This window comes from Cucurbita pepo, chromosome 19 (assembly GCF_057944985.1).
Source record: "Cucurbita pepo subsp. pepo isolate OVF chromosome 19, ASM5794498v1, whole genome shotgun sequence".
NCBI lineage: Eukaryota > Viridiplantae > Streptophyta > Magnoliopsida > Cucurbitales > Cucurbitaceae > Cucurbita > Cucurbita pepo.
In genome coordinates, this window is record NC_141816.1 from 9,022,845 (window position 1) to 9,247,107 (window position 224,263).

Below are 224,263 nucleotides of genomic sequence, written 5' to 3' on the forward strand. Positions count from 1 at the left end.
AAATTCAAAATCGTGAAAGATGAAAAATATTGTAGAAAATTATGAGAAAATAAAAACAGTTTTAAAAAAAATACTTTTTAAAATTAGTAAGGAAATTTAGAATCTAATTCTTAATTTTGATAATTTAATGTATCATTTTAAACTTAGACATAAAATTAAAGGATAATGATATTTATAGATGGTTTATGATTATTTTTTTAAAATTATAATTAGAATAACTTATAAAAAGTTTTACATTAACGTGACAAAATAATGTGTATATATATATATATATATCTATATATATATATATATATATATATATATATATATATATATATATATATATACGAATTTTAAGTAATTTTCATTTTCACATATATTTTTATATTAACATTTAAATTTATAAATGTATTATTATTATTTTTGTAAATTCTCTTTAATTTTGTGTTTTCGAAAAAAAATTATTATTTTAGACAGGTGTATAATAGGATAATTGAAAATATATTTATTAATATTTTTGTGTGGTTTTTAAAGTAAGAGGTGACCTACAGAAAAAGAAAATACAAGAGACGTTTGATAAATTGGAAAGCCAGCATGTGCAAATTAACGGACAAAATTATAAATTATATATAAAGGAAATGTTAAATTTTATTTTGAGTCATATACTTTTAAAATATTTATACATTTGAAAAAATAAAATTTATTTATGAATGATTAGATTTAAAATTTTAAAAGTCTTTTACATTTTTTTTTGAGTGAAAATTGAAAAGGGTAGAAATTGCGGTCACAATTGACTAATTAAAAAAATTTTAAAAAAATACTAAATTGATGTAATTGAAACCACTGGATCTATTAAATTTATTTATTTAATTAAAAATGATTACAAAAAAAATTAAAAATTAAAAATATTTATTAAATTAAAATTATACCTCTAATTGTTGAAGAGTTTATTAATTAATGCATCGTAATTATACAAAACTAATATCATATAAAAGAAGAGAAAAAAAAACATTTATTAAGGACCCCTCAAAGTAAATGGATTGACAGAGCCGTTGACTTTCCTTGAAACGGCGCCGTTTGCTTTCTGAATTCAGCCAAAGGCGCTTGTTTTTCACGCGCTAGCAAGGTAGGCGAAATGAGAAAATGTAAAGGTTGAAAAAGCGAAACCTTTGGAGGGTTTATAAATTCTCATAATTGTATAATTCCAAGGAAGAAAATGGCAAAATAGAAAAGAAAAAAAAAAAAAAAAAAAACTTGAGGTTGAGCCATCACAAATTTATTAACCAAAAAGAATCTCCATTTTGTTGGACAAAAAACAAATAATAATTATTTATTGAATTTACAATATAAATACACACTTCATTAAATTGTCTTTAGTAATTATTAAATGCTGCTTGATATCTTAATTCAATGATTATTTTCCATTATAAAATAATTTGGTAAAATATACAATTAATCATACATATTCAATAATTATGGGCTCCTACCTTCATTTTCAACTATTCTAACATTTTATTTTTCAAAACTAATATCACATGTACATAAATGAAATACACCATCTCTATTTAGAGTGAAGTATTTTGGAAGACAAAAGTAAAGCCAATAAAATAATGTGTATGAAATAAGACTGTCACGTCCATAGGTCTTCGATCAATTTCTAAAACCTACAAACTTTGTATTAAGAACATATTCGGTAATAATTTTAGAATGATCGAAATCACTTTGGAATAAATACAATCGAATAGTCACATTTTCTTTCACATTCCTCTATGATTGAGGAGTCATAAAATATACTTCCCTCCTGTACTACCTAAACAATTGAGGTGCATCAAAGAATCATCAGAGGGACCAACCAGAAGGAAGGCTTAATTTAATCTACGTTTGTTCTTCCAAATACAAGGAAAATTCCATAGAAATGATAAAAAATACATACCTTGATGTACGTTTAAGTGGTCAAGGTGCGCACCAAAGCCAGCCATGGCCTCCTCATGTGGTTTTAATGGCCCTTTGGCAAAATCATATTAACAATTAATAAATAAAATGAATACTACAAGGAGAAGGGAAAGAAAGCCCAAATCGTGCATAGACGCCGCCTCTTAATCCTTACTCGTAGGAACAATAGAAAAGTTCTTCCTGTCAGAAGGACAAGTATGGAGAGGAAAGTTTTAGTGGAAATTTGGAAAGTTTTGTTTTTACAGGAAAATATTAGCAAAAGCATTGCATTCTACTATGATCTAGAATTGGAAATGACCAAGCGTATTGGATAGGATCCATTGAAAGTTAGCAGTTCTGCATAGCAGAGAGGGAGATGCATCGTAATATCTTATTTAGTTTGATGCTACAAGTCTTTCATAACCTTCAGCCATACTATAAAATTTGAAAGTTTTTGTCCCTTTAGTACAAGAGGCCTGGAGAAAGTGCGGCCGAGCTCAAGCGTTTGGATTTTTCTTCTACATTAACATAAATTATTAATTCTAATATGATCATGAGTTTATAACTAAGAAATATATTCCGGTACGAGGCATTTTGGAGAAGCCCAAAGCAAAACCATGAGAGTTTCAAAGTAGACAATATCATACCATTGTAGAGGGTCGTATTTTCCTATGTACTACTATATGCTAGAAGTTAAAAGACGAGCGCGAGAAAGCAAATTGACAAATACACAATGAGACCATGAAGAAAAAAATCTGGGTGCCTGCAACAGGGAGGACTTATCATATTGCTGGCAACTGCACTAGGAGCATGTAAACATGGAAAATATCCACAAATGGATGAAAGAATCTAATGATACAGATTGTAGAGAAGAGAAGAATAAGGGAGAAAGGGGAAGTACCTGCTCTAACTTGTCCATGTACAGAGCATTTTGAGACGTTACTAGCGCTTTTGTTCACCGAATGTCTTGCCCTCAAAGAATTCATTTAGCATACGCTCAAGATCCTCAGGTGTATATTTGATGCTTCTTTGAAGACCAGTTTTCCCATTGTCAACCATAGGCCTGTTGCATAAGCAATGTACGTAAATACACGCAATTTTATATTTAATTTTTTTTTAAAAAATTTAAAGTTCAGTAATGAGGACGTGCCCGAAACGCTTGATGAAGGATCGGTAGGCAGGCAATAATACTTCAGCGACTGCCAACCTCAATGACTCCCGCAACTCACTGTCAGGAACTGTCCATTGAGACTGCCGCTGATGAAGCTCCTCAAATTGGATATTGAAAGTCTTAAACCTATCTTTCACCATAGCTTTCGAGAGTCCACAGGTTGCATCTGCCGAAGCACCACCACTGCCTGAGGCCTGAACGGTGAGGCACTGCAAAATCTGCTAACAGGAACAAAGACCTTAGTATGCTGACCTTCCAACTAAGCTCTTGGTTTTCTAAGAACTTAGATAGCGAATACTGAGAGAAAAGTCTAATATGTTATCCATAATCTCCACATTCCCTAGAAAAGTTTCACAATTGGCATTTAAAGGTTCCCTTCGACATTATGAAATGATATTGTACAATGAAAAATGTGAGCTGTGATCGTTATTTGACCCAACCTAATGTAAATGAGAGATATCATATTTATGAGCTGGCTCCAGACGATGTTCCAAGGAAAAATGAAGAATATAGTGAAATATTCGCCGATTGGAGCACAATTATTTTGATTACCAAGAGAAATCAACAGACTGATACCTCAATGAATTGCTTAAGGTACGATAGAATATGCCAATGAAGTCCTTAAACAAGAAGGTCCTGAGGCTAATCAAACACAAAATTTTATTTTTCCTTCTTTTTTTCTCTTAGTAAAGAAGATGCACATAGTTGAATACATAATAAGAATTACAATTCTTTTTGTCAAGAAAACCAATTCAGTTGTGCCATGAAAAAATAACCGACTTTTTTCATGATGGCAACCTTGACATTATAAAGATCATACCATACACTTCACAGACGAAATGCCATTGCCAGTAAGGATAGGACTTCCTCTTAACTTTTTCTCTTAGACTGACCTATGGTCAGCATTAGAAGAGAAAAACTAGAAGTTAAAGATTGAAAGATGTATTCATTTCACATGAACATTTGTAATATAAGAAGAAAAGTTTTTTTAACATATTTAGGCAACGGGGCATAACAGTTATGAACTCTGGGGCAACAGTTTGAATGCTGAAATAGATTCAATAATGAAGAGATTGAGAGAGAATTCCCTTAGAAAGAGTTGAGTGAACCAAACCTTGGCCCAAGAAATCCTTTTGTATTGATTTGCATGCTGCTGCACAATCCTTCGATGTATCTGCACCCAGTCATCACCCAACAAATCCTTTGCCTCCGATCTGAAAACTCAATAGAACGAACTATTACAAATATGATAGATCCTAATCTTTTGACATACAAGCCAAATATAAGACGCACCTACGGACAGATCTCACTATATAGTGAATATTGTTCATCAGAAATAATTGAGTTAATGCAGGATCCTTATATTGCTTAGATTTTCCGTCAAGATTAGTCTGAAGTGCCTGCGTAATTCTTGTAGTTATCACTGCTAACTGAGCATCTGGATCAACAGCCTCGAAGTCTTGGAATAGTTGCTTCAAAGTAGATTTGTAGCTGTACATTTTATGTTGTTTATGAGAAACATAGTTCTGTAGCTATAGGTCTGGAATAGGATATAAAAACAATGGATAGACAACTTCAGGAGATCATATGAAAAGTTGGGAACCAGCCATAAGGATGGATTTATAAAATATTAATAATTTTAATAAAATTGTGGTAACTGAACATAAGCAATAACCAAAAACATTCTCCAATCCCCTGCATTTTGAGGACGTAGATTAAGAAAATACATCGTTCACGGAGAGCATAAAATAAGAGAGTGATTGAAGGAATTTCATTGTATAAAAAATCATTTCTTATGTTCGAAGGACCCAACAATAAGAAGGGTGGGAAAAAAACGGAGAAAAAGAGAGCCAGAGAAGTCTTTTTGGAGATCATCTATGAATTAAAAACAAAATATTTTTAGAGCAGAAAAGATAGGCAGTAGTTTGAGGTAATAACATAAAATGTTAAGATGAATGAGTAAGAGCATGCACTTACAAGCAACATCTTGGAGAAGATATAATGCAGGTGTTGTTGTATGGTATGTAAGGGGTGTGGGTCACAGTTTTTTTTGGGAAAAAACTATGACGAGAAATATTGAAGTGGAAGCCACAGAAAGTATAACTTACTCAAATAAAAACTTCACGTAGTTTATCACATAACTGGTCAAGGGATGAACAGTCCCATCAAGAACAGCAGTTTTTGTGGCATCCTTTTCTACTGCTTCTTCAAAATCAACAAAAGTCTCTTGAGCTGTCTCGGCAAGGCGTTGTGTTAAGCTCAATGCAGAATCACGCATTTCAATGCATGCTTTACTTCCAAAAAGTGTTTCAATCTGCTCTTAGCACACCGTCAAACGAAAATAAAAGGAAAAAGAGTACATAATAGTGTTAGCAAGTTGCACTTGTGGAAACATGTTTTTGGTCTTCTCACATACAGAAGCATAAAAATTTAAGTAACATCGATTTTCTCTAGCAAATTCAGTATTTAATAAGTCACCCATATTCAAATTCCAATAGTTCTCACGAGATTCTAGAGAGTGAATTGAAAGTTTATGAAGATAGTTTCTAATTTTAAATATATAATAAATATAAAGAGGATCATTTGGGCATTTTATAAGATTAGAGAAGATTTAAAGGAAATCCAAATGTTTCGCTCCTTAGACCGACTCTAGATGTAAGTATAAATATAGACATAAACCGAGACATCATAAACTTGAAAATATTAGAAGTAACGTCCCATATTTGGAAGAAAAAAGTTAATTGCTTACGGTCTAGGCATTTGAAAGAGAAGTCATAAGGTGTCATCCATTTCTCCAGTCCGAAATTAAACTTCGACAAAAGAAAAATACAAACGGATAAAGTTGTACCTCAGATTGCAGTTCTCGCATTATTTCAAACATGTCTAGAAGAACAAACAATTTTTCTGGAGATCTCTTGCTTTTGGCAATTGCGTCTCCAAAACTTAGTAGCATTGACACATTGTTTGATGTCACATCTGCGAAGCATTGATCCACGAGAGCGTCTGCACTATCAAATATTTGATCACAGATTTTCCTTTCCCCAGTAAACAGCAGTTTGACCTTTTTCAAGCAGTATCGAAAAGTTGGGAAAACAATTAACATAGAACTGCAGAATAAAAATATTAAATAACCACAACCAAATATGGCATATCCTTACAGCAATGCGCACGTAATGTATCCAGTTCCCAATCTTAGCTTCAAGGGCCTCCCACTGCATTTTCTGGACATCGTCCTTGCTAAGCCTCTCAACACCTAATTTCCTAAGACTCTGTTCTAAAACTGCAGCGCGAGTCTCCCTGATCAAAATAAGTAATTTATTCCATTGATCCATATTTTGAAGGGCTGAATAAGAAAGTAAGACGCATAAGAAGCATCAAAACGCTGTTTAAACATTTTATCATGCCTTCGTTAATAAGTTTCCTCAAGCATAACAATGAAGCATATTGGAACAATAAACGGCGATAGGCCGACTCATTCACAACCAGTACTCAACATTTCATGACTTAGTCTATAGACATGTAACGTATCAGAATTTCGAGTAGGTAGTCAGCAATTTAGTATCAAGAAGACCGTATTAAATAACATATTCTCTTCGAAATCTAGAAACCTACAACTTACATATTACACAAAGGAAAAGGCAAGTCTTTCTTAGAAGAGAAAGTTACAGGAGAAACAACCCTCATATTGCATAAACTAGTACTCAAAATGCTAACTAGTCAAACACCATCAGTAAGCTAGAAAAAAGGTGATACCTGTATATTCTATAGACTTGCTGCTGATGGCCAGCCAGAATCATTTGTTGGGCCAAATCATGCAACAATGGAAGAACCCTGGGAGGAATAAGAGTTGGGGGAATGAAGATGGAAGCTTCTAAGCTTTTGTTGTGATTGTCAGAATTATGTTTGCTACCACCATCACCTTGCTGCGAAGATGCTGAAGATGGACGCAAGGAGTTGGGGAGGCAATCGAAAAGACGATCGGGTTCCACTGGCTTACTACAATTTGATAAGGTCCACACTCATTGTTCTTGTAAATAAATTAATAGTATTATTAAGAGAATGGCTTTGCCAATTGTCAAAAGTCAGCGAGAACCTAGCTTTTATACAGGTCTAATTATGACAGGAAGGCAGCAAATATGAATAACAAAATTTTGTAAGCTCAATGTAACAGCCTGAAGATGGAATATAATTATAAAATGTTAAGGGTGGATTAAGGTGACCATAGCAAGGAGTCCTTTGATTCCTATTTCCTCCCTCTTCGTTTCCCCTAAGGAATAAACGAGATGCTCATTAAAACCACATTCATCATGGGTAAAAATTTCAACAAGTAAGATCCTCTAGCTAACATGTTTTTTTTTTCCTACATTTATTTTTAACTAAGGTTTAATGTGAGAGTAATAGTTAGAGACATGCAGTGAATATTAGTATGCTAGTGGTAAGGAAATAGTGGTAATTAGTTACAGGTGCCTCGGTTATAAATAAGGGGTATTAGGAACCTCAAAAGGAGCGGATGTGGACCATTTAGTGGATTGTTCAGTGTGGGACCTGGAAGAGAGACAACCCTCTCCAAAAGCCATGATTATATAGTAATTTTTTTCTTGGATATTACAATATATTCAGTATCATATTTTTTTTTCTTCTGGGTTTGGAGTCCTAGCATTTTCTCACATCAATTCATGCTATTTTGTCCGCCAACTTCATACTACTAACCGGAGAAGAGTTCTTATTTTCACTCATAATTTCAGTACATAAGATTTAAATTCCCAAATGAAAAAGAGTAGCAATAAACAATATGAATTTAATCGATAGAATAAGTCAATAAAGAATGAATCTTCATTCTAATATAAATATAAAAAATGAACATCTATTTTATGAGACCACAACTCCGAGAAAAATAAAAGCATTGTTAAGAATGTTAACCAAGCATTAGTCCACAAGGCGATTATTACTTTAAGTCAGAGAAGAGGAGGCAAACATCTGTTATAACCTTTCTGTCACGAACAAACTTTTCAAGCCTCGAACTGAACAAGAATAGCTCAAGTACAGAAAGAATAAAGTCTATTTAAATTGGTGATTACTTGAAGAAAAACAAATAAAATATTATAAATTTTTTTAAAAAATGTTACAACAGTGAATAATGTACAGTTATCCACTAAAAGCATAAAAAATAGAAAAACAAACCTGTAATTTGTTAAAAGCTGTCTGAACTCATCTTCCAGCTTTGAAATGGCTTTAGCAAGCAAGTTGCTTGTATGGGTAAGAATAGCTTCGTTACTTCGGAAAATTTTGTTCCCAGTAAAGTAGCGATTAGCGCTTCGAAGTTGACTAATTGCTTCCAAGTACATTTCCAAGTCCTCATGTGGCCCCCTGAGTATTTTAGCCTCGGCCTACATTTTTCAAATGAAACAATGTCAACGCACACAGAAAATCATGTTGTATAAACTGAAAATGGTGGCAATAATAGCTTTCAAAGAAGAAAATATGGAGCCAAAGAATTAACTCCCAAAGAGAATTTTGCGTTTTGGTCCATCCGTCAATTCTTCGATAATTACTCGGCGTAAATTGATGTCAAACCTATTTTTCAATATTTTAGAAAAGAATATTGTACTTTTTCTTAAATAAAAGTACTTTTTGACATTTTTTTTCTCTTTCCCTCTCTTCCCTTCCCCATTCTTCTACTTCCTCCTTCCTCACATCAATGGCCACCAACTACTGTAATTTTCTTTTTCATCTTCTTCTTTTTTCTTCTTCTTCTTCCTCTTCCTCTTTCTCATCCTTTCTTCCGCTCTTCTCCACATTAAGAAAAACTGTAATCGAAGGGACCCTTCGATTCCCAGATCTGTTCCGAAATTGAGGGAGACCCTTCGATTTCCAAGAGGGTCTTGCCGTAACTCGCGTTTACAACGCTGACAAAGGACAAAAGTTATGGAGGACCCAATGTTGTACGACATTGGTTTTGTGAGTTGATTTGGTGGCTTTCCATACGTGAGTTGATTCGGGTCGCCGATGTTAAACGTGGGTCACCATCCGGATGCTCGTAGTCGCCGTAAGAAGTTGTTGTCGTCGCGAGTCTTTACTACCGAAGGGAACGACGTCGCTAGAGAAGATAGGGAAGACGAGAGAGACAAATCTAAGGTTCATATTTGAAGGAAAAATAGAAAGGAGAGGAAGGGAAAAGAGAAGGAAAAGCTGACAAAAAAGAAATCAGATACGAATGTAATTTAAGGTCAAACCTTAAGGATGAAAAATGTAATTTTCTCGTTATTCTTTTAATGCATTGATTCTAATAGCCTCGCTTCTCTCAAAAGGCTAGATTTTCTGTCGCCTCTTTCCTTGAGGCGATCGAGGGGCTTGTTGTTTAGAAGTGAAAACACTGCTATTAACATAGCAATGCACAGCCCAAGCCAACTAATTGGCACGCCTTGGTGCACACAATTAGGATTTATCACCAGGCACAGCAGCTGCCAACCCACTATAGTATGATAAGAAAGAAATAAAGCAACAGAAACAAAGACTGATCTTTCTCCAATTCTGTTTGGGATGAAGCCGGAGGAGAACAAGCCTACAGCACCAAACAAAGGTAAATACATGGCTCCGTGTGAACAAGAGAAGGACGCACAACTGCTTCAATTACATCTTTTGCGTCCCACCATGTTAACAATAAAGATCTAAAGAAGTTCCTACTATTTTCGTCCAACGTGTGCCTCTAGCATGATGGCATCTTCTTATCTCCAGGTGATTATATTAGTGATATGATTTGGGTTTCCAAATTTTAGACTTAGTGAAACTGAATCAAAGAGGGATAGGGTGAAGAGAACTGTCCAGATGATGCAAATGGAAACTTTTAAGATTTCATCACCGTTCAGTCTCCTACCCAAACAATCTGAGACGTAAAGTCACACCCTGAAATGCTACTGCTATAATTCCAATTTCATATAAATTTCCCAAACGCAAGAATCCGCCAAGTAAAACAAAAATAAATTCAACACAAAACCTAAGTCAAATCAAATCCAATCAGTAGCGAGGCATGAATTACGAACGTGGCTTGGGGATGATGCATCTTATTTCAACTTACTACACTTGCTACAGAACAAGACGCATATAATATAAACAACAAGCAGCAAATTAAAAGCCGTGCCTCTTCTTTCCACAAAATGATTAATAAGCAAGCAAGAATGAGAAGGTAAGTGACATCAACCTTGCGTGTAAGATCAAACTGAGCTAGCATACTTTCTGCATACTTCAATGTCTTGTCGATATTCTCATGCGCCCTCCGAATTGAATGAGTCCTGATCTATCGCGTCAAAAAACAAGATCACGAAGTATAAATAATTAACCAAAGAATAAAGAAAAGCAAACACAAGCGAAGAGAACAATAACAGAAATTGTCATGTTTCCTTAAAATCAATCAAACGTACCATCGCATCATCGAGCAGATCTCATAAGTAAAATCAAATAGACAACAGGATCATAAAAACGACACAAATTCACACACATTACGCAACATATGAAGAAATTCGCTCATTAAACATATCTGATCGATGCATTTCAAAATTCTTCAAGCTAAGCAACAGAGCAAGAAAAAGCACCTGAGTAGGCCGCATAGCTGTTTCGAGAGCGGAGAGACGGTGATCAAAGGAGCCAAGAATGGAGACCATGCTCTCCGTTACAACCTGACTCTTCTGCAGCGACTCTCGGACAAGTGCGGCTCTCTCGCTCAGAACTTTCATCGCCTTTTGAGCCCCCATTGGAGATGGAATCTGCTCGGGATTTCTCCCCCAATGCGTCCGGTAGGGGAGAAAAGAAGAAAATTCAGATGCGTAATCAGAAATTCAACCAGCCTCGGCGGCCTTTTTCGCCGTTTTCAGGTCTCCCGTGGAAATGCAGGGACGAACAAGGAAAGTAGTTACGAAAAGCCATTGGTTGTCTGAATTTGGGCCCCCATTTGAAACAAGACTGCGAAAATTTGCCGGGAGAAAATCTTCCGTACCTTAGAAAAATTAACTAAAATAAAACAGATATATTAATTTACAAGTTAATCCTCCAACTTTTAGATTATATCAAATATACCCTTCAATTTTATGCTTAACAAATTTCTTTCATGTTTTTATTTCGAATTCGACCCTTAAAGTATTCCAATTTGTACTTTTAGCCCTTTGTTTTTCTAATTTTTCTAAACTAACCCACAATACTATGGCCATAAAAATTACAATAGAAAATATTTAATTGAAAATATTTAATTTAATTTATATTAAGTTATATATTTAATTTTATAATATATATATATATATATAATAATGGATGAAAATAATATATATTTTTTTTCTTTTATTCTTATATTTTATCCAAACTCGTGATGACTTAAGCTTTTCAAATTTAGAGGTCGATTAAAAAATATATTAATATATACAAAAATTACACTTAAAAATAATAAAACTTTTTATTTTTCATTAGAAACCATAGAGTTTCAATTAATTTGGAATTAAACAAGTTTAAAACACAAAAAAATATGTTCAAAAAGTAAAAAAAAATATATATAATAATAAATAAAAAATCAAAATTTAAAAGTGGAAAAACCGGACCAAACCGGTCCCTTCCAAATTTCGATTAATTTACAAAGTGGGCCGAGTTAACAAGAGTTTGGGCTTAACATGGGCCGGGTTATGGGCCGAAGCCCAACTTTCCCCATTAAACCTAAAATTACGATAGACGATTTCCCTCTTTCCTCCAACGCAGGAACGTGCCCCGGTTGGTTTTACATTTTGAGAGAGAGCTTTCGTCTTCGTTAACTCTAGGGTTTATCTTCTGCAAACAATCCGGCGGCGATTGTAACTTTTCGCCATGGTCTGCTGCTCTTCAGCTCATTAACTTAATGTTTATATGGTTCCAGATTTTTGTCGTTTAATCTTGTTGGTTTTTCGTTTGTGGTTTAACAGCCGCAGGGAGATTACATTGAGCTTCATAGGAAGCGACATGGCTACCGCCATGACCACTTTGAGCGGAAGCGCAAGAAGGAGGCTCGTGAAGTTCACAAGCGATCTGCCATGGCTCAGAAGGTTGGTTTCAGTTACTTCTGTTAGTTTCCTCTTCTTTTTTAGTGTTCGATTTGGTTGATTATGCCGTTCCCTTTCTGATCGAATTTGAATCTTGCAGGCTCTGGGTATTAAGGGTAAGATGTTCGCGAAGAAACGATATGCGGAGAAGGCTTTGATGAAGAAAACGTGAGTATCATATGTGCATTCTTTTGAAATTATGTTTCGGATGTTGATGTTTTTGATTTATACTTGTTCTCTCTTTTGTATTTCGATAGTCTTTTTGGGGTGTAATGCTTATCCTTCTGTCAATGCTTTATAGTGCATTTGGGATTTGCTATAGTAGGCTGGAATTGGTTTCGTTAATTGTTCAATACCTTATGGAGCATTTGGTATTTGCTATGGTAGATTAGAGCTGCAACTGTTTAGATAAATGAAGTGGCACACACTTGATTAGGGTGTTTAAAGAAATCAATTACATTAATGCTTTTTTAATGAAATGAATTGAGGGTTAGATTGACAAATGCCATATGTTTGTTTCAACAGATTGGCTATGCATGAGGAGTCTTCAAGTAGACGCAAGGTCGATGACGATGTTCAAGAAGGTGCTGTTCCTGCCTATCTTTTGGATCGTGAAAATACAGCTCGAGCGAAAGTATGCAATATTCGAACTCTTTTTTAACTTCAGGCATGTAGTTTTTTTGCATTCATTTGTTTTGATCTGACCATCTGCTGTAAAATAGGTTCTTAGCAACACAATTAAGCAAAAGAGGAAAGAAAAAGCTGGGAAGTGGGAAGTCCCCCTGCCCAAGGTAAGGCTTGTTTATGGCTTTGTTTTATGTATCTTTAGTTTTAGAAAATACCATGTCCATATAGTTGTCTATCTTTTGGGGCTGATGATGCATTGTTTGTCCTGGATTTTTTATGCAGGTCAGGCCTGTTGCTGAGGATGAGATGTTTAAAGTGATAAGAACTGGTAAAAGGAAAAGTAAGTACTCATATCGGCTTCTATCAGTATTTATTTTCTCGAAATTTATGCCTTTACGATCTACGAACTATCAAGTAGAACTCATTAATCCATGTCATGTTTACAGCAAAACAATGGAAGAGGATGGTCACAAAAGCTACATTTGTTGGGGCAAGTTTTACACGAAAACCTCCGAAGTACGAGCGATTCATCCGACCATCAGGGCTTCGATTTACAAAAGCACATGTAACACATCCCGAACTTAAATGCACATTCAATCTTGATATCATTGGAGTGAAGAAAAATCCAAACGGTCCCATGTATACATCTCTAGGTGTCATGACCAAGGGAGCCATTATTGAGGTATCGTGCTCATAACTCTCAACCTCATCACCGTGCACTTCTGTTTCTGATTAGTCACTCACTTATGTCTTCCCTTTAATTGTTAATTAGGTGAATGTCAGTGAATTGGGTTTGGTCACACCAGCTGGGAAAGTAGTATGGGGTAATGATTTTCTTCCTTGTTTTGTAGTTTTGAACAGTTCCCATTGGGATTCTTCCCTGATTTTCATCTGGGATGAAGCGTATTATGTAATGATGCAAATCATTGACATTATTTTGGTTGTGGTTTCTTCAGGGAAGTATGCTCAGGTGACCAATAATCCTGAGAATGATGGCTGTATAAATGCTGTTCTGCTTGTTTAAACGAACCGATCAGATGAGATGAGATGGGAAGAGATTAAATTAAGAGCAGAAATGGCACTCTTTTTGAAGTGGTATTTAGACCTTTTTGTTTTTGTTTTTGTTTTTGTGTTCTTGGAGGGTATTAGTTAGTTCTCTTCATTGACATGTAATCTTACAAGTGTATTTCTTACTGATTTTCTCCAGGAATCGAACAGGCAAATATATCTATAGAACTTTATATTATATTGTTTAGTAACTCTTTATTTTTTAATTAAAAATAATAACAATTCTCTCCTCAGGTGTTTCAATTTTTTAATTTCGTAAGTGATTTTACCGTTATTGTAAATGCTTTTTTAGAAACTTTTAAATTTGGTATTATTGTTTGTTCATTACTTGTAAAAATACTAATATAGTAAGCAATAAATGACTTGTTTAATTATGATTTTAATTTTCTTTGTTAACTATTTGAGTTTTGAATAAAATTTGTTATATTCATTCATTATATAAAATTTTAAAAAATACAAGTCAACTTTTTAATTGGTTTTCCAAAATATTTATTTTGAATTTTGGTAAGAATAATGGAAAAATAAATAAAAGAAAACTAAAGAATTATCTCATGTATTCATTTTTAGATTTAAAAAATGTTCCTCCATAGATAAAATTAATATTAAAGCTGAAAAAAATAAAAAAGTAAAATAATTAATTATAATATATATATGCTTAGGGGCTTAATTTCACATCTTTTCAAGAATAGTAATTCCATTATTAAAATAATCGATTTAATTTTCAAAATTTAAAGCCTATATATTAAAAATAAAATAAGTAAAAATAAAATAAGTATGGATGTTTAGGTGTTTATAATAAAATCAATTCATATATATGATGGCTAGTATTAAAAAATAATACTTAATGTTTAGGTGTTTATAATAAAATCAATTCATATATATGATGGCTAGTATTAAAAAATAATACTTAAATAAAATAAAAATATTTTGAATAAGAGTTTCGATACCAATACTATGTGATCATAATTTATTTATATGAGGATTGACCTATAATTTTTTTCCTTCTTTCGGAGCAGGATTAGAGACAATGTTGAATTGAGACCCCACGCTTCATTGGACTTTAGGCGTGGGACGTGTGTTCAACCTAAGCTTAGCTCACCTATAATTTTTTTCCTTCTTTCGGAGCAGGATTAGAGACAATGTTGAATTGAGACCCCACGCTTCATTGGACTTTAGGCGTGGGACGTGTGTTCAACCTAAGCTTAGCTCGGGCTAAGGTAGACTTTTGTGCGTTTTGACCGAGTAATTAATTTCTTTATTTATACCCAATTTTACTTCCGAGTCAGAATATCAGTTTGGTCCCTAAATAGTATTTAAAAATAATTAAAGAGAGATTAAAGACGTTTTGTGTGAACAGATGAAATAAGAAACAATAATTTAATTAAAAATAAAAATTAATTATTAATTAATAAAGGTCCCACCTGACCGCCTCATTCTCCCTGTCTCTCGTCTCCTTTCAGGTGGGCTCATCAAGAAATCTGAACAGTCAATTCCAAATTCCATGTAATACTCTGGTTTTTGCATGATTCTTTCAACTCCACGGAATGCCTTGTTCGAAGCTTGATTGGCTTGAATCTGAGTCCGCGATGGTCGGTCACGCTAATTCTTCCGATGCGTTCTCTTTCATTTCCAAAGGATGGAGGGAGGTTCGTGATTCAGCGGATGCGGATCTTCGCTTGATTAAGGCCAGAGCCAACTCCTTCAAGAATTTGGCGACCTCGTTCGACCGTGAAATCGAGAATTTCTTTAACTCGGCTACTACTTTCTATGTTCCTGCAATTGGTTCGGGATCCTCTCCTCCTGCTGAGATTGAGTTTGTGAAGAATTTGCAGCTGAAGATATCGGCGGATCGCAGGGTCTATGCCTCCCCGAGCTTTAGCAAAAAAATGCTGGAGAAATTGAAGCCGAGGACGAGAATTCGGATTAATTTGTCTTCTATTAAGAACGCTATTGTGTCGGAGGTTGAAGATGGAAATGGATTGAGGAAATGGAATAGAGTGAGGTTTGGGGAGTTTTGGGGAGAGAATGAGAGCGAGGAGGGGAAGGATGTTAGGGCTTGGGAGCCAATCCAAGCATTGAAGACGAGATTGAGGGAGTTTGAGATGTTTGAGGGCTTTAAGAACAGCGATTTCGTGAAGAAAGTGAAGTCGAGCTTGGTGAGTTACTGTTCTTTAATCTTATTTAGCATGTTCCTGCACAATAAATCATTGGCATGATTTGTTTATTGTTCTTGCAGAGTTCTTCCAAGATTTCACAATATTCAAATTTACTGTACTATTATTCATTGCAATTGTGTGGAATCATTGATTAAAAAGATTACTAGATTAATATCATCATTGTAAACTAGCTCTACCCTTCAGTTGTTTGTTTCCGTTTTGATGATGATCAAAAAAGAAATCAGGCATTTCTGTTCCCTAATGATTTATTTGAATCTCTTTTTTGCAGAGATCAATTTGCAAGGACCCTGAAGACTCAAAGGTTGGGCTTCTCTTTATTATTACATTATTTTTCTTTCTTTAGCCTAGAAGTAGGATGTCAATAGATCATGGTTAAGGATGCTTCAATTTCTCTCTTGTATAGTATAATTAAGCTAATGATTGTCGTAATTTTTTATCATATAGGAGGTGCTGCCACTGGATGTATCAGAGCTTATAGCATGTTTAGTTAGGAAATCTGGACCTTTTCTTGATCAAATTGGCATTAGTAGAGGTAATAACCTTTTAACTTGTTATAGTTAGCTAGAACTGTAGCCTTTAAGATCTCTTGATGTGCTCTACCACTTCGGGTAGGGGCTTTTGTTGGGGTTGGGGTCGGGGAGGGGGGAGTGTAAATGCCTCTCCTTCAAAAATTTCCATGTTGACATTCTGTTCATACTGTTTTGGGATAATGTTGAAAAAAGGAAGTTTGCATTTACGTACGCAAATCATATTTCTTCCTACCCATCTTTGGATTATCATTGACATTCCATGTTGGGCAAGATCTTTGAATCGTTGTTAGCATTTTGAAACCTCGAGAAAGTTTTGTGGGCACTTTTTGCCTCTGTTTGATGATAGTGAATACGGTGTACGAGATGGATTGAGGGGTTTCGGGGGGGGGGGGGGGGGGGGGGGGGTGTAATTACATGGTTTCACTTGTGTTTCTCACTTGCATAGAATCATAAAATGGTTCTGAATCGAAATTTGGATTATCGGTTTCCTTGTTTAGTGAAGCAATGTGCTCAAGTTCCCTCCTCATCCAACATGCTCTCCTCTCTCTCCCTCTTAGTTCTACATAACCTGCTGATAGTATTCTTGCAGATGTTTGTGATAAGATAGTGTCGAACTTGTGTAACAAACGCAAGAATCAATTTCTATGGGGCTCCTCTATGGGAGAAACCTCTGTAGGAAATGATAATGTAAATGATGAATTGGATTCAGGGATAGCCAGTGTCCTCCAAAGTACCGGTCATTGCTATGATGGTGGATTTTGGAATGATCATACAAAGCACGTACCGTCAGATGGGAAAAGGCATTTTGCAATTGTCACGACAGCTAGCCTTCCATGGATGACGGGAACAGCCGTAAATCCCTTGTTTAGAGCTGCATATCTAGCACAATCTGCGAAGCACAATGTGACATTATTAGTTCCTTGGCTTTCCATGTCAGATCAGAAATTAGTTTATCTTAGTCCTCTCACCTTCAGTTCTCCAGAAGAGCAAGAAGTTTACATTCGTAAATGGCTTGAGGAAAGAATTGGCTTCAAGCCTGATTTTAAGATTTCATTCTATCCAGGAAAGGCGAGTTTCTTGTGAATAGCTAAAATCATTGTTTCCCGACGGATTGAACATCAACTGATTTATGGTTTTTGTTTTATAGTTCTCGAAAAAAAGGCGGAGTATCTTACCTGCTGGGGATACTTCCCAGTTTGTTCCTTCTAAGGACGCCGACATAGCAATCTTGGAAGAACCAGAACACCTTAATTGGTATCATCATGGCAGACGTTGGACCGATAAATTTAACCTTGTTGTTGGGGTTGTTCATACAAATTACCTGGAATACATAAAGCGGGAGAAGAATGGCGCTGTCCAAGCTTTCCTTGTGAAGCACATAAACAACTGGGTCATCCGAGCACACTGTCACAAGGTATCGGTCTGATAACACCAGTTTTTTCTAATTCAGACTGCTTATTCTTGTTTGCGAAGTATGAACTCCCAAGCGTTCCTTTGTGATTGGCTCGCTCTTGTATCCTTGTGGATTCTTAGAGTTACAATTACCTGACCATTTTCCCACTCTTTCCAGGTTCTTCGACTTTCTGCTGCCACACAAGATCTTCCCAAGTCTGTTATTTGCAATGTCCATGGTGTAAATCCAAAGTTTTTAAAAATTGGGGATAAAGTCGAAGAAGATAGGAAACTTGGGAATGTAGCTTTTTCAAAAGGCGCTTATTTCTTAGGCAAAATGGTCTGGGCAAAAGGATTCAGAGAATTAATAGATTTGCTGGCAAAACACAAGCATGACCTTGATGGATTCAATTTGGATGTGTTCGGAAATGGAGAGGACGCCGATGAGGTTCAGAGCGCGGCTAAAAAGTTAGAGTTGAATGTAAACTTTTTGAGCGGAAGGGATCACGCCCACGATTCATCTCATGGGTAAGATCATGCAGACGATTCATAGATGTGATTCTATGAAGCTTAAACAGTGTTTCATTGATAAAGAAATCTTCTATTGCATTGAATTACCACTGAAAAAAGAACCTACAAAGTTCTGCAATTGAGTTCTTTTTATTCATACTCTGAAAGTATTTCTATTTTCTCCTTGAAGGTACAAAGTTTTTATAAACCCGAGTGTTAGCGACGTGCTCTGTACAGCAACAGCCGAGGCTCTTGCCATGGGAAAATTTGTAGTATGTGCAGATCATCCATCCAACGACTTCTTCAGGTCCTTCCGCAACTGCTCGATTTACAAGTCATCTGATGATTTTATTGCCAAAGTAAAAGAGGCATTAGAAAACGAACCACTCCCTCTCACTCCTGAGGAAAGGTACAATCTCTCATGGGAGGCTGCCACTGAGAGATTCTTGGAGTATTCTGATCTTAACAAAGTCTTGAACAACGATCGAGAATTAGAATCAAACGATACCGATGGGAAAACAATCAGCAAATCAATCTTAACATCTAGTTTGACAAAAGCTGTTGATGGGGGTCTTGCGTTTGCCCATTACTGTATCACCGGTAACGAATTCCTCAGACTTTGTACCGGAGCAATCCCCGGGACACGCAACTATGACGAAGAGCACCGTAAGGAACTACATCTTTCTCCTCAGGTTGAAAATCCTATCCATACATGTTAAGCAGGTAAGTAACAAATTTTTATCTTCCAAACCGTCTTTAATGTATCGAAAACATGTTTTATTCCTTGGACTCGTACATTACGAATCCATAGCTAGTTTAGATAGGTGTAGAAGCATATCCAAGGATCATTATTTCCCCTCTTATAGGGCTGTGCCCTGTAGAGTAGAAAATAGAATGTGCGTAGAGGATCTGGTATGCTGTTGGGCAGTGGAGATTTAGAAACGCTTCATTGCCAGTTCCTTGATTAGGAGGGTTACAATATACAGCCACATTATCAAACTATATTCATCCTACCTTCCTAAATTTGTTGTGTTGCTTGGATGTGCTACTTTTTATGATAGAATAGAATCGAATAAATTAGTAAGCTTGACTAATCTATAGCTCAATCGATAAAACACTAATTATGAAGGTCGATTGTTTGACTCTCCACCCTGTAATTTCCGAGTCGAGAGACGACAAAAAGCTTGCCCCTTGCTATGATGTTGTGTATCATGCATATGTTCTATTATTCCTTAAACGCATAAGAGAGTACTTTTTATGATCTTTAGAACATGGACTTGTTAAAATGCTAAAACTAGATTTGGGGGAACCTAGTTGCTGTCAGTCGGGGAGGGTAAATACATTGACCCGTGAACATGCCCAGAAAGTGGGGCGAAGACCTGCTTATGAAAGACTACTTTCCAAGTCGAATGAGCACAAACTTATCAAGATTGTTAAAATTAGATTTGGGAGGGGAGGGGATCTAGCTACTATCGATCGGGGCGGGTATTGCCCAAAAATTGGGGCGAAGACCTATACTCATAAGTCTTTCTAAGTTGAATTAGATTAAATATATGCTCTAAGTTGAATCAGACTCAGTATGACAAATTCGTAAGTGGCTAAATCAGTTAGAATATTGATTAAAAGCTATCTCGTGAATAGAGGAAAAGAAAAGAACGACAAAATTCGAGGGAAGTGAATCCAGGATTCGATAGGAAGCGAATACAAATTCATTTTTTTCCTCCCAAAACATTATAAAAGAGATCAAACTCCTAGAACTACCAATGGGTTTGGCACTGAATTTGTTTTTATTGAAAGTGCTTAATTTTTTTATTTAAATAATCAGTTACACCAAACCCTTTTGATTGTGAAAGCATCCATTGATAAGTTTTGAAAAAGTTTAAATGTTTGATAAGGTCTGCTCCATTATATATGCATTTAAATAAAGTGGAAAATGGAATAATCTTTTTAATTTCTTTTCTGCTTCTAATAATTCAATATATTTTATATATCCTTCCTTCTAATATAATTAAACATGTGAAATAAAATACATTCGTGTATCCAAATCCATAATGCTTGATGACCTTAGTATTTAAATAAACCTAAAGTTTCAATTAATTAATATTGGAAAGCCATGAAATTTATAAATCATAATTCATATTATTTTAATTCTTCATGATAATGTTAATCATATCTTTAATATTCACTTAATTTCCAAAGCTTCGTACATTAATTTAAATATTAAAACGTCAGTGCATCTTCTTTTTCGTTTTAAAATTAATGCTTCTTGCTTTTCACTTTTCAATTATCTTGTTCACCCTGACCTAATTCTTCAAATTAATATTTTATTACTTAATTATTATTTTCAAGATAATATATTTAAGGACGATTTTATTGTTATTGTTATTATTTAATTAGTTCATGTTAAGTCGCTCTAAAATATGGGCTGCTAATACTACGACAGAACATGTTTTTTAATAAAAAAAGTTAGAGGTTAGAATCTTTTCATCTTAAACATTACTCTGTACTAAAACAATTAACTTGATGAGATAGAAGCGTCACTCGTTAAATTCTAAGATTATTTAGTTGCAAACACGAGTCTCGTTTTCAAATAACCCTTTTCGTAACATTTGATAATACACGTGATTATAACATTATCAATCACGACCCTTTTCGAACAACCTTCAAATATGCATATTATTGGTACAGAAAGTATCCACAAATTCGTAAAGCGGGACAATGTTTATTTGTTTATATAAAGTAAAACCAATGTTTTATTTTTTCTTATGAGTGAAGTTACCATTTTCATTAGACCATATCTCTTAGATTTCATTGGTATGTATACACATCATGTATCAGTTTATGTAGAAATTATTTGAGTGGTGGCTTGGTGCTTATACTCTTTACATTTGGACTCTTACCATTGCTCAATACATTATTATCTTTCTAGGGCCAATAATACAACATCCCCGTCTTCCCTTCTCTCGATACGAACCTAAAAAATCTACACGTTCTTTGTTCGGTAGGTTCAAGGTATATTTTATATCTTAAACGGTATAAAACAATCAATCACGTTGTTCCAGCTTCCTTTAACATAGCTATCTTTCTATCACTGTTGGATGCAAGATAAAGAATTTGTATGTTCTTCTAATACCCATTAAATACACGTTCAAAATAAGCCGCCTCCAGTTGTTAATTAGGGTTAGAAGGACCAGAAATAAGCAAGATTCACGAAAAAAAACAACCGTAACAATCAAATAAAAAGACAACGAAGATATGGAATGGTGAGCGGCATTATTTTAACCCTAATTTTTAGGTCACCCTCTCCCTCCCTTAGTTGGGTGGCTCTTTCTCTGAGTACTTTTGGTGGAATCATTTCAGCTTTGGGAGAGTGAAAGTGGGTATCATACAGTGATGAACCACTACTTAACCAAGATCAATTGTCCCTTAACTCTTAACCCTTTTCAATATATTCTCATTACTGTCAAAATGAAATGAATTTGATATCAAAAAGCTCCAAATTTTGATATCAAAATGACACCCAAATCACTCACACACTCAGACAAACTCATTTGGGTGCATGGTCAAACCCTCCCCTTAATGCTCCCCAGCTGTGTTTTCCATTATTTTAAACCCTATTTTGAACATTGCCTATTCATAAAGGCATCACCTTTTTCCACTCTAAATCTAATTCTCTCTTCAAACCCCATATGCTTCCAATTCAAAAACATAATATTCTTTTTGCACCCACAAAATTCCCTTTATAAATATGCATGAAAATAACTCAATTTCTCACTCATTCACCATATTACCTTAAATTCCTCGAATGTTACCCATGGCTGCTCATCAACCAAAGCTTGGAGCTATGAGCGTTATGGAGAGGACAGTGAAGCTTGGAAGAGATGACCCAAGGCGAATTATTCACTCATTGAAAGTGGGCTTAGCTCTTACCTTTGTTTCCTTGTTGTATTATTGGAGGCCTCTCTATGATGGCTTTGGAATTGCTGCCATTTGGGCTGTTCTTACTGTTGTGGTAATTTTTGAATTTACTGTAGGTAACTAACCAAATTCACCTCCATTTTCATTAACCCAATTAAGAACATGACACAAAGAACAAATATTTATTAAATTTGGTGTTGAATTTCAGGTGCTACACTGTCGAAAGGTTTGAATAGAGGGCTTGGAACACTGCTTGCTGGAGCTTTGGGTGTCGGAGCTCAGCATTTTGCTAGCCTTTTTGGGCAAACTGGAGAGCCTATAGTTCTTGGCTTCTTTGTTTTTTTGTTAGGTATATGTCGGTTTATTATTATGATCGGAACGGATTTTGTTATCGACTTCTTATGATTTTGATATTTTGACAGCGGCTGCGTCGACGTTTTCTCGATTCTTTCCACGGATTAAAGCTCGTTATGATTATGGGGTTTTGATTTTCATTTTAACGTTTAGTTTAGTTTCGGTTTCGGGGTATCGAGTTGAGAAAATCTTGGAGTTGGCTCATCAACGACTATCGACTATTTTGATTGGTGGAGCTACGTGTATCTTTATTTCTCTATTTATATGTCCTGTTTGGGCGGGTGAATCGCTTCATAATATTATCGTTTCGAATATCGAGAAACTCGCGAATTATCTCGAAGGTAACTGTTGGTTTTGAGTCTGTTTGAAATGAATTTCCGTTAATTCAAAAGGTATGTTTAATGATTTCGAGGTGATCGTTGTGTATAGGGTTTGGAGGTGAATATTTTCGATATGAGGATGGAGAGAATGTTGATGAAGACTCCAAACACAACAAATTATCATCTCTTCAAGCTTATAAAACCGTGCTGACTTCACAATCATCCGAAGAATCTCTGGTAATTTCGATCTTTGTTTCGTTCTTATGAATCGAAATCGAGCATTTACAGATGAACTGATATGAATTTCTTTGCGTTTTGTAGGCAAATTTTGCATCGTGGGAACCCCGTCATGGAAAATTCTCGTTTCGTCATCCGTGGAAACAGTATTTGAAAATTGGATCACTCACTCGACAATGTGCGTATCAAATCGAGTCGCTCAATGGCTATATCAATGTCCCAACTGAAATCCAAGTAAGAAGTTTATGATTCAAGTAATAGTAATATTGTAACGATCTCATCGAATAAGTAATTAAATTATTCATTTGAAGGTGGCGATTCAATTTCGGAGAAGAATAGAAGAATCATGCAATGCCATAAGCTCAGAATCCGGGAAAGCTCTACGTATATTAGCTTCATCCATCAAAACAATGACAAACCCGTCTTCATCGAGCAAAACCCACATCGAAAACGCCACGGCCGCCATCGATGAGCTTAAGAACACACTCAAAACTGGATATATGGAGAGCTCTGACCTTCTAGGGATCATACCAGATGCAACCGTTTGTTGCATATTGATCGACATCGTGAAGTCGGTGGAGAAGATATTGGAGGCTATCGAAGAGCTCGGTGTGTTGGCGAGCTTCAAAAGCGTGGAGCCGACGGTGTCACCGGAGAAGTCGACGCAGTTGCTTCATCGAGGGATCGTGAACCCGTTGTTCGACGGGGAGTGTGGAGATCATGTTGTAATTATGGTGGATAATGAAGTAGAAGTTGGTAAGAGTCATGGTTTAGAGGTGAAGCCAAGCAATGGGGAGATGGTGTGTAAATAGGGTATTAGAAGGAAGCCAAGAATATTTTTGAAACTTGGCCAAATTAGAAGAACAAACTCTTTGTATTAACATCTCATATTATATAAAGATATGAATTGATGAACTAGGGTTTTGTAAACTTTCAATTTGAATCGATTCAACCGTAAAACGAATCCGGATTTGGAATCTGAATTCGACACTTGATGATACCGACATTCCACAGCATCCCCACGACATGATCACGACCCCGACATTCCACTGCATCCCCACGACATGATCACGACCCCGACATTCCACTGCATCCCCATAGCATGATCACGATCCCGACATTCCGCTGCATCCCCCACGGCATGACCACGGCCCCGATATTCCACTGCATCCCACACGGCATGACCACGACCCCGACATTCCACTGCATCCCCACGACATGACCACGACCCCAACATTCCACTACATCCCCACGACATGACCACGATTCCGACATTCCACTACATCCTCATGGCATGACCACAATCCCGACATTCCACTGCATCCCCCACGACATGACCACGACCCCGACATTCCACTGCATCCCCACGGCATGACACCGACCCTAACATTCCACTGCATCCCCACGACATGACCACGTTGGTATATGTAGTAACTCCTATTTTTTTTAAGTTTTTCTCAACTGTTTTATCCTCAGGGTCACTCTGTAACAGTCCAAGCCCACCGCTAGTAGCTATTATTCATTTTGACCCATTACGTATCACTATCAGCCTCACGGTTTTAAAACGCATCTACTAGGGAGAGATTTTCACATCTTTATAAAGAATGCTTCATTCTTCTCTTCAACCTACGTGGGATCTCACAATCCACCCTCTCGCTTTGGCCCGTTACGTATCACCATCAGCCTCATAGTTTTAAAACGTGTCTACTAGGGAGATGCTTTCACACCTTTTAAAGGGTTCTTCGTTCTCCTCTCCAACCAACGTGGGGTCTCACACACTCTCATTCGAATATGGTCTCAGTTCATTCATATATCTCTTATATACTCTGAGCGTCACATCAAACCTCTTAATAATATGCTATAGCTTGAAACGTGTTTATTTTGATTCAAGTCTAAAACCATAGAATAAGACAACGAGTTTGTTGCCATATTAAAAGTCAACGGTCGTTGTTATGTTCTTTAATTTCAGCTGTGATTATGATTGGATACTCTTTGACCGTTGAAATTCGTGACAAATATTTAAATTCACACACACACACAACTTGCCAATTATTCCTATCCAATTTGCCTAAAAATTATTACAACTTGCATAATATTAACCTTGTTTATTATAATAATTATTATTATTGAATTTTAATTAAATTAAAAAAATTGAAAACATACAAAAATTTGAACTCGACATTATTTAAATGTTTTATTTTTAAAAAAAAATACATAAAATTAAAAACATATGTTTATTTTTTATATAAATAAAAAATACCTGAAATAATTTAAAAGTCAACCTAAACATGCTCGTAACATTTTTTTTCCTCATATTTATAATATAAATTTTTAATAAAAAAAATAACCTCTAATTTGTTTAATTTAAATAATTAATTAGGAAGGGGAGTTGGTGAGAGGTGGAGTGTTTATCTTAGCTGGTTATGCGTTGACTTCCAAATATTGTAGAATGATTGTTACGTATATCTAAGTCAAACATGTTGTACTATTTAACTTAAGGTGAATAAATAAATAAATAAATAAATATTTAAAACTATAATATTCTTGTTTAATAATTACTAAAAAATATTTTTAATTTTAAGAAAATTTGAGCTTATGGGTATAAAATAACAAAAAAAAGAAAAAAAAAACCCAATTAAAATAATAATAATAATAATAATAATAATAATATATATATATAAATTAATAAAATAAAATAAAGGAAGTAGAAGACTTGTTCTAAGGTATTTGAAAAGTCAACCTTGCCGCTCCACCCTCATTAAATTCCTAATCGCCATTCCATTTTTCTCTTAATTCCTCAAGATCATTGAGATTTAGAGTAAAAGAATCACTATGAATGATTTGTTTTCCTCCGATTCCTTTCGTCGGGATCCGCACCACCACTCTGTCGAGATGGCCCCCGACGTTCCGTCGTCAACGACTATCAATCTCAACAATTTCTTTGAAGATGTCGAGTCCGTGAAGGCGGAATTGGCGGAGCTCGAACGCCTCCATCGAAGCCTCCAGAATTCTCATGAACATAGTAAGACTTTGCATAACTCGAAGGCGATTAAGGATCTTCGATCTCGAATGGAATCAGATTTGACTTTGGCTTTGAAGAAAGCTAGGTTTATCAAGCTTCGATTGGAGGAACTCGACCGGTCCAATACCGAGAATCGAAATCTTCCTGGTTGTGGCTATGGCTCCTCTGCTGACCGGTCTAGAACTTCCGTTGTCAATGGATTGAGGAAGAATCTTTGTGATTCGATGGAGAATTTCAACCGGTTGAGAGAGGAGATCTCGTCGACGTATAAGGAGACAATCGAACGAAGATATTTTACGATTACAGGGGAGAATCCCGATGAGAAGACGATCGATCTCTTGATCTCTACAGGTTCGGTTTTCGGTTCTTGAATTTGTGATTATTTTAGATTTTCATTTCCCGTAATTAAAAACAGTGTATATATGGTATGATAAAGGTGAAAGCGAGACATTCCTACAAAAAGCTATACAAAAGCAAGGAAAAGGCAAAGTTCTCGAAACAATCCAAGAGATTCAAGAAAGACACGATGCAGTGAAGGACATTGAGAAGAACTTGAAAGAGCTACACCAAGTGTTCATGGACATGGCGGTGTTGGTCCAAACACAAGGGCAGCATTTGGACGACATTGAGAGCCAAGTGACTCGAGCCAACTCTGCCATCAAGCGCGGTGCCACTGAGCTACAAACCGCAAGACACTACCAAAAAAACACGAGAAAATGGATGTGCATAGGCGGTGCTGCTTTTATATTTATCCTCTTCATCATTATTCTTTCTGTCGTCCTCGCCAACAAGAAGTAATGTTTACGAGCATCGTTTACAACTATTTTGTTTTTTACTTTAATTTTTGTTGTTCTAAAAAATTATTTAATCTTTGAAGTGTCATCGTGCAATGAACTATAAAAATTATCAACTTTAAATATAATATAGTATAGATTGCTCGATATATTGATGCTCAAAGCGTGTTGATATTTTCTTAGAAGCGTATGATTATGCGTCGGTTATTAAAACTTTAAAAAAAATAAAATGAACGAGACCGAACGGCATCAAATTCAAAGGAATAATTTTTAATGGCTATATTGTAATTATTTTGAAATAAAATTAGTGAAATTTATGTCACTTATTATATTGTCATTTTCAAACATTGAATGATGTTTGTAGTGTAATAACTTTATCATCAATTATCATTTATAATTAAATAATTAAATCTTTAGCCAATGTATTTATTCATCCAATGGTCACATGCATACCCGTTGACTTCATTTTTTAAACCCTAAATATAGAATTTTATTTTGTCTTTAATTTTCAATTTTATTTCTAATTCTTATAAATTGGATTAATTTTAATATTTTATCCGAACGATCACATGTTTAAATTCTTAGTAGAGATGTCTACGAAACGGAGCGGAGACAGTAAAACCGCCTCCTATTTCAATTTCCATTTCCGCAAAATTCTCAATTTATTTTTGCGGGATTGAATCGAGGAATTCAGGGGATCAGTTCCCTATGGAAAAAAATTTCCCTCTTCACACAACAAATCCACTTTGAAGTTGACTTATTTGGTTCGGTCAATGGTCGGAATGCGTACGAGATACCATAGGGACTCAATGCTTCAATAGCACCTTTGTTTAACTTCGAATGAGACTGTATATCCGAAACACATCTTTTTATATATTTTCTTTATAAAAAAAAATCATTTTTTTAAAAAAATTAATGGATAATTTCTATTTTAAAAATAATTCATGTTCCATTTTCGTTTAGTTAATGGGAGAATTCTTCCCTTATCCCAGTTATTTCTTAACTGAGTTTGTAAGGTCGGTCAAAGTCAGAGGGCAAAATGGGCATGTTGACCCTCAGCAATCCTCCAAGGTAAAAGTATGAGAAATAAAGTTGAAAGGAAACTTGATAGGGAAAAGTAAATTGACGGAGTCCCGGTCGGAGCTTCTTCTTGAAGAGAAGAAAGACTCGTGTTGTTGAGGTTCCATCTTCAATCAAGATCCGAGAGAAAATCCACAAAGTAAGATCTCGAACATTACTCTCCAGAGATCTTCGTTTGGGAATAAAGTGTTAAAGTTGCTATATTCATCTGATATATTTTTGAATTAAAAAAATGAACCATATAAATGTATTTAAATATTGCATCAATGGTCAATAAATTTTAATATTTAGTGAAAAAAAGAGTCAAACATTATGCATTATAAATAAACCTTAATTGGCATTGACTTTTGAATAGAGCCATAAAAAATTTCCAAAATAATCAATGAGACTTCCAACAATGGCAACTGATAAATCCAATCTTCTCACCGTTTTCCCTCTCCGGCTGCGGCTATTGCTCCTCTGCATCTCACCGTGATGAACAACGGCACCGACGACGGCGGCGGATTTCTGTCCTCAGGCAACATCGGCGAAGACGGATATGGAATCGGCGTCTCGTTAGGGCTTTTGATTCTCATCACTACAATCCTCTTGGCTTCCTATTACTGCACCAGAGTCGCCCAATCACCGACCTCCGGGATTCAGAGCAACGCCAATCTCTCGCCGCCTCCGCCGCCGCGGCTGGCGGAGGAGGATGCCGTTGTTGTCGTCGATATCGGAATCGATCAGGAGACGATTAGGAATTTTCCGAAATTGCTGTATTCAGAGGCGAAGATTCAGAACAACGATTCCTCTGCTTCTTGTTGCTCTATCTGTTTGGCCGATTACAAAAACTCCGATGTTCTTCGGATTTTGCCTGATTGCGGTCATTTGTTCCATCTCAAGTGCGTCGATCCGTGGCTGAGGCTTCACCCAACCTGTCCGGTTTGCCGGACCTCGCCTATTCCGACGCCGTTATCGACTCCTCTGGCGGAGCAAGTTCCATTGGCGAGATGGCACGGTTGAAGAAGACGATCCGACCGCGTTTTCTCCATTCATTCGTTTGTTACGGATAGATCCGACTCCTCAATCGCGATCGCCATAGTTAGAAACTCTCACCCTCAATCTCCGATTCTCCTCAACAAAATTTTCGTACTCTCGAGAATCTTGTTATGCTATAATACCATAACTTTCAATGTTTCGATACCGCTTCTGGTACCGTAATGCCACAACCTTCAAAACTCTGATATTACTTGTTATGTCGTAATGGTACAACCTTCAATGCTCTGATACTTAATTATTTTTGCCAAATGTCATAACTAAAATATTATGATATCGAATTGTTGCAGCGGAAGTGGAAGCAAGATCGATGGCGCACACACCCACAAATAGAAAATTAAACCAAAAGACACAAAGATTTACATGGTTCAATAAGAAGAGAAATTCTCTTAAATTCACCGGTGGTAGCCAATCGCTGTAACCACAGTGTTTATCTGTGTATCACTAACATACAAAATGATAATGATTCCACATCTCAAAACAATGCTATACTTTTATTTTATATAAACATAACAATATTAATTCTCCTACATGAACCGAGAATATGAACTAGAAGTGTTATTAACTGAACGAGAGTTAATAACCAAAATAAATGAGATATGAATCATCGAGGGGTATGAACTAAATGAGAGTTATGATAATACATTTTCACGACAACTTACAACAAATCTTGATTCTGATTAATGATGCGGAGTGTTCGATGCTTGGGAATGCGTAATTCGTTGATGACTGATCATCAAAACAGAGGAGGAGGAGGCTCCGATCTCTACAAAATTTCTCCTTTCAGTTGCATCCTACTACTCCACCTCATCGACTTAATCTTCGATTTTATGCTTTTAAAGGTAACCGAATGAAAATTAATTTTAAATAATTGAAAACATGTTTTAGAATGATTTTAAAAAAGTTATTGAATCATAGTATCTCGAACATTTCTCATTTGCCTGCAAAAAAAACACGAATAACGGAAAGATATATCTAACATGCATTAAGATTTAAACCTTATGTTCAAAATAGAGAATTTACTGCTCCATTGTTCGATAGACGTCTAAATCTTTAAAGAATATATGGATTTTGATTTTTACGACCAGATATGGTATTAGACTCAATATTATTTTTAATTTCATAAATTTTGAATCAGATACGTGATAGTTTTTTTTTTACATTTTATTCGGTTGGATGATAAAAGTCCCACATCGGCTAATTTAGGGAATGATCATGGATTTATAATTAAATAATATTCTTTCCATTGATGTGAGGCATTTTAGAGAAGCTCAAAGCAAAGCCACTAGAGCTTATACTCAAAGGGAACAATATCAATTTTTTTTTTTTTTTATTTTATTAATTTTTACAAACAGATCCAAACCATACTATTAAACACATGAGAATATTGTTTAATTAATATTTAAAAAAAAAACTAATAAATATTGCAACGATTATTTACGTAAAGATTATAATGTTTATCTCGAAAATAAGATTTTATGATAAAAATTTGTTACACCATTTTCAAATTTGAATAAAAAAAATTGAAAATTTCCCAAAAAGAATTAATTTCGCTTAATATTTATTTATCCGAAATTTGTAAGCCATTTTCTATTCAAATGAAGACGACGGCGAAGAATTTTGGTAGCAATTTCAGAAACGGAGAAGTGGAGAACGAACATAGAGAGAAGAGAGACTCATCCAAATCTTCACTTCAGGTTCTTTACCAGATTCATCACACCATCCATTATCCTTGTTACCACATGCCGCCGACCTTCGCTTTCTCTCGAGGAGATCCGATTGCTGGTACGTTACCGCTATTCTTCTTATATTCGGATTTTGTAGAAATTGTTTGCGTCTGAGATGTTGAAATGAAGTTGAAATTTATGATTTCGAGCTTAAATAGCATTCCAAGAAGATCAACCACACTTAGGCGATCTTTAGAATCTTCAGGTCCATAATCAGTTTTGAGTTTTTTGCGCGTGCAATTTTCTTTTCTGTGATTAGACGTTGTGTTATTTTGTTGATTTTCTGTGTCAATTTTGTTTTTCAATACAGAAATTAGTCTTGGATAAACGCTATCGCTTGATGTATATAATGTTTGGTATTACCTCGTGAAATACGTAGGTGCAGTTCTGTACGCTGTATTTTCCAAGTGCAGAGGCCGTTTTGGCCTGTGTAAATTGTGAGGATTGTTAGCGATAGAATGCAAATTAGCCTATGACATCTCATTTCGAGGCTACGATTTTTCAAATTTTAGATATCTCCTTGTTAAATGGTTAGATCTTTGAAGTTCATGCGGATTGTCAAACTTGTAAAGGAATGCAATGAGTGGAAGAAGTATACAAAATCACAGTTGGGAAGGCTGAAGGAGTGAGGAACTGGGGAATCCTTCAGGTCTTTAGGTTTGATACTACAGAATTTGTTCACATCAAAATCAAAAAGTTAATTATTTAGTGTGTAAAGGATTTGTTGTGTATAATGCCACAACCTTCCATGCTCTTATACCACTAGTTATACCTTAATGCCACAACCAAAACATTCTGATACCTAATGTAGCAGAGACGGAACCAAAACATTCTGATACCTAATGTAGCAGAGACGGAAGTAAGATCGATTACAAAATTCCTCTCACACTACTAAGTCTCTTTTACAAAATTCCTCCCAATTGCCTCTAGACAAATACAAAATGACAATGACTCCACACCTCCAAACAATGCTAGACAAGCCTTTGTATAGATATAGCAATACTAATTCTTATACATGAACCAAATAAACGAGAAAATGAACCAAAATAAATGAAAATATGAATCAAAATGATTATGAACTAAATTAGAGTTACGACAATACATTTTCTTGACAACTTACAACAGGATTTAGAATCCGTGATGTACTTTCATCCAATTGTTGGTAATGGATATGTGTTTTAGTTTAGTGATGTTAGCCAAAACTGTAGAAGCACATCTATATCCAAAACTGTAGAAGGTTAGGTTTTTGAGCATACAAAATAAGAATGTTAGCCTTGACCTTTTGCCAAATTTCCATCTTGATGGATCTTCTGAGACTGGAAGTATATCTTGTTGTTTAAACTGGTATTTGAGTTAGGCTACTGCTGAACGTATATCTATGGTTCATGGATAACTTGGTGGTCTTTTTGCAGGACAATATTGTGTATCCCATTAGGAAGTAGCTACATTGTGATATATAGTCTTGTTACGTTTTCTGTATAATTTATCTTGTTTCTTCGGATCAACAGCTTCAGTTGCTTATTGTCTATAAACTATGAAATAATCAGTGAGATGGTGAAAACGAAACAAAGACAGAATATTACTCTTAGTCATCTTTCTGGCTCTTCAAACTCCATTGTTGGTTTGGATATGCACGGAGATGATAGTTGGGTGGTGGCAAAGAAGCAGATAGTCGAAATCCTAGTGCCTTCTATGGCGATAGCTCAAAAATCCTCAACCTCCATTGCTGGACAAAGTCAGCTGCAACCACTTGCCAAAGAAGTAACAAAATGCCAATCAGGAGCTCTTGAAAGACATGTTTAGAAGTGTCCGCAGCTGTGCTGCCATCGGCTTCTAAAATGTTAAGCTACAAAGTCTGAAACCTTCCCCTGTTCATTGTAATTTGACATTGAAAGAACCATTGAAGCAAGATATCAGGCCCCAAAATCAAGATAAAGCTTTCAATATCCAACTCGTGGGTATTTTTCGGAGAAAAGGTATCAATAAGTTCAGCTGGTAAATCTAACCATGAAAAAGCTGAAAAGTATGGGTGCAAATGCGGTGGGGCCTTGTAGAAAACTGATACATGCAATTGATTGTGTCTATCAACCCTTCAGTTCTTAAACTTCTGAGCGGGTTTATGGTATTTAACCGATGGTTTATTCATCTTGAATCAGTTCGGGTTCAAAAAAATGAACCCAACCCAACCCCTATAATTCGATTGGATTGGTCCAAGTTGTCAGATTAAATGTACACCCCTAGTTAGTGGTACAAAGAGAAATGATATATTGACTTTGTTCTAAATGTTTCTATTGAATCTTCGATGGCCAAAAGAGTATGGTTTAGGCCAATCTCGTGGGTTAGGATTTTGATTTTGAATAGAGGACTGAAAAATAGGCAGAAAACTCTGTAAATCTCCGATCGAAGAACACCTGTTACCATTTGTTTATTCAACTTATTATCTTTGACAAACTTTCATGAATCACATGGAAGTACACTATGGATAGTTCATCAGGATAATTCAGTATGTGAAATTCAAAGAGAGTTTTGAAGCATAAAACGTTTGATAATAGCCAGGACTTGATCGCCCAGTTGAGTATCTTGAGAACTAGTGAAGAACCCATGTTGTTTGCCTTCAAACTCCACATACTCAATTCTGTGTCCCAATTGTGAGAGTGTTTTGGCATAGTGTTGGACTCTGTCTTTCAGCAATTCATTTTCACCAACCATCACCATGATCGGCTCCAAATTCACTCCTTCAAGGCTCTTGCTTGATGGCCCAAATGGGTTTGCCAATGGGTGGTCTCTATCTTCTCCCAAGGGTAATGATAGCCTCCAAAACCTGATCCATCAATTGTGAGACTCATTAAAGTGTTCATAAAAGACATGTCTTCCAATCTTAGTAATGTCATTCATCCACTCGGATGTTGACATCGATACTTGAAGGACACCTTTTTTATGTTTATAAATAATTTCAATGCCAATGCCAGTACTTATTGTGAGATCCCACATCGATTAGAGAGGAGAACGAGTGCCAGCGAAGACGCTGGCCTTGAAGGAAGGTGGATTATAAGACCCCACGAAGCATTTTTTATAAAGGTGAGGAAACTTCTTCCTAACAGACACGTTTTAAAACCTCGAGGAGAAGCCGGAAAGAGGAAGGCCAAAACAGACATATCTGTTAGCACTGGACTTGGGCTATTACACATATCGACCTTGTTTGATAAATTATATATATATATGATATAGATATATTTTGTATATATTCTATAGTGTTATCCACAAATAAGTATAGGTTTGAGTGGTTGGGTTGTGACATCACTACAAAGGGAATGAGTTTATGAAGCATAGAGATCTGGTTAGAATCCATAAGTCGCTTTCCCTCTCTTTTTCCAAAAGATTCGAACTTTATTTATGAATTATGTGTGAGAGATTTAAGGAAAGAATATTAAGAAAATGTAATTAGTTAGTGCATAATTAGGGTATGAGATTATTAAACCTTCCACTATGCTTCTTTTATTTCATTGTTTAATCATTGTCTCCTCCATAATTTTGTTTAAACTATAATCAGTTGATTGTAACACCACTATGAAACAAAACAAAAACAAAACAAAAAAACAATCATATTTGAAAAGTTAAAAGATTTAGGTCAAATAAATTAAATTAATGGATAAGTTTAATTGAATGAACTTATCCATTAATTTTTTTTTAAATAAATATAAATGAAGTGGCTAAATCCTAACAGATTTCAGTAAAATATTATAATTAAAACTTCAATAATGTTTTTTTTTTCCCTTAAAAGTCACTTTCTAAATGCATTATAATTTGTAAGTGCTCTTATAAAATATCAGAAAGGAAGAAAAATATGGCTCCAAACATTAAATTTTTATTTTTTATTTGCTGACGAAGATCAAATTTAATTGAATCTTATCTCATCATCTCTTAATTTAAGATATTAAACTCAAATTACACCAAATTTATTTTTCATGAACTCTAATTTTTGGTATTTTTATATTACTATAATTATAATTATTTTAGTTTAGGTATATATATTGTGTGATTTGGATTTTAGCAATAAATCCAGGAAGTTGTGGTGTGATAATGGTGGGTCAAAAGTCCAAGGCATAGACTAGATCTCTCATTTTACCTGGTGGAGATTTGAATATGACATTTCTAAGAAATTATTTTCTTAAATTCATTTTTTAATAAATTAAATAAATAAATAAATAATATAAATAATAAGAGAGTGGTTAGGAGTGGACCATAGATTTCAACCTTTAACATTCAAAATAGAAATATACTTTTTTCTATATATAAATAAATAAATAAAAAAAATAATATTTTGTGGCTGACTAGGAAAAGAATAATAGCCACGTGGAGTGGGTGATGAGGTGGAAATAGATGTTTGGGAAGATGATAGAAGATTAGGTTAGATTGAGAAGAAAAGAAAGTCAACTATTTGGTTTTGACTATTTTCCCATCATCCATTTGCACTGCATGCCTTCTTTTCTTTCTTTTTCTTCTACTTTTTATTATTTTCTCACTCCCCTTTTTTCTTTTTTTCCAAAAACAAAATAACTAATTTTATTATCTTATAGAAATTTTCTTCAAAGAATCAAGGAAATTGAGAGATTAAAAAAAAAATTCAAATATTTAGACCAATGGATAGAATTATAAAAATAATAAAAATATGATATATATATATATATATATATTGCATGGTAGACTGAATTTTTAAAAGCCAAGATTGGGTAACAAATTTGATTAATATTCTGATTTTAAAAATAAAATTTTGTGGTATTTATGTGTTTTAAAAAAAAAATACTTCTGAAATTTTGTGATATTTATCTAGGGTTATTTTCGTCATTTGAATTGTGCAATTGATTTTAGATAAAATATTTAAACAATATAACTTCTAATAATAATAATAATACATAAATAATATAATACAGTGATAATTTTCCCTAATAATTTTAAATTTAAAATATCAATTTTCTCTGTCTATTTTATAAATCTTAATATTAATTTTTATAGTTAGTTTTATTTATTTTTTTCTTTTACTAAAAAGAGTATAATTAAGTAATTAGCCCTAAATGTTGTATAAAAAAATCATATTTTTCAAAATTTACAGAGAAATATTAATTTATTTTTTTAAAAAGTTACCAAATTAAGATTTATTGAAGAAAAAAAAAATGCACTATTATTATAATAATAATTAAAAAAAAAAGAAAAAAAAAAAGGAATCTTATAGTTAGAGAGAGAGGAGGACGTGTACCTGTCAAGCGCGTCCAAGTTCAGAAAATCTTCCGGCGGACCCTCCTCTGATTTCGTCCTCACCACTCCGCCGAAGAACGGCGCCATTAAAACAAATCCTCTAATTCTCACTCCAAATCTTCCACGATCATTCCCAAACCCTACCGCCAAATGATGCGCAATGTTCCCTCCCGACGAGTCTCCCATCACAAATACCCTCTCCAAATCCGCTCCTTCTTCAATCCACGCGTCTTCCCCCTTTCTCACCCACTCAATCGCTTTTTCCCCGTCTTCCACCGCCGCAGGAAGCCGATTTTCCGGTGCTAGACGGTAGTCCGGTACGACTACTAGCGCTTCCAACCCTAGGGCAAGCCGAACGCAGCAATTGTGCGGATTCGCCCAGGATCGGGAGCCAACGCAGAAACCACCGCCGTGGAGGAAGAACAGGACTGGAAGTTTAGTGTTGGAATTTAATGATACTGCTGGTTTTATGAGACGGAGGTGGAGACCGTGAACGGCATCGTAGAGAACGTCGCGGAAGACGACGGAGCTGTCGTCGGTGATTGGAAACGGGAAGCGGATTTCGTCGGAGCGGAAGACGGTGCCGTCGCTGTAGAGTTGGAGCACGCCCATGCAATCTTCGACAATGTAAGGAAGGGAACCCATATGTGTGTATATATATATATATATATATATTTCTTTTTTCTTTTTTTCTTTTTTTTTTTAATTATGGTGGAAATGAAGGGAAGGGGCAAGAGGCTTTTATACAGAGACGAAGGGAGGGTAGAATGGTAATTTCACATGGGAGTGGTGGTGGATGAGTAAATTGACGTTTTAAAAAAAGTAAAAATAAAAATGTTTAAATTGGCTAATAAATTAAAAAATAATAATAATTAGTCAAAATATTATCTTTAATGTTGTTTAATTTACAGAGGTCAATTAAAAATGGTAATGACAGCTTTATTACTTAAATTGGGGTAACAATAAACATAACTAATGAAAAGGGGTAATTAGCCGACTTAGATTATTTAAGGTTTAAATAATTGGGTGTTTATTGTTTCATGCCACTGTAATTATTTATAATTTAAAAATATGGGTCGGTGAAAAGAGTTTTCAATTAAAGTTGATTTAGTGGGAAAATATTAGGTTAATTAGTATGATATTAATATGGACTTTGAAATATGGATTATTCAACGTACAATGATGGATGTTTTTTTAGTCTAAGTTGTAACAATGAGCTGATAAATTGATATAAAGTTAATGCAACGTTCTCAACGTTACCGGGTATAACATTTTCAATATGTCTTGAATTATTTCTAAAGTTGAAAAACTATTCCTACGAATCAACACGAGTTATTTTGGCATGTTTTGTTCTCTCTCACATCTTTCTAGAAAAATTATTGAATGACCACTCAACTTAGGATTACAAGTCGAACACATTTAATTTTAGAGTTACTATGATCAAGCCACCTACAGAAAATGTGTATATCATTGGTATCAATAATAACTATCCATTCTTATATATATTTCTTCGCTATCACATAATTATTCTCGTTTGAATATGGCGTCGCTTCATTGATGTAACTCTTTTTTACTCGAGCATCACACAAAACATATTAATATACAAATTAAACTTATGATTGACCAAATGTATAATATCGACCGAAAAGTATGGTCATTAATGTGGGCATATGGAAGGTGCAAAGTATAAAAGAATAGTGTGAGGTAAGTGGGATGAAAATTTAAAACTTCAAGGGTTGAATAAAAAGCAAAATAAAGAAAATAAAGAAACAAAAAGGGTCACGTGATGAGGCAGTTGACCTCTAGGCTACAGCCTCCAAGATGGTGGCGTTGTGCAATTTAGCATTCCAATTATTGAGACCTGAACCCCTAATAATTTAAATGGTTGCTTTTTTAAGGTTACCCTTTAAAACAATGCATTTTTTGTTCAAATTTCTAAGTTGTAAATAGTGTATATTCAATTGTCAATTTTGCGTATTAATTGAACTTAAGGAGACGTGTACATACTCATAATACATTATGGAAATACCCTTTTACATTTTAATTATTAATTAAAAATAGTAACTATACTCAAATTTTAAATCAATACCTATATTGAAATAAATAAATAAAAAAAAGATAAAAAGCTAACTCAATTACAAATCATCCTCTGTAATATTATCGCTTCATCCAACTTCATTCGAATATGAAAAAAGGTCACAATTCATGTAAATGGTCAATAAACCTTTGAAATCAGGAATTTAGGGTGCTACAAATATGACTTTTCACCATGGCCAAAACAATACACGAAAGTGTCATTATTGTTACACGAAAAGAAATTTTAATAAAACCATAAACAAATATGGGTGTAATGTTTTCTATCAACCTGAAGAAATTCCAAAATATATATATATATAGGAAGATGGAAGGAGATGAAAGAAGAACAAAATAATTTTGAGAAATTTTCTTTACTTCTGGTTAAAAAATTAAAAAAAGAAACAAATAATGAAACACATTCATGATCCATTCTAACAAAAACAAAGAACAAGAAATCAGAGGACCATGCCTGAAAAGTTGGAACAGTAATACCTGATGGATTGGAGTATGTGTTGTTTTGATGTAGAATGAGGGACCAATCTCCACCTCTGTTTCTGACCCTACGGATTGAACAAAGACTTCCATTGACATTTTGTTTCCCAATTCTGCACTGAAACATAGTGCGAAGATGAAAGCCAATAAATCAATTAGTGCAAAATCTAATTCTTTTTTTTTTTTTTTTTTTTTTTTTTTTTTTTTTTTTTTGACCTTCATCATCCACATTTTGCTGCCAAGGATCCATTCTGTCACTATCCACTACTTTACCATCCAAAAGGTAGGTATGTTCCACTCAAACTTTATAGCTAAACTGTTAAACTTCATAACTAAACTGTTCTTCCTTGGGTACTATTGTATGTGTCCATCTTTCCTATAAACAGGTCAAAGTTGAATGACATCACGATTCCTAACACAGGACAAGCAACCACTTTGAAGGGATGTCATCTTAGCCCAATCATGTCAAATTTAAGATTCTTCGACTGACTTGACCGTGACGATCCCCTGTTGCTTCTTATTAGCTACCTCGACTCAAGCCACACATTATAGCACTAGCACCAATATATCATGGACAAGCACCATCTCAAACAATAAACTTGTTTAGCTCTTCTTAGCTTATGACTCTCTTTAATCGTATTACTCCTTCAAAAGAGTTTCATGTACATCACAACATTTGCTCTCTAAAAGGAAGCTTTCACAATCCTCTAGGTTGGACTTCTTCTCAAGACACAGACTGTCACTACTTTTTTGCCACTAACATCTAACTTGAGTGTGTGTATTAGTATGTAAGTTAAACATTTCAAACGGTCGTTTCATCCAGTAAGTCGCTAAGCAACTTGTATACATGTGTGTGTGTGCGCCCATATATATCTGCCTTTTTTTTTTTTTTTTTTCTTTTTCTTTGGATGATTTCATGATGGAATCAATGAACCCTAAGATTCATAGCATAGCCTGTTGCCCACTCTTCCAACATCTGGTTCCACTCGACTCTATGGACCCATGTCGATGTGGATTCACTATTCCCACAAATGCTAGAAGCTATGGCCCAGAGGATGGCCACTATGATGCAAAAAAACCATGAGCTCTGAAGAAAGATAATCGACAATATAACAACAGTGAAGAGAACCGGGAGTTAATGTACAAATGATGTAAAACCATATATTGCCTTCAAATGCATAGTAATTATAATAATTATAATTTACAGGAGGAAGGAGGCTTCTAGCAACAAGATCAAATTTCCAGTCAATATCAAAATCATGAACTTGATGGTGGTAAAAACAGCAAAACAAAACCTTTCAACGGTATTAGAAATTCCAACGTTCCAAAAGCTGTTTAGCTTCAGCCATGTCTTTTTGTGCCTTCTTTCTTCGATAAAATATTGGACAGTCTCGACTGTAAACCAAAATATAGCATTTGTGAAACTATGCATCAGAGGCACAAGAACAACATTTGAATCTAGAATAGAAGATCTGCATGCATGCTAATAATACTAGGAAAAAGTAATGATCATAAGAATTACGTCAAGAAGGTAATAAAACAATACCTCGTACAGAGAACATCTTGGTGAAGGGACCCTTGGCATTCTTGGCACTGCGTCCAAAGCCTTCCAAAAACCATCTCCAAATCAGACACTGCAACGGTTAACGACCAAAAATTTTATATAGGTGAGAATTCAATTAGCTAGATATTGGAACAAATTCTTACAAAGAAGATTACCATTTTCTACCGCTTTGCAGTAAAGTTCAGCTTCTCTTCCTTTGCAGTGTGCGCAGAGAGTATGGTCTGCCTTGCTGGAGTAGTCAAGTATAGTATAGAATTTATTCAATACATATTGCTCTGCGGACTTTCAAGTGAATCTTTTCAAAAATATTCAAAAGATAATAATTGTGTTCCTTGTTAAAATGACACAACAAACTAGCGCTAGTCTTAAAACAATTTTTGCTTTTCCAAAACTGTAACGCAGAATGGAAACAAAAATCAGTTCCTCTCAATTTCACTATAGCAAGGTTATTGAACTTCCTACATCGAACATTAGAAGAAAATATTGCCCTCAAACTAGATAAAACCAAAATGGATAATAAAACTTTCAAAATTACCTTAGCAGAGCCTTACAGCCAATGCAGGTAAGCTGTTTCTTGGCAAATTTCATTATGCCACTGTTTGAAGGAGTAGAAATAAAAATTGATCTCGTGTGACTTCCATGTAGAAGTTCCTTGCTAGCATTTTTCAGGATGGGCTCAAAAATTCGTAGAAGAGGCTGCAACTTAGACATAATCCTTCAACGTCTACGTAAATGAAGTAAAAGAACAGAACAAAAAAGAATAAAGAGATCAAACCTTGCTCATCTGATTCTCGAGATAGTACTGAGGGTCTATTGGTATGCTATTCTCTAGTACGTAAATGGGATCCTCTGATTTCTCATATGCCTGATTGTCATCCAATATTAATCTTCATACACATTGAGCATTGGAAGGGTTGAGATATCAAATGGATTACCTTGGCACCTTTTGCAGCTTTAATGATCACGTAAGGTACTCGATCACCAACATTTGGAGCAGTGGCAGCATCTCGCTATTAAGGATAGAAATAAGTTAGATAATCTTGTTTTAAAACCAGACACAGCAACGAACTGGATTAGGCTACGAGAATCAAAAACCATGTTTCTTACTGCAAGCATTCATGCAATGGAGTCATGAAATAAGAATATGCATCACAAAATGCAAGATATGATATGTAGAAAGAAGAAAATTTTCTTTCGTTTTACAAATACTTCTTGTGCGACTTAATAGTATATTTCCAGAATTCTTTTAGGATAGGGGTCAGAAAACACATGGATGTGTGAAAATACTGCGCTGAGGAGCACTGATTTTGAATCTATTAGAATAAGCATGCTATTTATCAATTAGGATACCAAAATAAAATAGGGATAGTGTTAGCAGCCTCATTTCAGATTATGAAAAGCATCTCCAACGGTTTCTATAAGAATCCAAGCTCTATTTTTCTTTTCCTTCTCCGGAGGGAATTTCTTCAATCATTGGCGATGAGCTCAACTCTTCAAAAGCTTCAAAGGAATTATTAGTTATTATTAAGGATTTCATTTTCAATATTTATTTGTGGTCTTTAGCAGCTTTGAAGGTGACTCGTGCAGTCACTCTTGTTGGAACCTTCATGGCTCTCTCCAATTGTTTGTCCCTCAGATAATGGCTTTGGTGGGATAGGGCATTAGCTTTAGTGACTATTTGGTCACGTTTTTCTTTCGGGACTTTTTTGTGTGGTTGCTTCATCTGAACTTTTATGTTCCATTAGTATGTTTCTTGTAATATATAGAATCAAAAAATAGCTTACTCTAGTCCCATAATTAAAATTATTACTTGGGCATTCCCATAATTAAAATTTAGCAAATCTACTAATAGATGAATTTCTCTTCGAGACCAAGTCCTTGCAAGCAAACATAAAACCCATGTGCAGGGGGGAAGTATAATCATTAGTGGGGTACTTGTAGAGTGTGGAATTGTTAGAATTTCTAAGCAACCACAGGTTAACTAAAAATAGGGATTGCAGTGATGAGAAAGTTGGGAAAATTAGTGGTCATCTAGTCATTGAAGCTTGAGCTCAGTCAAGATGGATGCATCCAAGTTATTCAATTACTTGATACCATATTCATGGTATAAAATTTTCCAATTCCTACACTTTAGGATTGGCAGTGGCAAGAGGTATAAATTCTTAATAATTCTAGGGTCAAGTGACATGTCACTAAAGATAAGTTTATGCATATGTATGCGCATGACATAAATGAGAGGGCTGCAGTGGTATGAACAAAAACATTTCAATCATACAATATACAAATTTTAAGAAAGATGTGAGAAAAATGTTTTCAAATTACCACAAGATAAACTCAAGTTGCAATGTCACATTAAAAAAGAATCAAGTTTCTTGGATGGTTACAAATTTTGGGTGGATGGTAATCTAGAGTTATGGTGTTTCATTAATGAATTTGAGTTTTAAGATTTTGTATTTACTTTAAAGTTACATTTACAAAGTGGCTAATTATGGTTATAAAGTACAAAAGTTATATAACTCTTGAAACGCCTCGTGAAAGGTCAAGGATTTTCTTTTGAGGCTATACAAAGTCATGTATGTTGTCTTTGTAAGCTAGACTTGAAAAATGCAGTAAAAAAGCATTTGTGCCTTCCTTTAACTAAATGCTAAGTTTCTTTTCAATTCTATGTAGAATAGGTAACATGTGTAGAATCATTCAAGCTTGACATGTCTATCTTGCTTGTGGAGTGATTTGAATCTCAAACAAGTTTTCTTATCTTGAGATATTTGATCAATAAGGTAATCCAGGTTTTACTTTTCCTTGGGATAATTCCTTATCATTCTAGAGGACTTGGATATTTAGATCTAAAGGTCTTACTAAAGTTGTTAGATCGAATTTACAAGAGTTACAATTATTTGGGATGAAACCATTTTGATTGGGGAGTTTCAGCATTTATGATCTAGGGGTTTGCATATCTATGAGGGTTCTTAGGTTCGCTGTACTACTATTAGTCTTAAGCCAGACGTGCCACAGTAAGAAAACCTAGGATTGCATCTAATGAACACTACATGGTCGAACAAATCATGAATAGTTTTCCTCAATACACCCATGCAAAGATAATAGTGGAACCGATGTTCATTATGTCAACAAAATAGACGTGTAGGAATTTGACACCAAATAAAGAGTCAAACAACAAGGAAAAAACTATAATGAAACACCACAACCTTGCGCATGCGCTCAGCAAGTTCAACATGAGCTGCCTTCACTTCATAATCATCTCCAGTTTTTGTCAGTCCCTGTGGATCAAATAATTTAATGCACTATGAAGCCTTCAAGTTAATGTCCTAAAAGCAAACTTATGACAAGGGTTCCTTGACACTTAATGAAAGTGAAATAAAAATATTTGACATATATCTCCAACCTTAGTGATAACCAAGAGAGATAAATCCACACGGTTCATAAGTAGATCTGAAATCGTGTTCTTCACATATTGAACTGCCCCAGGGACATCTCTATCAATAAGAATTCTGTGCAAGCACTCATTTACAAGGTTTTTCACCAATAAACAATTATCTCTTCGAACTGTCTCAATGCCTGCGGTTGTCAAATAGAATATTTGAAATGGAGGGAAATAATTTAAACGTGGGCAAAGACAAATTCTTTTAGCTTCTCCATCATTACCTTTGGTATCCATCTTGTCAAACTTGTTTGGATTAGTCCAAAATAAACCAGCGTATCTCTTCTTACTAATCAACAGATATGGGTAATAAACTTTCTCAAACTCTAACTTGATGGGCTACAAACCATGAACGAACACACAATTAAAAAAAAATAGAATGAAGATGAAAACATCAGCTAAGACTGCACAGGGAAATTTATAAGAAAAAGTTACAAATCTGATAATAAACTGTTTACTTTGGATTTCAAAGAAAAACTATACAGTTAATTTACTCATATACTATACTCATAATAAAAATACAGAAGCAGATGGAAAACTTCTTGCAAAGCACTTAGCAGTATACCAATAAAAACGAGAAAAAAAACATAAAAAGGCATAACAACAGCGCAAGCAACTCTTACTTTTGTGAAAGTACCACTGATATAATCAGCTGCTTCCCTTCCCAAGATCATCGCTGCTTCTACACTGGGCACACCAAATTGTACCATTACTGAATCTGTATCACCATAGATTACCTAAAACCATAAAACGCTGACTTCTGTAAGGTCATCAATGAGATATAGATTGATGCAACACAAGAATCTAATTATTATTCTTTTAGAAGTTGGAACATAAAATCAATGATTTAACAATTCAAGTCTGTCTCAACCATTTAGACATATCAAAACGTTTTTTAGACCAGTGATTCAACTAGTAAGGGAAATCGTTGTTAATTGAAAATATATAGACAATTCTACAGGCATCGTATTCCAACGCTACAGAAACTATCAAATACTTAAAAGAAGTTGTCTACGGAAAGAATACAATTTCCATAAGTACAGAGCTTAAACAGGACAAAGAGGAGCTAAACGTAGTCCTGATTCTTTGGGATTGACTTGAACTGTCTGGTCTATTATAGTATTCAAATTCATCGTCAAATAGTTTGTACTGATAATCCTGTAATCTTCTAAATCAAAATGGAAATTTTACCCCTTCTCTTCTTTCAGTTTGTATTATTATATGTGCTTCTTCGTTCATTGATGTGCAACTAGAACTATAATTAGATAGATTCCCTCAATTACAGCCCATTTAAAGACACAAATGCAAATGATCGTTGAATTAATAAAAGGCAATACCGAGTTCCTCTGTAAAACTGAGCATAAATAAACTTGGAAAATGGAGCTAAGTCAATTATATTTTATTTCCAAAAATACCATCAACAAAATTTTAACTTACCTCAGCATTGTGCTCGTAGCCCCCAAGAGTTGTAAATTTATCTTCCACAAGTTTCTTTGTGTGCTCAATCATTTGTCGGCCTTTAAAGTAGCCAATTCATTAATATGAATAGCTTGAGCGTAAAGAATTTAATTAAGGATAATAAGAATTAATAGTATTTTTTAGTATACCATAGCTTGTAACACTTGAAGATATCTCTAGACACGGTAACTGACCAACAGTAGCTCCTGTAAACCCATACACAGAATTTGCACTTATCTGCAAAGATAGAAGGAAACATGTTAAGTCCAAAAAACTAACAGAATGGGGTACATAAAAAAAAAATGTAATGTACCTTCAGAGCTAGCTGTCGACCATCCAACACAGCCTTCTCAAAAGGATCCTTTGCCTCCTACACAAAGGCAACATGGATGTAAATATTATTGACAAAACGAAGTAAATTTGACTGACAAAACATGAAATTGGAACAGTACACTGATTGTGTAACGCAACAAGCCAACTACTGAAAGAGCAATGCAATTACCTTCAAATCTGCTTTTGCTCTTTTCCGAGCGGTCAATAATTCCTCTAATATTTCAGGAAGTATCCCCTGAATTATATCAAAGTTATTTGGTACATTAGTTTGAAAAACAATATTTACTGCAGAAGTTGTAAGTTTTAAACAGGTGGTTAACTTTGTTGAGGAGGCATAAACTAAACCAGATATCTTTCATAAGAATGGAAATTATTAACCCGCTGACCTTCTGTAGATTTGGCTTGACAAATATCTCACCAGAGGGGGTTTTATTGAAATGTTCAGGGGGCAGATTTAGCTTGCGAACGTCTTCTGGAGTCACCTTCAAAAGAATGTTTAAAGTTGAAGGCTTCCCCCAAATTTATTAAGAATAATTTCCCAGCGTGAAATGAACAGCACATTCTATAAGCCAAAAAATATGTTAGGGGCGTCACCAGAGTGCAATAACATAAATTATATGCCATCATGATGGATGGATACAGAGATGCAAAATCCAGCGTGGCAATGGGCTTCTCATAGAACCCAGCCCTTGCTTCCAAAACCTGCATGTTCGAAACCGAGATTATTCAGATATATTACCTATTTCAGCTGATACATTCATAGCAACATAGAATTGAAGTAATCGAATCGACCAAATTAAGTTTGCTCAAGTCTGAGGATTTTCACATGCAAGAAAAGTCAGTCAGAATGGAGCAAATATGTTAACCATTTCAATTCTGAGGCATGTTTTTGAGACTCAGATTAGGACCGACAAAGAATACAAAGATTCTGAGCTTAGACATCATCCTACATTAAAGTAACTACACTAAACATTCGTGGCATGAGCACCTATGGAACCTCTATCATTTACTACTTAAAAACATCAATAAGATTAAAATAAATTGTTGAGTCAAGGAAAAAGATGCAGGATGTCGAAGAACATACAGTAGCACCCTCATAGGTTCCTTGATCAGATCCTGCCTGTTTAGCATTCGGAATAACGAGGTTCTTTTGTTTTGCCTTCCTAAGGAGTTGAGAGAGCACCTGGAAACAAATTCTTAAAGTTGATAATAATTCTGCTAGGTCAAAAGGAGTGCCTAAAAATTAAAAGACAGAAGGATTACCTTGATGCTTTGCCCTCTTGAAAGAAGAAACGAAATAGGAACACCAGTTACTCGAGCCATCTCCACATAATTGTAAATGAACATCAGTTTATCTAAAAGCCGTTGTGGAAGATATGCATCCTGAATTCCCGCACCCCAAAAATATGAAACCAAAAGAATTTTAAGAAAGTTTGATATTACTCAAGAATATAAAGAAAAGATTGGAAACAACAACCTCAATGGAGTTCCAAAGCTAAGAAAATGCATAGTTTAAACAAAAATAATTGCACTTGGTGGCTGTAATAATATTAGATCATTTCCAAATTTCTCCACGGGATTCCAAAACCAAGCATATGAAAATCTACGGACACAACTTTTTTACTAAAAAGAGAGAGGAAAGAAAGCAGAAATAAGCAAAAGGACAGAAAAAGAAAAGGCTGACGGAAGACTGCATTTATCTTCTACAAAACAATTATATATTTTCATGAAAGGCTTAGGCCTACCAAATCAAGGTTTCCACCAGATCACAACCGACCAGGATGTCTAAAACATAAATGCATGCAAGAGGGTAGAAGTTTTCAATGACAGAACCATAGACTAATTCTTGGGGTTGCTCACTGAAAGAATCATTCTTCAAAAAATTTCCTCCTAACTTAATCATTCTTCAAAATTTTCCCTCCTAACATACCTTCTTTTTCTGATAAAACTCTTACCTTATCATTCTAACCAGGATGTAAGTAAACAGCCTCCATGTACACTAAATAAGGTAGACTAAATCCTTCTTCGTGCTTACAAACGTCACCACTATTTTGCAGGACTAATTTCAATTATAAAATGGATTGCCTCGAAAAAACAATGATAAGTAAATGTAATATTGAATGAGATGGTAATATCTGAAATGCAAATGAGTCGAGGAAGGCACCTTTAAACAATAAACAGCCAGCCGTCTACGTGTTTCTGCATTACCATTTTGAAGATCTGATATTATTGAATGGTGGACATCCTCTTTCTGCAGAAGTAAAAATGAATCATCATAACAACCATGAATAGATGGAAGCTTGATAATTCACTGTTTCTAACAAATTAAATTGTAAAATATAATTTATAACTCCTAGGCTCTTGGTAAACTAAAGAAATAATATGAAGCCCTCTTCAAATGAAGTAGTACTCTTTATTAGCGTAAACAACAAAATACAATGTTCCAAATCCAACTAACACTCACACCAGTGACTGAATACATAAATATTAATTGCCTAGAGAAACAAATTATAATAAAGATTCACATCAGAAGGTCTAAGGGAGGACTCTTGAATATCACCTGTTCAGAAAGGAAATGTGAAGAAACAGAATTCAACGAGTATGAACTTAATTTATAATCTCGTTGCATTGCCTGCAAAATAAGAGAACAAAAACATGAGCTAAATTAAGCTTTGATGAATTAAAAAACATCTTTATCTTTAAACTATTAAAAGGTAGAAAGTTGGAATCATCTTGTGACCAATTCCCACTCTTCAATAAGATAACTATAAATACATCCCTTCATAAAATCACATATTACTTTCAATACATGTAACACATTCATGGAATTCAATTGTTTTCTTTTACTAAAGGTTAAAAAAAGCTTTTAGTGGTCAAGTAAAAGATATATTCAAAACAAAAATTCTATTAAAAATTGAAAATACAGCGTAACTCAATATTTAATCCTCAAAGATTTTTCATTCTTGTACGGGAACTGTTGATCTCCCCTTGAGGGATTAAGAGTGCAAGCAGCTACAACCAATTAAGCCAGTTTATTCTTAGAACTGGCAAGACTAAAAGTAATTTGATTACATTTAACATTTGCTTTTGGTTGCTAGATTAAAAAAGTGTCAACGTTATAGTCAATAGTTGTAAGTTATCTTATATGCTTTATTTTTACATTAAGGCAAGAGATTAACATACACATACATTAACATGATAAAAAAAGGCATCAAAACTTGGAATAATATATTTGATAGTTTCAATTCGTTCAGAACATATTAATTGTTAGAAAAAAATAACTACACTAAACTAATACATCAAAATAATACTAGTCATACATTTCAAATATATGTGGTTTTATACAGACAACATATTAGTATTTAATAATGGTTCATTTAAAAACCTATTATGTTACAAAATGAAATCAAATTTAAAGCTCTTACATGCATCATCCGTGCTAATTATTTAATGTGTATAAAGATAAAACCTGAAGTAAATCAAATTGGACTCTTCCTTCCACCGTTATTTCTTTACTCTCCCTTGTTCCAAGCTGTCTGAGGCAATAATCAACAATTAAATTCATTTGTAACCAAGAAAAAAAATGACATAAAACATAACAAATACATAAATGTAAGAGTGAAACCATTAGAGCCATTCATATATCTTCTCTATATACTGCCTTTATTAGCATAACTGTAAAGCTTCATATTTTACAAAATAATGTAACTCAATCATTAATTTTTTTTATATTTGTGAGTGTCCGCCCAGCTTGTGCTCATCTCAACTATTCTCAAGGGCCAACTGTCTACCCTATTACATTTGGATGCATAGGTAACTCGTAAGATATTAGACCTTAGTGCCACCATGGCTTGAACCCATTCTCTATAAGCCCTTCATTAATTACATGATCCATCTTGACTATTAGGCCAACCCATAATGGTTTTTAATTGAATCATTAATTGTAACCAAACAGTATAATACTTGAAACATGTCAAAGTAAGAAGAAGAATGTTACAAGAACTTGCCATTCACTTTAATGAACGTTCACCATTATTAGTTTTTTTTCATACATATTACTAGCTAAAATAGTGAAAGTTTTGAAATACTGGAAATGAAATTGAAAATTGGTATAGACATTTTGGATGGAATCATGGAATTATGTATTTCGCCTACATGAGTATAATTTATCAACATAAAACACCACATATATAACTTGAATAGCATTAAATGTTCACCCAAGTAAAATAAAATAAAAATAAAAACAATGTCTTACTTGTAAATAAATGAAGTTGCAACCGAAAGTCGTTAAATTAAAAATTAAGGCATTGAATTCAAAGAGTTCTATCTATTTAATCCCAAAACATTAAAATTTTCAATTATGTCCCTAAATACTCAATTTTGATATTGATAAGTAATAGTCGTTAACAACTTAACTTTCTGCAATATCGATGTAGAGTGCTCATTGGACTAGTAAATGAAGGATGGCACAAGGAATAGGTCATCTACGTAAAATAATGGTGGGTAGGACCAAAAGAAATCAGTTCAAAATGTATTCCACTAATTTCCCCTATTAAATTTTTTGGCTCACCATTCTTTCTTGAATCACATCGTGTCAAACATAAATAAACAAACAATGGGAAATTCATTCACAACAAAATTCTCCACAAGGAACCCTGGCCCCATCTTCACTCCTTCTAACAAGGGGTTCTAATTGGACGATAGGAGTTCTTTGATAGTTTTAGGGATGAATCACATCAACTGCTTCACTCTTCTTAGAAAATAAAAACATAAAGATTCCTTCGGGCAAGAAGTAAGGCTTTCATTCCCAAAGAAACTTTGGGTGTCTGTTCATATTAGCCATATGTCCATCAAAACCAGAATGCTTACACAAACCCGTCTACTTGACAGCAGACAAATGATTATTTTTAATGGACAACATATTCATAGTAATATATTTTCAGAAAAAAATTGAATTTAGGAAAGAATAATTCAGTAGAAAATTTTATTTATGAAGCGTAAAAGTATAACACGATCAAAGTCGTAGACAACCTAAATTCTAGTATACCTTGAAGAAAAAGTTGTATCTTTAACACGAACTTTGCTATTCCTGATCCGACCCAATATTGGAAATTCTGCTATTTTCAGTGCCTCAGCTCTCTACATTCAGAGAAGCAGGATAGTGCATTAGTACGAGTTCAGAAATAATCGATAGAATCAACATTTAGTTTTGAAGTGATGGCATCAACATTTTCAGACCTCACAAAATATTGACAATGGATTCGGGAAAAATTCTATGAGACGTCTTAGCATTTTCAAATTATCAATAGATTGAGCAGAAAAACAACATAGAAGACATCTGTGAACTAGTAACCATGTCAACTACAACAAATAAATACTTCTCAGTCATGAAGAACTCTTCACAAGAAAAAGAATATTGCAAAGAACTCCAAATTTCATAAACCAAATACATTGGTATAAATACCTCTATTAGATATGGCAAATCAAATTTGCAGATGTTATATCCAATTATTATATCAGGGTCTACTTCACGAATTAGATCCTGCAACCAAATATTGTCGTCAGAGTTAAAATTGTTCTCGTCATTCACAATCTACACACATCAAAAGTCCATCTGTCACTAGGGTATAATACATCAAAGAATGAAATAATAAACATAAAATCCACTTTCATGTCCCCTTCCCTTGATCCACGATCATTTCTAATAAGAAAGGCTGTCAAACTGCAATTTATAAATTATAAAGAGACGTGAAGATAAATGTGCATTCTCACGTCTGTTAATTGTTACTTGAGCACATGATCACACATTCTTTGTCTAATAATTATTGTTTTATTCAATCCATAACCAAGCAAATGGTTAATATGATACTGAGCTAATAACTTATCTTTTGACATTATGATGTAAACTAGTGCGGGGAATTTTATTCATTGTAGTCAAAAAGTAATGAACAAAGACTGCGACTCCTTATTTATACAAGTAAGAGGGATGGAACAGAATTTAAAAGCCAAGGTAACTGGCTGAACAACATAAAAATAACTAAACAGTAAAAATGTTTACCATAAGATAAAAGATCACTTAAACAAAATTTTCATGAAACTAAGGAAAGTATAATAAATGCCTAGAATAGTAGCCTAGATGTCCTACATCACATTAGCTGTTATTACGGAGTCTTGACTACTCATTGATATATTGATTAAAGAGCCAATCTTCCTCTTATAAGAAACTACTTTAATTTAACAAATGAAATTACATATATACTGAAAACAGTAGCAAGAATAAAGCCATCAAATATTGTGCATAAGTCTAGAAGTTACCATGAATTCTTTAAAAGAGTTCTTTAGACTCTAGGAAATATCATTGGTAGTTATTTCATGAATGCAGGATTCACCTAAGATTTTACAGAAAGGATAACAATCATTTGAACAACTAATTATGAAAGGATGTCATATGATAATACCCTCCAAGCCAGCAAAACTTCACGTTCTGTATCAAATGATAAGACATCAACGCCCGCAATAGGAGAGCAAGAGTTAAGGGTCATGACATTGCGAATAAATGGTTGGTCCTCTCCCTGCAAAGTAACTAGGTTTGCCACCTAGATATAGGTAGACTCGTTCAGAAAGGGTAAACAAACTTCTTTTTCTTAGAAAGAAAGTCATTCAGAAAAGGTCAAAACCTAAACCAAGAAAAAGTATACAAAGTTCATAACTGAAAAGCCAAGAAATTGATTTTAGCACACACAATTAGATGAAATAAAGAGTTAAACCTGAATTACAGGATCCTTGGTAGGCTCAGGAAAATGGCCTTTACGCCCTGCACACTCAATATCAAAACTCAAGATCCGAAATGGAGCCATTTTAGAAAATTCCCCTTCGGGGGCATGGCTGATCAAGTCTGAATATCTATGAAGAGTGTTAAGGAAAGTATCCAGAATAAAAAGCTCGTCTAAAAGTAGAACTTGAATAAAAATTTCAAAAAATACACATAAAGACAGACACCTGTAGATCAAAAGGATACAGGCAATCAAACTCCAATTGGCAATATGATAAATTTCTAACAGTTTTCTTATATTTTCCCACAGGAACCTCAATCCAGTTTCCACCCACAACATTACAATCAATCATAAAACGGAGGGCAAATAGCACATTGCTTTCATATGTCATGAAGCTCTTCATACCAAAGCCATCGATTTGTATGCCCCTGTCAAGAATACCTGGAAAAAGAATGTTAACAACAATACAAATGAGATAAAGCATGACATCAGACTTCTCATAGGGACACTGTTAAAAAGAAAAAGAAACATAAGTTTTCATTGATAAAATGAAACATTACAAAGAAGTTAAAAAAATAAAAAGCATTTGTGTTACTCTACGGATAATTATTTCTAAAAGAACAAAGAGACATACAAATGGCGTGGAAAATATAACTTATTAAACGATGCATACAAAAAGAGTGAAAGATAAATAATGAAAGACCATATAAGACTTGTACCTCCCCATTGAGAAATTACTTCAAAAAGATAAATAATTACCACGGCAGCTGGCGACCATTGTTGGCAGTGCAACAACAATTTTAAGAAAGGATTGAGAAGTTTGCTGCTGGTAGTACATAATACTTCGCTTTTGCACCAATTCAATACGGCGCACGAAACTAGGTGCCTTACTGTTCCTATTCATCTCCTTCATTCTAGTCTGAAACACCATCACCAATTCAACAACGGCAGATTTTTAGAACTTCAAACTGCACTAGTATCAACAGGTGAATTGATATAATGCATTACCTCAAGTGTTTGGTGAAAAAGAGAGATATCATCAGGACCCATTCCTGGAGGGCAACTGATATAGAAGTATGGTTCAAATCCATGAACATGGCAGCAAACACTATGTCCTAGTATATATCCAACAGAATGGTGTACCAAATGAGTAGAAGCGTACTTTACAGAAACAAGAAAAACTTTCAACAATAAATCTCACACAAGACTTCTAACATAGAGAATCAGAGAATCTCTCCTCCACTCAGTCAAACAGTGGCTATAGCCTAAGTTATTAGAATATATAGTATTTCCTTATAAATCTTAATATTTATTCTGTTATTATAATTTATACCAGAATTTTTCTCCATGGAAAATTGAGTGTTTTATTCTTTCTTTGTAGCTCTTCGCTATTGATGATCCAGCCCTTGCTGATCCTCAATTGGACAATTTAACCTTCGTCATACACATACAAAATGGAGTATGGCCTAACCTCAAGGAAATTACTCTCGCAATGCCACAGGGCCAGTTTTCGCACAAGCACAGAGCAAGAAAAATGTATGCAAATGGCTTAACGCGAGGGGTGATAATGTCAGTAGTCACACAAGCTATACTTAGGACATCTAACAAATGGTTACCATTATCTTCGGGACATATCGCTCATTAGAATAACGGATAATTTTATAATTCGTAAACGGATGCAAACCTTCCCTCGTAACCCCGAAAATTCTTAGAATAGCGGCAGGGCCAGACAAATTCGGCAAAAATTCTCTGTGACTTTCCCCAATCACATAATCAATCTCCAATTGCTGAAACACTGAAACACCAACCGTGAAAAAAGTAAATAAAACACACAAACACGCATCAAATTTCTAAATGATTAAAAAAAATGTAGTAACCCGAGCAGAAGCATAGCAGTAACTTTCAACTCACCAATGCTCTTCGACTGGGAGACGTACTCCTGGGAAAGAGGTGGACGAGTCCATTTAGAGAGACGAGAAGCGAGGGCCTGACGCTCCTCAATGTCGCGGAGGATGAGAGCGTCCTCGTCGAGAAGATTCTCGTCGAGGAAAACATCTTCATCGACAAAATCTTCTTCTTGAGACAGTGCCTGGTGCTTGGCCGGTGGAGCCGGCGAAGGGTTCTGAGGCGGTGGTCGACTTTTCCGACCGCTGCCCTTGTTCATGGCTCTGGTTTTTGTGGAAGAGAGTGAACTCAGAAAATGGAAGTGGAATGGCAGACGCGGAAGAGGAGTAGGGTTCCCGCCACTTTTGAAGACAGCTTTGCGATATTTTATCAAATCTTTCCCCTTAAAAGCTTCAAAAACAAAATAAAAAATAACAGTATTTATTCGAACCAATTAGTATTTATTCCTTTTCAGATTTTTATTAATATTTTTTAAATTTTAAAAATAAAAAATCTGCCCTTAAAAGTTTTTTAAAAAAATAAAAAATACTCTTAGAGATATATATACGTTTAAAAAATACTCTATATTAACAAAAATAAATAATATATAAACATTTATATTATAATTTTTTAAATATAATTGAATCGAAAATAATAATTTTTCATTAAGATACTAACGAATAAAAGTCGTTGAAAAATGTATTTAAATATCTAAATTAATAAGTAAGAATGAAAAATAAAAATAAAAAAATATATTTTATTTGATGAGAACGAATCTTTATTATTGGTTAACATCCTAACTACTATACCCAATTATATGGATAATAAAATTTTAAAATATTCCAAAAATAAAATGTTAAAATATTCCAATTTTAAAAAATAATCAAATAAAACATTTATTATTATTTCAAGAGTCATTCAGCCTCAAACTCTCTCAACCTAACCTAAAACACAATTTATTTGATTTAAAAAATAATAAAAATAACATTTTGGGTGAATAGTGTCACAATGGCTCTTCAATGGAATGATGGTGGTGCGAACACTTGTTGATAAGATGATGAATCACTATATAAGGAGTAAGATTCGGATTACTTTGTTGATCAAATATCTTAAGGCAAAAACATGATTTGAGATTCAAATCACTCCACAAGCAAGATCGACTATGTCTAGCTTGAATGATTATTGTTGATCAAATATCTCAAACAAATATTTGAATCACTCAATTAGCTATTAAGTAAATAAATAGTATTAAAATACAATAATTTTAAAATACTCTAAAGTGTAACCCACCCAAAATTTATAACAATCAAACTTAGTTCTTTTTCAACGTGGCATGAATTGAAATATATTTTTTATAAATTTTGACAACATTTTATTCACATTTTCATTGAAGTATATTGTATGATTGATGTATTTTTGTTCATATCACTTCTCATAACTCGTTGAACAAGTTAGCTATGTGAAATTCGGATTTTGCATATAAGAATCGACGTATGCTCGAGCATTGGGTCGTATTTGAGTTAATATATTTTAGGATCGATAATTAGTCACATTTCTTATAGTACATTTGGAGGCATCTAACCCTGATGGGTGTAGACGTGATTTTGGTGACGGGTCATACATCTCGTATTGATACAACAATAATAGTAAAAATCTATCTAACATGAAAAAGGGGTTGAAACGGTCATGCACCCATAGACAACACGTCATTAGATAAGAACAGTCAGGACATCCGACCATGACTCATAATATTAGTCTTAAATATAAAACCTATAAAAATTAGGGTTTTTTAAGTGTGAAATTTAAAAAGAGGTAAAATTCATATTTTAGTAATTTAAATTCGCATAATTCAATTAATTAAGTCGTATTTCAATAATTAACCATAATTTAGTTACTAATTGTTTATAATATTTTACAGTTTTTTACTCAAGGAAGCGAGGGCGTAGATGAACCACAAAGTCATCATCTTCCTACGCCCAGTTGCTTCTCCTTAGCCCAAAACCCAATGAAACTGCTTGTATGCACGTCCTGCTAGAACCATCAACATTTGCAGTAACTCATGGCGGCTTCAGGGTTGCTTATGTTTCATCTCCCTCGCCTCGCCCGCCATTTTCCGTTCCTTCATCCATTCAATCCGTCCGTTTCTTTACACAGCCTTGTATTTCGCCGGAAACTACCGCCTCACCGCCCCGTCCTCTTCCGCCGCAATTGCACATATAGGAGGTCGTTTGTTACTGCCAGTTCAAGTTCTCAAGGTTCGGTGCATTTTTCGTAGTCGTTTTTGTGGGTTTATAGCATAATTGGGATGAGAGTCATTGCTAATTTATAACGACTTCATGTTATATTGTCGAGTAATCAAGTGGGGGTGTTTAGCTCTCGGTAATTGGAATGACATTTCTGTTGCATTCTGATATATATTTATATATATTTTTGCCATTTGATGTTATGTAGACTGGAGAAATGGCGTTGGCGCCGTCGATGAAAGGTATGATGTTATAGTTGTGGGAGGTGGACATGCAGGTTGTGAAGCTGCTCTTGCATCTGCTCGTTTAGGGGCTAAAACTCTTCTTCTGACACTCAATATCGATCGAATTGCTTGGCAGGTTGGGATTCAAGCTATTATATTGATCATTTCAGTCTTAATGCGAGGTCTATTAGATTGATTTGACAAGATGAATTCTATATGCACAAACATTGAGCTAGTTGGTTATAAGTTAGTGTAATTGATGTTGGATTTGAACTAATGACTCTGTATGAAAGCAATACTCTAACCATTGAGTTAAGTAGGTCATTTATCATCACAAAGAAATGGGCCCTGATTACATCGATAGATTATAAATCTAATATTATTGATAAGCAATACCAATCAAATAAATCAACAAAATGGATTAGAGAATATTCATCTTGACAAGAATAATCTACATGATAAGACATAGTATCATAAGCACAAGGTCTATAGCTCAGTTGGTAGAACACCTCTTTTACCCACACGCCAGTGGCTTGAATTTTTAGTATTCTCTTATTTATTACCTGTGTCTACTATTTAGGCAGAATATCGTCACCCACTCTTACTAAGAAACTGAAAGAAACGAAGGAAGGGGGAAAGCGAGGAAGAAACAAATGTAGAAATAGAAACCACTTCCAAAACGAAGGGGACTAAACAAGAACAAGAGGGATCCACCGAAGAAGATACTTCTCCTTCCCTTTTCTTGGAAGAAAAGGAGGATCCGGACAAAATCGATGACACGGAAGATATATATAGGGAGCAACCAAAGAGTTTGGGGACATTAGCTAGTGGGTACTAACTTGATGAAATTACTTCCACTCGAACTGGAGGAGTAGATAGGTTGTGGTGTTGTATCTTTTCATTATATCAATGGAAGTGTTTTGTTACAAATGAGAGAATATTACATCCTATAGCTATAGGTACAAGATTTTTTTTTTTTTTTTACTGGTTTTATTTGAAACAAGATTACATTAAAAGGATGTGGAGTTACAAAAAAGATCTCCAATTGGTCAAGAAATTTGTTAGAGTATAATTACAATAATATTTAGATTTCAAAGACCAAAAGGACGTTGCCGGAAAACATTTTTAACCTTGAAGTTTGATTTCAGCCTTGCAATCCAGCAGTTGGTGGGCCTGCAAAATCTCAACTTGTGCATGAAGTTGATGCACTCGGTGGTGAAATTGGTAAGGTCGCTGACAGGTAATGTTATGGTAGCCTCCTATATTTCCAATTTCCTTGCATGCTGTTCTTCACATATTCTCAAAAAGAGCGCTATCATTCATTCTCATAATTTAGAATAGAATGGCTACTAATATAATGAGTTGGTTCTTGGCATCTGCACATACTTACCTTCATCCTGTATGTGCAAGATCATCATTTTTAAAGCATGCCCCCCCCTCCACCCAAAACATTTTTTCTTCAATGAATAACCAAACTTTCATTGAGAGTGAAAGAATATAGGGGCATACAAAAATAAAGCACACAAAAGAGGGAGCGAACTAAAAATAAGTCCTTAGTCAAGTAAAGAAAGACCTAAAAGGTTACAGAAAAGCTTTGCCATCAAAGTCCACCAAGAAACATGGAGGATAAGGGACCAAATGTCATTCGGAGATCACTCCACCTAAAACATTAAATTTTTGGCTTTGAATTTTTGGTCTTTTTTGTATGATCTTCCACCGAAAATCTCTATTGGAGTAATTGAATTGTTATTGCATAAACGGTGTTAGAGAATTCCCAGCTGTCTGTATTCAAGCACGTTTTGTAGTTCGGTTCCATACCACCCGTGGTATTAGTATATTCTTAGTTTTGTGAAATCCCTCATCTCTTTCTCTCTCGCAAACTCATCAACACACATCAGAACCATGCCTCATATCTCACGTGCCATTGTATTGATTGTTCACTATTCCTTCTCCGTTCCTTCTTCTCTTGAAAATGATCTTATTCATAGTACATATTTTTGGTATAATATTCATTTTAATCTTTGTCCTCAGGTGCTATCTACAAAAGCGTGTACTCAATATCTCTAGAGGTCCTGCTGTACGGGCATTGCGTGCTCAAACGGATAAAAGGGAGTATGCACTTCAAATGAAAAGTATTGTGGAAAGGCAAGTTTCTTGAGTTTTTTTCACCCCTTAATATATTATTCTCTCTTTGCAACAATGTTTTCTTTTAGGTGATTGTCGTAAATTCAGCCTCCTTTGGTTGGTTATGATCTATAATATTTAGTAGGGATTAAATGATGATGGTTTTCTCTGCTTTTAATGAATATTTGACATGATTCCGTTGTGATATCCACTTTTTGTTTGATCTGGGTTCTTTTATTAATTGACTCTAGGTATGATTTTAGAGAATATGCTCCATATTTATGGTGTGAACACTGGGCTTTCTAATTTAACTTGCTGCTTTCCAATCAGCATCTTATTTTAAATTTGGACAAGTCAGACATTGCTTATTGAACATGATCTGTATATCACCTCCTCAAAAGACTTCTTTATAAAATGATATGGCATTTAACAGATTTGTCAAATACTGTAGGATCGTTAGTGTTTTGAAGATCACACGTATCTGAGAATTTATTTTCTGGAAAAAATTATTGGGCACGCATGGAGTTCTCTTTCTTTCAGCATACAGGGACAGATGTTCTCCGTAAATTTTTAGGTTCTAAGATTAAAATGAGTATTACAAAAGCTCTTCAGCATTCTGGAAAAAAAAAAAATATCTCCACCGCCTGGTTGTAGATCATGGTGTCATAAGATTTTCAAAGAGCTTTAAAGAAAAATAAGGCAAAGGGGATGGTAAGCACATGGATTCAAGATCACTGGATTATCAATTTTATCGACTATGTAATGGATATGAACTGGTATAAGTCTCTCTTTTCTTTGGATTGGAAACTGAACCATTTCATTGATCGGATGAAATTACAAAAAAAGAAAAATTCTATCAATAGATCACAAAAACTTATCCCATCGAACGAAGAAGTCATTCTTATTCACCTCTTTGTTAATTTGAAAAGTAATAGGAACCAATCTGTTCCTCTACTTGTAACGTTTCTTTTCTACTTTTTGGAAGTTACAAGTAGCCAACAAAGTTATTTACAAATTTGGGTATAGCCGGAGTAGAACTGTGAAGCAAAGGTCAAGGTTGAAGTTAAAGTATTTATGTCATATTGCTGAGTTACTAACATAAAAAATCATTTATTACTTAAGAAAGTAAAATGTTATCCCAAGATTTTGCTATTTCTATCTGTGCCTGTGCCTTTTCCTCTCTGTTTCGGCTTTTCTCATATGACCACATCTTTTTGTTTCTGTTTTTTTCCTTTTCTTTTTCTGTTTATTATATTATCCAAAATAGTCAATTCTGTTTGGTTATGGCTATTCTGCAAATGTCACTTACTAACTGTTGTAATTTTTTCCTTGCAGCACACAGAATCTTTCTATTAGAGAGGCAATGGTGACAGATATTTTATTAGGAAAGAATGACAATGTGGAAGGTGTTTGCACCTTTTTTGGAATGAACTTCTACGCACCTGCAGTTATTCTCACTACAGGAACGTTCATGAGTGGTAAAATATGGGTTGGTAGAACTTCCATGCCTGCAGGAAGAGCTGGTGAATCAGCTTCACATGGACTCACTGAAAACCTACAACGTCTTGGATTTGAAAGTGATCGGTTGAAAACAGGAACCCCAGCCCGGGTGGATTGTCGAACTGTTGACTTTTCTACACTGGAACCTCAACATGGTGATGATGAGGTTGTTGCATTTGATCTCATACGTAGGTTCAATAGATTTGAAGTATCTTTTGCATCTTCATAACATGCTTCCCGTTTTTATTTTTGTGGATCAAGTTGTCAACCTGTTTGGCTGCATTGTGTATCAGAGCATCACCATGCCGACATGTTTTATTGCTCAATTGCTGAATGTACTAGATAGGCTGACCTTGTAATTGTTTGGATGTGTACCTATTGTTAGAAGGCTCGTTGGATTTACGTTTAAAATATAACTAGTTTCTATCAAATTCAAGCCTGAAATGAGACTATTTGCTTTCATTTTTTTATTTTTGCTATGATTTTGCAGCTCTAAATGGTTATCTTCTAAGCTTGAGGTGGTTATAAACAGGTCAATTGGTTTAGTTTCGATCCTGATTGTCACATTGAGAGAGAGCAAATGTGCTGCTATCTGACTCGCACTACAAAAAGTACACATGAACTTATCAAGGAGAATCTGCATGAAACTCCCACTTACGGAGGCTGGGTGGAAGCAAAAGGGCCTAGATACTGCCCTTCAATTGAAGATAAGGTACAGATTCAAACCTTTTAACACCTAGACTCTATGGTTAAATCTTAATCTTCAGTTAAGTTCAATTGAGTTTGAAGAAATGTTTTTTCAGAAGATTGTAGAATGTGAGAGGTCCTTTTTCTCTCCTTACAACTATCTCTATATTAGTGTTTTGCTTGCTAGCAAATTTATCTCGAGTAAGAGGAAAACTTAATTCTCCTACATGTTTTCCTTTTTTTCTTTTTTTTTTGGTTAATTTTTCGTTCTTATATACTTCCTTTTCCATTTCTTGTAAAATATCCGTATGTTGTGCTATTACTAAGGCATTCCTATCATTAGCACCCATAAGCTTTCAGAGTGAAGAGACAATAGATTTTATTTTTCCCCCTGATTTGTTGGCATCTGGACTGTCGACTTAGTATCATTAATCACTCAACCAACTTCCCAGCAATCATGAAAGTTGAAAAGTCAATTTAGTCAACTCTATGTTACATTCAAGACTGTCAGATTTTGGATCCTACTTTTATTAGTTAGTATAAGGAAATTATTGACTTCCTGTGGTAGGTCGCTGATTGAACTTGCAAACTGATGAAATGTTGCAATGTTCCAAAATCATTGGGTCAATAAGAAATGGAAGTTCATTGAATGAGCAAGAGCAACGATTGGGAATGTGGAATAATTAATAAAGGACAACTTTATAGATAATAAAAAGAGTAAGAGCAACGATCTTACTTGAACAAGATTCGTTCTAAAGGTTGTACAACTGTATTCATGTGTTCTAAAAAACAGAAAAATAAGAGTAGATCATTTTTACAGGAAAGTACTTGGATTACATTATACACAACAATTATAAATGGTATTTAGAACATAATGCATGATCTGATCTATATAAAATGTTTAGTTTATGTGAGACCCCTGTTCTGCAGAACCATTCTCCGAGTTGAACTTCAGGTCTGATATGGAATAAACTTCATTGTTGGGGTAAAATGTGTTTTTTAGACAACAACAGTACCTTGCAATTTTATTTTAATATTTCTATAGTTCCTTTCTTTCATCACTTAATCTATAGCTTCAAATAAATTAATTTGTTTCTTATGATTTAAAATATATCTAATTTGTCCGTCTTTCCTCTTATAGATTGTGAGGTTTCAAGACAAAGAGTCTCATCAGATTTTTCTTGAGCCAGAGGGCCGGAATGTGCCTGAGCTTTATGTGCAGGTGCTCTAGAACATCAGCTTGGATCTTTCTTTTTCATCTTTTTTAAATAACAGGATGAAATGAATGTCTTATCAGGAGGAAGAAATGAATAAAGATGAGAAGCAAAACTTGAAAAAAAAAAATCGTTTTATAACACGGAAACCCATCCAATTGTTATGTTAATGCATGTTTTCAGAAGTCAAGCTTCCTAAAATAGTTCCATGTCCTGAAACCATGAAACGGAATCTTCCTACTTTTGCTAATAACCTTCATGCTTCCAAACTTAACTTTTCTATCCCTTCTTGGGGATCTTTTAAGGTTAAAGATAGTGGCTTTGGGTTTTTTCTATTGTCCGGTAAAAGTTGCTTTTCTCTGGGAAAAAGGAAATATACTTATAATGTCGAATCAGGATCCACTAGGACAGAAATAAAGCATTGAGTCGAACTCTTATGTCGTCCCATATTGCTTTGTTTTGTTCTGTTCTTTGATGTAGCATTCTGTGCAGGGATTTTCTACTGGTTTGCCAGAACGACTACAGTTGCCACTTTTGAGAACTTTACCAGGCCTTGAGAACTGTTCAATGCTTCGACCTGCATATGCTGTGGAGTATGACTTCTTGCCTGCTCATCAATGTAGCAGATCTCTTATGACAAAAAAAGTTGATGGACTTTTCTTCTCTGGTCAAATAAATGGAACCACAGGCTACGAAGAAGCAGCTGCACAAGTATGCGTCTTAGTGCCCCCTAGTTGATTTATTGCCAAGTTTTATTCATCTGAAGCTATTCATTACAAAGAATATAATGTTGTCTTTTATATCCATTGTAGGATAATGACCTTACTTGAACGTGGTCTGTTCTATATGTTGTACAACTGTGTCTTTGAGTTCGATCCGAATTATGTGTTGGCCCAGTATGATTGTATGATGTAGTATTGTAGTCTAATACATATCTTTTAACCGTGGTTTATTGAACTGTGCAGGGAATTATATCTGGTATCAATGCTGCCAGATTTTCAGATGGCAAGTCCCTCATTGTTCTTGAGAGGGAAAGTAGTTATATCGGGACCTTAATCGATGACCTAGTCACAAAAGACCTTCGTGAGCCTTATCGTATGTTGACAAGGTAGCTGTTCAATATATTATTCTACCCGTGTACATTATGTTGTCTTGTATATTCTTTATAAACCTACAAAGTACAAATAAGAATTCAGAATGTTATACTTACACTATAGTCAATTATGTGTGATGTTGTTTAGTAATCATAAAAAAATAATTACCTGTTTCTAGCCGCTCAGAACATCGCTTACTTCTCCGATCTGACAATGCGGATAGCCGTCTCACACCTCTTGGCCGTGAAATTGGGTTAATAGATGATAGGCGCTGGAAACTATACCAAGAGAAGCAAGCTAGAATATCTGATGAGAAGAAGAGATTGAAAACTGTCAGGATATCAGGTTTGTTGATTGTTACTTCTTTCATTTGTAATTTCATCCTTTCACTATAAAATAGATCCAAAACATGATGTTCTGAGATCTGAGATTGGTAGACTTTTCATATTTTCATTGTAGGAGGAGAGCTGGCTGCTGATATTTCCCGCCAGTCCGGTCAGCCCGTGAAGGACTATTCGACATTGGAGAGTCTTCTTAAGAAACCGCACATAGGATATAATGTTTTCGATAAGCATGATTTTGGGAATAAGCTCTTAACCAAATCTGAAAAGGATTGTGTAGAGATTGATATCAAATATGAGGGTTTCATTTTACGGCAGCAAACACAACTCCAGCAGGTTCTCTCACATCTTCTGCCCTTCTTTCAAACTGTGTTGTAGATTCTTTTTTTGAATCGCTATCCCTTTCGGGTGTGAACCTTTTCCACCTCATTGTCATGCTTATAGATGGTTCATCAACAACATAGAGTACTTCCTGAAGACTTGGATTACTATGCAATGACGACATTGTCCCTCGAGGCCCGTGAGAAACTATCTAAGGTTCGTCGTTCGTCTTTAACAATTTTCATAGTGATGTCTTTGGGGTGGATGTCTGTATTGGATATTTCTGTTTCCATTTCTCTCTTTACTAGCATGAAGTACACATTCAATTGGGTATTAATTGGAACAAACATGTCAAGAAGAAGCCTGAAAGTAGTTTGGAGAGGGTAGAGTTTCATGCCAGGCCATGGATATACATTTGGAACTTTTTCTTAGCCATCTCATATGATATAATTGTATGGGATTCTGCAACATGTACCTGTTCAAATACAAATAGATTGTTACACTTTCAGGTGAGGCCACAAACGATCGGTCAAGCAAGTAGAGTTGGCGGGGTAAGTCCTGCTGATATCACTGCTCTCCTTATCATCCTTGAATCCAATAGAAGGAAAGCTCAGGAAATGAGGCGGCATCAGATGCTCGGTTCTATCATCAGAGAATCTACCGATACAGAAGAACGCCCATCTGGAGCGAATTTAACTGAGGCAATCAGTTCTTGACATGCCATTGTTGGTCTATTGCTAGAGAATTCATTGATTCGATGTTGAATCGCAGTCGTGCGTTCTATGCTGTTTGGCTTTCTAAAGATGATTTTCCTTAACCAGCCAAATGAGAAGCCATTGCTGGAGGTTGTGAATCATTCTGGGGCGGCGAGCCATAGCATACTTTTTCGGCTGCTGGGACTTTCAGGGAAACTGATATACACACGCAGTTCGGAAAAAAATTCTCGATCAGTACCACAGTATGCAACCGAAGGGTATTCGAGGCTAGTTCCTTCTTCGAGAATTGTTCGTACAAATGCATTTTCAATGCTTTTGAGAGATCAAATTTGATTTATATGTCCTGCAGTTTGTAATGCTCTTTTAAGTTGTTACCATATGGAAAGAACTCAAGGTTTTCAATAAGATTTAGCAAGTAGTAGTTTGTCTACACTCGTTTTGACTCACTCTCAATTCGATTCAAGTTTTCTAACTGAATTAAAACCTTCAAACACTCAAAATGTTTACATTTTTCATACATAGCTCAGTACATACTCTTTGAATCCTCAATTCCACATTGATGTACTTCAAAAAACTACAATAAAATCTCATATCAAATGTCGAAATTTCTCGTAGTATAAGTAGGAAAGCCGTGGAAATCCATCACAGATAGTACACTAACACAACGATCGCACTGCTGCAGTCGAGTCTCCACCAACGAAGCCAAACTCCGTTGACGTCGCCGACGAACTTCGAGCTTCAAGGGTGCTGGTTGCATAGGTTAAGCTATACAAATGATTAGGATACCATTCTCTGAAAAACACAAACCTTAAATTGAGAAAGTGGATGATCATTTGAATATATGATGTTTCATTTATTGAAGATCCCCACAAAAAAAGGGTCAAGATCTACCTACTCCTTCATTAACTCACTGTTTTTCTTTAAACATAACTCCCAGTCCTCTAAACACTTCACTGTAGAACAATGAGACTCCTACATGTTTTTCTATTGTGACCACGACCACCACAAGTCCCACACAATCGAAGCGACGGCTCTTTGTCAGTCGATACAAGTTTTTCCTTTCTGGGTCTCCCACGAGACCGTTTCTCTCGGTCATACGATATCTTTAGACAACGAAGAGCGATCTCTCGTGCCCTCCAAGCTTTATCGTAAGATATGGTAACTCCAAGTTGTTTCTCTACATCTTTGATTATGTCATTTGGTCTATAATCAGATGCACCTTCCTCAAACTTGGACTTGATCAGCTGACCAACAACCCAACTACTGGCTTGATGATGGTTGCGATGAAACTTCTCGGTCGAGCAAGTATGGACGTTGTGGAATTTTCTTATCAAAAAGCAATCAGAATCGTTCATCTTCGATGCACGAACTCGCCATTTGCAGCCTTTATCTACACATATAACAAACAATAAGTCTCTTGTCGAACGCCTTACTTTGAACTCGAAATTTTCTCTTATAGCCATCAGACTTAATTTGCTCTGTACATCCTTCTTGCTTGGATAAGATTGCCCCACTGCTATGGTATAATTAGACGTCCACTGCTCGATAGTCAAATTCTTCGGCACATTAACGTTCAGCTGCTCGGAATATATACATGGTTGAATGCTCGAGTTCAATGGATCAGGAGTTTCATATACTTGGATGCTTTTTCTGCCATTTCGAACAGTAAGACTATCGAAAGACATATTACTCGAGGTATGGGGATGAATCTCATCGCTACATCCATAAGTATCGTTCTGCATATGCACGTTTTCTACCTCGTTATCACGTTCTCTATTATCATTACAGTCCTCGTGTTGATGTTGAACAACATTTTGCATCTCATCATCACAATTCAAGTCTTCCTGAGGGCCACAACTTATAGCAGTTGTGTTCTGTTCTTCGGTTTCAGTAAGAGCAAGAAAGGGAGGAAACTGAGAATCTTGTGCAGTAGGCACAAAACCAGAAGTTTGATTACTTACACTTCCCGAGTCGAACGGAGCTGGATAATGCACCTCCTTTCCTTGATTTAACGATTCTCTACGCTTGATAGTGATGCACAACGGTGTTCTCCTGCCATGGTCGTCTACAAGATTCTCACCGATGAAAAAATCGACATCTTCATTGTCTAATATCTCTGTTGGTGGAGTCGGAACATGAGCTTTATACAAACATTTCATAGTAGCCACAAATTCAGCTCGGTCAACTTTGACAATATCATACACTCTGTCCAGAAGATCAGTATATGTAATCTTTTCATCGACGACGATTCCTTTTAATTTGTCGCCATTAAATTCAAAACCATTCTCACTAAATATCCAATCGCCATTGTACATAACCAGAATTCGCACCGGAGACATCCTGAAAGTATGCATTAAAGACAAAAACTTTTCATTAAACTCCAAAAGGAACAAACCAATATGATCTAGACAAATTCTAATACTCATTTTGTCCTGAGACATACTAATTGTTACTTATACTTCAGTTTTTTTGATACTCATGGCCAAACACTTTAAGAAGATTAATGTGTAATCCATTGTTAATGCCTCAAAGAAGCAAAGATTCTTAGGGTTCTAAGCAAAGAGCTTCTAGGATAAACCAGGCTACGTTAACAAGGCTAAGCCCCAGATATTAAAATTCAGACACAGTTCCACAAATGAATTAGCTGCAGCATGATTTTTCGAGTTGCAATGACTACACTCGATCAAACAGAACAAACATTTGAAGGATCAAACCCTTGATTACAAAATTCCTCATAACAATTAAACGATGGAAACTGAAGGCGTTCAACACAAAAACTAGTTGGAATACACACAAACCTAGATGCATAAAGACTGAAACAGGGGAATTTCTTGGAGATTGACAAAAACCTAGATAAAATCGAAGCAAAATAGGCTTAAATCTTAGACCAAAAAGTCAAAAAGTTTAAAATCGATTTTAGGGGTTTCAGAATCAAATGGACTTTGCGAACCGCGAGAATTGAAGTAGGTTTGAGAGGAACCGAAAACTTACAGAACGAGAGAGAAATCAAGAGCTCTTGTATGGAGGAGGAGGAGGAGGAGGAGGAGGAGGAGGAGGCGGCGGAGGAAGAAGCCCACCGGGGCAGCGTGACGGTGGAGCTGATTTTCGCGCTACGGCGGAGGTAATTTTTAGCGTGGCAATCAGATGGGGTTTTTTTTTGGTCCCAAAGCGGACGTTTTTTTTGTTCCACGTACATTTTCTTTTTCTCAAAATAGGGTAATATAAAAGTTACTAATATCTTTTTTTTAAATACTCCAACCTTAAATAATTCTTATTTGTATTTTACTCCCACCATTTTTTTTTTAAAATATCTTATAAAATTAAAAATAAAAAATAAAAAATATCTCTAATTTTTTTTTATAAATTCAAAAATACTTTTACGGTCAGAATCACATTTCTCAGTAAACTTTCAAATATAACATTAGTAGAGAAATGATCTATAAATTATAAATAGACCGTTTCCATTCATATATTGATTGCAACATTTTTTTATTTACATTTTTTATAAAACTCGAGTGTATTACTGTTTTTTTTTTAATTAATTAATATATTTTTAAACGTAGCACTAACGATAAAAGTATTTTATAGACGAGAGTAAGAATATTTTTATAAATTTAACGTGAAGAAAACAACAAAAACTTTTGGTATTTTTTGAAAAAGGATAACGAGTGGCTATCCATTCTATTAATTGCTCTAAGAGATTTAAGATAGATACATTTATCCACTAATATAATAAAAATAGATAAAATTAAATACAAATCTCCAAATTGATTCATGCCGGTGGGATATCGCCGCCGCAACTGCCACTGACAAAGAGGAAAACGACCCGTCTCTACCGGCGGCGCTCCGTCGACATGGTTTAAAGAAGAGAAATTTTAAAGTTTATAAAAATAATTAAATTTGGAAATAACATTATATATATATATATATCTATATATATATATATATATATATATATATATATATATATAATATATTGTTTTTTTTTCCGAAAAATGAAAAAGACAAGACAAAATAGTCTCAAATTATTTATAGGTTTTTCTTGACGTGTTAGACTTTGGTGGATGCCGTTGGGTTGTAATGTTGTTTTTTATTTTTTTCTTTTTTCTTGCCTTTATTTTCTTCATTTATTATTAATTATAACGTAAACGTGACGCTTTATTCAATTATCTCTCATTTTGAGATTAAAAAAATTAGAGAAAAAAAGGATTTTTTTCTTTTAATTTTGATATTTTATTATAAGACAAATATCTAGATATTTACTTTATTACTATGAGTATCTTTCCATTTATTGTTATTTTTCGTTTATTACTCTTATTTATTTAATTATAAATAAGATAACTTTCACACCATTTAGGTGTCGTGGATCAAACATTCTTGAATCTTAAAACAAAATTTGTAGACCAAATTACAAAACGATCCAAATAGTATTTTAATCCATTATTAATTAATTATATTTAGAATAAAATTAAAAGCTACTTTTCAAATAAATAAAAAAAATTGTCCAAAGAAAATTATAATTCTCTGAAAATAAGTTATTATTGAAAACCTATAACAAAAAATATTAAAATATTAAAATAATATTTATGATTGACATAAGATATTTATAAAATTTTATCAAATTATATGGTTAAAATATTAAATTTTAAGATTATGATAACTAAATTCTAACTCGGACCAACTTTGTAATTAACTAACAATTAATTAATTAATTAATTAATTATATATATAACATGCAATAAAAAAAAACACACGTACGAGCGTACGTCGAATATTTAAGAATCCAAGAAAAAAAAATATTTTGAAAATAATAATAAAAATTTGACAATTAGAGGTTAGACAGTTGAAAGGTTGAGGTGTCAATCCTATTGATTTCATGAATTTAATATCGAAAATTAATATTTATTGAATAAACTGTCTGTTGATTGGGAATTTAATAAAAAATAAGACGTCTAATAAAAAAAAGTCAAATGTTTAATTTTTTTATTAATTTACAAAATAAAATATACTACGAATAGAGGCCACGCAATATAAGATTTATTTATTATTTAGAAAATAAATAATACTAGAACATTCTTTAACAAAATTAAATGACAAATTTAGTCCTCAATTTGATTTTTTTTCTTTTTTCCTTTTTTTTTTTGGTGAATTTAGAGGTAAAAAGTTGTTTTTCTATAATTAGAATTTATATTTAATAGGAGTGATAAATGGGTAACCCGAACTATCTAAATAGAATTTACAACCCAATTTCTTCTCGCTCTCTATTTTTGATGTCAGATTATTTTATTAATTATTTTTAAAAATATTACTTTTTACAGTGTTAAATTAATAATTAAAATATCATAAAACCTAAATGTTCGTAAATCACAATCATCAATAATAATGGTTACCATCATCAAATGTTTTTAATCTTTCTATTGATGTTTTTAATCTTTGTAGGGTGGGATAGAGATGGCCGAGTTGGTTACAAATTAACCCGAATGGTTTTGGTTAGATGAATAAGGTTGGTCGAGTTTTCGAGTCATATAAACAATATTCAGATGTATTTGAGGTTTGATTGAACTGTTCAAAAACCAAATTAAAAACAAAATACTTCATGTACAATTTAATTAAATAAATAAATAAATCCCCGACTCGAGTCCATTGCTTGTTCAACGGAAAATTGATAGACAACGAACAAAGTCCAATTTTCTCTCGTTAAATATTCAACATGTTGCTTAAAGTCCAAATTTATTTTAATTTTTGTTGATTTTATTGTAATAATATACAAAGAAAGAGCATAACGGAAACGGAAACAAAAAGAGAGAGAATATTATTATTTTTATAAGAAATCACACTGAAAAATTATACTAATACAGAGTAACGAACAACAATGAACAAATCAACCTAAGGAGATTCCAGAGATCTCCGTTTATTTTCCGATCAAATAAATTTAGTACGAATATCAACAATCATCAGTCTAACCAACGCCAATGCATCTAAATATAAAATCATAGTATTGTAATAGAATGAACGATCTGCAATCGATTTACTTCAGAGCTTGAAAAGCGCAGGAAGCGAGAGGAAGAAGGAAGCAAAGAGAAGAGCCATGGAGGCGGCGGCAGGCAGAGCCGCCGCTCCTCGGTCGAGCGCCGGAGCGGGAGCGGGAGTCGGCACTGGAGATTCCTGAGCGGAAGCGACGGCCGAGAAGACCGCCACAATGGCGAAGACAACCACGTAGAAAACCTTGGAAGTGCCGGAGATCGCCATGGAAACTGAGAATCGAGAAGAAAAGAGAGAGAAGTTAGGTCGAGAGAAGGAGAATCTCTTTGATATGTGATTTGTGAATTGGTGTAATAAGAGCGTCTAGCGCGGGGCTTATTTATAGAGTGGGCCTGAAGGCGCGTGGACCAGCGTCCAATGCGATGGTGAAACGTGGCGTGCGGAATTGGCCACGTGGAGAGTAGATGGAATAAGAAAAATAAAATAAAATAAAATAAAATAAAATAAAATAAAATAATAAATCGTATGATTTTGAATACAAATGTTCTCTTTTAATTGAAATTCTTTTTATAATTAATTTTTAATGTTAATAGATCATATTATTGACGTGACAATTAATAATTTTTATTACTGAATCATTGAGATTATTTAATAATAATATTGAGGTGAAAAATAATAAAAAAAATAAAATTATATTGGAAAGGGTAAAATTGGGAAGGTGGGAGGTGTTCAACGAAAGCAGACGAAACGGCTAAGTTTGTTTTTGCCATTTCTTGACTTCAAATTCCTTTTTTAGGTTTGTTTGTTTGTTGTAATTTTCTCCAAAAGCAAACCCCTTTTCACATTCTAATTTGTCTTTTTTTTTTTCTTTTTGTTGAAAATATAAAAATAATTTGATGTATATTTAATGCTAATATGACTATTTTAGCCTTCAATTTTGATTCATTTATTTGTTCTACCATAAATAAGTTTTGATCGAGAATTTCTTTGTTTTTGCTTTCATGTATCACAGATTCGAGAGAGAGTGTTTGAAGGAAGAGTCAAATAGCATATATGAACGATCGAGAATTTCTTTGTTTTTACTTTCATTTCTCGAAGAATCGAGATAGAGTGTTTGAAGGGAGAGTCAAATAGCATATATGAACGAGGAGATGTTAACGGATGCGAATTCAGTTCGATTTGCGAGTTGACCGACATTTTCTAAGTTATGTCAACTCGATTAACTCGAAAATAGTTACAACCCATGTTAATGATACATGGTAACTTGTAAGTGTTTAATATTAAAATTTAAAATTTTAATGATTAATGTAACATGTATGGTGGATAAATATGATTTTTTTAAATAATTAAAAAAAAAATCCATCGAACCCAACCCAAATAGAAAATAGAGGGTTGGATTGAGTTATGAACTCTATTCAAGTTACTCGAGTCACCATCGAGTTGATTCGAAATAGGTTTGGTCCAAAAGATTTTTCCAACCTAATCCGTGCACACTCGTAATTCTTAATACACATCGTCACAAAAAAAAAAAAAAAAAAAAAAAAAAAATTAAGAGACTCATATATCTCATAGAGGTCTCTTCCAACTCAATGAATAAAAACACAATGAATGAAAATGTGGCGACTTTATTCATTATGATCATGAACAATCTGGGAATGCAAGAACTGAACAAAATCTCTCATTGAATAATCACACCAAAAAATTAAGAACATAATCACTTAATAAACATAATAACCCCTCTAGAAAAAGCTCCAGCGCCCGGGATGGGGCGGGTTTATTACAACTTACATAAGCGTCTCTTACCCGAAAACCGACTTAAGCCTGCAGAAAGCTGGCATACTTGGCACCTAGGAACAGCCTTTGAATACAGAGGAGGGAATATTTGGTAACTTCAGCATTCTCATGATTCATCAGTTTCATCACTCTTTCCTTCGCCTTCAAGTCTGTCACTATAACTCTCCCAGCAGGATGGTGCTGAATGAACTGGGAAAGATCAAAACAAGCGACTGCTAGAGCCCTTGGATCACTCGACGAATCCAGAATGGTGATAAGGACCCTCAATAGCTGCATCAAGAACAAAATTTACGTATTACTTTGGCTTTCGTGACTCGATATCTGTCATATATTGTACGGATCTATGAAGGATAGCAACATAATAAGAGCATAGCTGGGGAAAAAACCTTGAAGTCGTTCTCTTCGAAGCTTGTGATATTTTCGCGCCAGAAATTTACATCTTTGTGCATAGGAGACCAGTCAAGATGGCCTAGAAGGACTTCTTGCTTATACTTGTCAAAAGAACTTAGTTTCTTGATGTTATCTTTCAGCCCTTCTTCTAGTTGATTCAAAGCATCCAAAAGGTCCTATTGCATATTCGCAATCACATTTGTAAATACACTATAAAGAAGGAAAAATAGAGAGAGGAGGCTTAAAGGTTTTCCTACTTGAGCAAGAATCAGCAGTGAACCGTGAACCATGAACCGTGAACCGTGTATCGGTAAGAAACTGTTTTGAAGCTACTTTTGCAAATTTTTTATTTTACAATAGGGGAAGCGGGGAAGCGGGGTCCGTGACAATGAAAGAGACTATGGAAAGGTAAAATGTTCTCTGTAAAAACCCAGTAAAGTTCAATCACAAACCTATCTTCAGTTCCTCCAATACCCTCTTTTTAGAAAGATCAAAATAGAGGACATGATAGGGAAGTCTTATCTAGAAAAGTGTTGAGGTCATAGAACAAATGTTTAGTAAACAAGATCTAACGGTCGGGAAAATATGAACCGGAAATATCAGGAACAATGAGTGATGTCATCCATTACACGCTCAGAAGAACGTACAAGGGGTAGACGAAAGTTAACTTATATTTGATACAGAAAGGGGGAAATGGAAGCAGAAGAGGTGAAATTGTAACGGCCTAGGCCCACCGCTAGCAAATATTGTCCTCTTTGGGCTTTCCCTATCGGGCTACACCTCAAGGTTTTTAAAACGTGTATGCTAGGGAGAGGTTTCCACACTCTTATAAAGGATGTTTCGTTCTCCACCTCAACCGATGTGGGGTTTAACAGAAAGAGCTGAAGGACAATACTTCAGCCATCAAAGATTTGGATAAAACACATCAACCATAAAAAACCAAACAGATCAAGAACGGTTTCTTTGATGTCAATCAATGGTGTTGGTGCATTGGCTATTATAAAGAAAATGAAAAATCTTCAACTTTTCGTACCTCGTCACTCCATGCTTGGGATTTCAAACTTTGAACAACTTGTGGTAGTCCAAGACCCACCATTTGAGCTCCAAATGTCCCCTTGTGAAGTAAGTTCTTTAAGGTCAAAATAACGACTCGGACAACCTAGTAGAAATATCACAAACAAAATACGTAAACATTGATGCTAGAATGAACATGGTAAACTAGTCAACATAGTGTACGTCGCTAATCTACTCGAAGATATGAAAGCATAAACGCAGGGTGTAACACTGCAAAGAATGTACAGGGCAGAATGAATACAAGTCAGTTATAGAAAACTAAAATATAAAGAACAGGGCAACGTGTAGCTTAATTAGATTGACACATGTACTAAACGATGGCTTCACCTTCTCTTTTGTGGAACTCTTGACGACATCGATAAGTCTTGGAAGGGTTCTGGAAGTGGCCAAGAATTCAATAGCCGGCTCATAATATGATAAAAGCCAAACACAAAAACATGTTTTATATAGAATCTGTCAGAAAAAGAACAATTAGTTTCAATGTTAAAAGCTTAATAATAGCAGATTTCAAATTAAATGGAGTAATTGAACACTGGAGACAGCTTAAAAAATGTGAACCGAGCGTTACATGATAAATATGATAAGAAATCCCAAGTAAACATGCAACTAATATGAAGATGAGTGCCATTGTCAAGAAGTGAACAACGACGATTACCTGAATAGATTGTTGAGTCGACGCAGGAGAAATCAAAGGGATGAGCAGCTTCACTCCATCTACTTGGACAAAGGAGGATTTGACTTTTGGTTCCTTCAGCAGAGTTGCAAGGCAATTGATAGAAGTCTGTACAGCACGACTGGGATGTGAAGGATTCTTCAGCTATACAACATTTTAAGACCACTATGTCAGCATCAATGAAACTAGAGCGGATGTGGATGACCAGCAGCTGGTCTTATTCATTATGTTTCGAAGTTCAAACGAAAGAAGCACGTACAATATGTTGGTTTATATTTATGTTTACATAACATATTTCTTTTATGGATTTTGCTGACTAAATCTCGTGTTCATACCAATTAATCACAAGTGTTAACACGGAATTTTTTTTTGAGATCTTCCAAGGTAAAAACCACAAAACAATATCAACCGACATCATTTCCAGAATAAGTTGAGATGACCATACTTGCAATACATCAAAATATTTGTAATGGCCCAAACCCACTGCTAGCAGATATTGTCTTCTTTGGGTTTTCCCTTTCGGGCTTCCCCTCAAGATTTTTAAAACGCGTCTGCTAGGGAGAGATTTCCACACCCTTATAAAGAATGTTTCGTTCTCCTCCCCAACCGAGGTGGGATCTCACAAATATATTGAGAAATTTTCTGATTTTGTTGCATCCGGATGCCTTGTGGTTGGTTTTTAAAGTTTGTTTTTTTGTTTGTTGGTGATAGGATCTTAGTTTTCTTTGAAAATTTTGAAGTAGCGATGTAATGACCCAAATCCACCGCTAGCAGATATTGTCCTCTTTAGGCTTTCCCTTTCGGGCTTCCCCTCAAGGCTTTAAAACGCGTCTGCTAGGGGAAGGTTTCCATACCCTTATAAATGGTATTTTGTTCTCCTCTCCAACCAATGTGGGACATCACAATGGTCACCACACGGAACTTAGGAAGAAATACTTGTAGGAATCGCCTTAGTATGCATGCATGCTACATTAGTTTCCTTAGTTGATTAGACTTTTCTATGTTATTAGTTTAAATTGCAAAGTACGTGACCTATGACAAGTTAAACATGTTTTATGCTTCTGCTTTGTGTGTAATTGTTTATGCATGCTGAGAGGAGGATGGGAGAATTGTGAACTCTGCGTTCCGGATGTTGATGGATGTTATCACCCCGATGAGCATAATTTCCTATCTTTGCATAAACGGTATAATGTATGTGATTCTTGAAGCTTGCTTCTTTTTGGAAATGTTTAGGAGACAATGTAATGTTTAGGAAACGTTTTAGGAATAAGCCTAGGGATCCAAGATTAGAGTGGCTAGCCACCGAGCCTAGATCGACCCCTCCCCTAGGAATTTAGCAGATCACCATGGTAAACATAGTGCCTTAGGGATGTTCATAGGCTGCTAGTTGTCTGAACGGTGTCTATAGTTTCGTGGGAGGACTAGAGGTCCTGATCAGTTCTTACTGCTCCTAGCCGTTTCGCATGAAAAATATGTCCCCACGTAGTATAGCCTATTAGCTGCATGGGAATGGGTTGGGTCGCCCCCCCCCCAAGGGGACTATTATGGGCTTAGGAGGTATTCAGCACACCCCTAGGCAAGATACCATGTGGTCTAAATTAGCCATGTAGAGGTAGTGCCTCGTAGAGAGATACCGGTCAGTCCAACTTAGCATAAGGAACCCCTAGGTACCAAATGAGAGGACGGAGAACAATAGAAGTCCAAAGGGGCTAAGATTAGAACTAGACGTCCTAGAGCCAACGAGAAACTCGTGTTGACTGTTAAGCTTAGGATGCGATGAGAGCCTACAAGTAGGTGGTCTATTGGGTAGAGCGTGATCAGAGGGGCGAATTGTCATGGAGGAATGCATGTCCCAAGGCATCAGTCTAGTTTTTTTTTTTTTTTTTTTTTTTTTTTTTTTTTTTTTTTTTTTTGCATTTAGATTTTTCACATTTTTGTTTTTTGGAACTTTCATTTGTTGAATCTTTGTATTGAAACTTTCGGTTTTAGGAATAAATGATTTTGCCTTTACACCTTCTCAACTTTTTCTTTGCATACACATTATCTTTTGAATCACGGCTCATAGTAAAATATCGGGTCGTGACAAGCGATCAGTTCGAAAAGAAAAATTGTTTTTCATATCAAAAAGAAAAAGTCTCAGTCTTTCCTTATGTTACAGGCTCTCGACATTGAAGGAATGCTAAAGGTATTGAACATAAGCAGCATACCTGTGCACAAAGCCATTTCACCAGTCCATCCAAAACATCATCAATGGTAGTAATTTTCCTCTTGGAGTTCGAGGCATCACCATTTGCATAACTGCCATCATGTGTTTTTTTTCTAGCACTAATGTTATAAGAAAGAAAAGGTTTATATAAATCATACATACACGCATATACCCGCCTGCACACACAACAGTTTCCTAAATAATATATGGTGGAAAATATTTCCAAAAGTGTACCTCACTATCAGAGCAAGTATATTACAGCTCTTCTCCTGTATGAACCAATTGCCCTTCCAAAGCAATCTGAAATACACAAGAAATATAAATTATGTGAAGCGAAACTCCCAAAACCAAAAAATGAAAGCAGAAATCGGAGACTTTTCTTCTGGGGAAGGTTATAAAGATTCGGAAAAAAGTGTACAAAAATTTTGCGTAACTGGATGTAAATTATGTTATACATGTAGGTTATAAAGCTTGGTTGAGGTTCTTCAACCATTTGGGGCCATGAAGTTATGTTACGCTATACAGTGGAAGAATGAAACGAAACTTGGTCGAGAAACAATGTAACTTGTAAGCAAAGAATGTAATAACACAGCAAAAAAAGCACAAAACAAATGATCTGTCGAAATTACCGAGTCCAACGTTCGTGCCAATGAAATGTACGGTTAACGTAAAATATTGTGCATAAAGCCATGCTTGAACCTCATACATACCTTAGGAAAGGTTCATAAGTATCTTCACTAGCAAGAGAATCATCATGGAACAATCTTGCTCTTTTTGGGTTTGCTGCAAAGTATTTACCATATATCAGATAATCATTAAATATTAAAACGGTATCGAATTTGATCTGATTTATCAAAATATATAACAAAGTTTCATGTTACCATTAAATATTAAAGCAATATCAAATTTGATCTGATTGATAGAGATCACAATCTTAGTCCTATAGCACGTTTTCTAAATTTTATTTCGTAATTAGAAAGCCTAAATATTTGACATCTCTTCCAATATTCCCTTCTAAATGAACATTTTGTAAATGTAGTGGCCAAGCCATGGATACATATTTATATTTTATTCAAAACAGCTTTAGAAGATTTCTTGGTACTAATTTTGTTATGAATTTGATGATTTAATAGAAAGTATAATTTTGAATCATTTAAACAACTTCTGATGATTATCCGAAACATAATCGTAAAGTACTGTTGATATAAAAATCATCGAGTTACCTGTAAGCATCTCATCGATTAATGCTAAAACATATTCCACTGTTTCTTCCTTAAATATATCTCGTAAAATGCTAACAAATACACGAACATAAGCTGGACCATCCTGCAAAATCCAACGGCACTTAGTATTACGAGATAATGTAAAGAAAATCATTCCTAATTTTCCAAACAAAATTTCAATCACAAAAAACGTAATGATAACTTGATGAATCATGTTATGAAAATAGATCAGGCATGTATGAGGGAAAATTACATCATCCAACAACTGTGCCCTGTAACTCTCTGGTCTGTTATCGTAACGCCTTAACAGCTGAAGGCTTGTTCCATTGATAAGTTTAGTAGTCATGTATGTCTCCCATGGAATGTCCCTTGTGAGAACCTTTCACAATTAGAGAAAAAAATGTTAATGATGTAGTTGTTGAACAAAATCATCTGAGGTGAAATGATAAAATCCAATTACTATGATAATTCGACCTCATAAATCATATTCGAAAAGAACTTCTATTCTTCTAGAACAATAATAATTATACAATCATTCAAAACCGAACAAAAGACTTGCGCCTCAAATTTCCAACATAAAATTGGAGAAGATGAAGCCAATAGGTTCAAAGGTTGTTGAAGATCAAGGGAGTTTGAATCATCCAATAACAGTAATTTTTTCTAATAAGAAATAATTTCATTAATTGAATGAATTACAAAAGGGAGATCCCTAATCCAAGGGAGTTACAAAAAAACAATAGAGTCATGGAAACGAAACATCCATACGACTTTCTTTTCCTTCATGAGAGGATAGCCCACCAAAGTGCAAGAGAGGATGGTGGTGGGATCCCTCGGAAGAGTCGTTGTCCAGCCAAAAGGGGATAGATCCAATAATTGTAACATCATAAGGCCATTTCATAATCGTGTTATAAGAGACAAAACTTTCACAATCAATGTGAATAACACTATTCGATGTCCATCAGAGAAGAAGATGTGGCATTAAATCAATCAAGCTGACAGAAACATTTCAGAAGAAAACTTAGAAACGCTGTTTGTAGACTGGAATGACATGCTACCTTCGAGTCAAACGTGTTCATAGCAGATGACTAGTAATCAACACCTAGAAGTATCAGACAAAAGGAAAGGAATATTGAACCTACGAACTCGAGTTTTTTTTTTTTTTTTTTTTTTTTTGTTGCTGCTAGAATCACTCTCAAATCGCTACTCAAAGGACAGCCTAGAAGGACTTTTAAGATCTTCCCACTACTAGCAAAACCTTTTTTGAATCCCTCCCTCACCCCCGATCCCGACCCCAAGAATCACCTTAAAAAGAAAACCTTCTTGATGAAACAGGTTTATTTCTTTTCCCTATCTCGAGATCCAAAAAGACAGCAAACAAAAAGGGGCGTCAAATGAGAAAACTAGAAAAATTAGCATCAAGTATCAGTTACAAGAAAAATCCTATTTAGAAAGGCTTCTCTAAGGGCTCCTCATGACCTCTATGACAAATATAAGCTGGAACATCAGAGGCCTCAGAGCATTCAAGAACAGGAATTTATGGAAACAACCGCGCTTTTTGCCAGGAAATTTTGAGGTTTTTTCTAATATTTCTCTCTTTTTGACGATGAAACCGGTGTTTATCAAAAGAACAATCATAATGATGATTCACAGGAGAAACTCCCAGATTTTTTAAGCAACTTTATCCTCGTATCCGCTCGAGATCATGTATTGGATCGCCCAATTGAAGTGACCACGCTTAAGAAAAATTAGTAGAATTCAGACTTGAAAATATTAAACAAAGGAAACTCTCAAGACAAACAACTCGTTTTCCCTCCATTCAATTTCTTGATCGAGTTCAATTTTCTAATGAATGCAATTAATATGTTCAGATGAACAGCAATCTTAGATCCTAGAAGAAATTTGCCATTACTAATGAGTAATAACAAATTGTTGGATCATTGACCAAACTGCTCAAACACATAACATTCAATCACCATGGACGTAGTTAAACTCGCGCCCCCACCCCCCCCCCCCCCCCCCCCCCCCCCCCCCATCGAAGAAATCGCATCATTTAGAGTACTACTAATTACCATCTAAACCCACTTCAGAATCAAATCTAAGAAGGCAAAAAAGAAAACAATGAGGAGATCCGATCACCAACCTGCTCAGTGCTAAGCTCAGCCTGGTCAATTGCCATCGCAACTTCCGCTTCCAATTACACTTCCGGCAACGCTGCAGATCAAGCAATCAGATCAAATCCCAAAAAATGAACTCAAATTTGCTCGACAAACGAGAGGAAAACTTCAGGTATTGTTTCAAAACACATCAAAATCTCCAATTCCCAGCGACTCCGAAGATATAAAATCGAAATTGCTTCAACCAAAAAATCTCTCCAAAATTAAGGGTAGATAGAAAATACTGATAACTTTCCATCGAATGGGTTAAAAGAAAGAAAGAAAAAAAAAAACCTTATCCCAATTCAGTAAGGAAAAAACATAGCCGCGAAATCAAAAGCTTACAATTTGCGAAGAGGGTGACTCGAATTAGCTTGTCCAGTTCGTTTTTTTTTTTTTTTTTTTCCCTTTTAACTTCCTTTTTTCTTGAAGCACGGGAGTGAAAGACAGACCCGTCCAGCTAAAAATGATATATAATATATATGTATGTATGTATGTATGTATATGTATGGGTTTTCAAATATATATGTATATGTATATATGTATAAATCTCAAACCGCCCATTTTCGATATTTCTCATCCATTTTCAAAATTTTCAAAATTATTTTTAGAAATATTTTATTTTTTTAATAAAAAATATTAAAATTTTATTTAAAAACTTTATATTTATTTGTCTAAATAAGATTGTTCGTATTACATTGAATTAAGTCTACACAATACGAAGGTATATATAAAACTACCGTGTATCAATTTCAAATATAAAATTCTATTATGCAATTGCAGATGTTTATATAAAACTACAGTTAGTTATGCTTAAATTGACATAAAATTCTATAATGATGCTTAAATTGACATAGTTAGTTATGCTTATACTTAAATTGACATAGTTGCATTTGGTAAGAAACTACGTAAAAATTATAAATGTTTGAAAATGCTTCTTTTTTTTATAATTTATCGAATAATGTATAAAATAAAATAAATAAATAATTCATATTAGCATGATACTTCAGAAACTTTAGGGGTAGTGTTGTTTAGACGCAGTGTGGCATCTTTTGATGGCAAAGTAAGAGAATAGAATTCCTGCTAAAAGATAAAAAGAAGCATATAAAATTTGTTCACAAGGGTGGGTCGTTCACTTTCACGGAACTAAACTCAACACAATAATTTAGAACGTGTCTTGATCCTACCACAAAGACTTTAGAGTAAATGATAAGTCAGTCATTCATGTAGCTCTGATCAAACTATCTTGTAAAGTGATTCGAGAGGTTTCAAAACAATTTTCTTTACTCTTGACCTTGATCATCAAATAGATTAACTACTTATCGTTTTGGAATTTTTGGATATTTTACAACTTCAACCAATCAATTTGAACTAAGCGGTAGATAAAACACTAATTACCATCTTAAACGTCAATTATGGCAATTACAACATAACTCTACAAAAAAAAAAAGGCACTAATTATCATCCTAAACGTCAACAGTTCACTATGTATACATAGACCTTCACCCACACAAATAATCTGGTTTTGGGAGGGGAAGCCCAGATACAATGAAACTAGTAAATTATTCAATCCATGAAATTACAAAAGATTATTCAGGTTCCAGATCCTTGTGCAGATTTAGAAAATAAAAGCAAACATATGCATTGAATGTATGATCCAGGAAAGGTCTCAAAAATTATGAACATACCAAATCTCAGTACAACAAACTCGTACATAATTATGGAATAATCTTATTTGATGCAATTTCAACTTATTGACAAATGTATGATGACAACAATTTTCATGATCAAATTTAAATTATTTAAATAGAAAAGGTCAAGGAACAAAAATGATGGGAATCATAGTAAAGTGGCATTCCTACAAAACATGCCTAAGTCGCACTATCAAAGAATTAGAATCAAGTATAGTATATCATATGAGATCAGAAAAAGCTACACCCACTTAGCAGTTCCAGATAGTAAGAATCATGGAACCTATTTCTAAGCTGCTACTGCAAATTTTTCTTGCTTCTTATCAGCTGTTTTTGAAGGCTTTCCAATGTTTTCGGGTTTGTCAATACCTTGGATATCGATGATCCTCAACTTTGTTAATTCCTAAGATATAAAATGTTGCCAGAAAGGATCATCAGAAAACTTGGATAATAAACTTTTTACTTCTTTCTGGAAAGTCTGGATAGGAATAGGATATACCTGGCGGTGTCCTTTGGTTCGGCGGTAATTCTTCCTCCTTTTTTTCTTGAAGATGATTACTTTTGCATCTAATGCCTTCAGAAAAGAGAAAAAGCATTCAGATCTTACGAATTGGAACACAAATTTGAGAATTGAACTTTCAAGATATATGTCGTTGGGAATTTGAAACAAAAAAAGAGAGCCAGGAAAGAAAAAATGTACACTCAGCAGACTAACCAGAGTCACAGAGCACCACAGTTAATATGATATGATCATAGAAAATAAAGTACTGCAACATATTACACTTATTGCCAATTCGGCTAATTCATATACCAAAGCCCTCTGTCATTCACAAATTTTTTAAGCAATAATTGCTCGAAGAAAATGCCTTTTGAATTCTTCAGAACATTGTAAAGTCTCCAGATTTTATTATTTTCTTCTAACCTGATGGATATAATAAAACTAGAATGTAAATCTTTCCCCCTGGCTAACAAATTGGATCTTCCTATTTTAACAATTGCGTTGTCTAAATCCATTTAATGTATAAGTTCCCAAATGCGGCTAAGACTAGAAGTATATTTTATAAAGCGCATAAAGAACTAGAGAACTAGTCCTTAAAAAATGCATTGCAATGGTCCACGAGAATCACTAGAGAACAATGCACATCAGAAAGAACACAACAGCAAAATTGTTTATAATATAATGCATTAACAACAAAAAGCAAATAGTTTCGCCGTCACTCTTACATGTTCCTCAACAACTGCTTGAACAACTGCACTTGGGATTGTTGGCCTGCCTACAATTGTTTGGCTACTTGAGCCAAGCATGAGGACCCTATTCAATATCAACTGCGAAAGATAAATCCATTTATTAAAAAAAAAAATTCATTAAAGCCTGCTCAAGATGAAGTACAGAAAAGGTTCAAAAATTCAACACATAATCAGAATCCTAAACTGGGCAAGATATAACAACAACCATGAGAAAATCTACAAAAGCGCATTCAAGTCCGACAAGGAAAATGGAGCAATAGAAATTGCAGAAAAGATCCTCTTGTGCTCACAAGTGAGTAACAATAACTTAAATAAAAGCTACCAAAAGATAAATTTCATATTTTCCTCGTTCTTTAATTTGCTTGAAGCGATACTTCTCATGAAACAAAGTACATGACTACTTAATTTAGCCTCGTCTATGACAACCTGAAAAGTGCAACTTTTCATGTATGTAAAACAGTTGCCTTTTAGAAGCCTTTCTAAACTTTCACACACTGCCCCAAAAAAGGGCTCTTCCATACTAATTCACCCAAAAACTGCTCTGCAGCCTATCAAATTAATGTTTAAGTCGAATCTTTGTAACCATCAAGACATCATAGAAGTACCACAACTTTAGCTTAGCTAATTACAATCTGGAAACAATAGCAGAATATAAAAAATATGAGTACAGTCTTAAATCAAACAACATTTCAATTCTAGGTCCCAAAAATTGCTTCCGAGTTCAACGCCATTTAAAGAGGCAGTGTCAAAACATGGAGGGCTCATTCAAGCGGGAGACCATGTAGAACATGGACGAAGGCTAGGATGTAAGTTTTGAAAAAAAAAAAAAGAAAAAAAAAATAACGATAACTGAAACATCCACAATGGAAAATGGAATAGGAGTTACGAACCTTGTCATTCACATCGCAGAATTTTAATCTTTCAGTAAAAATACTGTCTCCATTGCTAACCTTGAATTGGTGTGAGCCAATCTACAGAAACAGCCAAAAGAAAAGAGTGCATAAATGATAAGTATCCAACCATTAATTCAAAAAACTCATGAAGCCATGCCACAAGTTTGTACCTGAACAACAGCAAAAACAGGCTCATAACCCTTGAAAACGCCATCAGATCGATCAAGTGGCCCAACTACTTTATATCCAATATCAGCCGCTTCTGCCTCCTTCTCCTCCTTTGTATACTCCTTCTGCATACCCCTACTCAACCCTGAAATACCATCATCCTCACTACTATCATATGCTTCTTCATCTTCATCTTCATCTTCATCTTCATCTTCTTCAGTATCATCATCATCATTGCCATTACGACTATCAGATGAGAGATATTGGGAGTGTGACCAGCACTTACACCAAGGATCAGTTTTAGTAAAAAGATAGGTTGATGTAGAGGCACGTGTATGGTGGTAATTCTGGTAGAGGAAGGAAGATGTGATTTTCAGCGAGTGGATATATGGCTTTCCAGAAAAAATGGCCGAGGCATGACGAGTTAGTACTTGTACACACCGTCTGTTTGCCATGGTGGTGGTCGTTATGGCCTTTGACTTATAGTTCACTACTCTACACAAGCTGCATCAATCTTCTTAACCTTCTCAATCTGCAGACAGAAAATAAAAACATAAATAAACCAACGTTTCCTAGAAGTCTAGCACTCTTATCCATGTTGAAAACATAGAAATTTTTGCAATCCAGATTCAATTCAGTTTTTTGTTATAATATAAAAAATGATCGTCGGCTTGATCATATGGATAAGCGGGATCAATCCAAACATTAGTTAGAAACTGAGGCAGTTTAATTCACTCTGGTTCGGGTTTATTGGTCAAGTTCATCAATCCTCAACAACGCTCTTCCTCTCTGCTCTAACATCATTCAAGCGCGCGGCGAGCAGCGACAGCAAGGCAACAAGGAGTAGAATGCTTCAATGCGGCAAGGACATGTAAAAATAATGAAATCAAACCATAATTACCAAAGGGTGAGGCGGCTTAATACATACAAGGCGAGCTCGAAACATGGAGACAGAAAAGGAAGAATGTCAACTCGCACAACCCGCAACAAGGATAGAGGATCAATTCGAATCAACAAAACTCAGATTAGAGCAAAGAGAAATCTGATCTAACCCACCTCCAATCTCAAAACCACAGCAAAAGACGAGGAACAAGATTCACACATAAATTTCCAGAACCAAATGATCATTTTCAATGTAAGACAGTGAGAGATAGAGAATTTTTGAAAATTCAAGAAACTTACAGAGGAGAGTCGACGGCTCTTGCAGGACGGAGGAGGAAGCCCACAGGTGCAACATGATCGCCGTCGGTGGTGGAGACGATAGCTGGAGGTGAGGGTTTTGGGACCTGTGAGTGAGGGTTTTTGGATTCAACGACGGTCTTACTTTCTAAAATTCTTAAAATTATTAATTTACTTCTTACCTTTTAATGGCGTTATTTTGTCCCTAAAAGAGCTTTTTATTATTATTATTATTTTATTTTATTTTATTTTATGAATTTATTAAACATTTAAAATTCATTAATTTATTAAATATAAAACTGAAAAAAAAAATAATAATTTAACAATTTTTAATTGACGCCTAATAAATTTTTAATGATAAAAAATGTTGATAAATTGTTACCATCGTGCTAAAAGTTCTTTTAATCATAAATTTTAATTTTACGTCGAATAAATTTATAAATTTATAAATTTTAAATAGGACTTAAATTTATTATATACTAAATTGAAAATTAAAACATATTAGATATAAAATTTAAAATTTAAACTTTATTGAACGTCTGGATCCATGGGCTATCCATTAATCACGATAGAGGCTTTAAGCCCAATTAGAAAGCCCAAATAGAGGCTTTGAGCCCAGTTTAAAAGCCCAAATAGAGGCTTTAAGCCCATAATGGGTTCATGGATATCAAATCTCCATGCCTTATACCATAATAAATATATATTTTTTGAATTATTAGTCAAAATTAAAAAAATAAAAAATTAATTATATTAAAATTAATCTTACATTTAAATAGACTATTATTTATGTCAATTTGAACATAGCTCGACCGAAAATATATATATATATATATATATAAAAATAAAGTGAAGACAAAGAAACAATTTATTGATATATTATTAAATGTTGGGTTGAAATAATGTTCCCTTTCTTATGTTCCACAAAACCCCACCCCAACCCAAGGGTATTAAATTATTGAAAGGCACTTGTATTGTATTTACCATCTCAATAAATAAATAAATAAATAAATAAATAAATAAATAAAAATTAATTATTGGGTTCTAAATTAGTCAATAAATCTAAGTGGGGGCAGATGTGTAATTGTCACACCAAACTTTTCCTAGGCTGACGACTTAGCTTCACGTGGACATAGCACCTGGGAAGATCCATTACGCAAATTATTTAATGCTCTTGTCTTCGTCCTCCCCTCCACATCATTACACAAATTATTAATTTTTTTTTTTAAATACTTAAATAAAAATAAAAATTATAAAGCAGACAATATTTATTAGTAGTGGGCTTAAGTAGTTATAAATTATATCAGAGTGGGACTAGAGTGGTGTGTCGGCGAAGACGCTCGATCCTAAGGAGGTGGACTGTGAGATCCCACGTCGATTTGAGATGGCAACGAAACGTTCCTTATAAGGACATAGAAACCTATAACGCCCTAATTTTTTTTAATTTTTATAAATAGTATCAGAGTCAGACAAAAAGCAGTGTGTTAGTGAAGACATTGTGAGATCCCATGTTGTTGATGGGGGTGGAGAATAAATCATTGTTTACAAGGGTGTGTAAACCTTCAAAACTTTGATGGATTGTCTAGAGATGACAATATCTACTGCCGGTGGGCTTGAGCTGTTACAAAATCTCTCCCTAGTTAACGTGTTTTAGAACTGTGAAGTTAACGACAGTATATGACGAGTCAAATCGGATAATATCCGCTATTTTTTATAAATTTAAATTAAATTGTTTGTTGGAATAAAATAGGATAAAGGTAGAATCTTTCACATGAAGAACCAAAAATGAAATTCTTTGTGGAATCTAAGACCATTCTAGACTCAAAATGTTATTGGTGTAGACTACTAGAATCAGCATCTACCAAATAAATAAATAAATAAATAATATTAATAATACGAATCCCGAAATTTCCAAATTTGGAGGCAGGCCAATTAAAATTCATTTTAAAAATTAAAAAAAAAAAAAAGAAAAAGGGAGCATTTTCGCCCATAATATATATAAAATATTTTTTTTTTCCATGAGGCAAAAAAAAAAAGAAAAAAAAAAAGAGGAAAAAAGAGGGGGTGGGCCCACAGAACTAAGGCATATGGAACTCACGTGAGAAGCACGTGCTACAGGACCGTTTGGTGGGGACAGAAATGGTTGTGGGCGCAGCGCATGGGAATAAAACCCACGTGAAGCTCTTTGGTCTGCTTCCTTGTCTCACCCTCCCTGCCCGCAGACAACCCCTCCGTTGGGCAATTTGTATCGTTGCTGGCAAACGACAACTGGACTAATTTTCTTTTGTCGCCTTCTGTCGATCACTGCGCTAAATTATATATATATATATATATATATATTTTTTTTTTTAACCTATTTTAGTACTCCTAATTATTTTTTTATTTTTTAAAATAATCATTTGTGGCCGTGTTTTTTTTTTTTTAAATTAATCGTGAAATGAAACATAAATTTCAATATATATAAATATGAAATTATTTGATAAAAATCGAGAAAAATAATTGATATAAAAATTTGAATAAATCCAAATTTTGTTGATATAAGAAAATAAAGGTAAAAAATATGGCGGATAGTTTGGATTTTTTTAAATTTTAGTTAAATAAAAGTAAATTAAAAGGCCATTTTTGGAATAGTAACGTTTAATAAGACATTTTAAAAAATTATATTATTAAAATAAGTGAGTTTTATTTTTTTATTTATTGAAATTAGTAAATATTAAATAATTCCCGACATGGTAACAAAGTCTAACATCTAAATTATATGAAATCAAAAGTTTATATTAAAAAATTATTCACGTGAGTATTTCAAGCATCAAACGACAACAAAAATTCAATTTTCAAATAAATATTTTGTGAATTTTGAAATATTAAATATCGATAATAAATTAAACAAAAATAAATACAAATGTCACAATTTTTTTTTTTAAAAGATCTAATATATTATTAATTTAAATTTCAAAACGAACATCTCCCTCTTTTAAGTTGTTATAAAAAAAAGATATCAAAATTGAAATTAAAGTTATTATTTCTCTAAAATAAAATTTTGAATTCTTAATTTAATTTTAAAATTTAAAAAAAAAAGCTCTTAAACAATAAATTTGAGATTTAATTTTGATTTTTTTTTTAAGTGAATGGTTTATTCCAATTATTATTATTTATAAAAATAGGGTAATAGTAATAAAAATATAATAATTAGATCTGGAGCATATGATTAATGAAAAATTTCCAAAAATAGGATGCAGCTTGCAAATTGCAATTATAAATTTGTCTTTTGAATGTGACACACATCATGTTGTGGACAAATAAATTAAAACAATCAACTAGTTGGTTGAGCTGACTTATCACTTAGTCCAATCTTTTGATGTGTATTAAAAACTTTATATTAAGATGAAAACAATAAAAAATGCACACATGTTAAAAAAATATTACATGATTTCGAACATGCTCATATAGATATTTACTCGAGCAGAGCAATTTGTCTTGCCAGCTAAGATAAGTATTAGAGTGAGTAACAGACTATTCGGAGGGGACTACAGTGGGTAAGATAGTACCCGTTATGGTATTGAGATTTATGAAAATATACCCATATTTGAAAAAGTCGTGAGAACTCTCGTTTTCTTTCCCACCTCTTTAGGGTTTCGGGTTGATGAGATTCGATTCTCGTTATACACAATGTAACGAAAAAAGAAAAAAAAAGATTCAACAAGATATGCATCTCTGAACGTGTAGTGTCGCTTGTTAGACGAACACGACTCTCCACAATGATATGATATTGTCCACTTTGAGCATAAGCTCTCATGGCTTTGCCAAAAGGCCTCATCCAACACCTCCCCTTAATCGAGATTCGACCCGACCACCAATCTATTGGGCACAACTAAGTTTAGGGCATGACTCTGATACAATGTTAGACGAACACGACTCTCCACAATAGTATGATATTGTCCACTTTGAGCATAAACTATCGTGACTTTGCTTTGGACTTCTTAAAAAGCCTCATGTCAATGGAGTTAGTATTTCTCACCTATAAACCTAAGATCATTCCCTAAATTAGTAGATATGGGACTTCCATCATCCAACATCGTTAATAATCTCTTTACGATAATTTTTACCCGAGTAGGTGGCTGGAACTCTTTTTTCTTGAATGAGTGGACGTGCAACTGTACCAATGTGATGAGCTTGAGGATTAAACGTGACATTATGTCTTGGTAGCTACGTTAAAAAAACGAATATAAATAATATTATGATCGAGACACGTAGATATTTTAGGCCCATTTATTTAAACGAATCCAACCCCTTCAAATTCCTCTAACCCAACAAACCAAGTAATGGATTCCGCCGCAGCAACCACCGCAATTCTGACCAACATGCTTCACAACGCCGCCGCCGCCGCCGCCGCCGCCAGCACCACCACCAATCTCCCAACGGAATTCCTCTGGCCACACGCCGACTTAGCCACAAATGCCGACGACCCAGAAGAGCTTCAAGAGCCATTAATCGATTTATCCGGGTTCCGGCGAGGGGACGCGGCGGCGACAGCGGAAGCCGCCGCTCTAATCCGCCAAGCGTGTAGGAACCATGGGTTCTTCCAAGTGACGAACCATGGCATGGACCCAGATCTAATAAACGCCGCATACGAGCATGTGGAGACCATTTTCAATATGCCTTTAGTCAAGAAAATTAGTGTCCGAAAGAAGCCTGGAAGGGTGTCTGGATATTCAGGGGCCCATGCAGAGCGATTCTCCTCTAAATTGCCATGGAAAGAGACGTTTTCTTTTGAGTATTGTAGCGATGATTCTGAATGGCCTGATGTTCTTCATTATTTCAAGTCCTTATTGGGTCGCGAATTCGAGAAAACAGGGTGAGTCCTCTGTTTTTTTTTTTTTTTTTTAATGACCGGAAGAAATTAATAATGACTCGTGTTTGTTTATGAAGATGGGTGTACCAGAGTTACTGCGAGGAGATGAAAAGAATTGGGCTAATGATAATGGAGCTTTTGGCTATAAGTTTGGGAGTTGAAAGACGGCATTATAGGGAGTTTTTTGAAGATGGGAGGTCAATAATGAGGTGTAATTATTACCCACCGTGTGAGAATGCAGGGCTGACGCTAGGGACTGGGCCGCACTGTGACCCGACGTCTCTAACAATTCTGCACCAAGACCAAGTTGGTGGCCTTCAGGTTTTTGCTAATAATAGATGGCTTTCTGTCAAGCCACGACCGGATGCTTTGGTTATTAATATTGGTGACACCTTCATGGTACCCACTCGTTGCTATTCTCTTCGTTTATTATCGTTGATCGAAGATATATGTCTTTGGAAATGGTTACTAAGCTGGGTCGGAACGGGGAAGTCTTCTTTGTTCTTGTTCTTGTTCTTGTTCTCTCATCTTCTGTTTCACACTTTTTTTTATCTCTATAGAACTTACTGTTCTTTTGTTAAAGATTTATGTCTTTAAATATGTCTATGACCCTGTTATTTTTATTCACGTGATACATGTCTTTAGAGATGTCTACAGGGCAGGATAGAAATGGAAAAGTCTTCCTTGTCCCTGTCTTTGTACCCGTCTCCTATTTTACTTTCCAACTTTTAGAAATTCTCCATTGAGTTGACGGGGAGAAATCTCTTCCTGTGTAGACGAAAATTCTCTACCCTGTTCAAGATGGGTCTTCCTAAAGCCTCAATTTTAGAGGTGTTCACAGGGCAGGATAGGGATGGGAAAGTCTGTCGCCGTCCCATCCTAGTCTCTTATTTCATTTTCCAACTTTGAGAAGTTATCTATTTAGCTGACGGGTAGAAATCTCTTCGTGTGTAAACGAAAATTCTCTACCCTATTCAAGATGGGTCTTCCTAAAGCCTCAATTTTAGAGGTGTCCACAGGGCAAGATAGGGACGAGAAAGCCTGTCCCTGTCCCGTCTCTTATTTCATTTCCCAACTTTGAGAAGTTATCTAAATCTCTCCCTATTCTCTCTCTCATTTTCGAAATAAACGGAAATTCTCTATCCTGTTCAAAATGGATGGTTAAATAGAGGTTTTTATATGTGTTAACTAGTTGAACGATGATGCAGGCACTATCGAACGGGGCGTACAAGAGCTGCCTGCATAGGGCAGTGGTGAACAGGAAGAGAGAAAGGAGGTCACTGGCGTTCTTCGTGTGCCCAAAAGATGATAAAGTGGTGAGACCCCCACAAGATTTGGTGGGCAGAGAAGGGCCAAGAAAGTACCCTGATTTTACATGGTCAGATCTTTTGGACTTTACACAAAACCATTATAGAGCTGATGTTGCTACACTCCAAAGCTTTGTTCATTGGCTTCGACCCTCCCATTCCCATTCCTTTTAACAACCGTCCCCGCTATCTCTATTCTTTTAAAAATTGCAATATAACAAAATTATCTAGAATTGACGTACTCGAACACTATTCTTTTATTCTTGTCACTGTTATATCGTTTCGGATTATCGTGTCGAGAAAATATTCGAAAGTTTTTACACAATTTTCTACTTTGTTCTTATTGATATTCTCCTTTTTATTGTCTCTGCCCAATGCTTTGTCCTTGTGTTTGTTTGTATATTGCTTTTGGAGGGTCTTACCTAAATGCTAGTAATGATGTTGCTGCAATTTTGGCTGTTTTATGCCCTGCCTTTCTCTCTTATTCCATTTCTTCTTGTGGTAATAATGCTTTTTTTTTTTTTTTTTTTTTTTTTTTACTTTTTTAACTCTTCCAAGTGGGTGCTTGTTTTGTTTGTTCATTTTGTACACTACCCATTAGTGTTAATGAAACTAAGAGAGTGGTAAATATCTCGGTTCGATCCGTTAAATTAGGGTAAATTCGATCAAGAGGTTAGAAGTTCAAGTTTATCATCTCACCTATCGTTGGACTAAAACATGATAAAAGAGTTATGTTCTGTGATATTTTTCGTGTTTAGATAATTTAAATTCCATCAATATCTATTTTTTTTTTAAATACTTTTATAATTATTACAACATTTCAAAATATAAATATAGATAATGGAGAAAGGTTGAGGTCAACTTTTTTTTTAATTTTTTTTATGGTCAAAACCTTTTTAATTTTTTTTTAATGTATTTTTTTATGGTCAAAACTCTTTTTAATAAAAGTAAAAGTATTAAGGATCGATAATCTTTTTTATATAAAGGAGTGTTTCTTGAAAAAGAAAAAAACTTACTTTAATTTATTATATATTTTAATTTTTTTTAATACAAATATCAACCTGAAATATTTTGTCTTGTATACGCCTCCTATTTTATATTTCTAAATTAAAAATTTATTTTTGTCTGTATTGGAAGTATAATTTCTCCTAAAAAAAATTAAATATATTAATTTTTTTTTATTTGTAATGGATAATCTTCTGTTTCAATATAATGTTACATTATAGTAAATTCAATAATATTTTATTAAAAAAATATTATTTAATGTTCAATAAAATTTCTTATATGTACGGAAAATTTCTTATATTGGTAAGTCCACGTATTATACTTAGATTCAAATGCAAAAAAATGCTTAAACCTAGTTTTCACCGAGGATCCTTATTATTATTATTATTATTTTTTTCGAGAAATGATCGGAGGTTGTCACAATGTGGATGACCGATTCGCAAGTTTAGACGTATTCCAATTTCTCTGTGGCTTGTGGTTCGGGATTGTATGCACCGACTCATTTGAAAAACTGAAGTAAACATAAGATATTTACATAAATTAAAAAAAATAAGGAAGATAGTTTTTAACATTATAGAAACATTATGAGAGTGTCCTAATCCTCAACTCCATACTCTCAACATTTTGTAACAATTTTACAATGCACAGTTACTTATACAACAGAATTATTGCAATATTCCCCATTTGATGCACAGTGTATCTTATGAGATAGTTTCACATTTCGGCCGTGCTGGTCACCCGCGACCGGACCACGCCGATTTGGTTCTTAGCAGAAAAAGAAAAACCCCATAAAAGTTGGTTCATCTTCATCAGCCGTTCACAAACTGTACAGTACAAGTTTACTCATAACAGTAAACAAACTTCAATACTTTGACAGGGCAATGACGAAGTTCTTTTGTTTGTTTACTAATATAGTCTCACGCGCATCTTTATAGGTTCTTGACACGACGGGCATGTCGAGATGGTAACCCCACAATCCTTGCACGTCTGGAAAAAGAATAGCAAATAAATAGTTGGCATAGGAATTTGGAATTCGAATTTGACGGGAACTCTTTAGCTAAACTATGAAAATTACTGCTGAACTTTGTCCCTTGTTCTTTCACAAGTTGAAACGTTACCACTAACTTTTCAAAAATGTTTCAAAACTACCATGGGAGTAGAAATTTGTTAGAACTTAGGACAATAAATCAACGTGGCAATTACTTAAAATGGTGTGACAGTAGCTAGGATGCTTGCCTGGATTATGTCTGAAATAACGACATTTAGACACGTCTACTTTTCGTTCAACATTCTAACCATTTTTTACTCCAAGGTAGCTATGAAATATTTATAGAAGGTCCAGGATAATATTTCAACTTCAACTTTTGAAAGAACGTGGTTACCTTAGGGACAAAGTTACCAACAAAAAACTGCAACCTATCTCTAGCACTGTGAAAAAGTTTCATGGTAGAAAACTTACTGTATGACCACAAGCAAAAGCCATGTCTTTTGGGTTTGTTTGGCATATTGGGCAGACCTTGAACAAGTAAAATTGATATAAAAAGTTAATATCAATGAAGCCAAAACAGAGATAAAAAAGTTTCAATTCTCAAGGTAATACTCTCACAACTCAATGCATTTTCAGCAGGACAAATTCATATTCCCAGTTTATCAGAGATTCATCTGATACCCGACTAACTTATACTTTCCTATGCAGTTTCGTTCCTATTAATATCGTTCCTTCAAATTTGAATTTTGTTTTTATTACAGTTGGAGAGGGGAATAAAGCATTTCTTGTAAAGGTGTGGAAACCTCTCCTTCACAGACGCGTTTTAAAACCATGAGGTTGAGGGCGATAGGTAACGGGATAAAGCGGACAATATCTACTAGCGATGGGCTTGAGTTGTTACAAATGATATCAGAGCCAGACACTGGGCGGTGTGCCAGCGAGGACGCTGGGCCTCCAAGGAGGTTGGATTGTGAGATCCCACATTGATTTATAAGGGTGTGGAAACCTTTCCCTAACAGACGCGTTTTAAAACTGTGAGACTGACAGCGACAGGTTATGAGCTAAAGCGGACAATATCTTCTAACGGTGGACTTGGGTTGTAACAAATGATATTAGAGCAACACACTGAGTTGCTAGGGCTCCCAAAGAGGGTGGATTGTGAGATCCCACATCGATTGGAAAGGAGAACAAAGCATTTCTTATAAGGATGTGAAAACCTCTTCCTAACAGATGCGTTTTAAAACTGTGAGGCTAACGACGATAGGTAACGGGCTAAAGCGAACAATATCGATTAGCGGTGAGCTTGAGTTGTTACAAATGGTATCAGAGCCAGACACCAGGTGGTATGCCAGCAAGGACGCTGGACCCCCGAGGAGGGTGGATTGTGAGATTCCACATCGGTTGGAGAGGAGAACAAAGTATTTCTTATAAGGGTGTGGAAACCTCTCCCCAACATACGCGTTTTAAAATCATGAGCCTAACGGCGATAGGTAACAGACTAAAGCGGACAATATCTACTAGTAGTGGGCTTGGGCTGTTATTGTTTCTATTTGCTCCGTAAGTTTTCAAAACTAACCTTATTTTTCCCATTCTCAGAAAACTCCATAAACAAAATGAAAAAGAAAGTTACCGATTCAGACGAGGAGCTCTGCCTTTCAGCATTAGCTTTGATTAAATTTTGGTTTGCAACTGCATTGTCATGGTTGATAACTTCAGGAGGAGGAGGAACTGGCCCTGCACTTTTGCTATATACAGATTCTCTCCTGCATAATACAGACCCCATCATGTCTGCAAGGAATTCTAAATTCTCTTGGAATTGAAAACTCTTAGCTTACTTTGAATACTGCAGAGAGAGAGTGGCTCTGTATTGAAATGGGATTTCCATGAGCGCAGCCAGAGCAAATGCTGCTTCCTTCTTTGATTCTTCTTTGCTCTCAGACATGATTTTTGTGAAGTTTACAAACTGAACCAATACAGAGAAGCAGATATGAAGTGAAGTTACAAACTCGACGAAACACGGTCAAACATCGATGTCCACAGCTTTCATACGACAACAAAACCAGCCACATATACTCATGAACTGTAGAGGTCTTAACCAAAAGCAACTACAAATTTCAGTCAAAATATTTTTCACCAAAAGAAAGTTGACTGATTTTCTGGATTCACGAATATTTAAAGAACGCTAACGCGATGTTCATCATATTAGTTTTTGGAAATGAAATATGAAGGTTGAATTCAGATCTCCAAGAATATCCCACACCATCAAATGAAGTTAATAGAAAATGTGAAATACACAACCATACGTGTAAGAGCCCAAGCTCACCGCTAGTAGATATTATCCGCTTTGGCCCGTTACTTAAAACGTGTCTACTAGGGAGAGGTTTCCACACCCTTATAAGGAATGCTTTGTTCCTCTCCAACCGATGTGGAATCTCACAATAGAATTCAATGAAATATTAATTAAATACCTGGAAATTATCAAATGCACGTTGAGGGATGTTATCATCAAATTGCCGCATAGCATCCCACGGTCCATCCCCTACCCCGACTAGAACGATCGATAGAGGATAATGGCTGGTGATTCAAGTATTATGAGACTTCGAGCGCAAAAGCAACCAAACTGAATAACAATTATTGTTTTACCTAGCAGCAACAATGGAGTTTATGGTTGCCTGCTCTTGAAAACTTAATCTGCCTGGTGGTATGTCGGGATTTCTCGTAACCTGTTCGATGTTGTACACTTTTAGGACTTAAAGAGAATGAAGTATACACGAGACAGTGAGAAGTAAGAATTAATATAAACCGAGCACATCCAACAACCTGTCCATCTGCAACAATAACAAGGACATGATACTGCCAATTGGTTTTCTCAACAATGCCTATTGCAGCATCTATAACAGGGGCAAAAGAGGTTGGACCTACATAAATAAGCTTAAGCACATCGTTAGGACCGCCTTAACTTAGGAAGAAGAAAAGTACATTATCCAGCCAAAGCATTTACAAAATAATCCATAGATGACAATCGGTTGGAGAGGGGAACGCATCCCACTAAATGTTAAATGATTCTTTAAATGATTCTTCTTCTTTGGTGAGTTGCAAATTAGGTATCAACGGAGTACTACATGGTTTATGTGAGATCCCACATTGGTTGGGGAGGAGAACGAAACATTCTTTATAAAGGTGTGGAAACCTCTTGATATGAATCCAACAACTGATCACTTCCATGTACCCGAACGAGCAATTACAAGAAGCAATACAAAGAAGATTCAAGAATCAAATCAAGAAAATAATGGAGTGGCTGATATTGGAAAGTAATTAGAAGACTGGCCTTTAGTAGTTGAATTAGACTGGCCTTTAGTAGTTGAATTACCAATTAAGGAAATTTATAGAAAGTAATTAGAAGACTTGCCTTTGATAGTTGAATTACCAATTAAGGAAATTTATTAATGCCTTATTTGCTTCAATTTGTATTTAATAGCATTTATTAGTAATTTGTGGTTGGTGGCTGAACTTTATTATGTTAGGGTTACCTTTTAGACCTATTTAAAGGCATGTAATACTCATGTTTGAGGGATTTTTGTTGAATACAGAAAAAAACCTGTGTTTTCTTGATACCCTTTTGGTGTTATTCTTTTTCAAACCTTGCTTTAGGTTTGATGTTTAAACCGATTCATTGAATTAGTTTTGATCAAGCTAATTCTGGAGTGAATTGTCTTGATATCTAAGAGTGACCATAGATTCCAAGTTCAATCTAAGAGTCATTCATCTTCTAACCAGCTCTTGGTTGGAATCAATCCGTTAAGTTAGCTTTCTCTGTGAACGTTTTGGCAAGGATTCTAGAAGGACCTCTAGCTTTGCAAAATCCAGCATTGTTGGCGCTTATCACCTCTCCCTAGTAGACACATTTGAAAACCTTGAAGGGAAGCCTAAAAGGAAAAGCCCAAAGAGGACAATATCTGCTAGTGGTGGGTTTGGGCCATTACAAATGGTATCAGAGCTAGACAACAGGTGATGTGCCAGCGAGGAGGCTGAGCCCCGAAAGGGATGGACACGAGGCGGTGTGCTAGCAAGGATGCTGGGCCCTGAAGAGGGGTGGATTGTGAGATCCCACATCGGTTGGTTGGGGAGGTGAATGAAGCATTCTTCATGGTATCCTTAGCAGACGCGTTTTAAAAACGTTGAAGGAAAGCCCAGAAGGAAAAGCCCAAAGAGGACAATATTTGCTAGCGGTGGGTTTGAGCTGTTACAGTTTACCTCCTATTCATCAGGTTTAACCTCGATTAAAAATACCCATTTACACCCCAGCCTTTTTTTCCTATACGACAAGATACTAAAGTACCATTATCATCGAAAGCATTTATCTCGTTGATCATTACATTATGCCTGCCATAATGAAATAAATCTTCATGAACCAAGTTAGGGCAGAAGGTTTAAAAGCAAATTTGCTCTGCATTTTAATCTATACCATGAATAATACTGACAAATAGCTAAACATATTTGTAAAGTTAACTGAAAGTTCAAACGAACCCGATAATTTTAGGAATGGCAGAATTTCTCTATATCGAGAAAGCGCTTCCTTGAAACCTCTACATGGCCTGTGATCGGGATAAAAGCTGAATACATGCTGATCACGCGTCGATTCTAAAGAAAGAAGTTGAAAATAAGGTAATCAGACAAGAGAAAAGTTGGTTACTAACACTAACAAAGGATCTAGAAATGATCACAACCAATACCAACCATCACCGAAACCGAGACAAGGTATCAAGCCATCATCATCAAAAGGAGACAATGTTTGACCAATTATAGAAATCGCTTGCTCGTACGGATTGGGTATGCTGCTAATGGAATGCAGACTTCTTCTTCTGAAAGAATGCCTGCCTGCAGTCAGTGAAATGTAACTTCTAGCAATTTATGGAAATGTTCACAATCTTCATAACAATTGTTAAATAAAGAAAGATTCACCTGTCCACTCATTGCTCTTTGTAAAGTCGATACCGAGAATTAAATTTGATGACTCAAGACCTTCGTGTCTCAATGCAGATATAACCTGAACGAAGTGTCGTGTATTTCCAGTATGCAAGTACTTGTGTCAATGTCTGCTCGAGGGGTATGGTGAAATTGATAACAAATATCTTTCTATCTATCTATCAGACTAGAAGAGAGCAATTCTACTATATGTAAGTGCTTTGTCTGCTCGAGGGGTATGGTGAAATTGATAACAAATATCTTTCTATCTATCTATCAGACTAGAAGAGAGCAATTCTACTATATGTAAGTGCTTTGTCTGCTCGAGGGGTATGGTGAAATTGATAACAAATATCTTTCTATCTATCTATCAGACTAGAAGAGAGCAATTCTACTATATGTAAGTGCTTTGTCTGCTCGAGGGGTATGGTGAAATTGATAACAAATATCTTTCTATCTATCTATCAGACTAGAAGAGAGCAATTCTACTATATGTAAGTGCTTCATGTAACAACCCAAGCCCACCGCTAGCACATATTGTCCGCTTTAGCTCATTATGTATCACCATTAGCCTCATAGTTTTAAAACGCGTCTACTAGGGAGTGGTTTCTACATCCTTGTAAGGAATGTTTCATTCCCCTCTCCAATCGATGTGGGATCTCACAATCCACCCCCTTGGGAGCCAACAACCTCGCTGGCACATCACCTGGTGTCTGGCTATGATACCATCTGGAACAACCCAAGCACACCGCTAGCAAATATTGTTCTCTTTGGGCTTTTCCTTTCGGACTTCCCCTCAAGATTTAAAAACGTATCCACCAAGGAGAGGTTTCCACACTCTTCTAAGGAATGCTTTGTTCCCCTCTCCAACTGACGTGAGATCTCACATAAACCAAAAAAAGTAGCGGCTTAGATAGAATATAGATTTAGTTCAGCATGCTTTCATACATGAATTAAGCAGCCAAGATAAAAGAGTGAACCTGATCCAATGAGCTGAAATTATCAGCAATATGTCGAAAATCTATGTTCCGATGATGATCTGAATCCATCTAACTCTCTGCATACAAGAAGGTTCAAGCAGGCTCTCATCAACATAACTATAATACAGTAATTCCATAATCCCCAATCTCAAATGAACTCTTCAAGAACGCCAAATATACATTTAAAGAATCAATCACTTCTTGAAAGGAAAAATAACAATCAATTAGGATGCCCTTTTCGCTGAACTTGAGACAATGAAATCAATATGGCAAAATCCACATGCATAGCACCCCAAAAGAACTTGATATCAAGTCACCGATCAATTCCTTCGAACTTGCTAAATCAAGCATTGAAAATCTATGATCATCGCATTAAAAAACACCCCCAAAACGATTCATAAATGCTAGAAGCAAGAAGGATAGCATGACTGAAGCAAAGAACAGCAACTTAAAGCTGCGAACAAGCTAAATTGAGCAGACCTAGAAAGAAAATCAAGCCATAGAGAAGAAGAACGCATTTAATAGGAAGCAGTAACTCACAGAGAGAGCTTTGGATGGGCTGCAATGGAGGGAGATGCAAACGGAGAAGAAGGTCAAAGGGGAATTAAGAATAGTTTTGAATATGCGATTTGTAAATGATAGAAAGAGATTCCTTCTGTTGATTGTCATCTCAGACTTTGAAGCAAAAGGGTTCGTTGTTAATGCGTGCACCCATCACCCATGTTCAAATAGATCCGTTCCAGACTACTACTGCTCACCATTTCTCAAATATTATATTAATAATCATTTTTAATACTATTTATTATTTGTAATATACAATAATACAAAAATATATATTGTTTTTTTTTTTTTTTAGAATTATATTGTGGGAAAAAGTCATATATTTACTCAGACGCTCGTAGCATATATTTAAGTATCTTATTGGACTCTCGGGTTATTATAATTACAATATGCTCCTTCTCAGTCCATTCTCTTGGAATTCAAGGAGAAGTTTCGGGTGCCGAAGGGTTGGTTATTAGGCAACATTTGGTCTCTCTCTCACCCTTTTAAGTCTGTTTTGTTTCAAGGTTTGTATGAATATTCTCAATTGACTCTGAAGAGATTGGTTAAAGCCTTGGTTGATCCTAGGATTTTGGTCAAGAAAACTAAGATAACTCCTTGAGCAGCTAAGTCGACTTAGGTTGACTCCTTAAGGGATCGACCAATTTAGCCCTCAATAAATTGGTCAAACCGCCCTAGGGTCTACCTTCAGGACCTTTTAACCTACTGCAAAAGGAATGGTTTAAATGGATTTGATTCGAATTATTGGGTTGAAGATATCGATCAAATGGGACCAATCCAATTTGTTATATCGACCTTTCCTACAATAGAGTATTACAATTGGATAGAAACAAACATTTATAAATGTTGATGGGTGATTATATATTTATATGGTGCCAACCATGTAATGGTTGGAAAATTCACATGTTCATAATGTGTGTTTAATCTACTTATAAACTTGAAAAAACTAGCCCTTTGTACGCTAGTTTCAAATCTATTCAATATTTTATTTTACAGTAACAAAAGTTAAATTGTAACCGTCTAAATTCACTATTAATAGACATGTTTTAAAATTATGAGATCGATAACAATATGTAACGAACTAAAACGAACAATATTTGTTAACAGTGAACTTGAACCGTAACAAAATCTCACATTAGATCCGATAATAATTAGAATAAAATATTGTCTTCAATGGTTCATTATTTTATTTAGTAATATTTTTTTTATAAAAAAAAAAAAAAAAAAAAAATTGTTGTAGCAATTGCAAGCAAAGAGATGTGGCTAATTGGCTTAAGAATTAAGGTGGTCGGCCAAAGCGAAAGCGAAAGCATTCTTAATATTATAATTTAATGCGTCCATGCACAATCCACTCCAACTCACATGGATCACGTTAGTTCATGAACCAACATTTTTAATAAAAATTAACATATTTAGAGGTAAATTTTATTTATTTTTCATAAAAAAAAATGTAATTAAAAAATGACTAAATAAACTAATTTTTAAATAGACATTTACCAAACATTTCCCTATTCAATTACTTGACATCTCATACTTATATATATATATATATATATATATATATATATATATATATATAGGAAAAAAAAAATGGTCAAAGAATAATTTAAACATTAAAAAAAAAAAAAAAACTAGAAACAAAATCATCCTAGATTCAGACGAAGTACCTAAAACATAAATGAAAAAAAGCATATACAAGAATATATGATTTTTCATTAATAGCTATCAGTATCGTAGTACAGGGAAAACTGAGGAGCAGCCTTTGGATTAAGGAATATAGGGAGGAGCAGAAGAAAAAATGAATTACACCCAAAGGCCCTAGAAGAGATATGAGAGATGATACACTGTCTAATTAGAGGACGTAACATTGCCATAAAATTGAAACTTTGAATTACCAAAACAAGAAAGGGATTGACCTAACCTTTCCTCTCCTTGCCAACAAGTGGGATCACGGTGACGATGACGATAACGACGACGACGACGACGGGCTCTAAGAAATTGCAAATTGGAGTGTTTCGGATTCATTTGGTCGCCACATTGACTTCTGAACGCAGAGCAATGCTTCATTGTCTTTGAAATAAGTAAACCGAACCTCCCATTTCATTGACTTGAACATGTTTTCGAGCTCATTTACGGTTTCTGCAAGGTCCCGGACGATGAGCTTACCTTCTGGCCTGAGGATCCGGTCGGTCTCTGCAACTAAAGCAGCTAGATTGCACCTGTATGTCAACCGAGTAATGCATTAGCAAAAGGCATTGATTGGAGTGAAGGAGAAGAGGGATAAAATATGGTGCTTAAGGTTAAGGTCACCTCGTTTTGATCTTGGAGAAAAGATGGTCTGCGTGAAGAAGGTCATATGTTCTCGGGTAGGTGCTGAATGATTCACACCAATCGTGATATATACCGAATAAACCTCGTTCGTAGATAATCGGGAGAGTGTCGGCTGAGTCTATTGAGACGACATTCATGACCCACACTTTCAAATCTTTCAATGCAGCAGCAAATCTGCGAGGAAATGAAGAACATTTATATTTTTACTCAGAAAAATAAAGGATTTACTTTGAGGGTGGAGAAATTATTGACAATGGACAGCAATATGATAGCTATCTCGAAGTACATTTCCTTTGAGGGGTGGAGAATCTTACCCTCCATAGACAGCTCTCATGTCCATGACATTTCGCACCGTTGACCAGTCGATTCCCATGCCAGCTAGATATGACTTTGTAACGACACTATTCCAGTGTTTGTGATCTGCAGCAAAATCCTCTGGAGCAGGTCTTCCATAAACTCCAACCTGAGAATTCAACAGCCAGTATGGTGTTTTCTCCAACCTTGATGGCCATTGCTCTGGCCATTTAGAACCACGTTCTGACGCATTTGTCGAGATTTTGTGCATGCATGCTTGAAGTGGCACATTCCTGCAAATTGTTTGAACAAACTCAGTTGTACTATCTGTAATGCAATAAATCTTCTGAAATAATTCACGAGTACGGCATTTGAAGGAAAATCTCTCATGGTCTTATATTCTAAATGTGTCTAGTCTAAGCTTTGTGATTTCTAATTTAGAAATAATAATAGAACGAACAAGAAAGCACATATGAAGGGGAATGATTCTGGACTAGACGCTCAATATTTTAATGGATCCTTTCCCAATAATTGGGTGAGATGCCACATCGGTTGGAGAGGAGAACGAAGCATTTTTTATAAGGGTGTGGAAACCTCTCCCTAATAGACGCGTTTTAAAAACCTTGAGGGGAAGCCTAGAAAGTCGGACAATGTCTGGTAGCGGTGGGCTTGGGCAGTTACAAATGGTATCAGAGTCAGACACCTGGCGATGTGCCAACAAGGACACTAAGCACCGAAGGGGGGGTGGATTTGAGGGTCCCACATCGATTGGAGAAGGGAACGAGTGCTAGCGAGGACGCTCGGCCCCAAAGGGGGGTGGATTGTGAGATCTCATATCGGTTGGATAGGAGAACGAAGCATTCTTTACAAGAGTGTGGAACCTCTCCCTAGTAGACAAGGGGTGGGCTTCAGTTGTTACAAATTGGATCTTCGATAGAATGTAAGTACACATTTGCTAACTTGGGAAATTAAAATCAGAACAGATAAGTACCAGGCTGCATTTGGATCATCTGAATTCGGGCAGACAGGTGGCTCTTTCTCGGACCTCTGTTTGTAACAATCATTATTGGTAGGCTTTCGATATATGGCTGCACTAACTTCATCTACTGTATCCTTGTTAATTGATACAAGTTCCCAGCACATTGCTTTCGTCAGTTCTTTCATGGCTGTAAATAGTTCCACAAGATGCAAATTTGTTAGAACATCTAAACTTTGACGCGCTCTAGTTTTACATTTACATTTACAACTAAAACTTCTAAAGGATCGTAAGTTGTTGGGTTTAGAAATTGCCAACCATTCCATATTTCAACATCTTCAGCCTTCTTCTGATAGACCGGTGTGGCAGACCAGACGAAGAAGCCACCAGGCCGCAACAAACGATTCAGCTCCAACAGAAGTTTGCCACCTGCACAGTTTCTTCGAAAGTGAACATTGAAACTCAAGCTACTGACAAAATGGCTAAGTTCAGTCACTGGTATAATGGACTTTTAGTGTATTCACTACATGATATATGAAAATGAATCGTGGTTCCAAATCATAGAAATTTAACCAATATCTCAAAATTTAAGAGAAAATATTAATTGAAACAGACTAGTAATCACATTACCTTCTGCGTGCCATGGGACTCTACAACGAGCACAATGGACAACATCAAACACTCTTCCTGGATAAGGAAGTCTTTTCGTCCCCATAACAGCAGATATAGCAGGAATGCCCCTCTCAAGTGCAAACTGGACTTGTGCTTCATGTTCATCTTTTGGGGCCAATGACATGGTTAGTACATCTCTTTCAAAAAGAAATCCTCCAAAGCTTGCCACTCCACATCCAACATCCAGAATCACGCGTGATCGTTTTCCCCAAGCAATATCATTGACAGCCTGCATCATTCAAATTATACCACTTGTAAAATTTTTGCATTTGCTGAGGTTTTTAAAGCATAAACCACAAAGCAGTGTTCTTCAGTTCCATAGGTATAATACTACAGTCATTTCATAAATCTAAAAAAGAAAGACAACTTTACTCAAAAGTGCATTCAATTTAAACAAAAAGACTTATCAAAGAAGTAGCATGAAAATAACAATCAGAACGATCATATAAAAAGACATGGCGTCATCACTACAATCCAAGATCTGAAAAGTATCCAGATACATTAAGTACATAAAATACAACCACCAACAATGAAAATGCAAATATGCAAACCAAACGAGCATGTAACATACCATACTAACAGGAGATTAAGGAGAAGAATGTTACCTCTTGTATGAAGTCAATGTAGTGAAGAGCACCGTGCTTGAACTGGGTCCCACCACCAGGAAATGTTAAGTATTCACCAGAAACTTTTACCCAATTCTGATGCCCCTTAACTTCAGCAAGTTTTGTGTGGGGAACATTATAGTACCATATCTGTAGAAACACACCCAATTATCCCATCAATGAATGAAAGAAAGAAACAACAATTAAAAAACTGAACAAACATAAAATGTATTTTCTGAAGTAAAAATGTTAAATTGCTTTAACCTTTTCCCTGCTAGTTGGCCATGTAATTGGGCGTTTATAGCCCTCTGGAAGTGATACAAGGCAGGTTGGAGGTTCTTCAGGACAATGCCTCTCTCGATGTTCATAATGTTTTGTACTATGAAGACTCCTAATTGCTTGCAAATTGTCGAGGCAAGGAATGTAATCAGATCCAGCAGTAACATTGCAAATCTTCCACTCATACCCAGATTGTTTCGCGGAAGATCGTTGAGTTTCTTTTTCATTCTTTGATTCTGCTGCCTGAGTTGACCATGATCCATTCTGTGTTGATGTTTCATTCAAAAGCTCCGACTGAGCACCAGAAGGAAACACCTCACCAGAAGCCGGGTTTTTGGATTGGTTATTTTCATTTGTTTCATCAGAGCTTTTGTCATTTAGCTTCACATTCTCCCCTTCCTGACCATTAACATTTTCTCCGTCTTTAGTGTCACTTGGGTCATCTGTTTTTTTCTCATCATCATTTTTCTCTTCTGTATCATTTGAATTTGATTGTTTCTCATTAGAATTCTCCTCAGAATCTCCCTGTCCACCGGATTCATTGTCACCAGCCTCTGGCCTAGTTTCAGAATCTGGTTCTCCATTTTCCTCCTTAGAATCACCATTTTCTGTTTCTCTTTCATCGTCTCGTTTAGTTTCTTCATTCCCTCCATTCTTGTCCTCATTCTGTTCATCTGGCTTCTCTTCAGGCTTGTCTTCGGGATTCTCTTCAGGCTTGTCTTCGGGCTTCTCTTCAGGCTTCTCTTCGGCTTCAGGCTTCTCTTCCTGATTAGAAGCTTGACTGTCACCCTCTTTCCTTGCATCATCAGGCAAATCTCCTGGGTTATCTTCAAAGGGTTGAGTCTTGCCATCACTGGTCTCAATCACTTGCTCTTTTGCCAGATTTTTGTTCTCCACTGGCACATCAATATTTTGAACCGGAACTACAGATGATGATGTTAGCATCCATATCCCAACCAAGCACAATGCAACAAATACTACAATGGTCACTGTTGAGCAGTAACTCGAAGAGGACCTTCGGTTATCTATTCTTGAATACTTCCCTAATGCCATTTCTATCCGTAAAATTTTGTCCTATAGGTTTTGCACCTGAGAATGGAAAGAGTATAGACAGAATAGTCAATAAAAGAAATAAATAAATGCTTTAATTAGCTGAACACAAAGATCACCGACAGCCTGCATTCATACTAGCAAAGGATACCATGAAAAGTGATAATTGGTCCCAAAAAGCCGTTCAAACATTAACGTCAAACCAACAGTTACAAGTTCCAGAAAAGTAGAAATTCAACTTGAGAGAAATTTAACACAAATCTGACTAGAGCACAAAGAAAAATATCCAACGGAGAAAATTCAGCCATAATTCACGGCACACTTACTGCAATCAAACACTAGCGTAAATTGATACATAAACAAGGAAGATCGGCTAAATCAACTTCGAAAGACATTAAAGCATATCAACCAATGATTTACTATGTCCACACCAAATAACGTCGATCCAGAACAAAGAAAAGAAATACATACATTAACCGCGTAACACATAACGTTAGAATGAAAAGATAACACAATTCATTCACGTACAAGGAAACAGAACAAGAATACAAACAAACTCCATGAGATCCACACACAAACATCACAAAAAAGAAGAAATCAAACACCAATGCGCGCCAAAAAAGCAACAAAAGAAACTCAAGTTTGCTAGAAACCAAATTAGATCTACATTAAAAACGCGCAGAAACGAATAAACATCACGAAACCGGAAGTAGAAAGCAGAAAGCAGAGCAAAGAAGGGGCAAAAGCAAGAACAGGCTAAATGTAAAGAAAGAAAGCAAATTATAGAACAATAAACACGAGATCTGAGGGATCTAAACATCCGGAAGTAAGGATAAAGCCATTGCCTACCTTGGAAAGAACAGATCTAGCGAAGAAGGAAAGAGAGTTTGAAACACTATTCCTCCATTTTCCTCAAACGGAGAAGATGAAATGTAGTGGTGGAGCGAATGAAGGGGAAGAGGGAGATTTAATAGAGAGAATAAGAGAAGAGAGAGAGTAAGTTTGTAGGTGTTGAAATTAATTAAAATTAGTTGAATTAAATGATTCGTAATTAAGTGATTAATTTGTTAATCACTTTCTTTTGTTTTTTTACCGACAGTGTTCCGATACACACCGACACTGACCTTCGGAAATAATAGACAAAAAGCACGCGGTGAGGACAGAGATAGAGAAATACACGCGCGAGTTTCGCGCGTGAGATAATTTCCGGCCAATGAACATTATTTATTGGATTTTTCTCTCAAATTACCAATTTAAATCCTTTGATTAAATAACAATTAAATTAATAAAAATATTTTAAAACTAATTCTAAAAGTTTCAATAAAACTTTAAACTTAAAAAAATAAAAAATAAAATAAAAGTAAGTATTTTATTTTGTTTTCAAAATTTTCTTTTTTAAAGTTTTAAAATTATCTTTAATTTATAAATAAATTAAATAATTAGTACCTCCATTTAAAAAATACTCATAAAATTTTAAAACTAATATTAATATCTTTAAATTATTATTATTATTATTATTATTATTTGTATACCTTAAAAATAAAGTGGGGAGATGAGTTTTGACGGGTAAATAGATAGTTTTTGTTCCAAGATTAACGATATAACTTTTATTTTTTTTTCAAATTATTAATGTGAAAAGTGTTAACGGTACTTTTTACAATATGGTATTAATTTTAAGGCATTTTTAATTTTTTAAATTGGAGGGTATTAATAAAATTTATGAAATTTTAAAAATATTTTTTGAAACCTTTTCAAATTTTAAAAATGTTTAAGATTTTCATACCAAACTAATAATAAAAAAAATATTTTTGAAACTTTTTTAAAAGTCGAAGAATATTATTGAAATTTTTAAATAGTGTGAAACTGAAATAAAGTATACAATTTCCATTATAAAAAGGTCGAACAGTATTAATCAAAATTTTAAAATTTTAAAAAAAATTCAAATATTAAGAATATTTTTAAAAATTAATTTAGCATATATATCAAATATTTTAAAGATTATTGGTTACTGAGAATTAAAGTATATTTTGAAAATAAATAAATAAATAAATAAATCGAAGTTTATTTTAAAGATTTTTTAAATTATTTTTCTTATTTTCGGTCAATAATTTAATTTAATTTAATTTAATTTAATTTAATTTAATTTAATTTAATTTAATATTGTAAGGTGGCACTTAGATCTCGATCTCCATCTTCTTGAGGACGTGACAGCGACTCCGGATCTACGCGGCTTAATTGATCCTCAATTAACTTATTTATTTCTTTTTCCTTTATACTTATATATTATTATTATTATTATTATTATTTATTTTAATTCCTAAAATAGCATTTATTATTATTAAATTCAACTTTTTTTTAATTGTTGCACATGGTGGTTTGTGAGTTCATGAGTACTCCTCTTCCAAATATTCAATTATTATTTTTTAAAATTATTCTAAACATTATTAAAAAAATGCGTTCAAAGTATTTATTAATTTTTTTTGTTCGAGTTATAATATTTATCTTTTAAATTATTTTAAGACATTATTTAAATATAAAGTATTAAAATAAGCCGTAAAAAAAAAAAAAAAAAGAAGAGGTAATTATTAATTACCTATAATAAGGTTGGTCAAATCATAACAAACTCATAATTATTGTTATTTTCATATTTCTTAATTTGCAATTATAAATTTAATAGTTAGTTTAGAAAAAATTCAAAATTTATTATCTTTAAAATTTGAATTTCTTCTTTATATTATTTCAAAATTTTAAAAAATAATTTTTATTGTTTGATAAAATTATCATAAAGAGTCCATTTAAAATATAAAGATTATTTTTTAAAAACTAAATTTATAATTTAAAATAAATAAATATATAAATAATAAGGGGAGGAAAAAAGGGAAAAAAAAAAAAAAAGAGAAAAAACTGTCTAAATTATATATTTATGGGTCACGAGTTTTTAAAGAAAGATATAATAGAAAACTTGTTACTTGAGAGAGGAAACTTGTGAGTTCAGCTTTCTGTTCATTTTTGGTCAAATTTTTTCTAGTGAACCCATCAATTTCGCGAGCAGATAGATGATCCGCTAACAGTTCGTTGTTCAAGTTTCGGGAATTCGTGAAGGTATTTGTTTCTTCTTTTGCGTATTGATTTAGTAGAAATTTGGATGCATTTAAGTTAGTAATTACATATTAATTTTCGATTCAACTCTCTTGATTTCGTTGAAGGTTTTTCTTGTAGAACTTGTTCTATTGTATGATATATTGGCTGTGCGATTTTATTGTTGTTCTGTTTGGTTCTCTAAGTTTTCTTCGATCCTTGTAATGGGAATTTCTTTGTTCTAACGAGTTTTTAGTCTGTTAATTTTATCTTCAAGTGTTTGGGTTTCGTTAACTGCTGGTGAATTATCCATCGAGTGGGGTAATTTTATCGACACACTACTGTTGTCTACTAGAATGAGAACGGATAGTCAACAATGTGATATTGGGCATTATAATGAGTAATTTGTAGATGATTTGCAGGAACTAGCCCACTTTAAGGATTTAATTAATTTCCCAACCTTCTCATTGTCCGTTTTGATTGAGGAGTTCAGTTCCTTGATTGTTTATTTTCATGTCCAGCAAGGTGTTTGTTCTATTCAACTATGCTAATCAGTAGAAGTTGTATAGTTAGCAAAAACCTTGCTTCTTCTAGGTTGCTATACGATCTAAAAATGGTGCCCACGATTTTTTCCCATCCTTTGATCACTGTTATCTTCTATCTCAGTATGCATAAAACAGGACACTTACAGGTTGGCATGTCCTTGCACTCCCACCTTATCAAAATTGCGCTTTCATTTGAACTCTCCCTTGAAAAGCGTCTTATTGACGACGTGTATTCTAAATTAATTATATGGAAAATACACAGAAGGCATTTGATGATTTACCAATTAGAAATATTCACTCTTAGAATACCATTTTTGCCTCCTACTCATGTATTGGATTTTTGGGTCAAGCTCGTATGGTCTTTCATGAAATGCTTCATCCAAATATTGTTAGCTACAATACCTTGATTTCTAGCTTTACTCACGATGGGTTGAATGTAGAATCAATGAATATCTTTCGACAATTGCAACAAGATTTTGATCTTTTAGTCTTAGACAAGTTTACTCTTGCGAGTATAGTGGGTACTTGTCCCTGTTTGGGAGCTCTGGAATCATTGTGTCAGGTTCAAGTTTAATGTGATTGTTTTCAATGCTGTAATTGATGCATATGGTAAATTTGGCGAACTGGATACGTCATATTCTATTTTCAGTCAAATGCAGGAGAGAAATGTTGTTACCTGGACCTCAATGGTTGTAGCCTATTCTCAGACATCGATGTTAGAGGGTGTTTTTCGGAGTGTTAAGTTGTATGCCGGAGAAAATGTCCATACTTGGACTGCTTTGATTAATTCTTTTGTAAGCAACAAGTATAGAAATGAGGCCCTGGATTTATTTGAACAAATGCTGGAGGAAAAATTTTTTCCTAATGATTTGACATTTGTAGGTTTTTAGGTGCTTGTGTAGATCTTGGTTTAATAGCAAAAGGCAAAACGATTCATGGACTCATAATCAGAAGGAATAGTGGCCTTAATTTTTCAAAGGTATTTATATGCAACACTATAACTGATCTGTACAGTTAGAGTGGGGACATGAAATCAGCTAAGACATTATTTAACTTGATTCTTGAAAAAGATGTAGTGTCGTGGAATTCATTAATAACTGGGTATGCATAAATGGGATTGGAAGGGAAGTTCTTCTTGACTTTAGGAGAATGATAGATGTAGGGATAAGACCTAAAGTGCGTTTCTAGGTGTGCTGTCTGCCTGTTCCCATACTGGTTTGTCATCTAAAGGATTATATATTTCGGAGTTAGTGGAACAGTTTTGTGGTATTAAGCATAGTTAGATCATTATGCAGTCTTGATTGATATGTTTGGAAGAAAAAATAGACTTGCCGAAGTATTGGATTTAATGTCCAGGGCACCTAATGGATCAAAACACGTCATGGGGTGCAGTTCTGGGGTCTTGTTGAATGCACGAAAATTTGGACCTGGCTATGAGAGCTGCAGAAACTTTGATTGAGATGGAGCCAGATAACGCTGGAAGATAAATAATGTTATCTAATGTATTTGCAGCAAATAGATGGATGAATGCCCATAGCGTGAGAAAACTCATGGTGGAAAGAGGTTTCAAGAAGGGAGTAGCATATGACTGCATAGAAATTAGAAATACAAGACGTAAGCTTGTGGCAAGAGATACTTCCCATAGGCATATGGGTGAGATATATGAGCTGACGTTTATACTTGTAGATCATATGAATTTTTTTTGGTTACATGCTTTTTGACAGTGGTATTTACTTTTGTGATGGATATAGTACTTGAACTTTGATCTAAATTGACGTTTCTAACAATTTTTCTGTCCTTGGGTAAAAATGCTATGAATTTTGACTATTTTAATTAACCTTCTATGCAAAATATTCAATTCTGTATTGTTTGCATATGTTCATACTTGACAAATAGTTTTTGATTAGACATGATACTGTATTTGACTCAGAGATATCTTCTATGAAATATGACTGGGATTTTCATTTTGTTGCTCTTCATACCATATTGATGACTGATCATTACTTCAATTTCTGTAACCCTATAGGAGGATTGTATTTGCTTAAGAGATATCTCCCATGAAACGTGACTCTTTAGGTGGCCTTGATTATGCTGCTTTTCTTTATGTATTGACGACTTTGTTCATAACTTCCTTTTTTTTAATCATCCTCCAGAAAGATTGCTGTTACTGGAGCTAAAAGAAATGATGAAATTCTGTTGTTCTTAATCTAGACAAAAAATTTGCAGGTGTAAAGTTTGTTCGATCTCTGTCTTATGAGTTAGTATGCAGAGATGAAATTCAGAAATAATTTCCCTGTAAGAGGGAAATATCTTTCTTTTGTCGTGGTTGCTCTTGCATTCACTGTCTTGGTGTTGTGGGCGTGGCAGGAAAATCCTTTTCTTTCCACGTCTCAATCTGTTCAAGCATGGTATAGAACTTCTTATGCAGGTATGCTTTTCAATCCATGTTTATAAATGTAGGTCTCATTTTGAAAACATGCAGGGGTGGGTCTAATCTTTAATACGACTAGTTCTTGGAAAATTTTGCTAGGTAAAAAAGGTAACCTAAGTATCATTTGGCCTTTATACACAATTTTCGATTTCACCCATACTCTAAAATTTTCAATTTACTCTCCAAGGCATTGAAGATTTCAATCTAGTTACTATATAACGTAGTTGGAATTGAATAGAGAAATTATAACATAACATTTATGCTACATTAATATACATATTAATAAGTTACCCCTAAATTTTGTACTTTTGTACTTTGTCTCAAAATACCCTTAAAACTTTTAAAAGTTTCAATAATATTCTAAAATTTTTTAAAAAATTTTAGAAGTACCTTTACTGTTAGTTTTGGATGGAAGCTATTAGTACTTTATTTCAAAAATACCAACAAATGTTTCAAAAATACCCTTGAACTTAAAAAAGTTTCATTAATACCCTTCAACTTTTTCAAAAAGTTAAAAAATACCCTCACTATTAATGCCATATTTAAAAAATATCCATGAGCTTTTAGAGATGGATGGAAACGTCATTTTAAGGGTACTCATGAACTTCTAATGGTAAGGTATTTTTGAACTTTTCTTTTTGAAAGCTTAAGGATATTATTGAAACTTTTGAAAGTTAAATAATATTTTTTTTAGACAAAATATAAAGTTCGTGGTACTTAACGTTTATAAATTATACGTTATATATATGGATAGTTTTTTAATGATAACTTTTATTTCACTCCATCCAAATTAGAAAATCCTATTGGCCTTACCTAAATAAAAACTTACTTGATATTATCCAATTAAAAGAAAAACCCATTCCTTTATAGTTTCTGCAACTTCAGTGAGCATGCTCCTTTTTCTTGCAACTCACTCCATTTAACCGTTGGTGCAACCTTTTCTGTTGATACATGCTTCTATCCCTCTTCTCGAAACCCTGTACTCAGCCTTAATGTCGTCAAAATTGAAAACTTACCAAATGAACGTGTTATCCTCCTTTCTTTTTCTTTTAGTAATTAAGCCCATGGATTTTCCTTTCTCAAGTAGTTGGTTGGATTTTTAAAGTAAAAGGGTCGGGTAATTATTTAAGATTAAACAAATGTCAATTCACAGAAAACAATATTTTGACAATTCTGCATCACCGTTACAATATCAATTTCAACCACATTTGTTGCGTAGGGATGCAATTGAATACTTTTGATACTTCGAGAGCAAAATTGATAATGTCAAAATTGGTAATGCAAGAGATGGTTCATATATGTAATGAATTTAGTAGAATGCCTAAACACATTCAAATCCAGAATTAGTGACTTTCCTTTCTTGCTATTTGTGTACCATACTGATGATTTTATTTGTTTAGGATTCATTGTAGGTCCGACGAACAGTTCTGAATTACCTAACACAGCAAAGGAGAATACTGAAAAAACATATTCAAATTCAAGTACAAAAGAAGAGACAGTAAAAGATAGTGCACACTCAGAAGTTACACCCACAGACTTTGCATCCACAATAATTCTTAACAGGAGCCAGAGTAATGAGAACAGTAAGTACTTAGCCCAAACTAGTGGTATTTTTTTCCAATTTTCTTGCTAGCATGATATATACAATTGAGAAACCGTCAGGAGTTTCATGGGGGCATGATCCCTGCTTGCGATTTGAGCCTCTTTCTTAGTAACTTTTGTTGAATATCATTGAATTATTTGTACAAGGGAAAGGTCTAAAATGAAGAGTACATAGGGGATGTATTCTTCTCTTGAAACTCATGATTAGTTTTGATTGTGCTCATTTATCAGTCATATGTTTGCTTTATTGGATGTAAAGATTCTTGATTAAAGATTTAGTTGTAAGAAAAAAAATCTGACTGGTATCCCATAGAAAAAGAAAAAGAAAAAAGAAAAAAGAGCAAGATTTAATAGTAGATTAATTGAACTTGTAAAGTTTGAGGGCGATTAATTGAACTTGAAAGTTTGAGGGCGGCGTGAGATGACATCGTTACTTCTTTTTCCTTTTGTTTCGAATCTTATGAAATTGGACAAAAAGTTGTTGGAAGTTTCTTACTGTTAAACCATATGGATTATGGCGTCATAGAATAATATTTCCTCTGCTAAGGTCTATGTTTTCCTCATTAAATGAAAATTTAATTGTCATTAAATCGGTAAGTGGGGCATATTATGCATTTAAGTTTGATTGATAAAACTAATTCAAATGAAATTTATATTGGATTAATTAGCATTATATAGGTATAGTAAATGAAATTTATTAGATATTGATTTTCTTATTGTCAACTTAATATTTGATTAGTAAGTCTACTAATATCAATTAAACTCATTTGTGAAATAGTCAGATGGATAAGGAAGATCGTGTATTGCTCTGTACTTTTGTATTACTAACAAAAAAGTTTCTTGTTTACTAATAGAAATAATTTCGTTTAGATTCACAATTCTCATGCCGTAGACATTCTGAGTTCTCACCAAAAGAATGTCATTAACCATCTTACAAATAACTGGCCCCGTTCCTGCATATAGTAGAATTAGAGTTATAGCTCATACTAGTTGGTTTTGATTCCGAGGTTGTTTATTCCTTAAACTCTTCAGCCTGTAGCTATGGAAATGGTGGATGGGTCCCTGATGATAGTCGACCGCTATACTCTGGTTTTGGGTGTAAGCGATGGTTATCTGCTATGTGGGCATGTAGACTGACCCAGAGGACAGATTTTTCTTATGAGAGATATCGTTGGGTTCCCAAAGATTGTGCGTTGCCAGCATTCCAGCGGTCTGCATTTCTGCAAAGGTACTTGACTTCCCTCTTGATTTGTGCATATGTCAAGTTCGGGATGATAGTTGTCAAACAAAAAGAACTTGAAACATCTAAATTAGTTTATACATAATTGTCTTGTTTTATTTAGTTAACAGGTTTTAAAATATGCAATCAAACAAGTTCCACCCTTGCCATGAATTCTGAAATATTGTATAGTTATCTTAGGGTCCAGATAGTACAATGTCAACTTGTCTGTCTTAGTGGTAACTATTTAATTATTGTGATTTTGTTAGGTTACTTTCTGCCATTCTTAATGTTCTTTTAAGTGACCTTAGTATATTCTTTTAAGTGACCTTAGTATGTTCTTTTCAGAATGCAGGACAAAACCATCGCATTCATTGGCGATTCATTAGGAAGGCAGCAGTTTCAGTCTTTGATGTGTATGGTCACTGGTGGGGAAGAGAGTCCTGATGTTAAAGACGTGGGAAAGGAATATGGTCTTGTCAAAGCTAAGGGTGCTATTCGTCCAGATGGCTGGGCTTATCGTTTCCCGAGCACCAATACTACTATTTTATACTATTGGTCATCAAGCCTTAGTGATTTATTGCCTTTGAACATCTCAGACCCAACCACTGATGTAGCCATGCATCTTGATCGTCCTCCAGTATTTCTGAGAAAGTTCCTCCATCGGTTTGATGTGTTGGTTCTTAATACAGGACATCACTGGAACAGAGGAAAAATTAGACAAAATAGATGGATAATGTACAAAGATGGAATTCGTAGTGAACTCGGGAACTTGAAAGAAATTGACATAGCTAAGAATTTTACTGTGCATAGTATCATCAAATGGCTTGATTCGCAACTTCCCTCTCATCCTCGACTCAAGGCTTTTTTCAGGACCATATCTCCTCGCCATTTTCGTAATGGGGAATGGAATACTGGTGGTAACTGTGACAATACCACACCGTTAACTAGAGGAAGCAATGTTGAACAGAATGAATCAAGTGATGCAATAGTTGAGAGTGCTGTAAGAGGTACAAAGGTAAAGATGTTAGATATAACTGCTCTTTCTCAGTTGAGGGACGAGGCTCATAAATCCCATTTCAGTATTAAAGGAACCTCGGGCGGTAGTGATTGCTTGCATTGGTGTCTACCTGGTATCCCGGATACGTGGAACGAGATTCTTATTGCACAAATATAGCTCCTTTTAGTCTTAAACGTTCACCTTTTGGACATTCAGATTTGCTCCCTTTATCTTTCCAACTTGCATTTTGCAACCTCTACTTTTGGTGATTGGTTCAGAGGAAGATGAGCATTGGAATGGGGCATTCAGTGTTAGTAGTGAGAAGTGATGGCACTGTCGTTCTTGATATTTGGTCATATTAAACAATTGTATAATCAAGGGTTTTATACCAACTAATGATTTCATTAACGAATAAATGATTTTTTTTTTTTTTTTTTTTTTTTTTTTTTTTTTTTTTTTTGTGCAGACCTTTGTATGATGCACATCTATGAATCACGTTCTATGTGTGGATAGGATCGTTTTCTCCTATTTATGATTATATCCAAGAACGGTATAGAGACACCCTCCTCTCTATAAATATCTAACTTGATTAATTATGAAAAATGCATAGAGTTTTGTTCTTGAGATGCCTATGGTTCACTCTTATTTATATCTATCTATTCATATACATAATTGAATGATAAAACAAAAGCTATTATTATTACTTATTTATTTATTTATTTATTTATTGATTGATTGAGTAAGAATTGTATAAGTTGGATTATATATATATATATATATATATATATATATATTTATTTATTTATTTATTTATTTATTGAGTAAGAATTGTATAAGTTGGATTTCTTAGGTTTATGCAATGAAATTGGTATTTGTGAGATATACTTTTGGTATCTACACTGAAGTAAAAAATTAGACTTCACAAAACAAATAATTTTTAAAAGGTTGTGAAAACTTATTTTTAATAGACTGTTTTAAAATTGTGAGGCTGATGACTGATGACGATACGTAATGGGTCAAAGCAAACAATATATCTGCTAGAGTTAAACTTGAGCTGTTACGATCACTTAACGACTATTATCGAGCAAACTCCACGTAACAAAAGAGAGAGAGAAAAAAAAAATAGATGAGAGCTTTTATTTTATTGTTCTATTATAGATATAGATTGATAGGTAAAGGAGAGTGCAATATAGACATGGATTCATCAATCGAAAATTTCTTCAAAAGCTGAGAGATCGAGGAAATTCTCCCATGATTTCTCCCACACCTTACACCCATATTTTTTCGGGTTATTTGGGCCATCATCAACCAACAACTCAAGGTAGTACATAAACCCCTCCACCACCTGTATCCACCCACGTAACACGGAAAGGAAGATCAGTGATTTCCCAGATCTTCTGTTATATTCTTTCACTGCCCATTGTCCGATAAACACCACGTGTGGGTCCTTTGGATCGATCTCCTTCAGACCTCCTGGGTTTACATATTTTTCGAGGCTAGAGGAACTCATCTTGACTTATGCGTAGATACCTAACAAACGAACTTTGATATGGTTTGCTCATTTTCAAACAAGAGCTTGGTATTTATAGACACGATCGTAAGGTGTTTCCTTCGATCGTTTGTGGATATAATTGTAGATAATGGTAAACGATCCTATCTACATATGGAATGTGATTCGTAGGTTGTTTAAGAAAGTGGGCAATGCGGGTGTGTTAAAGCTTCATATTCATTTAATTAAATACTTTGGTAACATTATCACTGTACTTAGTCTTATATAACAAAACTAAACAATTAAAAAAAATGTAAAGATAATTATTCTTTGTTTAATATGGTATTATTCCGTTAAAATTGATGTCAAAAGTATCCTAAGATGTCCGATCTCGTTTTTAATTCTAAATTCGTTTAGGAATTCATTTATTTTTAAAAAATCATCTAAATAAATATATATATATATATATGTATGTATATATATATAAACCGAGTATTCAATAGCTCCCTAAAGTGAAATTTAGGAACGGGATAAAAATAATGTACTTATTAATTAAAAAATACGGAATAATGCAAAAATTTTCTAAACTCTTTATTCCATGTCATCCACGCTAAACGACGAGAAGGATGATTATTTAAATTTTTAATGAACATTCCTCGAGCCGTCAATTGTACATTGGTTCCTTACCTAAAAAACTCGAGAAATTCCTCCAATGTTGAGGTGGAAAAATGGATACACATACAACATAGAATTATATGTATAGTACTTATTTACATCCAGGACATAAATACACGTGGGCCCACTGGACGGGTTCGTTAATATACCCCTTATGCACGTGTAACCAAGTTCTATATCAGGTTTTATCAACTAATGAATAAAATTTGTCACGATGTTTTTTGAATTAGTGTTGTGTTTCGCTGGTTGGTTTCTTTATTCGAACGGTGGAATAAAATTACGGATGGCTCCTAATGGTGAAAAAAAAAAAAAATAGCAATAATATTTAAACATCTTAAATTAAGAATACGAGTTTTAATTTTCTAAAATTGTCCTCGTTTCTAAATAGTAATGAACGATTCTTGGACGAATGTGTTCGTAAGATGGAAAGCTTTAACTTTAGTGAAGAAACCGAGTAGAATCAAAGCCTGTTTGGAGCTCACTTGTAGTAGCTAAAATATGAAAATCGAGAAGGATGCGCGCTAGAGCTAGCCTATAATCCTAAGGTTGATTACGAAGTGAGGTCACCAATTCAACTAAATTGAATTTTTGAACGGTTTTAATGTATTTAGTCTTGGTGTTGTTTGTATATTTTTATTTTCATTTAATTTTTATCGATTTTCATTTATATTTATTTTTATTTAATTACGTGCATGGTTGGTCGTGCACAAGAAGGCTATCGTTCCCCTTCATCAACTAGTTCAACGTTTAAGTCCTCTTTGGTTTTAGTTCTTCACTAGTTTGGGTAGGCTCGACTGTTTTCCATCGACTCGAGTGGTTCAGTGGATTTTTCGATCCATGCTCGATTCTACTGTTTTTGAGTAAGACTTATATAGGTTGGATCCGTTATATTTATGCAAATTTGCAAGACATATTTTTGATATCTTCATTTGGAAGAGCTCAATTCCACCGCTAGCAGATATTATCCTCTCTAGACTTGCCCTTCAAGAACTTCCCTCAAGATTTTAAAACAAGTCTACTATGGAGAGATTTCCACACCCTTATAATGAATGCTTTGTTCCCATCTCCAACCGATGTGGGGTCTCACAATCCACTCCCTTGAGGGCCAGCGTCTTTACTGACACACGATCCAATGTCTGGCTATAATACCATTGTAACAATCCAAGCCCCACCGATATTGTCTTGGGCTTTCCGTTGAAGGGCATCCCCACGAGGTTTTAATACACGTCTACTATGGAGAGGTTTCCACACCTTATAATAAATGTTTTGTTCTACCGATGTGGGATCTCACAATCCACCCCCTTGAAAGCCAGCGTCCTTGCTGACACACGATTCAGTGTATTGACTCTAATACCATTTGTAACAACCTAAGCCCCACTCATATTGAAGGGCATCCCTTCAAGGTTTTAAAACACGTTTCGTTTCCTTCTCCAACCAATGTGAGATTTCACACCGAAGAAAATAAGTAATATAAGTAAAGAAAACCGTAAAGAAACAAAAAAAGTTGTAAGTAAAGATAAGAGCTTTTATTTTGTTTTATTTCAGTGTTCCATTATAGACATGGATCGACACGTAAAGGAGAGTGCAACATAGACATGGATTCATCAACCGTAAATCTCTTCAAAAGCTAAGAGATCCAAGAAATTCTCCCATGATTTCTCCCACACCTTGCACCCATATTTTTTAGGGTTATTTGGGCCATCATCAGCCACCAGCTCAAGGTAGTACATAAACCCCTCCACCACCTGGATCCACCCACGTGACACCGAAAGGAAGATCAGTGATTTCCCATATCTTCTGTTGTATTCTTTCACTGCCCATTGTCCAATAAACACCACGTGTGGGTCGTTTGGATCGACGTCCTTCAGACCTCCTGGGTTTACATATTTTTCGAGGCTAGAGGAACTCATCTTGACTTTTGCGTAGATACCTAACGAACGAACTTTGATATGGTTTGCTCATTTTCAAACAAGAGCTTGGTATTTATAGACATGATCGTAAGGTGTTTCCTTCGATCGTTTGTGGATATAATTGTAGATTATGGTAAACGATCCTATCCGTATATGGAATGTGATTCGTAAATTGTTTAAGAAAGTGAGCAATGCCGGTGTGTTAAGCTTCATATTCGTTTAATTAAATACTTTGGTAATATTATCACTCTACTTAGTATCATACAATAAAATTAAGCCACTAATAAAAAATGTAAAGATAGTTATTCTATGTTGAAGGTTGAATATGTATTGATTCTCTTAAAATTGGATATTTTTAATTCTTTGTTGGATAACGATCTTGTTTTTAATTCTAAATTATCAAATGTGATTCCTCTCGATTCATAAATTTTGTCATTTGTTACGGTTATAAAGAAATACTTCTAAGTTCTTTGTTGATGAGTTTAAAATGAAATCACAATCCACCCCCTTTGGGTCAGCGCCCTCACTAGCACTGCCACCAAATCCACCTCCTTTGGAGTCTAGTGTCCTTACTACCACACCGTCTCGTGTCTATCCTCGAGGTATCTCGACCAAGTACTTAAAAGTTCAAGTACTTGGTCGAGATTCACCGCTAGCAGATATTGTACTCTCTGGGCTTTCATTTTCAGGCTTCCCCTCAAGGCTTTAAAAAACGCGTTTGATAGGGGAATGTTTCCGCACCCTTATCAATGGTGTTTTGTTCTCCTCCCCAACCAATGTAGGACATCACAATAATGGTTAGAGAGGGGAATGAAGTATTCTTTAGAAGGGTGTGAAAATCTCTTTCTAGTAAATGCATTTTAAAACCGTGAGGCTGACGGCGATACGTAACGAGCCAAAACGAACAATATCTACTCGCAGTGGGCTTAAGTTGTTACAAATGGTATTAGAGTCAGACACCGAATGGTGTGCCAGCGAGTATGTTGGCCACCAAGGGAGGTGGATTGTGAGATCTCACATTGGTTGGAGACAGAAACGAAACATTGTCTATAAGGGTGTGAAAATCTCTCTACAGACATGTTTTAAAGCTATGAGATCTAATGCGTATCTAATGAGTTAAAGTAGACAAAATTTGCTCGCGGTGGACTTGAACTGTTACATAATTCCTCTCTATTCATAAGTTGTCTTTTGTAACGGTTGTAAAGAAATACTTCGAAATTTATATAAATGTTAACGATGGAGTTTGAACTACAAAAGTTGTTTAATTTGTATTTAAATTATTATATATTTGAGAGTTTTTGCATTATTTTGAAATAATATAATAGGTTTGCGAGAGTGGCCACACGTTTTTTTTTAATATTATATATATATTTTAAAAATACCTTACTAACAAACAATTATATTATATATATATATATATATATATTTTAAAAATATCTTACTAACAAACAATTATATTATATATATATATTTTAAAAATACCTTACAAACAAACAATTATATTTTTTATATATATTTTAAAAATACCTTATTAACCAACCATTATATTTTCATAAATTATATATATGCAAATATTTATTTTTTTCTTTTATATATATATATATATTTTAAAAAAAATACTTTACTAACATAACAATTATATGTTCAAACAATTATATTTTCATAAATTATATATATATATGTAAATACATGTTTTTTTTTTCTTTTATATATATATTTTAAAAATACCTTACTAACAAACAATTATATTTTCATAAATTATATATATATATATATATATATATATATATATATATATATATATATATATATATATGCAAATACATGTTTTTTTTCTTTTATATATATATTTTTAAAAAATACTTTACTAACATAACCGTTCATAAATCACGTATAAAGTAAACATATTTCAACTAAAATATTTATGTTTTTTTTTTGTTTTTTTACGATCTTTAGACTAATCATTTTTATTATTTATTTAATTTCATGATATATTCTTATATTTTTTCTATTTTAACTCATTTTCAAGAAATGTCGGTACTTAGCATTCTTTAGTTTTATGACATGTTGAACTATGTTAATATGTCACAATTTTCACTCAAACTATGTTAATATGTTACAATTTTCGCTCGTTGTTTTTTTATTGAATTTTTTTTTTTTTTTTAATAATTATGGATTGATTTGTGTTTGTTTGTAAATTTTTAATATATTTTATATAAGATTGTATCCGAATAATTATAAATTGTGGATAAATAAAACTTAAAAAAAAAAAAAAAATTAACAACCCAACCCGGACCCAACCCGAACCCAACCCGAAAGTAGAGGATTGAGTTGGGTCGGGTTGTGAAAAGTTTCGGGTTGGGTTGGGTTACCAATCCAACCAACCCTTATTTTTGGGTTGGGTCAAAAAAATCCCTCAACCCAACCCAATCCGGACCATGTACACCCCTCACCCAACCTAACCGTTCGGGTTGTTAAAAAAAATTATTTTTTCAAAAAAAAGTTTTATTTATCCGCCATTTATAATTATTCGGATATCTTAGATAAAAGATAATTAAAAGTTTACAAACAAACACAAATCAATCTATAATTGCTCACAAAAAAATAAAATAAAAAATTCAATCCAGAAAGCAAAAATGATAACATATTAACATAGTTCAACATTGTTATAGAACTAAAAACAACTAAAATATAGACACTTGTTCACCGAATTAGTTAAAATTAAAAGATATAAGATAGATCATAAAATTAAAAAATAAAATAAAAAAAGATTAGTTTAAAAATATTATTATAACAGAAAAATATTATAATAGTTTGGTTAGAGTTAGATAACCCAAAACTATTAGAAAAAATGAAAAAATACATATATATATAAATTATATATAAATGGTAATATAATAATATTGCAACAAATAGATAATAAATACATTAAAATTTACACTTATCTTAATTTTATAACAAACTAAATTTTTATCCATCTAATTGTGTCCACTATTTTAGGTGTTAAAAACTTGTTGATTCAGAAGCTATAGTAAACACTAAAATGGTCCAAATATTTTAGACAACTTTTGATAAAATTTGGCATTTAAATTTATTTACTTTCCACCTAATCCAATGAGAAAGATGATAGATGGAAAGTAAAAATTATTCAAATATATGTATAATCTATGAACATTGAACACTATACGTATTCGTTTCAAAATAACCTTGTATAAATTATAATTAATAAATCTATCCTAAATTATATACTTAAATTAAATGATTGTTGGTTAGAAACTGTTAGAATAGTTACATGTTTATTTATTCCTATTATAAATAATATATTTTAAAATAATATGAAATATTAAGGTATTTTAAAAATATTTATATAAGAAACTAAAAATGGTTAGAATAGTTATAGGTTAATTACAAGTATTTTAAAATATTATGAAATATTAAGGTATTTTTATAATATTTATATAAGAAAATAAAAATTAAGAAATAAAAAACAAAATAATAAAATAATTGAGGTCAAACTCACGTGTAAGTGTTTTAAATTTGAACAAGTATGGTCATTAATATAAATTTCTTAGTATATTTTATATATTTTTATTTGGCTTAGGTCAACCCGAGGATTTTGTCCCATGAACCTGAAATCGAATCGAGTCAGTTTGGATTCAGAACAAATGAACTCAAACCAACCCGAAAAACTAATCCAATCCAACTCAACCCTTATAGTTCGAGTTGGATTGGTCAAAGTTGTCGGGTTGAATGTACACCCGTAATTTTTTGGGTTCTACTTTATTTATTTATTTATTTTTGCGTTAGATTATATTTATAGTACTTATTTACATACGGTGCACAAATACACATGGGTCCACTGGACGAGTTCGATAATGTACCCCTTATAACTGTGTAACCAAATTTTATATTCACGCCAACGCACACATTTGTCGGTGGTACCTATAGAGGCCGATAACTTTCTTGATTTTGATTAATATTATTAGTTTTTTTAAATATTATGGACATTACAAATTGCTTCAAAATATTTTTAATCCTTAAACTCTTTTCAAACATTTAGGGTCATGACTTGAAAGATACGCGTTCATACTAATTATAATGAGAATATGACAAACATGGTTTCACATCATTTAACATGCAAATCATACCTTCGTTTCTTTATAAGCAGTTTCATAAATACATTCTTGGTATATAAACAATTCACAATCTCGAAAGCAATCATGCTAACATGGTGTCCATGGACACCATAAGTCATAATACATCATCACGTAGTATGGCATTACATAACATAGCATAACATAATTCATGTGACAAACTATCGTACATGGAGAGGTCAATAGTAGAGCAACCTTAAATGCCTCAAGGTGTTGAAAGGGTTCAAACGTATCAGATTCAAGCTTAGATCACCAGAGAAGTCGATCTGGCGTCGTTAGAAAATGTATTCTCTGACTAGCTTTGAACCACTCAAGTGGAATGAAAAGAAGCAATTATTATAACTTAGTAAGCTAAGGACTATTGAACACAATTATTTGTGGGAAACACTCACATTTTGTTATTAAAATCAATCGAGAACAATTATGTTTTAACAAAAGTTTAAGAATTAGATTCCTCGATTGTTAGAGTCCTATAAATAAACGTGCGACTCCTAAGTACTCCGTGGAGAAAAAACTAGTTTCTTAATTCTAAACATGGATGGAGTCCATATTCTCAAGCCACTTACGCATCTTATGAGTGATATTCGTAGTGTTCAATAAACTCGAGAACTCGAAAAAAATCTAATCAACCTCATTAGACCAATATCATTCGGGTTTTGAATTATGAACTTATTTAGATTGGATTAGATTAAAATAAATAAAAATTTAATGGAAGTTTTCACGAGAATAGAGATTAAATAGAATGTGATGATAAGAAAAACAAAACTATATACCTAAAGATTGATAAGAAGTTTTATTTTATTGTCCATTATAGATATGGATTCTGATATACGAAGGAGATTGTAACATAGACATCTCACTCCTGGAGAAGAACGTGAAAAGACTCGAGCTTCCGAGGAGGCTCCTCCCATGGTTGCTCCAACACCTTAGCCTCATATTTTCGATGATGATTTGCACCAACATCAACCAACAACACAAGCTTGTACAACACTCCAGACACTATTTGCTTTGACCCACTTACCACTTCAAGAAACTTTAGTGAATCCCCACTTTGTTTGTTGTGTTCCTTCACTGCCCATTCTCCAATATCTCGCACGTGTGGGTCATTTGGATCAACCGGCACTGGACCTCCAGGAACGGAACTCATCGTCACTTAGAACAGATAGTCGACAAGCTTTGAAATTGTATGCTCACTTTCAAACAAAAGTTTGATATTTATAGAGAGGAAGGTGTTTCTCTCTATCGTTAGTGGATATAATCGTAGATTAAAAAAAAAAAACGATCCTATCTACATAAAGAATGTGATCCGTAGATATCCTTCGAGAAAAGTGTGTTTTAATTATTATATTCATTAAGAAAAAAAAAAACACGTGAATTATGTTGTTCAACACTTTAATATTCTTATCTTATATCATTCCACTTAAATTAATAACAAAATTAAACAATTTGATGATGTTTAGATTATGTGTGGTGTTGCTGATTTGACCTTTAATTCTCTCTTATCTAAACAACTTAAAGATATTATTCTTTGTTGAATATGATATATCAAACCTCATACGATAACAATATTGTTATCAATTTTAAATTTTGATTGTAGCTCAATCCTTCACGATTTGTTTATAATTACAACTTGGTTAAAAATCTGTTTCACTCGAGAATTTTAAGAAATCCATGACTAGTCCAACCAAACAAAATTGGAATGGTTGTATCTCGCGTCGACAAGCTATGAGCATTCGTTCATTCCTTCATTTGAACCTTGCGTCTTAGGGCTTGATTGCTCAAAATTTCTTTTACAAACTTATAGATTTCATTAAAACGAGAATCGACAAAATTCATTTGGAGTTGAGGAAGAAATTGGTTGAGGAAGATTTTAAAAGTTACAAGAAAAACTTAACGGTGGAGTTGGAGCTCAATCTCCTTGATCAATCTTACATTAGGTGCTTTCTTCTCTCCCTCGTGCCAACGCACACAATTGTGGGCGGTACCTATGGTGGCCGACGGCTTTCTTGATTTTTATTAGTATTATTATTATTTTTTTAATAATATGGGCATTACAAAATACTTTAAAATATTTTTTAATGCTTAAACTCTTTGGGCCCATGACGTAAGTTATGCGTCCATACTAATTATAATGGAGAAGTATTTCGATGCATATGAAGCATAAAAATGCGTGAGGTCTCCATAGCTTCAAATCATATAGCATGCGAATAGTACATTTGTTCTTTCATAAACATTTTAACGAATACATCCTTGGCATATCAACAATTCACAATCTCGAAAACAATCTTGCTAACATGGTGTGCATGTCATATCATAACTTAATATAAGTCATAATACATCATCAAGTAGTATGACATAACATAATTCATGTGATAAAATACGGTACATTGAGGGGTCACAGAGAGCGTTTGGTTCATATCATTCAATTTATCCAACCATGTCAAGAGTAGAGCAACAATCCTATTTTAAAATTCTACTATGAAAATTAACTTTAACCTTAAATGTTTCTAAACAATTGAAAAATTCTGAGCTTATTAGACCCAAACTAAATTAGTGGAGAAGTTGACTAAGAACGGTTAGAAAATGTATTCTCCAATTGGCACCAAATCATCCTATTAAAATGAGAATGAGCAATTGCTGTAACTTAGGTAAGCTCAGTCTTCACTTTCTCACACCCATACATGTGAGAACTTTTATTTTATTTTGTTTTGTTTGTTTTTTCGGGTGTTTTTATTTTGTCTATTAATACCGTTCAATTTTTTTTTTTCAAGAAGTTCAAAAATATTTTTGCAATAAATACTCACAAAATTTTAAAAGTAGCATTGATTTCCTTTACTTCTGTAAAAAAAAAGTTAAAAAATTTCATACTGTCAATATATGGATGAAAACAACACTAAGAATGTTTACATAATCTACCACACATAAATGCTGTGAAAGTTATCTATTTATAATCAAATAAATTACAATGAAATGAAAAGAGTAATAAATGGAAAGATACCTATGGTAAGGATCTTATAATAAAATATCAAATATGGTATATATGGTAAAGTATAATTTAGTACTAAATATCCTTAACACCCCTGCAAGCTGAGAGTCGGTTTTGAACGAATGTGAAGCTTGGATCTAAAAAATTCAAAGAGACGAGAAATACTTTTCGTGAAGACGTCAATTGTTGAAAAAAAAAATGTTAAGAATGAGAAATAGAAATAGATCGAAGGCGTATAGTCTCGTGATATTCATAAGCTTAATAGGATATAAGTTAGCAACTAATGCGTACAAATGAGGAAAATATAAAATAATTAAATATTAAGAATAAAATAAAATATACTGTAAATCAAATCATAAATAAAGAATATTAAGATATAATATCTAGGATATATTTCATAAATAATATATATTCTAAATATTATATCTCAACACTTCCCCTTGGAGAGTGCAGGTCAATCACACCCAACTTGTTTTTCAAAAAATCAAATTGATGTCTTCCCAAAGCTTTAGTGAAAATATCTGTCAAGTGCATTTTAGTCGAAACATAACACGGTTTGATGATTCCAGCTTGTAATTTTTCTACGATAATCTATTTCAATGTGTTGTACGTTCGTGAAAAACTGGATTGGTTGCTATGTGTAATGCTGCTTGATTATCACAGTACAATAATGTTGGTTCGGACAGTGGAACTTTCAAATGGAGAATGTATCTTAACCAAGTTAACTCTAAACAAGTATTTGTCATAGCTTGATACTCGGCTTCTGCTGATGATCTGGACACATTAGTTTGTTTTTTAGACTTTCAAGAAATAATTGAATTTCCAAGGAAAATGCAGAACCAAGAAATAGACCATCTGGAAGTTCGACAACCACCCCAGTCTGAATCGCAATATGCTTGTAATCTCAAGTTATTTTTAGATGGTAGTAGAAGTTCTTGATCAGGAGTACCTTTGATGTATCTCAGAACTCGAAGAGCTGCCTTCTAATGTGGTTTTCTTGGTTCATGCATAAATTGACTAAGCATACGAACTGAATACACTATGTCAGGCATAGTAACGGTTAAATATATTAATCTGCCAACCAACCATCTGTATTTACTTGGATCATTCGACTTTTCTCCTTCTGTTGAAGAAAGTTTCAGATTTTGCTCCATAGAAAATTTTTCTGGACGTGCTCTTGTAAGACCTGTGTCTTGAAAAATGTCTAGAGCATCCTTGCTTTGAGACATAAAGATTCATTTTCTAGACCTAGAAAATTCAATACTCAGGAAATATTTCAAATTCCCTAGATCTTTGATTAGGAATTTCTTGAGTAAACTAGTCTTGAAATATTGAATTTCTTTGAGATCATTGCCTGTCAACAGAATATCATCAACATAGATAAGAGCTTCAGTGAAAGAAGTACCTTTACTCTTAGTAAATAAAGAGTAATCTGCTTTGGACTGAGTGTAGCCTGCATTTTGTATAGTGGTAGAGAATATGGAGAACCAATTGCGAGAAGCCTGTTTTAAACCATAAGGAGATTTATGGAGCCAACATACTGTATTCTCACCCTGTCAGCGAATACCTGGTGGTAAAGACATATAAACTTCCTCGTCTAGATTACCATGGAGAAAGGCATTTTGAACATCCAACTGATGAGTGAACCATTTTCGAGCAACGACAATAGTGAGTAAGCAACGAAGTGTAGTAAGTTTCGCTGTAGGAGAAAATGTCTCTTTGTAATCAACACCTTCAACCTGAGTGTATCCCTTTGCTACCCGTCGAGCTTTGTAACATTCAACAGAACCATCAGAGTTGTGTTTAATCTTGTACACCCAACGACAACCAATAGCTTTAAGGTCAGGTGGTAGAGGAACGAGAGACCAAGTATGATTACGTTCCAAAGCTACAATTTCATCATTCATAGCCTGCTGCCATAATGGGTTGCCAACTACCTCATCATAGGTTTTAGGTTATGTCTGGACTGTAATAAGAGCTAGAAAGCACGTTGAGTAGGAGAAAAATGAGAGAATGAAAGGTAATGATGAAGGGGATACTTGGTGCCAGAGTTGGGACTTGAGCTAGAGTTAAATGATTGGCTCCAGAAGACATCTCATAATCATTATAATAAGTTGGAGGTTGTTTGGTATGAGTAGAACGCGGAGTGGAACTGATGTATCAGGTGGGATAAGATTAGATTTAGTGGGTGAATCTGGAACTTATGAATTTGGAGAAGGAATAGAAGGCGGAGAAGACGACGAAGGAATAGAAGTATTAGAATGGATGTTTGGGTAGGATGGATCATGAAATGGTAAAACGGGAGTTGAATGAGCTAATGTCAAAGTTTGTGAAGCTGATGAAAAAGGAAAATCATCTTCACAAAATTTAACATCACGACTGATAAAGAATTTTTTAAATTGCATGTCATACAACTTGTAACCTTTGTGACCACAAGGATATCCTATGAAAACACAAGGAATTGCCCGAGGTTCAAATTTTTGCTTAGGATGTACTACAGTTGCATAACACTTGTAACAAAAAACTTTAAGATGGTGAAATGTAGGTGGTCGTTTGTAGAGTGCTTCAAAGGGTGTTTTGTTAGATAACAATGGTGATGTGTTCTATTTATAAGATAAACAGCCGTTAAAATGCATTCTCCCCAAAAATTAAGTGGAATATGTGACAGAAAAAGAAGAGACCTAGCTACATTTAGGATATGACGATTCTTACGTTCTACGACTCCATTTTGTTGTGGAGTATAGACACAAGTGCGCTGAAATTCAATGACACGAGAAGTAAAAAAATGGTTGCAAAGATAGGAACTCATTCCCATTGTCTGACCTAACTATCTTGATAGTTGTATGAAATTGAGTTTGAACGAATTTAACAAAGTTTACTAACAAATGATGTACTTCTGATTTGTGTTGCATAAGAAAAACCCAAGTACATTGAGTAAAATCATCAATAACAGTGAGAAAAAAACCGCAAACCAGAATGGGTTGGAATTTTATGTGGTCCCCAAACAACACAATGTAACATATCAAAGGGAGAATGGGTTGTTATTGAATTTTTGAAAAGACAACCTAGTTTGTTTGGCTAATGGGCAAATACTACAATCATGAGAAAGAGTAACATTATTAAGATGCAATTGATCAGCTAGAAATTTAAAACGAGAAGGAGAAGGATGACCTAGGCGTAGATGCCACAAATGAGATGACTGAGATACTTGATTTGCTGAATATTTGATAGGAGATAAAGAAATATGATAGAGACCTCCGAATTGTTTACCCGAGCCAATCATCTTCCCCGTAGCCAAGTCCTGCATAACACAAGAATCAGGATAAAAAGTCACATAACATTTCAAGTGAATGGTAAGTTTGCTGATGGACATTAGGTTTAAATTGAATGAATGCACACATAAAACATTGTTTATTTAAGGTCAGGATTAAAAGAAACATTGCCAGTATGTGACACATGTGTTGTCCCTCCATTTGGCAAATTTATTGTAGATATGGTGGTAGCCTTTGGTTCAGTCATAACAGAAGCTTTGGATACTATATGATCTGTAGCTCCACTTTCGAGAATCCATGGATTAGAACTCATAGAGTTAATAGATAATGCAGATACTGGAAACAAACCTGCAACATTGATGTTATTATCAGAATTACCAAAAGGACGATGATTGAGTGCAGATAAGGCTTGTACAATCTGTTGTAATTGCTCAGAAGAAAAATTTGGGATGAAATTTGGTGATTGTTCTTTTGTATTCAACTGAGAAACATCGGCCATATTTGCAGATGATCGATACCTCGATTGTTGCGTTGATTGATTTGTACTGCCCTTCTAGAATTATTTTTCTGTTGACATCGATCTTCTGTATGTCCCCTTCTATCACAAAAGTGAAACTTAAGAAATCGACACTCATCAATTGTATGACCACTTTTATTGCAGTGTGCACATGATTTATTCTTGGCGAACTTTGAATATGTTGTTTTCTTCTACACTGCTGATGTAATCGAGAAATTCTTAGTAGGTTCAAAAGTTACCTGACGCTGCATCTCTTCTTGTACAAGTAATGAATAGGCTTGCCTCACATTAGGTAATGGAGTCATCATCAATATGTTAGGTCTCACTGTATTATAAGACTTATTGAGCCCCATGAGTAGTTGCATCAACTTGTCTTCTTCGCGTTAATCAACATGTATTTGACGTTGATTACAGGTAAATAGTGTGCGGTATGCTTCCAATTCATCCCAGAGTGCTTTGAGCTTGGTGAAATATACTGACAGTGTCATGGTTCCTTGTGACATTATTGCTATAGACTTTTGTATATGAAAACTTGCTGGAGCATTCTTTTGTGAGACTTGATCGTGAAGATCAACCCACACTTGATGAGCTGTCTTGGCGTGAATAATACCTTCAACGATATCTGCTTCAACTGAATGAGTTAACCAAGATATTATCATACCGTTGCACTGATTCCATAATTCAAATTCGTTTGAATTTGCATCTTGAGACGGTTCTTCAATTGTGTCATCAATGAAGCCAATTTTCTTTTTGGCAATAAGAGCATGCATAACTGATTTACTTGAGGATTGATAATTTGTTCCATTTAATTTGATTGGAACGAAGTGAATATCCTACCTGATTAGAGTGATGAATATAATAAGAATGTGTTAAATCAACATCCGAAATTTTGAAGTTGGATTTAGCTGATTCCGCCATAGAGAAAATTTTGATATCTAAGAATACCAAGATCGGTGCTCTAATACCATGTTAAGAATGAGAAATAGAAATAGATCGAACTTGTATATTCTCATTGATATTTATAAGCTTAAATAGGATACAAGCTAGCAATTAATGCCTGCAAATGAGAAAAATATAAAATAATTAAAATATTGAGAATAAAATAAAATATATTGTAAATAAAAAAATAAAAAATATTAAAATATAATATCTAAGATATATTCCATAAATAATATATACTCTAAATATTATATCTCAACAAAAAAAACTCGCTCTAATATTAATTTGTTAAAATAACACTCATGAAACTAGAGGTCGAGAGGGAGAGACAAACTAATTTATACATTTACATATGCCATCATTTTCTAAACCACAATTTCTCATACAGTTCTCACTATTCTTGAAATAGTTATTAGTCTTTCATATTTTCTTTGGCTTTTTTTCAACTACTCAATTTCAAAAAATCAAAAATTAAAACTACCTTTCCCATTTAAGTTTATTCCAACAAAAACTCTTATTCCAACAAAAACTCCCCCATAAACTTAAATACTATGTTCAATGATTCCACATGCGCCGTTTTGGTTTTCTCGAGCTCAGTCGTGGTTTCTTCAATTTCCTTTTCTTGTTCTCGAGCGGCAAACTCAGCTTGTTCTTTTCTGATGAGACTTCATATTTTTGACATTTATAGCACTGAATGTTTGATCGGTCGCATCTTCCTCGACTACATCCTCTTCCACGCCAATTTGCTTGTCTTGACAATCGCTCGACTACATCCTCTTCCACGCCAATTTGCTTGTCTTGACAATCGCTCGACTACATCCTCTTCCACACCAATTTGCTTGTCTTGACAATCGCTTCTCATAATTTTATTCATAACTGTTACCTTGACCACCTCGACCATTTCCGCGACTTCCATGACCTCTACCTTAAACATTTTGAGAGTAGAGTACCTTTTCATCCTTTACTGATGCCTTAATCTGAAGCGCTTGATCGAGTGTCTCCTCCTTCTTTTTCTTACGTTGCTCGTGTGCCTTATGAGAACCAGCGAGCTCATCGACTGTGAACTTCGCTAGGTCCTTTGACTCTTCTATCGCACATACAACATTCTCGAAGTTGTCGGTTAACGACCTCAAAATCTTCTCCACAACTCGCGTCTCGGGTAGCATTTCTCCGTTTCGATTTAGTTGATTTGCCATGGTCTGTACGCGCGTAATGTGGTCAGATACATTTTCTGACTCCTTCATCTTCATGCTCTCCAACTCGCCACACAGAGTTTGGAGACGCACTTGCTTGACTCGGTCGGTTCCTTTGAACACGTTTTCTAAAGTGTCCCACGCTTCTTTTGAAATAGTTGCCCGGGCAATCTTCTCAAAGCCCGACTCGTCAACAGCCCGAAACAGCATGTATAATGCTGCCTTATCCTTTGATCACAATTCTTTTAGCGCTTTGTTTTGCACCACCGTATAACCCGTGGTATCCTTTGGTTTTTCGAAACCTTCTTCGACCACCTCCCATGCGTCTTGAGAACCGAGAAGAGCTTTCATTTGGATGCTCCACTTCTCGTAGCTTGTCTTCGTTAATGGTGGTAGTGGTATTTGACCCATAATATAACTATGAAGGAGATGTCGAGAGTAGAGAGACTTTCTATTGTGTGTTAGATGAGACATTTTCTGACCCGCTCTCTCACGGAAGCAGTTGCCACTGTTCCTACCAGAGTTATTGGCCTTTCTTTTTTATTTTTGTTCTTTTCTTTTGACACTCAATTTCAAAAAAAACCACTGAACTTACCAAAAATTAAAACTACCTTTTCCCATTTCCAACAAAACTCCCCCATAAACTTAAATGCTATATTTGATGATTCCATCTGCGCCGTTTTCGTTTTCTCGAGCTCAATCGTGGTTTCTTCAATTTTCTCTCCTTGTCCTCGAGCGACAAACTGAGCTTGTCCTTTTCTGATGAGACTTCATAGTTTTGACATTTATAGCACTGAATGTTTAATCGGCGACCTCTTCCTCGACTGTGTCCTCTTCCACGCCAATTTGCTTGGCTCGATAGTCTCTTCTCATAATTTTCTTCATAACTGTTACCTTGACTACTTCGACCATTTCCGCAACTTCCACGACCTCTACCTTAAACATTTTGAAAGTTGTTAAAGATATTTAGTAATAAATTATAGCTTTACCATATATATCATATTTTATATTTTATTATAAGGCAAGATATTTGCCTTTTTACCGTAGTTATCTTTTCATTTATTGTTATTTCTACTTATTACTCTTTCCATATCCTTGTAATTTATTTGATTATAAATAAAATAACTTTCACACCATTTAGTTGTGGTGGATTAGTCAAACATTCTCATGGTATAGAGCCATTTTGGTTTAGCAACCCAGATCCTCAATGGCTTTTGAAATCTTCTACTGTTCTTCTCCACCACCACTGCGTGCTTTGAAGCCGCAGGGGCAGTCGTCATGGCTGCCACATGCAGAGCCGATTGATTACTCTTCGGCTCCACCCTTTTGACCTCCAAATCATCCTTCGCCATACTTTGTACATACAACCTCACATTTTTCAACACAATCGATTTTGCCTCAACCAATATAGTCTCTTTCATTTTCTTCCCAATCTTCCTTTCATCCTTCACATAAATCCTAACCTAAACCTATCAACCTTCTGCAGAGATTTACCTTTCGAATATGGGCGCTGCACTGGCATCTTCGCCAACCAAGTCGCCGCCGCCCTTCTAGCCAAAATTGACTCCTTTGCCAACTGTGGCGACTCTTCCGGCTTTAACATTGTTTTTATCCCTTGCTCTAAGTTTCCCCTTCTACTTTTTGGGTTGACATATTCTCACCAGAGCCAAGGTAGCATTGTCGGTAAGCGACGATCCCTCTTCATGAGTTAGACATATTCTCGCCGAAGTCAAGGCAGCATAGCCGCTGAGGGACAATCCCTCTGCAGTTTTCGATGGCCAAAAAAGTGTTTCTCTATGCCTCCTCTGAACCAGGTTGTTGACATCTTCACGAAAAATGTTTCTCAACCTCTTTGAATTTTTCAGATTCAAGCTTCATGTTCGTTTAAATCCGACGCTTAGCTTGCGATGGGGTGTTAAGAATATTTAGTAATAAATTATAGTTTACCATACATATCATATTTGATATTTTATTATAAGACAAATATCTTCTTACCATAGTTATCTTTCCCTTTGTTGTTATTTCCACTTATTACTCTTTTCATATCTTTATAATTTATTTGATTATAAATAAGATAACTTTCACACCATTTAGGTGTGGTGGATTAATCGAACATTATTAAGAGTAGATTACCTTTTCATCCTTTAAACGTTACTTTGAAGGTTTTGAAATGTAGTACCAAAAGTAAATATATTTTTAAATTTTTTAAAAAACCTGAAATGTGTTTTTGAAGTTAGAAAAAAAAAAAAGAAAGTTAGAAAGTATGTTTTTGGAGTCTTTTTAAAAATTGTTTAAGAATATTAACTATAAAATAGAATTGAACCAAAGTTTTAATAGTTTTAATCCCAAATTAATAATAAGAGTATTTTTAAACCAAAATTTTAGAATTAAATTCCAGGGTTCTTGGAGTCCTATACGTGTCCCACCTAAGTACTGGTCGGAGAAGAAACTAAATCATTAGACGTATCAATTAAGAAGTTTCTTAATTCGAAAGATGGACCGGGTGATACTCTCACACCCCTTACTGATCATGAAGACTAACTATGTGGAAAGTTGGCAAAGTATTTGTAGTGAACTTGCTCAGAAATTGGCGGATATGTTTATTTATACGTTCATATTCGTGACATTTGTATTTGTATTACTAGTGTTCAATAAACTCGAGGACACGAAAATACCTAATCAACCTCATCAAACCAATATCATTTGAGTTTTAAATTATTCACTTATTTAGATTGGATTAGATTAAAATAAATAAAAATTTAATGGAAGTTTTTACGAGAATAAAGATTAAATAGAATGAGAGGATAAGAAAAACAAAAATATATAAGGATGGATAAGAAGTTTTATTTTATTGTCCATTATAGATATGGATTTTGATACACGAAGGAGATTGTAACATAGACATCTCACTCCTAGAGAGGAACCTGGAAAAACACGAGCGTCCGAGGAGGCTCCTCCCATGGTTTCTCCAACACCTTTGCCCCATGTTTTCGATGATGATTTGCACCAACATCAACCAACAACACAAGCTTGTACATCTCTCCAGACACTACTTGCTTCGACCCACTTACCACTTCAAGAAACTTTAGTGAATCCCCACTTTGTTTGTTGTGTTCATTCACTGCCCATTCTCCAATATCTCGCACGTGTGGGTCATTTGGATCAACCGACACTGGACCTCCAGGAACGAAACTCATCGTCACTTAGAACAGATAGTCGACAAGCTTTGAAATTGTATGCTCACTTTTAAACAAGATTTTGATATTGATAGAGAGGAAGGTGTTTCCCTCTATCGTTAATGGATATAATCGTAGATTAAAAAAAAACGATCCTATCTACATAAAGAATGTGATCCGTAGATATCCTTTGAAAAAAGTGTGTTTTGATTATCATATTCATTAAGAAAACACGTGAATTATGTTGTTCAACACTTTAATATTCGTATCTTATATCATTCCACTTAAATTAAAACAAAATTAAACAATTTGATGATGTTTAGATTATGTGTGGTGTTGCTGATTTGACCTTTAATTCTCTCTTATCTAAACAACTTAAAGATTATTATTATTATTATTTTTAATATGATATTGTTTTCAATTCTAAATTTGGTTTGTAACTCAATCCTTCCCCTTTGTTTATAATCACAACTTGGTTAAAAATATGTTTCACTTCAGAATTTTAAAAAATGGATGACTAGTCCAACCAAACTAAATTGGAATGGTTGTATCTCTCACTGACAAGCTACGAGCATCCGTTCGTTCGTTCCTTCATTTGAACCTTGCGTCTTAGGCCTTAGATTGTTCAAAATTTCTTCTACAAACATATAGATTTCGTTAAAACGAGAATCGACAAAATTCATTTAGAGTCGAGGAAGATTTTAAAAGTTACAAGAAAAACTTACCCATGGAGTCGGAATGATCAATCTTACACTAAGTGCTTTCTTCTCTCCCTCATGCCAACGCACATAATTGCCGGCGGTACCTATAGTGGTTGACGACTTTCTTGATTTTTACTAGTATTATTTTTTTTAGTAATATGGGAATTACAAAATACTTTAAAATATTTTTTTAATGCTTAAATTCTTTTGGCCGGTGACGTAAGTTATGTGTTCATACTAATTATAATGGAGAAGTACTTCGATGCATATGACACACAAAAATGCGTGAGGTCTCTGTAGCTTCAAATTATATAACATGCAAATCGTACATTTGTTCTTTCATAAACATTTTCACGAATACATCCTTGGCATATCAACAATTCACAATCTCGAAAACAATTTTGCTAACATGGTGTGCATGTCATATCATAGCTTAATATAAGTCATAATACGCCATCATGGAGTATGACATAACATAATTCATGTGATAAAATACGGTACATGGAGGGGTCACAGAGCACGTGTGGTTCATACATCATTCAATTTATATCCAACCATGTCAAGAGTAGAGCAGCAATCCTAATTTAAAATTCTTCTATGAAAACTAACTTTAACCTTAAATGTCTCTATACAATTGAAAAAGTCTGAGCATATCAGACCCAAACTGAATCAGCCGAGAAGTTGACTCGAAGTCAATTAGCACTGAACCGTCCAATTAAGATATATAAGTACCAATTGTTGTAACTTAGTAAGCTAATGACATTCGAATAGAGTTCAAGTCTTCACTTTCTCACAACAATATAGATGTGAGACAACTTTTATTTTATTTTGTTTGGTTTGTTTTATCTCTTTGTACTATATTTAAATAAATACTCACAAAATTTTAAAAGTAGCATTTTACCTCCGTAAAAAAAAGTTAAAAAATTTAGTATTGTGTCTATTGATATGTAATAAATTATCTACCAACTTTTAAATGTTACATTATGAGTAGTTTTGAAATGTAGTAGGAAAAGTAAATACATTTTTAAATTTTTAAAGAAACCAAAAAAAATGAGAAAGTATGATTTTGGAGTTTGTTTTAAAAAATAAAAGTATTTTTAATAAAAAAATTTAGAATTAAATTCAAGACTCTTGGAGTTTTAAACTTGTTGCTCCTAAGTACGGGTGTACAATTAGAACGGTCTATTAAGAAGTTTCTCAAGAAACAGATGAATATGTTTATTTGTACTTTGGCATTTGTATTTGTATTACTAGTGTTCAATAAACTCGATGACTCGAAAAAAATTTAATCAACCTCATTAGACCAATATCATTCGGGTTTTGAATTATGAACTTATTTAGATTGAATTAGATTAAAATAAATGAAAATTTAATGGTCGTTTTCACCCGAATAGAGATTGAAATAGAATGGGAGGATAAGAAAAACAAAAATATATAAGGATTGATAAAAAGTTTTATTTTATTGTCCATTATAGATATGGATTCTAATACACGAAGTAGGTTGTAACATAGACATCTCACTCTTTAAGAAGAACGTGGAAAGACTCCTTCCGAGGAGGCTCCTCCCATGGTTGCTCCAACACCTTAGCCTCATATTTTCGATGATGATTTGCACCAACATCAACCAACAACACAAGTTTGTTGTGATGTCCCACCTTGGTTGGGGAGGAGAACAAACCACCGTTTATAAGGGTGTGGAAACCTTTCCCTAGCAGACGCGTTTTAAATCCTTGAGGAGAAGCCTGAAAGGAAAAGCCTAAAGAGGACAATATCTGCTAGCGGTGGATCTGGGTCATTACAAATGGTATTAGAGTCAGACACTGGACGATGTGTCAGCCTTCTCGCTGTTCCCCGAAGGGGGGGGGGGGGGTAGACACGAGGCGGTGTGCCAGTAAGAACGCTGGCCCTAAAGGGGGGGTGGATTTGGGGGCGGTCCCACATTAATTGGAGGAAGGAAAGAGTGCCAGCGAGGACGCTGGGCCCCGAAGGGGGGTGGATTGTGATGTCCCACATTGGTTGGGAGGAGAACAAACCACCATTTATAAGGGTGTGGAAACCTTCCCCTAGCAGACGCGTTTTAAAGCCTTGAGGGGAAGCCCGAAAGGAAAAGCCCAAAGAGGACAATATCTGCTCACGGTGGATCTGGGTCGTTACACTTGTACAACACTCCAGACACTATTTGCTTCGACCCACTTACCACTTCAAGAAACTTTAGTGAATCCCCACTCTTTTTGTTGTGTTCGTTCACTGCCCATTCTCCAATATCTCGCACGTGTGGGTCATTTGGATCACACTTTGATATTCGATGACTATTCCAATCAAACTAAATTGGAATGGTTGTATCACGCGTTGACAAGCTACGAGCGTTCGTTCGTTCCTTCATTTGAACCTTGCGTCTTACGGCTTGATTGCTCAAATTTTCTTCTACAAACTTATAGATTTCATTAAAACGAGATTCCACCAAATTCATTTAGAGTCGAGGAAGAAATTGGTTGAGGAAGATTTTAAGAGTTACAAGAAAAAATTACTGGTGGAGTAGGAACTCAATCTCCTTGATCAATCTTACATTTCGTGCTTTCTTCTCACCATCATGCCAACGCACACAATTGTCGGGGGTAACTATGGTGGCCGACATCTTTCTTTATTTTTATTAGTATTACTTTTTTTAATAATATGGGCATTACAAAATACATTAAAATATTTTGTTAGTGCTTAAACTCTTTGGGCCGGTGACGTAAGTTATGCGTTCATACTAATTATAATGGAGAAGTATTTCGATGCATATGACACACAAAAATGTATGAGGTCTCCGTAGCTTCAAATCATATAACATGCAAATTGTACATTTGTTCTTTCATAAACATTTTCATTTTCATTTTCATTTTCATTTTCATTTTAATTGTACATTTTCATGGAGGGGTCACAAAGCACGTGTTGTTCATACATCATTTAATTCATCCAACCATGTCAAAAGTAGAGCAACAATCCAAATTCAAAATTCTACTATGAAAATTGACTTTAACCTTAAATGTCTCTAAACAATTGAAAAAGTCTGAACTACTCAAACCCAAACTAAATCAGAGAAGTTGACTCGGAGCTGTTAGAAAATATATTCTCCAATTGGAACGTAATTGTTAAGATGAGATAAGGAATTGTTGTAACTTACTGACTAATAACCAGTCTTCACTCTCTCACACCAGATGTGAGATAACTTTTATTTGATTTTGTTTAATACCCTTCGATTTTTTTTTAAAGAGGTTCAAAAATATTTTTGCAATAAATACTCACAAAATTTTAAAAGTAGCATTAATATCCTTTACCTCTATAAAAGAAAGGACAGTCAATATATAGATAAAATCCGTCTATGACGCTGAGAATGTTTACTTAATCCACCACACTTACATGGTGTAAAAGTTATCTATTTATAATAAAATAAATTACAAAGATATGAAAAGAGTAATAAATGGAAACATACCTATGGTGAGAACATATTTGACTTGTAATACAATATCAAATACCATATATATGGTAAACTATAATTTAGTACTAAATATCCTTAACACCCCTTGCAAGCTGAGCGTCGGTTTTTAACGAACGTGAAGCTTGGATCTGAAAAATTCAATGAGTGGTCGAGAAACATTTTTCGTAAAAATGTCAACAACCTGGTTCGGAGTAGGCGTAGAGAAACACTTTTTTGCCCATCTAAAACTGTAGAGGGATTGTCGCTTAGCGGCGATGCTGCTTTGGCTTCAACGAGAATATGCCTAACGCATGAAGAGGGATCGTCGCTCAGCGGCCATGTTGACTTTTGACAATCGAGAGGAAATCGTCTAAAAACGGCCAAGGAAATTTGTTGGAAGAAAATGGTAATCCATTAGACGTGTTTGTCAAATGGTCAAAAGAAAATATTCCGAGTAAAACTTGTAAAAGAAGGAAACATTAGACTTTTTATCTAACAATCTCCTCCTAAAACCCGTGGTATCTACCTTATTATTTGAACTCCGATCTTTGAACAAAGTTCCTCAAACTTTACCCGCGCCAGAGACTTGGTGAAGATGTCTCCAAGCTGTTCCTCTGTTCGGATGAAGCCAATCTTGATAAGTCCTCGATCTGCACACTCCCGAATGTAATGGAACCTGATCTCTACGTGCTTGCTCCAGTCATGCAAAACTCGACTTTTTATCAGGGAGATCGTAGTTTTGTTGTCCCTGTAAAGCATTGGTGGGTCGCTTTCTTTTCTGATGAGTTCTTCCATCAGTCGTGCAATCCAGACCCCCTGTGTTGCTGCCGTCGAAGCGTAATGTACTCTGCGTCGCAAGAAGATAAAGCAACTACATTTTGCTTAGTTGATTGCCGCAGATCGCGCCACCTGAGAGGAAGTAAATCATCCCGCTGGTGCTCTTACGATCATCAACGTCACCGGCCATGTCACTATCACTGTAGCCGACCAACTCAAGCTTCTCCTTTTCTCTCCCTGCGCAGTATCTCACACCCCAGCCTCTGGTTTCGGCCACATAGCGCAGGATGCACTTGACAGCCACAAGATGCTCCTCCCTAGGTGCTTCCATAAATCTACTCAAGTATCCAACAGAATAGGTAAGGTCAGGGCGTATGTTTACCAGATACCGCAGGCTCCCAACAATGTTGCGGTAATTGGTGGAGTCGACTGTTGTTGTAGTGCCGACTTTCCTTAGTTGGAGTCGGGCTTCTATTGACGTCCTTGTAGGGTTACTGTCCGCTAGCCCAGTTCTGTCCAACAGCTTCTTTGCGTACGCACCTTGACAGATGGTGATGCTAGTAGTACTCTGTTGCACTTTGATGCCGAGGTAGTAGCTGAGAACGCCGAGATCGCTCATCTTGAAGTTCTTTGACATCTCCTTCTTGAATCTTCTAAGGACTTCCATGTTGCCTCTAGTGATTATGAGGTCATCGACGTACACTCCCACGATCAGTCGCTGCTCGCTGTGCCCGTGGTTGTACATGCCATGCTTAGAGGCACAGCGCTTGAACTTCAGTGACAGTAGGGCACTATCGAGCTTTGCGTTCCAGGCTCGTGGTGCTTGCCGAAGCCCATAGAGTGCCTTGTGCAGGCGCAATACCTTGTCAAGGTTGTCGTTGTCCAGGAAGCCCGGTGGTTGTCGAACATAGACGGTGTCCTTCAGCTCTCCATTGAGCAATGCAGATTTCACGTCCATGTGGTGGACCTCCCAGAAATGATGTGCCACGATGGTCAGCAATAGGCGGACAGATTCCAGTCAACAAGCTACACGCGTTCGTTCATTCCTTCATTTGAACCTTGCGTCTTAGGCCTTGATTGCTTAAAATTTCTTCTACAAACTTATAGATTTCATTAAAACGAGAATCGACAAAATTCATTAAGAGTCGAGGAAGATTTTAAAAGTTACAAGAAAAAATTACCCGTGGAGTCGAAATTCAATCTCTTTGATCAATCTTACATTACGTGTTTTCTTCTCTCCCTCGTGCCAACGCACACAATTGTTGGCGGTACCTATAGTGGCCGATGACTTTCTTGATTTTTGTTAGTATTTTTTTTTTTTTAATAATATGGGCATTACAAAATACTTTAAAATATTTTTTAATGCTTAAACTCTCTGAGCCTTTATCTTAAGTTATGCATCCATACTAATTATAATGGAGTCGATGCATATGACATACGAAAATTAATGGAGAAGTATTTCGATGCATATGACACATAAAAATGCGTGAGGTCTCAGTAGCTTCAGATCATGTAACATGCAAATCGTACATTTGTTCTTTCATAAACATTTTCAGGAATACATCCTTGACATATCCACAATTCACAATATCGAAAACAATTTTGCTATCATGGTGTCCATGTCATATCGAAAACAATTCACAATATATGTCATAATACACCATCACGTAGTATGACATATTATAATTCATGTGATAAGTATATGGAGGGGTCACAGAGCACGTGTAGTTCATACATCATTCAATTCATCCAACCATATCGAGAGTGGAGCAACAACCCTAATTTAAAATTCTATTATGAAAATTGACTTTAACCGTAAATGTCTCTGAAGAATTGAAAAGGTCTGAGCGTAACAGACTCAAACTGAATCAGCCGAGAAGTTGACTGGGAGACATTAGAAAATGTATTCTCCAATTGATACTAAACCATTCAATTAACATAAAAATGAGGCAACTTCTATTTAATTTTATTTTATTTTGTTTTCTTCCTTTTTAATGTTGGGCAATTAATACCCTTATTTTTGCCTTTATAATATGTTTAAATAAATACTCACCAACTTTTAAACGTAGCATTGATATCTTTTACCTCGGTAAAGAAAAAGTTAAAAAAAAATTTCATACTTCAATATATGGATGAAAATCATCAATCACCACTTCCTAAATTATCTACAAACCTTTAAATGTTACTTTAAAAAGTTTAGTTTTGAAATGTAGTACCCATGGTCAATATATTTTTACATTTTTTTAAAAACCTTAAAGGTGTTTTTGAAGTAAAATATAAAAAAATAAAAAATAAGTTTTAATAGTTTTGGTCGGGAATTAATAATAAAGAATTTTTATACGAAAATTTTAGATTTAAATTCCACGATTCTTGAAGTCCTAAACCTGTTGCTCGTTGGAGAAGAAACTAAATCATTAGAACTATCAATTAAGAAGTTTTTTAATTCTAAAGATGGACGGAGCAATACTCACGCCGTTTACGGATCATGAAGACTAATTGTGCGTAAAGTTGGCAAAGTTTTTGCAGTGAACTTAATCAGAAACAGGCGAATATGTTTATTTGTACTTTCATATTCGTGGGATTTGTATTTGTATTACTAATGTTCAATAAACACGACGACTCGAAAAAAACCTAATCCACTTCATTAGACCAATGTCATTCCAGTTTTGAATTATGAACTTATTTAGATTGAATTAGATTAAAATAAATGAAAATTTAATGGACGTTTCCCCCCGAATTGAGATTGAAATAGAATGCGAGGATAAGAAAAACAAAAATATATAAATAAGGATTGATAAGAGGTTTTATTTTATTGTTCCATTATAGATATGGATTTTGATACACGAAGGAGATCGTAACATAAACATCTCACTCCTGGAGAAGAACGTGGAAAGACTCGAGCTTCCGAGGAGGCACCACCCATGGTTGCTCCCACACCTTAGCCTCATATTTTCCTTGACGATTTCCACCAACATCAACTAACAACACAAGCTCGTACATCTCTCCAGACACTATTTGCTTCGACCCACTTACCACTTCAAGAAACTTTAGTGAATCCTCACTTTGTATGTTGTGTTCGTTCACTGCCCATTTTCCAATATCTCGCACATGTGGGTCATTTGGATCAACCGGCACCTGACCTCCAAAAGAGGAACTCGTTGTCACTTAGAACAGATAGTCGACAAGCTTTGAAATTGTTTGCTCCCTTCCAAACATGAGTTTGATATTTATAGAGAGGAAGGTGTTTCCCTCCATAGTTGGTGGATATAATTGTAGATGAAGAAAAACATTCCTATCTACATAAAGAATGTGATCCGTAGATATCCTTCAAGAAAGGTGTGCTTTAATTATCATATTCATTAAGAGAGAGAAAAAACACGTGAATTATGTTGTTCAATGCTTCGATATTCGTATCTTATATCATTTTACTTTTATCAATAACAAGATTAAACAACTTGATGATGTTTAGATTATGTTGTCATGTTGCTGATTTGACTTTTAATTCTCTATTATCTAAACAACTTAAAGATGATTATTCTTTATTGAACATGGTATTGATTTTCTTAAAAATTGATATCAAAAGTATCATAGGGTAATTATCTTGTTTGCAATTCTAAATTTCGTTTGTAACTCAATCCTTAACCGCTCAAGCCCACGTTAGCAAATATTGTTCTCTGGGTGGTGTGCTAGCGAGGACACCGAGCCTCGAAGAGGGGTGAATTGTGAGATCCCACATCGATTGGAGAGGGAACGAGTGTCAGCGAGGACACTAGATTCCGAAGGGGGTGGATTGTGAGATCCCACATCGGTTGGGAGGAGAACGACGCCTCCCTTACAAGGGTATGAAAACCTTTCCTAGCAGACGCGTTTTAAAAAACTTTGCTTCACCGTGACCGCCCGCTTCAAATCAAGAACTGTCTCATGATCAACCAGACAGCCAAATTTATTTAGGAGGTTAGTTGCATTTAATAATTAAAAGTATGTTTGTTATCATCAAAATATCAATGAATTAATTGATTGAAATTAATTAAAATGAGAGTAAAGACCAAAAAGCTAACATATAGCGTATTCTTTGATTATAAACTCATGATCATTCCCTAAATTAGCCGATAGGGGTGTACATTCAACCCGACAACCCAGACCAACCCACTCGAAATATAAGGGTTGGGTTGGATTGGGTTGGATTAGCATTTCGGGTAGGGTTGTGTTCATTTTTCTAAACCCGAACTAAATCGGTTCAGTTTCGGGCTCGTGAGCAAAACCTTCGGGTTGACTGGAGCTAAATAAAATTATAAAATATTACTAGTATATTATAAATTTGTGGCATTTGTATTTGTATTACTAGTGTTCAATAAACTCGACCACTCGAAAAAACCTAATCAACCTCATTAGACCAATGACATTCGGGTTTTGAATTATGAACTTATTTAGATTGAATTCGATTAAAATAAATGACAATTTAATGGATAGAGATTGAAATAGAATACGAGGATAAGAAAAACAAAAATATAAAGTAAGGATTGATAAGAGGTTTTATTTTATTGTTCCATTATAGATATGGATTTTGATACATGAAGGAGATTGTAACATAGACATCTTACTCCTGGAGAAGAACGTGGAAAGACTCGAGCTTCCGAGGAGGCACCACCCATAGTTGCTCCAACACCTTAGCCTCATATTTTCGAGGATAATTTGCACCAACATCAACCAACAACACAAGCTTGTACAACACTCCAGACACTATTTGCTTCGACCCACTTACCACTTCAAGAAACTTTAGTGAATCCCCAATTTTGTTGTTGTATTCCTTCACTGCCCATTCTCCAATATCTCGCACGTGTGGGTCATTTGGATCAACCGGCACTGGACCTCCAGGAACGGAACTCATCGTCACTTAGAATAGATTGTCGACAAGCTTTGAAATTGTATGCTCACTTTCAAACAAGAGTTTGATATTTATAGAGAGGAAGGTGTTTCCCTCTATCGTTAATGGATATAATCGTAGATTAAAAAAAAAACGATCATATCTACATAAAGAATGTGATCCATAGATATCCTTTGAAAAAAGTGTGTTTTGATTATCATATTCATTAAGAAAACACGTGAATTATGTTGTTCAACACTTTAATATTCGTATCTTATATCATTCCACTTAAATTAATAACAAAATTAAATAATTTGATGATGTTTAGATTTGCTCATTTGACCTTTAATTCTCTCCTATCTAAACAACTTTAAGATGATTATTCTTTGTTGAATATTATATATCAAACGAATCATGTGATAACGATATTGTTTTCAATTCTAAATTTCGATTGTAGCTCAATCCTTCACGATTTATTTATAATTACAACTTGGTTAAAAATCTGTTTCACTCGAAAATTTAAAAAAGAACGACGACTAGTCCAACCAATCTAAATTGGATAGGTTGTATCTCGCATCGACAAGCTACGCGTGTTCGTTCCTTCCTTCCTTCATTTGAACCTTGCGTCTTAGGCCTTGATTGCTCAAAATTTCTTCTACAAACTTATAGGTTTCGTTAAAACGAGAATCGACAAAATTCATTTAAAGTTGAGGAAGATTTTAAAAGTTACAAGAAAAACTTACCCGTGGAGTCGGAACTCAATCTCCTTGATCAATCTTACATTAAGTGCTTTCTTCTCTCCCTCATGCCAACGCACACAAATGTTGGCGGTACCTATGGTGACCGACGACTTTCTTGATTTTTATTAGTTTTTTTTTTTAATAATATGGGCATTGCAAAATACTTTAAAATATTTTTTAATGCTTAAACTCTTTGGGCCGTGACGTAAGTTATGCGTTCATGCTAATTATAATGGAGAAGTATTTCGATACATATGACATACAAAAATGCATGAGATCTTCGCAGCTTCAAATCATATAACATGCAAATCATACATTTGTTCTTTCATAAACATTTTCACGAATACATCCTTGGCATATCAACAATTCACAATCTCGAAAACATTCTTGCTAACATGGTGTGCACGTCATATCATAACTTAATATAAGTCATAATACATCATCAGGGAGTATAACATAACATATTTCATATGATAAAATACGGTATATGGAGGGGTCACAGGAGAACGTGTGGTTCATACATCATTCAATTCATCCAACTATGTCAAGAGTAGAGCAACAATCATAATTTAAAATTCTACTATGAAAATTAACTTTAACCTTAAATGCCTCTAAATAATTTAAAAAGTTTGAGCGTATAAGACTCAAACTAAATCAGCTGAGAAGTTAACTCGGAGCCATTAGAAAATGTATTCTCCAATTAGCATGAAACCGTCCAATTAAGAGATACAAGGAGCAACTATTGTAACTTAGTGAGCTAAGAACATACCAATAGAGTTCAAGTCTTCACTTTCTCACACCAATAGATGTGAGACAACTTTTGTTTTATTTTGTTGGTTTTTTTTTTTAGAAGTTCAAAAATATTTTTGCAATAAATACTTACAAAATTTTAAAAGTAGCATTGATATTCTTTACCTCCAATTAAAAAAGTTAAAAAATTTTGTACTCACAATATATGGGATGAAAACCATCTATGGACACTAAGAATGTTTACTTAATCCACCCCACCTAAATGGTGTGAAAGTTATTTATTTATAATCAAATAAATTACAATGATATGAAAAGAGTAATAAATTGAAAGATACTTCGGACGATTACAACGATATGAAAAGAGTAATAAATTGAAAGATACCTGTAACGTCCCGTTAGGTTTAATATATATATATATATGTATTAAAATAAAAATAACAAAATAAATAAAAGAAAAAAAAAACTGACCACCTCCTTTAATCTCTCCGTCCATCCCCTAAAATATCTCCTTCATTTAGTCTCAATAATTCAGCAAAAACAGAAATAGAAAGAAAATATTTTTTTGGAGGAAAAAAATGCATATAATGGAGAGATGGTTATACAATAATGGAGATCGGGAAGGAAGGCAGATAATGGAGAGATGGTAGGCAGAAGAGAGATGTCATTTGAAAAGATTAGTATTCATATTTACCTTTTCCTTTCTAAGAAGGATATTAGCAATTATTTAGATCTGAGTTAGAAGGATATTAACAATTATTTAGATCTGAGTTAGAAATTTAGAAATTATCTGTTAATGATCTGAATTAGAAATTATCTATCCTAGCGAGTACATTAAAATTGGTCCAGGAATAGATAGATAAAAAAGAGAGGAAGATAGGGAAAAGAAAGATCTGGAAGACATATTCAAATAAAAAGAAAGAACAAGATTTGGAAAACATGATGAAAATGAAGATCGGTAAAACATATTCAAATAATAAAAAAAAAAAAAAAAAACTAAGATTTGGAAAACAGGATGAGGAGGAAGATAGGGAAAAAGAAGATTTGGAAAACATATTCAAATAAAAAAAAAAAAAAAAACCCAGATTTGGCAAACATTAAAAAGGAAGATCAGGAAATAGGGAAAAAGAAGATTTGGAAAACATATTCAAATTTAAAAAAAAAAACCAAGATTTGGCAAACAGTAAAAAGGAAGATCGGGAAAACATATTCAAATAAAAAAAAAAACCTAAGATTTGGGAATAGTATTTGGGAATAGTAGAGCCAAAGAAAAAAAATCTGGGAATAGAATTAAACTGCGGAACACAATTAAACTATTTAGATATAGGACTAAAATTAGATCGGGAAAACATATTCAAATAAAAATAAAAAAATAAAAAAATAAAAAAATAAAAAAATAAACCTAAGATTAGGGAACAGTAAAGCCAAAGAAAAAAAAATATGGGAATAGAATTAAACTACTGAACAGAATTTATTTAGATATAGGAGTAAAATTAAAGCCCTTGGAATAAACTGCTTAAAAGAATTATAGAGAGTGATTAAAAGAATTAGATTTAAATTGCTTAAAATAATTAGATAGAGAGGTAGAATTGAACAACTCATCAGAGTTCAAAGAAAAACAAAAGAGAGAGATTTTAGGAAAGAAAAGAAAATTAGAACGGATTGAAAATAGCAAGTACTATTCAAGTACGGTAGAAGGAAAATGAAAAATATGAGTAATTATTATATTTGTATAGATATAACTTTAAAGGTTGAATTATACAAGCCACTTGAAATATTAATAATATTGACATATTATTAATTTAAGTTTTAAGTTTTATTATCCTATATAATTTAGAAACAATGAAAACATGGAATTCGTTTATTGAGACCGTTTAGAGCCGTATTTCACACGGTTAGTTGGATTATTAATTAAAATGTGAAATACTAACAAAAGGTGACGAACGATGTGATAGGAAGCAAACCTTGGCAACATTTGGTGTAGTTCTGGAGGAACGGGAGCTTACGTTAAATAAATTAGGGAATACTTCGGCTAAGGCCAACCAGGTAAGTGGCCTTACTATAGGATAGGCTAAAAATTGTATGAGGTTCGATGTTGTATGAACTATGTCGTACGATGCGGTATATGAGTTATGATGATGTATGACTTATGATGATGTGTGGGTTATGATACCTGATGATGTGCTCAGTATATATATATTTTGATGAATGTCGTACTTGATATGTTTGATGCACTTTGTGGCAATATGATGAGTATGATGATTGCGTGACGTTTACCTTAATATGATGACGTTTTCCATATTGAGCATGCCATATGATGATGTTTTCTATATTGAGCATGCCATATGATGATGAGTGCCATATTGCATCATGTCGTTAGATCGACATAGGACACAACCCTAAGAGCGTGAAAATGATATTAATATAAATATCCACGAGTATGTGTTACCTAGAGTAACAAAGAGATGAGACTAGAGGGTTGTGTCAGAAGAGACATTATGATGGATTTAGAGGGACCTCATGCATATTGTATGTTCATAAGCATAGGGCTACTTCCCCTAGAGATGATGAGTGCGGACGCGCACCGTATGATGAGCGCGTATGCGCACAGGTGCGAAAGCACACAGATGAGGGTGTTCATGAGGTGCATGACACTATGGGGTTCCGCTGACCTCCGGACGTCGCTACAGATTAGCTTGACCAGAGGGTCCAGGGGGTGTGCGAGCGCCCTGGAGATTCACACTCGTACGTGTGAGTCGTGTGTAGGGAAGTACTACACATCCAATTTGTCCGAGACTAGAGGCCACCCCTAAGATGATTAGAGATAGGTCCCTAAATCATGATTGCATGTGTTTGCATTTGCATGGCCCCTATAGTGGGGCCACTTACTGAGTATTCTTTGAAATACTCAGGCCGTGTGCCACATCGTTTTTCAGGTAAAGGGCAAGGCGCACTTGTACGGAGGACGGCGACATCGCGAGCAGAGACTGTGGCACGTGCATAGGATAGATTCATATTTAAATTCTTAATTTTAAGTTAGAATAGATTGTTTTGCATTCCATTGTTTTAAATTACTTTGTATTTGTTTTTATTTTCTCTAAACTTGAGTATTTTGTATTTAAACACGTAAGACCATGACTGTGTTTTCCAGAGAAGAAGTTGTTTTAAACGTTTTTTTTTGAAGTTTACGTTATCAGTTATGTTCATGTAAGAGTTATATTTCCGCATTATAGATGAGCACGAGACGTTAGTAGCGACTCTGAGTATGTGGAAATTTAGGGTCGTTACAATACCTATGGTAAGAAGGCAAGATATTTGCCTTATAATAAAATATCAAATAGGATATATATGGTAAACTATAATTTAGTACTAAATATCCTTAACACCCCCTGCAAGCTGAGCATCGGTTTTGAACGAATGTGAAGCTTAGATCTAAAAAATTCAAAGAGAGGTCGATAAACACTTTTCGTGAAGATGTCAACAACCTGGTTTGGAGGAGGCGTAGAGAAACACTTTTTTGCCCATCGAAAACTGTAGAGGGATCGTCGCTTAGCGGCGATGCTGCCTTGGCTTCGGCGAGAATATGTGTTAACCCATGAAGAGGGATCGTCGCTCAGGGACGATGCTGCCTTGGCTCTGGCGAGAATATGTCTAACCCATGAAGAGGGATCGTCGCTCAGCGACGATGCTGCCTTGACTCCGGTGATAATCTTTCTAACCCAAGAAGTAGAAAGGGGAAACCTAGAGCAAGGGACAAAGACAATGTTAAAGCCGAAAGAGCCCCCACATTGGGCGAAGGGGCCAATTTTGGTGAGAAGGGCGGCGGCAACTTAGTTGGCGAAGAGGCTAGTGCAGCGCCCAGATTCCAAAGGTAAATCTTTGCAGAAGGTCGATAGGTTTCTCGAGACTCTGTATATTTTTTATAGGAATGCTTATGAAGATTCTGAGGTTAGGAAGAGAGACTATGTTGGTTGAAGGAAAATCGATTGTGTTAAAAAAGGTGAGGTTGTATGTACAGAGCATGGCGAAGGGTGATTTGGAGGTCAAAAGGGTGTTGTCGAAGAGTAATCGATCGACTCTGCATGTGGCAGCCATGGCGACTGCCCCTGCGTCGTCAAAGCCAGCAATGGTGGTGGAGAAGAACAGTAGAGGATTTCAAAAGCCGTTGAAAAGGAAGGATTATGGTTGTTAAACCGAAACGGCTCTAATAGCATGAGAATGTTTGCTTAATCTACAACACCTAAATGGTGTGGAAGTTATCAATTTATAATCAAATAAATTACAATCCTATGGAAATAGTAATGAATGGAAAGATATAGAAAGCAAATATCTAGATATTTGTGTTTGATATATATGGTAAACTATAATTTAGTATTAAATATCTTTAATAGACACCTCATAGTTTATAAGTAGTTTTGAAATGGAGTACTAATGGTAAATATATTTTTTAATTTTTTAATTTTAAAGTGTTTTTGAAGTTATAAAAAAAAATTAAAAAAAAAAGGTTAGAAAGTATGGTTTTGAAGTTTTTTTAAATAATTTTTAAGAATATTAACTATAAAATAGGTTTGAAACAAAGTTTTAATAGTTTTCATCCTAATAAGAGTATTTTTAAACCAAAATTTTAGAATTAAATTCGAGGATTTTTGGAGTCCTAAACCTGTGGCGCCTAAGCGCTGTTGGAGAAGAAACCAAATCATTAAACCTATCAATTAAGAAGTTTCTTAATTCTAAAGATAGACGGGGCGATACTGTCACGCTGTGTACGGATCATGAAGACTAATTGTGCATAAAGTTGGCAAACTTTTTGCAATGAAATTGCTTAGAAACAGGCGAATATGTTAATTTATACTTTCATATTCATGGCATTTGTATTTGTATTACTAGTCTTCAATAAACTCGATGACTCGAAAAAAACCTAATCAACCTCATTAGACGAATATCATTCGGGTTTTGAATTATGAACTTATTTAGATTGAATTATATTAAAATAAATAAAAATTTAATGGACGTTTTCATCCGAATAGAGATTGAAATAGAATGCAAGCATAAGAAAAACAAAAATATATAAGGATTGATAAGAAGTTTTATTTTATTGTTCCATTATAGATATGGATTTTGATACACGACGGAGATTGTAACATAAACATCTCACTCCTGGAGAAGAACGTGGAAAGACTCGAGCTTCCGAGGAGGCACCACCCATGGTTGCTCCCACACCTTAGCCTCATATTTTCCTTGACGATTTCCACCAACATCAACCAACAACACAAGCTCGTACAACTCTCCAGACACTATTTGCTTCGACCCACTTACCACTTCAAGAAACTTTAGTGAATCCCCACTTTTTATGTTGTGTTCCTTCACTGCCCATTCTCCAATATCTCGCACGTGTGGGTCATTTGGATCAACCGGCACTGGACCTCCAGGAACGGAACTCATCGTCACTTAGAACAGATAGTCGACAAGCTTTGAAATTGTATGCTCACTTTCAAACAAGAGTTTGATATTTATAGAGAGGAAGGTGTTTCCCTCTATCGTTAATGGATATAATCATAGATTAAAAAAAAAAACGATCCTATCTACATAAAGAATGTGATCCGTAGATATCCTTCGAGAAAAGTGTGTTTTAATTATTATATTCATTAAGAAAAAAAAACACGTGAATTATGTTGTTCAACACTTTAATATTCGTATCTTATATCATTCCACTTAAATTAATAACAAAATTAAACAATTTGATGATGTTTAGATTATGTGTGGTGTTGCTGATTTGACCTTTAATTCTCTCTTATCTAAACAACTTAAAGATTTTTTTTTTTTTTTTTTTTAATATGATATTGTTTTCCATTCTAAATTTGGTTGGTAATTCAATCCTTCACCATTTGTTTATAATTACAACTTATTAAAAATATGTTTCACTCGTGAAAATTTTAAAAAATGGATGACTAGTCCAACCAAACTAAATTGGAATGGTTGTATCTCTCACCGACATGCTACGAGCATTCATTCGTTCCTTCCTTCATTTGAACCTTGCGTCTTAGGCCTTAGATTGTTCAAATTTTCTTCTACAAACTTATAGGTTTCGTTAAAATGAGAATCGACAAAATTCATTTAAAATCAAGGAAGAGTTTAAAAGTTACAAGAAAAACTTACCCGTGGAGTCGGAATGATCAATCTTACACTAAGTGCTTTCTTCTCTCCCTCATGCCAACGCACATAATTGCCGGCGGTACCTATAGTGGTTGACGACTTTCTTGATTTTTACTAGTATTATTTTTTTTAGTAATATGGGAATTACAAAATACTTTAAAATATTTTTTTAATGCGTAAACTCTTTCGGCCGGTGACGTAAGTTATGAGTTCATACTAATTATAATGGAGAAGTACTTCGATGCATATGACACACAAAAATGCGTGAGGTCTCTGTAGCTTCAAATCATATAACATGCAAATCGTACATTTGTTCTTTCATAAACATTTTCACGAATACATCCTTGGCATATCAACAATTCACAATCTCGAAAACAATTTTGCTAACATGGTGTGCATGTCATATCATAGCTTAATATAAGTCATAATACGCCATCATGGAGTATGACATAACATAATTCATGTGATAAAATACGGTACATGGAGGGGTCACAGAGCACGTGTAGTTCATACATCATTCAATTTATATCCAACCATGTCAAGAGTAGAGCAGCAATCCTAATTTAAAATTCTTCTATGAAAACTAACTTTAACCTTAAATGTCTCTATACAATTGAAAAAGTCTGAGCGTATCAGACCCAAACTGAATCAGCCGAGAAGTTGACTCGAAGTCAATTAGCACTGAACCGTCCAATTAAGATATATAAGTACCAATTGTTGTAACTTAGTAAGCTAATGACATTCGAATAGAGTTCAAGTCTTCACTTTCTCACAACAATATAGATGTGAGACAACTTTTATTTTATTTTGTTTGGTTTGTTTTATCTCTTTGTACTATATTTAAATAAATACTCACAAAATTTTAAAAGTAGCATTTTACCTCCGTAAAAAAAAGTTAAAAAATTTAGTATTGTGTCTATTGATATGTAATAAATTATCTACCAACTTTTAAATGTTACATTATGAGTAGTTTTGAAATGTAGTAGGAAAAGTAAATACATTTTTAAATTTTTAAAGAAACCAAAAAAAATTAGAAAGTATGATTTTGGAGTTTGTTTTAAAGAATAAAAGTATTTTTAATAAAAAAATTTAGAATTAAATTCAAGACTCTTGGAGTTTTAAACTTGTTGCTCCTAAGTACGGGTGTACAATTAGAACTGTCTATTAAGAAGTTTCTCAAGAAACAGATGAATATGTTTATTTGTACTTTGGCATTTGTATTTGTATTACTAGTGTTCAATAAACTCGATGACTCGAAAAAAATTTAATCAACCTCATTAGACCAATATCATTCGGGTTTTGAATTATGAACTTATTTAGATTGAATTAGATTAAAATAAATAAAAATTTAATGGTCGTTTTCACCCGAATAGAGATTGAAATAGAATGGGAGGATACGAAAAACAAAAATATATAAGGATTGATAAAAAGTTTTATTTTATTGTCCATTATAGATATGGATTCTAATACACGAAGGAGATTGTAACATAGACATCTCACTCCTGAAGAAGAACGTGGAAAGACTCGATCTTCCGAGGAGGCTCCTCCCATGGTTGCTCCAACACCTTAGCCTCATATTTTCGATGATGATTTGCACCAACATCAACCAACAACACAAGCTTGTTGTGATGTCCCACCTTGGTTGGGGAGGAGAACAAACCACCGTTTATAAGGGTGTGGAAACCTTTCCCTAGCAGACGCATTTTAAATTCTTGAGGAGAAGCCCGAAAGGAAAAGCCTAAAGAGGACAATATCTGCTAGCGGTGGATCTGGGTCATTACAAATGGTATTAGAGTCAGACACTGGACGATGTGTCAGCCTTCTCGCTGTTCCCCGAAGGTGGGGGGGGGGGGGGGAGTAGACACGAGGCTGTGTGCCAGTAAGAACGCTGGCCCCAAAGGGGGGTGGATTTGGGGGCGGTCCCACATTAATTGGAGGAAGGAAAGAGTGCCAGCGAGGACGCTGGGCCCCGAAGGGGGGTGGATTGTGATGTCCCACATTGGTTGGGGAGGAGAACAAACCACTATTTATAAGGGGGTGTGGAAACCTTCCTCTAGCAGACGGGTTTTAAAGCCTTGAGGGGAAGCCCAAAAGGAAAAGCCCAAAGAGGACAATATATGCTCACGGTGGATCTGGGTCATTACACTTGTACAACACTCCAGACACTATTTGCTTCGACCCACTTACCACTTCAAGAAACTTTAGTGAATCCCCACTCTTTTTGTTGTGTTCGTTCACTGCCCATTCTCCAATATCTTGCACGTGTGGGTCATTTGGATCACACTTTGATATTTGCATCTTAGTTGCTGATTTGACCTCTAATTCTCTATTATCTAAACAACTTAAATATGATTTTCTTTGTTGAATATGATATGTCAAACGTATCATACGATAACCATATTGTTTTCAATTCTAAATTTTTTTTTTGTAACTCAATCCTTCCCAATTTGTTTATATTTACAACTTAGGTTAAAAATTTGTTTCACTCGAGAATTTTAAAAAATCGATGACTAGTCCAATCAAACTAAATTGGAATGGTTGTATCACGCGTTGACAAGCTACGAGCGTTCGTTCGTTCCTTCATTTGAACCTTGCGTCTTACGGCTTGATTGCTCAAATTTTCTTCTACAAACTTATAGATTTCATTAAAACGAGATTCCACCAAATTCATTTAGAGTCGAGGAAGAAATTGGTTGAGGAAGATTTTAAGAGTTACAAGAAAAAATTACTGGTGGAGTAGGAACTCAATCTCCTTGATCAATCTTACATTTCGTGCTTTCTTCTCACCATCATGCCAACGCACACAATTGTCGGGGGTAACTATGGTGGCCGACATCTTTCTTTATTTTTATTAGTATTACTTTTTTTAATAATATGGGCATTACAAAATACATTAAAATATTTTGTTAGTGCTTAAACTCTTTGGGCCGATGACGTAAGTTATGCGTTCATACTAATTATAATGGAGAAGTATTTCGATGCATATGACACACAAAAATGTATGAGGTCTCCGTAGCTTCAAATCATATAACATGCAAATTGTACATTTGTTCTTTCATAAACATTTTCATTTTCATTTTCATTTTAATTGTACATTTTCATGGAGGGGTCACAAAGCACGTGTTGTTCATACATCATTCAATTCATCCAACCATGTCAAAAGTAGAGCAACAATCCAAATTCAAAATTCTACTATGAAAATTGACTTTAACCTTAAATGTCTCTAAACAATTGAAAAAGTCTGAACTACTCAAACCCAAACTAAATCAGAGAAGTTGACTCGGAGCTGTTAGAAAATATATTCTCCAATTGGCACGTAATTGTTAAGATGAGATGAAGGAATTGTTGTAACTTACGGACTAATAACCAGTCTTCACTCTCTCACACCAAATGTGAGATAACTTTTATTTGATTTTGTTTAATACCCTTTGATTTTTTTTTAAAGAGGTTCAAAAATATTTTTGTAATAAATACTCACAAAATTTTAAAAGTAGCATTAATATCCTTTACCTCTATAAAAAAAAGTTAAAAATTTAGGACAGTCAATATATAGTTAAAATCCGTCTATGACGCTGAAAATGTTTACTTAATCCACCACACTTACATGGTGTAAAAGTTATCTATTTATAATGAAATAAATTACAAAGATATGAAAAGAGTAATAAATGGAAACATACCTATGGTGAGAACATATTTGACTTGTAATACAATATCAAATACCATATATATGGTAAACTATAATTTAGTACTAAATATCCTTAACACCCCTTGCAAGCTGAGCGTCGGTTTTTAACGAACGTGAAGCTTGGATCTGAAAAATTCAATGAGTGGTCGAGAAACATTTTTCGTAAAAATGTCAACAACCTGGTTCGGAGTAGACGTAGAGAAACACTTTTTTGCCCATCTAAAACTGTAGAGGGATTGTCGCTTAGCGGTGATGCTGCTTTGGCTTCAGCGAGAATATGCCTAACCCTTGAAGAGGGATCGTCGCTCAGCGACCATGTTGACTTTTGACAATCGAGAGGAAATCGTCTAAAAACGGCCAAGGAAATTTGTTGGAAGAAAATGGTAATCCATTAGACGTGTTTGTCAAATGGTCAAAAGAAAATATTCCGAGTAAAACTTGTAAAAGAAGGAAACATTAGACTTTTATCTAACAATCTCCTCCTAAAACCCGTGGTATCTACCTTATTATTTGAACTCCGATCTTTGAACAAAGTTCCTCAAACTTTACCCGCGCCAGAGACTTGGTGAAGATGTCTCCAAGTTGTTCCTCTGTTCGGATGAAGCCAATCTTGATAAGTCCTCGATCTGCACACTCCCGAATGTAATGGAACCTGATCTCTACGTGCTTGCTCCGGTCATGCAAAACTGGACTTTTTATCAGGGAGATCGTAGTTTTGTTGTCCATGTAAAGCATTGGTGGGTCGCTTTCTTTTCTGATGAGTTCTTCCATCAGTCGTGCAATCCAGACCCCCTGTGTTGCTGCCGTCGAAGCGTAATGTACTCTGCATCGCAAGAAGATAAAGCAACTACATTTTGCTTAGTTGATTGCCGCAGATCGCGCCACCTGAGAGGAAGTAAATCATCCCGCTAGTGCTCTTACGATCATCAACGTCACCGGCCATGTCACTATCACTGTAGCGGACCAACTCAAGCTTCTCCTTTTCTCTCCCTGTGCAGTATCTCACACCTCAGCCTCTGGTTTTGGCCACATAGCGCAGGATGCACTTGACAGCCACAAGATGCTCCTCCCTAGGAGCTTCCATAAATCTACTCAAGTATCCAACAGAATAGGTAAGGTCAGGGCGTATGTTTACCAGATACCGCAGGCTCCCAACAATGTTGCAGTAATTGGTGGAGTCGACTGTCGTTGTAGTGCCGACTTTCCTTAGTTGGAGTCGGGCTTCCATTGGCGTCCTTGTAGGGTTACTGTCCGCTAGCCCAGTTCTGTCCAACAGCTTCTTTGCGTATGCACCTTGACAGATGGTGATGCTAGTAGTACTCTGTTGCACTTTGATGCCAAGGTAGTAGCTGAGCACGCCGAGATCGCTCATCTTGAAGTTCTTTGACATCTCCTTCTTGAATCTTCTGAGGACTTCCATGTTGCCTCTAGTGATTATGAGGTCATCGACATACACTCCCACGATCAGTCGCTGCTCGTCATGCCCGTGCTTGTACATGCCATGCTTAGAGGCATAGCGCTTGAACTTCAGTGACATGACAGTAGGGTACTGTCGAGCTTCGTGTTCCAGGCTCGTGGTGCTTGCCGAAGCCCATAGAGTACCTTGTGCAGGCGCAATACCTTGTCAAGGTTGTCGTTGTCCAGGAAGCCCGATGGTTGTCGAACATAGACGCGTTCGTTCGTTCCTTCATTTGAACCTTGCGTCTTAGGCCTTGATTGCTTAAAATTTCTTCTACAAACTTATAGATTTCATTAAAACGAGAATCGACAAAATTCATTTAGAGTCGAGGAAGATTTTAAAAGTTACAAGAAAAACTTACCCGTTGAGTCGAAATTCAATCTCTTTGATCAATCTTACATTACGTGTTTTCTTCTCTCCCTCGTGCCAACGCACACAATTGTCGGCGGTACCTATAGTGGCCGATGACTTTCTTGATTTTTGTTAGTATTTTTTTTTTAATAATATGGGCATTACAAAATACTTTAAAATATTTTTTAATGCTTAAACTCTTTGAGCCTTTATCTTAAGTTATGCATCCATACTAATTATAATGGAGAAGTATTTCGATGCATATGACATACGAAAATTAATGGAGAAGTATTTCGATGCATATGACACACAAAAATGCGTGAGGTCTCAGTAGCTTCAGATCATGTAACATGCAAATCGTACATTTGTTCTTTCATAAACATTTTCAGGAATACATCCTTGACATATCCACAATTCACAATATCGAAAACAATTTTGCTATCATGGTGTCCATGTCATATCGAAAACAATTCACAATATATGTCATAATACACCATCACGTAGTATGACATAACATAATTCATGTGATAAGTATATGGAGGGGTCACAGAGCACGTGTAGTTCATACATCATTCAATTCATCCAACCTCGAAAGTGGAGCAACAACCCTAATTTAAAATTCTATTATGAAAATTGACTTTAACCGTAAATGTCTCTGAAGAATTGAAAAGGTCTGAGCGTAACAGACTCAAACTGAATCAGCCGAGAAGTTGACTGGGAGACATTAGAAAATGTATTCTCCAATTGATACTAAACCATTCAATTAACATAAAAATGAGGCAACTTCTATTTAATTTTATTTTATTTTGTTTTCTTCCTTTTTAATGTTGGGCAATTAATACCCTTATTTTTGCCTTTATAATATGTTTAAATAAATACTCACCAACTTTTAAACGTAGCATTGATATCTTTTACCTCGGTAAAGAAAAAGTTAAAAAAAAATTTCATACTTCAATATATGGATGAAAATCATCAATCACCACTTCCTAAATTATCTACAAACCTTTAAATGTTACTTTAAAAAGTTTAGTTTTGAAATGTAGTACCCATGGTCAATATATTTTTACATTTTTTTAAAAACCTTAAAGGTGTTTTTGAAGTAAAATATAAAAAAATAAAAAATAAGTTTTAATAGTTTTGGTCGGGAATTAATAATAAAGAATTTTTATACGAAAATTTTAGATTTAAATTCCACGATTCTTGAAGTCCTAAACCTGTTGCTCGTTGGAGAAGAAACTAAATCATTAGAACTATCAATTAAGAAGTTTTTTAATTCTAAAGATGGACGGAGCAATACTCACGCCGTTTACGGATCATGAAGACTAATTGTGCGTAAAGTTGGCAAAGTTTTTGCAGTGAACTTAATCAGAAACAGGCGAATATGTTTATTTGTACTTTCATATTCGTGGGATTTGTATTTGTATTACTAATGTTCAATAAACACGACGACTCGAAAAAAACCTAATCCACTTCATTAGACCAATGTCATTCCAGTTTTGAATTATGAACTTATTTAGATTGAATTAGATTAAAATAAATGAAAATTTAATGGACGTTTCCCCCCGAATTGAGATTGAAATAGAATGCGAGGATAAGAAAAACAAAAATATATAAATAAGGATTGATAAGAGGTTTTATTTTATTGTTCCATTATAGATATGGATTTTGATACACGAAGGAGATCGTAACATAGACATCTCACTCCGGAGGAAGAACGTGGAAAGACTCGAGCTTCCGAGGAGGCTCCAACCATGGTTGCTCCCACACCTTAGCCTCACATTTTCGATGATGATTTGCACCAACATCAACCAACAACACAAGCTTGTACAACACTCCAGACACTACTTGCTTCGACCCACTTACCACTTCAAGAAACTTTAGTGAATCCCCATTCTTGTTGTGTTCGTTCACTGCCCATTCTCCAATATCTCGCACATGTGGGTCTTTTGGATCAACCGGTACTGGACCTCCAGGAACGGAACTCATCGTCACTTAGAACAGATAATCGACAAGCTTTGAAATTGTATGCTCACTTTCAAACAAGAGTTTGATATTTATAGAGAGGAAGGTGTTTCCCGCTAACGTTTAGCGGATATAATCGAAGATTAAAAAAAAAAAAAACTGATCCTATCTACATAAAGAATGTGATCCCTAGATATCTTTCAAGAAAAGTGTGTTTTAATTATTACATTCATAAAGAAAAAAACACGTGAATTATGTTGTTCAACACTTTGATATTCTAAATCAATAACAAAATTAAACAATTTGATGATGTTTAGATTTGACCTTTAATTCTCTCTTATCTAAACAACTTAAAAGATGATTATTCTTCGTTGAATATGATATACCAAACGTATCTTACGATAACGATATTGTTTTCAATTCTAAATTTCGATTGTAACTCAATCTTTCACGATTTGTTTACAATTACAACTTGGTTAAAAATCAGTTTCACTCGAGAATTTTAAAAAATCGATGACTAGTCCAACCAAACTAAATTGGAATGGTTGTATCTCTCACTGACAAGTTACGAGCGTTCGTTCGTTCCTTCATTTGAACCTTGCGTCTTAGGCCTTGATTGCTAAAAATTACTTCTGCAAACTTATTGATTTCATTAAAACGTTAATCAACAAAATTCATTTAGAATCAGGAAGAAATTGGTCGAGAAAGATTTTAAAAGTTACGAGAAAAACTTACCCGTGTAGTCAGAACTCAATCTCCTCGATCAATCTTACATTACGTGCTTTCTTCTCTCCCTCATGCCAATGCACACAATTGTCGGCGGTACCTATGGTGGCCGACGACTTTCTTGATTTTATTAGTATTTTAAAATAAAAAATAATATGGGCATTACAAAATACTTCAAAATATTTTTTTAATGCTTAAACTCTTTGGGTCGGTGAAGTAAGTTATGCGTCCATACTAATTATAATAGAGAAGTATTTCGATGCATACGACACACAAAAATGCGTGAGGTCTCAGTAGCTTCAGATCATGTAACATGCAAATCGTACATTTGTTTTTTGATAAACATTTTCAGGAATACATCCTTGTTAACATGGTGTGCATGTCACATCATAGCTTAATATAAGTCATAATACATCATCATGAAGTATGATATAACATAATTCATGTGATAGAATACGGTACATGGAGGGGTCACAGAGCACGTGTGGTTCATACATCATTCAATTCATCCAACCATGTCAAGCGTCCAGCAACAATCATAATTTCAAATTCTACTATGAAAATTAATTTTAACCTTAAATGTCTCTAAACAATTGAAGAAGTCTGAGCATATTAGACCCAAACTGAATCAACTGAGAATATAGACGGGGCGGTACTCTCACGCCGTTTACGGATCATGAAGACTAATTGTGCGTAAAGTTGACTATAGTGTAGTTGCTCCGAATATGTTTGTTTGTACTTTCATATTTGTGGCATTTGTATCTATATTAGGAGTGTTCAATAAACTCGACGACTCGAAAAAACCTAATCAACCTCATCAAACCAATATCATTCCGGTTTTGAATTATGAAATTATTTAGATTGAATTAGATTATAAATGAAAATTTAATGGACTTTTTCACCCGAATAGATATTGAAATAGAATGCGAGGATAAGAAAAACAAAAATATATAAGGATTGATAAGAAGTTTTATTTTATTGTTCCATTATAGATATGGATTTTGATACACGAATGAGATTGTAACATAAACATCTCACTCCTGGAGAAGAACGTGGAAAGACTCGAGCTTCCGAGGAGGCTTCACCCATGGTTGCTCCCACACCTTAGCCTCATATTTTCGATGACGATTTGCACCAACATCAACCAACAACACAAGCTCGTACATATCTCCAGACACTATTTGCTTCGACCCACTTACCACTTCAAGAAACTTTAGTGAATCCCCACTTTGTATGTTGTGTTCGTTTACTGCCCATTGTCCAATATCTCGCACATGTGGGTCATTTGGATCAACGGGCACATGACCTCCAAAAGAGGAACTCATTGTCACTTAGAACAGATAGTGGACAAGCTTTGAAATTGTTTGCTCACTTCCAAACATGAGTTTGATATTTATAGAGAGGAAGGTGTTTCCCTCTATGGTTGGTGGATATAATGGTAGATAAAGAAAAACATTCCTATCTACATAAGGAAACATTCCTATCTACATAAAGAATGTGATCCGTAGATATCCTTCAAGAAAGGTGTGCTTTAATTATCAAATTTATTCAGAGAGAGAAACAACACGTGAATTATGTTGTTCAACATTTCGATATTCGTATCTTATATTATTTTACTTTAATCAATAACAAGATTAAACAACTTGATGATGTTTAGATTATGTTGTCATGTTGCTGATTTGACTTTTAATTCTCTATTATCTAAACAACTTAAAGATGATTATTCTTTATTGAACATGGTATTGATTTTCTTAAAAATTGATATCAAAAGTATCATAGGGTAATTATCTTGTTTGCAATTCTAAATTTCGTTTGTAACTCAATCCTTAACCGCTCAAGCCCACGTTAGCAAATATTGTTCTCTGGGCGGTGTGCTAGCGAGGACACTGAGTCTCGAAGAGGGGTGAATTGTGAGATCCCACATCGATTGGAGAGGGAACGAGTGTCAGCGAGGACACTAGATTCCGAAGGGGGTGGATTGTGAGATCCCACATCGGTTGGGAGGAGAACGACGCCTCCCTTACAAGGGTATGAAAACCTTTCCTAGCAGACGCGTTTTAAAAAACTTTGCTTCACCGTGACAGCCCGCTTCAAATCAAGAACTGTCTCATGATCAACCAAACAGCCAAATTTATTTAGGAGGTTAGTTGCATTTAATAATTAAAAGTATGTTTGTTATCATCAAAATATCAATGAATTAATTGATTGAAATTAATTAAAATGAGAGTAAAGACCAAAAAGCTAACATATAGAGTATTCTTTGATTATAAACTCATGATCATTCCCTAAATTAGCCGATAGGGGTGTACATTCAACCCGACAACCCAGACCAACTCACTCGAACTATAAGGGTTGGGTTGGGTTGGATTGGGTTGGATTAGCATTTCGGGTAGGGTTGTGTTCATTTTTCTAAACCCGAACTAAATCGGTTCAGTTTCGGGCTCGTGAGCAAAACCTTCGGGTTGACCGGAGCTAAATAAAAATTATAAAATATTACTAGTGTATTATAAATTTGTGGCATTTGTATTTGTATTACTAGTGTTCAATAAACTCGACCACTCGAAAAAACCTAATCAACCTCATTAGACCAATGTCATTTGGGTTTTGAATTATGAACTTATTTAGATTGAATTCGATTAAAATAAATGACAATTTAATGGATAGAAATTGAAATAGAATACGAGGATAAGAAAAACAAAAATATATAAGGATTAATAAGAAGTTTTATTTTATTGTTCCATTATAGATATGGATTTTGATATACGACCGAGATTGTAACATAAACATCTCACTCCTGGAGAAGAACGTGGAAAGACTCGAGCTTCCGAGGAGGCACCACCCATGGTTGCTCCAACACCTTAGCCTCATATTTTCGATGACGATTTGCACCAACATCAACCAACAACACAAGCTCGTACAACTCTCCAGACACTATTTGCTTCGACCCACTTACCACTTCAAGAAACTTTAGTGAATCTTTACTTTGTCTGTTGTGTTCGTTTACTGCCCATTGTCCAATATCTCGCACATGTGGGTCATTTGGATCAACCGGCACCTGACCTCCAAGAGAGGAACTCATCGTCACTTAGAACAGATAGTCAACAAGCTTTGGAATTGTTTGCTCACTTCCAAACAAGAGTTTGATATTTATAGAGAGGAAGGTGTTTCCCTCTATCCTTAATGGATATAATCGTAGATTTAAAAAAAAAAAAACGATCCTATCTACATAAAGAATGTGATCCGTAGATATCCTTTGAAAAAAGTGTGTTTTGATTATCATATTCATTAAGAAAACACGTGAATTATGTTGTTCAACACTTTAATATTCGTATCTTATATCATTCCACTTAAATTAATAACAAAATTAAACAATTTGATGATGTTTAGATTATGCGTAGTTTTGCTGATTTGACCTTTAATTCTCTCTTATCTAAATAACTTAAAGATTTTTTTTTTTTTTTTTTTTTTTTTTTTTTTTTTTTTTATGATATTGTTTTCCATTCTAAATTTGGTTTGTAACTCAATCCTTCCCCATTTGTTTATAATTACAACTTTGTTAAAAATAGATGACTAGTCCAACCAAACTAAATTGGAATGGTTGTATCTCTCACCGACAAGCTATCGAGCATCGGTTCGTTCCTTCCCTCATTTGAACCTTGCGTCTTAGGCCTTAGATTGTTCAAAATTTCTTCTACAAACTTATAGGTTTCGTTAAAACGAGAATCGACAAAATTCATTTAAAGTCAAGGAAGATTTTAAAAGTTACAAGAAAAACTTACCCGTGGAGTCGGAACTCAATCTCCTTGATCAATCTTACACTAAGTGCATTCTTCTCTCCCTCATGCCAACGCACATAATTGCCGGCGGTACCTATAGTGGTCGACGACTTTCTTGATTTTTACTAGTATTATTTGTTTTAGTAATATGGGAATTACAAAATACTTTAAAATATTTTTTTAATGCTTAAATTCTTTTGGCCGGTGACGTAAGTTATGTGTTCATACTAATTATAATGCAGAAGTACTTCGATGCATATGACACACAAAAATGCGTGAGGTCTCTGTAGCTTCAAATTATATAACATGCAAATCGTACATTTGTTCTTTCATAAACATTTTCACGAATACATCCTTGGCATATCAACAATTCACAATCTCGAAAACAATTTTGCTAACATGGTGTGCATGTCATATCATAGCTTAATATAAGTCATAATACGGCATCATGGAGTATGACATAACATAATTCATGTGATAAAATACGGTACATGGAGGGGTCACAGAGCAGGTGTGTTTCATACATCATTCAATTTATATCCAACCATGTCAAGAGTAGAGCAGCAATCCTAATTTAAAATTCTTCTATGAAAACTAACTTTAACCTTAAATGTCTCTATACAATTGAAAAAGTCTGAGCGTATCAGACCCAAACTGAATCAGCCGAGAAGTTGACTCGAAGTCAATTAGCACTGAACCGTCCAATTAAGATATATAAGTACCAATTGTTGTAACTTAGTAAGCTAATGACATCCGAATAGAGTTCAAGTCTTCACTTTCTCACAACAATATAGATGTGAGACAACTTTTATTTTATTTTGTTTGGTTTGTTTTATCTCTTTGTACTATATTTAAATAAATACTCACAAAATTTTAAAAGTAGCATTTTACCTCGGTAAAAAAAAAGTTAAAAAATTTAGTATTGTGTCTATTGATATGTAATAAATTATCTACCAACTTTTAAATGTTACATTATGAGTAGTTTTGAAATGTAGTAGGAAAAGTAAATACATTTTTAAATTTTTAAAGAAACCAAAAAAAATTAGAAAGTATGATTTTGGAGTTTGTTTTAAAAAATAAAAGTATTTTTAATAAAAAAATTTAGAATTAAATTCAAGACTCTTGGAGTTTTAAACTTGTTGCTCCTAGGTACGGGTGTACAATTAGAACGGTCTATTAAGAAGTTTCTCAAGAAACAGATGAATATGTTTATTTGTACTTTGGCATTTGTATTTGTATTACTAGTGTTCAATAAACTCGATGACTCGAAAAAAATTTAATCAACCTCATTAGACCAATATCATTCGGGTTTTGAATTATGAACTTATTTAGATTGAATTAGATTAAAATAAATGAAAATTTAATGGTCGTTTTCACCCGAATAGAGATTGAAATAGAATGGGAGGATAAGAAAAACAAAAATATATAAGGATTGATAAAAAGTTTTATTTTATTGTCCATTATAGATATGGATTCTAATACACGAAGGAGGTTGTAACATAGACATCTCACTCTTTAAGAAGAACGTGGAAAGACTCCTTCCGAGGAGGCTCCTCCCATGGTTGCTCCAACACCTTAGCCTCATATTTTCGATGATGATTTGCACCAACATCAACCAACAACACAAGTTTGTTGTGATGTCCCACCTTGGTTGGGGAGGAGAACAAACCACCGTTTATAAGGGTGTGGAAACCTTTCCCTAGCAGACGCGTTTTAAATCCTTGAGGAGAAGCCTGAAAGGAAAAGCCTAAAGAGGACAATATCTGCTAGCGGTGGATCTGGGTCATTACAAATGGTATTAGAGTCAGACACTGGACGATGTGTCAGCCTTCTCGCTGTTCCCCGAAGGTGGGGGGGGGGGGGGGGGAGTAGACACGAGGCGGTGTGCCAGTAAGAACGCTAGCCCCAAAGGGGGGTGGATTTGGGGGCGGTCCCACATTAATTGGAGGAAGGAAAGAGTGCCAGCGAGGACGCTGGGCCCCGAAGGGGGGTGGATTGTGATGACCTACATTGGTTGGAGAGGAGAACAAACCACCATTTATAAGGGTGTGGAAACCTTCCCCTAGCAGACGCGTTTTAAAGCCTTGAGGGGAAGCCCGAAAGGAAAAGCCCAAAGAGGACAATATCTGCTCACGGTGGATCTGGGTCGTTACACTTGTTTATATTTACAACTTAGGTTAAAAATTTGTTTCACTCGAGAATTTTAAAAAATCGATGACTAGTCCAATCAAACTAAATTGGAATGGTTGTATCACGCGTTGACAAGCTACGAGCGTTCGTTCGTTCCTTCATTTGAACGTTGCGTCTTACGGCTTGATTGCTCAAATTTTCTTCTACAAACTTATAGATTTCATTAAAACGAGATTCCACCAAATTCATTTAGAGTCGAGGAAGAAATTGGTTGAGGAAGATTTTAAGAGTTACAAGAAAAAATTACTGGTGGAGTAGGAACTCAATCTCCTTGATCAATCTTACATTTCGTGCTTTCTTCTCACCATCATGCCAACGCACACAATTGTCGGGGGTAACTATGGTGGCCGACATCTTTCTTTATTTTTATTAGTATTACTTTTTTTAATAATATGGGCATTACAAAATACATTAAAATATATTTGTTAGTGCTTAAACTCTTTGGGCCGATGACGTAAGTTATGCGTTCATACTAATTATAATGGAGAAGTATTTCGATGCATATGACACACAAAAATGTATGAGGTCTCCGTAGCTTCAAATCATATAACATGCAAATTGTACATTTGTTCTTTCATAAACATTTTCATTTTCATTTTCATTTTAATTGTACATTTTCATGGAGGGGTCACAAAGCACGTGTTGTTCATACATCATTCAATTCATCCAACCATGTCAAAAGTAGAGCAACAATCCAAATTCAAAATTCTACTATGAAAATTGACTTTAACCTTAAATGTCTCTAAACAATTGAAAAAGTCTGAACTACTCAAACCCAAACTAAATTAGAGAAGTTGACTCGGAGCTGTTAGAAAATATATTCTCCAATTGGCACGTAATTGTTAAGATGAGATGAAGGAATTGTTGTAACTTACGGACTAATAACCAGTCTTCACTCTCTCACACCAAATGTGAGATAACTTTTATTTGATTTTGTTTAATACCCTTTGATTTTTTTTTAAAGAGGTTCAAAAATATTTTTGTAATAAATACTCACAAAATTTTAAAAGTAGCATTAATATCCTTTACTTCTATAAAAAAAAGTTAAAAATTTAGGACAGTCAATATATAGTTAAAATCCGTCTATGACGCTGAAAATGTTTACTTAATCCACCACACTTACATGGTGTAAAAGTTATCTATTTATAATGAAATAAATTACAAAGATATGAAAAGAGTAATAAATGGAAACATACCTATGGTGAGAACATATTTGACTTGTAATACAATATCAAATACCATATATATGGTAAACTATAATTTAGTACTAAATATCCTTAACACCCCTTGCAAGCTGAGCGTCGGTTTTTAACGAACGTGAAGCTTGGATCTGAAAAATTCAATGAGTGGTCGAGAAACATTTTTCGTAAAAATGTCAACAACCTGGTTCGGAGTAGACGTAGAGAAACACTTTTTTGCCCATCTAAAACTGTAGAGGGATTGTCGCTTAGCGGTGATGCTGCTTTGGCTTCAGCGAGAATATGCCTAACCCTTGAAGAGGGATCGTCGCTCAGCGACCATGTTGACTTTTGACAATCGAGAGGAAATCGTCTAAAAACGGCCAAGGAAATTTGTTGGAAGAAAATGGTAATCCATTAGACGTGTTTGTCAAATGGTCAAAAGAAAATATTCCGAGTAAAACTTGTAAAAGAAGGAAACATTAGACTTTTATCTAACAATCTCCTCCTAAAACCCGTGGTATCTACCTTATTATTTGAACTCCGATCTTTGAACAAAGTTCCTCAAACTTTACCCGCGCCAGAGACTTGGTGAAGATGTCTCCAAGTTGTTCCTCTGTTCGGATGAAGCCAATCTTGATAAGTCCTCGATCTGCACACTCCCGAATGTAATGGAACCTGATCTCTACGTGCTTGCTCCGGTCATGCAAAACTGGACTTTTTATCAGGGAGATCGTAGTTTTGTTGTCCATGTAAAGCATTGGTGGGTCGCTTTCTTTTCTGATGAGTTCTTCCATCAGTCGTGCAATCCAGACCCCCTGTGTTGCTGCCGTCGAAGCGTAATGTACTCTGCATCGCAAGAAGATAAAGCAACTACATTTTGCTTAGTTGATTGCCGCAGATCGCGCCACCTGAGAGGAAGTAAATCATCCCGCTAGTGCTCTTACGATCATCAACGTCACCGGCCATGTCACTATCACTGTAGCGGACCAACTCAAGCTTCTCCTTTTCTCTCCCTGTGCAGTATCTCACACCTCAGCCTCTGGTTTTGGCCACATAGCGCAGGATGCACTTGACAGCCACAAGATGCTCCTCCCTAGGAGCTTCCATAAATCTACTCAAGTATCCAACAGAATAGGTAAGGTCAGGGCGTATGTTTACCAGATACCGCAGGCTCCCAACAATGTTGCAGTAATTGGTGGAGTCGACTGTCGTTGTAGTGCCGACTTTCCTTAGTTGGAGTCGGGCTTCCATTGGCGTCCTTGTAGGGTTACTGTCCGCTAGCCCAGTTCTGTCCAACAGCTTCTTTGCGTATGCACCTTGACAGATGGTGATGCTAGTAGTACTCTGTTGCACTTTGATGCCAAGGTAGTAGCTGAGCACGCCGAGATCGCTCATCTTGAAGTTCTTTGACATCTCCTTCTTGAATCTTCTGAGGACTTCCATGTTGCCTCTAGTGATTATGAGGTCATCGACATACACTCCCACGATCAGTCGCTGCTCGTCATGCCCGTGCTTGTACATGCCATGCTTAGAGGCATAGCGCTTGAACTTCAGTGACATGACAGTAGGGTACTGTCGAGCTTCGTGTTCCAGGCTCGTGGTGCTTGCCGAAGCCCATAGAGTACCTTGTGCAGGCGCAATACCTTGTCAAGGTTGTCGTTGTCCAGGAAGCCCGATGGTTGTCGAACATAGACGCGTTCGTTCGTTCCTTCATTTGAACCTTGCGTCTTAGGCCTTGATTGCTTAAAATTTCTTCTACAAACTTATAGATTTCATTAAAACGAGAATCGACAAAATTCATTTAGAGTCGAGGAAGATTTTAAAAGTTACAAGAAAAACTTACCCGTTGAGTCGAAATTCAATCTCTTTGATCAATCTTACATTACGTGTTTTCTTCTCTCCCTCGTGCCAACGCACACAATTGTCGGCGGTACCTATAGTGGCCGATGACTTTCTTGATTTTTGTTAGTATTTTTTTTTTAATAATATGGGCATTACAAAATACTTTAAAATATTTTTTAATGCTTAAACTCTTTGAGCCTTTATCTTAAGTTATGCATCCATACTAATTATAATGGAGAAGTATTTCGATGCATATGACATACGAAAATTAATGGAGAAGTATTTCGATGCATATGACACACAAAAATGCGTGAGGTCTCAGTAGCTTCAGATCATGTAACATGCAAATCGTACATTTGTTCTTTCATAAACATTTTCAGGAATACATCCTTGACATATCCACAATTCACAATATCGAAAACAATTTTGCTAACATGGTGTCCATGTCATATCATAGCTTAATATATGTCATAATACACCATCACGTAGTATGACATATTATAATTCATGTGATAAGTATATGGAGGGGTCACAGAGCACGTGTAGTTCATACATCATTCAATTCATCCAACCATATCGAGAGTGGAGCAACAACCCTAATTTAAAATTCTATTATGAAAATTGACTTTAACCGTAAATGTCTCTGAAGAATTGAAAAGGTCTGAGCGTAACAGACTCAAACTGAATCAGCCGAGAAGTTGACTGGGAGACATTAGAAAATGTATTCTCCAATTGATACTAAACCATTCAATTAACATAAAAATGAGGCAACTTCTATTTAATTTTATTTTATTTTGTTTTCTTCCTTTTTAATGTTGGGCAATTAATACCCTTATTTTTGCCTTTATAATATGTTTAAATAAATACTCACCAACTTTTAAACGTAGCATTGATATCTTTTACCTCGGTAAAGAAAAAGTTAAAAAAAAATTTCATACTTCAATATATGGATGAAAATCATCAATCACCACTTCCTAAATTATCTACAAACCTTTAAATGTTACTTTAAAAAGTTTAGTTTTGAAATGTAGTACCCATGGTCAATATATTTTTACATTTTTTTAAAAACCTTAAAGGTGTTTTTGAAGTAAAATATAAAAAAATAAAAAATAAGTTTTAATAGTTTTGGTCGGGAATTAATAATAAAGAATTTTTATACGAAAATTTTAGATTTAAATTCCACGATTCTTGAAGTCCTAAACCTGTTGCTCGTTGGAGAAGAAACTAAATCATTAGAACTATCAATTAAGAAGTTTTTTAATTCTAAAGATGGACGGAGCAATACTCACGCCGTTTACGGATCATGAAGACTAATTGTGCGTAAAGTTGGCAAAGTTTTTGCAGTGAACTTAATCAGAAACAGGCGAATATGTTTATTTGTACTTTCATATTCGTGGGATTTGTATTTGTATTACTAATGTTCAATAAACACGACGACTCGAAAAAAACCTAATCCACTTCATTAGACCAATGTCATTCCAGTTTTGAATTATGAACTTATTTAGATTGAATTAGATTAAAATAAATGAAAATTTAATGGACGTTTCCCCCCGAATTGAGATTGAAATAGAATGCGAGGATAAGAAAAACAAAAATATATAAATAAGGATTGATAAGAGGTTTTATTTTATTGTTCCATTATAGATATGGATTTTGATACACGAAGGAGATCGTAACATAAACATCTCACTCCTGGAGAAGAACGTGGAAAGACTCGAGCTTCCGAGGAGGCACCACCCATGGTTGCTCCCACACCTTAGCCTCATATTTTCCTTGACGATTTCCACCAACATCAACTAACAACACAAGCTCGTACATCTCTCCAGACACTATTTGCTTCGACCCACTTACCACTTCAAGAAACTTTAGTGAATCCTCACTTTGTATGTTGTGTTCGTTCACTGCCCATTTTCCAATATCTCGCACATGTGGGTCATTTGGATCAATCGGCACCTGACCTCCAAAAGAGGAACTCATTGTCACTTAGAACAGATAGTCGACAAGCTTTGAAATTGTTTGCTCCCTTCCAAACATGAGTTTGATATTTATAGAGAGGAAGGTGTTTCCCTCCATAGTTGGTGGATATAATTGTAGATGAAGAAAAACATTCCTATCTACATAAAGAATGTGATCCGTAGATATCCTTCAAGAAAGGTGTGCTTTAATTATCATATTCATTAAGAGAGAGAAAAAACACGTGAATTATGTTGTTCAATGCTTCGATATTCGTATCTTATATCATTTTACTTTTATCAATAACAAGATTAAACAACTTGATGATGTTTAGATTATGTTGTCATGTTGCTGATTTGACTTTTAATTCTCTATTATCTAAACAACTTAAAGATGATTATTCTTTATTGAACATGGTATTGATTTTCTTAAAAATTGATATCAAAAGTATCATAGGGTAATTATCTTGTTTGCAATTCTAAATTTCGTTTGTAACTCAATCCTTAACCGCTCAAGCCCACGTTAGCAAATATTGTTCTCTGGGTGGTGTGCTAGCGAGGACACTGAGCCTCGAAGAGGGGTGAATTGTGAGATCCCACATCGATTGGAGAGGGAACGAGTGTCAGCGAGGACACTAGATTCCGAAGGGGGTGGATTGTGAGATCCCACATCGGTTGGGAGGAGAACGACGCCTCCCTTACAAGGGTATGAAAACCTTTCCTAGCAGACGCGTTTTAAAAAACTTTGCTTCACCGTGACCGCCCGCTTCAAATCAAGAACTGTCTCATGATCAACCAGACAGCCAAATTTTTTTAGGAGGTTAGTTGCATTTAATAATTAAAAGTATGTTTGTTATCATCAAAATATCAATGAATTAATTGATTGAAATTAATTAAAATGAGAGTAAAGACCAAAAAGCTAACATATAGCGTATTCTTTGATTATAAACTCATGATCATTCCCTAAATTAGCCGATAGGGGTGTACATTCAACCCGACAACCCAGACCAACCCACTCGAAATATAAGGGTTGGGTTGGATTGGGTTGGATTAGCATTTCGGGTAGGGTTGTGTTCATTTTTCTAAACCCGAACTAAATCGGTTCAGTTTCGGGCTCGTGAGCAAAACCTTCGGGTTGACTGGAGCTAAATAAAATTATAAAATATTACTAGTATATTATAAATTTGTGGCATTTGTATTTGTATTACTAGTGTTCAATAAACTCGACCACTCGAAAAAACCTAATCAACCTCATTAGACCAATGACATTCGGGTTTTGAATTATGAACTTATTTAGATTGAATTCGATTAAAATAAATGACAATTTAATGGATAGAGATTGAAATAGAATACGAGGATAAGAAAAACAAAAATATAAAGTAAGGATTGATAAGAGGTTTTATTTTATTGTTCCATTATAGATATGGATTTTGATACATGAAGGAGATTGTAACATAGACATCTTACTCCTGGAGAAGAACGTGGAAAGACTCGAGCTTCCGAGGAGGCACCACCCATAGTTGCTCCAACACCTTAGCCTCATATTTTCGAGGATAATTTGCACCAACATCAACCAACAACACAAGCTTGTACAACACTCCAGACACTATTTGCTTCGACCCACTTACCACTTCAAGAAACTTTAGTGAATCCCCAATTTTGTTGTTGTATTCCTTCACTGCCCATTCTCCAATATCTCGCACGTGTGGGTCATTTGGATCAACCGGCACTGGACCTCCAGGAACGGAACTCATCGTCACTTAGAATAGATTGTCGACAAGCTTTGAAATTGTATGCTCACTTTCAAACAAGAGTTTGATATTTATAGAGAGGAAGGTGTTTCCCTCTATCGTTAATGGATATAATCGTAGATTAAAAAAAAAACGATCATATCTACATAAAGAATGTGATCCATAGATATCCTTTGAAAAAAGTGTGTTTTGATTATCATATTCATTAAGAAAACACGTGAATTATGTTGTTCAACACTTTAATATTCGTATCTTATATCATTCCACTTAAATTAATAACAAAATTAAATAATTTGATGATGTTTAGATTTGCTCATTTGACCTTTAATTCTCTCCTATCTAAACAACTTTAAGATGATTATTCTTTGTTGAATATTATATATCAAACGAATCATGTGATAACGATATTGTTTTCAATTCTAAATTTCGATTGTAGCTCAATCCTTCACGATTTATTTATAATTACAACTTGGTTAAAAATCTGTTTCACTCGAAAATTTAAAAAAGAACGACGACTAGTCCAACCAATCTAAATTGGATAGGTTGTATCTCGCATCGACAAGCTACGCGTGTTCGTTCCTTCCTTCCTTCATTTGAACCTTGCGTCTTAGGCCTTGATTGCTCAAAATTTCTTCTACAAACTTATAGGTTTCGTTAAAACGAGAATCGACAAAATTCATTTAAAGTTGAGGAAGATTTTAAAAGTTACAAGAAAAACTTACCCGTGGAGTCGGAACTCAATCTCCTTGATCAATCTTACATTAAGTGCTTTCTTCTCTCCCTCATGCCAACGCACACAAATGTTGGCGGTACCTATGGTGACCGACGACTTTCTTGATTTTTATTAGTTTTTTTTTTAATAATATGGGCATTGCAAAATACTTTAAAATATTTTTTAATGCTTAAACTCTTTGGGCCGTGACGTAAGTTATGCGTTCATGCTAATTATAATGGAGAAGTATTTCGATACATATGACATACAAAAATGCATGAGATCTTCGCAGCTTCAAATCATATAACATGCAAATCATACATTTGTTCTTTCATAAACATTTTCACGAATACATCCTTGGCATATCAACAATTCACAATCTCGAAAACATTCTTGCTAACATGGTGTGCACGTCATATCATAACTTAATATAAGTCATAATACATCATCAGGGAGTATAACATAACATATTTCATATGATAAAATACGGTATATGGAGGGGTCACAGGAGAACGTGTGGTTCATACATCATTCAATTCATCCAACTATGTCAAGAGTAGAGCAACAATCATAATTTAAAATTCTACTATGAAAATTAACTTTAACCTTAAATGCCTCTAAATAATTTAAAAAGTTTGAGCGTATAAGACTCAAACTAAATCAGCTGAGAAGTTAACTCGGAGCCATTAGAAAATGTATTCTCCAATTAGCATGAAACCGTCCAATTAAGAGATACAAGGAGCAACTATTGTAACTTAGTGAGCTAAGAACATACCAATAGAGTTCAAGTCTTCACTTTCTCACACCAATAGATGTGAGACAACTTTTGTTTTATTTTGTTGGTTTTTTTTTTTAGAAGTTCAAAAATATTTTTGCAATAAATACTTACAAAATTTTAAAAGTAGCATTGATATTCTTTACCTCCAATTAAAAAAGTTAAAAAATTTTGTACTCACAATATATGGGATGAAAACCATCTATGGACACTAAGAATGTTTACTTAATCCACCCCACCTAAATGGTGTGAAAGTTATTTATTTATAATCAAATAAATTACAATGATATGAAAAGAGTAATAAATTGAAAGATACTTCGGACGATTACAACGATATGAAAAGAGTAATAAATTGAAAGATACCTGTAACGTCCCGTTAGGTTTAATATATATATATATGTATTAAAATAAAAATAACAAAATAAATAAAAGAAAAAAAAAACTGACCACCTCCTTTAATCTCTCCGTCCATCCCCTAAAATATCTCCTTCATTTAGTCTCAATAATTCAGCAAAAACAGAAATAGAAAGAAAATATTTTTTTGGAGGAAAAAAATGCATATAATGGAGAGATGGTTATACAATAATGGAGATCGGGAAGGAAGGCAGATAATGGAGAGATGGTAGGCAGAAGAGAGATGTCATTTGAAAAGATTAGTATTCATATTTACCTTTTCCTTTCTAAGAAGGATATTAGCAATTATTTAGATCTGAGTTAGAAGGATATTAACAATTATTTAGATCTGAGTTAGAAATTTAGAAATTATCTGTTAATGATCTGAATTAGAAATTATCTATCCTAGCGAGTACATTAAAATTGGTCCAGGAATAGATAGATAAAAAAGAGAGGAAGATAGGGAAAAGAAAGATCTGGAAGACATATTCAAATAAAAAGAAAGAACAAGATTTGGAAAACATGATGAAAATGAAGATCGGTAAAACATATTCAAATAATAAAAAAAAAAAAAAAAACTAAGATTTGGAAAACAGGATGAGGAGGAAGATAGGGAAAAAGAAGATTTGGAAAACATATTCAAATAAAAAAAAAAAAAAAAACCCAGATTTGGCAAACATTAAAAAGGAAGATCAGGAAATAGGGAAAAAGAAGATTTGGAAAACATATTCAAATTTAAAAAAAAAAACCAAGATTTGGCAAACAGTAAAAAGGAAGATCGGGAAAACATATTCAAATAAAAAAAAAAACCTAAGATTTGGGAATAGTATTTGGGAATAGTAGAGCCAAAGAAAAAAAATCTGGGAATAGAATTAAACTGCGGAACACAATTAAACTATTTAGATATAGGACTAAAATTAGATCGGGAAAACATATTCAAATAAAAATAAAAAAATAAAAAAATAAAAAAATAAAAAAAATAAACCTAAGATTAGGGAACAGTAAAGCCAAAGAAAAAAAAAATATGGGAATAGAATTAAACTGCTGAACAGAATTTATTTAGATATAGGAGTAAAATTAAAGCCCTTGGAATAAATTGCTTAAAAGAATTATAGAGAGTGATTAAAAGAATTAGATTTAAATTGCTTAAAATAATTAGATAGAGAGGTAGAATTGAACAACTCATCAGAGTTCAAAGAAAAACAAAAGAGAGAGATTTTAGGAAAGAAAAGAAAATTAGAACGGATTGAAAATAGCAAGTACTATTCAAGTACGGTAGAAGGAAAATGAAAAATATGAGTAATTATTATATTTGTATAGATATAACTTTAAAGGTTGAATTATACAAGCCACTTGAAATATTAATAATATTGACATATTATTAATTTAAGTTTTAAGTTTTATTATCCTATATAATTTAGAAACAATGAAAACATGGAATTCATTTATTGAGACCGTTTAGAGCCGTATTTCACACGGTTAGTTGGATTATTAATTAAAATGTGAAATACTAACAAAAGGTGACGAACGATGTGATAGGAAGCAAACCTTGGCAACATTTGGTGTAGTTCTGGAGGAACGGGAGCTTACGTTAAATAAATTAGGGAATACTTCGGCTAAGGCCAACCAGGTAAGTGGCCTTACTATAGGATAGGCTAAAAATTGTATGAGGTTCGATGTTGTATGAACTATGTCGTACGATGCGGTATATGAGTTATGATGATGTATGACTTATGATGATGTGTGGGTTATGATACCTGATGATGTGCTCAGTATATATATATTTTGATGAATGTCGTACTTGATATGTTTGGTGCACTTTGTGGCAATATGATGAGTATGATGATTGCGTGACGTTTACCTTAATATGATGACGTTTTCCATATTGAGCATGCCATATGATGATGTTTTCTATATTGAGCATGCCATATGATGATGAGTGCCATATTGCATCATGTCGTTAGATCGACATAGGACACAACCCTAAGAGCGTGAAAATGATATTAATATAAATATCCACGAGTATGTGTTACCTAGAGTAACAAAGAGATGAGACTAGAGGGTTGTGTCAGAAGAGACATTATGATGGATTTAGAGGGACCTCATGCATATTGTATGTTCATAAGCATAGGGCTACTTCCCCTAGAGATGATGAGTGCGGACGCGCACCGTATGATGAGCGCGTATGCGCACAGGTGCGAAAGCACACAGATGAGGGTGTTCATGAGGTGCATGACACTATGGGGTTCCGCTGACCTCCGGACGTCGCTACAGATTAGCTTGACCAGAGGGTCCAGGGGGTGTGCGAGCGCCCTGGAGATTCACACTCGTACGTGTGAGTCGTGTGTAGGGAAGTACTACACATCCAATTTGTCCGAGACTAGAGGCCACCCCTAAGATGATTAGAGATAGGTCCCTAAATCATGATTGCATGTGTTTGCATTTGCATGGCCCCTATAGTGGGGCCACTTACTGAGTATTCTTTGAAATACTCAGGCCGTGTGCCACATCGTTTTTCAGGTAAAGGGCAAGGCGCACTTGTACGGAGGACGGCGACATCGCGAGCAGAGACTGTGGCACGTGCATAGGATAGATTCATATTTAAATTCTTAATTTTAAGTTAGAATAGATTGTTTTGCATTCCATTGTTTTAAATTACTTTGTATTTGTTTTTATTTTCTCTAAACTTGAGTATTTTGTATTTAAACACGTAAGACCATGACTGTGTTTTCCAGAGAAGAAGTTGTTTTAAACGTTTTTTTTTTTAAGTTTACGTTATCAGTTATGTTCATGTAAGAGTTATATTTCCGCATTATAGATGAGCACGAGACGTTAGTAGCGACTCTGAGTATGTGGAAATTTAGGGTCGTTACAATACCTATGGTAAGAAGGCAAGATATTTGCCTTATAATAAAATATCAAATAGGATATATATGGTAAACTATAATTTAGTACTAAATATCCTTAACACCCCATGCAAGCTGAGCATCGGTTTTGAACGAATGTGAAGCTTAGATCTAAAAAATTCAAAGAGAGGTCGATAAACACTTTTCGTGAAGATGTCAACAACCTGGTTTGGAGGAGGCGTAGAGAAACACTTTTTTGCCCATCGAAAACTGTAGAGGGATCGTCGCTTAGCGGCGATGCTGCCTTGGCTTCGGCGAGAATATGTGTTAACCCATGAAGAGGGATCGTCGCTCAGGGACGATGCTGCCTTGGCTCTGGCGAGAATATGTCTAACCCATGAAGAGGGATCGTCGCTCAGCGACGATGCTGCCTTGACTCCGGTGATAATCTTTCTAACCCAAGAAGTAGAAAGGGGAAACCTAGAGCAAGGGACAAAGACAATGTTAAAGCCGAAAGAGCCCCCACATTGGGCGAAGGGGCCAATTTTGGTGAGAAGGGCGGCGGCAACTTAGTTGGCGAAGAGGCTAGTGCAGCGCCCAGATTCCAAAGGTAAATCTTTGCAGAAGGTCGATAGGTTTCTCGAGACTCTGTATATTTTTTATAGGAATGCTTATGAAGATTCTGAGGTTAGGAAGAGAGACTATGTTGGTTGAAGGAAAATCGATTGTGTTAAAAAAGGTGAGGTTGTATGTACAGAGCATGGCGAAGGGTGATTTGGAGGTCAAAAGGGTGTTGTCGAAGAGTAATCGATCGACTCTGCATGTGGCAGCCATGGCGACTGCCCCTGCGTCGTCAAAGCCAGCAATGGTGGTGGAGAAGAACAGTAGAGGATTTCAAAAGCCGTTGAAAAGGAAGGATTATGGTTGTTAAACCGAAACGGCTCTAATAGCATGAGAATGTTTGCTTAATCTACAACACCTAAATGGTGTGGAAGTTATCAATTTATAATCAAATAAATTACAATCCTATGGAAATAGTAATGAATGGAAAGATATAGAAAGCAAATATCTAGATATTTGTGTTTGATATATATGGTAAACTATAATTTAGTATTAAATATCTTTAATAGACACCTCATAGTTTATAAGTAGTTTTGAAATGGAGTACTAATGGTAAATATATTTTTTAATTTTTTAATTTTAAAGTGTTTTTGAAGTTATAAAAAAAAATTAAAAAAAAAAGGTTAGAAAGTATGGTTTTGAAGTTTTTTTAAATAATTTTTAAGAATATTAACTATAAAATAGGTTTGAAACAAAGTTTTAATAGTTTTCATCCTAATAAGAGTATTTTTAAACCAAAATTTTAGAATTAAATTCGAGGATTTTTGGAGTCCTAAACCTGTGGCGCCTAAGCGCTGTTGGAGAAGAAACCAAATCATTAAACCTATCAATTAAGAAGTTTCTTAATTCTAAAGATAGACGGGGCGATACTGTCACGCTGTGTACGGATCATGAAGACTAATTGTGCATAAAGTTGGCAAACTTTTTGCAATGAAATTGCTTAGAAACAGGCGAATATGTTAATTTATACTTTCATATTCATGGCATTTGTATTTGTATTACTAGTCTTCAATAAACTCGATGACTCGAAAAAAACCTAATCAACCTCATTAGACGAATATCATTCGGGTTTTGAATTATGAACTTATTTAGATTGAATTATATTAAAATAAATAAAAATTTAATGGACGTTTTCATCCGAATAGAGATTGAAATAGAATGCAAGCATAAGAAAAACAAAAATATATAAGGATTGATAAGAAGTTTTATTTTATTGTTCCATTATAGATATGGATTTTGATACACGACGGAGATTGTAACATAAACATCTCACTCCTGGAGAAGAACGTGGAAAGACTCGAGCTTCCGAGGAGGCACCACCCATGGTTGCTCCCACACCTTAGCCTCATATTTTCCTTGACGATTTCCACCAACATCAACCAACAACACAAGCTCGTACAACTCTCCAGACACTATTTGCTTCGACCCACTTACCACTTCAAGAAACTTTAGTGAATCCCCACTTTTTATGTTGTGTTCCTTCACTGCCCATTCTCCAATATCTCGCACGTGTGGGTCATTTGGATCAACCGGCACTGGACCTCCAGGAACGGAACTCATCGTCACTTAGAACAGATAGTCGACAAGCTTTGAAATTGTATGCTCACTTTCAAACAAGAGTTTGATATTTATAGAGAGGAAGGTGTTTCCCTCTATCGTTAATGGATATAATCATAGATTAAAAAAAAAAACGATCCTATCTACATAAAGAATGTGATCCGTAGATATCCTTCGAGAAAAGTGTGTTTTAATTATTATATTCATTAAGAAAAAAAAACACGTGAATTATGTTGTTCAACACTTTAATATTCGTATCTTATATCATTCCACTTAAATTAATAACAAAATTAAACAATTTGATGATGTTTAGATTATGTGTGGTGTTGCTGATTTGACCTTTAATTCTCTCTTATCTAAACAACTTAAAGATTTTTTTTTTTTTTTTTTTTAATATGATATTGTTTTCCATTCTAAATTTGGTTGGTAATTCAATCCTTCACCATTTGTTTATAATTACAACTTATTAAAAATATGTTTCACTCGTGAAAATTTTAAAAAATGGATGACTAGTCCAACCAAACTAAATTGGAATGGTTGTATCTCTCACCGACATGCTACGAGCATTCATTCGTTCCTTCCTTCATTTGAACCTTGCGTCTTAGGCCTTAGATTGTTCAAATTTTCTTCTACAAACTTATAGGTTTCGTTAAAATGAGAATCGACAAAATTCATTTAAAATCAAGGAAGAGTTTAAAAGTTACAAGAAAAACTTACCCGTGGAGTCGGAATGATCAATCTTACACTAAGTGCTTTCTTCTCTCCCTCATGCCAACGCACATAATTGCCGGCGGTACCTATAGTGGTTGACGACTTTCTTGATTTTTACTAGTATTATTTTTTTTAGTAATATGGGAATTACAAAATACTTTAAAATATTTTTTTAATGCGTAAACTCTTTCGGCCGGTGACGTAAGTTATGAGTTCATACTAATTATAATGGAGAAGTACTTCGATGCATATGACACACAAAAATGCGTGAGGTCTCTGTAGCTTCAAATCATATAACATGCAAATCGTACATTTGTTCTTTCATAAACATTTTCACGAATACATCCTTGGCATATCAACAATTCACAATCTCGAAAACAATTTTGCTAACATGGTGTGCATGTCATATCATAGCTTAATATAAGTCATAATACGCCATCATGGAGTATGACATAACATAATTCATGTGATAAAATACGGTACATGGAGGGGTCACAGAGCACGTGTAGTTCATACATCATTCAATTTATATCCAACCATGTCAAGAGTACAGCAGCAATCCTAATTTAAAATTCTTCTATGAAAACTAACTTTAACCTTAAATGTCTCTATACAATTGAAAAAGTCTGAGCGTATCAGACCCAAACTGAATCAGCCGAGAAGTTGACTCGAAGTCAATTAGCACTGAACCGTCCAATTAAGATATATAAGTACCAATTGTTGTAACTTAGTAAGCTAATGACATTCGAATAGAGTTCAAGTCTTCACTTTCTCACAACAATATAGATGTGAGACAACTTTTATTTTATTTTGTTTGGTTTGTTTTATCTCTTTGTACTATATTTAAATAAATACTCACAAAATTTTAAAAGTAGCATTTTACCTCCGTAAAAAAAGTTAAAAAATTTAGTATTGTGTCTATTGATATGTAATAAATTATCTACCAACTTTTAAATGTTACATTATGAGTGTAGTAGGAAAAGTAAATACATTTTTAAATTTTTAAAGAAACCAAAAAAAATTAAAAAGTATGATTTTGGAGTTTGTTTTAAAAAATAAAAGTATTTTTAATAAAAAAATTTAGAATTAAATTCAGGACTCTTGGAGTTTTAAACTTGTTGCTCCTAAGTACGGGTGTACAATTAGAACGGTCTATTAAGAAGTTTCTCAAGAAACAGACGAATATGTTTATTGTACTTTGGCATTTGTATTTGTATTACTAGTGTACAATAAACTCGATGACTCGAAAAAAATCTAATCAACCTCATTAGACCAATATCATTCGGGTTTTGAATTATGAACTTATTTAGATTGAATTAGATTAAAATAAATGAAAATTTAATGGTCGTTTTCACCCGAATAGAGATTGAAATAGAATGGGAGGATAAGAAAAACAAAAATATATAAGGATTGATAAAAAGTTTTATTTTATTGTCCATTATAGATATGGATTCTAATACACGAAGGAGATTGTAACATAGACATCTCACTCCTGAAGAAGAACGTGGAAAGACTCGATCTTCCGAGGAGGCTCCTCCCATGGTTGCTCCAACACCTTAGCCTCATATTTTCGATGATGATTTGCACCAACATCAACCAACAACACAAGCTTGTTGTGATGTCCCACCTTGGTTGGGGAGGAGAACAAACCACCGTTTATAAGGGTGTGGAAACCTTTCCCTAGCAGACGCGTTTTAAATTCTTGAGGAGAAGCCCGAAAGGAAAAGCCTAAAGAGGACAATATCTGCTAGCGGTGGATCTGGGTCATTACAAATGGTATTAGAGTCAGACACTGGACGATGTGTCAGCCTTCTCGCTGTTCCCCGAAGGTGGGGGGGGGGGGGGGAGTAGACACGAGGCGGTGTGCCAGTAAGAACGCTGGCCCCAAAGGGGGGTGGATTTGGGGGCGGTCCCACATTAATTGGAGGAAGGAAAGAGTGCCAGCGAGGACGCTGGGCCCCGAAGGGGGGTGGATTGTGATGTCCTACATTGGTTGGGGAGGAGAACAAACCACCATTTATAAGGGGGTGTGGAAACCTTCCCCTAGCAGACGGGTTTTAAAGCCTTGAGGGGAAGCCCAAAAGGAAAAGCCCAAAGAGGACAATATATGCTCACGGTGGATCTCGGTCATTACACTTGTACAACACTCCAGACACTATTTGCTTCGACCCACTTACCACTTCAAGAAACTTTAGTGAATCCCCACTCTTTTTGTTGTGTTCGTTCACTGCCCATTGTCCAATATCTTGCACGTGTGGGTCATTTGGATCACACTTTGATATTTGCATCTTAGTTGCTGATTTGACCTCTAATTCTCTATTATCTAAACAACTTAAATATGATTTTCTTTGTTGAATATGATATGTCAAACGTATCATACGATAACCATATTGTTTTCAATTCTAAATTTTTTTTTGTAACTCAATCCTTCCCAATTTGTTTATATTTACAACTTAGGTTAAAAATTTGTTTCACTCAGAGAATTTTAAAAAATCGATGACTAGTCCAATCAAACTAAATTGGAATGGTTGTATCACGCGTTGACAAGCTACGAGCGTTCGTTCGTTCCTTCATTTGAACGTTGCATCTTACGGCTTGATTGCTCAAATTTTCTTCTACAAACTTATAGATTTCATTAAAACGAGATTCCACCAAATTCATTTAGAGTCGAGGAAGAAATTGGTTGAGGAAGATTTTAAGAGTTACAAGAAAAAATTACTGGTGGAGTAGGAACTCAATCTCCTTGATCAATCTTACATTTCGTGCTTTCTTCTCACCATCATGCCAACGCACACAATTGTCGGGGGTAACTATGGTGGCCGACATCTTTCTTTATTTTTATTAGTATTACTTTTTTTAATAATATGGGCATTACAAAATACATTAAAATATTTTGTTAGTGCTTAAACTCTTTGGGCCGATGACGTAAGTTATGCGTTCATACTAATTATAATGGAGAAGTATTTCGATGCATATGACACACAAAAATGTATGAGGTCTCCGTAGCTTCAAATCATATAACATGCAAATTGTACATTTGTTCTTTCATAAACATTTTCATTTTCATTTTCATTTTAATTGTACATTTTCATGGAGGGGTCACAAAGCACGTGTTGTTCATACATCATTCAATTCATCCAACCATGTCAAAAGTAGAGCAACAATCCAAATTCAAAATTCTACTATGAAAATTGACTTTAACCTTAAATGTCTCTAAACAATTGAAAAAGTCTGAACTACTCAAACCCAAACTAAATCAGAGAAGTTGACTCGGAGCTGTTAGAAAATATATTCTCCAATTGGCACGTAATTGTTAAGATGAGATGAAGGAATTGTTGTAACTTACGGACTAATAACCAGTCTTCACTCTCTCACACCAAATGTGAGATAACTTTTATTTGATTTTGTTTAATACCCTTTGATTTTTTTTTAAAGAGGTTCAAAAATATTTTTGTAATAAATACTCACAAAATTTTAAAAGTAGCATTAATATCCTTTACCTCTATAAAAAAAAGTTAAAAATTTAGGACAGTCAATATATAGTTAAAATCCGTCTATGACGCTGAAAATGTTTACTTAATCCACCACACTTACATGGTGTAAAAGTTATCTATTTATAATGAAATAAATTACAAAGATATGAAAAGAGTAATAAATGGAAACATACCTATGGTGAGAACATATTTGACTTGTAATACAATATCAAATACCATATATATGGTAAACTATAATTTAGTACTAAATATCCTTAACACCCCTTGCAAGCTGAGCGTCGGTTTTTAACGAACGTGAAGCTTGGATCTGAAAAATTCAATGAGTGGTCGAGAAACATTTTTCGTAAAAATGTCAACAACCTGGTTCGGAGTAGACGTAGAGAAACACTTTTTTGCCCATCTAAAACTGTAGAGGGATTGTCGCTTAGCGGTGATGCTGCTTTGGCTTCAGCGAGAATATGCCTAACCCTTGAAGAGGGATCGTCGCTCAGCGACCATGTTGACTTTTGACAATCGAGAGGAAATCGTCTAAAAACGGCCAAGGAAATTTGTTGGAAGAAAATGGTAATCCATTAGACGTGTTTGTCAAATGGTCAAAAGAAAATATTCCGAGTAAAACTTGTAAAAGAAGGAAACATTAGACTTTTATCTAACAATCTCCTCCTAAAACCCGTGGTATCTACCTTATTATTTGAACTCCGATCTTTGAACAAAGTTCCTCAAACTTTACCCGCGCCAGAGACTTGGTGAAGATGTCTCCAAGTTGTTCCTCTGTTCGGATGAAGCCAATCTTGATAAGTCCTCGATCTGCACACTCCCGAATGTAATGGAACCTGATCTCTACGTGCTTGCTCCGGTCATGCAAAACTGGACTTTTTATCAGGGAGATCGTAGTTTTGTTGTCCATGTAAAGCATTGGTGGGTCGCTTTCTTTTCTGATGAGTTCTTCCATCAGTCGTGCAATCCAGACCCCCTGTGTTGCTGCCGTCGAAGCGTAATGTACTCTGCATCGCAAGAAGATAAAGCAACTACATTTTGCTTAGTTGATTGCCGCAGATCGCGCCACCTGAGAGGAAGTAAATCATCCCGCTAGTGCTCTTACGATCATCAACGTCACCGGCCATGTCACTATCACTGTAGCGGACCAACTCAAGCTTCTCCTTTTCTCTCCCTGTGCAGTATCTCACACCTCAGCCTCTGGTTTTGGCCACATAGCGCAGGATGCACTTGACAGCCACAAGATGCTCCTCCCTAGGAGCTTCCATAAATCTACTCAAGTATCCAACAGAATAGGTAAGGTCAGGGCGTATGTTTACCAGATACCGCAGGCTCCCAACAATGTTGCAGTAATTGGTGGAGTCGACTGTCGTTGTAGTGCCGACTTTCCTTAGTTGGAGTCGGGCTTCCATTGGCGTCCTTGTAGGGTTACTGTCCGCTAGCCCAGTTCTGTCCAACAGCTTCTTTGCGTATGCACCTTGACAGATGGTGATGCTAGTAGTACTCTGTTGCACTTTGATGCCAAGGTAGTAGCTGAGCACGCCGAGATCGCTCATCTTGAAGTTCTTTGACATCTCCTTCTTGAATCTTCTGAGGACTTCCATGTTGCCTCTAGTGATTATGAGGTCATCGACATACACTCCCACGATCAGTCGCTGCTCGTCATGCCCGTGCTTGTACATGCCATGCTTAGAGGCATAGCGCTTGAACTTCAGTGACATGACAGTAGGGTACTGTCGAGCTTCGTGTTCCAGGCTCGTGGTGCTTGCCGAAGCCCATAGAGTACCTTGTGCAGGCGCAATACCTTGTCAAGGTTGTCGTTGTCCAGGAAGCCCGATGGTTGTCGAACATAGACGCGTTCGTTCGTTCCTTCATTTGAACCTTGCGTCTTAGGCCTTGATTGCTTAAAATTTCTTCTACAAACTTATAGATTTCATTAAAACGAGAATCGACAAAATTCATTTAGAGTCGAGGAAGATTTTAAAAGTTACAAGAAAAACTTACCCGTTGAGTCGAAATTCAATCTCTTTGATCAATCTTACATTACGTGTTTTCTTCTCTCCCTCGTGCCAACGCACACAATTGTCGGCGGTACCTATAGTGGCCGATGACTTTCTTGATTTTTGTTAGTATTTTTTTTTTAATAATATGGGCATTACAAAATACTTTAAAATATTTTTTAATGCTTAAACTCTTTGAGCCTTTATCTTAAGTTATGCATCCATACTAATTATAATGGAGAAGTATTTCGATGCATATGACATACGAAAATTAATGGAGAAGTATTTCGATGCATATGACACACAAAAATGCGTGAGGTCTCAGTAGCTTCAGATCATGTAACATGCAAATCGTACATTTGTTCTTTCATAAACATTTTCAGGAATACATCCTTGACATATCCACAATTCACAATATCGAAAACAATTTTGCTATCATGGTGTCCATGTCATATCGAAAACAATTCACAATATATGTCATAATACACCATCACGTAGTATGACATAACATAATTCATGTGATAAGTATATGGAGGGGTCACAGAGCACGTGTAGTTCATACATCATTCAATTCATCCAACCTCGAAAGTGGAGCAACAACCCTAATTTAAAATTCTATTATGAAAATTGACTTTAACCGTAAATGTCTCTGAAGAATTGAAAAGGTCTGAGCGTAACAGACTCAAACTGAATCAGCCGAGAAGTTGACTGGGAGACATTAGAAAATGTATTCTCCAATTGATACTAAACCATTCAATTAACATAAAAATGAGGCAACTTCTATTTAATTTTATTTTATTTTGTTTTCTTCCTTTTTAATGTTGGGCAATTAATACCCTTATTTTTGCCTTTATAATATGTTTAAATAAATACTCACCAACTTTTAAACGTAGCATTGATATCTTTTACCTCGGTAAAGAAAAAGTTAAAAAAAAATTTCATACTTCAATATATGGATGAAAATCATCAATCACCACTTCCTAAATTATCTACAAACCTTTAAATGTTACTTTAAAAAGTTTAGTTTTGAAATGTAGTACCCATGGTCAATATATTTTTACATTTTTTTAAAAACCTTAAAGGTGTTTTTGAAGTAAAATATAAAAAAATAAAAAATAAGTTTTAATAGTTTTGGTCGGGAATTAATAATAAAGAATTTTTATACGAAAATTTTAGATTTAAATTCCACGATTCTTGAAGTCCTAAACCTGTTGCTCGTTGGAGAAGAAACTAAATCATTAGAACTATCAATTAAGAAGTTTTTTAATTCTAAAGATGGACGGAGCAATACTCACGCCGTTTACGGATCATGAAGACTAATTGTGCGTAAAGTTGGCAAAGTTTTTGCAGTGAACTTAATCAGAAACAGGCGAATATGTTTATTTGTACTTTCATATTCGTGGGATTTGTATTTGTATTACTAATGTTCAATAAACACGACGACTCGAAAAAAACCTAATCCACTTCATTAGACCAATGTCATTCCAGTTTTGAATTATGAACTTATTTAGATTGAATTAGATTAAAATAAATGAAAATTTAATGGACGTTTCCCCCCGAATTGAGATTGAAATAGAATGCGAGGATAAGAAAAACAAAAATATATAAATAAGGATTGATAAGAGGTTTTATTTTATTGTTCCATTATAGATATGGATTTTGATACACGAAGGAGATCGTAACATAGACATCTCACTCCGGAGGAAGAACGTGGAAAGACTCGAGCTTCCGAGGAGGCTCCAACCATGGTTGCTCCCACACCTTAGCCTCACATTTTCGATGATGATTTGCACCAACATCAACCAACAACACAAGCTTGTACAACACTCCAGACACTACTTGCTTCGACCCACTTACCACTTCAAGAAACTTTAGTGAATCCCCATTCTTGTTGTGTTCGTTCACTGCCCATTCTCCAATATCTCGCACATGTGGGTCTTTTGGATCAACCGGTACTGGACCTCCAGGAACGGAACTCATCGTCACTTAGAACAGATAATCGACAAGCTTTGAAATTGTATGCTCACTTTCAAACAAGAGTTTGATATTTATAGAGAGGAAGGTGTTTCCCGCTAACGTTTAGCGGATATAATCGAAGATTAAAAAAAAAAAAAACTGATCCTATCTACATAAAGAATGTGATCCCTAGATATCTTTCAAGAAAAGTGTGTTTTAATTATTACATTCATAAAGAAAAAAACACGTGAATTATGTTGTTCAACACTTTGATATTCTAAATCAATAACAAAATTAAACAATTTGATGATGTTTAGATTTGACCTTTAATTCTCTCTTATCTAAACAACTTAAAAGATGATTATTCTTCGTTGAATATGATATACCAAACGTATCTTACGATAACGATATTGTTTTCAATTCTAAATTTCGATTGTAACTCAATCTTTCACGATTTGTTTACAATTACAACTTGGTTAAAAATCAGTTTCACTCGAGAATTTTAAAAAATCGATGACTAGTCCAACCAAACTAAATTGGAATGGTTGTATCTCTCACTGACAAGTTACGAGCGTTCGTTCGTTCCTTCATTTGAACCTTGCGTCTTAGGCCTTGATTGCTAAAAATTACTTCTGCAAACTTATTGATTTCATTAAAACGTTAATCAACAAAATTCATTTAGAATCAGGAAGAAATTGGTCGAGAAAGATTTTAAAAGTTACGAGAAAAACTTACCCGTGTAGTCAGAACTCAATCTCCTCGATCAATCTTACATTACGTGCTTTCTTCTCTCCCTCATGCCAATGCACACAATTGTCGGCGGTACCTATGGTGGCCGACGACTTTCTTGATTTTATTAGTATTTTAAAATAAAAAATAATATGGGCATTACAAAATACTTCAAAATATTTTTTTAATGCTTAAACTCTTTGGGTCGGTGAAGTAAGTTATGCGTCCATACTAATTATAATAGAGAAGTATTTCGATGCATACGACACACAAAAATGCGTGAGGTCTCAGTAGCTTCAGATCATGTAACATGCAAATCGTACATTTGTTTTTTGATAAACATTTTCAGGAATACATCCTTGTTAACATGGTGTGCATGTCACATCATAGCTTAATATAAGTCATAATACATCATCATGAAGTATGATATAACATAATTCATGTGATAGAATACGGTACATGGAGGGGTCACAGAGCACGTGTGGTTCATACATCATTCAATTCATCCAACCATGTCAAGCGTCCAGCAACAATCATAATTTCAAATTCTACTATGAAAATTAATTTTAACCTTAAATGTCTCTAAACAATTGAAGAAGTCTGAGCATATTAGACCCAAACTGAATCAACTGAGAATATAGACGGGGCGGTACTCTCACGCCGTTTACGGATCATGAAGACTAATTGTGCGTAAAGTTGACTATAGTGTAGTTGCTCCGAATATGTTTGTTTGTACTTTCATATTTGTGGCATTTGTATCTATATTAGGAGTGTTCAATAAACTCGACGACTCGAAAAAACCTAATCAACCTCATCAAACCAATATCATTCCGGTTTTGAATTATGAAATTATTTAGATTGAATTAGATTATAAATGAAAATTTAATGGACTTTTTCACCCGAATAGATATTGAAATAGAATGCGAGGATAAGAAAAACAAAAATATATAAGGATTGATAAGAAGTTTTATTTTATTGTTCCATTATAGATATGGATTTTGATACACGAATGAGATTGTAACATAAACATCTCACTCCTGGAGAAGAACGTGGAAAGACTCGAGCTTCCGAGGAGGCTTCACCCATGGTTGCTCCCACACCTTAGCCTCATATTTTCGATGACGATTTGCACCAACATCAACCAACAACACAAGCTCGTACATATCTCCAGACACTATTTGCTTCGACCCACTTACCACTTCAAGAAACTTTAGTGAATCCCCACTTTGTATGTTGTGTTCGTTTACTGCCCATTGTCCAATATCTCGCACATGTGGGTCATTTGGATCAACGGGCACATGACCTCCAAAAGAGGAACTCATTGTCACTTAGAACAGATAGTGGACAAGCTTTGAAATTGTTTGCTCACTTCCAAACATGAGTTTGATATTTATAGAGAGGAAGGTGTTTCCCTCTATGGTTGGTGGATATAATGGTAGATAAAGAAAAACATTCCTATCTACATAAGGAAACATTCCTATCTACATAAAGAATGTGATCCGTAGATATCCTTCAAGAAAGGTGTGCTTTAATTATCAAATTTATTCAGAGAGAGAAACAACACGTGAATTATGTTGTTCAACATTTCGATATTCGTATCTTATATTATTTTACTTTAATCAATAACAAGATTAAACAACTTGATGATGTTTAGATTATGTTGTCATGTTGCTGATTTGACTTTTAATTCTCTATTATCTAAACAACTTAAAGATGATTATTCTTTATTGAACATGGTATTGATTTTCTTAAAAATTGATATCAAAAGTATCATAGGGTAATTATCTTGTTTGCAATTCTAAATTTCGTTTGTAACTCAATCCTTAACCGCTCAAGCCCACGTTAGCAAATATTGTTCTCTGGGCGGTGTGCTAGCGAGGACACTGAGTCTCGAAGAGGGGTGAATTGTGAGATCCCACATCGATTGGAGAGGGAACGAGTGTCAGCGAGGACACTAGATTCCGAAGGGGGTGGATTGTGAGATCCCACATCGGTTGGGAGGAGAACGACGCCTCCCTTACAAGGGTATGAAAACCTTTCCTAGCAGACGCGTTTTAAAAAACTTTGCTTCACCGTGACAGCCCGCTTCAAATCAAGAACTGTCTCATGATCAACCAAACAGCCAAATTTATTTAGGAGGTTAGTTGCATTTAATAATTAAAAGTATGTTTGTTATCATCAAAATATCAATGAATTAATTGATTGAAATTAATTAAAATGAGAGTAAAGACCAAAAAGCTAACATATAGAGTATTCTTTGATTATAAACTCATGATCATTCCCTAAATTAGCCGATAGGGGTGTACATTCAACCCGACAACCCAGACCAACTCACTCGAACTATAAGGGTTGGGTTGGGTTGGATTGGGTTGGATTAGCATTTCGGGTAGGGTTGTGTTCATTTTTCTAAACCCGAACTAAATCGGTTCAGTTTCGGGCTCGTGAGCAAAACCTTCGGGTTGACCGGAGCTAAATAAAAATTATAAAATATTACTAGTGTATTATAAATTTGTGGCATTTGTATTTGTATTACTAGTGTTCAATAAACTCGACCACTCGAAAAAACCTAATCAACCTCATTAGACCAATGTCATTTGGGTTTTGAATTATGAACTTATTTAGATTGAATTCGATTAAAATAAATGACAATTTAATGGATAGAAATTGAAATAGAATACGAGGATAAGAAAAACAAAAATATATAAGGATTAATAAGAAGTTTTATTTTATTGTTCCATTATAGATATGGATTTTGATATACGACCGAGATTGTAACATAAACATCTCACTCCTGGAGAAGAACGTGGAAAGACTCGAGCTTCCGAGGAGGCACCACCCATGGTTGCTCCAACACCTTAGCCTCATATTTTCGATGACGATTTGCACCAACATCAACCAACAACACAAGCTCGTACAACTCTCCAGACACTATTTGCTTCGACCCACTTACCACTTCAAGAAACTTTAGTGAATCTTTACTTTGTCTGTTGTGTTCGTTTACTGCCCATTGTCCAATATCTCGCACATGTGGGTCATTTGGATCAACCGGCACCTGACCTCCAAGAGAGGAACTCATCGTCACTTAGAACAGATAGTCAACAAGCTTTGGAATTGTTTGCTCACTTCCAAACAAGAGTTTGATATTTATAGAGAGGAAGGTGTTTCCCTCTATCCTTAATGGATATAATCGTAGATTTAAAAAAAAAAAAACGATCCTATCTACATAAAGAATGTGATCCGTAGATATCCTTTGAAAAAAGTGTGTTTTGATTATCATATTCATTAAGAAAACACGTGAATTATGTTGTTCAACACTTTAATATTCGTATCTTATATCATTCCACTTAAATTAATAACAAAATTAAACAATTTGATGATGTTTAGATTATGCGTAGTTTTGCTGATTTGACCTTTAATTCTCTCTTATCTAAATAACTTAAAGATTTTTTTTTTTTTTTTTTTTTTTTTTTTTTTTTTTTTTATGATATTGTTTTCCATTCTAAATTTGGTTTGTAACTCAATCCTTCCCCATTTGTTTATAATTACAACTTTGTTAAAAATAGATGACTAGTCCAACCAAACTAAATTGGAATGGTTGTATCTCTCACCGACAAGCTATCGAGCATCGGTTCGTTCCTTCCCTCATTTGAACCTTGCGTCTTAGGCCTTAGATTGTTCAAAATTTCTTCTACAAACTTATAGGTTTCGTTAAAACGAGAATCGACAAAATTCATTTAAAGTCAAGGAAGATTTTAAAAGTTACAAGAAAAACTTACCCGTGGAGTCGGAACTCAATCTCCTTGATCAATCTTACACTAAGTGCATTCTTCTCTCCCTCATGCCAACGCACATAATTGCCGGCGGTACCTATAGTGGTCGACGACTTTCTTGATTTTTACTAGTATTATTTGTTTTAGTAATATGGGAATTACAAAATACTTTAAAATATTTTTTTAATGCTTAAATTCTTTTGGCCGGTGACGTAAGTTATGTGTTCATACTAATTATAATGCAGAAGTACTTCGATGCATATGACACACAAAAATGCGTGAGGTCTCTGTAGCTTCAAATTATATAACATGCAAATCGTACATTTGTTCTTTCATAAACATTTTCACGAATACATCCTTGGCATATCAACAATTCACAATCTCGAAAACAATTTTGCTAACATGGTGTGCATGTCATATCATAGCTTAATATAAGTCATAATACGGCATCATGGAGTATGACATAACATAATTCATGTGATAAAATACGGTACATGGAGGGGTCACAGAGCAGGTGTGTTTCATACATCATTCAATTTATATCCAACCATGTCAAGAGTAGAGCAGCAATCCTAATTTAAAATTCTTCTATGAAAACTAACTTTAACCTTAAATGTCTCTATACAATTGAAAAAGTCTGAGCGTATCAGACCCAAACTGAATCAGCCGAGAAGTTGACTCGAAGTCAATTAGCACTGAACCGTCCAATTAAGATATATAAGTACCAATTGTTGTAACTTAGTAAGCTAATGACATCCGAATAGAGTTCAAGTCTTCACTTTCTCACAACAATATAGATGTGAGACAACTTTTATTTTATTTTGTTTGGTTTGTTTTATCTCTTTGTACTATATTTAAATAAATACTCACAAAATTTTAAAAGTAGCATTTTACCTCGGTAAAAAAAAAGTTAAAAAATTTAGTATTGTGTCTATTGATATGTAATAAATTATCTACCAACTTTTAAATGTTACATTATGAGTAGTTTTGAAATGTAGTAGGAAAAGTAAATACATTTTTAAATTTTTAAAGAAACCAAAAAAAATTAGAAAGTATGATTTTGGAGTTTGTTTTAAAAAATAAAAGTATTTTTAATAAAAAAATTTAGAATTAAATTCAAGACTCTTGGAGTTTTAAACTTGTTGCTCCTAGGTACGGGTGTACAATTAGAACGGTCTATTAAGAAGTTTCTCAAGAAACAGATGAATATGTTTATTTGTACTTTGGCATTTGTATTTGTATTACTAGTGTTCAATAAACTCGATGACTCGAAAAAAATTTAATCAACCTCATTAGACCAATATCATTCGGGTTTTGAATTATGAACTTATTTAGATTGAATTAGATTAAAATAAATGAAAATTTAATGGTCGTTTTCACCCGAATAGAGATTGAAATAGAATGGGAGGATAAGAAAAACAAAAATATATAAGGATTGATAAAAAGTTTTATTTTATTGTCCATTATAGATATGGATTCTAATACACGAAGGAGGTTGTAACATAGACATCTCACTCTTTAAGAAGAACGTGGAAAGACTCCTTCCGAGGAGGCTCCTCCCATGGTTGCTCCAACACCTTAGCCTCATATTTTCGATGATGATTTGCACCAACATCAACCAACAACACAAGTTTGTTGTGATGTCCCACCTTGGTTGGGGAGGAGAACAAACCACCGTTTATAAGGGTGTGGAAACCTTTCCCTAGCAGACGCGTTTTAAATCCTTGAGGAGAAGCCTGAAAGGAAAAGCCTAAAGAGGACAATATCTGCTAGCGGTGGATCTGGGTCATTACAAATGGTATTAGAGTCAGACACTGGACGATGTGTCAGCCTTCTCGCTGTTCCCCGAAGGTGGGGGGGGGGGGGGGGGAGTAGACACGAGGCGGTGTGCCAGTAAGAACGCTAGCCCCAAAGGGGGGTGGATTTGGGGGCGGTCCCACATTAATTGGAGGAAGGAAAGAGTGCCAGCGAGGACGCTGGGCCCCGAAGGGGGGTGGATTGTGATGACCTACATTGGTTGGAGAGGAGAACAAACCACCATTTATAAGGGTGTGGAAACCTTCCCCTAGCAGACGCGTTTTAAAGCCTTGAGGGGAAGCCCGAAAGGAAAAGCCCAAAGAGGACAATATCTGCTCACGGTGGATCTGGGTCGTTACACTTGTTTATATTTACAACTTAGGTTAAAAATTTGTTTCACTCGAGAATTTTAAAAAATCGATGACTAGTCCAATCAAACTAAATTGGAATGGTTGTATCACGCGTTGACAAGCTACGAGCGTTCGTTCGTTCCTTCATTTGAACGTTGCGTCTTACGGCTTGATTGCTCAAATTTTCTTCTACAAACTTATAGATTTCATTAAAACGAGATTCCACCAAATTCATTTAGAGTCGAGGAAGAAATTGGTTGAGGAAGATTTTAAGAGTTACAAGAAAAAATTACTGGTGGAGTAGGAACTCAATCTCCTTGATCAATCTTACATTTCGTGCTTTCTTCTCACCATCATGCCAACGCACACAATTGTCGGGGGTAACTATGGTGGCCGACATCTTTCTTTATTTTTATTAGTATTACTTTTTTTAATAATATGGGCATTACAAAATACATTAAAATATATTTGTTAGTGCTTAAACTCTTTGGGCCGATGACGTAAGTTATGCGTTCATACTAATTATAATGGAGAAGTATTTCGATGCATATGACACACAAAAATGTATGAGGTCTCCGTAGCTTCAAATCATATAACATGCAAATTGTACATTTGTTCTTTCATAAACATTTTCATTTTCATTTTCATTTTAATTGTACATTTTCATGGAGGGGTCACAAAGCACGTGTTGTTCATACATCATTCAATTCATCCAACCATGTCAAAAGTAGAGCAACAATCCAAATTCAAAATTCTACTATGAAAATTGACTTTAACCTTAAATGTCTCTAAACAATTGAAAAAGTCTGAACTACTCAAACCCAAACTAAATTAGAGAAGTTGACTCGGAGCTGTTAGAAAATATATTCTCCAATTGGCACGTAATTGTTAAGATGAGATGAAGGAATTGTTGTAACTTACGGACTAATAACCAGTCTTCACTCTCTCACACCAAATGTGAGATAACTTTTATTTGATTTTGTTTAATACCCTTTGATTTTTTTTTAAAGAGGTTCAAAAATATTTTTGTAATAAATACTCACAAAATTTTAAAAGTAGCATTAATATCCTTTACTTCTATAAAAAAAAGTTAAAAATTTAGGACAGTCAATATATAGTTAAAATCCGTCTATGACGCTGAAAATGTTTACTTAATCCACCACACTTACATGGTGTAAAAGTTATCTATTTATAATGAAATAAATTACAAAGATATGAAAAGAGTAATAAATGGAAACATACCTATGGTGAGAACATATTTGACTTGTAATACAATATCAAATACCATATATATGGTAAACTATAATTTAGTACTAAATATCCTTAACACCCCTTGCAAGCTGAGCGTCGGTTTTTAACGAACGTGAAGCTTGGATCTGAAAAATTCAATGAGTGGTCGAGAAACATTTTTCGTAAAAATGTCAACAACCTGGTTCGGAGTAGACGTAGAGAAACACTTTTTTGCCCATCTAAAACTGTAGAGGGATTGTCGCTTAGCGGTGATGCTGCTTTGGCTTCAGCGAGAATATGCCTAACCCTTGAAGAGGGATCGTCGCTCAGCGACCATGTTGACTTTTGACAATCGAGAGGAAATCGTCTAAAAACGGCCAAGGAAATTTGTTGGAAGAAAATGGTAATCCATTAGACGTGTTTGTCAAATGGTCAAAAGAAAATATTCCGAGTAAAACTTGTAAAAGAAGGAAACATTAGACTTTTATCTAACAATCTCCTCCTAAAACCCGTGGTATCTACCTTATTATTTGAACTCCGATCTTTGAACAAAGTTCCTCAAACTTTACCCGCGCCAGAGACTTGGTGAAGATGTCTCCAAGTTGTTCCTCTGTTCGGATGAAGCCAATCTTGATAAGTCCTCGATCTGCACACTCCCGAATGTAATGGAACCTGATCTCTACGTGCTTGCTCCGGTCATGCAAAACTGGACTTTTTATCAGGGAGATCGTAGTTTTGTTGTCCATGTAAAGCATTGGTGGGTCGCTTTCTTTTCTGATGAGTTCTTCCATCAGTCGTGCAATCCAGACCCCCTGTGTTGCTGCCGTCGAAGCGTAATGTACTCTGCATCGCAAGAAGATAAAGCAACTACATTTTGCTTAGTTGATTGCCGCAGATCGCGCCACCTGAGAGGAAGTAAATCATCCCGCTAGTGCTCTTACGATCATCAACGTCACCGGCCATGTCACTATCACTGTAGCGGACCAACTCAAGCTTCTCCTTTTCTCTCCCTGTGCAGTATCTCACACCTCAGCCTCTGGTTTTGGCCACATAGCGCAGGATGCACTTGACAGCCACAAGATGCTCCTCCCTAGGAGCTTCCATAAATCTACTCAAGTATCCAACAGAATAGGTAAGGTCAGGGCGTATGTTTACCAGATACCGCAGGCTCCCAACAATGTTGCAGTAATTGGTGGAGTCGACTGTCGTTGTAGTGCCGACTTTCCTTAGTTGGAGTCGGGCTTCCATTGGCGTCCTTGTAGGGTTACTGTCCGCTAGCCCAGTTCTGTCCAACAGCTTCTTTGCGTATGCACCTTGACAGATGGTGATGCTAGTAGTACTCTGTTGCACTTTGATGCCAAGGTAGTAGCTGAGCACGCCGAGATCGCTCATCTTGAAGTTCTTTGACATCTCCTTCTTGAATCTTCTGAGGACTTCCATGTTGCCTCTAGTGATTATGAGGTCATCGACATACACTCCCACGATCAGTCGCTGCTCGTCATGCCCGTGCTTGTACATGCCATGCTTAGAGGCATAGCGCTTGAACTTCAGTGACATGACAGTAGGGTACTGTCGAGCTTCGTGTTCCAGGCTCGTGGTGCTTGCCGAAGCCCATAGAGTACCTTGTGCAGGCGCAATACCTTGTCAAGGTTGTCGTTGTCCAGGAAGCCCGATGGTTGTCGAACATAGACGCGTTCGTTCGTTCCTTCATTTGAACCTTGCGTCTTAGGCCTTGATTGCTTAAAATTTCTTCTACAAACTTATAGATTTCATTAAAACGAGAATCGACAAAATTCATTTAGAGTCGAGGAAGATTTTAAAAGTTACAAGAAAAACTTACCCGTTGAGTCGAAATTCAATCTCTTTGATCAATCTTACATTACGTGTTTTCTTCTCTCCCTCGTGCCAACGCACACAATTGTCGGCGGTACCTATAGTGGCCGATGACTTTCTTGATTTTTGTTAGTATTTTTTTTTTAATAATATGGGCATTACAAAATACTTTAAAATATTTTTTAATGCTTAAACTCTTTGAGCCTTTATCTTAAGTTATGCATCCATACTAATTATAATGGAGAAGTATTTCGATGCATATGACATACGAAAATTAATGGAGAAGTATTTCGATGCATATGACACACAAAAATGCGTGAGGTCTCAGTAGCTTCAGATCATGTAACATGCAAATCGTACATTTGTTCTTTCATAAACATTTTCAGGAATACATCCTTGACATATCCACAATTCACAATATCGAAAACAATTTTGCTAACATGGTGTCCATGTCATATCATAGCTTAATATATGTCATAATACACCATCACGTAGTATGACATATTATAATTCATGTGATAAGTATATGGAGGGGTCACAGAGCACGTGTAGTTCATACATCATTCAATTCATCCAACCATATCGAGAGTGGAGCAACAACCCTAATTTAAAATTCTATTATGAAAATTGACTTTAACCGTAAATGTCTCTGAAGAATTGAAAAGGTCTGAGCGTAACAGACTCAAACTGAATCAGCCGAGAAGTTGACTGGGAGACATTAGAAAATGTATTCTCCAATTGATACTAAACCATTCAATTAACATAAAAATGAGGCAACTTCTATTTAATTTTATTTTATTTTGTTTTCTTCCTTTTTAATGTTGGGCAATTAATACCCTTATTTTTGCCTTTATAATATGTTTAAATAAATACTCACCAACTTTTAAACGTAGCATTGATATCTTTTACCTCGGTAAAGAAAAAGTTAAAAAAAAATTTCATACTTCAATATATGGATGAAAATCATCAATCACCACTTCCTAAATTATCTACAAACCTTTAAATGTTACTTTAAAAAGTTTAGTTTTGAAATGTAGTACCCATGGTCAATATATTTTTACATTTTTTTAAAAACCTTAAAGGTGTTTTTGAAGTAAAATATAAAAAAATAAAAAATAAGTTTTAATAGTTTTGGTCGGGAATTAATAATAAAGAATTTTTATACGAAAATTTTAGATTTAAATTCCACGATTCTTGAAGTCCTAAACCTGTTGCTCGTTGGAGAAGAAACTAAATCATTAGAACTATCAATTAAGAAGTTTTTTAATTCTAAAGATGGACGGAGCAATACTCACGCCGTTTACGGATCATGAAGACTAATTGTGCGTAAAGTTGGCAAAGTTTTTGCAGTGAACTTAATCAGAAACAGGCGAATATGTTTATTTGTACTTTCATATTCGTGGGATTTGTATTTGTATTACTAATGTTCAATAAACACGACGACTCGAAAAAAACCTAATCCACTTCATTAGACCAATGTCATTCCAGTTTTGAATTATGAACTTATTTAGATTGAATTAGATTAAAATAAATGAAAATTTAATGGACGTTTCCCCCCGAATTGAGATTGAAATAGAATGCGAGGATAAGAAAAACAAAAATATATAAATAAGGATTGATAAGAGGTTTTATTTTATTGTTCCATTATAGATATGGATTTTGATACACGAAGGAGATCGTAACATAAACATCTCACTCCTGGAGAAGAACGTGGAAAGACTCGAGCTTCCGAGGAGGCACCACCCATGGTTGCTCCCACACCTTAGCCTCATATTTTCCTTGACGATTTCCACCAACATCAACTAACAACACAAGCTCGTACATCTCTCCAGACACTATTTGCTTCGACCCACTTACCACTTCAAGAAACTTTAGTGAATCCTCACTTTGTATGTTGTGTTCGTTCACTGCCCATTTTCCAATATCTCGCACATGTGGGTCATTTGGATCAATCGGCACCTGACCTCCAAAAGAGGAACTCATTGTCACTTAGAACAGATAGTCGACAAGCTTTGAAATTGTTTGCTCCCTTCCAAACATGAGTTTGATATTTATAGAGAGGAAGGTGTTTCCCTCCATAGTTGGTGGATATAATTGTAGATGAAGAAAAACATTCCTATCTACATAAAGAATGTGATCCGTAGATATCCTTCAAGAAAGGTGTGCTTTAATTATCATATTCATTAAGAGAGAGAAAAAACACGTGAATTATGTTGTTCAATGCTTCGATATTCGTATCTTATATCATTTTACTTTTATCAATAACAAGATTAAACAACTTGATGATGTTTAGATTATGTTGTCATGTTGCTGATTTGACTTTTAATTCTCTATTATCTAAACAACTTAAAGATGATTATTCTTTATTGAACATGGTATTGATTTTCTTAAAAATTGATATCAAAAGTATCATAGGGTAATTATCTTGTTTGCAATTCTAAATTTCGTTTGTAACTCAATCCTTAACCGCTCAAGCCCACGTTAGCAAATATTGTTCTCTGGGTGGTGTGCTAGCGAGGACACTGAGCCTCGAAGAGGGGTGAATTGTGAGATCCCACATCGATTGGAGAGGGAACGAGTGTCAGCGAGGACACTAGATTCCGAAGGGGGTGGATTGTGAGATCCCACATCGGTTGGGAGGAGAACGACGCCTCCCTTACAAGGGTATGAAAACCTTTCCTAGCAGACGCGTTTTAAAAAACTTTGCTTCACCGTGACCGCCCGCTTCAAATCAAGAACTGTCTCATGATCAACCAGACAGCCAAATTTTTTTAGGAGGTTAGTTGCATTTAATAATTAAAAGTATGTTTGTTATCATCAAAATATCAATGAATTAATTGATTGAAATTAATTAAAATGAGAGTAAAGACCAAAAAGCTAACATATAGCGTATTCTTTGATTATAAACTCATGATCATTCCCTAAATTAGCCGATAGGGGTGTACATTCAACCCGACAACCCAGACCAACCCACTCGAAATATAAGGGTTGGGTTGGATTGGGTTGGATTAGCATTTCGGGTAGGGTTGTGTTCATTTTTCTAAACCCGAACTAAATCGGTTCAGTTTCGGGCTCGTGAGCAAAACCTTCGGGTTGACTGGAGCTAAATAAAATTATAAAATATTACTAGTATATTATAAATTTGTGGCATTTGTATTTGTATTACTAGTGTTCAATAAACTCGACCACTCGAAAAAACCTAATCAACCTCATTAGACCAATGACATTCGGGTTTTGAATTATGAACTTATTTAGATTGAATTCGATTAAAATAAATGACAATTTAATGGATAGAGATTGAAATAGAATACGAGGATAAGAAAAACAAAAATATAAAGTAAGGATTGATAAGAGGTTTTATTTTATTGTTCCATTATAGATATGGATTTTGATACATGAAGGAGATTGTAACATAGACATCTTACTCCTGGAGAAGAACGTGGAAAGACTCGAGCTTCCGAGGAGGCACCACCCATAGTTGCTCCAACACCTTAGCCTCATATTTTCGAGGATAATTTGCACCAACATCAACCAACAACACAAGCTTGTACAACACTCCAGACACTATTTGCTTCGACCCACTTACCACTTCAAGAAACTTTAGTGAATCCCCAATTTTGTTGTTGTATTCCTTCACTGCCCATTCTCCAATATCTCGCACGTGTGGGTCATTTGGATCAACCGGCACTGGACCTCCAGGAACGGAACTCATCGTCACTTAGAATAGATTGTCGACAAGCTTTGAAATTGTATGCTCACTTTCAAACAAGAGTTTGATATTTATAGAGAGGAAGGTGTTTCCCTCTATCGTTAATGGATATAATCGTAGATTAAAAAAAAAACGATCATATCTACATAAAGAATGTGATCCATAGATATCCTTTGAAAAAAGTGTGTTTTGATTATCATATTCATTAAGAAAACACGTGAATTATGTTGTTCAACACTTTAATATTCGTATCTTATATCATTCCACTTAAATTAATAACAAAATTAAATAATTTGATGATGTTTAGATTTGCTCATTTGACCTTTAATTCTCTCCTATCTAAACAACTTTAAGATGATTATTCTTTGTTGAATATTATATATCAAACGAATCATGTGATAACGATATTGTTTTCAATTCTAAATTTCGATTGTAGCTCAATCCTTCACGATTTATTTATAATTACAACTTGGTTAAAAATCTGTTTCACTCGAAAATTTAAAAAAGAACGACGACTAGTCCAACCAATCTAAATTGGATAGGTTGTATCTCGCATCGACAAGCTACGCGTGTTCGTTCCTTCCTTCCTTCATTTGAACCTTGCGTCTTAGGCCTTGATTGCTCAAAATTTCTTCTACAAACTTATAGGTTTCGTTAAAACGAGAATCGACAAAATTCATTTAAAGTTGAGGAAGATTTTAAAAGTTACAAGAAAAACTTACCCGTGGAGTCGGAACTCAATCTCCTTGATCAATCTTACATTAAGTGCTTTCTTCTCTCCCTCATGCCAACGCACACAAATGTTGGCGGTACCTATGGTGACCGACGACTTTCTTGATTTTTATTAGTTTTTTTTTTAATAATATGGGCATTGCAAAATACTTTAAAATATTTTTTAATGCTTAAACTCTTTGGGCCGTGACGTAAGTTATGCGTTCATGCTAATTATAATGGAGAAGTATTTCGATACATATGACATACAAAAATGCATGAGATCTTCGCAGCTTCAAATCATATAACATGCAAATCATACATTTGTTCTTTCATAAACATTTTCACGAATACATCCTTGGCATATCAACAATTCACAATCTCGAAAACATTCTTGCTAACATGGTGTGCACGTCATATCATAACTTAATATAAGTCATAATACATCATCAGGGAGTATAACATAACATATTTCATATGATAAAATACGGTATATGGAGGGGTCACAGGAGAACGTGTGGTTCATACATCATTCAATTCATCCAACTATGTCAAGAGTAGAGCAACAATCATAATTTAAAATTCTACTATGAAAATTAACTTTAACCTTAAATGCCTCTAAATAATTTAAAAAGTTTGAGCGTATAAGACTCAAACTAAATCAGCTGAGAAGTTAACTCGGAGCCATTAGAAAATGTATTCTCCAATTAGCATGAAACCGTCCAATTAAGAGATACAAGGAGCAACTATTGTAACTTAGTGAGCTAAGAACATACCAATAGAGTTCAAGTCTTCACTTTCTCACACCAATAGATGTGAGACAACTTTTGTTTTATTTTGTTGGTTTTTTTTTTTAGAAGTTCAAAAATATTTTTGCAATAAATACTTACAAAATTTTAAAAGTAGCATTGATATTCTTTACCTCCAATTAAAAAAGTTAAAAAATTTTGTACTCACAATATATGGGATGAAAACCATCTATGGACACTAAGAATGTTTACTTAATCCACCCCACCTAAATGGTGTGAAAGTTATTTATTTATAATCAAATAAATTACAATGATATGAAAAGAGTAATAAATTGAAAGATACTTCGGACGATTACAACGATATGAAAAGAGTAATAAATTGAAAGATACCTGTAACGTCCCGTTAGGTTTAATATATATATATATGTATTAAAATAAAAATAACAAAATAAATAAAAGAAAAAAAAAACTGACCACCTCCTTTAATCTCTCCGTCCATCCCCTAAAATATCTCCTTCATTTAGTCTCAATAATTCAGCAAAAACAGAAATAGAAAGAAAATATTTTTTTGGAGGAAAAAAATGCATATAATGGAGAGATGGTTATACAATAATGGAGATCGGGAAGGAAGGCAGATAATGGAGAGATGGTAGGCAGAAGAGAGATGTCATTTGAAAAGATTAGTATTCATATTTACCTTTTCCTTTCTAAGAAGGATATTAGCAATTATTTAGATCTGAGTTAGAAGGATATTAACAATTATTTAGATCTGAGTTAGAAATTTAGAAATTATCTGTTAATGATCTGAATTAGAAATTATCTATCCTAGCGAGTACATTAAAATTGGTCCAGGAATAGATAGATAAAAAAGAGAGGAAGATAGGGAAAAGAAAGATCTGGAAGACATATTCAAATAAAAAGAAAGAACAAGATTTGGAAAACATGATGAAAATGAAGATCGGTAAAACATATTCAAATAATAAAAAAAAAAAAAAAAACTAAGATTTGGAAAACAGGATGAGGAGGAAGATAGGGAAAAAGAAGATTTGGAAAACATATTCAAATAAAAAAAAAAAAAAAAACCCAGATTTGGCAAACATTAAAAAGGAAGATCAGGAAATAGGGAAAAAGAAGATTTGGAAAACATATTCAAATTTAAAAAAAAAAACCAAGATTTGGCAAACAGTAAAAAGGAAGATCGGGAAAACATATTCAAATAAAAAAAAAAACCTAAGATTTGGGAATAGTATTTGGGAATAGTAGAGCCAAAGAAAAAAAATCTGGGAATAGAATTAAACTGCGGAACACAATTAAACTATTTAGATATAGGACTAAAATTAGATCGGGAAAACATATTCAAATAAAAATAAAAAAATAAAAAAATAAAAAAATAAAAAAAATAAACCTAAGATTAGGGAACAGTAAAGCCAAAGAAAAAAAAAATATGGGAATAGAATTAAACTGCTGAACAGAATTTATTTAGATATAGGAGTAAAATTAAAGCCCTTGGAATAAATTGCTTAAAAGAATTATAGAGAGTGATTAAAAGAATTAGATTTAAATTGCTTAAAATAATTAGATAGAGAGGTAGAATTGAACAACTCATCAGAGTTCAAAGAAAAACAAAAGAGAGAGATTTTAGGAAAGAAAAGAAAATTAGAACGGATTGAAAATAGCAAGTACTATTCAAGTACGGTAGAAGGAAAATGAAAAATATGAGTAATTATTATATTTGTATAGATATAACTTTAAAGGTTGAATTATACAAGCCACTTGAAATATTAATAATATTGACATATTATTAATTTAAGTTTTAAGTTTTATTATCCTATATAATTTAGAAACAATGAAAACATGGAATTCATTTATTGAGACCGTTTAGAGCCGTATTTCACACGGTTAGTTGGATTATTAATTAAAATGTGAAATACTAACAAAAGGTGACGAACGATGTGATAGGAAGCAAACCTTGGCAACATTTGGTGTAGTTCTGGAGGAACGGGAGCTTACGTTAAATAAATTAGGGAATACTTCGGCTAAGGCCAACCAGGTAAGTGGCCTTACTATAGGATAGGCTAAAAATTGTATGAGGTTCGATGTTGTATGAACTATGTCGTACGATGCGGTATATGAGTTATGATGATGTATGACTTATGATGATGTGTGGGTTATGATACCTGATGATGTGCTCAGTATATATATATTTTGATGAATGTCGTACTTGATATGTTTGGTGCACTTTGTGGCAATATGATGAGTATGATGATTGCGTGACGTTTACCTTAATATGATGACGTTTTCCATATTGAGCATGCCATATGATGATGTTTTCTATATTGAGCATGCCATATGATGATGAGTGCCATATTGCATCATGTCGTTAGATCGACATAGGACACAACCCTAAGAGCGTGAAAATGATATTAATATAAATATCCACGAGTATGTGTTACCTAGAGTAACAAAGAGATGAGACTAGAGGGTTGTGTCAGAAGAGACATTATGATGGATTTAGAGGGACCTCATGCATATTGTATGTTCATAAGCATAGGGCTACTTCCCCTAGAGATGATGAGTGCGGACGCGCACCGTATGATGAGCGCGTATGCGCACAGGTGCGAAAGCACACAGATGAGGGTGTTCATGAGGTGCATGACACTATGGGGTTCCGCTGACCTCCGGACGTCGCTACAGATTAGCTTGACCAGAGGGTCCAGGGGGTGTGCGAGCGCCCTGGAGATTCACACTCGTACGTGTGAGTCGTGTGTAGGGAAGTACTACACATCCAATTTGTCCGAGACTAGAGGCCACCCCTAAGATGATTAGAGATAGGTCCCTAAATCATGATTGCATGTGTTTGCATTTGCATGGCCCCTATAGTGGGGCCACTTACTGAGTATTCTTTGAAATACTCAGGCCGTGTGCCACATCGTTTTTCAGGTAAAGGGCAAGGCGCACTTGTACGGAGGACGGCGACATCGCGAGCAGAGACTGTGGCACGTGCATAGGATAGATTCATATTTAAATTCTTAATTTTAAGTTAGAATAGATTGTTTTGCATTCCATTGTTTTAAATTACTTTGTATTTGTTTTTATTTTCTCTAAACTTGAGTATTTTGTATTTAAACACGTAAGACCATGACTGTGTTTTCCAGAGAAGAAGTTGTTTTAAACGTTTTTTTTTTTAAGTTTACGTTATCAGTTATGTTCATGTAAGAGTTATATTTCCGCATTATAGATGAGCACGAGACGTTAGTAGCGACTCTGAGTATGTGGAAATTTAGGGTCGTTACAATACCTATGGTAAGAAGGCAAGATATTTGCCTTATAATAAAATATCAAATAGGATATATATGGTAAACTATAATTTAGTACTAAATATCCTTAACACCCCATGCAAGCTGAGCATCGGTTTTGAACGAATGTGAAGCTTAGATCTAAAAAATTCAAAGAGAGGTCGATAAACACTTTTCGTGAAGATGTCAACAACCTGGTTTGGAGGAGGCGTAGAGAAACACTTTTTTGCCCATCGAAAACTGTAGAGGGATCGTCGCTTAGCGGCGATGCTGCCTTGGCTTCGGCGAGAATATGTGTTAACCCATGAAGAGGGATCGTCGCTCAGGGACGATGCTGCCTTGGCTCTGGCGAGAATATGTCTAACCCATGAAGAGGGATCGTCGCTCAGCGACGATGCTGCCTTGACTCCGGTGATAATCTTTCTAACCCAAGAAGTAGAAAGGGGAAACCTAGAGCAAGGGACAAAGACAATGTTAAAGCCGAAAGAGCCCCCACATTGGGCGAAGGGGCCAATTTTGGTGAGAAGGGCGGCGGCAACTTAGTTGGCGAAGAGGCTAGTGCAGCGCCCAGATTCCAAAGGTAAATCTTTGCAGAAGGTCGATAGGTTTCTCGAGACTCTGTATATTTTTTATAGGAATGCTTATGAAGATTCTGAGGTTAGGAAGAGAGACTATGTTGGTTGAAGGAAAATCGATTGTGTTAAAAAAGGTGAGGTTGTATGTACAGAGCATGGCGAAGGGTGATTTGGAGGTCAAAAGGGTGTTGTCGAAGAGTAATCGATCGACTCTGCATGTGGCAGCCATGGCGACTGCCCCTGCGTCGTCAAAGCCAGCAATGGTGGTGGAGAAGAACAGTAGAGGATTTCAAAAGCCGTTGAAAAGGAAGGATTATGGTTGTTAAACCGAAACGGCTCTAATAGCATGAGAATGTTTGCTTAATCTACAACACCTAAATGGTGTGGAAGTTATCAATTTATAATCAAATAAATTACAATCCTATGGAAATAGTAATGAATGGAAAGATATAGAAAGCAAATATCTAGATATTTGTGTTTGATATATATGGTAAACTATAATTTAGTATTAAATATCTTTAATAGACACCTCATAGTTTATAAGTAGTTTTGAAATGGAGTACTAATGGTAAATATATTTTTTAATTTTTTAATTTTAAAGTGTTTTTGAAGTTATAAAAAAAAATTAAAAAAAAAAGGTTAGAAAGTATGGTTTTGAAGTTTTTTTAAATAATTTTTAAGAATATTAACTATAAAATAGGTTTGAAACAAAGTTTTAATAGTTTTCATCCTAATAAGAGTATTTTTAAACCAAAATTTTAGAATTAAATTCGAGGATTTTTGGAGTCCTAAACCTGTGGCGCCTAAGCGCTGTTGGAGAAGAAACCAAATCATTAAACCTATCAATTAAGAAGTTTCTTAATTCTAAAGATAGACGGGGCGATACTGTCACGCTGTGTACGGATCATGAAGACTAATTGTGCATAAAGTTGGCAAACTTTTTGCAATGAAATTGCTTAGAAACAGGCGAATATGTTAATTTATACTTTCATATTCATGGCATTTGTATTTGTATTACTAGTCTTCAATAAACTCGATGACTCGAAAAAAACCTAATCAACCTCATTAGACGAATATCATTCGGGTTTTGAATTATGAACTTATTTAGATTGAATTATATTAAAATAAATAAAAATTTAATGGACGTTTTCATCCGAATAGAGATTGAAATAGAATGCAAGCATAAGAAAAACAAAAATATATAAGGATTGATAAGAAGTTTTATTTTATTGTTCCATTATAGATATGGATTTTGATACACGACGGAGATTGTAACATAAACATCTCACTCCTGGAGAAGAACGTGGAAAGACTCGAGCTTCCGAGGAGGCACCACCCATGGTTGCTCCCACACCTTAGCCTCATATTTTCCTTGACGATTTCCACCAACATCAACCAACAACACAAGCTCGTACAACTCTCCAGACACTATTTGCTTCGACCCACTTACCACTTCAAGAAACTTTAGTGAATCCCCACTTTTTATGTTGTGTTCCTTCACTGCCCATTCTCCAATATCTCGCACGTGTGGGTCATTTGGATCAACCGGCACTGGACCTCCAGGAACGGAACTCATCGTCACTTAGAACAGATAGTCGACAAGCTTTGAAATTGTATGCTCACTTTCAAACAAGAGTTTGATATTTATAGAGAGGAAGGTGTTTCCCTCTATCGTTAATGGATATAATCATAGATTAAAAAAAAAAACGATCCTATCTACATAAAGAATGTGATCCGTAGATATCCTTCGAGAAAAGTGTGTTTTAATTATTATATTCATTAAGAAAAAAAAACACGTGAATTATGTTGTTCAACACTTTAATATTCGTATCTTATATCATTCCACTTAAATTAATAACAAAATTAAACAATTTGATGATGTTTAGATTATGTGTGGTGTTGCTGATTTGACCTTTAATTCTCTCTTATCTAAACAACTTAAAGATTTTTTTTTTTTTTTTTTTTAATATGATATTGTTTTCCATTCTAAATTTGGTTGGTAATTCAATCCTTCACCATTTGTTTATAATTACAACTTATTAAAAATATGTTTCACTCGTGAAAATTTTAAAAAATGGATGACTAGTCCAACCAAACTAAATTGGAATGGTTGTATCTCTCACCGACATGCTACGAGCATTCATTCGTTCCTTCCTTCATTTGAACCTTGCGTCTTAGGCCTTAGATTGTTCAAATTTTCTTCTACAAACTTATAGGTTTCGTTAAAATGAGAATCGACAAAATTCATTTAAAATCAAGGAAGAGTTTAAAAGTTACAAGAAAAACTTACCCGTGGAGTCGGAATGATCAATCTTACACTAAGTGCTTTCTTCTCTCCCTCATGCCAACGCACATAATTGCCGGCGGTACCTATAGTGGTTGACGACTTTCTTGATTTTTACTAGTATTATTTTTTTTAGTAATATGGGAATTACAAAATACTTTAAAATATTTTTTTAATGCGTAAACTCTTTCGGCCGGTGACGTAAGTTATGAGTTCATACTAATTATAATGGAGAAGTACTTCGATGCATATGACACACAAAAATGCGTGAGGTCTCTGTAGCTTCAAATCATATAACATGCAAATCGTACATTTGTTCTTTCATAAACATTTTCACGAATACATCCTTGGCATATCAACAATTCACAATCTCGAAAACAATTTTGCTAACATGGTGTGCATGTCATATCATAGCTTAATATAAGTCATAATACGCCATCATGGAGTATGACATAACATAATTCATGTGATAAAATACGGTACATGGAGGGGTCACAGAGCACGTGTAGTTCATACATCATTCAATTTATATCCAACCATGTCAAGAGTACAGCAGCAATCCTAATTTAAAATTCTTCTATGAAAACTAACTTTAACCTTAAATGTCTCTATACAATTGAAAAAGTCTGAGCGTATCAGACCCAAACTGAATCAGCCGAGAAGTTGACTCGAAGTCAATTAGCACTGAACCGTCCAATTAAGATATATAAGTACCAATTGTTGTAACTTAGTAAGCTAATGACATTCGAATAGAGTTCAAGTCTTCACTTTCTCACAACAATATAGATGTGAGACAACTTTTATTTTATTTTGTTTGGTTTGTTTTATCTCTTTGTACTATATTTAAATAAATACTCACAAAATTTTAAAAGTAGCATTTTACCTCCGTAAAAAAAGTTAAAAAATTTAGTATTGTGTCTATTGATATGTAATAAATTATCTACCAACTTTTAAATGTTACATTATGAGTGTAGTAGGAAAAGTAAATACATTTTTAAATTTTTAAAGAAACCAAAAAAAATTAAAAAGTATGATTTTGGAGTTTGTTTTAAAAAATAAAAGTATTTTTAATAAAAAAATTTAGAATTAAATTCAGGACTCTTGGAGTTTTAAACTTGTTGCTCCTAAGTACGGGTGTACAATTAGAACGGTCTATTAAGAAGTTTCTCAAGAAACAGACGAATATGTTTATTGTACTTTGGCATTTGTATTTGTATTACTAGTGTACAATAAACTCGATGACTCGAAAAAAATCTAATCAACCTCATTAGACCAATATCATTCGGGTTTTGAATTATGAACTTATTTAGATTGAATTAGATTAAAATAAATGAAAATTTAATGGTCGTTTTCACCCGAATAGAGATTGAAATAGAATGGGAGGATAAGAAAAACAAAAATATATAAGGATTGATAAAAAGTTTTATTTTATTGTCCATTATAGATATGGATTCTAATACACGAAGGAGATTGTAACATAGACATCTCACTCCTGAAGAAGAACGTGGAAAGACTCGATCTTCCGAGGAGGCTCCTCCCATGGTTGCTCCAACACCTTAGCCTCATATTTTCGATGATGATTTGCACCAACATCAACCAACAACACAAGCTTGTTGTGATGTCCCACCTTGGTTGGGGAGGAGAACAAACCACCGTTTATAAGGGTGTGGAAACCTTTCCCTAGCAGACGCGTTTTAAATTCTTGAGGAGAAGCCCGAAAGGAAAAGCCTAAAGAGGACAATATCTGCTAGCGGTGGATCTGGGTCATTACAAATGGTATTAGAGTCAGACACTGGACGATGTGTCAGCCTTCTCGCTGTTCCCCGAAGGTGGGGGGGGGGGGGGGAGTAGACACGAGGCGGTGTGCCAGTAAGAACGCTGGCCCCAAAGGGGGGTGGATTTGGGGGCGGTCCCACATTAATTGGAGGAAGGAAAGAGTGCCAGCGAGGACGCTGGGCCCCGAAGGGGGGTGGATTGTGATGTCCTACATTGGTTGGGGAGGAGAACAAACCACCATTTATAAGGGGGTGTGGAAACCTTCCCCTAGCAGACGGGTTTTAAAGCCTTGAGGGGAAGCCCAAAAGGAAAAGCCCAAAGAGGACAATATATGCTCACGGTGGATCTCGGTCATTACACTTGTACAACACTCCAGACACTATTTGCTTCGACCCACTTACCACTTCAAGAAACTTTAGTGAATCCCCACTCTTTTTGTTGTGTTCGTTCACTGCCCATTGTCCAATATCTTGCACGTGTGGGTCATTTGGATCACACTTTGATATTTGCATCTTAGTTGCTGATTTGACCTCTAATTCTCTATTATCTAAACAACTTAAATATGATTTTCTTTGTTGAATATGATATGTCAAACGTATCATACGATAACCATATTGTTTTCAATTCTAAATTTTTTTTTGTAACTCAATCCTTCCCAATTTGTTTATATTTACAACTTAGGTTAAAAATTTGTTTCACTCAGAGAATTTTAAAAAATCGATGACTAGTCCAATCAAACTAAATTGGAATGGTTGTATCACGCGTTGACAAGCTACGAGCGTTCGTTCGTTCCTTCATTTGAACGTTGCATCTTACGGCTTGATTGCTCAAATTTTCTTCTACAAACTTATAGATTTCATTAAAACGAGATTCCACCAAATTCATTTAGAGTCGAGGAAGAAATTGGTTGAGGAAGATTTTAAGAGTTACAAGAAAAAATTACTGGTGGAGTAGGAACTCAATCTCCTTGATCAATCTTACATTTCGTGCTTTCTTCTCACCATCATGCCAACGCACACAATTGTCGGGGGTAACTATGGTGGCCGACATCTTTCTTTATTTTTATTAGTATTACTTTTTTTAATAATATGGGCATTACAAAATACATTAAAATATTTTGTTAGTGCTTAAACTCTTTGGGCCGGTGACGTAAGTTATGCGTTCATACTAATTATAATGGAGAAGTATTTCGATGCATATGACACACAAAAATGTATGAGGTCTCCGTAGCTTCAAATCATATAACATGCAAATTGTACATTTGTTCTTTCATAAACATTTTCATTTTCATTTTCATTTTAATTGTACATTTTCATGGAGGGGTCACAAAGCACGTGTTGTTCATACATCATTCAATTCATCCAACCATGTCAAAAGTAGAGCAACAATCCTAATTCAAAATTCTACTATGAAAATTGACTTTAACCTTAAATGTCTCTAAACAATTGAAAAAGTCTGAACTACTCAAACCCAAACTAAATCAGAGAAGTTGACTCGGAGCTGTTAGAAAATATATTCTCGGCACGTAATTGTTAAGATGAGATGAAGGAATTGTTGTAACTTACTGACTAATAACCAGTCTTCACTCTCTCACACCAAATGTGAGATAACTTTTATTTGATTTTGTTTAATACCGTTCGATTTTTTTTTAAAGAGGTTCAAAAATATTTTTGCAATAAATACTCACAAAATTTTAAAAGTAGCATTAATATCCTTTACCTCTATAAAAAAAAGTTAAAAATTTAGGACAGTCAATATATAGTTAAAATCCGTCTATGACGAGAATGTTTACTTAATCCACCACACTTACATGGTGTAAAAGTTATCTATTTATAATGAAATAAATTACAAAGATATGAAAAGAGTAATAAATGGAAACATACCTATGGTGAGAACATATTTGACTTGTAATACAATATCAAATACCATATATATGGTAAACCATAATTTAGTACTAAATATCCTTAACACCCCTTGCAAGCTGAGCGTCGGTTTTGAACGAACGTGAAGCTTGGATCTGAAAAATTCAATGAGTGGTCGAGAAACATTTTTCGTAAAAATGTCAACAACCTGGTTCGGAGTAGGCGTAGAGAAACACTTTTTTGCCCATCTAAAACTGTAGAGGGATTGTCGCTTAGCGGTGATGCTGCTTTGGCTTCAGCGAGAATATGCCTAACCCTTGAAGAGGGATCGTCGCTCAGCGACCATGTTGACTTCTGACAATCGAGAGGAAATCGTCTAAAAACGGCCAAGGAAATTTGTTGGAAGAAAATGGTAATCCATTAGACGTGTTTGTCAAATGGTCAAAAGAAAATATTCCGAGTAAAACTTGTAAAAGAAGGAAACATTAGACTTTTATCTAACAATCTCCTCCTAAAACCCGTGGTATCTACCTTATTATTTGAACTCCGATCTTTGAACAAAGTTCCTCAAACTTTACCCGCGCCAGAGACTTGGTGAAGATGTCTCCAAGCTGTTCCTCTGTTCGGATGAAGCCAATCTTGATAAGTCCTCGATCTGCACACTCCCGAATGTAATGGAACCTGGTCTCTACGTGCTTGCTCCGGTCATGCAAAACTGGACTTTTTATCAGGGAGATCGTAGTTTTGTTGTCCCTGTAAAGCATTGGTTGGTCGCTTTCTTTTCTGATGAGTTCTTCCATCAGTCGTGCAATCCAGACCCCCTGTGTTGCTGCCGTCGAAGCGTAATGTACTCTGCGTCGCAAGAAGATAAAGCAACTACATTTTGCTTAGTTGATTGCCACAGATCGCACCACCTGAGAGGAAGTAAATCATCCCGCTGGTGCTCTTACGATCATCAACGTCACCGGCCATGTCACTATCACTGTAGCCGACCAACTCAAGCTTCTCATTTTCTCTCCCTGCGCAGTATCTCACACCCCAGCCTCTGGTTTCGGCCACATAGCGCAGGATGCACTTGACAGCCACAAGATGCTCCTCCCTAGGTGCTTCCATAAAAATACTCAAGTATCCAACAAAATAGGTAAGGTCAGGGCGTATGTTTACCAGATACCGCAGGCTCCCAACAATGTTGCGGTAATTGGTGGAGTCGACTGTCGTTGTAGTGCCGACTTTCCTTAGTTGAAGTCGGGCTTCCATTGGCGTCCTTGTAGGGTTACTGTCCGCTAGCCCAGTTCTGTCCAACAGCTTCTTTGCGTACGCACCCTGACAGATGGTGATGCTAGTAGTACTCTGTTGCACTTTGATGCCGAGGTAGTAGCTGAGCACGCCGAGATCGCTCATCTTGAAGTTCTTTGACATCTCCTTCTTGAATCTTCTGAGGACTTCCATGTTGCCTCTAGTGATTATGAGGTCATCGACGTACACTCTCACGATCAGTCGCTGCTCGCCGTGCCCGTGCTTGTACATGCCATGCTTAGAGGCACAGCGCTTGAACTTCAGTGACAGTAGGGCACTGTCGAGCTTTGCGTTCCAGGCTCGTGGTGCTTGCCGAAGCCCATAGAGTGCCTTGTGCAGGCGCAATACCTTGTCAAGGTTGTCGTTGTCCAGGAAGCCCGGTGGTTGTCGAACATAGACGGTGTCCTTCAGCTCTCCATTGAGCAATGCAGATTTCACGTCCATGTGGTGGACCTCCCAGGAATGATGTGCCACGATGGCCAGCAATAGGCGGACAGATTCCAGTCAACAAGCTACACGCGTTCGTTCGTTCCTTCATTTGAACCTTGCGTCTTAGGCCTTGATTGCTTAAAATTTCTTCTACAAACTTATAGTTTTCATTAAAACGAGAATCGACAAAATTCATTTAGAGTCGAGGAAGATTTTAAAAGTTACAAGAAAAACTTACCCGTGGAGTCGAAATTCAATCTCTTTGATCAATCTTACATTACGTGTTTTCTTCTCTCCCTCGTGCCAACGCACACAATTGTCGGCGGTACCTATAGTGGCCGATGACTTTCTTGATTTTTGTTAATATTTTTTTTTTTTAATAATATGGGCATTACAAAATACTTTAAAATATTTTTTAATGCTTAAACTCTTTGAGCCTTTCTCTTAAGTTATGCATCCATACTAATTATAATGGAGAAGTATTTCGATGCATATGACACACAAAAATTAATGGAGAAGTATTTCGATGCATATGACACACAAAAATGCGTGAGGTCTCAGTAGCTTCAGATCATGTAACATGCAAATCGTCCATTTGTTCTTTCATAAACATTTTCAGGAATACATCCTTGACATATCCACAATTCACAATATCGAAAACAATTTTGCTAACATGGTGTCCATGTCATATCATAGCTTAATATAAGTCATAATACACCATCACGTAGTATGACATAACATAATTCATGTGATAAGTATATGGAGGGGTCACAGAGCACGTGTGGTTCATACATCATTCAATTCATCCAACCATATCGAGAGTGGAGCAACAACCCTAATTTAAAATTCTATTATGAAAATTAACTTTAACCGTAAATGTCTCTGAAGAATTGAAAAGGTTTGAGCATAACAGACTCAAACTGAATCAGCCGAGAAGTTGACTTGGAGACATTAGAAAATGTATTCTCCAATTGATACTAAACCATTCAATTAACATAAAAATGAGCTATTGTTGTAACTCAATAAGCTTAAGACTTACGAGTTCAAGTCTCCACTTTTTCACACCAATAGACGTGAGGCAACTCTATTTTATTTTGTTTTGTTTTCTTCCTTTTTAATTTTGGGCTATTAATACTCTTATTTTGCCTTTAGTAATATGTTTAAATAAATACTCACACAATTTTAAAAGTAGCATTGATATCTTTTACCTCTATAAACAAAAGGTTAAAAAATTTGGTACTTCAATATATGGATGAAAATCATCTATCATCCCTTCCTAAATTATCTACAAACCTTTCCATGTTACTTTAAAAAGTTTAGTTTTGAAATGTAGTACCAACCGTAAATATATTTTTAAAAATATATTTTTAAATTTTTTAAAAAACCTTAAAGGTGTTTTTGAAGTAGAAAAGAAAAAAAGAAAACAAAAGTTTTAATAGTTTTGGTCCCGAATTAATAATAAAGAATTTTTATAGGAAAATTTTAGATTTAAATTCCACGATTCTTGAAGTCCTAAACCTGTTGCTCCTAAAGTACGGGTTGGAGAAGAAACTAAATCATTAGAACTATCAATTAAGAAGTTTTTTAATTTTAAAGATGGACGGAGCAATACTCTCACGCCGTTTACGGATCATGAAGACTAATTGTGCGTCAAGTTGGCAAACTTTTTGCAACGAACTTACTCAGAAAGGCGAATATGTTTATTTGTACTTTCATATTCATGACATTTGTATTTGTATTATTAGTGTTTAATAAACACGACGACTCGAAAAAACCTAATCAACTTCATCAGACCAATGTCATTCCGGATTTGAATTATGAACTTATTTAGATTGAATTAGATTAAAATAAATGAAAATTTAATGTACGTTTTCACCCGAATAGAGATTGAAATAGAATGCGAGGATAAGAAAAACAAAAATATATAAATAAGGACTCATAAGAAGTTTTAGTTTATTGTTCCATTATAGATATGGATTTTGATACACGAAAGAGATTGTAACATAAACATCTCACTCCTGAAGAAGAACGTGGAAAGACTCTAGCTTCCGAGGAGGCTCCAACCATGGTTGCTCCCACACCTTAGCCTCATATTTTCGATGATGATTTGCACCAACATCAACCAACAACACAAGCTTGTACAACACTCCAGACACTATTTGCTTCGACCCACTTACCACTTCAAGAAACTTTAGTGAATCCCCACTCTTTTTGTTGTGTTCGTTCACTGCCCATTCTCCAATATCTCGCACATGTGGATCTTTTGGATCAACCGGCACCTGACCTCCAAGAGAGGAACTCATTGTCACTTAGAACCGATAGTCGACAAGCTTTGAAATTGTTTGCTCACTTCCTAACAAGAGTTTGATATTTATAGAGAGGAAGGTGTTTCCCTCTATGGTTGGTGGATATAATCGTAGATAAAGAAAAACGTTCCTATCTACATAAAGAATGTGATCCGTAGATATCCTTCAAGAAAGGTGTGCTTTAATTATCATACTCATTAAGAGAGAGAGAAAACACGTGAATTATGTTGTTCAATACTTCGATATTCGTATCTTATATCATTTTACTTTAATCAATAACAAAATTAAACTTGATGATATTCGAATTATGTCGCTGATTTGACTTTTAATTCTCTCTTATCTAAACAACTTGAAGATTATTATTCTTTATTAAATATGGTATTGATTCTCTTAAAAATTGATATCAAAAGTATCATAGGATAATTATCTTGTTTGTAATTCTAAATTTGGTTTGTAAGTCAATCCTTAACTGCTCAAGCCCACTGCTAGCCGATATTGTTCTCTGGGCTTTGTGCTATCGAGGACACTAGGCTTCGAAGAGGGGTGAATTGTGAGATCCCATATCGATTGGAGAGGGAACGAGTGTCAGCGAAGACACTAGATCCCAAAGGAGGTGGATTGTGAGATCTCACATCGGTTGGGAGGAGAACTAAACCTCTCTTACAAGAGTATGAAAACCTTTCCCAGCAGACGCGTTTTAAAAAAATTTGAAAAAAAAAACCCGAAGAGAACAATATCTGCTAGTCCATGATCCATAGACTATATTGTTACCCTCCAAAACGTGACCATTTATAATTTTATTTATTATTCTCAAATAAAATCGTTAAATTATAAAGTCTATTGTTTCGTAATAGAAACGACTCATTGGGCCAACTTGTTTTGGGCTTTCTTCAGATCCATTTAGTGGGCCAATCCAATGATAAGCCAATTGGGCTTAGGGCTTAGACAGAGGCTCTTTAACCTGTATTTTGGTTGTTCTCGGTCCAGGCTAATGACGAAGATGAACAGCAACATTTATAAAGATTTATGGAAATTTTTTTTGTTCTAAATTGTTCAAGAAATTGCTTGGTTTCTTACGAACATCTTCTTCCTTCGAACTCTTTTCTTGCTTCACCGTGACCGCCCGCTTCAAATCAAGAACTCCACAATGGAATTCGTTTTTACCTTCCACTGTCAGATGAGCAACCAGACAGCCAAATTTATTGACGAGGTTAGTTGCATTTAAAATTCAAGTTTCTAACCGAATTTCGTTTTGTCTGATGCTATGTAAGAACCTGCATAAGATAATTGCTCCCAAATTTTTGTATTTTTCTGATTTTCTTGCTTCTCCCTTATGATTTAGGGTTTGTTTTCTATTGCTCATGTCTGGGAATTCTTAGTATGGGATATTGGCATTTGATTCAAACTTAAAAGTCTGTGTGATTAATTATACCGACGGATTGCTTTTCTTGTAAAAACATCTTATGAAGTGATTGATTTCTTTTAGGAGTGATAGTGTTAAATTTCATCTAAATGTTTCATGACGCCTTTGGTTGAAAGGAGAAGGAAAAAATAAGAATAATGTTTAAGCGGAAAGAAGAAAGCATACTCCATTAGTTCTTAAATCATTCAACATCTTAATAGAATTGACAGCCCAAAGCCTTGTAAATTGGTGAAGAGTATATGTAATACGAAACTGTGATATCTAAGAACTCAAATTATAGTTAGATGATACCCAAATGATGCCTTTCGTAGATAATGATAGTTCTTCTATTCAAACTAATCCTTTCACTTATTCTTCCCATAATGAGTATGGTGTTCTGGACATTTTTTTGGTCTATATTGAATCCTGGAAGAAATACATATTGTTCTTCACTCTTTGACAAGAAAATGTAGTGTGTATATTCGTGAATTATCTCTCTCTTAATTTTTGTGACTGCTTGTGAGTTGTGATTATACAATTGTTGAGTCACATTCTACCATGCCTGTATTTTGCAGATAGCTAGAAATTGGACTTTGTAGCTTCATTTTGATGGCTATTGTTGAATCGATACTTGATCTTCAGGTACAAGATCAACCTGAGGAAGAGTTCTATTCTGCTGATTTGACTTGGACCAAGTTTGGCAATGTTGAACACCATGATCACGGAGTTGCATTCCTATGCTGATGAAAGTAACTCGTTTCAAAATGTCGAGGATGAGTATATTTCTTCTACTCCTTGGCACCGTGCTTTGCAAATTCTGGATTCTTCAGTTACCATGGATGACGAGAATCACCTTTTTGCCGAAGTTTTGAGCCAAAAGGACAGCAGTGTTTCACATGTAGTGTGGAATCCAGGGTCAGAATTCTCATTTTGTGCTTGTTCTTGGTCAATGCAACGAAATCTTTGCAAACACGTGATCATTGTCCAAGTTACAAACCTTCCTTGTCTTTTCAATCATTTGAGAAGATATTGATGTATATGTAGAAAATACCAATTGATGATTCTGTTGCCTTGGTGTGTCAATGGCTTGTACCCATCAGATTCTGGATGAAATTCAGAAGCTAGTTGAATTGAGTTCTTCAATTGATATAAGCTCTGCGGTAAATAAGCTGCCCTTGAAATGGGGTTCTGGGAAGGGAAGAACCAGTTTTAGGAAGCCATCATCTATCATGGCTGTTCCATCGGTGCCCAATACTGTCAGAAAGGCCATGCCAAGGAACCGGAAAAGGAAAAGATTGTCCAGACCAAGATAGCTTGCCCAGCTTGTTTGCTATTTTATTTCCATTGGGCTCTTTTCAATACTTTGATCTCAATTTATATGATTGTTATATAAGATTTGGTGGCTTGTTGAGTAACTTAAGATTGAAGTATGATCATTTTACAAACACACCCAAGATTAACTGGACGTTGCATTTGTTATGGCGTGTAGATCCGCCCACATGGAGGCACCGCTCGAGTCTTGTCGTTGAGGTTAGACTTCTTACACCTCTTTGGCCTTCTGCACTACGTTTACATAATTTATGTTTCATCTTTTTCAGATCCTTTATATACACTTATATTTTAAGTTGATGCTTCAGAATTCTGCAGGAATGTGTATATAGAAACTGTTAAATAAGATCAGTTCAAGTACTTGTTCATTTCAGGTAGCTAGAGTAGGAGTAGAATTGATGTTGGGGAGTGTAACAGCCCAGCGCAGTGGGCTAGCACTTTCTTTGGGCTTTCCCTTTGAGGCTTCTCCTCGGAGAAAGGTTTCTACACTCTTATGAAAAATGTTTTGTTCCCCCCTCCAACCAATGTGAGATCTCACAATTCACCCCCTTGGGGGCCAGCGTCCTCGTTCACACATAACGGACCAAAACGGACAATATCTGCTAGCGATGGGTTTGGAGTATTGTTATAAATAACCACTCCAGAAACTGTACTCCGATTTTACAATGGCAAATTGCCTAGTTTGTTGCCATCATGTATTGAAGGGAACACAGATCATGTACTAATTAGATATCTGTACTACTTACATTCAATCCGAAAATAAAGTCAAAATGTTTCTAGCCGTGTAAGTTGATTCTCTGATTCAATAACTAGCTCCAGCAAAATGGCATTGAATGATGAAAGTTGTGCCAATATATATGATAATTTTTTCTGCACTTAATTGAACATTTTAATCTTAATCTTAGGCTTAAAAGTTAAAGAAAATTATTAGTTTTTTTAGTATAATTTTTGAAGTTTTAGAGCCATTCTAGTTTAACCGATTTAACTAAAATTCAATTTGCTTGAACGTTCCCCATCACGTTTAGATTTCAAAGTGGGTCCAAAACTGAAGCTCGCCACACATTTTCATGTCCAAAAAACCCTAATCACAGCCATGGATTGCCAATTGGGAGTGAGGAAATCTCACCTTATCCACACTGTCACCACAATTCCTTATCCAATTCCATCTCAGACGTCGTTCATTTATCAGATTCCCTCATAATCCCATTTCCCCATTAGCAACTCTCCACCATTAATCCTCCTCCTTCGAGCCTTAGGACTCGGATTTTGTACAAAAGTTACAGAGAGTAATGGCGACCATGAATTCCAGCGTCTTGGCCTGCAACTACGCCATTTCAGGTGCTGGATCCGCCGAGCTTAACTCGAAACTCAGCGCCGTGACTTCTGTTGCGTCGCCTGGGGTTTCTGGTTACAAGTTGCCTGCGATTAGGGCTCAACAAGCTAGGGTTCCTGAAGCTAAGAATGAAGGAAGGAGAACTGCGCTTCTCTTCCTTGGAGCTTCCCTCTTTGCTGCGGCTGCTGCTTCCTCCAACTCTTCGGCTAATGCTGGAGTCATTGAAGAGTACCTTGAGAAGAGTAAAGCTAACAAGGTAAGCTACACTTTGATATCCAGATTATTCATGAACATTCAAATTGCTTTTATCATTTAGTTTTAGATCCTATTTCGGTCTATGAACTCTATTCCATTTAATATACTTTCAAATGCTCTGTTTGGATTCTTTGACTTGGCATATTAATGAGTCTTGTTCTTCATTCCTTGACTTAGCTCAAAAGTGTGTTCGGTTCTTGTTCTTGCTACTTCCATGGTACACGCCTATTGCTAGTAGATATTGTCCTCTTTGGGTTTTTCCTTTCGAGCTTTCCCTCAAGATTTTTAAAACGTATTTGCTAGGGAGAGGTTTCTACACCCTTATAAAGAATGTTTTGGTCTCCTCCCCAATTGATGTGAGATCTCACAGTCTACCTCCCTTCGAGGCCCAGCGTCTTTGCTGACACTCGTTCCCTTCTCCAATCGATGTGGGATCCCCCAATCCACCCCCTTTGGGACCTAGTGTCCTTATTGACACACCGCCTCGTGTCCACCCCCATTGGGGGTTTAGTCTCCTTGCTGGCACATCGTCCGATGTCTGACTCTGAGACTATTTGTAACAACTCAAACCCACTGCTAACAAATATTGTCCTCTTTCGGCTTTCCCTTTCGGGCTTCCCCTCTAAGTTTTCAAAATGTGTCTGTTGGTGAGAGGTTTTCACACTCTTATAAAGAATGCTTCGTTCTCCTCTCCAACCGACGAGGGATCTCACATACATTTCAAAAGTGAATGAAACAGAATTTAGTCAATGGGATGGTAACCCGATCATGTTCTTAACTCTGTTATTGCAACAGGAACTGAATGACAAGAAAAGATTAGCAACAAGTGGAGCAAACTTTGCAAGGGCATACACTGTTCAGTTTGGATCATGCAAGTTCCCAGAGAACTTCACAGGGTGCCAAGATCTTGCAAAACAAAAGGTATGAACATTCATTGCTTAGTTATAATCACCGTTGGCTGTGAAATTTTGAGTACAAGTAAATGTGTTTATGTTAAGCACTAAGTTACTTCTCTGTCCTGCTTTTGATGAATGCAGAAAGTCCCATTTATCTCTGATGATTTGGAATTGGAGTGTGAGGGGAAGGACAAGTACAAGTGTGGTTCCAATGTCTTCTGGAAATGGTGAAGAGAACAGAACAATTTATTGAAGTCTTTGTATCTAATTTTCAACTTTTAAGAAGTGTGAAATTTTATTAAGTCCAATTCCATTGCTTCCTTTCTTCTCTTTCAGACCAAAAGAAGCCAAATGAGAAAGTAGAAACCCTAGAAATCTATTGCTTTATTGCTTTAGCCTTTGTTTTTGTTAATGTACTAAAGATATATTTAATAGTCAATTTGAGCATAACTCAATACAAAAAATACCAATTTTACCGATAGATAATTCGATCTACATTCCTATCATTGTTAAACAAATGTATATAGTGAGTTGTATCGAAATCCAATCATCAATTTGATTCTCGAAGAGATGTTTAAGTTCA

The 224,263-nt window shown here is 34.9% G+C and overlaps 20 protein-coding genes and 2 pseudogenes across 29 annotated transcripts; 10 read left to right on the forward strand and 12 right to left on the reverse strand.

Annotated features, from left to right (window-relative positions):
* Positions 1-1,679: 1,679 nt before the first annotated feature.
* On the reverse strand, positions 1,680-11,009 carry LOC111781226 (exocyst complex component EXO70A1). Of its 6 annotated transcripts, XR_002812960.2 has the most exons (13): positions 10,675-11,009; positions 10,284-10,379; positions 8,267-8,472; positions 6,839-7,081; positions 6,244-6,382; positions 5,934-6,146; positions 5,194-5,399; positions 4,379-4,576; positions 4,200-4,299; positions 3,065-3,303; positions 2,816-2,977; positions 2,090-2,115; positions 1,680-1,987 (listed from the first exon to the last, which is right to left on the reverse strand). XR_002812960.2 is itself a non-coding variant. In XM_023661704.2 (12 exons), exons 1-11 carry the CDS (start codon positions 10,831-10,833, stop codon positions 2,857-2,859), a joined length of 1,920 nt encoding a protein of 639 aa, XP_023517472.2. In that variant the 5' UTR covers positions 10,834-11,009; the 3' UTR covers positions 1,680-1,987; positions 2,816-2,856. The 6 variants fall into 6 exon arrangements, 5 of the variants coding, with proteins under 5 accessions (XP_023517472.2, XP_023517471.2, XP_023517473.2 ...); XM_023661704.2 differs by lacking the exon at positions 2,090-2,115; XM_023661703.2 differs by having other exon boundaries at positions 1,680-2,115.
* A 799-nt stretch (positions 11,010-11,808) lies between these two features.
* Positions 11,809-14,062, forward strand: LOC111780973 (uncharacterized). The gene is made up of 9 exons (XM_023661355.2): positions 11,809-11,929; positions 12,022-12,141; positions 12,239-12,306; positions 12,664-12,772; positions 12,861-12,929; positions 13,048-13,105; positions 13,212-13,447; positions 13,538-13,589; positions 13,722-14,062. Exons 1-9 carry the CDS (start codon positions 11,927-11,929, stop codon positions 13,787-13,789), a joined length of 783 nt encoding a protein of 260 aa, XP_023517123.2. The 5' UTR covers positions 11,809-11,926; the 3' UTR covers positions 13,790-14,062.
* An 899-nt stretch (positions 14,063-14,961) lies between these two features.
* On the forward strand, positions 14,962-19,465 carry LOC111782189 (digalactosyldiacylglycerol synthase 1, chloroplastic). The gene is made up of 8 exons (XM_023663010.2): positions 14,962-15,050; positions 15,294-15,989; positions 16,279-16,311; positions 16,455-16,542; positions 17,250-17,608; positions 17,688-17,954; positions 18,111-18,460; positions 18,633-19,465. Exons 2-8 carry the CDS (start codon positions 15,378-15,380, stop codon positions 19,159-19,161), a joined length of 2,238 nt encoding a protein of 745 aa, XP_023518778.2. The 5' UTR covers positions 14,962-15,050; positions 15,294-15,377; the 3' UTR covers positions 19,162-19,465.
* Positions 19,466-22,193: 2,728 nt separating this feature from the next.
* LOC111782214 (aluminum-activated malate transporter 8-like) lies at positions 22,194-24,189 on the forward strand. Its single transcript, XM_023663040.2, has 6 exons — positions 22,194-22,476; positions 22,569-22,709; positions 22,783-23,055; positions 23,144-23,271; positions 23,356-23,505; positions 23,583-24,189. Exons 1-6 carry the CDS (start codon positions 22,248-22,250, stop codon positions 24,081-24,083), a joined length of 1,422 nt encoding a protein of 473 aa, XP_023518808.2. The 5' UTR covers positions 22,194-22,247; the 3' UTR covers positions 24,084-24,189.
* A 1,801-nt stretch (positions 24,190-25,990) lies between these two features.
* Positions 25,991-27,234, forward strand: LOC111781659 (syntaxin-121-like). The gene is made up of 2 exons (XM_023662345.2): positions 25,991-26,644; positions 26,730-27,234. Exons 1-2 carry the CDS (start codon positions 26,104-26,106, stop codon positions 27,089-27,091), a joined length of 903 nt encoding a protein of 300 aa, XP_023518113.2. The 5' UTR covers positions 25,991-26,103; the 3' UTR covers positions 27,092-27,234.
* Positions 27,235-28,535: 1,301 nt separating this feature from the next.
* On the forward strand, positions 28,536-29,440 carry LOC111782200 (RING-H2 finger protein ATL70 pseudogene; annotated as a pseudogene).
* Positions 29,441-33,314: 3,874 nt separating this feature from the next.
* LOC111781139 (alpha/beta-Hydrolases superfamily protein) lies at positions 33,315-36,900 on the reverse strand. The gene is made up of 2 exons (XM_023661587.2): positions 36,184-36,900; positions 33,315-33,750 (listed from the first exon to the last, which is right to left on the reverse strand). The coding sequence occupies exons 1-2, from the start codon at positions 36,825-36,827 to the stop codon at positions 33,444-33,446; spliced, it is 951 nt and encodes a 316-aa protein (XP_023517355.2). The 5' UTR covers positions 36,828-36,900; the 3' UTR covers positions 33,315-33,443.
* Positions 36,901-39,885: 2,985 nt separating this feature from the next.
* LOC111781827 (DNA polymerase delta subunit 1) lies at positions 39,886-54,582 on the reverse strand. Its single transcript, XM_023662539.2, has 30 exons — positions 54,226-54,582; positions 53,999-54,109; positions 53,323-53,429; positions 53,074-53,233; positions 52,560-52,755; positions 52,309-52,444; positions 52,000-52,137; positions 51,006-51,083; positions 50,589-50,680; positions 49,011-49,077; positions 48,102-48,173; positions 47,706-47,792; positions 46,805-46,924; positions 46,626-46,724; positions 46,136-46,243; positions 45,928-46,023; positions 45,711-45,776; positions 45,522-45,578; positions 45,358-45,445; positions 45,188-45,267; positions 44,374-44,487; positions 43,975-44,089; positions 43,715-43,887; positions 43,518-43,589; positions 41,250-41,324; positions 41,090-41,179; positions 40,850-41,010; positions 40,470-40,543; positions 40,297-40,384; positions 39,886-40,145 (listed from the first exon to the last, which is right to left on the reverse strand). Exons 1-30 carry the CDS (start codon positions 54,476-54,478, stop codon positions 40,058-40,060), a joined length of 3,261 nt encoding a protein of 1,086 aa, XP_023518307.2. The 5' UTR covers positions 54,479-54,582; the 3' UTR covers positions 39,886-40,057.
* Positions 54,583-56,120: 1,538 nt separating this feature from the next.
* Positions 56,121-65,092, forward strand: LOC111781382 (glucose-inhibited division family A protein). The gene is made up of 13 exons (XM_023661940.2): positions 56,121-56,453; positions 56,650-56,801; positions 57,814-57,905; positions 58,697-58,810; positions 60,125-60,455; positions 60,822-61,001; positions 62,118-62,198; positions 62,683-62,901; positions 63,156-63,298; positions 63,463-63,629; positions 63,744-63,961; positions 64,070-64,162; positions 64,456-65,092. The coding sequence occupies exons 1-13, from the start codon at positions 56,258-56,260 to the stop codon at positions 64,660-64,662; spliced, it is 2,193 nt and encodes a 730-aa protein (XP_023517708.2). The 5' UTR covers positions 56,121-56,257; the 3' UTR covers positions 64,663-65,092.
* A 396-nt stretch (positions 65,093-65,488) lies between these two features.
* Positions 65,489-67,876, reverse strand: LOC111781383 (uncharacterized). Its single transcript, XM_023661941.2, has 2 exons — positions 67,654-67,876; positions 65,489-67,002 (listed from the first exon to the last, which is right to left on the reverse strand). The coding sequence occupies exon 2, from the start codon at positions 66,999-67,001 to the stop codon at positions 65,613-65,615; it is 1,389 nt and encodes a 462-aa protein (XP_023517709.1). The 5' UTR covers position 67,002; positions 67,654-67,876; the 3' UTR covers positions 65,489-65,612.
* A 4,373-nt stretch (positions 67,877-72,249) lies between these two features.
* LOC111781545 (V-type proton ATPase subunit H) lies at positions 72,250-80,612 on the reverse strand. 2 transcript variants are annotated; one of them, XM_023662203.2, is made up of 12 exons: positions 80,503-80,612; positions 80,145-80,215; positions 78,258-78,383; positions 78,005-78,107; positions 77,492-77,564; positions 77,016-77,081; positions 76,783-76,900; positions 74,558-74,719; positions 74,230-74,355; positions 73,862-73,987; positions 72,825-73,004; positions 72,250-72,708 (listed from the first exon to the last, which is right to left on the reverse strand). In XM_023662203.2, the coding sequence occupies exons 2-12, from the start codon at positions 80,178-80,180 to the stop codon at positions 72,460-72,462; spliced, it is 1,365 nt and encodes a 454-aa protein (XP_023517971.2). In that variant the 5' UTR covers positions 80,181-80,215; positions 80,503-80,612; the 3' UTR covers positions 72,250-72,459. The 2 variants fall into 2 exon arrangements, with proteins under 2 accessions (XP_023517971.2, XP_023517972.2); XM_023662204.2 differs by having other exon boundaries at positions 80,452-80,532.
* A 1,256-nt stretch (positions 80,613-81,868) lies between these two features.
* NFD1 (Ribosomal protein L21) lies at positions 81,869-85,498 on the reverse strand. The gene is made up of 6 exons (XM_023662669.2): positions 85,340-85,498; positions 84,160-84,689; positions 83,987-84,067; positions 83,073-83,174; positions 82,348-82,422; positions 81,869-82,251 (listed from the first exon to the last, which is right to left on the reverse strand). The coding sequence occupies exons 2-6, from the start codon at positions 84,610-84,612 to the stop codon at positions 82,138-82,140; spliced, it is 825 nt and encodes a 274-aa protein (XP_023518437.2). The 5' UTR covers positions 84,613-84,689; positions 85,340-85,498; the 3' UTR covers positions 81,869-82,137.
* Positions 85,499-89,583: 4,085 nt separating this feature from the next.
* LOC111781930 (gibberellin 20 oxidase 1-A) lies at positions 89,584-91,752 on the forward strand. The gene is made up of 3 exons (XM_023662667.2): positions 89,584-90,188; positions 90,263-90,584; positions 91,394-91,752. The coding sequence occupies exons 1-3, from the start codon at positions 89,656-89,658 to the stop codon at positions 91,664-91,666; spliced, it is 1,128 nt and encodes a 375-aa protein (XP_023518435.2). The 5' UTR covers positions 89,584-89,655; the 3' UTR covers positions 91,667-91,752.
* Positions 91,753-93,014: 1,262 nt separating this feature from the next.
* RGLG3 (Copine (Calcium-dependent phospholipid-binding protein) family) lies at positions 93,015-100,159 on the reverse strand. The gene is made up of 12 exons (XM_087120167.1): positions 99,971-100,159; positions 99,431-99,507; positions 98,448-98,532; positions 98,223-98,363; positions 98,013-98,126; positions 96,306-96,403; positions 96,129-96,208; positions 95,954-96,059; positions 95,321-95,448; positions 95,116-95,248; positions 93,957-94,013; positions 93,015-93,484 (listed from the first exon to the last, which is right to left on the reverse strand). The coding sequence occupies exons 2-12, from the start codon at positions 99,497-99,499 to the stop codon at positions 93,404-93,406; spliced, it is 1,092 nt and encodes a 363-aa protein (XP_086976293.1). The 5' UTR covers positions 99,500-99,507; positions 99,971-100,159; the 3' UTR covers positions 93,015-93,403.
* A 1,525-nt stretch (positions 100,160-101,684) lies between these two features.
* On the reverse strand, positions 101,685-107,205 carry LOC111781327 (putative methyltransferase PMT26). Its single transcript, XM_023661857.2, has 9 exons — positions 107,048-107,205; positions 105,134-106,237; positions 104,870-105,019; positions 104,223-104,493; positions 103,911-104,021; positions 103,608-103,782; positions 102,637-102,909; positions 102,302-102,496; positions 101,685-102,210 (listed from the first exon to the last, which is right to left on the reverse strand). The coding sequence occupies exons 2-9, from the start codon at positions 106,199-106,201 to the stop codon at positions 101,982-101,984; spliced, it is 2,472 nt and encodes an 823-aa protein (XP_023517625.2). The 5' UTR covers positions 106,202-106,237; positions 107,048-107,205; the 3' UTR covers positions 101,685-101,981.
* A 1,941-nt stretch (positions 107,206-109,146) lies between these two features.
* On the forward strand, positions 109,147-116,522 carry TBL14 (TRICHOME BIREFRINGENCE-LIKE 14). 4 transcript variants are annotated; one of them, XM_087120247.1, is made up of 5 exons: positions 109,147-109,300; positions 112,048-112,249; positions 113,665-113,835; positions 114,887-115,082; positions 115,422-116,522. In XM_087120247.1, the coding sequence occupies exons 2-5, from the start codon at positions 112,093-112,095 to the stop codon at positions 116,248-116,250; spliced, it is 1,353 nt and encodes a 450-aa protein (XP_086976373.1). In that variant the 5' UTR covers positions 109,147-109,300; positions 112,048-112,092; the 3' UTR covers positions 116,251-116,522. The 4 variants fall into 4 exon arrangements, with proteins under 4 accessions (XP_086976373.1, XP_023518186.2, XP_086976372.1 ...); XM_023662418.2 differs by having other exon boundaries at positions 109,148-109,300; positions 113,653-113,835; XM_087120246.1 differs by having other exon boundaries at positions 109,153-109,300; positions 111,975-112,249; positions 113,653-113,835.
* On the forward strand, positions 109,890-111,615 carry LOC147786704 (pentatricopeptide repeat-containing protein At1g11290, chloroplastic-like; annotated as a pseudogene).
* A 755-nt stretch (positions 116,523-117,277) lies between the features above and the next one.
* Positions 117,278-117,583, reverse strand: LOC147786705 (cysteine proteinase inhibitor-like). Its single transcript, XM_087120236.1, has one exon. The coding sequence runs from the start codon at positions 117,581-117,583 to the stop codon at positions 117,278-117,280; it is 306 nt and encodes a 101-aa protein (XP_086976362.1).
* Positions 117,584-119,841: 2,258 nt separating this feature from the next.
* On the reverse strand, positions 119,842-120,147 carry LOC147786706 (cysteine proteinase inhibitor 5-like). The gene has a single exon (XM_087120237.1). The coding sequence runs from the start codon at positions 120,145-120,147 to the stop codon at positions 119,842-119,844; it is 306 nt and encodes a 101-aa protein (XP_086976363.1).
* A 12,794-nt stretch (positions 120,148-132,941) lies between these two features.
* On the reverse strand, positions 132,942-133,418 carry LOC147786707 (uncharacterized). The gene has a single exon (XM_087120238.1). It carries the CDS (start codon positions 133,416-133,418, stop codon positions 132,942-132,944), a length of 477 nt encoding a protein of 158 aa, XP_086976364.1.
* A 10,772-nt stretch (positions 133,419-144,190) lies between these two features.
* Positions 144,191-146,210, reverse strand: LOC111782007 (multicystatin-like). The gene is made up of 2 exons (XM_087120239.1): positions 145,938-146,210; positions 144,191-144,457 (listed from the first exon to the last, which is right to left on the reverse strand). Exons 1-2 carry the CDS (start codon positions 146,208-146,210, stop codon positions 144,191-144,193), a joined length of 540 nt encoding a protein of 179 aa, XP_086976365.1.
* Positions 146,211-222,212: 76,002 nt separating this feature from the next.
* Positions 222,213-223,988, forward strand: LOC111781933 (photosystem I reaction center subunit N, chloroplastic). Its single transcript, XM_023662674.2, has 3 exons — positions 222,213-222,785; positions 223,580-223,705; positions 223,822-223,988. The coding sequence occupies exons 1-3, from the start codon at positions 222,486-222,488 to the stop codon at positions 223,909-223,911; spliced, it is 516 nt and encodes a 171-aa protein (XP_023518442.1). The 5' UTR covers positions 222,213-222,485; the 3' UTR covers positions 223,912-223,988.
* Positions 223,989-224,263: the final 275 nt, after the last annotated feature.

Excerpts from the sequence above, each read along its gene's own strand:
- LOC111781382 (XM_023661940.2), top strand. The coding sequence starts at position 56,258 with ATGGCGGCTTCAGGGTTGCTTATGTTTCATCTCCCTCGCCTCGCCCGC. Across the intron at positions 56,454-56,649 it reads TGCCAGTTCAAGTTCTCAAG|ACTGGAGAAATGGCGTTGGC; the intron begins GTTCGGTGCATT and ends GATGTTATGTAG. Across the intron at positions 56,802-57,813 it reads TCGATCGAATTGCTTGGCAG|CCTTGCAATCCAGCAGTTGG; the intron begins GTTGGGATTCAA and ends GTTTGATTTCAG.
- LOC147786707 (XM_087120238.1), bottom strand. The coding sequence starts at position 133,418 with ATGCTGTTTCGGGCTGTTGACGAGTCGGGCTTTGAGAAGATTGCCCGG.
- LOC111780973 (XM_023661355.2), top strand. Across the intron at positions 13,106-13,211 it reads AAGAACTGGTAAAAGGAAAA|CAAAACAATGGAAGAGGATG; the intron begins GTAAGTACTCAT and ends TCATGTTTACAG. Across the intron at positions 13,448-13,537 it reads CCAAGGGAGCCATTATTGAG|GTGAATGTCAGTGAATTGGG; the intron begins GTATCGTGCTCA and ends ATTGTTAATTAG.
- LOC111781933 (XM_023662674.2), top strand. The coding sequence starts at position 222,486 with ATGGCGACCATGAATTCCAGCGTCTTGGCCTGCAACTACGCCATTTCA. Across the intron at positions 222,786-223,579 it reads AGAAGAGTAAAGCTAACAAG|GAACTGAATGACAAGAAAAG; the intron begins GTAAGCTACACT and ends TTATTGCAACAG. Across the intron at positions 223,706-223,821 it reads AAGATCTTGCAAAACAAAAG|AAAGTCCCATTTATCTCTGA; the intron begins GTATGAACATTC and ends TGATGAATGCAG.
- LOC111782214 (XM_023663040.2), top strand. The coding sequence starts at position 22,248 with ATGTTACCCATGGCTGCTCATCAACCAAAGCTTGGAGCTATGAGCGTT. Across the intron at positions 22,710-22,782 it reads CTTCTTTGTTTTTTTGTTAG|CGGCTGCGTCGACGTTTTCT; the intron begins GTATATGTCGGT and ends ATATTTTGACAG. Across the intron at positions 23,272-23,355 it reads AATCATCCGAAGAATCTCTG|GCAAATTTTGCATCGTGGGA; the intron begins GTAATTTCGATC and ends TGCGTTTTGTAG.
- LOC111781383 (XM_023661941.2), bottom strand. The coding sequence starts at position 67,001 with ATGTCTCCGGTGCGAATTCTGGTTATGTACAATGGCGATTGGATATTT.
- LOC111781226 (XM_023661704.2), bottom strand. The coding sequence starts at position 10,833 with ATGGGGGCTCAAAAGGCGATGAAAGTTCTGAGCGAGAGAGCCGCACTT. Across the intron at positions 3,304-4,199 it reads AAAGGATTTCTTGGGCCAAG|ATTTTGCAGTGCCTCACCGT; the intron begins GTTTGGTTCACT and ends TCCTGTTAGCAG. Across the intron at positions 2,978-3,064 it reads TCCTTCATCAAGCGTTTCGG|GCCTATGGTTGACAATGGGA; the intron begins GCACGTCCTCAT and ends CTTATGCAACAG.
- LOC147786705 (XM_087120236.1), bottom strand. The coding sequence starts at position 117,583 with ATGAGTTCCTCTAGCCTCGAAAAATATGTAAACCCAGGAGGTCTGAAG.
- LOC111781327 (XM_023661857.2), bottom strand. The coding sequence starts at position 106,201 with ATGGCATTAGGGAAGTATTCAAGAATAGATAACCGAAGGTCCTCTTCG. Across the intron at positions 104,494-104,869 it reads ACATTGACTTCATACAAGAG|GCTGTCAATGATATTGCTTG; the intron begins GTAACATTCTTC and ends TGAATGATGCAG. Across the intron at positions 102,211-102,301 it reads TTCTCCAAGATCAAAACGAG|GTGCAATCTAGCTGCTTTAG; the intron begins GTGACCTTAACC and ends GTTGACATACAG.
- LOC111781930 (XM_023662667.2), top strand. The coding sequence starts at position 89,656 with ATGGATTCCGCCGCAGCAACCACCGCAATTCTGACCAACATGCTTCAC. Across the intron at positions 90,189-90,262 it reads CGCGAATTCGAGAAAACAGG|ATGGGTGTACCAGAGTTACT; the intron begins GTGAGTCCTCTG and ends TTGTTTATGAAG. Across the intron at positions 90,585-91,393 it reads ATATTGGTGACACCTTCATG|GCACTATCGAACGGGGCGTA; the intron begins GTACCCACTCGT and ends ACGATGATGCAG.
- LOC111782189 (XM_023663010.2), top strand. The coding sequence starts at position 15,378 with ATGCCTTGTTCGAAGCTTGATTGGCTTGAATCTGAGTCCGCGATGGTC. Across the intron at positions 17,955-18,110 it reads TCCGAGCACACTGTCACAAG|GTTCTTCGACTTTCTGCTGC; the intron begins GTATCGGTCTGA and ends CACTCTTTCCAG. Across the intron at positions 18,461-18,632 it reads GCCCACGATTCATCTCATGG|GTACAAAGTTTTTATAAACC; the intron begins GTAAGATCATGC and ends TTCTCCTTGAAG.
- LOC111782007 (XM_087120239.1), bottom strand. The coding sequence starts at position 146,210 with ATGAGTTCCGTTCCTGGAGGTCCAGTGCCGGTTGATCCAAATGACCCA. Across the intron at positions 144,458-145,937 it reads GGAAGCTCGAGTCTTTCCAC|GTGCCGGTTGATCCAAATGA; the intron begins GTTCTTCTCCAG and ends TTTGGAGGTCAG.
- LOC111781827 (XM_023662539.2), bottom strand. The coding sequence starts at position 54,478 with ATGAACAAGGGCAGCGGTCGGAAAAGTCGACCACCGCCTCAGAACCCT. Across the intron at positions 45,446-45,521 it reads GTCGACAGCTAGCTCTGAAG|ATAAGTGCAAATTCTGTGTA; the intron begins GTACATTACATT and ends CTATCTTTGCAG. Across the intron at positions 44,488-45,187 it reads GCTACGAGCACAATGCTGAG|GTAATCTATGGTGATACAGA; the intron begins GTAAGTTAAAAT and ends TTATGGTTTTAG.
- LOC111781659 (XM_023662345.2), top strand. The coding sequence starts at position 26,104 with ATGAATGATTTGTTTTCCTCCGATTCCTTTCGTCGGGATCCGCACCAC. Across the intron at positions 26,645-26,729 it reads CGATCTCTTGATCTCTACAG|GTGAAAGCGAGACATTCCTA; the intron begins GTTCGGTTTTCG and ends GGTATGATAAAG.
- RGLG3 (XM_087120167.1), bottom strand. The coding sequence starts at position 99,499 with ATGGATTCAGATCATCATCGGAACATAGATTTTCGACATATTGCTGAT. Across the intron at positions 96,404-98,012 it reads GCCATTCCTAAAATTATCGG|GTCCAACCTCTTTTGCCCCT; the intron begins GTTCGTTTGAAC and ends TTATTTATGTAG. Across the intron at positions 95,249-95,320 it reads CTCTCTCTGCAGTATTCAAA|GAGAGAATCTGTATATAGCA; the intron begins GTAAGCTAAGAG and ends TGTATTATGCAG.
- LOC147786706 (XM_087120237.1), bottom strand. The coding sequence starts at position 120,147 with ATGAGTTCCTCTAGCCTCGAAAAATATGTAAACCCAGGAGGTCTGAAG.
- NFD1 (XM_023662669.2), bottom strand. The coding sequence starts at position 84,612 with ATGGCAAACAGACGGTGTGTACAAGTACTAACTCGTCATGCCTCGGCC. Across the intron at positions 84,068-84,159 it reads CTGTTTTTGCTGTTGTTCAG|ATTGGCTCACACCAATTCAA; the intron begins GTACAAACTTGT and ends CTGTTTCTGTAG. Across the intron at positions 82,252-82,347 it reads GAACCAAAGGACACCGCCAG|GAATTAACAAAGTTGAGGAT; the intron begins GTATATCCTATT and ends TTTATATCTTAG.
- LOC111781545 (XM_023662203.2), bottom strand. The coding sequence starts at position 80,180 with ATGGCAATTGACCAGGCTGAGCTTAGCACTGAGCAG. Across the intron at positions 77,565-78,004 it reads AATCGATGAGATGCTTACAG|CAAACCCAAAAAGAGCAAGA; the intron begins GTAACTCGATGA and ends AATACTTTGCAG. Across the intron at positions 74,356-74,557 it reads CGACTCAACAATCTATTCAG|ATTCTATATAAAACATGTTT; the intron begins GTAATCGTCGTT and ends TTTTTCTGACAG.
- LOC111781139 (XM_023661587.2), bottom strand. The coding sequence starts at position 36,827 with ATGGGTTCCCTTCCTTACATTGTCGAAGATTGCATGGGCGTGCTCCAA. Across the intron at positions 33,751-36,183 it reads AACTTGGACGCGCTTGACAG|GTTTTGGAGGCTATCATTAC; the intron begins GTACACGTCCTC and ends TTGATGGATCAG.
- TBL14 (XM_023662418.2), top strand. The coding sequence starts at position 112,093 with ATGAAATTCAGAAATAATTTCCCTGTAAGAGGGAAATATCTTTCTTTT. Across the intron at positions 112,250-113,652 it reads GTATAGAACTTCTTATGCAG|GATTCATTGTAGGTCCGACG; the intron begins GTATGCTTTTCA and ends TTATTTGTTTAG. Across the intron at positions 115,083-115,421 it reads CGGTCTGCATTTCTGCAAAG|AATGCAGGACAAAACCATCG; the intron begins GTACTTGACTTC and ends TGTTCTTTTCAG.